Here is a 283,375-nt window from a genome sequence, read left to right as displayed (position 1 = left end):
GGTCATGTTAGCACTAATGAAGGAAAATGGCATGAGATATTAAATAACTGTTATTATAAGATACTTCATAAATCCAGAGGAAGTAGAGGTGGAGAAAGATCTATGAGGTCATCTAATCTATCCATTCTAGAGGACTAGTTTGCTGTCTGCAATATGTAATCATTATGTGCTACTCCAGACTAGTTTAATTGTCCCAAGCTTCAGTACTTTTGCTGCAGTCATGTGGGAGGAGAAGAGGAAGAAAGGAGCAATAAACTTCTTTTCTTCTTCTGGAGCCTTTCCTGAGACAGCCATGTTTTTTTCTAGATTTTGTCTCTTTTTATTTGCATTGTATTTTTGCTTCTTCAATGTCAGAAAGCCCTGAAAAGGTGAGGTGACTAATAATTCTCTGTATGTGACTAATCCCTTCTTGAATTTTTCTGGTTTGAATTTTTTTTTCCTGTGGCAGCTGGTTTCACTGGCTTATCACCCCAGTAGTGGTAGTGTGTGGAGTGAGAATATTTTCTTATGCTCTTTCCTTCCTTCTTTTCTGTCCCTCCTCATCACACTTTATATATCTGTTCTGGGTAAATATCCCTTTAGGAGAGAGCAGTATCATTATTCCCATGTAAAAGTGGAAGTCCGTAATGACTTGCCACGAAGCAAAGGTAGTATGAGTAGTAGAGCCTTGGTGGAAGTGTTGTTTCACTTAGAAGTTTGCTAGAGTGAGCAGTACCAAAATATTTTTGTTTTTCTTGTGTTTGCCTATCATGATACTGAATACATATATTGAATGTACACCCTGAAAAACAAGTACCTGTAGAGGGAGCATATATGTAATGGTCTATCCCTGTCTGAGAAGAAAGTATGGAACAGTTATTTAGCTGTTTTAGCTGTATTTCTGTATGCTCTTACCCTTATTTCTTTGTTTCATTTACTCTGTAATTGCTTTTTTAGCCCGGTCGAAGAGTTTGGTGATGGGTGAACAGATTGGGTCTCCCTCCCGACCCTGTTCTCCTAACCCTCAAGAACGAGTGTTGAAGTGCGGCTGGCTGAAGAAGCAAAGGAGCATTATGAAGAACTGGCAGCAGCGGTGGTTTGTACTCCGTGGGGAACAGCTCTTCTATTACAAAGATGAAGAGGAGACTAAACCTCAGGTATGATTAGAGAACTCCAGGGTGTATTAGTTGTGATTTCCGTGTGGGTCACAGTCACTGCTTTGACAGCTCATTTCAGTTGCTCTCTATCCTGACAAAAAACATATACACTTAAGGGGGTTCAGATGCAAGAGATACTTCAGGGAGACTTAGGTGCTGCCTAGGCAAGTAGTAGAACTTGGGAGAAGGTTAGAAGGTGTTTGTTTACCTACGAGGGCATGCTGACCTCCAAATATTAGTATGGTCATCTGTGAAACTGGAGTCTGACAGGAAGAGCTATGGAGTTCCAGATTACTGAAGCAGGAATGAAAAATCTTGCTTGTTCACCTGGGACGCTTTATTTCCCAAGTAATCCATTGTGAAGCAGAGAGGTGAGCCAGCTGCTTAAGACTAACTTGTGTGGGTAGAGTATGTGGGTTTTGTTACACACCAACATGCAGGAGTTGAGAATGAGCTATAATATGTGTTTTAGTGTGTTTTATATACACCTGGGAGTTACTGCTTTTCTATGTAAATTTTGAGGAGGAAAAATTAATGCAAGGCTTTGTGCTGCCTATCTGGAAGGAGGAGTGTGTATCTAACAGCGAAAACTGATTTATCTGAGTGAGGAACAATGTGACCTTCTATAATGGAGGAGGAAATTAAACTGAAGTTTGCCTTGGTCAGAACTCTTAGACTTTGAGGAGCATGTATGAAAGAGAAGAACACTTTTTCTGGAGGAAGGTACTGGTTAAGTGTTGCTGTGCAGTGTCCTAGAGTCATCTAAAACTAGACCATAAAAACAAAATGGACCAAAGAAAGGGATAGGATCAGAATGTTTAGGGACTAGGAAAGAGTGAAGAGGTCAGCTAATGGTTAGGTAATTCGATAACAGCAACCACAGTAGGGCTACTCAGAGCTGTAGGTTTGGATCACTTGTATCAGTTTGTCTCTCGGATATGTGTGCAAGAAAGCTTTCCAAAGCACATTTTTTTCTTGAAAAATATTTAGGAGATTCTATTGAACTATATACTGAGTGGTTGTAGGGCAGCTTGCTGGTGATAAAGGGTAAAAGGCACCGTGTAGTGTTCCCATGGGCATGTAGCATGTTTAACTTGTAACTTTTTAGTAGTGACTATTTTAAACAGTGTTTAATGAAGTGAACCTCACACAAGTATGTCTATCTTAACACAAGTATTAATTGCTGAAATTTTTTACAAACTTCTTGCTCCTTCACATGCCTTTTGTGAGTGTGTTTCTAGTTTAGCACCAATTTCTTACAATTAAATGTGGTTCTCTAGAACAAGTTATAACAAGAGGATGATACTCCTGCACTGGGTAAGTGCAGAGCTGAGGACATTGCAATTGTCAGATTCGAGTCATCACTAAATATAGGATGATTTTCTGCTTCTCTGACCCTTCTACGTCTACAGCACCTGAGGGAATGGAGGGGTGGGTTTGTGCTACAGGATGGGATAAAGCTTACAGCTGAGATGAGGAATTTCTTATTCAGATTCTTCAATACACTTGTAAAATGTTCTTTCAGCATTTGAGTGATGGGTTTTCCTAGCTGCTGGTAGTATATTATGCAGCATATTTCATGTAGTCATTGTTTTGTCTGTCAGGCCTCTAACCAGAGTCATTGAACAGAGGGAACATAATTGAATAAGCCAGACGATGTCCCTGTACTGCTGCCTCCTGATGAGTCAGTACAGGCATTACAGAGTGACAGACAGCCTGTGTAATATCATTATAGCCTATTATTAAGCTGCTTGATACAGCTGCATGCCTGTTACACATAAATCTCATTGCAGAGTGAGACTGGAATGAATTTTCCCCTGTGAGCCTGACACATGCATTGTAGAGGCATGATGATGTTGGCTGTGTCTTGCACTTACCTAATCAGGGATTTGATCCATCATTATGGAGAGTCTGCTGTATAAAGGCTAGAGAGACTTGGACACTCAATGATGTAACTTGTTACTCAGGACTCTGCAAGCAACAGCTGGATTTTGCACTTTCAAGGCAAGCAGCTTATCTTCCCATACAATGCATGAGGAGAGATTAAATGTATTAGTGAACACAATGAGGAAAGAGCTGCCTGAGGTAGTCATGTTGGAAAGGGTTTCTTGAACCATATATTTATCACTGGAGGAAGCCTTTTTGTATAGGATGATAGAGGATCATGTCCCGATTGCTCTTGTAACAGTTGGAAACTAGGATTCACATCTGAATTCAGCTAGGACTGTATGCATCCCACAGGTGAGATCTACTTTTGGAACCTGCAGATAGCTATTGCTTGGGATTCTCTGGAATGAAGGGACACTGGCACAGGCATGCCCATACAGCTTAGGAAGACAACTGTGATTCTGGGAGGTCTTTGTTACAGGTCATACAGATATTTTCATCAGTTGATATTTATCCCTAATTTCCTTCAGCTCTGAACATACTCATGCTTCTTTTAAGTCTTTGTTTTAAATATCAAGTACAGCCTGCAAGCTTGTATGCAAAAACTAAATCAATGGCTTCACTGAAATTCCCATTGGTCTGCCTACTTGATTATTTATATGTACTCTGAAAGAGGGTCATATTGTTTATCTGACAAAGTCAAGTGAAATGCCCTAATATTTCAAAAGAAAAGCCTTAAACAATGTATTTTTGTTTATAAATATTGCATTGTCTATTTTAATAAAAACCTGTGCTTCCAGGTCCTTCAAGGGGATTGTAGATATTCTTTCCTAGAAAATAATGCTGAAAAGATGGAGATCTAATCTAATTACAGGAGAATGGCACAGGCTTACTGGAGTGAAAAGGAGTTATTCTGTGGTCTTGATCTATGAAGTACTGTTGAAATTGTCTATATTTGTGTGCCATATACATAGTTGCAGTTGCACAACCTGCTCTTTGAGACTGACTTCTATGCCAAAGGTTAAAGGGTGATCTTGCAGCCATTGCTTTTCCTGAGTATTTTCTCAGGTTCCTCCATGAGGAAAGGGGGAAGGGAGGACTCAACTGGAAAGAGCTTTTAGTGCTCTGTCAATATATAGGTGGGATTTTAAAATAAGTTTGGGTTTGTTTCTGTTCCCAAGGTAGGAGGTAGTATGCACCTCTCCCTGGTTTCCAGAGGAACAGAAGCCACTCTGCAGCTAATTCATTAACCTTTCTGCCAGTATTGACTTGATATGATAAAAGGCTTTAATGCCTCTGCAATAGGATTGAATTCTGCACTCTAGAAAATGTCAGAATTTTCTAGAATGTGTTCTGGCCACTGGAATCTAAAGATGATGCTGTACAAGATACTTTCTGTACCATCTCAGAATAATTTATGATACATTTGCAATTTTGTCATGTTACCTTTCCAGTGTTTTCCTGTAAGCTTTCAAGTGCTTTCAGCATGTCTTCTAATTTCAGTGAACTGCAAACCAGCTCAGGTGCATGGGTGCCCAGAGAAGAGCTGGTTTTAGTATTGAAGACTGAGGCAAAGAAGGCATTAAGTACGTCAGCCTTTTCCTGATCTTTGTTCACCAAGTTTCCCCCTTCATCCGTTAAAGGATGAAGAATCCCTTTAGCTCTTACATTCATGTAGTCTCATGTACGTATACTCAGTTCATCATCATTGACCTGGGATTCAGAAATGCATACCTGAAGTTTTGATCCCTACTATTCCTCCCATCCTGTGAGCCTTTGTAACCATGAGTAAAGTGCTGTGTAATAGTATGAGAATAGTAACAGAATGAGGATGATCACTGTTTTGCTACCGTTTGTTTAATGGACTCAGTCAAGTAAAGGAAGCTTCCTGCTTATGTTTCCTATGTCAGAACTTTTCTTTACCAAACCCTGGCTCCACAGAGCTTGGTACAGGATAGGGCTTCTCAACTGGACTTGTTAGGGAAGACTATGGTAGTACCTTTAAAGCATGAACACTTGTCATAAGATTGTCTCTTGATGCATCAAGGTCCCAAAAGGGTGCAAGGTGACATTGTTATCAAAAATTGGATTTGAACCTCCAGTTTACTGGAAGATCTGTAACCTATTGCCTGCCCCTTGAGCTGTTCATCTGTCTGGGGCTCACAAAGCCTAAGGGATGGAAGGATAACTTAGTCATGAGTTGAAGTTTATTTCTCGGGCATGCTTTGACATATACCAAGTTAGACTTTGAGGAATTTAAACTGATTTAATGCATCGTTATTTTACCTCCCAACCAATTTTGATACTTAGGTCTGAGTGGTTGCTGGACAAAGATACATCAATTTGATTAAACTTAGTAATGTCCTTCTACCAGTGAAACTAACCAGTGACACCAACTGTCAGAATTTATACACTTTCCCTGCTAAGATGAATTGTTTTTTTCTGCCTTTTCAGCTCTGTTTATTTAGAGTTCTCTATAGTATGTCAGGGAGACTGGGACAGCTGTGAACTAGGTACGTTGTTACCCTTTGGAAAAACATTTCATCCCCTAAAACATTCATTTATATAAGCTAGAGGAGCTCAGCACAATTTGCTGACATTTGCAGAGAAAAATGCACAAGAAGCTGTCCTGAAGATATTTGCTATACATACACTTGTGACCTTAAAAATACTTTCAGAGATAGGCCTTGTCATGTTTTTCAGAAGTTTTTCTGTTTTCCTTTCTTAAAAGGCATTCTTCTTGATCTCTTATTTCTCGACTCTTCTACCAGTTCATATACTACCAGCTCAACTTGCTGCAACTTTCTTGCACAACTAAATGAGGTGCACACTGGTAAGGACGAGCCAGCAATGTGCCCTTGTGGCCAAGAAGGTCAGTGGCATCCTGGGATGCATCAAGAAGCGTGTGGCCAGCAGGTCGAGAGAGGTTCTGCTCCCCCTCTACTCTGCCCTGGTGAGGCCTCATCTGGAGTACTGTGTCCAGTTCTGGGCTTCTCAGCTCAAGAGGGACAGAGAACTTCTGGAGAGAGTCCAGCACAGGACCACCAAGATGATCAGGGGACTGGAACATCTTTCATACGAGGAAAGGCTGCGGGAACTGGGGCTGTTCTAGTCTAAAGAAGAGGAGACTGAGGGGAGATCTTATTAACATTTACAAATATCTAAGTGGTGCATGTCAGGAGATTGGGGCATCCCTTTTTTCAATGGTGTCTATCAACAGGACAAGAGGTAATAGTATGAAGCTGGAACACAAAAAATTCCATTTAAACATATGAAGAAACTATTTTACTCTGAGGGTGATGGAGCACTAGAACAGGCTGCCCAGAGGGGTTGTGGAGTCTTGTTCCTTAGAGGTCTTCAAGACATGTCTGGACATGTTCCTATGTGACCTGATCTAGGTTGACCTGCTTCTGAGGGAGATTGGACTAGATGATCTCTAAAGGTCCCTTCCAACCCCTACCATTCTATGATTCTATGAACTGCTTTCCTTTGAGGAGCAATTGGGACACAATGATCCTGGGCTTGGAGGAAGTGGTGCTTGAAGATTGACCAGCTCTCATTGGCACTTCTGTCTTCTAGAATCATATCCCATGAGATCCGTCCAAGTTGAAGAGCCCCAAGTTGGCTTGCCTGAAATCCAGGGTCACAATCCTGCTTTGTGTCCTGCCCCTTCCACACAGGATCTTGAACTCTGCCTTCTCATGGTCACTGCAGCCGAGGTTGCCTCCAACCTTCACATCCCCAACCAGGCCCTCTCTATTTGTCAGTACCAGGTCCAGCAGCATATCCCTCCTTGTTAGTTCCTCGACCATCTGCGACAGGAAATTGTCTTCAACATTCTGTAGGAACCTCCTGGACTGTACGTGCTTGAAGGAAGACCTGAATAGCAATGGAATGACTGAAATGCACATTTGAGGTAGCACAGATATAGATGTGCTGCAGCAGAACAACTCGATCATCTGTGACAGGAAGTTGTCGTCAACAATCTGTAGGAACCTCCTGGACTGCGTGTGCTTGGCTGTGTGGCTTTCCCAGCAAATATCAGGGTGGTTGAAGTCCCCCATGAGGACCAGGGATTGTGATCCTGAGGCAGCTCTCAGCTGTTTGTAGAAGGCCTCATCCACATCCTCCTCCTGATCAAGTGGCCTGTAGCAAACTCCTACAACAATATCACCTGCCTTGCCCTGCCCATTAATTTTTGCCCATAAGCACTCTACCCGCTCATCCCCATCCAGGCACAGTTCAGTACACATTAATTGCTCCCTCACATAGAGAGCAGCTCCACCTCCACGCCTTGTCAGTCTGTCTTTCCTGAACAATACATAACCCTCCATGGCTGTGCTCCAGTCATGGCAGCTGTCCCACCATGTCTCTGTGACCGCCATGAGGTCGTAGCCCCACATCCACACCCACACCTCCAGTTCCTGCTGCTTATTCCCCAGGCTGCGTGCATTGGTGTTGAGGCAGCGCAGGGGCTTACTCAAACACACAGGTAAACAACAACAATAGTTGTTAGCATTTAAGAAGATTAAGTTGTCTGACAGAAAATAATGGTTGTCAGCTTTAAGACAGTACCTGAAGCTCTGAAAGTCTGATCAGATGGAATCGACTGATATTGTGTTAGTTTTCATTGCTATATGTACATTTCTATCTTATTAATGTAAGAAAATCCACAAATGCTGAGGGAGCTGGCTGATGTTATTGCTAAGCCATCACTTTCAAATGTTTGTGGAGGACTGGAGAAAGGCCAGTGTCACTCCAGTCTTCAAAAAAGACAAGAAGGATGACCCAGGAAACTACAGGCTGGTCAGCCTCACCTCCATCCCTGGAAAGGTGGTGGAACAGCTCATCCTGGATACCATCTCAAAACACATGAAGGAAAAGATGGTTATCACAGGAACTCAACACGGATTCACAAAGGGGCAATCCTGTTTGACCAACCTGATAGCCTTCTATGAGAGTACAACTGGCTGGCTAGATCAGGGGAGAGCAGTTGATGTCATTTACCTTGACTTCAGCAAGGCTTCTGGCACCATCACCCATAACATCCTCATAGGAAAGCTCAAGCAATGTGGGTAGGATGAATGCACAGTGAGGTGAATTGAGACTGGTGGTCAACAGAGATGAGTCAGCAAGGAATGGTTTGGATCCAGGTTACATTTCAAGGTAATTCAATGGAGGAGTAGGAACTACTGATTACATTCCTCATGACTTAACTCTTGAGAATCTTGGTTCTTCCTGCCTTTTATCTGTTTTACTGCGTGTATGTGCTAAAGAATGATAGCTCAAAACTCTTCAAAATGTCAAAGATTAAACTAAAAAAAATGGAGAAACAATGAGTTATAAATAATGTGTTTGGTTTTGTTCTACCCTTGTTACAAGAACTTCCTATGATTTCTTTTTCAGCTTTTAATCTATGATGAAAATTATTTTGTTCACTTTGAAGATACTATACTACCAGCTATGCAGAATTCCCAAACTGGAGTACGTTCTGTAAATTATGTTTGGGTTCTGAGTGAAAATGAACCTAAATTCTAGGAGCATTTGAACTTGGGAACTCCAGCTATCTCATTTCTGCAGGCTGCAACCAGAAATGAAAGGGTGAAGGAAGGATAGATGTAATGTGAGATGGAACTTTTGCTAGGGATAGTTATGGAAACCAAGGAGAATCATCTATGCATGCTCATGTTATTCCAGAGGAAAGATTATTTGAGCAGAAGTGTCCAGCATGAGAGAAAGGACAGGTGAGGCAGGAGCATGACCAGCTCAATCTTTTCCTGTTCAGAAGGATGGAAAGGAGATGGGCTCACTGGAAGAGTGAGGCTTAAATTTGCTATATTGGTTATGTTTATATTTTCCTTATCTTTTTTGTGACCTTTCTCTTTTCACTGGTGTTTGTGTCCCGTTACAGGGTTTGATACTGCTGCAAGGCAATCAGGTGAATGAGCTGCCACCTAATCCTGATGAACCAGGGAAACATCTCTTTGAAATTGCCCCAGGTAGGCCAGCATTTCCTTGTACTTCCAACATAACATCATCTCATTCCTTTCAATTGTCATTAACAATAATTGAGCTTTACTTCTAAGCATTCTGATACATTAACCAGATTACCCAGAGAGACAGGGAAATGGGACTTGACAGACCACTTGTGTTCTTTGTTTTGGAAATAACTGCTGCCATGGTACCTCATGAAAGTAGTGGTTGAGATGCACCATGCTTCTTGATTTCTTTCTGTTTGGATGGGGCTCCTTGCTCTGTGGTCTCCCAAACTGATGTGGTTTTCTGGTTGCTATGGGAGAAGCTGGCACAGAGCACAATACAGAACTTATAGAAAAGGGGCGTAGAGTATCTGGATATAATTTCTTTCCTGTATATTAGTCCCCCCAAATCTGGGGAGAGAGGTAAGAGGGAGAAGAAATCCTTCAAAATTATTCACTTTTAGATAAAGGGTTCAAGAGAATAAATGACCTATCAGGGAAGAGAGGTTGAAATTTTGTTAGGTAAAAAAATATAATGGTCCATCAGCATGGGCTTAATGTAAAACTTTTAATATCATATTAGTTCCCACGGTAAGTGCTTCCTGTGGCATGGCTTGGTATATTAAGGGTATATTTAGAGTCAAATTCCCTGTTGCAGAATAGGAACAATTGTATTTGCTTTACTCAGTTCTAGTTATAGTTGGGAGAGGACTGTCACTGTGTGTAGATTAGAATGAAGTGTATTTTGGAAGTATTTAGAGGTGACCACATCTCATAGAATGGTAGGGGTTGGAGGGGATCTCTAAAGACTGGGAATAAAGCTGTTGCACCACTAGTATGTGAGACCAGTGGAGTGAGAAAGATGAACTGCCTCAGCTATCTTCCTGGAAAGGAGGAGAGAGGCAAATGCAACTGTTTTAATTATGTGAGTGCACTGACTTAGTCATGATTACCTTCACAGTCGGTTCCTCCTGCATGGACTGCTTGTCCATGCTTCTTAGTATTGTCTGTTTCTCCCCAGTGTTGGTGCTGTTGATGGGGGAGATTAATTACTTTAACCTGCTTTTTTTTTTGTACTGGGCAACATGGGCAACACTTTTCTCTATATTTGAATGTTACTGTTGAGGAGGCAAATGTGCTTTTACCTGTATTTTTACTTGTTCTTACTCACTCATCAGACTGACTTAAAATACCCGTGTTTCTGCTCCTCTCGGTTTGTCATCAGGCAGTGCAAAAACAAGCAGTGCTGCAAGGATTTAAATTACAGCAGCAGGCAGAATTTTGCAATAACTTAGTCACAGCATTCTGTTTGATACATAAGAAGCTACTGAGGAGAAGATATTTATTTTTATTTCCTTTATCACTGTATGCTATCTGTTAGTGAGTCTTCTTTCTTGTACTGCACTATGCCCTCATAGGCAGAGCCACACAAACAGCAAGGCATTGGGCCCACAGTGCTGCCTATGTGGAAGATCTACTGGTAAGTGGCATTCACTGAACAAGACACATCTTCTATATCGTGGACTTGGAATGTGAAAGCACTTGGGTGATTGTGATTGTGACTGAACACAGGTGTTCTGGAAGAGATCTGAAATAATTAACTGAGCCACAGATGAATTTGGTTGAGTTTCATGCAAATTTGAATTTACTCCCTGGTTCTAGGTGGGAAAGTGGTCAGTCTACACTTCTTGCCCAACCTGTCAGGTTATATTAGGCTATATATACATATGTAGGTTTTGGCATAAATGACTTTTCATTTTTGCATGTGTTCTGAAATGTCTGTTTTCTGTGTGATTGCCAGCTTGTAGAACACCCACACAATGAACAGCTCTTAAATGGATGCCAGATAGGAAGGGGAGCATGAATGATCCTACAGGATCCAAATAATTATTTTTTCTCATCACTTCTCATCTTCCCCTCTGTTGGATGTATCACCATGATCATATCTCTACCTAATTGTGCCTCTGTTCTCCCTCTGTAAACTAGGACTATATACTTTGTAAAGGGAAGACAATTTTTTTTTTAAGTCATCCTAACTGAGTTGGGGAGTCTTATGAATACGGGTATATTCTGTAGCTGTATATATAGATATGGGATTTTACTATGCTTATAAGCAACAGGGCTTTAACAAACAATTGGGAACAGAGTGCAGCATTCCTAAAATGTTCCCCTAGTGTCCTGATAGCAACTTATCTGGCAAAGAGGAGATGTCCAAAGCTTTCTAAAGTATGTGATACCAATTACCTTCAAAAACCTTGTGCATGATCAATAGTTAATACTTTTAGCATCCTCACTGCTGGAACTGTTGCTGGGATCTGCCCACTTTTCTTTTGCTGCAGGCTGTGTAAAACTTGGCAATGGGAGCTGCTTCCTCAGAGTGCAGGGATTAGAGTTAACAGCATGTCCTACACTGTAACAGAGCGTGTGTTGATTTTCTGATGAGTAACAAGAACTAATGATGGGCATTGTGTATTATTCATGTTTCATCAAGTTCATTTCTAAGCTGTATAGTACAGCTGGTAGAAGGGTTAACTAGGGACATGAGAGACTGCAAAACAGTTCTATAGTCAAACCCGTGTTAGATGCGGTGTCAGGGTTTCCCAAAATACTTCCCTTGGCAGGGGTGTGTCTATCCTCTTTTCTGGGGAAACTATGTCAATTTCTGTACCTCTTTTAACCCATTAATTCTTTCCTCCTTCACAGTGGAGTTCAAAGCAGAATTGCAGGGTAAGCTGTGGGCTCAAGTTTCTGTCATGTTGCAGTGCACATTAGCAGGTGGAGGGGGATGTTTTATAAAATTATCAGGGTAGTATAAGGTCAAGTGCCAGCTTTAACCATTTGGGGTAATCATCACACAGCAGCTGTATTTCTGAATAGAAAAAACCTCTAGGTTACTTGGGAGAGGAGTACTAATCTGGTAATAAACAGCAGCTGACTGATTAGGGGGTGCAACAAAGCAATCATGTTAGCCTGGGGTAACAGTGCATATCAGAGTGGTGTAATGCAGTGTGTAAGCAGCACAGGAATTGTTCTCTGAGAATGTCTTAAGGAGTATTGATGGCTTAAATGCTCCCAAGGTCTCACCTTTTAGGAAGCTGATGCTTTTAATACCCTGTGAAAAATACACTCTGTCTAGTTTTATTCTCTGGTCTTTGCAGCACTGTGAGATGAGATACTCAAGTTTCTCTGTGGAGTCAGAGATCATTCTCTGATAAGACTAAGATTTTAAGAGTTGATGAAGAGAGTGGTAAAAAAGTTCAGAAGATAGGTGAAAAGCATTGTCGTTTGATAGGTATGGCAAGGGTTATTACCAACTAATTGAGAATAGCTTTTCTTTGTAGAAAACTCAGTGGCTTTCAAGAAGATTCTTATATTCTTTTTCAGAATGGATTAAAGTATTTTCATGGAGAATAAAAGGAGAAAGATATGAACATGCACAACAAGATTTCTCATGGATTACCTGGTACCTCTTTGGCTAACATCCTGTCCTGTGGTACCTGAGACTCCAGTTTGTGGTGCACTGAATTTAGACTGGGAAGTTGAATCTACCACCTGCATAGTGGGCAAGCACCCTCAGTGACTACTATTTTGTGGTTGGTTTGGGAGGTTTTTTGTTGTGTTGGGTTTTGTCTCTTTTCCCTGGGAAAAGTAGTTTTGCTTAATTTTTCACTATGAAATCATTCTAGAGGATGCTCTTGGCCAAAGAAAGTATTCCTTTTTCTGCTTCAACAAACTAGTGTGTTATGGTTGAAAGCAGCCTTGCTGAAAAACTCCTAACCGAAAACCCATGGTACACCTCTTTGTGTCTGCATATCACTGATGACAGCAAGTTCCTGTTTCTGGCCACAGAGCTTTCTTCAAAAGTCAGGAGTGACAGCTCTTAGCTGTGAAAGAAGCTCTTAGCTCTTCTTTCTGTGAAATAAGAGTGCAATTTTATGATAAGTTTAATTTTCACTGGAAACTGCTGGTGAAGGAGTTGATCTTGCTTCTCCCATTTCATCTTGTCTTCTTCCTCAATATCTAATCACATCTCTCACTTCAGCTCTTTTGACTAAAAAAAACAGTCTTCAAACCAGTTGGATTTCAAGTCAATCCAAATAAACTTGATGAAAACTGCACCTTCAGGTTGCCTTTTGTGCTCCAGCCCACTCTTTAGTGAGGCAATCAGTCCTCTTCAAAACTGTTGTCTCAGTCTTTGGAAGATTCAGAGAGAGGAAAGATGACTGCCTATGCTTGATTCATATGTAGAAGGTTCTTTTCAAAACTTTAGAAATCAAAGCTATGATGCATGCTCTTCAATTAATTATAAAGATTGAGCTCAATCTAGGCAACTTGCTCTTCTGAAAGGGACTTAGATTCAATAATAACTTCTTTAAAGTTTGGGTAGTGGTTGCATTCTGCCAGAGTTAGGCTGGGGCAGAATAAAATGCCTCATTCAGGAACTTTTGTGCAAGCTCATGTAGAAGCTGTTTCACTGCGTTATTTGTGCTATATAACAAGTACGAAATCAAGAAAGGCAGAATCAGAAGGTGGGAGTCCTAACTCTTACAGGGACAGTAATTGTTGATTACTTGTTCTGTAGGGTTGGAGTGGCAGCTTGTTTGTCTTGTCTCAGTAGGCTGAATGATGCCCACAGAGCAGTCTTCTCTGTGGTATACTTCTGCGTCCCAGGTGATCAACACCAATTAAGTTATTTTTGTCGCCTTTTAATCTTAGTTCCTGTTGGGGTGCTGTGTAATTAAAATACCTAGAGGGAAGGGAAAATTAGAAATTCGGGCATTAAAAACCATTCCATATTCTCTATTATTCAATGCAGATTGCATTTCTAACTAACAGCAGGAAACTGAGTTTGCCGCTGGTAATTAAATTTTCTCCTGAAGTCTACAGCTGATAACCAACTGTGCATATGATGTTTATATTTGAAGAGTTTCTTTAGACTTCTGGGATTTGGCAGTCAGCATATCAACAAGGGAAATGGCAGCAAAATAAAATAGTGCTGGTATTACTAGAGTGAATGACACAATGTAGTTTAATCGGTGCACTGCGGAATTACTTAGCAGGTGAGGACCGTGGACATCACAGTGTCTATGGCATTGCGTTTACCTGCAGGAGAAGACTGGTGGTCTTGGCTTTGCAGTGAAGGGTACTGCTTAATCTGTGTTTAATACTTTTAGATGTTTGTAGTGCAGCTAAGTGTATGCAAATATTTATATGTCACTAAAAATGGTAAGTATCTTTTGGAACATCAGAGACTTTCAATTTATTAAGGAAGGAGAAACCTATAATATCTTTTCCAAACCATCTTTAGAAAAGGGTGCCCGGAGAGATAAAATTGCATACTTTCTTTGCAGTAACAGTCTAGAAACTGTTGGTTATTATTTCAAAATAGCTTGGGCTGAAGACCTTCAAAGTAATAATGGCATAGTGGCAGGTACATCTGCTTGGCTTTTGCCAGCTGCTGAGTCTCTTTTTACCTGCAAGATAGGTGCAGCCTGAGTCTCCTTGGAAGGATTCTGCTCTTCCATGCCTAATAATTCTTGATACATTCTATGTTCTGCTTGCTCCATCTGCTCCTGAGCACTAGATGGTGCTGGTTCTTTCCACCTTGTACTTGAACACTTGATGTCAGATATGGCATATGTCTTGAATCACTTGAGTGCAAGTTCATCATGTCAGAGGAAAGTAGCTACTCTATATTGTTCACTGGTGTCTCCTCGAAAGTAGATTGGCAAGCATTTCCTAACAACGTTACTGCCCAGCCTTTCAAGCTAACACTGAGCTCTGTAGACAGAATATAGTATTGCATGCATCTCTGCACACTTGCACAAGCATCTTAATCTGTCTGAATCCACAAGATAACAAGGAACTGAATGTTTTCAGCTGCTATCATAGGTGCCAAAATCAACAATTTTTTAAAACATTCAATTTCAAATTGTTTGTCCATTTAATTTAAAAATGAAAACAAGACTTATTTGTTATAGAAGAGCAAAACATGTTCTCTATAGACATGTATGGTAATGAATGTATGAGGAAGTTGCCTGAATCTAGGCCTCTACCATTTCAGGTTAATGTACTGACCCAGGGGTTACTGGCTATCTTGTGACATTTGTTTTCCTCCTCCCCCATCCTGAGCCTGAAGAAGTTTTTTTTCACAATATATATCTTCAGACCTTTACAGTTTTAATGAATTAGCATTTCTCTGTTTCATCTGGGTGTGGAGGTGAAGAAGTTCGATCAAACCTTCCACTGCATTGCTGCGTAGCGATCTGCTGGAAAGCCCAAAAAATACTAGTTGTCTTCCTCAGAGTAACTTGTTTCCTAATTCTACTGAAATTCTTCTGTCTCCCTGAAAAAATAGTTTTTATGGCCTGGCCAGACCTTAACAACTTTCTTTAGCATCAACAGGAGTGGAGTATGGATTAGCTGCCAGCATTTCCAGGTGTTATGCAAATGTATTGCAGTGGAACAACTATTCTTTGAGTAAATTGATGGAGGCCCTGGTTTCTCACATGTGGGTATTAGACACTAACAACTCAAATCTTCTGCAAGGAAGGCATCTCTACTAACTAATCTCCTGATCCAAACTTTCCCCAAATATTTATCTGTATTATGTCACTAAATATTTCTGAAAAGAAAATATGAAAAGGAACTGAACTTTGCCTTTCTGCAGTCATGTAACCTTACTGATTTCAACAGTGTTGTGTTCAGTTTAGTGGTGTATCCCTACAATTTAAGCAATAAGCTGTTGCCTACTTAAGGTGATGACTGGTGAAGGTCTTTAGACTGCATCCAGACTTCTGTACAGAAAGGTTGTTGGACTCCTCTTTCCCCCTGAAGGCTATGAGGCTCTCTGATAGTTAACGTAAGGTGAGCCAAAACATTCTTATCAACTTAAAACATCTTGAAGGGCATCAGGAGGCACCTGCAGCCTGTAAATTGCTTTTTGCTTGTTTTTTTTTTCTCTAGCATATGCAATGCCCAAGGCTTATGTTTGTATTTGGCAAGCAAAGATCCTGCTTCATGAAATAAACAAAATCCTGCCTTTTTTGCATTAGAAGTGTTTGATCTACTTCAAGTTATACTATCTATATCCCTTCTCTGGGGCCCCGGGCAGTTGAAAGTAGGCCTGGAAATGGGCTGTGACAACATATGTCACAGCATTCTGCTATCCTGGAATTTGCATCTCCATGAGAAGCTCTGATCCCTGATCAGTAGCACCTAGCTGTCTTTAATGCATGTGCTCCTTTCAACAAGAATGCTGGGTTTTGCAACTTCAATTGCAACAGCATGAGGCCTGCTGGGAAAGGAATTTGAGGGTTAAGGAGTTTCGTGAATAGCTTTTTCTCTTAGTGCAGATCATTAAGACATCATATCTGACTGTTTTTGAGCAGTGTTGCCATTGTATTCCTCAATTTCAAACATATCTGCATAGAATTTTTTCTAAGTTGCCCTTTGGGTATAGAAACATGGCTCTATAAGATGATGGGATGTTGTTGCTAGAATGTACAAGGCATCATTTGATCCCATCAGGTAGGCTTTTTAGTGCAAATTAGGTAAGATTTTGAATTCTTCCTGCTGAGATATTCCAGAGTAAGGTCTGCTGTTCAGAGTTCTGCCTAAAGGATAATATATTAAGCCGTAAGGCATGTGTAGTTAGTTGAGATTTTTTTTAAGCATTTCTGTGCAGTAACAGTTTTGTTCCATAAAGATATGCTTACCAAACCGTCAGTGTGATCACTTATACAGTACATTCCCTATATTTCTTGCTAATTTGTCATAAATCAAGTCTTCAGTGCTGTCTCTTCAAGCTTCTGTGCTTTGTTGCTTCTGTTGCAGGTTAAGCTTTGTTCAGCCCCAGAGGCAGCTGTGTTCCCAATTACAGTAGGGATGGGTGAATTATCCACAAGATTTATGCAACGTTTGAGATCCCTGAAGCTAAAAAAATACTTCAGTTTAGTAAGTTAGCATGATGAATTAAAATGAAATAAGAAAAATGATACATAACAATATAGTTATAGCACACAGCAAATTCTACTGGTAGGAAAAAATAAGTATTAGAGGTCAACATTAGCATGAAAAAAAAGGAAACATCCAGCTAAAAGGAAATTTACTGCTTAGCTACCTGCTCCACAAATGTTTTACCAGCTCAGTAGTCTCACTGAGGTAAGTTCATCTCCAAGTCTTGTGGGATTAGACCTTTTATTTGAAGTTGATCTTATTTGCCTTGTGTTCAGTGAGTAAATTCTTGTCTTGAGCTGATATGACACAGTCATGTTGAATTACAAATATGGGTTTTGGATGAATTTGCAGGCTTGTATTGTTTTTGTGAGCTGGAGATACAGTCAGGATCGATCACTCTTTTCCTTCAATGTTCTCAGAGACAGCTTTTCTCTTTTTAAGCCTATTTGAGCTTTTTAAGGGTTGGAATGTCTGCTTGAGTACATTTCCTTTAGCTCTGATACCAGGAGAAGTAAACTGATGAATTTTTGATGGATGGATGATGATTCTTTGTTGAGGTGCTTGGGTTTATTTTTTTAATACTCCGAGGATCCTGAACCTGTCAGTGCATGTATGTATCTGCCTGAAGAGTTCGTGTTTTATAATAGCAAAATAATCTTTCTAAATGTAAAATGTTATGGACAGGGAGCAGTAACTGATTTCTGTTTGTGTGTGTACCTGCCATCCTCCTGCTGTTGTCATTACAGAACTGCTGTAATATCTGCAGCATTTAGTGATGTGCCTACTTTGAGATGCTGTGGATTTGATTTCTGTGATTTGTGACACACACTCTGTAATTGCATCAGTCACTTTGCGTTCACTGAGAAGAGGGCAAAAAGCAGGGTTGGTCTGTAAACCAATGCAGGCTGGCACGTAAGTGAAATGAAACCAAAATATTTGCTCTCTATGTTGCTGAGAAGGAAATTATGACGCAACTTAATAAAACCAAAACAACTTGAAAACTTAAACCAAACAAAAACCCCTTATCTAAAGGGAAGAGAGGGAACTATCATCCAAAAATACACTATGTCCTGACAGTCCTGTAAGGCATCACTACTCTTGAGTGTTGGTAGCCTAACTGCTCAACTGCCTTGAAAATACCAGCTGGAAGCCATTCTGCAGAGCAAAGCAAGAAAAATAAAACACATTTCCTTTTCACACAGCCCACACAAATGTGTGGAGGAAGGGAGGTAAAGCTGATAATGTACTGCTTCAGCATCCAAAGGAATTATAATTGGGAAACTGCTATCTGGGGTGTTTATGAAACCATGTCTTTGAATGATGCACCAATGCCAGTTTGAAGTGGTAGCTGGCCTACTGTCAAACAGCTGTGAGGAGGGGAACCCACTCTCTGTCTGAAATGTTTTAGGGATATCAGTGAGAACCAGCTTGCACTGGATTTCTGAACTTCATAGGGAGGAGGAGGAAATATGGCAAAGATGTATTGCCTAAGGCATAGCACTTAAGATTTATACTTTGTTAAATAGGTTGTAATGCTATAAAGTAACAAGATTTTTTACATTAAAAGCTTTCTTTAGCCTTCACATACTATTTTTAATTATTTCCAAAGTACTGATTGCATATGGTGAGTGAGGGAGGAAGTCTGGGAGGTGACTTACGTGCTTCATTTTAGTGATTTTCAGATTCTTATCCAATGCACTTAGCCTTACCCCTGGGTAGGATCCTATGAACTCGGTGGCTTACAAAATATATGCCTGACTGTGACCTAGCTTGTAACATTCTCTTGTGTTATGCGGGAACTTAGACTAGGTCATCATACAGATCTCTCTTGGGCTTGATATGAAAATGCAAGCTCTGAAGCTCTACTGCAACATGAACATGGTAAAATGTGAAACAAGCTGAAGAGTTTCATTTCCTGGTGTAGCTAAGAGAAATACTGACACTAATCACATAAGTTGAAACACTTGCATTTTTATGAGTTCAGAGTGTCCCTGTGGAGTGGCAAACTAAGGAATTAATTTTGTGTGGTTTTAAATTAATAAATTGTAAAAATGTCAGGTTTTTTTCCCTTTTTCTTGTTCTCTGTTCTTCAAAGTTTATTAAGTGAGAGATGGAGGTAGAATCTTTAGCATGCTCAGAATCTATGAGACTTTTTTGTAAAACGAGCTCTTCTAACAGATCCTGTAGATTCTTGAAGACTGGATTTATATGCATTTCAGGACACTGGGAGCAATTCCTCCTTCCTGATAGCTTTATGCTCTGTAGAGAAGTTAATTCCACTGAATTAGAGTAACTTGAACACAACCTGTTGTGGTAATTTTTTATTTTTATTTTTTTTTAGCTTAAAGGAGAGGTATCATGATAGTTTTGACTGAGACTATCTGTTAACCAGCATGACTGCGTTTCACTTTCTGATAATTTATTTTTATTTATTTATTTTCCCCTGGCAATAGTTTTAACTCCCTGTGCTAGTTACAGAGGTTTAGCTTCCTTGCAGAGCATGTAGGAGTATGCCTAGGTGCATCCTCAGTTAAGCAGAGGACACTATACCATTTTAAATTTTGCATTGCACTGCATTAATAGACTTGAGCTATGTCAGTAAAGACCTCAAGCTCTGTGTTTATATTCATCACACTAGAAATTATATTTGGTTTATTATTTTAGCGGTCTGTTTCTAAACAGGTGTAGAAGAGTAGATCTTCAAAAGTACTCCCTGTGACTATGAACACCTGAAAAAGCTGCATTCTGCACTGTTTTCCATAATATTTTCAAGACTTTAAGAAGAGCTTGATGTAGTGAGCTCTAAGAGCATTTACTGAAGTGTGGCTAATCTGTGCTTAATTTAGTGGCATTGCAACAACTTAATTCTCATAAGCTTCACAGTGTCTGTGCAGTATGCATTGCAGGAGCTCTGCTTGAGGTTGTATAAAACCAGTGAGGCATATGGAATCAGCACTATGTTCTGATAGTTTAGTGTGCCAAGTTCTGATAAACAATCTTCCTAATTTTCTTCAACCATGCTAATTTAAATGGTTGTGACTTCTTCCATTAGGAAGACAAAGTTAAGGTCACTTTTAATTATAGAACTTTACTTTTTAACAGTCTCTCAATGTTTACTTTCTCCAACTTTGTTTCTACTATCTCTGTCCTGGCAGGTGCACAGTCCAGTGCATGCACGTTCTTTCGAAGGCTGGCTTTGAATCTCAGCCAGAGAAGATAGATGTATTTGTAACTGTAGGATTAGGCACTGCGTTCTACTTCCATAAATGACTGCTCATCTAATTGAAGTCCACTAAGAAGGTGCTGATATCCATGCCTTTATGTCATACCAAAGATGTTCTATATCATGCTGAACTCATAAAGCATTGTTAGTCCTGGGGTTTGCTTTTAATCACCGGCTAACACTCATGAAAACTTGGAAGAGAGGGCAGGAGGAATTTGAGATAAGACCTATGAAATCAAAAGTATACAATGTTAAAAGGGAGTGTCTGTAAGGCCTTGAGGAAAGGCTGTTATAACCAGCCATATAATCTTTGCATTGAAAGATAGTTGTACAAACTGCATTGCTGCCTTGGATTTGGAATTGTGGATTTTAAGATCAGGATTTGTCAGCACACCATCAGCTGCTATCTCAAGACATGAAGAACCTTGTCTTCAACAGAAATGCTGTGCTGGTATAATTATGTCCAAAGAAAGGCTATACTGATATCGTAGTATAATGTGGAGAAAGATTAGTTTTCTTAAAACAAATACAAGTGCCTACAAAGATCAACAGCCTTCTGGCTACATTGGTAGTGAGAATCATCCCATTCTATAGAGACCATAAAGGCTCTGCTTTAAGACCACACGGTTTTTATATGAAATAGTGTCAAAATGGTGCCTTCTAGGAGAGTTCAATGGAAGATTTTTTCCAGACTAAATTTCCTGTTTGAGTAGACCAATTAGGATTCAGCAATTTATTTGTGTCCCTATGTCCTTATAGATTTTGAATGTGGATGGATCCTCAGAGCCATATGTTGCTGACACTGCAGAATATGAAAGGACACATCCTATCTTTAGTTAACTCTGTGACCCAAACTCATCACAGCAGAGAATAGATAAAAATGATACAAACAGAAATATTATGCCTCTAGACATGCTTGTTAAGAAATATTTCCTCCTGAGAAGTGAGAGGGAGTTTGGTGTCCTTCACTAGTAATGTCTTGAGGTCACAGCTGTTTCTTCTTGGAAAGCACAGTTCTGCCTTCAGTTGTAAAGCGAACTTCATCACAGGGTTCTACTTTGGTCTCAACTTAATCACTCAAAGATGATTAAGCTATGCATAAGGAATTGTTTCTTCACCACCTCTGCCAAGTCATCCCAGGCTGTAGGAGTACAGATATTTTCTACCCATCTCAGACGTTTTTGCTGTTATCTTTAGATTCAGTGAAGAGTTCTGTCTCTCTGTGAGCTAAAGTGGATCCTCCTTTCTCTTCTGGAAGTAATGGTTCTTTGAAATTAGTAAGTGTAAAAATTTGCATATGTGTTTTGGTGGGTTTTTTTGCACTGAGATCTGTTAGGAAAGAGCTCTTGTTTTTACAGCAGTTTAGAGAAGTAAGATATTTGCTGTTGAGAAGTAAGATATTTGCAGATATTTGCAATAAAACTGTATTACGATGTGCTTAGCTGATCTTCCTCTTTGGGCTATAAGTTGGTGCAAACTGTGCAAGTGCAGCTATGGATGCATGACTACTGATGAGAATTAGTGTGTGGTACCAGGTAAGAGTTGCTGAAGTCAGACAGCGTGCTCACATGCTGCTGAAAGAAATGAAAGCACAGCAGTAAGAGCTGTCCTAACACTCTTCTTTAATCAGGGCACACTTTGCCTTTCTACTGGCAAAAATTAAACAGTAAGGATATCAACTCTTCCAGGACCAAGTGCAAAAGATTCATTATAAAGGGACTTTGCATGAGTAAGGCTGACTATTGAGGGATTTTTTCATACTGCCTCAGTACTTCAATACCAGAACCCTAAGTGCTTGCTAAGGCCCCCAAAGCAAAGACTTGAGGATTTACTCTCTATCATGGTGTGACTAAAGTTATATTGGAATTTACAACCAGGCTTTCTTCATTTGTTGATGCTTGCACCTAAAATTCTTCTGGCTTTAATTTGCTTAGGAAGCTGTGAGCTTTTTGCGTACCACAGATGATCCATCAGAATTTGTGGGATTCTTTTTTCATTTTAACAAGTGCTTTAGGTTTCAGAGTCATTATTGGAATGCAAAGAATAAAGAAAGTGGATGTCTAGGAATCTTTTAAAATATGATCAGTGCTATGGAAAAAATTACAAATGCCAGTGTGAATTATTGTCAGATGGTACAACATCAGATGCTGAAATTCTCTTGGAATTACAATGATTGGAGGGAAAAAGGGAGGAAATAGATCTAGTGAGATCAGAGTAACTTTTCATAAATTCAGTGTCTTGACTCACTTTGGACTAGCAGCTGTTTAATAGGACAAGGTTGTATGTTCTGAAATATTGTTCCTGACTAAACAGATGACTTTTGATCTTGTGTTTTAAAATGGTGTGCTTTTTTTTTAAGCCCATAAGCCCTTTCATAACAGAACTGTGCCTAGTCTAGCCTGGGTAACAGGTATGAATTTTGTATCACTTGGAAAAAGGTAATGCGTGATTACAAACTATATACTTACATGCAGTACATACTTCTCATACAGGTTAGTGACATATCTACATCCCACTCATATTCTTCTGTGGCAATGTCTTCCATGAGGAACAGATGAACTATAAGTTGTTCCTTTAAACTCTGAAGATCTGATTCTTCTCTCAGCAGGTTATTTTTGGTAGTCTTACCAGCTGTAGAACTGGAGTTTGAAGAAACATTTATTTCACAGTTTATATCAAAGGCATTAGAAGTATATACTTGGAGTCTTGGGGTTTTGAGGGCAGGGAATGGTGGAGATAGGAGCCTGGAAGGGGAGATTGGTTTAGACTTCTCTGCTCTCACAGGAAAGAAGCCTTGGGGGAGGTAGTATGTCACTTTATTATTAAATAGTAGCCTAAAAAACTAATTCTAGTTTTAGACTCTTATGAGAAACTAAATGGGTCTTTGAGGGAGTTAGGGTATTTAGAGATATATGAATTACGACTGACTGTAATGTACTCTTCTACCTGTGGTATTACACTGCCAAAATATTTTCTTATCTTCCTAAGATTAAATGGCTATTAGAAATTCTGTGAGGAGTCACAGAGTGTTCCAAATCTGGCCTGCCAAGCCACTTGTACTTGAGCTTTACTGTGTATTTTGGTAATCAAGTAAGAGAATAATCCAGGATGAATCTGTGTTCTCCTAAAAATAAAACAACATTTTAGAAAGACAGTAACTTTTGAAGTAGTCTGTAGTTTATCAGCTCCTTGACTTGTAGATTTTTTTTAACCATATGAGGAAACTCATGGTATAAATTACTTTGTAGATGAGAGCAAAAAAAGCTTTTATTGGCCAAACTTGAAAATTTTAACACATTCTTATGGATTTGGAATATGACTATTAGTATAAATTGTCATCTTCTCACAAATGCATCTGCTGTTCTCGATGAAGCACAGTTTACCTGTTTTCATATTAGTGATTCAAGGTGTTGCCAGCACTTGTGTTTTTCAGACCAATTTGTGCTTTTTAGTGCAACTCTGACATGTTTGGGTATCACATAACTCATTTGTCTACTAATAAAGAAATGAAAAATAAATACCTTCAGCCATCAGTGAGCTTTTATTTCTGGAATGAATTGCTGAAATAGAATAGCATATTCCTCTACTCTCTTGCATTTTTTTTTCCTCAGCATGTAAGTAGTTGACTTAACTGAAACTGAAGTCTTTACTTCTCTTTTCCATATCTTCATCTTAGTCTTTAAATAGGAAAGTTCATTATTTGCACAACAGCGTTTGGCAGCCAGGTTTCCTTTTCAGTGGCATCCAACACACTATCGTATTTTTTAAGCAGTAGAAGGTAGTGTGAACTTGAAATCAAGAATTTCAGATGCTGAAGCTCAGAGCTACAACTGTAGAAAAAAATGTGCAAAGTATATTGGCTGTTCATAAAAATGTCACTCAGTCTGTACCAGTTCATTCTGTAGGGACATATGTTTCTGAAAGATCAGCTTTAATTCCTTTGTACTTGAGATCAAAATTTAGACATTGAACTCTGGGCTTCTGATTTTGTAAACATTAGTGTAAAGTTGGTATGTGCAGTTAAGAACACATGCATGGTTAACACTAGATCTAAAAAGTAAAATTGTTAGGAATTACAGAAAACCCACTTTGGACAGCTACTGCTGTTCAGAATGAGTTATGGATCTTAACAAAAATGAGTCTCAAAAGAATCTTACTGCAGAGTAAGGGGATTTTGTTGCTGGAAAAGTACAAGCATATCCACCTTTCTTACTGTAGGAATAGACTGATAGCTACTTGAACTTTTTGGGGTGTGTATATATAAATACATTTTTTATACTATTAAAAAAATATTAAAAATCTCAGGTTTTTTACCTAGACAGGTTTGGCTATCTCTTATATTGTGTTGAGCCTTCAAACCCTTCAGAAGTAGACTTTGTTTCTGTATGAGACAATCAACATATTAGTGTCTAGGATGAGAGTTTCCAAGGTTGCCTTCATATTTAGGCAAAACATGTGGGTGGTGGTTGTACACTTTTACTTTTATTAGCTGACTTCTGAGACGATCCACCTCGGCCTGACTGCATTCAAAAATAAACTAAATAAGGTTCAGCTACTGAAGAACCTTGAATTTCCCATGAGATGACAGATCTGGCTTCGGCATCTCTCAAAGACTGCCCATTTATCTCAAAATGGCTTCACTGCCCAAAAAACAGTGTACAGATGTACTCTGCTGACCTCATCTTCTGCTAGCTACTTCTGTCTAGCAGTATTTGGACTGGCAGTGTATTTGACAACAGGGACATGTTGGTTTAAGTTACATGAAACAAAATGTATGCCCTCTAACACTAAAATGACAAATCTAGGAAGTGCAATGAAGGTACATACAGCATGTAGGTCCTGTCTGGTGTTGCTTATATGGATTTTTTCAGGTCAGAAAAGAGATTTTATGAAAGTGATACTGGATACAGTATTTTACTTTACTAGAGATTAGGTCTAATTGGTGAAATATTCCTACATTTCCTATATCACTTCTTTGATGGGATTATCAATGAAAAACTCTGTAGCTACAGAGACATGATTTTGTTTTTTACAGGGCTTTCTGTTTCCTCAGTGTATTCGTAAATTTTTCACTCTCAAAACTCTGACACAAACATAAATCAAAGCCACCAATGCAGTGGAGATTTTTCTTACGTGAATCTTTCTCTTTTTTTGATGAACCAATGTTGAAAAAGTGCTTTGTTTTGGATAAAATTTATGTTTTTCTGTGAAATTGAAAACATGGTTGGCTCCTGCATATGCAAACTTCAGATCGTTTTCTGAAAGCTGTCAATATTGGCTTGGTTTATTGCTAAACTTCACTGTAACTATTATTGCCATCCAGAGCAAAACTGAGGGAAGGGCTAAGTTCTCTAACTCCATTTTATGTGGTGATGCTCTCAGGTAATGTCATGTTCTGTGCATGTGTTAAGGACATCAGAGGCTCTGCCATGGTCTTGCAATGAATGCATTTGAAGATTTTTCTCTGAAATACATGGTAATGGTTATTGCAGTAATGAATCTCAACTATTCTCACTTGGAACCATTTAATTCTGTCATGTAATGTAACACAATCAAAGGAGAAGACACACTTTTCATTGGTTTTCCAAACACTTTGTGGAAATATAGTTTAGAATTCTAATGTTTCAGTAATAGAAACAGAAATTCATGACATGCTTTACTGAAGCCATCAGCTTGTTTAAAAGATCATATGTGTTTAACCCCACAGTAGACTCTATCTGTTGATGTGAGATGATGTACATAATAGTCTTAAAACTTCTTAAATGCTCAAATTTTAGTGACTTGTAGGTAGTTTGGGGGTTGCTCTGAGGTGTAGCATCCAGTAACAAACTCTACAGACTGTCTTGACTTCCTAGCTGGTGCAGCTAGAGAGCAGAGTGCTCTCTCACATTTTATCTACTGCTGATCAGACAGTATCATTAGTAGACACTTTGTGTGAGTTTTCCAGCACTTGGAAATCTTACCCCTGCCAGGAGGCTCCCTGGAGTTTGCTTTGTACAAAATACAGGAGTATTGCCAGGAGAGTGTCCAGCCACTCAAGCAGGTGGCATATGTGCCTTTTCTCTGAGATCAGATCATCCTCTAGCCAAGAAAACAGACAAGTATCATCTGCTGTTTTACAAGGGAAAGGTAGCACTTGCACAAGAGATGGATTTCTACATAGCTGTCAGTTGTTGGCATTGTTTGACTAATTTAGAGGTTCAACACAGCAACTGAGATGAATTCTCATGCCCATCTCCCACAGGAAGTAGCTGGTACCAGCTAAGACGGAATATTTAATTTCCTTCAGCTCTCCTGGAAGAATATCTTGAGTTTCCTCTAGCATGTTTTGTGATGATGGGAAGGTCTTCCTGTCCTGGCCATCTTCCATCCTGTGTGGTTCGGTTTGGTTTTTGTGCTAATGAGTGTTCATAATCTGAGATGGCTCAAGAGTACAGTTACAGCTGAATACTCTGCAGGAAGAATGATTTGTAGCACATTATCATAGTCTTATTTTTTTAGAAGATGAGAGACAGTAGGTAGCTATCAGTTTCTGTCATGGAAGTCCAGGTTTGAAGTCCAGGTTTGATCTCAAGAGACTGAGATACGTATGGGAGCAGGAGCTGTAGATTCTCATGAGGTCTCAGGTTCAGGCTGGTTTTGGTATTTGAACTATATTTCATGATATAACTCCTTGCTTCTCCTGCTCCTCCAACACTCCAAATTTTTCTTTGCATATCACTCTTCCCTCCCACCTGCACTGCAGTTTGTTTGTGCATCGCATGTTGCTGTCAAAGAGCATTCACTCCTGCAATGCCCAGTCTGGAAAAGACTTATCATTCAGTCTCTTGCTTGTGAAGTCTAACTCTTAACACTTGATCCAAGCTTTGCAAAGGCACCCTCTTTGCTTGTGAGTTGCTGTATAAAACAAAGCTATGTGACTTCTGAGCAGTGGGTCTTCAATAACATGATTTGAGTGCTTTGGAGTCTAGAAGACAAACAGTGAATGATCAGAGAACCAGCAAACATCTGTTCTGGGGATGTTGTTCTTTCCTTATCCCAAAACAAAACTCTTATCTCATCTTGGTGGCTAGTGATTTGGTTATGTTAATGCATTTAAAAGTGTTTAAACAAGCCTTCTGAATATGACTAGAACAGTACCGACCTTTCCAAGAATGTGAGGTCCCTGTAACTCTCAGTACTTAACAATCTCTGCAGAGACTGCTGGAGATAACATGGCTAGGTGTTTACTCTTAGGAGAGGGAGAGAGCATATGCTATGATCCCATCCCATACAGATATCGTTTTGCAAAAGGTGAAATGGCCTTTATAATATCTTTTTATTCATGCTGAAGATTTACATTTGCTGTCTGCTGCCCTCTGGCCACCTGAGAGCATGGCTCTGCCACTCTCACTCTCTGGCTGCTCTTGCCTCCTTCCAAGGGGCAAGTAGCATTAATGAGCCTGGGCAGTTAACGGGCAAGGAGAGCCGTGAAGCGCTGAGGTCTGCCCCAGGGCCAGCTGTAAGTACGGACCACAAAGGCGGGGAACCCCAGGGCACTGGTCTGCCATAGCCCGCTGGGAGCCCGAGCCCGGCAGCCCCCGCTGCCCGGGATGCTGGAGGCGGCCCCGCCTGGCCGGAGCGGGCGGGGGCTGGGAGGGACGCTGTCACCTGCCATGGGACTATGTTGCTGCAAAGGCTGCGGTGAGGAGCCTGGAGGTAACGAACTAAAAGGTGACGGGGTGAAGCGCGGCGCCGCTCTCCCTGCGCTGCGGTCTGGCCCTTGCGGCGCAGCTCGGGCGGCTCGGAGCGGCGGCGGCTCGGGGCTGAGCGGCTCGGAGCGGCGGCGGCTCGGGGCTGAGCGGCTCGGAGCGGCGCCGGCCCGCGCTGCCGCCTCCTGCTGCAGGACCGAGGATGGGAGACGAGGCCATTTTCCCTCTACTCACTATCTAGTCCTTCGGAAGGTGCTATCGCTGCTTTTGTGGTTCATTTTAAGAAAGGCTAGAACCAACCCTAAAAACTATCTCTGTGTGTGATCTTATGCTTAAAACACAATCCATCATTTCTTCTCTTTCTCCACTAACAAGTGAAGCTTCGTGGGCGGGGGAGCGGTTGTTTCTTTTCTTTTTCAGAAAAGCTGTTCATGTGGCAATAGGATTAGCTGACGGAATCTTTCCTTGTCTGTTCTGTGCCCTGGACTTGAATACTTTCTGAAGGATGGAGCTCCTGGGATTATTGAAGAGGCTGGTATAGGAGGCAGAGGGGGAATGTCTCTGACCTATGTGAAGCTACTGTAATTCCCCAGTCTTCATATGAATCGTCAGTTACTCCCAAGGTGGTTCCTACATGGGTTTACCTCTTGGGGACCAGCCCTCGACATCCTGTTTGCTTTGGTGAAAGCTTGTAGTTTGGGTTCAGGAGCTGTAAGAACAAGAAATGTATGAGCCTGAAGAGAAGTGTAGCTATTCTTGGTAGAAAGTTATTTCCTTTTAAGAGTTGTGTTTAAAAACATCAAGATGATTGGAGTTTGTAAAATGAACTTTTAAAGGATTTAAATCTTTTGACAACTGTCTCAGTTGGATTTCTGAGAAAACAGGGACAAACTCTTTCTTGTTCCAAACTTTGGAAAAAGCAAAGTGCATCCTTACAGTCACTACACAGAAAGCATGGTTCCAGAAATTGTAGCAACTTAGCGTGCATATTTTGATTTTGACACAAAGGCAAGATAAACACATCGACAGAAATCTGGTGAATGTGAAGCTGCTGACTGTGTTGCAGTTGTATTGGAGTGAAGTTTGCCAATATACGTAAACTTCACGAAGTTAGAACAGTATAAATGTAAAGCTAACTGAAAAGCAAGCTAATCTGAGGTAATATCAGTTATATTAGAGAGAGGGATAAGCATTGAAATGAATTTTCCTTTTCAGGAGATATGTCAGGAGTGGGGAAGATGAGTCTGTTACTGGGTTGGCTTTGCCCAGATTCTCAAGAGTGGCATCTGATGAAAGTGTCTTACCCTTCTTTCTAGCAATGGGCTTAGGGAAAAAAGCTTTGAGCAAAGTACTTCTAAATCTCAAATTAGAAATTGTGTTTTTTAATAATCTGCTGGTTTTAATATGTTGGGGAAGGAAGGCTTAGATTGGGGATCATCAAAAAACATTTGTCCTGGTTCCTGGCATAAATCCAGTCACTTGAGAGAAATGGTATTTATCTTTTTCAGGAAAACTTCTACAAACAGTGTGTATTTCAGCTAGCTTATTGTGTTCAGGATTGAAAGGGTGTTTGTGTCAGAGTTGCACATTTGGGTAAACCTAGCAGCATTGGTGAAGCCACACTATTCTCTGAGAATTGATATGGTTGAGGTGGATATTTGTGTCAAGCTGTACATTGTCTGTTGAGCCGGGTGGCCACTGAGTCTTCCAAAATCTGAATATGTAATACTAAAACAGTTTTAGAGCTTCTTTCAGGGGTAGCCCATTAAAGGCCCTGCCATGATTTCTGTCCTATTAAAGAAAAAAAAAATTAAGTCAGCCCTATGTAATGGTATGAATTTTTCCTCTGGTTGACTGTCTTAACCCACCTAGAAGGTTGAATTTGGTTTCATGAAGGTCATGTGTTTCCATCTACATGAAACTTAATAAATCTCTAGTTTAATAGAACTTTACCATTCGTACTAATATGATCAGTGAGGTAAAAGGTCTATGCCAAGTTTTGCTGGTCAGTCACTGTGGAGGAAGGCCTGAAGTGCCAAGCTGTGATTTGTATTCTTAATTGAGACCAAATTTGACCTTGTATGGTGGTGCTGAAAAATCATTTGTTCCTTGGTCCTTAGCATAGTCCTCTTTTAAATCAATAAGGTATTTTTCTAGTGCTTTTGAGATACTCCTAGGCTTATGAAATATGAAGACAAGGCCCTGATTGGGATTGCACATGCTGCTTTCACACCATTTTACATCTGTGACCTCAGTGGAAGTCTTTTTGCTTGCTTGCTCCTGTGTCATGGTTTCACAGAAGTCTTTTTATGTGGCTTTAGAGAATGGTTTAGGTTACTGTTGCACCAGCCTTCTGACCATGAGCTTCCACAGTCCTGCTCTGCTGTGAGAATACTTTCAGCAGATGGGGGAGGAGAGGTGTGGCTGGGGACCAAGATACTGATAACAATTTGGTTTGGGTTACTGTATTTGCCCTATCAGCTTTTTGTCTTGATAGGCTTTTAGCACATCAGACACAGATAGGGCTAACTGATGAATGGGTTCTGATTTCTTTGAAGAACTGGCAAGCTGAAGTGTTAGTCTCTCTGAAAGCAGATGGTTATCTATAGCTAGCAGAGACAAGCTCAATAAGGGGGTGGGAGTTTAGTGGTATTTACTTTTGTTTAAGGCCAGAATGGAGTTAGTGTGTTGTCATTCCCACCCACCTACTTCTGTCACTGTATTATTATCCTGCTGGCTAGAAAGTAACACATTCCTGGGCCAGAATACTGAATTGTTCCTTTACCCTCTTCTTCAGATTCAGTGACTTTGTGCTGAAATCAGAAGGTGGGAGGAGGACGAGATTGCTGGTAGGAATTAGAATGGAACTAGACATAAAGTCTTCCATTTATCTCACCCACTGCTACTGTCAGTTCCTACTAGTCTGGACCAGACTGGAACCAGAAGCTGGTGAGAGAATGTTTTCCAAGTGCTATGATTGATTATCTACACTTTCCTATTTCCTGAGCTTACTTGTTTCAGTGTGATTGCATTCTTTATTTTACATTTCTTACACTGGCAGTTGTTCCCAATCAGATGATCAAAAAAACCCAAAACAATAAAAATAAACTAACACTTGCATTGTAGCATTGCAAAGTTTTCTAGTGACTTTCCAGTGATGCAATGTGATCAAGATTGTAAGTGAATGCTTCCTTTACTTTCTTTAACCTGATTATCAATTTGGGCTGCCCAGTTTAGCTCTCCTAGGGAGACCCACATTGTGTTCACTATGGTAAAAAGTGGCTCAAACACCAGTAGATTCCAAATTGGGGTAAACATGAAGGACAAGTTTTCAGCCAAATAATATCTGCCCTTTCAGTCTTGTCTGCTGTCAGCAGCCAAGGTGGGCTTTCTGTTATGGTTTTGTGCTAAAGAAGGTGAAAGGTGTGTAGGAGTTATAAGACAGGAAACGCTGGGAAAATGAGGCTTCTCTGAGATGTGAGATATTTTTTTTTTGTAATGGTGTGTTTTGTGTAAAATGAACAGAAAGAGAAATCTTGGAAAAGTCGAGTGGATCTGCTGAATGGCCCTTATATCTTCCACCATAGGAACAAAAGGGATGAAGCTTTAGAGGACCATATTTCAAAAGTCTAGCAGTCATAATGCAAATAAAACTTATTCAATATCTTCCAGTCTGTGATATTATGACACTTCAGAAATGTGGTCTTCTTGGTCACAATACTACCTCAAAATTAAGGAATTAGTTTTCCTGCTTAAAAAAAAAAATGAATTACTACCATCTACCATCATTTCTGGGTTCCTTAACAGCCTCCATAGTAACTATAAAGATACCTTCTAAGAGAAGACCAACATGGATTCTCACTAGGACATTTGAGAGTAGCTTTTAACCATAATCTTACACACTTGGCTCTCCCAGGGACAGTTTGCTAGTCTATGCAGTCACTTATGAAGCACATAGTAGCACTGTTGCAGTATTTTAGTTACGCAGTCCCCAGTTGAGAAAGTGTTTGTATAAATAAGCTTTTGTGCTTATTATTTTGCACACTTTCCTTCCTATGAGAAACAGTTTGTTCCTTTGTGTGGTGGGACTTAAGCACTGTGAGAATAGCCTGTGTTGGATGGGAATGTATGTAAAGTTAGTACGTGAACTCATTCATCATTTCAACAAGATGACTAATTTACATGATAACCATAGTAGCAATAAGGACTTGGGAGTCTTCTGAGCATTCTGCATCATTTTTGAAAACCCAAGATGTAACAAAGGAGATAAAGGAGGAATTCAAGGAGTGTTTAGGATGCTTAGGGACCTATGCTTCTCAGGCAACTATGTGTCATAGGTGCCCTCAAGTTCAAGAACTGAAGCGCCTGGTGAAAGAGCTGCAGGAAACTGTGAGTAGACTCTGTAGTATTAGAGGGGCAGAGGTGGAGAAAGACGAAGGCTTCTGCAATCAGGTGCAAGCCTCCAGTGATTCTGACAAGCCTGGTTACAAAAAAAAAGAAGGATGAAGGCTCATCTTCAAAGCCCCCCTTCCAGAGTGCCCACTACAAATAAGTATGAGGCACTGGCCACAAGGGACTTCGACGAGCAAGTTCCAAAAGGGGAAAACCCACCAAACAACCCACCAAACAACCCATCAGCTGCTCCACCTGCAGTAGGTAATGGACATCGTAGGAAGAGGTGATGGGTGCTTGTTGTGGGTGACTCACTGCTAAGGGGCACTGAGAGACCATCTGTGGAGCAGGTAGGGAGTCAAGAGAGGTGTGCTGCCTGCCTAGAGCCAAGATCAGGGATGTGGCTGAGAGAGTGCTATGGCTTGTCAGAGATTCAGGCTACTACCCCTTACTTGTGTTGAGGGGTTGGACTAGATGATCTCTAAAGGTCCCTTCCAATCCCTAGCATTCTATGATTCTATGAATTCAGTCTTTTCCATAATGAAGGAAAAAGCGAAACATTTACTTCCTTGGGGAAAATTGACAACTTAAAGTATTCAGCACTTTTGAATGTGAAGTATTAATTTCATCAAAATAAAACTTTTTTAATTGAAACTTTTGTTTCCAAGTTACAGCAATCAAAAACTAAAGAAACACATTTTTTTACTAACAAATCTTTTAAATAAAGTGTTTCAACAAAAGAATTGCAAATAGTTCTGCTTAGCAACCAGCCAGTGTCTTTCATGATCTATCCAAAAAGCAGACTCTGAATCAGACATGAGACCAAACTTATAATCAAGCCTTTGAAATGCTGTCAGTTAATTTCTTTCCTCTTTGGAGCATAAGTAGTAGAGACTATAAAGGCCCAGAAAAATTTTCTAAATGAGTAATAATTGACCAGATAACTTCAGGATAATACTAATTTGAAAACAAATTCTCAACTCTTCAATTTTCTAGTTAGTTTTTTAATTTCATCAAAAATAACCAAAGAAGTCTCCCACATGTCCTGAGACATACCCTCCCCAAACATCACCCTAGTTAGCTACAGATACATGGAAAAAAGAGGAGTAAGCACATTTCAATGCACACCAGAGAATACCAGCTGGAGATCTATGCAGGTGGTGTTCTCTGCTGTGTGCACTGAGAGATTATTCTACTGGAGTGGGAAATAATCTTACATGACAGGAAATGTGAAACCAAACCTAGAAAACGGGACACCTGAGATCCAGCAAGGCTGTGTAGACCTGCCTGTATATAAACTCAGGGAATTAAAGAATACAGCTGTGTAGAGGGCAGATGCACAGAGGCTTTTGATGTGTAAAAACTACATCAGCTGAGAAACTTGAGCAGTTTTTTCCTTAACAAACAGTATTGATGCCCCTTCATTGAACTGCTTTTCTACAGTTAAACTGCCTGCTGTGTACAACTGAAGCTAACACCTGAAGATTTGATAACATCTGCTATATACACAACCTCTGGCTTGTATTTACTGTCAACAGAGTCTTATTACTTGTTGATCTAATTTCAGACTTTCATAGTGAGAAAGCTCATAAAGGCATCATGGACTCCTGCAGTGATATTTCATGTACTCTCTGTAACCACACCACTTGTAACAGGAAAGCTTCCTAAAGTGAACAAAGGGGGATGTGCTGTCTCTCCTCCAGTTTGTTTTACATCCTCTGTTGTCCTTTTTTTTTTCTTAAATATTGTCCACCTATACATAAAGGCTTTCAGCCTGTCATTGCACCCCTGATAGAACTTAAGTTCATTGTTCCTGATATATGAGGAAGTGTACAAACCATCTTCTGTTTAATTAAATGTGCTATGAGAAAGGCTTGTTGAAGCTAATATTGCTAAATCTTTCCCAAGGAGTTAATTCTCTTAAAATGCTGAAGAAGAATAAAGATCATTGTACCTAGAGAATGCTTAGGTACTCTTCATCCTTAACCAAGGATTTATGAGCCTTTCTGACCTCATCTAGCTTTTCTCTAGGATATCTCATACAGAGATCTTCACAAGTAGCTTTGCAAGAGAGTTAAATTCAAATATATTAAAAAACAAACAAACAAAGAAAAACTCATAAAACACAGCAAATCACCAAAACAAACCAGAACTACAGTAGGAAAACTGAGGCACAGAGATATAAGGTAACTTCAATACGACAGCTGAAGACTTGTAACATGCAGGTTTCAGAGTGATGGACAATTGTCTTTTCCTAGACAATTACCTAGATTTTCTAGGAAAACATTTTTTCTAGATTTTCGTAGACAATTATCTTATCCTGCACAGATGCTCTTTAGATACTCTTTGGCATTTAATGCTGAGTTCAGAAGTGCTCTGACTGATGCAGTATTATCTATTATCAATTTTTTCAACTTTCTTCATGAAGTTTTGGCCTGAAGACACAGTTCAGTGTATGAAGCAGTGATAAAAAGTGTTCTTCTTCAGATTATACTCCAGCTAGCCAGATCCACTGAATTGAGATTTTGTGGAATACTGACTTTTTTCCTAATTATGACCTTTACCTAAATATCTCTAAAAGTTCAGGAGCACCTAATCATATGCAAACAGTTGTCACCCATGATATATGTGTGAAAAATCATTATCGAGGGGATTTGTTTTGTTTTCTGTCAGTCATACTGTTCTTCACTGATGCTCTGTGGTATGTCTATTCATGTCTGTCTTGTCTCCAAACGTGTCTTGCCATGCTAGATGAATCTTCACCAGGACAGAGAAGATGGCAGAAAAATCTGCCGTTAATAAATTTCAGAGTGAGTTAACTGTCTGCAACACCCTTTTGCACCTTCTTATGCACTCCCAGCCTACTTGCTGGCAGGGCAGTGTGAAGAGCAGAAAAGACCTTGACACTCAGCAATAACCAAAACATTCCTGTGTTATCAGCCCTGTTTTCAGCACAAATTCGAAACACAGCACTCTTCTACTGGGATGAAAGTTAACCCTATCCCAATCCTGTTTTTCATTGACTGATCACACTGAGCTCTTGTCAACCAACACCCATAAATCCTTCTCTGCAGGGCTGCTCTTAATCCCTTCTCTGACCAGTCTGTATTTGTGCTTGGGATTCCCCTGATTTGGGATTGCAGGACCTTGCACTTGGCCTTGTTGAGCTTCATGTGATTCTCATGAGCCCACCAAATACTCAGGAAAATGAGAAAATTAATTATTGTTTTCTGAGGAAAATATTGAGAATAATTTGTTGTTGACACTTCTGCATTACTCTATTCTTTTAAAACTGTTTTGAGACAGCCTGATACAAGTCTGGTAAAATCTCAGTGGCTCAAAACTATGCATTTTCATTCAAAATAGGGAATCAATTATTTGATCTATATAGAAACATTTTACTAGAGGTTAGCGAGAGTTTACTTTTTAAAAGAAATATTCAGAAATAGTCTCTAGTCTAAACTTTTTTAAAAAAACTCAGTAATTTCATTACAGTGTGAAAAATCTGGCCTCGAGTATCCTATCCTAATCTCCCTTAACACAATGCACTTAATTAAAAAACTGCTGAAATGTAATATTTAGTTCTTACTGCTTGTAATTTTGTCCTGGATCTGAAAAAGTCAGTGAAACAGTGAAATTGAGAAAACGTTTGTCACGCAGTGTTTGGGATTTTTTTCTAGAAGAGAAATCCACCAGACAATACCTTTGAGCCTAAAGCATCATTTTCAACAACGGGCAGAGGCTTATGTTATGTGGCAAGCACAGCAGTTCTATTATATTTTGTGCTGCAGAAGTGCTCAGTACCCCACACACTCTCTTCTAAATAACTAAGCGATTGGAGATCAAAAGAGGTTAGATATTTCTTGTCCATTGTCTTCTCTAGCCCTCATATCCAGTCTGAATCATTTATGTTGCTATGTTGATAAATGATAGTATTCCTAAAAGCAAACAACAAATACTCTGCTATTGCTAATTAGGGTAATGCAGAACGTCTTCAGTTCATATCAATGAAGCAATGAGGGATCTGGGTTTTTTTGACCAGTGTATGACATGGAGATGAACTCTACACAGTAAGTGAGAACTGACCAAAGAGAAACATGGTGGTTAGAAGCAGACATAGGCTGCTTCCCCCTCTCTCCCCTGCCTTTCTTTCTCTCTCTCTTTGTCTTTTTTCCAAATAACAACTGAATAACAAAACCAAAAACTACAATCTGTATGCCAGGTACAATTCTTAGACAGAATGATAGTGACAGAACCCATGTTTGGGTATCTGAATCTGCTCACAGAACAGTTGCAGGCTGTACTGAGCAAGGTTCAGCACTACTGGGATTCCCCACCATCTTCTGAGGGTGGGAGAAAGACATGATCTTTCTTCCACAAACAAGCAAGCTATGAGTGACTCTGGAAGAAGGTGAGATCTTAGCTATGCAAGTCAAAATGTTGCTGAGGGTACTTTGGTGGTGCCTTGCCTGCTGTTTTTCTTAAGACATCCTGGGAAATGGCCTCCAGGCTTACTGCTTTCTGCTGACTCCTGCAGGTATCAGAGGAGATTGTACAAAGCAGCCCTGTTGGTGTTGCAGTTTGTCAATGACAGTCTTGTAAAAATTTCTGTCTGACTTGAAGGAGTTTATGCTTCCATTTCATATGTTGAAAACAGCTGTGCTTGTTGTTATTGACTGTAATTACTGTAATTAATATTTGATACTTTGTTCAAATGTTAACACTGAATGCCTTGCGTCTGTTGTAGGTGATCATGTTGCTGTGAGCAGCTGCTGTAAGCAAAGGAGTCTTTCAGATGAGTTACTGAGAGTGTTTTGGGATGTAACTAATTTAACAAAACAAAAACAAACCCAAAATTTGTTGAACGTTTATTGGAATAATAAACAACAGTATTTTGTTGATTTTTGTTTATTCTCAGGAAGTATGATGTTATCATTGTTAGCAAGTATAAATCTAGCAACAAAAGCAGACAACAACATTTTATCTAAGGCTTTGAGCATCTTGTTTTGATTTTCAGAAAGCTGCCTCGTGGTATAATCTAGGTGGTGCAATGGCAGTTCATTCTATATAATAAAAAATGTTGCTTTAAAATGAGTATGCACTCCCCTGCACCTCCCCAAACAATTTCTATACGTAGGCTTTTCCAGCACTTGTATAGAATAGGACTTAAGTCAGTGCTTTTTTCTGTCATGTATTTGGATTATCCAAGAAATTTGGATCAAAGAAGTCTAATAATTATTTTGCCTTTTTTAAGGTAATGTGGGAAAAATGTTTAGCAGCTGTGAACTGTTCAGCATTCCCTTTCTGTGGGGTGCTTTGTAGTAGGAGAGAGGTTCTTTGTTTTACTCCTTTAACAGTTACCAGCTTTCCTACTCTTTGAATTTCAGGAGTTGCCTCAGTCTAGGCAGTGTAGCAACAGTCTGAAAGGTAAGTTTTGCAGCTTTAATGTAACCAGTGTGCTTCTGGAAGGAGAAAGTCATTAAACTTGTTTTTAACCAAGAAGAGGACATGTCATATAAAACATTACAGCAGGTATGTACTGTGTGGGTAACCCCGTGGCTGCATTTTCTATTCTACAGATGGTAGATGCTACATCGGAAAATGGACTGGAAGTTGCCATAGCTTGACCTCATAGACAGGACTCTTTGCTTTTATAGGACTTTCTTGTCTTAAAAATATGGTAGTAAGGAGAGAGGGTTCACAGTGTACTCCTGTGAGAGGCACTGACAACAACAGCAAGTGATTTGAGGAAGCTTTTAGGAGGACCAGGTCCTCGCAGACCAAAGCTGTTGAATTTTTGTACAGCTTTGAGAGCAGCAGGAATTGTAAGAGAATCTCTCTGCCCTGCCAGAGTCTTTGCAGCAAAAATGTTCTCTCTAAACTTTCAAAGTGCAGTAACATCTCTGAGTAGAAATGGATATTCAGTCATGCTATGTTGGCAGGTTTAATGAACTGAACAAGTGTATCTGGCAGGGAGTCGAGAAATTATGAAATGAGCTATTTGAAAATCTCCTTTTGAATTAACTCAGTTCTAACAAATCTATAAAAAGACCATTGCACTTCAGTTGGGAAGTGTAATGTATGTGCCAGTTCATTAATAATCTATGACACTGAGCTAGCAATCGAGGCCCCCACAGTACCTGGGAGTAAAAAGTACAACCATTGCTTCCCATTAATTTCAGATACACCATCTCTTGGCTATGTGTCCCCAAAGCAGGACCAACTGCGAGCTGGTCACTTAGTGGATTAGGCTCTGCTACTGGTATCATGAGGATGAGAGAAAAAAAGGGCCTGAAAGACTTTTTTCCCCTCAGACCTTGTTATTGTTGGATGGGCAGCAGACACAATTCTCTAGTTTGAGTGGCTGCAGTAGTATCCCAGCAGGACCTATGATGGGATATTCTTGTTTCCCAGCATCTTTTGTTTATCAAAATGTAAATCAGAAGTGCAGTGGGTAGAGGAAGTCAGGTTATCTCCATAGACTGTAAAGTTTTTTCTAGTGAGCATCCTAGTTTTTATGGGGTTGCTGTGATATGCAGCGACACCTTGGTGAAGTGCTGCTTTTGGAATGAGAAATGAAAAAGACTGTGTATCACTGTGGGCTTTTCACCTGTGTTCTTGCCATTGAGGTGCTGTGGATAAAGACATTTAGAGGGTACGAGAATCTAAGGAAGTGCAATGGTTAGAGCACTGGTTTGGGAAACATAAGTTTAGTACCCTGCTCTTCATTGGTCATTGTTCTGACACCAAACCAGTTTCTTGGTCCTCTAAGGCCTCAGTTCTTTATTAATGAAAGACAGCTTGCAATGCCTGGAATTGAGATTGAACGCTAAGGATTGTGATATGCTCAGATTCTGTCATAATGTTATTGTCCTAAATCTGTGAGAATATATGTTGTATGAGTAAGTGTGTTATGGCATCGCAGTCAAATAACATATGAAGAAATATAATGACATACCAGTAGATGCTCATTTTAGCAATAGTAGGCCATACAGAATGGTTTTTTTACTCTTTGTTTGCTGCAAGGTGATGTGGTTATAAATGCAATCATGCCATTTTGGACCCCACCTTCAATCATTTATAGTTCTTTGTAAAGGTCGTTATGGAGATGAATACTTTCTATCCTATGCCTTATCCAAGGGAAATTCATTCTAATTATTGAAAGATTTTGAAAAAAGCAGACAACACTGGAGAGCACAATAAGAGTAAAAGCTTTTTGTTTCTTGTTATCAATGTTCTTGTGAATTTCTTTGAATATCTGATGATGGCAAGGAATTATCCCTTATTTTAGAGAAGTTTCTTTGACTTCTTTCATTAAGCACAGGTAAGATTTAATTGTTATGACTTGTGAAAGTAGTTCATAAAGTCAGTCCTTCCCTGCACTTTCTCCCCTGATTGCCAACATAATAAATGAATCCATCTATTCACTTTTGTGAAGACACCATCTATGCATGCTTATATATGGCAAGTACCAAGAACATAGGTAATGAGTGTCAGGTTCAGAGATCTGCCCATATTTCTTTTAAATTTTATTCTTATATGTATTAAATACTTGAAAATATTGGTGGAGGCACGATAGGAGGTTATAGCTTGCTCAATACCAGCTCATTAAGGGGTATTTCAGACTTGAGACAATGTTTTTAATGTAATCGTGGATGAGTTCTTGTGTGACCTACTCTAGGTGGTACTGCTCTGGCAGGGCAATTGGACTAGATAATCTTTCAAGATCCTTTCCAACCTTGAGATTCTGGGATTCTGTGAAATGGAACAAAAATTATAAAGGACTACAAGCAAGTTATTAAAAAAAGATATGAAACTTAAGGACTTGAATAATGTAAGGATATTTTTACTCATCGTTTTGAGTGAAGAGCCAAAATCCAAAACTACAGAGGGTGGTTTAAAGTATGTGAATTGAGAGTCTGTTGTTTAAGTAATCTTGTTTGTATACTTCATAAATATAGTGAAAATGGACAACAGCAGGGCTGTTTTCTGCCCTGAAGTGTCCTACATCTCATGCTGTAAGGTATCATGTGCTCAAGAAGCTGTCTCTGTGCTCATGCTCATAATCCCTGTTCCTTTCACTGATTCTCTGCATCCAAAATATGCATCCTGCAACCAACATCCAAGCACCCTGCCTATCTAATCTCTGAAAACTATTATGCCATGTTATTAAACACAGGTCTTTCTATTCTGCTTGATGTTATGTCCTTACACTTTCTAACTGTATTTTTTTTAGAGTGGGCTTATTTAAATTTTACCACTGGACTCTCTAAGGCTTGTCCCTTAACTTTCACTGCCATGTTCTTATATTGAGTCTTGGACCCTTATTCCTGTCAGCTGTACTGTCACCACGTAACTGCACTTGCTTTTGGAACAGAGCCTTCTTTGTCAAGTGGCAATTGCTGTCCCACATAGCCTACAAAATCCCCACTGACACTCAGAAAGGTCCTTCATGGCTCCTGTAGGAACTAAGAAGGGAGCAGTGTATGTCCAGTTTGCTTCTCACCACAGTCTGCTGCCTAAGATGTTTTCACCAAGACCTGCTCAGGGTACAAAGGAAGGTGCTAGGGAAAGAGATAGAGAGCAGTCAGTCCCTTAAGGTAAAACCCTGGGATGAACTTTCCACCACTGTCTTCTGCTCTGTGAAGACTGCTTCCCTTCCTGTATGGAAGGAGGCATCTTCCTGAAGTTAAACCACCTAAGCATCTCTAAAAAGGTAGAATCAGTGGCTTTGCTCCCATTGCTCAAATCATGTAGGCATTTTGTGTCTAGGTCTTGAAGTAACACTTTGAAAAAATCAATGTTTTGACTTTCTGTGTGGGAGAATCTGTTTGCACCAATGTGTGTGCCTTGCTGAGTAGCCACTGGGTCAGACACCCCTCCAGCGCAAAGTCAGGCTGAAGGACAGTGGGAGGGGAGGGATTTTGTTCCATCAATCTCTTTCTGTCTACAGCTCTCAGGAATGCTGAGAAATCATATGCATTATTGTTCCCCCCAGTATATTCTCATGTGCTTTGTCCAGCCTGACTGTAAGCAATTCAAGTGACAGATATCCAGCTCTCCCTTGGGAGGCAAAAAATAGTTCAACCGTCACTGTAGGGAGGAGAATGAGATTCCAAGAAAATAAGGGGAATCTACTTGAAAACAAGAGCAGTGTGAAGGAGCTTTTAGATGTTACTGTTAGGGGTTTACCAGTCTGAGACAGAGAAAAATTTAGGCAGTTTTGTGCTTGCTGACAGTGGCATTGACTTAGAGCCTTACTATATATTTCTATTTTATGTGGTAGCTTGTGTCCAGTTTTTATTCTGATGATCCGGTATTGGCATACATCCCAGCAGGATGTATTTTGTTCCAAACTTTAACTGGGGTGATTACCCTACAACTGCTGGTGAATGTCCAGGCAGCTAGAACAACAACTTGGATTGCCAGACCTGCGTTGCTTGGAGACCTCTTGCAGCAGCTGTAAATGTGCAATTGTTGAGTGCTTCATTGATTCAGAGCAACATAAAGGTAGAAAATAAATGATGCTGCACATCACTACAGTGTCCTGGGATAATTCAGCTGTTGTGCAGATCTAATCCATTACTATTTTACAGCTGAGGTTGCTGAGACACTAAGCAGTGAAATGACTGACCTTCAGAAATGCAGTTCAGAACACCTACTGAAGTCAGTGGGAGATAGGAGGGCATGGCAGCTCTGAAAAGCAAGACCTAAGTGACATTCAAGGTTGTGTGATATGCCCTTGACAGATGGTGGGAGAAAACTTGGGATACTTCCCAGCACAGATGAACATTAAGTAGTCCATTCAGAGGAATATGTGCTTAAATGCAATGCTGATAGATGTCTTTAACCTTATGCTTTGCTGGGTGACAATGTAGGTTTCTTTCAGTATGTTCAGTTGTAAAAGGAATACAGAGCACCCAGAGCAGAGAGGAATCCAGGAAGGCTTATGTAGACTAATTTAAACAAGTCTTTTTGCTGTCTTTGAGAATTGAAGAAGCAGTTTGTTCATCCATGGAGTGAATGTCTGGAGCAAAGTTTTGATCAAATAAAATACACTGAGACAATCCTCCTTAAATAGCATCAGTGCTCCAGGGGTCTTGTACCCTTTTGTCCTGGAACACTCAGGAAGTTTTGCATAGATGTGAGAACCTCATGAAATACCTTGCTTTTGTCTGTTTTTTTTTTTTTTTTTTTAAATTTCCTTTATACTGTGCATAAAAATCCTATCTGGGTTAAGGTGTTAACATGGCTCTGAGTAGTGATGGCTTCATACCATCAGGGGAGGTGGCTGTCCCTGGAACTGATGTCACTGACTGAACTCAATAAGGCGTTTAAATACAGCAGAAGAACAGATCTAGAGGCTTGTAGCACAGTAGTTTTTACTTCACCTCTTTCCTTTTGGCTTGGAATCTAATAGCATCAGTCCAAGTTTGGAACCGAGCAGAACTGTTGTGTAGGGCTTTAAATGATCTATACATATGGCTTCATGACTGCTGTTAGCTGTACAGGTAAGCCAGGATACCATAATCAACATCTCGGGCAGTAGAGTTTATTGGTCCAAACCTGTGCCATTCAGTTCCACAAAAGATGAGCTCTATCCTCTGTCAGCCTTAAGTGAAAGCTGTCATTAAGGCAGTAGCTGCCAGCTATTACTTTTTGGTTCCTAATGAGATAGAGGGCCTTGATGATGAGTTGAGAGGGCATGCCAGTCTCAGAAGCCTATGTGTATTGGTCCACAGAGGAGAAGCTGGTATTTTAGTGGTGATTTCCTAAAAGATATGGCCTTTCAGCTGTGGCATGGCTATTGTTCAATACTGATTCTATAGTGAATACTCTTCATGTGAATAAATGTCATGGTCCTCATGAAAGCCAGAGATATGAGGCCTGGTGATCTGGATTAAAAATAAGCATAGAAAGGAGAATCTCCATTAATGTGTGATTGTCTTGGGGGAAATGGTCAGGGATGATTTTCTTGTATAGATGTTTCCTGAGGGGGAATCAGTTCTGACATCCCCTGGCAGTTTCAGAATATTCTGTCCAGTCAGATCTCTAAGGGTGATAGTCCCAGTATTTTTCTGTTCTGGCAGACCTGTTGCTCTGTTCCAAAGCCTAATGCCTAACTGGAATCAATATGAACTCAATAATAGCTTTCAACTGAGGCATCCAACGAGGTCTACTCATCAGAGAGTTTTGTAATTACTACCACATGAGTGGACTCTATGTTTTCTGATTTTTGTGCAGAGATAGTCCAGGTTGCCGTACAGAATTCAACAGCCATGAGATCTTTCAGAAATGGCTAAGTAATGCATTAGGATATGGTTTTATCTTGTGTGCATTTTAGTACTTTCTGCATCACTAGAAATGGTTGAGCCTCAGAGAATGCAGAGAAGGATATTCACAAAATAAGCATTGGAGGCAACTTCTACTGGTGGGTCTAGAAAAGGTTGTGTGCACTGGTCTAAACTGGAATGGAAAGTCTCTCATGCTCTTCTTATGTGGAGAAGAGTCTTCTCTGATGGACAGTACAGCGAGGAAGATGGTGTGTTTGTTGGGAGGATGGAATCCAAATCTTGCCCCACAGGTCCTTGCTCTTTGCAGAAGATCAGGTCTGATTGTCTTTAGAGAAAATGATTAAAAAAATTAAAATTATTGCCTTTCATGGATTTGGAAGAAGAGTTAAAACTAATGTCAGAAAGTGGCAGCTGCTCAAGGATCCTTTGTTTTTCTGATGCTTGGTCAATTCCATTCTCCCATTCACATTCTTTCTTCAGTACATTAGAAGTAACTTTCTACTTCTTTACTCCTTATGCCTGATTCAAGCTCTTTTGTCAAAGCTTTCAGTGCTTCTGTTCTCAGATATGGTGCTTGATCTTGTGTGTTGGCCTTCTTACATTGTGCTAATGTATTTAGATTTTATGCTGTCCCATTAGGGAAGTGGTGTGTTTGCTAATTCACTTTGCCTTCACAGTTAGATTTGTGGAGAGGGGAAAAAAAACCTCAAAAAATTCTCAGTTCATAGTATCTAGCCACCTAAAATGTATGGACAACCCTCACTTTATAATTTCCCTAACTGCTTAAGTAGTTATTACGTCTGTGTAATTTAAAATGTCCTGTGAGTGCTGTCATTTTATTGATGCTATCCTAATGGACTGTCTGAATTGTGTGTATGCACATAGCTGTTGTAATGATTAATTAGAACTGGTAATGCTTCATGGTCAGAGAGATGAGGTTGCTGATTACTGGCAGTGGTTCTTTGTTGTGGTTTTTTTTGTCCTTTAGCATGCATGGTGAGGACGTGAAACTTTGGTGTTGAAACCTTAGTTCTTAGCTTGTTATTGCCTTGAAAAAGTTTGAAAGATTGGACCCTATAATACTGTTGTGATCAAGATGGATTGCAAAAAATTAATTTAAAGTATTAACTGTTGAACTATAGGCTGAAGCTCTATCTGTAGCCATTCCAGGAGACAAACTCTCTTAGTAACACTTGTCAATGGGTAAGCATCCTCCTGCTATGTAATTGGTAATGGGTTTGAGGGTAGATAGGACCAGCACACCATGCACTTTTTGAAAAGGATGACTTGCCAGGTTTGCTCCAAATCCAGTGAGTTTTCATCTAAAGGACTCTGAGAATGTAGATGTAGCATTACTTAAGGATCCTAGTCCATTATGCTTAGCACAGATGCCAAGGATACATGAAGTTTATAGACTAAATAGAAAATTACTGTGTAACAAACAAAACATTTAAAATGCAAATGTAGGAATGCTTCTGCAGGCCATAGAATACTTAATAAAGTCTGCTTAGAAGTTAAGGCCAGTGTTGAAGACATGTGGGAAAGGGTAAGTACATTGTGTACAGCAGTAAAATTTTCACCTCAGTATCCAAAGCTGATTGTAAGCTCTAGATCAAATTGCTCAAGCTAATCAGAGAATATAAAAATTATGCTAAAGTCTAGATCTACTAAGTCCAGCATGGCCAATTATGCAGTCTTTATTTGACAATGAAAGAAGGACTCTGCCCTGATGTGCTGTTTCTGTGGCATTAAATTCCTGTTTCCACTGAGGTTTCCTGCTGCACTGGTTTAAAATCTTCCTAGGCTTCAACTGATATTTCAAAAAGACTGGTCACCTCTTGCATGTTAGATAGGATACATACTAACTTTCAGGAGTTTCTTGCTTCTGTGTTGAGAGTCAGCTGCTGCATCAGTATTGTTCTCTACCATTGTGATGGGCTTGTTTTCTGCATCCATAAGGACCCAGATATTCCTAGGTATCTCTCATGACTGCCTGGGCTTGCAATTTCTAACTTAAAGCAGAGTAGCATCAAAGTGTTCAATCTGCACATGATTCTGTGTAAAATTGTTGTAATTAGAAGTGACATGTTGTTGGTTTGTTCTTGAGCATAAAAATGTGATTCACTAAGACTAGACTAGATCTGGGATCTGGGAGAGAAATTTTATTTTCAATATTTTGGCCCGATTCAATCATCTGTAGACTGTGTAATGCTGCAGTCATTTTAAAGGTGTCTGTCCCTGCAGTGATACCCTTGTTTCCTAATCCCAGTTCTCAAGGGCATGTTGGACTAACTTGCATAATTAATTAGTCTAATTGAGGGGAGTTGACATTGGATGTACCTAATACAAAATAGGATTGGAAACAGAATGGATGTAGTGCAACCTTTGAGAGGACATGCTAATTTTTCTTTTGAAATGTATGTCACAAAAGACCATTATTACAGGTGTTGACATGCCCTGGTTCTTAAAATCGCATTCTCTGAGACTTAATGGATGTTGAGGCCTGATTCAGTTCATGGCTCCTTATTTTCAATTGCTTGGCAACATAGTGAGCAGGATTGACAGTTGTACTCTGCGGTGTTCTCTACATCTGTGTGCAGAGAATGGCCTTTGATCCCTCTGTTTCCTACCTTCATAACATCTTTACTCAGCAGCTGCTGTTTTTCCATAGAGGCAAATCTCATTGCTGCTAAAGAAATGAAAGCTGCAAGAGAATGACAGTGAGTACAATTTATGATGCAGTCATGATGGGGCAATTACAAGTATCAAAGGAGGTGTTTTAAAACCATAGCTAAAGAAAGGAGGTGATGTGATGGGATCTCAGGTTTCTGGTATCAGCACTTGGGCTGATGTAAATGTCACTCTTATGAATGAAAAGAAGGGATAATAGAGAGCCTCTGTTTTGTTTAATAATGGTTTGGGTTTTTTTTTTCTTCTGTGTTGACTCAGCAGTATGTGCTAGCTCATGCAGAAAGTTGTTTAGTGAATGTACCGAAGGTTTTGCTTTATTTTTGAAGGGAAAAAGGGAGTCTCTTTTGCCACAAGAGGGAGAGCGTGAGAAACAACAGGGTATGAGTTCTGCTCATGTCTTCATTTTAGGCCCTTCAAAAGGAAAGTGAGATTTTCATAGCTGAACTCCTCCTGTCATTATGCTCATATTTACGGGAAAGCACAGATGCTAGAGATGGTCATAGTCTAGCTGAGCCTTGCATAATCTTTGTTACCTAGTGATTCCTGCAGGAATTGTGACTGTATCTCAGCTGGAGATGTAAATCACAAAGATTTTACGAACTAATCTTGCAGACTAATTTACTCAGCAACCAGTCATAGTGCTGGAGCTGAGGCTTGGAGCCCAGAGAAGAAATAATGTCAGTGGTTAGAATTTATCATTATTTGTGTCTGGTTGGCACTTTACTACTAAACCCATTTAACTAAATGGATATTGATTTTTAGTTAATTCACTACCCAACCAAGTCATGTTGATATACTTTTAATGTACTCTGACTTTAGTTCTGCTGAAGGGCTGTATCTATTTAACTGCATTGGCTTTTACATCTGTTTACTTAAATCCATGTAAAAGTGAGTATTGACAAGCTCTAAGTGTTTAATAACCTGATTTTGCATTGTGAGCTTGTTCTCTGTCAGTTCAGGTTTTATCCTGTCCTCAGCTCTTCACCTGGTCTTTGGTGATAATATTTTTTAGGGCTTTTTTTTTTGTTTTATAAAATCCACCACAAGAGCCATTAGTTATAAACTCTATAGGAATCAGCACTTCCAAGTCAAGAAATAGCTACCCTAAAACTATCTTTTGTTTGACTCTCTTCTCCCTGATGACAGTGTGCTGTTACAAGAGACATCTCAATCAGTTATTTTGTCTCACAGCTTGCCTTCTTTTTTTTTTTGTTTCCTTTGATAACAAGATTAGCAGAGGTACTTCCCAGTCCCCTAATACTGTGATTAGCTTGTAGAGTTCATGAATGGCATCTGCAAAAGTTAATTGCAGGCATTGCTCAGCTTATCTGAGGTGAGTGGAATACAAAGCAGCAGCTAAATCTGCTCTGAATGTGTATATCTGTGCGTGACAGGTTCACGTTGTGGATAGCGGATGGTGTGTGACATAGAGTGGAGCAATACGAGTTCCTTTTCCTGGCTCTATTGACGCCTGTTTTGCGTCTGTGAACACAGTGCTCCCTTTGTCTGCCTGCAATTCCCAGCCTGCCTGTTCTTCAGTCTGCTATGATGATAAACTCTGCAGGGCATGGACCATCTCGTGTGGTCTAAAAGAGCCATGCAGATCCTCATTAGCTACCACTCCCTCCTTGGACTATTTTTAGTTGTTTGTCTCAACCAGTTGTTACTTCTGTCTTGTAGACAGTGGTGACTGCAGGCTACATATTTAGACAGCATCCAGCACTTTGCATCCCAGTCTTAGTGAACATCTTTGGTACTACTGTGACTCTGTTTCCACCACAGCTCTATATTTTGGAGTTGTATAACAAAATGGAGTTCTGATATGGCCAAAATTTAACTGTTGCATCTGTGTCAGCTGTTTCAGTGGTGGTACCATCAGCCTTGCCTTCAGCACATTTCAGGCACTGAGTTCATAAACTAAGCTGAGAGTGGCAAAGTTTGAGGCATAATCTGAGGGGGCAAATTGACCAGTGGTATATAAATGAGCAAGTTGAATTCCGTTGTTTCCTGAAAACTAAAGGGAAAAAAATCCACTTTCTTTAGCCAAAGTAAAATCTTCACAGTTTAGGCAGGAAATAATTTAGGACATTTCATCCTGTATTTACAGCTTTTAAAACTGTTAGAATAGCCTGAGGTTTCAAAACGATTAATCCAGGATGCCAAGCATATACACCACAGGCCAGAACATTCTCATCCTGTCCTGTTTGTGGTGGTTCTTCAGATGTGGGCAGGAAGTGGGTCAAGGACTGGAGGGGTTATTCTGGTAGTACTGTCCCTGTTGTGCTCCTACCCAGAAACTCCTTACATTTTCCCAACATGTGAAGAAAGTAAATCTGTCAGATGATGAATTAAATTCTAACAGCTCCTAGCCATGCAATAAGGACCCATTTGATGGTATTTTGGAAAGTACAGGGAACTTCTTGCATTTGACTCTATACATGCACATCCCATCACGAGATGTCATCTGTTCCTGTTGCATGACACCTAACTGTCATGTCATAATTCTCTAATGACATGATAGGGGAGGGACAATGCTTAAGGACCTCCAGAAGAGGTGATTTGTCCCATATCAGGTGAATGGTTGAGCACCACTGAGTTACTGTGTGTGTGTTTTGGCCTTGCATCAGGCAGAGGGAGATTGTGAACCTCAGGTAGTTCCCATGCTGATCAATGGGGCAGACAGGATCCCACTGTGACTCTTGGCTACTGCCCTTGCCTCTCCAAGAGCTCACCAAGTGCTCAACAATTCCAGAGACACAAACTAAACTTCACAGTGGAGTTAGTTTTCTGAGGTAAGGGACTTGTGAATAAGGAAAATAGTGTTCTGGCCTCAAGATGCAGCCTATGCTTCATAAACTGCAGTGTGTAATATCCATCTGTTTGAGTTATGAATCTCTGCTCCAAATAGACTTGCTACTTTTTTTGGTTTTTTTCATTGAAACAGCTTCCCATTTTCATGTGAGTTGATGGGAAAATCCAGTATTTGTCCAATTAGAAATAATTCTGAAACTGTTCAGATAGCTGTGCCCTTTCAAAGGCAGCCTGACAGCTGAGGCAGTAGCAAGGGATTGTACCAAAGACCATGAAGAATTCCAGCTGTGAGCAAATGTGTGAGAGCTGCCTCTGGGTACTCAAGCACTGCCCCCTCCCAGCTATCATTTTTTTTTTTTCACAGCTGTGGGAATGCTTAAAAATTATGGGCAGCTAGTGAGGAGGGGAAAAAAGATAATAATGACTTTCAAATCTTTGGATGAAAGCCAGATATGCTGTTGTAGGCAGAGATTCAGCATTGCAACTGTAGCCACGAGAGACAGAGATACTCAGAAATGACTGGGATTTATTTTTAAAGTGTACTTAATTCCAAGTTTCTTTTTCAGGATGTGAAGCCTTTGTTGGCATGTTGAGGCCCAGCCTGGCCTTTCTCATTCTCTTGGCCCTGACCTGGTCTGTCTCATTCATTTCCCTCAGCTGTTATTAATAGAGATCACTTTATTTTTTCATTCTCTTTCAGCTATTCTTACTTCTCTTTCAGTGCTTGAGGAACAGCTGAGATGGAAGCAAGGAAGCTGGGGTGGTTAGGTTACTGTCTCCAAGAGATATTTACCTGCTAGGTTCTAATCCCATTGCTGCCCCCATATCATTGAAGAGCTCTTGAGGACCTGCTTGAAACAACTGGAGTTAGTGAATGAGATGACTCAAGCTGGCCTTCCTCAAGTACTGATTTGAAATCCTTAGCCCATATAACTGCTGTTCTTTTCAGTGCAGGTATCCCTTCAGGTGTTGGAGTTGGGAGCAGGGAGTAACCAAGGCACGTAAAATGACATTGCTAGGATTTCCCTCTGTGCATCCAAAGAATGTCTAGGTTTATCTTGCCATCAAAAATAATAATATTATCAGAGTTGGATTAAGGGAAGAAATTGAAAAGAGATTAGTCAGTGGACTACTGCAAGTTCAGACAATTGTGTTAAAAGAATGGAGGAGAGACAGTTTTAACTTCAGTTTTAAATGTTCTTTCCTGCATGTCTTTGAATGGGTAGGAATTGTGTAGGTTATTTTTCATCTAGAAGGCAGAAATTGCGGATTAATGGAGAGGTTTATTTGTGAATCTGGAATTGGTTATGAGATTGGAGAGATTTGTTCCGATTAAAAATATGAAAATCTGTCTTTTGGTGTGTCCTGGATCTGTTATTGTGACCTTGTCTATCTGCAAATCCTTGAGAAACCCCGGCTTTCAGGACATGGATGAGTGATGTCTATGGATAGGGTTGCCTACATCACTGTTTGTGATAGCTGGCGCTGGTGAGACAATAAATTACATCAAAACTCTAGGCCAAGGAGGTTGTCAGGGCCTAAGACCTAGGGTGTAGATCCACTGTGGACTATCTGTGGCATGCTGCATGTTCATGCTTCCTGCTGAAAGGTATCTTGTTGCCCTGAATTGCAAGCTCCTAAAGCAAACCATGCAGCATAGCAGAGGCAGCCTTGTTGCACCTTGGCTATCCACAAGTCCTGTGTTGGACTGCACAAGCTGAGGGATCCTCTGTGCCAAATTAGGATTGCCACACCTATGGGAATGGAATGTTTGTTGGTTTTGTCAGCTACTCTGAAAAGTATCTTAACACTAAAGCGATATTAGGTTAAAGTAATGTATTTACTTCTCAACAAATACTAGCATTCACTCACATTTCAAATCATTTCTAAGATGATCCAGAGATTTCCTGATAATTGCAACTTAAAGGGGAATTCAGTTTTAGTGCTATTTGGGAAGAAATATTAACTGTCTGATTAGCTTCAGTGTTGGTGATGGCCCTTCAATCCATCCAGACAGTGGGCTACATGTTTTTACCACTTTCTTATGAACATAATTGTTCACATCTCTTAGAAGGAACGCTCCTTCCTGGTTTAGGAGATTACAGTGTTCAACACAGCTCTAAAACTGAAATATGTTTCTACATAGAGTTAAAAATAGATGTATCTTTTATAACCATGTGACAGAAGTGAAAGGAATTGACTGTGAGGTTATTTGACTGAGATAAGACATAATGGGAGACAAATAAGTTTGCGGGTAAACACAAAGAAAATTTTGAGGGAGAGAGAAGTTAAAAACCCCTCATTTACTGAAGCCATAGCCTTCAGTAATCAATTGTTTGATTTGCACTGTGTTCCCTAACATAAAAGGATATTGGGAAAGCAGAATCCACTCACAGGCAGTGAGGTGTGTTGATGGAATAAGACTGTCAGAAAATGAGACCAGAGCAGATTTAGTCTTAAACCAGCAGCAAGAAGGTGAGTCAGTCTTTTTAACTGTAACTTGAGAGACAATCTTGCATTTAGTAGGAAAATCAGATTTGTTTGTTGCAACACATTGTTTGTTAATATTTTAGGAATTGAGCCTTTGAGGTTCATTTTTGTCATAAACACTCAAGTGGTGCATGTATGTTGTAATGAATGGTTTTAATAAAGATGATTAGGAAATGTGTATGCCTCACTGCTAGTAACACCAATCCAGCTGGAGAGGCTACAGAGACAAGCAACTGTTGTTGTGGCTTCTAGCTAGGGTTCCCTGCAGGCAGGAAGCAGATGGGAGGCAAGGGAAAGCAGCAAGTTGGGGGAAAAGATGGATTCCATATTGGATCATTATTATTCTGTTGTTTTCCCATATAAGTCCAAAATGCCACCCCTGTTGCCTGTTGTGGGAGAGACCTTGCAGAAACTAAAGGTCCCAGCATACTCATGAAAGGGCCAGCTAGCTTTGGCGTTTGGTGCTCCAATTTGTTGGCTTTCAGACTGCTTCAGATTTTTTTTCTGACTTACTGTTAGTTGTATGTCCCTGTGATATTTTCACATCCCTTCTAATAAGTTCTGCATCACCTGCTTTTTTTCTGCTCACTTTCTTGTCTTGAAACCACAAGGAGTACTGTAGGGAAAATGCTTCAGACAGGCATGAAATGCTGTTCAGGATGAGGGTCAACCTGAATTATTCCTATTGTATATTCTCTGTGTTTTGAGGTTTGCATAATATTCTCTGACTTATTTCTATATAGTGTTGTTGACATTAATGCTGAGGTACAGCTGTCGAATCCCATTGCAGAAGATGCTGGCTTACAATATAAATGGATTTACAGGGAATCTCAGAGAAATGTGAAATAACATTAAAAAGTATGACAACTCCAGAACTGCCTGCCTGTTTGAATAGCAACTCGGTATGCTTGAAAGCAGCAGTTTATAAAAAACCCACTATATGGTAAATGTGCCAGCAAAATGGCTGGAATTGCTTGAGTCACATATATAGTTGTGATAGCCTTGCCAAACTGCATTTGCGTACATATGGGCTGGATAGTAACAGAAGACCTAGTAACAATTTTACAGTAACCTTGTTTTTTCACAGGTATGTCTCCAGTCCTAGTCTCCTAGTAATTTTGTTGACAACTAAAATTTTGACAGAAGTCTGCTTTTCAACTAAATTAGGAATTTTACAGTTTTTAACAAAATGGCTGAATTTGGACAAGAGTGGGAGGGAAAGAATTCTGGCCATGAGACTATGAAAGTGTACAGCAGGTAACTGTATGACAAGATGACAAGATGTAATTTCATGGCCATGGAAGAGGACTGATGATATGAGGTGTCTTATTTTGCAGCCAAACTGTGCGCTCTTTGCTGTTTTTATCACAAATTCCTTTGTAATTAGCCATTCCCTATTATCTCACATTGTTGCCAGGATTCATTTTCCCATAACATACACATTGTTTTCACATAATTCATTGTTTTTAATCTCCTGTGGTTGCTTCTGTCTTTTTAACCTATCTAGTATTCTTTGCTTCTTTCACTGCAGTTTGCAAAGAGAGGATGTAAAGACAGTAAAAATCTTTCTACTCACAAAGCTTTGTGAAGGTATTATCTGAAGACTAAATAAAACGTTACAAGATATATTCTTTAGGGAGAGGGGAATGTTGTATGCTTTAAATGGAGATTTTGATGCAAAAAAAAATCTAGATACAAGACCTGAAGCACGGATGAGACTAAGCCTCATGCTGTGTGTATTTTGATCAGAGATTTAACTTGTACTGAAGAGTTGACACTGAGGCTGTTTCAGGAATTTAACATGATTTTAGATCTATTAGTACCAAAGATATAACCATATGATACAAAGCACTGTTCTGATATAAATTCATTTTGATGTTTCAAATTTATTTAAAAAAAACCCACAAAAAACCACATCCCCCCAGGCTGTAAACCAGCAAGCTTTATTTCTGATTCAGATATGGCCTGCTTATATCATTCCCATTTTATGTTGAATTAGATATCTTTTTTCCTGCAGCTGGCATAAAGCTGATGTAAATTTTCTATTGTGTGCTTTTGCTAACTTGACAGAAATGTGATAGTGTCCATGCCTGATCTAGCTCAGTCATGCCTTAAATGATTTGGTAGCTTAGCATTAATTGTTGTGGAACTTCTGCCATGTTAGGCAAGACAGAAATAAGAAGTTGTCGTCTTTCCTGTTTTGCATATGGGGAGCTGTGGCAAAGGGAACAAAACCATGTTCCAGTTCAAGGCAGAACTGACCTCTTCTCACAGAGCTTCCTGCTCTGCTGCTGGCTATTGCAAATCCCTTCTCAAACTTAGTACACTTTGTGCTGTGACAATGCCTTTTTGATAAACACTTCTGAGTTTTGAGTCCCTCTGAAAGTGTTTGTGTTCCACACAACTTCAGTTACTGCACTAAGGAATTCAGGAGCCATGGGATATGTTACTGTGAGGAAATTCAAGCATGTTGCCCCTACTGTATTACTTTTATAGTCTCATTGTAGCAACCTAGTTCATTTTGTCTGAAGTATTTTGCCATTTAGAAACCAACAGTGTCTGTAAAATCCATCCATTACCATCTTCCTGATTGCTTACACTGTTGCTTGGTGGAGGGGTCTGATTCAGGCCAGTAATTGCATGGATTATTCTTCTTTCTTTTTATGCTTGCTTGTAAAATATATATTATTATAACATTAAGCTTTATAGTTAACTGGTAATTTCGCACTTACTGATAATGTAAGCTTGGTCCCATTGTTCAAAGGGACTGCCAGGCCCTGATTCTCCTTTGAGGTAGAGTTAGTGCCAGGTATAAGCAGTTTGGTGTCCACGCAGTAAACCCACTGTCATGTGTGCAAGGTCATTACAGCAAAATTAGGGAACCTAATTATTTCAAGTATTTTGTGATGTCCTCCAGGTCAAACCAGCAAATTTACCTCTCTTTTGTCAGGTTCTGGATGGAATGGGCCAAATGCCAGATCGATCTCCCAGAATTTCCAGACTGGGAAGAGATACTGTCTTCAAGGAGTTATTCTTGTGGAAGGACTGTAGAGGAAAGTGCTGAGGAAAAAGGGAGGACTTTAGAGCACTTTAAAGGACAGCAGGAAAGATCTAAAATCTAATTCAAATGGAGTGACATTTGAGAAGGCTCTATCTCCTGTTCACGTTACTGTCAGAAAAACTTGGGCAGCCATTGGGACCACGTTGGGGTGGCAGATCCATTCCAGACAATGCAGCCCTTACTGCCCAGGGTGAGCTGGCCAGCCTGAGAGACAAAACAGTTGTATTTTGACAACATTACAGACAATTGAAGGAATATTACAATGGATAATGGAGTCATATAGGAAGTAACGTTCCCAGCCTGGCAATAATGCTGCATTTAAGCAAGAGCTTGACACAGCAAAGTAGGGCAACGTCAGTTTTTAACACCACTTCTCTTGCCTAGTGGATTATCATGATATGGTACCTTAGGCTTCCTGGTGTGATCCAGAGCGATATTGTTCCCTGCTCCTTTTGTGGCAGTGCTGTGGACACCATTTGAGGAAATGTGTCTGTGACTGAGCAGTGGCTTTTGCAATGACTCCTGTGTATTGAATAGGCCATGCCTGACAGCATGTCTGCTGTGCACTGTCAGCTGCTGTGCAGTGAGACATCCTGTTCAATGTGCATCTGAAGCTAACGTACTGCTCACTGTTGCTCTAATTAGTGTATCAATAAAGAGAAAAGATGACTCCAAAAAGTGTTCTCACACTATTTGGCTGCAGCAGCCTGTTCAGAGATTCTAAAAATAGCCACTTATGAATCAAAGCCATGAGTGCTAGGACCGAAACTGCAGGCATCCTAGGACTGTAGTCTGAAACCACACCATATACATGTATTTAGGAATGGGGAGGAAATAGCAAACATGAAGGGGAGATGCTGGTATCCTGGGGAAGATCATAAAACTCTGCTAGGCAATTCCAAAGCCTGAAATGCAAGGATAAGCTGCTGTTAATGTAGTCCTCTTTTTACCCACTTTGATTGAGGATCTAAGCTTTTGCAGTGTGAGTGCATTAGTCATCATCCCTATAAAGTTGGTATTAAATATCAACAGCTTTTCCTACATTCCCTGTGCATGTTGGGGACCATTTTTGGTTCCACTTTCACTCACCTCTGGTCCTGTGTGTACAACTCCTAAATGAGAAAAAGGAAAAATCTGAAAGTAGTTTATAAGAACATAAACCAAACCCCAACATTTTGGAGAGCTCTCTGTAAAAGAAGCAGTTACCTGAATTTCTGATGCTTCCCTGCATGCTTTTTTTCACAGATACGGTGCTCAACAGACAAAAGTCAGTATAGTACTGCTGACTTGGGTAGAGTAATGCTACCTTGTAGAAGGCTGCCTCTTTAATCAGCAAATTTACAATCAATCCTGGGTTTTGTGCCCCAAGCCTCACCCAAGTCCCATAGAAGCATGTTTGTTCTTTGATACATCAGGACATGACTGGAGATTTGTTGACAACTTTGCATCCAAACAGTTAGAGCAAATACCCTCAATTACACAGAGATGCATTCTTTGCAAGAATGACTTCAGCAACCCATTTCCTAGGGTCATCTGATCATATTTACTCAGGAAAGATAATAGGTTTAAGACTTTGCTCATATTCTCTATCTCCCCTACTCTATACAAATAATATGAGCAACAGAAGTAGTTTCAGTTACATGGGTGGCTTCCATTCTGGAAGAAGCTGCCTAGATCATGAGAAGAGATGGTTCAGATGTGGCTACAATAGAACTGGATATAACTCTGAACAGTATGGCCAAACCAAAAAGGGAATAATTAATTATTAGGACTATTCATAACATAGGAGCTAGGATCACTCAGTTGATCAAAATTCCTGGTTTTAAAATGGACAAAAGAACTTTGTTTTCTTGACAGTTCACAATTAAATTGAAGCTCTTATTACCTTAGTTTATTATGAGAGCTAAAACCTAAACAGCTTCAGAATGGGGTTGAACACTTATGGGGTAAGTCTGTTGGTAGCTGTTACATACAGCCAAATTTATATGGAAATGTATGTAGTATATACAACAGTAAAAAAACCATTCTCTACTTGTACATTTTCTGTGCTTTGTCCCTGTACATACAACTCTAATCTGACTGAAAGTGGCTATTCTGCTGTTTCATAATTTTATTTCTCCATTTTAACAAAAGTTTCAAGGTTTGTATCATATTCTGAAACTTATTTTACCTTGCAGCATTGCAGGGTGCATGGTATACCCTGAACTAAACAATTTGTTTACCACTGATACTGGGAGTTGGACTTATGAATCAAGGTTATCCAGGCTGGGTCAAGTTTTCAAGTATGTTAGATAAACCCATGGGATCCAATCCTTTAAAGGAAGTGCTATATAGCCTAAAACACGAGGCACTTGAATACCCCATGCTCTGACCCTTCCTGCATCCTAAAATTACATCCCCCTTTCTTCCTGCCCTGGGGCTATATGCTTGACATAAGCCACTGATGTCTTGTCAGATATAATCAATAATGACTTCTCCATCGGGCGTCACATCTACCATATTCAATATGTAAGATGGAGAGACTATGTTTCACTCCTTAGGATCAAATTAGTAAAACAAAGTATTGCAAATTGAGAGTAGTCACACTTGTGTACTGGGGGCCTGTGTACAGTAGGGGAGTGATGAAGATGCTGACAGTCCTTATCAGTAAGTCTACTGGTGTGAAATGTTTAGCTGGTGGATGTTGATGGATCAAAGCCCTTCAGAGCACAGAGTGTGCAAATGTCTCCCATTCTCCATCTCGTACTCTACTGGGAAAGAAACTGTCTGACCCTCTGCAACACTGTCAGCTGTAGGGCCTTTCCTGAACAGAGGAAGAACTCTCAGGGCTTAATCTAGATCCCACTAAAAAAAGTAAAAGGTTTATGTTGTTGTTTAGGGGACTTCTGTTTTTATTTTTATTATTGTATTACTTGCCTAAATTTTTTTTCCCTAGGGAAATAATGATCTCAGGGTAGTAAATCTAGGGACAGATAATAGTTTAGACTTCCTGGGAGAAATCAAACAAGAGAAGTTCAAATTACTTTTCAGTACAGTAACAACAAAAAATTAATTTTGAGTCATCTCAAAACAATTTGCTGAATTTCAAACCAAATGATTTTAGTTTATTTTCATAGTAGTTGCTTTTGCCTAAGCTTTTCTTTTGCTGTAGGTCATCTTTTAGATGAAAAACATATTTATCAGGAAAAAGCTGAAATACTTGATGCAAAATATAATCTTTTGAGAGGTTTGTCATTTAGGCAAAACCCATTTGCACTGAATTAAAACACTGTTCCATCTCCTTGAAATACAGCTTCCATTTATTCTGGCGCCATTCTATTGTGAAGATGCTTCTGTGGGTAGCAATGTAGCTGAACCAGTCTGATGCCAAACGCTCTGTACTGGTCAGGGGTGAAAACGGATGTGCTCTCTGGTCACCATGGCAGCCCTAGCACTCTGCCAACACAGGTGTCAGTTGCCTGTCTTCACATGAGGTTTTTGTTAAGTGTGATCTGCAGGGTGTGTTATGGTAGCATTTCTGCAGCTTTGTTCATCTAAGCTGAAGGTGTGCTAGAATGGTGCTTCAGTCTATGTACTGATATCCATCTGGTATCACTGGAAAAGATCCTAGTATAAATCTAGCCCTGGAGCTCAGTTAACAGGTCTAAAACTCTCAGCTGGGGTTGTGCACAGGAAAGAATTGGGGCCAGATTCTCAGATGAAGCTTTGATGGCATCATTCAAGATGATTGACTTCTACCTGCTGAGAATTTGGCCCAGTATGATGACTTTATTTACTTCCCCTGCTACGCCTTGAAATACTGGCAGTTTTTGCTTGACTGAATGGGCCTGTATTCTAGTTGGGACAATTACTTTTGTAATTGCCATTTCTGAAGAGAAGGTGTTTATCTGCTGTTGGCTCTGACAGGGAGAATGGGGAAAAAAAGCTAACTATCAAGTTGCTGCTTTGAGGAGGCATTATCCAAACAGAAGGAATCCTGGCCTGAATGCAGAATTAAAGGGATGTAGGTCACACGTAAGCATCAGTGTAACCCTTAAAGAAAGCACATTCTTGGTTTAGGAGTCTTATGGGAACCTGCACCATTTCTATTCCCTCATATTTTTACATGGAAGAGAAGTTCTGTCTCAGTCTTTGCCTGGTGGAGGAATGTGAAAATAGAAATACTGAAGTATAATATCTTAGTACTTCAGCCTGATTATGGCCTAGAATTCAGGTTCTGTTTGAAGATGGTGAATTGCCAGGGCAGTTGTAATGTGCTTGAATTAGCTTAACAAGATGATCAGGACTCTCTTTACCAGCATGACTTGCTTAGAGCAGTGCTCCCAAAACCCAGGGAAACATGAAGAAATTGCAATTAAAAGCGCATTTGAAATTCAGTATGTGGCTGATTTGTATCTTGCCATTTTATTTCTCTTTCCCCTTGCCCCTCTAAAAGCCTGGGGAGGTTTGCACGGTGTGACTGGCATCGATCTGTTGCATTATGTATGCTTGAAAGGCTGTGGAGCGTCAATGGTGTAATGAGGATACAAATCAGAGCTTACTTGGGGGAGTAAAAAGAAACTTTTCTCTTTACTGATGCCTGGGGCTTTCATCCTCTTGATTGTACACATGGGGAAAGGTTGTGGCTCTGTTACTAGCAGCGCTGCATGGTGCTGGAAGGGATTGTCTGGGGATTGTACCCAGTGGCTCTGGAGCTGCAGGATAAGGATACTCCGCAGAAGCTGTACTGCCAGTTTATGTTGTGCGTACAGTCTTTCTGTGCAGCTCTCATTTCCCTATTTTCTTCATTTTCATTATCCTGTGCAGATTGGATACTACAGCTGAACTTTTTCGTTAGTAGAACTAGGAGCAAAATTGCACTCTTGTGAAAAAGGCTCCTCCTTCCTTACTGTTATAACACTTTCAGATTTATAGTGATTTATTCCATACTGGTTTACCTTCTATGTCACTAAAAGCCAAGCTTTGCATTCAGTCTCAGCAGTGAAAATGTGTTATTGAATCAGTTTACTGCATTAGTGTCTTTTAAGTAGGCACTGTAGACTTACCACTTTGCCCTGTTATGCTTTGTTAGTGCTACAGGTCTATTACTGTCCTCATTTTGGTTTAGGTACCTGCATAACAACATTTATTTTATCTCCTAAGTGAATTACAAAAAATGCAACAAGACAGTGGGATTTCCCATTCAGAAACGTGAAGACTTCAATTCATGTGCTGTGTCACATTGTATATGTGTTTTCTTTTAAAAGCCCTAATTCTGAATACTATGATTATGTAAGACTCGCAGCTTTCATTAATGAAAAGCAAGTTTCTTACTGCTTGTGGATTTAACATAAAGATACCAAATAGGATCAGTAAAGGCTCGTAAACCAGAAGATACATAATAATGAAAAAAGTCCTGTTGGTTGGAAGCCAGTCTCCTGATTTTTGTGGGCTGACCTGAAATTTGTGAATGCCTGAAGTGGCAATGATTCAGAAGCCAGATTGTGTACAAGCTGGCTGACAAACAGAAGTTGCTGTTACTTTAGAAACATCTAATTTACAAATCAGTTAAGATAAAAATGCCTTCTGGAAGCTGTCAGTGGACTTGATGCTAATTGTAATCTTCTGTATCAAGTGTTTTTTTCAACACAACACTAGCTTTAGCTTAAGGCATCTAAAGAAGTCCCAGTAGGCAGAATGAAGAAATACAAAGATGTGCTATGGAAAAAACATCTCTTCTCCTCCCACCCTGTTAAACTAGGAAAAAAAAATAACCATGGGGCAGACTCTGTGGCTTTTATGCAGGAAAAGTCCCGTCAACTTCAGTGGAAGACTTGACTCAGGGAGAAGTACAGGAGCCAGGCCAGAGCTTACATTCTGGTTTCTAGGAACTTAATATTGTATGTTCTCAGACTAATGCCACAGAGCTTTGCAAAGGCAGACAATGGGGAAGTGAAAAGTCTCTAACTCAGTGGACTTTTGGCATTTAATTTTTGCAAACTTCAGTCTTAATGTTTTGAAAATCTTTTCTTCACTGGAACATGTTTAGCTGAATGTCACATTAGGAATACAGCCAGAAGTGCTCAAATATATCCACAGTGTAGGCATAAATTAAACCCCATTCTTGCTATGGGACAGAGAAGAATGAAGGGTCTTGGTGTTCTTCACATGAATCAAACTTAGCTCATCAGTGAGTGCCTTGATTTAATGAAGCCATAGTATGTTAATGTTAACACTGAAAAAAAGCTGTAATGATACAGGCAGCCATATTAACTAGCTACAAGCATTTAAAAGCCCGGGCATGAGCTCCTACTTGGCTATTCTGGCCATAATTAATGATGACAAGTGTGTTGGAAAAATAATTATTTTGCTTGCTTTGAAAGACAATTACTTGCTTGAGGCAAGTGAGGGGGTGGGATTTATGTGACTGTAATAAGCATATGTAGATGGCATCTTCCCAGAAGAATATTGTAGCCACAGGATCTTTTTAATTGACCTGAAATTCCTTTGTTCTGCAGATACAATTTATGTCTGTGGTCACAGACTAAAAATGACCCTACTTGTTTTAGGGCAAGTTGAGTTCTAGACTGCTGAAAGGAGTTTTGGGCTGCTTTTATCAGCCCAATCAGCAACAGATAAAAATCTCTCCTGGTCACTTTGCAGGGGGAGAAATACTTTCAAATGGGTACCCTGAGTGCATGCTCTTTACATCTTATAAAATAGAAATTGGGGGAATGGCAGCAGACCGGGGTATTACTGCAGCTATCTGGTGTCCCTCCTGTGTCAGGGCTTGCATAGCACAGTAGCTTTTGCTTGGTATGTGGCCATGCCATCCTCTGACAGCCATCTGCCTGCTCATTTACCATCTTGTGCTGCAAAACCTTGGTCCCTTTCCAAGTCTTGATGTGGTGGAGTCAAGGAGTGAGCGGCTGCTCCTCCATTGTCTGTCACTCTAGAGCATCCTGTGACTGGGTGACGCAGACCAAATGCTCCAACTCCTCTTTCTTCCCCACCAGTCACTGGTATCCCCTCAATTCAAGGTCTGAGCGCCATGTAGTCCTATTCCATAGCCTTGTGACCAGATGCATTAAAAATGAGAGTGTCACTCCTTTCTCTCTGAGTTTCATGCTGACTTTGCCTAGGTGAGAAAATACATCAGAAAGTCCCCAAAGCCTGTAATTCAGTGAGAAATTCCAACATATGGCCACAACTAATGGCCTTTAATAGAAAGCAGCAGTTTTCACGTCTATTGTCTGTCACTCCACTGTTCCTCTAAGGTGGTGGAATCCTCTTCAGCCACCGAAGAGAGAAAAGAAACCAAAAAAGCTGTATACTGTATGTACATTAAGAAAATTCTCCCTTACTCCCTTTTAAAATCTTGTTGTATTTGTAAAAAAAGGCACAATCTCTTTCTCCAATCCCCATCTGTAGGATGGGAAAAATGGTGCTGGCTTCCTTAGTAAAGCATTTTGAAATCTAATATTGAAACTTGTTTCAGAAAATGCAGTATTAGGAGTCATAGGTTCTTTTCTCTGCACTAGACAACCTGCTGCTAACAGTAAAGATTGTGCTCTGTGCACTCTGCAGTCAGTCACTGTGAACTGGGATCTGAAGCTGGGGAAAGCAGGAGGATCAAAAGAGGAGGGATTCAGTAACTGTGTATTAATGTATTTTTGAAGTGATGATGCATAACAGAAAAAAAATTGATTTCTGTGGTCACAGTTGTATTTATTCCTTTCTACAAGCATTAGTAAAGGAAGCAAACTGGAAAGTGAGTAAATGAGAACATTTAAGGGTTTGGATCCAGTTCAGTCTGTTCTCAGTTTCTGCAGATTTTTATCAGAATAATTTTCACGGCATCTCTGTTTGGAGAGCCGATTAAGCTTGAGCAACAGGAAGATACTAGAGGATAAAAACATAAACAGTTCTGCTGTCATGAAGATACAAAATCTTAAGAGTTCCTTAAAATAGATTGTGTCAGTAGGAGATGGGGAGTGAAAGAGAAAGAGCCTGTATTTCATTGCCCTGGATGAGAGACACAAGTGTTTGTTTGTATAAGTTCAAAGTTCTCCCTGGAAATTGCGTTTAACAGGAGAGTAACCTCTACTTTTAGCTCCAAGGGCAGAGTGAATTGGAAATGAGGCAGAATGTAGGGCTACTGAATGCAGTAGGGTTTTGTGCAAGATCATTAAAGGGCCAGATTCTGTGGTACCTGGAGGAATTATGGCCTTAGTCTAAATTTGACCCTGTGTCAAACAGGCAGAGAAGGGAATTCCCTTGTAGTGCTGTGGTTTTACTGGGTATTTTTTTGTTTGTTTTTTTTAAAAATTTAGTGTGAGCAAAAAGGCAAACTCACTTTGGCAGAAACTCCAGCCTGAAGTGTTGTTGTATGTGGCATGTCTGCTGGCAAAGAGGAAGCTGAAGGGTAAAGGGGATGTTCCAGGGAGTGTTTGGGCATGACATCTTTTCTCATGTACCACACAATGATAGCAGGAGGAAGGGTCATGAGGTTCAGGGATGAACTCTAAGAGTTCATTCTGGCTGCTGAGTTTCTCATTCAAAATAACCACATTCTAGTGTAAATCTTTGGGGTTTTCTGGAGGGGCTTATCAGTGATGGAAAACCCAAAGACCTCATCCCACTCACCCGTTTTGATTTGTGAGGCTGTAAACTGTATTATCTCTGAGAGAAAGCCTAAGTCATTTTTGACAACATGAGATTAGGATCAGGCTCTTTGTCCAACTCTCAAGCCAGTCGAGATCCCGCTGAATGACAGCACAGCCTTCTGAGGAATCAGCCAGTCATCCCAGTTTGGTGTCATCAGTGAACTTGCTGAGGGTACACTCTGTCCCCTCATCCAGGTCATTGGTGAAGATCTTGAACAAGACTGGCCCCAGAACTGATCCCTGTGGAACTCCACTGGCCACAGGCTTCCAACTTGACTCAGCACCATTGATCACCACCCTCTCATCTCTTTCTCTGCTCCACACATGCTTTGTTCAAGTAGATTAACATAACTAAATTAACCTGAGCTTAGCTTGAAGTTTACTGTGGAAGTTTGAGTGTCTGAAAGCTTGTCAGGTTGAGCAGAGACTTAGAGGGGTGAGTTCCACATTGTTGTGGTTTAGGCCCCTCAGGGAACAAAAGACCACCATTAGCCTCAAGTACCAAAGACCTGAGGATTGTCAAAGGACAGGGAGAACTTAATTGACACTTAAGGTCCAGGACAAAACAGACCAGGCTCCTGGGCTTGGGGAAGAAAACGGAAAATAATTTAATGCAACACCAACTAAAGCATAACCATAAACCCCCAAAACATAACAAATATAACACAACACAGAGTGGTACAACAATGAAGAGTCTGACCAGCCCTGTAGGACCACCTTCTCCCCACTCCTCCTCTCTTCCTGGGCTCAGAGCCCTGATCCCGGTGTTTCTACCTCCTCTCCCCCTGAATGGCTCAGGGAGGCAGGGAGTGGGGGTTTTGGTCAGACTATTCCTGATGACTTCTGCCATTTGTCTCTCCTCAGGGCAGATGGGCTCCGCACCAGCCCTCCCTGCAAGTCCGTGGGGTACCTCACACACACGGCAGCCCTGCACGGGCTGCTCTGACGTGCATTTATCCCAAAGGCTGCAGCTCCTCTCTGCCTCTCGTGTGGGGCTGCTCTGTGGCCCACAGGCTCCAGCACGGCCTGTGCCATGGCCGCCTCCTCACACAGTCTCTTGCCCGTCCAGGTGCACTCACACGGAGCTGCTGGTGGCTCTCAGTCCTGCCATGGCCCTGCATGGGTTCCAGGGGTACAACTGCATTCTCACCACGGCTTGCAGAGGAGTCTCTGGTCTAGTGCTCCTCTTCTTCCTTCTCTAATTGTGGGGTCCACATGGTAGCCTCTATCTTGTACCACTCTTACACCTCCTACCAAGCCTTCAAATTCCCATCCCCAAATAGCGATCACAGAGATGTCAGATTGGCCCAGCTAGGCCAGAGGTGGATCTGAACCCAAGAGCTGGGGGAAGGTCCAAAAACTCTTTACTGGGTTTTCACTACAACCCCCTCCCCCTGTTACCAAGCAAAAGCTGCTCCTTGCTAAACTATGACACCTATTCAAGTCATTAGGTATAGGAAGACTTGAGGCATGGAGAAACTGATGTGCCCAAGACTGCATAGTCGAATTTTTGGCATTATCCTCTATATTTCAGGGAGTGAGGGCAGAGGTGTTGCCTGCCCAAACAATATGCTGTAGTTGAGTAAGTAGCAGTAGATGACTAGGTGAAGGCAGACGTGGATAAATATCATTGCCACTAAATGTACTGTCCCAACTTTATGGAATTAGAAAGCATATAATGTCTTAAGTTCTCCAGAGGGACAGCAGAAGGAACCAGAATAAGACTGAATTTCCAGATCCGATTATCTTGTCCGAGTAAAAGCAAGAGATTTTTAGGTGGCCTGTAGTCCTAAAACCAAAAGGCCAGAGTGAGGGAAAATAAACATTCATCAATCACAGAGGGCAAAGCAATGGATTACGCGTTTGTTTTCCTAGAATCTAGTGCTCAAACATTTTTACAAATACACATATGGTTGTATTGTCACCTGATTTGAAAGGCGGGGAAACTGAGGCATGGGGTAGTGAGGTAGTCTGGAATCAAAGTCTCCTGATGATTTCTTTAAGTGCTTAGCAAGGCATCCTTTTTTATCCAGAAGTGCCAAGGAAGAAAATGATTGGATAGCCCAGTGACAGGACATAGGAGGTTTATAGTGATATATTTTTCTGCTTGAGACAAGAACTGGTTAATAGAATCAGGGATTTTTATGTTATCCAAGCCTGATGTGTTTTTTTCTTTCCTTCTCAACGCATTGCTTGTTGCTGTAGCAGCTGAGTAATGCAGAAGTTGTGCCTGAAAAAATGCTTCCTCCTTATATGATCCTGTACATATTGTCATGGAAATTGTCCTCATTTCCCCCGAGCACACTTTAAATAACTCAAACAGCAGTGCTAATGAGCAGAAAGATATCTGCAATCCCCACCATGCAACTTGACATACTTTATCCCACTGAATTCCCTTTGCTCATCATTGAGCATTTTAAAGATCTGGTATAATAATTTGCTTTCCATCTTTGGTCCAGTCATTTTCCTCTTAGCACTTGGTAATAAAAGGTCAGCTTTAGCTGAAACCTTAGTGTTGCAGCCATGCCTTTTTTTACTGCCAAATATCTTAAGAAAAGCAAGTGTCTCCGGAAGGGTAAGTCATGATATTTTTGGTGTGTTTAGTGTTGTCTGTCTTGCTTTAGATGACAGTAAAGGATTTATTTTGAATTAACAAGCAGTGGGAGTGGATCTATTCATACTGCCGGTTGGTTAGTACAGGGAGTTTATTATGCTGTGTGCATTTTTGGTTCCAGATAAAGTGTATGTTGTTATCTTGCATTTTACATTCAGTAAAGCCGACTAAGCAAGAGAATGTTTAACCCTATAAACACGGAGCACATGTTTTTCACAGAGGTGCAATCCCTAATACAGAGCAAAGAGAATGTCTGTGCGTATTTGTTTTTCCAGATAAGTTTATGTAGACAGCTGCCTAATGCTTTAGTATTTTTGTGTCTTTTGTCCAAAAGGAGCATTTTTTTTAAATCTACATTGAAATAATAATTTAAAATAAATAATACCAAGTGAAGGAAAAGCAAATTTCTTTTTAGCATCTTTCCTATGTAGGGCTGCCTGAATACATGCTTCCACATAGATGTTCAGCTTACAGTTGTGAGGTTTGCTTTGAGAATGGCTTTGTGGGCTTTTCCAGGAAATATGGCTGAGGAAATGTTGCTCTGCCTCCAGGTAGATATAAAACTGTTCATGAGACAATTTTGCTTCTAGAATTATAAAAATTGACAGTGTAATAAACTTGAGAAACACATAGTTTCTATTTTTCTTATTCCATTGCACATGTCTTTATTGTGACATTTGTTGTTTAGTCCAGATACAGGTTTTGCATAAAGGTAAACAGCAGTGATTTCTTGTAGCTGGAGACAGGCATCAATTTCAGGGGATCCGAAGAATCTGAGTGACTTACTTGGCTAAGCATTTATATATATATATATTTATTTAATAGATATATTTCCTTAATTCCTTGTTTGACTATGAATTGTTTCTAGGGAATAGCTAGAAGTAGAATAGAATAGATTTTCATCACAGGTTTCAAGTTGAAGGAAAGATTTAGAAAAAATACAAACTGGCTTTCTTTAACCTACATTCGTGTTTCATACTGGGTGCCTATTTTAAAAGGGGATTTCACAACAAGAACTAGCAATTAGGATGTGAGAACTGAGTTAAGCTGATCTGTACCTGCTAGTACCAACTTTTTGATATTTTTCTATGCAAAATCTGTGTGCCTGTACGCAAATTTACACAATCATTCATGAATTCTTTAAGGATAATCATGTTGTTAGGATAATTCTTAAGGATAGTCAAAGTTTTTAACCAGAAAGATGGGGACAAGATTGTGATTGAATTCTTAATTTACTTTTAGTAAGCTCTTTTTAGAGTTTTGTTGTATGTATGTAGAAATGTATGCCTCTTCACAAGGGAGCATAGGATAATTTTTACTCCCTCTTTTTGCTCATCTGCTGGGGACACTCATCTTTCCCTTATAGCGTGTACCAGAGCAGTAATATCTCTCTAGACAGATGCTGAGGAAAGGTGTCTGCCTTACCTGTTTCTGTGGAAGATGTTATAGGAAAGGGCTGATTGTATAGCCAGGAAAAGCAAGGCTATTCTGGCAGGTGCACTTGAAGGTCAACTTGCCCAGCCCTGATGCCTGCTATGAGAGCAGGTTGTGCACATCCTGCTGAATACCTGCTTATTTGCTGTGAAATGTTCCCTACCCTGCTGAGGTAAGCAGCTGTGATTTCTTAGATGTACAGCAGTTCATTTAGGCTTGGAGTCCAGCTGTAGACATCCAGCACAAGTCACTGTGGCCCTCTAGAAGTTAGTTTGAAGCTGGGGAGCAGTCACTCACTGTTTAATTCTTTGGCTGGTCAGTTGATCCTGTGGCTGCCTTGCTGTGGATTTGGCATTCCCATGTGTAGGGGCAGATGCCACAGGGGTGTGGGAGAGGGCAAAGCCTCCAGAAGCAGCAGGCAGGGGAGAAGCTGGGGCTGTAGAGTAGGCTCGGAGTGCTGCATTTGTTGGGAGCCACCACTGGTGCCCCAGGGCAGCGGCTGTGATTTTCCCATCCCGAGGGCTCAGCCTAAAGAGAAAGTCTTAGGTGCATGGGAAGGCAGTGAGGAAGTGGGAGCAGTAGCTTGGTGTCCAGCCTATACAAGCAAGGCTATGAAGTGACCATTTTTAAACCAGAATCAACATGGATATAACCTGGGCTTTTACGAGATGACTGAGGAAAGCTCAGCCACCAGCAACGAGTCATATTTTTAGTGAGTTCCACAGAATCATAGAATGGTAGAGTTGGAAGGAACCTTTAGAGTTCATCTAGCCCAAACCCCCTGCAGAAGCAAATCAGTGAAAAGTTTCAGCTAACTGAACATCCCAAATAGCTTTTCTGTAAAAGCATTTTGGTGTTCTGAGAGGATGTTGCTTCTCTGAGCCTGATTCTGCCAAAATCTGAACTGTGAAATCTGTCCAGCTATCCAGAATATCTCCTGCTTTAGGTGCCCTGGCAGGGTAGGGATCTTACTTCCTTCTGATGCCCATTCTACTCCCTGCTAACCTTTCTCCCCTTGCTTCCTGGACAGTCTAGGAAGGGAAGCTGCCAAAGCATGAAGAGAGAACTATGTTTGAGTGGAGAGTACCAAGATAGCTGGGTGTCTTCATGAGCTTTGTAACATCAATCTATCACTAATCTTCCTTTGAAGAGGCTGGACTCCTGCTGGTTTTTGAGCCACTTTCCATCCAGTTACTTGAGGCAACTCCTAGCTCTTTTCCAGAAAGCACTTATTTGCAGAGGTTTTTACTGTGATCTGAGTAAGGAGAATCTTCCCAGTAAATGTGGTTGTTAAAAGGCATTAAATGATTACAGAGTGCCCTAGGCATAGCATCAAAAGTGCAGTTACATAAAAACTACAGTAGCCACAGGCTCCAATGGGTCTGTCCTTGCTGTTCTCTGCATCTCTGAACAGGGAAAGAGCCGGCTAGCATGAGCAGTGAGATTTTTGTATGGTCTCTTTCCCACAGGTTCAGGTGGCCTAGGGACAGGAGCTACTGGGCTGTGGACAAGTTCATGGCTAGAAATATTGGTCACATGGGAGAGAAAAGTCCCAGATAAACACCTCTGATTCAGCCTTGAGAGGGACAGAGCCCAAAATAGTACAGGAAGCAACCAATAGAGCTGGAAACTAAGACCTGATTCTCCAAAGTCTTATAGCCTGAAATCCCAGGTGGTGCAGGGTTTTGCCTTTTAGCTCTTTGGACAGTATTTCTACCAAATTGTCCTGAAGTCAGTTTCTCCTCAAGTGAGTTTTGTTCTCACTGTGCATAATGTTATCTTCTCAGTAGTATTCCAGGCCAGGCTGCATAGCAGGGTTTTTTTGTAATAGTTCTCTGTTTTTATGGAAGTTGAGAAAGCTTCCAGGCAGCCCTGAAATGAAACAGGCAAGTACAATGTTCTCTCTTACAGTACATCATTTGCTTTGCAGACTTTGTGCCTATGGAGATGTTTAGCAGGTCTCATTTGGTTATGTATTCTTAGATTACTCTTATCCTCTGGTAAAACCTACATCAATGACAGATTCTGGAAAGATACAAATAAGGGATCCTTTACTTCTCCTATTACCAATTTTAAACACCATCAAAATCCTATCAGTTGCATCTGCCCACACACACCTTAAGTAGGGCATCAAAACAATGAAAAACATTTATCAGCTGGGTTAAAAGCCACTATTCTCACATATGCCTTCCTACAGTAAAATTTCTATTTCCCCTTGGCCATTCACTGAACACTAGCTCAACACTACTTAAAACTGGGCCATAAAATATCATACATACAGTCAGAGTTGTCTCTGATCTGGCAAGTCACCATTGATTTTTCACCTGTCCCTTGATTTCTAGTGGGGGAAAGAGAAAATTTCAGCTCCAGCAAAGCCTTTTCCTCTTTAATTAAAAACAAAATTAATAATGAATAGTTTCTTGCCAAGTGGTCCTTACTTTGCTGCAGCTTTACAGGACTTCAAAGCTGGATGATTAAGGTTCAGTTTTAGTTTGTAGCCAAACAATCTCAACTTCAAAGGAGAGGATTGTTCTTTAATGTTGTGGCTCACTCTTTGTGTTCAGCAACTGGAGCTGCTGGAGAAAATGCCATGTGCAGCAGACAAGTGATGTGGCTGCCACTCCTGCAAAGGAGTCTGTTAGCTGCTGCCTGGGAAGCGCTGCCCGCACCCAGGAACCTCAGGATATCTGCTGGCTGCTGATTAGGGTGGTTTTGCATTATTTCAACCTATGAGACATTCATTGTCTACTTTTAGTATGCTCAGGGCTTCTGTCTGTGTGGACCACCAGGGAGGCCATGCTAAAGACAGGATTTGTGCCTGAGCGCTGTTGCCTCTTCTGCTCCTTTTTGCCTGTGCCTGATTGTTTGCCTCTCCCAATATGCTCACAGGGTGGGTGGTTTTATATGCATTAGGGAACTTGAGAGAGACTATCTAAGTGAAAGAAAGTATTTAATCCATACAACACTGTGGTTTGAGGGGAGTAAGGGCCAGTACTGGAGGTAAGGATGCTCTGCATCTATACCAGTTGTGTTGAAAATCAGCCATTGTGACTTTGCTCTTCTGTTAATACTTTATCCAGTAAATTATACATCATCAGTTCAGTCTAGAAGGACTAACTGGACAGCTGCATCATTAGATGGACTTAAGAATTGTGGTGATGTGTGGCTTTACTTTCAACTCTGAAGTCCAGGCAGTGTCACCTGACCCTCTGTGTTTTATTAAGCTCCTTATTCACATATATCTCATAGATGCTGCAGTATAGAAAATAGACCAAAAGCCTTCTGATAAGGCAGAAAAGGGAGCTAGATAACTATGTTACCTCCTGAACTGGTGACAGTGGTTTTTTGTTTCCTTGAGTAGAAAACAGTCTTAAAAACCGTTAGAAAGAAATTAATTCTATAGGTTTGGGATGCAGCAAGGTACAAACATGTACATGTACACGGTACAAACAGTGACGTATCTGGGATCAAAGCAAGACATTTGCGTAGAGGTTGAACCCCCAGGCAGTCTGGATCCTGGCTGCACACTCTGCTACTTTGAGTGGTCAGAGACTGCAGGAATCAGTATGCTGGACTCCGTGGGCCTAGAGATATGAAAGGAGCTGGCAGGGCACCACAGAGATGTGTCTGTTGTTCAGCAAATGACTTTCCCATCAGTATTAAAATCTGAGTGGAACTGGGGCTTTATCCAACCAGTATCTAGGTTTTTGTGGAATCCAGGCCATTCTCTCCACAGGGTTGAGATTCAGCAGCCAGAGAGGCCAGTGCTGCCAAGAAGCATAATGCTCGAGAGGCAGAGTTGGCCAACACACCGCTGTGCCTCTCAATGACCAATGCATATTCTGCTCAGAGAGTAGTGACTTCACCTCACCAGTTAAAGCTTTCCAAATACAGAAGGTGCCAAGCAACCACTGGGGCTGCTGAGTGAAGAAGCTTTTTAAGACACAATACACTTCTAATTTCTAATGTGGCTTTCCCATTTCAAGAGCCCTGCTTTGGTGAGAAAGTAGCCTGCTTTCCATTCTGTGCTGGGGGAACAGTCTTCATGCTGTTCAGTTTATTCTCTCTCATTCTTTGTTTTCTGCTTTCTAGGGCTGGCACTGCATTTGAAGTTGCACACGACCAACCCTCTAAACAGTATTCCTTGCTTTATAGGAATCAGTGTTTGATTAAAGCAGGGAGCCCGGATGTGGTATTTCAGTACTTCATTCCTGGCTCTGTTAGCCAGGCAATATTGTACTGGAAGTCATTTCGTGTCTCTGTATTCTCAGTTCTCCACTGGTATGTAGGAATTTCTCACTGTGGAATTTGAAGGCTTTTTTTTTTTCTTTAATAGAGAGAAGGCATTTCCCCTCAACATAATCTTGGAAAGTAATTTTAACCTGTCTCTGTTCCCTCAAAGCACTAATATTTAATTCTATGTGACAAGCATATTCCAGCAATGTAACATCTTTTTTTATTTCTTTTAATATCATTGTTAATAGCTAAGGCATACACTGAAATCACTTCCACTTGTATATACTTGTCCTAAAATTGTTTTGCAGTCACTGTGGTGTGACTATTCCTTATCTGAAAAAGTCAGTCTGAGCTGTGTTGGACATTTTTAATTGGCCAGAGAAGGAAAAGAACTGGATTGGATGAAGGTGATCTTAGGATAAGGTGTTACGATAAGGTTCATGATATGAACAACTCTTTTTACTGTCTGCCTTCTGAAAATCAGCCTTCACTCATATTCAGACTCTAACATGGACAGGACTAGAATATCAACAGACAGGAGCATTTAAGGCTTACGGGTGTTTGACTATACGTTTACATTTGTGCTCACTATGATCATTGTCATGTAATGCTTTCATGTCTGGGTACCCAGATTACCCAATTTAAATTAAACAAGGCAAGAGAATGACTAAATCTCCTCTCTGGAAGGCTGGAGGAGCTTTGTCTATTTGGCAAGTGCTTGCTGATATGCTTCAGAGACTTATAGATTGAGTTCTCTCTTAAAGAGAGGTAACTGTCTGAGATCAGACTTTCAATGCAATAGTTTACTGCTGTCTTGAGTTCTTGCTTTCACACTATAGACCGTTTAAATAAAACTGACAGTAAGAGGTAACCTTTTGCATATTTAATACTACTGAAGTCACAAGCAATGCAAACTTATAGCTCTGTTATTTTTTTCCTCTTTTTGTTTTTTTATGTCCTTTTAGGGACTTTCAGACTTACCTGATTACTCTAAATAAAAAATGGGGAATGAGGAGAAGGAGGTACTTGCTGTACTCTCCTGATTCCCTCAGTTGTCTGACTGAGGCTCACACAAATCATAAAGTCATCAGTGATTTTTTTTTCCAGCCTTGAAGACCATTAATTCAAATAATTCTTCCATTTCCAAACCCTGTCTTCCCCAGCAACCTGCGTTCCACAGCTTCACTGCGGATACATAATTCATTATCTGGAAAGCTGATGTTTTAATGTAATATTAAACAGGCAGCAGCTCAGCAGGTGTCCACAAGGTAAGGAAGGCAGCGTGCTGCTGGCAGCAGCTGCTGGCTTTAGGCTTATCGAGATTTGTTTTGAAACAGAAGCTGGAAGGCTCTTTAATATACTGTGTCATTGGCTGAGCAGATCCTGGTTTCTGGCTGTTACCCTGCCTTTGACTGCAAAACCAAAATTCTTATAACACATGCTGCCTGTAATGGCTGCAGACAGTTCTGTGCTCTCAAGAAAAGAGCAGGGTAGGGAGAGGGAAGAGGCTCACAAGGCCGATATACATGTACAGTGTTTCCTGCTCTCATTTTTCTTAGCGAACCAACTGGGCTAAATGTACCTGTGGAGCAGGCTCACTGATGTCAGCATTATCTGAATGGGCTTTCTGCTTCTGTAAGCATAAAAATAGCCAAATAAGTTTCCTACAGAGAACATTCCAAGCAATGACACTGATATTCCACCACTGTCACCCAAATACTAGTTCTCAGTTACCTACATCTGTGTAGTTAGATCTAGTTTACATAGTTAATATCACTCTGTCAAAAGCAAATAAACTGACAGTCCTGGCATTTCTGTTTGAGTAGTATATCACAACATTCATGAGAACTTCATATTCTGTATTTGAACATCATAAAATATTTTGATGACTGACTGAGTTTCCTCAGAATATATGGGTCCTAAGCTGGCATGTGTAAACTGTGTGTGGTAAACTTACTCCATCCCTTTACCTAATACTTGATTCTAAGCGTAGGGAAGGTGGAGATTTTTCATAAGGTAGTGTTTCTGTCTATGAAGATAGCTGTGGTGTAGTTACAGAGTTTGGCTATCCAGAGAGAGAACATCGCAGTAGGAGAAAGTTGCACTATCACACTCAGTTGCTGTACATACCTGTATGAGACTTAAGAACTTTTGGGTTTTAATTCTTGTGGGTTGTAATGTCTCCAGACCATTTGTCTCCTTGTTGTGCTCCTTTGCAGAAGTTGGTTTAGTTTGCCTTGCAAGTGAAAAGATTTTATCTTGCCATGACTATGATCTAGCTTTAGTCAACAGCCTTTGCTTGAAGCACAACAAAGACCTGTAAACTATCAAAGAGCATAAGATATAGTGTAGCCCTTAGCAGATGGCAATGTGCTGTGCTAAGAGACTGCATGAAGGAGAGAACAGGCTGCTGATTTCACTTCTATCAACTGGAGGAACCATTCTGGCGGAAGACTAGCAGTGAAGACAACAGTGCCATGCAGATCTAAGAAGACTAGCAGAAGTTCAAGGATTTCTGCATGAAGAGAGGTCACTTTACTGGAGTTTGCCCCAGTTCATGAGTACTGGAATGTTCAGACAGGAAAGGCTGTACCAGCTCAAAAGCAGATAGCCTGTAGGAGCTGGGCAGCAACAAATTAGTGGCTGATTGTTTTGCTGCTGGTGAGCTTTCTGTGCTGTAGGAGTGGAAGCTTGCAAGCCAGTCCTTCAAAGCAGTTCTGCTGTGTGTGATGAAAATTCTGGATAGTCCCAAAGTAGAAGTGTACTTCTACAAACAGTCGTCCTGAACTGTGCTGTGGCCTCTAATGGTATGCACCTGAGCTTTATTGTCTGTCTCTAAAATGTAAAGGTGACTATCCTATCTTATCAGAAGAGATGCTACCTATGTGCAGGCTTTCGGCCTATCATGGTGGAGACATACAAGCATCAAGATGGGATGCAATGGAAAGATACATCTGTAGTATTTCAGTGGCAGTGAAGGCTGCAGACGAGACTTCACTGGGAAATCCATTGAGTCTCAAAGAGCGTTCTGTGCAACACTCCTTTGAATTTCAGTGGGACCAAGTCCACTAGCTGAAGATATCTCTCAGGATGAATTGTTTACCTACCAGGCTCTTTTCATTTGGTGTTTAAATCTGATCTAAATCAGCATGTTTTTTTAAAGTGAGGTTACATGTGCTAATGATTAACCACTTCAAAGGGACTGTTATGGACTTTCTGATAATGTTGCTATGTGGGAGGAATTTGTCCATTGCCAGTGGGTGGAGAGAATCAGAATTTATTTTTCTAAGCATGGTTCTGCTAGCGGTTCACTGACAGTTGTCCTAAAGCACAAAGAATTAAGGCCCACACCTTTAGCATCAGCACAGCCTCGAGTCCGTTAGCCTTCCACAGTTGTGTTCTGAGCAGCTGGGCCCAAATGTATGAACTTTCCTTTTTACCAAAGAGCATCACTGACATAGTGGAGAGTGGATTAGAGGATTCATTAGTTACTCAATGCATAGCCAAATACAGGACACTGCCACAAAACTGCTATTCTCAGCAAGCTATAAGAAAGCTATAGACTTGGATCAGAATATTCCTGGGCTCTGAAGTTTGGATTTAGACCAGTAGTGCTTCTATCTATGTTGTCTCATCATTAATATTGGCAAGGGTTTTTTCCAGATTTGCCAACATTTTGCCAAAGGCCTACAGTATATATTCTTTTCCTTTTCAATCCCTTTTCTGCTTTAATGTGACAAATAGCTTCATTTCTGTAAAAACAAAGTCTTCAACTGTTGAGTCCTTAATGATAGTCTGTGTATTTGCTGCTGCCAAAACTGTGCTTGTAAAGCTTCAGTCGCCTCACTGAAGAAAGTAATGTTTGTAATTGGCTGGCTTGAATTTCTGCAGAACTCTGTATTCAGTCTATCAGATCCTTCATAGACTCAGCTAAAATCTCTGGTGTCTACAGCCTAAGCCGTAGCAGCTGATTCCTTCACTTGCATTCTCCTTAGTTCAAAGACGAGAGCATTGGGTGAAATGGGAGACATAGTTCTTTAAAAATACAGTGGTTTCATGCTGAATTATGTGCAGGGGAAAGAAAAAATAGGCTTGTGAGAGGTGAGGAGGAGAAGATAGTTGTAGATAAAATACTGAGCAGACATACGGAACACTATATCTCAGTTGGTGAGCAGACCTGGAAAATATATGCACAACAGTTACAGAAAAATGCAGAAATTGGATACTATCTCTCTAGTATGAAAATAGTAAACAGATCAGGTTTTGCTGTTCTGATGTTATGGTAAAGAATTTCTTTTCAGAATGTAAAATTTCCCTCAACTCTTGTCTTCAATATTAAAGATTTGAGGAAATTTATGAGAATTAGAATTGCTTGTGGTTGCAGGTTAACGCATAAAAATTTTCTAATCACAGAATGGTAGGGGTTGAAAGGGACCTTTAGAGATTATCTAGTCCAACCCCCCTGCAGAAGCAGGTCCACTTAGATCAGGTCACACAGGAACATGTTCATGTGGGTCTTGAAGACCTCCAAGGAAGGAGACTCCACAACCCCTCTGGGCAGCCTGTGCCAGGGCTCCCTCACCTGAACAGTGAAATAGTTTTTTCTCATATTTAAGTGGAACTTTTTGTGTTCCAGCTTCATCCCATTACCCCTTGTCCTGGTACTAGATACAATAGAAAAAAGGGATGTCCCAACCTCCTGACACCCACCATTTAGATATTTGTAAATGTTAATAAGATCTCCCCTCAGTCTCCTCCAGACTAAACAGCCCCAGTTCCCGCAGCCTTTCCTCGTATAAAAGATGTTCCAGTCCCCTGATCATTTTGGTGGCCCTGAACTGGACTCTCTCCAGAAGTTCTCTGTCCCTGTTGAACTGGGAAGCCCAGAACTGGACACAGTACTCCAGATGAGACCTCACCAGGACAGACTAGAAGGGGGAAAGAACCTCTCTCCACCTGCTGGACACACTCTTCTTGATGCATCCCAGGATGCCGTTGGCTTTCTTTGCCACAAAGCACAAAATATCGTTATCTTTGGTGAGGAAGGAATTTCCTCCCTTATGATAGCATGTAAATATAACCACAGATGGAATTTGCAATTTGATACGTTTCTCAGAAGCGTTGAGCACTTGCTACTTTGAAGAACGAAATGGAACTGTGTGGCCTGCTTTGAATAGATATTGCACTGTTTTCTGAGTCTTTCACGTGTACATTTTTAACTTTTTTCATACCTTCAAATTTATGATTGCCTTAGTTTAGGTATCTCCTGCAATATGCCTTGTAGAAGTAGGCACACAGCTTCTGCCAGTGGGCAGGCCCCAGTCACCTCCCTGTGAGTCTGTAAGAACTGATTTCTCCCAAACCAGGATCTCTGCATAGCCCGGGCAGTTGCACATTTCATCCCTATTAAGGACTAGACCCATAACTTTCTAAGCTTGAAATACATTGAGGAAAGACTGCAAGGGTTAGTTTTCTGGAGTGGAATACACGAGAGTAAGAGAAAGCAGTCTGCTGTTGGTACAAGACTGTCTGTGGAACATGCAATGTTCAAAAAAGCTGTGCAATCTTTTCTGTCTCCCCCTTGTCATCCGTACTTGCCATCACCACCACAGACTTTTGGTATTTGTTGCAGGCAACAATTTTGTAAGGGGAAGAAATGGATTTTATTTTTTTCCAGCACACCTGCAGAGAGACACAGATACTTTGTGAGGTGAACAGCTCCATAAAAGCTGGTGGCATGTCAGACAGATTTTGAAAGAAAGGCTTGTGAGCTCTGGAGTTTGTCTATGCAAATGAAATAAGCTGAACCACAACTATGCCCAGGCTCCCAACACCTTCAGAATTTTTTTTTTCAGTAAAAACTTTCTTTTTCCAGTGAGAAGCTCTTGCCAAGGTGGCAGATACCTGTTGCCTGACAGGCAAAACACTGCTAGTGTCAGAGGCAACAGTATACTCTAAATTTGTCTGATTTGTTAATGGATATTGCTGTAAGAGGCAGTGACCGTGCCATTGCGTACTGAGAGTTCCATCTAGGAAGCTTTTACTGTATCTGTGGTGATCTGGGTTTTGAAGTGAAAGTGTTCCATCTCTACAGTAACTCCCTATCAGGAAGCATTGTTTGAAGTAAGAGCCACAAGGGTTTGATTGAGCTACTGCCACTTGTTTGACAGTCTAAGCCCAGTACTCTAGAATTCTCACTTAAAATGAAATGCACAGGTCACAGCAGAGGTGAAGTGGTGTCGTGTAGCTCCTAGAATTGCTGGTGTCGTAGTTGCTCCACTTGTTAGTTAGCTTTGATTGAAATTGGAATAACTGTACTGGCATCTTAAACTAGCTGTGACCATATTTTCATCTCTTGCTGCTAGCTAATAGAAGCTGTTACAATCCCCAATACAATAACAGTACAGCTTGCTTATAAGGATACTATACAGAGTTGTGGGCAAGTTTCACTTGCAAGGCTCCTGAAACCTCTCTAGTTAAGGAGGTAGCATGATGGTCATTTTATGGAGCAAAGTAGTTGTGGGCAGAAGCTGGAGGGAATGGTGCCTGAGCTGTGTTGGTACAAGTGAGATACTATGTACTTGAAAAACAGTAATGTACATAGCAGTTAAATATTCTACCTGAGCTCATCTCAACCATGAGTATTGAGCTGCTGCAGTAGAAGTGTCTTTCTCACAGTTGTGAATTTGCTTCAGGCAAGTGAAATTGTACTTTGTGGCCAAAGTGAGCAATACATCCCAGGCAGCATAGTAGTATCTGAAATGTCAAATGATTGGAAGAGGGAGGCACAAGAGCATTGGAGTGTCATAGAATCACAGAATCTCAAGGGCTGGAAGGGACTTTAAAAGATCATCTAAGTCCAACCCCCCTGCCACAACAGGACTACCTGTTGTGGTCACACAGGTACTTGTACAGGTGAGTTTTTAAGGTTCCCAGAGAAGGAGACTCCACAACCCATCTGGGTAGCCTGTTCCAGTGCTCCCTCACCCTCACAGTGAAGAAATTATTCCCTGTATTTCTTTGGAACCTCTTATGTTCCACCTTATACCCATTACCCCTTGTCCTATATTTTTAATGCCAGAAGTGTAACTTAAAACTGACTGAATGTTTTTACTGAAACTTCTCACAGTTTAGCCTAAGGTGGATGAAACACATAAAAGAAATATTCAACTTAACTAGACTTAAACATTACAAAGGGCTCAACACATGTAAGCAGGTTTTATAGGCAGGGATTCAAAGTAGCATTTGTGTGCAATGCCACTTGCTTTTCCTTTAAGAGTACTTGGAATTGTTTTTCTTCCTTCCTCTTATCTTTCATTTTTTCTGTTTGCCGTATTCCAGGAGTGTGACATCACTTACCAGCATGTGGCCTACCTGCAATATGGGCTTGTTTATTTTCAAGGTTTTGGTTTATTTGAAGTAATTGGTAGCATTAACCAGTTTTTCAGTTTAATTAATAAAGAAGTCTGGAGTAATACAGGTCACACACATTAGCAACAACAGTATCTCCAGGCAGGAGAATCAAGCTAACCCATTATATTTTTTGTGTATAGAAGGCCAAAGATTAAACCAAATCTTTGTTTCAGTGGATCCTGAAAACTGAAATAGAGCACTAGGCTTGTTTTTTTAAGGGTTGTCTGCAGTGTGTGTACCAGTACAGAGAAACTGTAGTGCTCTTCTGTTCATGTTAAGTCTTGTCAGAATTTTTGCATAAGAAACCACAGTTCTGAAGTCTGATCTCTTTGTTGGTGCCTTTTAAAAGCACTTTAATGACAACTGAAACCACAGAAGGCATGGGAGGGTAGAACAGATCACAGGGCTTCTGGATTACTTTATAGATGGCAGTGACTTTACGGTGTTTGCCACAGGTCTAAGATCTGGGATTTAAAAACCATTTAGGGACTCAGAGAAATCCTCTACAATGACTTTTAGTTGAAAATTTGACTGTCTTCTACTTCAACCTATCATTAAACTGAATTGATTGAAAAGCATTTAAGGAAATTAGGCATTTATATTTCACTGAGAAGTCAATATGTGCTTGTAGATCCTGCCTTAAGAAAGTCTGAACCATGATAATTTATGAGCTGAACTTAATACAATTAAAGGTATTTAAGATTTCACTTTCCTCATTAACAGCAAAATGACAGGTGAATGTAAAAATAAATCCCTCTTCACTTACAGAGATGTGTTTCTTTAGGAAAAATTGCCATAATGATGTCCATTGGAACTGAGGTAGCATGCATTTGTTTTGATTCAAACTTGTATCTTTTATTTACATTCCATAAGACACTAAAACTCCAAACCTCTTTTTTTTTTTTTCCTTTAATTTTGTAAGCTTTTTGAAGTATGTTCATGAGTTTACTCTCTCAGCTTCCAAATCAACTTCCAACTTGATTATCCCATATGTAGATGGATGAGTGGGTGGGTATAGATAGAAAGATACAAATACAAAAATCATATCAGGCACACATCACTGTTTATTACTCAATTTGTCACAGACTGTACCCTTGTAGATCCTGTCAGCTTTTCTTATTTTTTTTGCCACTCCTTGACTACAGATTTTGCTTGCTGTTTTTTCTGTTCTCAAGTATCCTAAATGGAGCATTTCAAGATCAGTCCAGAAAAACTTGCAGAAAAGCAGTAGAGTTAGTATTGGTTTTAAGGAAGTTTAAACTGCCTGATAGTGGCAGGTTAACCCAAGATTCAGGTATGATAATCAAAATCTCTGAAAACTTTGTTTGGGAGGGACAGTCCTCAGGACAGAGAGAGGTTCAGCATTATGCAGAATCAAAGGCAAAGATTGAAGAAATGGAATTGAGTATCTTTTCATAATCCAAAGATCACAACTTGGGTTCAGGATTTTTTTTTTCCTGCTGTGCAAAGAAACCTTCCCCTTAACAAAGCTGTCTTTAATCTTGACAGAATTAATCTACCTCATTTTTCACCATTTTTCATTATTGAGGAGATCTTGGAGCCCTGAATCTAATGCTCACCTTTAAGAGAAACAGAAAGAGCTGATCATGGAAAGTGAATCATTGCAATGGTTCTTTTCATATGTGAGTGCTAGTTTTGTGTGTTTGTCAAGATCTTTGTTGCTGCTTGTCTGCAATCAAAGGCTTCCTGTTACTACTTGCTTTAGTACTGAGGGCAAACATATCAGCTGGACCTTGTGTTACCCATGAGGTATCCCTTTTTGTAAGTCAGCTTTGAACTACCATTTGCCTCCCCGTGTACTGCAGCAGCACACATATGACCAACTAAAGTTTGCTCTTACTGAAAATATTACTGTACTAGCCACACCAAAGCTATCATGTAAATGAATACACATGCACACTCATTTGTAATGGTGTAAATTTTCAGTAGAGTTTATATAATGACAATATGCAAGCACATTAGTAAGCAGAATGATGTAAGAAATGGGTGAAAGGCAAAACAGATAGGGAGTGGAAGGAGGGGAAATGGTCTGAACGAAAGAAGAAGCTGCCAACTTCAGCAGAACCTGAGAGCAGCTTTACTTGAGAATAGAAAAGTTCCTCTTTTTACATGCAGTGGGGCAGGAACATCTACTAGGAAGTCCAGTCCTGTTCTCCCTGAACTTCTGTTTCCATATAGACAAAGGGGATCTAATACTTGACTTCTCAAATGTTATCTGAAGAAGGTTAAGTTTGTGTGAATGAAGTTCAAGGCAAACAAAAACTTCCAATGTTTTTTCATTGGAAACAGCTATATAAAGGGAGACATGAAAATGAACATCTGTTACAGGTTCTTTGAACAGGAAGACAGGGTAGGACAGGTGAATATAGAATGATAGCAACCTTATGCTTTGTACTTTCTAGTAGATGCATACCAGAATAAAGATGGGCAAAAAAGGAAGAATTTTCAGTAAATAAGGCTTTGAAGGGTGGATGACAATTCCTGATGCTGTTGCAGGACTCCATCTGACCTTTGGCAAGTCACTTAGTCCCAATCTTTCAATTTAATCTCCCTTTTGTGAAGCATTGGGGGAGCTGGAAGGAAGGCTGTTATTAAGGACTAGGAGATGCGATGTTACTCTGAGGTGAGTGACATACAGCTGCCATCAGCAGCAGATGGCTCTGAGACCATATGAAATACAGCTACACAAACCCTGCGAGCAGACGGCACATGAGAGCAATTCTGACAGCTTTGACTAGTCTGGGCCTGGAGGAGAGAGCATTCATGCAGTGCAGCAAGGGGCCTGGAGCTATGCTGTTCTCTCCAGGCAAAGATACCTACCAAGTGTATGTAAAGCAACTTGACTAAAGGTACCTTGAGACAGGGGTGGCAAAGCATTGAAGTCAGCTGGGACTTGCCCTTTTAATGATGAGCAGTAACAAAACAAGTCCCTTAATCTTTCTAGGCTATTCACTATATGTACTTGTATGGTTGCCATAATCTTTCCTGGTCTTGAAATTGTTCTGTTTCTGTACACCTGGGAGAGAGGCAAGTGGTGCTACCAATCTGCTTTATGGATAGGGTTGGAATCCAGCATGTCTTGCACAACATGCATTGGAACTCTGCAGCAGTGCTGGCAGCTGAATGCAGAGTTCCCCTGGTCATAGGTTAATGCTAAAGCAGATGGACTATTCATCCCCAAGTTAAGCCTCCTGCTTCTGCCACATCTATTGAGGTACTTGTGCTCCATGTTTGCAGACAGTTTTATTTTCCCTCTGGTCTGGAGATGAAAGTAGCTTTGAGCAGGGCTGGAATGTCTGCCTGTGGCAATCCTGAGCTACCCAGAGTTGGCCTTTGAGGGCCAGTCTTGTTTGTATTCAAGCTTGATTAAAGGTGAGTGAGAAGTTCTATTCAGGGGAATGAAAAGCCCTTGTCTATGTTTAAAATTGCTAACAGCACCTCTCATAGTGCTGATCTCTGTTTGATTCATGAAGTAGAAGTAGCACTTGTGCATTTCAGTGTTAATGTCTAATAGGAACTGTAGTAAGGGACTGACTGTTTAATGGCAATGAAGAGGTCTGAATGCAGCATCTGAATGCAAACTTCATACTGCTGTGAGAGGCAAAACTAAAATTCATATCCAAGCGTTTCTAGGCAGGCAGGTCTAAAATAGGTTTCCTAAAACAATTTCTAAAGGATAGGGTGTTTGAATTGATATAGTATTTGTGTTGCCAACTCAGATCCAAAACCCGTAACATGACCCTGTTTTTGCGTCTGAGTCCAGAAAAGTAAGCATTTGTGAATTTGGGGTAAAACTCTGGTCCCCTGAAGCAGGTGTATGTGGCATTGCTTCCTTGGGTTTTTTTAAGAATATCTCAGTGTTTATAAGTGAGTCTGCATGCTTTGCCACTGCTTATTCCTGTCGTACTAACATAAAAGACTTTCTCTAAGAAGCAATTCAGAAGTACATTCTTATTTCTAAGTTAGCCTGTGTACATGGAGTTATCATAGAATCATATCATAGAATGATATGAGTTGGAAGAGACCTTTAGAGATCATCTAGTCTAACCTCCCTGCAGAAGCAGGTCCACCTAGATCAGATCACACAGGAACATGTTCATGTGGGTCTTGAAGACCTCCAGAAAAGGAGACTCCACACCCTCCCTGAGCAGCCTGGGCCAGGGCTCCTTCATCCTCACAGGAAAATAGTTTTTTCTTATGTTTAAATGGAACTTTTTGTGTTCCAGCTTCATCCCATTACCCCTTGTCCTGGTACTAGATACAATAGAAAAAAGGGATGTCCCAACCTCCTGACACCCACCATTTATATATTTGTAAATATTAATGAGTTATCCCCTTAGTCTCCTCCAAACTAAACAGCCCCAGTTCCTGCAGCCTTTCCTCATATGAAAGATGTTCCAGTCCCCTGATCATCTGTGTGGCCCTGTGCTGAACTCTCTCCAGAAGTTCTCTATCCCTGTTGAGCTGGAGAGCCCAGAACTGGACACAGTACTCCAGATGAGGCCTCACCAGGGCAGAGTAGAGGGGGAGCAGAACCTCCCTCGACCTGCTAAACACACTCTTCTTGATGCATCCCAGGATGCCATTGGCCTTCTTGGCCATGAGGGCACATTGCTGGCTCATGTTCAGTTAGCATATTATCAACCAGGACTCCCAGGTCTCTCTCTGCAGAGCTGCTCTTCAGCAGTTTGACCCCCAGCCTGTACTGGTGCATGGGGTTGTTCCTCCCCAGATGCAGGACTCTGCACTTGTCCTTGTTGAACCTCATGAGATTCTTCTTTGCCCAACTTCATTTGCTTGTATTTATGTGACTAGTCACTACTGTCTGTCCCACAGAGAGCTTGTAGGGTCATGATCTTGCCTCTATTTAAAGTTTCAATGGGGAAAGGCAACCACAAAGGAGCTGTATATCGTTTTTGGCAGTCTCGGGTCTAGCGTGTACAAGAATCTTTTTTTCCCATCCTGTTTTTAGTTTTCACAGTCTCTCTACAAAAATGGTATTTTTCCCTAAATGCTTGGGTGAAAAAGGTCTGTGAGAATTTAGAAGGCAGCTGACTGGTCCAAAGTCAGGAAGGGAAGGTCAGGTAGTAGTCAGGTCCCTGTGGTACCGTGATTCAGTGGGAAGATGCTGAGACACCACTGCTGGAGAAGTCCAGTAAGAAGCCTTCTTTTTCCTTCTCTGCTTCTTAGGCTTCACATGACAATCTTTGTATGGGTTAGTTCAGCTGTTCTGACTAAATTTGTACTCTGTAATTCATGCTAAGCTAAGATTCTGGTCTTTTTTTGTCCTTCATGTCTTGGATGAGTGAGATCTCAGCTAGATCCCTTTAAGAACAGGATCTGTGTTTTACCTTGATCAAGTTCAGTTGTTTGCTGGTGGCATGACTCATACAGGACGTGTATTTTTGAGGCTGCTTCCTTTGACTGAAGAACTACCTTGAGCTCAGGCTATCTGTCAAATCCTGAACCGCTGTTTCTGGTGCATGCTGAGAGCTCTGAAAAGCCTCTGTCTTGCTATTGTATCTCCTGTAAGATATTTGATTGTGAAAAGACGTGATAACAGGTCAGCCAGGTCAGATATGAAAATTAGAATTTGTGATCTCTGATTTCACGATGAGGCTATGTTGGAAAAGAATTAGACTGTGACAAGAGCTTCACAGACTGTAATTTCCTGTTCTGACAGTTCTGTATGAAAAGGCTGAAATATATCCTCCTTCCAGTAGAGTATGGTGAAGCATCATTCTGTTCAGATGCCTGCATCCTAGCCCTGAGCTTGTGAGCTGTTTGCTTCATGTGTCTTAAGGAATGTGAATCATTCAGTAAATTCAGAATGAGAATATGTTAACAGGAAGGAAGCAGAATTTGGATACATGTGGGGGAAAAGCATCATGAGTTTTGTTTCTTAAGCTGCTTGCCTAGTCCCAGGTGGCTTTTGTCTCTCTCCTTTACTGAAGGACTCTCTCGGTTTCCCAGTTCAATGAATTGCTTCTCAAAGAGCTACAAAATTCTTCCCAACACATCTCATTTTACACTTTTTGCTTTGCAAATCAGCATATGTTCCATGAGGGTGTCTAGGCCAAAAAAACAATTAATAGCAAGAAAAAGTACTTCCTTGGCGTTCAGGCAGCTTCCAGCTTGCTCGTTTCCCCAGATTAGCGAGGATTTACGAGGCTGTGTGCTAAATCAGTTCTGCAGAAACCACCACATAGCATCATCCTGCTCTTATCTCTGAGTTCCATGAACAGGCAATCTCAGCTGCTCAGCACAGGCTGGCAGCTTTAGCTTGCCAGTAGGCACTGAAAGCCATGTAAGTGTGGAAATGACAGTGACACAAGGGAGAAGATGTGATCTCTGTAGCAAAGCCAAAGGCTGTTTCCATGGTGACAGAGAAGCTCCAGACTACTAGTGATGCAGCTGCTGTGTTGGATAGGATCAGCAGCTTTTTCATATAGAGGCTCTCCAATAAAGCTTTTATGTGTTGATGTGGCCATCATTTAGATTCTGTCCAGCTCGGGAACATAAAATGAGGGGTGAAGGGAAGACTTAAACTGAGGGATGTGAGTGCTGACCGAAAATGAGGGGAAACAGAATGAAAAAGTTTTAAAAATGTAAGTTTTAGAGTATCTACAAGTGACAGGTGTATGAAACAGCTTGAGTGCGTTCGATATTCTGATCAGTACTTTCCTGAGATATCACATGTCAATGTTAGTACCTCCTGAAGTTCTTATTTCAAGTTGGAGAGTCAGATTTATATTCTCGAGTATTAATTTTCTGTGAAACATTTCTTCTGAACTGGATCAAAATCAGAATGGATCTCTTTTTATATTGAGACTAAAAATCCTCTAGGATTTGGGGAAAGTGGATGATCTTGCAGCTTCTGCATCTTCAAGCGCTAAAATATCTTACAATTCCCTTAGGCCCCTTTTTTGGCTAATAATCTCTCCATAGCTCAGCGTAGATACATGGAATTCATTTCTTATTCTTGTAGGGTCTTACAACCTGTACTTTCACTCTGCTTGTTGCTGGGACAGCAGGTACAACATCTCCAGGTTCCCATGTTGGAAATGCACATTTTTCTGTTCTGCTTTGATCTTCTACCAACCTGTGCTTTGTGGGTGCTGCACTACATGAGTAGGAATTCTGTGTAGAACTGCTCAGTTAAAATAACAATAATTTTGATTCAGACTTTTGGTGGTTTTAAACATTGATTGCTCTCTTCTGAACTAGATGTTAAAAGAGATTTGTATTCTTTCTTTCAGGTGGTGCAGGAGACCGGGAAAAGATGCCTGTCAATCATGAGGCTTTCCTGCTCATGGCTAATTCCCAGAGTGAAATGGAAGATTGGGTGAAAGCCATCCGACGGGTTATATGGGCTCCATTTGGTGGAGGTATTGCACATAGCTCACATGCACATAAATTAAAACATTTGCCTCAAGGTAAAACATATTCTTGTGATACTAGGGTATGTGTAACACTGTAAAATCACTGAGATGCCTAGATAAGCTCTGAAATGTTTTGCTGCAAGGGAATTGAGTTGATATTTTTTGCTGGCGGATGGATGGGAATGGGAAGGGAGGGCACATCCAGACTGTATAACTCATTGTATAACTCCACCAGCAGTTTGTGGTGGTAATAAATGTTTCACTACTGCTAGGACTTTTTCTTTTTTAACACATAATTATGTACTATTGTGTGGACCTTTCTTATCCTTATGGACATAAAGGAGTGTGTCCAGTTATCTCAATTTTCTGCCACAAGGGCAAGTGCCCATCTTTCAACTCCATACAGCCAGAGAGAACAAAACGCTTCATGTGGCTTGTGTAGAGCCCAGTTGTGAAGACAAAGCTTCCACCAGCTGTAATGAGGGTATAGCCCAAGGAAGAACAACAGGGTCAGACTGAGTGAACACCTGGAAGATAATACAGTTGTTGACAATTTTTGTAGCTAAAATGAACAAAAAAAATCTAAACTCTCAGTGTTGATATTATACCATGACCTTCAAATTCTCAAGTCAGTAGATTAAATAGAAAGTGGTTTTATGTTTTAGTATAAAACGAAGGTTCATTGATTGACAGCATTGATTGACAGTTGGTGACAGCAGCTGCTGGCTTGGTACTGGATGCAGTGCTTTCAAGTGACTTGTATGTTACTGATGGAGTTCATACAAACAGTGGTATCGTATGCAGATAGTGATATCAACTTCTTTTGAGAGGTACAGATAAAGAAGTGCCACATAAGGGTTAGGTATACAATTTTGCTGAAATTAAGTTACTAGTTTTCCTGGATCTAGGAAGAAAAAAAATAGCTTTGATGCAATTGAGGGAGTCTCTAATACTACAAGGTCACTAAGAAGACACAAAGTTTGTTGATAACTTCTGTCTTGGGGGGGGGGGGGGGGGGCGTATTTTTTTTCTTTCTTTTAAATGAGCCTGTGTAGCAACATTTGGTTTGTCTGGGTGAGATATGATCTCTATTGATGATGTAATTTTTTCCTAGGTCCTTCGTTCCCTTAGCAGAAAGGATGTATGTGCAAAAGGCAGCTTGTACCTGATTCTGAGAGGTTGCATGCAATGCTGTTGTGCTGTGGGCAGAACAAGACCTTTTTGCTAGCAGAAACTGATCTACCATGATTTCTGCTCAAACATTAGTATGTGCTTGTTTTACTTTCCTTCTGAAGTCCAGTTCTCAGTGAAGGGTCTTTTAGACTCTGATCTCAGTGCAGGACCATGTAGTCCTTCCACGTGAGGTCTCAGAATGTCAAAGATGGTGTTTCAGTGGCTGTTTGCAGTGGATCTTATAGTGTGTATTTTGCCATCTTGGCTATGTGTGTCAAAGAAATATTGTGAGGAAAAAGGAGATAAATGGTACACATTCCAGCAATAACCTCCTTTGTTAGGCCATTATATTGTCAGCACTGCTGGTATCAGTGATAATTTGGCTTGTTTTTGTTAATGTTTTGTCAATCTCTTGGAATAGCTCTAAAGAAAGCATTTTTTAAAAAGTATTAAAATAGTAACTGATTTTTAAAATTACAGTTCTAAAAACAAAAACATGAGGATGGCACAAAGGTAGGGATGGTTTTAGTTTTGTTTGTTTGTTTCTGTATGGGCGCAGTATTGTCCCAATTAACTTGCTCTTTTTCTGTACCTCTAAACTTCTCTGCAAAGCTACCGAGTAACATTTTGGTTTTCCTTTAAACAAGGCAGATACTCTTATTCTTTCATTTGATTCCAGGAACTGGGGCTTTATGAGATACTAAAAAACATACAATGAAATCATGACAATGTGGGAGCAGAGCAGGAGGGAATACACCAGCTGGTGTTTGTTGCTATTTTCACATACTACGGATTTGATCTGGTTCCATCACTGTCTGTGTAAAGACTGCTTTGGCTGTTGGTGAGGGCTGGCTTAAGCCTTGCAGAAGAGAAGCACTGTCATTTGCAGAGCTGAGAAGAATTGCAATTTTGTATTGATGGTTTTCCTCAATCTATGGATAAAAACTACCCATGAACATGAGTGTATCCTGGGCAGTCAGCCTGGCATGAGCTCTCTGCTCTAATAGTTAGTCTAAAGCTAGCTTGGCTATGTCTGCATTGAAGTACAAACTGCATGAATGGATTCTTATGCTATGGTTTCATTGCTTCTCTGAGATGACTGAAGTGCTTTCAAAGTGGTCTTCTCCCACCTTGCAACCATGTGTTCCCACCATGTTTCATTTGCTAATGCTAACAGTTATACAGCTGTGCAGTAGGAAATGACCTGGTAGGGAAAAAAGGGGGAGAGGATTACTTTGTAGGTGGATTAGCTCCCTGGCCTTGTTAATCATGCAGCTGCAGGACTAGTAGTTGCAATGTAATGAGGGCAGTGGGGATACATGATGAGGTGGAAGAGGACTTACTTGTTCATTCTATCTGCAACTCACCCATCAGTTGGCTTAAAGAAACCATAGAGCTGCATCCTCAGTCTCTTTGCACTCCACAAAGTATTTATAGGAATGTCAGTAATTAACCATTGTTCCCAAATTTTTTTAGCCAGTTTGGGGAAATGATCAAGCCTGCTCTTTCTCCCGTCAGAATCAGAGCAGGGTAATTTCTCTGAGTGAAATCCCAGCTTAGCTCAAATGTGGGAGGACAGTAAACATAGCTGTCTCTGTTCTAATTGAATAATTTGAACTCTGCTTTGCTACCACCACTGATTTGAGAGCCAAGTCTTATCTATCGACACTTTTTAATATATGAAGCTAAAGGGATGGGAGGAGGAATTAAAAAGCAGACATCATTATTAATATGTAAATATCCACCCTGGAAAAGGTTGATATGGTGTAAAAAGGAATTATGCCAAGATAAAAAGGGAGGCTTAGCCACACTTTAATCTTTGCTGATGTATTGAAGAAACATAAATCAAAAAGGTTGAGAGTGTCTTCTTAAGTGTTGATGTGGGCAGATGAACTGTGTTTAAAGGTGAACAGCAAAGGCTTCTTAAAATAAAACAGAAAACTCCCCAAAGCTGCTGAGGATCCCAAACTATTAATAGGAGACATATTCAGGCTTAAAAGCCATATGGAATGTGTGCTTTGAAATGTACTTCAAATGTGGCCTTAAAATAAAATCCCAGAGTTCCTAAGTCTTTTGAAGTAGAGCAGTCCTGTTTATGGGGAAAATAATTTCTATCAAGTTTCCCTGAGTTTCAGGCTTCTGAATTGTTGAGTCTAGTTTATCTTGTTCAGAGTAGAAAATGTTGTAAACTGAGATTTAAGAGTACTCTGCATGTTTTGGTTATATTTTTAAGAATGGAGTTTGTTACAGCAGCTTGATAGAAGTTTTTTTTAAGCATGTTCTGACAGAGGATGATTAAAACTGTTCCCTGTGACACTTCTTACCTCCATGGCAAACTCATTTTGGTCCGAGTTGACACCAGTAACAGTTTATCTTGAGAGTCCCTCAGTGCCCTACAGTCATGCTATTCTGCAGCTGCTCTTTAGTGTGGCATGCTTGTAGGAGTTCCATAGTGCTAAATGAAAAGAGTTTGTGTCCATAGGCTTGGATGAGAGTGAGCCTGACATTGTCCTCCCAAGGTGGATGCATGGAAAGTGTTAAATGTAGCTAGGGGAGAGAGGAGGTCATTCCTCATTCTATATGTTCACAGTGGGGCTGTACTTCTAGTCTGAAGAAATACAGCTGCTTTAAGGAAATCTCTTTCCATCTGCTCACCTCTCAGTTGTCATTTCTTCTTTTTTGTCTTGCATCAGATACGAAACATAACATATCCAGGAATGAGGTACAAAAGCTGAGGTTTTTAGTGCTGGAGTTGAAAGCCAAACGGTATAACTCACTCTCACAGCTCAGCACATGAACAGCACTGCATGGGGACAGACTCATTCTGTATTAATCTTGGTTTTTGTTTTTGTTTGTTTTCTTTTGTTTACATATCTTTTCTTGCCCTGAGCAGTTCTCTGTTACTTTATCCTAATTTCTCCTCCTCCTCATTCCAAGCTTTCATCAGCTCCTTGTGATGGAGGGGAGGTGAAGCAATTGGAAGGGATGTACTTCCCTTGGGCAAACAGTGAGAGCTTCATCATGTGACAAAGGAATTGTGCTGCAGGAGTTCCATGACTGGTTTCTCCATTTGGGAGAACAGTCACTTTTTAACTGGTGGGCTCTGAAGAAGTGTCCACTGAGGAAGCCACTCTGCTATTATTAATTCTGGTCCTCTTCTCCATATAGATAAATCATGATGTGTGGATTCTTTCTTCTTTTTCTGGCATAAAAAAAGTGCAGAGAATGTTTTTGCTGGCAACCAAGGTCTTGTAGAGACCATGTCTTGTATTACTGGAGAGCTGCAAACAAGGGGACAAGTCTCTGAGGTGTAATTTAATACCTGATTCAGTATCTTTATGGGTAATGGAAGAACAGCTCTGTGTAGGCCTAATTAGGGATCCTGGTTTAGATGAATAAATGTCCTTCAGGTAGCTTCTGCATAAGACTAAAACTTGACTGTTTTGAAAGGTCAGATATTGGTATTCATAGAATCATAGAATCATAGAATGGTTGGAAGGGACCTTTAGAGATCATCTAGTCCGACCCCCCTGCAGAGGCAGGTCCACCTAGATCAGGTCACATAGGAACATGTCCAGGCGGGTCTTGAAGACCACCAAGGAAGGAGACTCCACAACCCCACTGGGCAGCCTGTGCCAGGGCTCTGTCATCCTCACGGTGAAAGAGTTTTTCCTTACGTTTAAGTGGAACTTTTTGTGTTCCAGCTTCATCCCATTACCCCTTGTCCTGTTGCTAGCTACTATAGAAAAAAAGGCATGTCCCATTCTCCTGACACCTACCATTTAGATATTTGTAAATGTTAATAAGATCCCCCCTCAGTCTCCTCCAGACTAAACAGCCCCAGTTCCTGCTGCCTTTCCTTGTATGAAAGATGTTCCAGTCCCCTGATCATCTTGGTGGCCCTGCCTCATTAGATATGTATCTACCAGGATGCCAGACTGTTTAGGAACTAGGACTTGATGTTAAGTCTTAGAGTCTGAGGTTTAATTCCTCCACCTGTAAGATGGACATTTTCCAGTAAGGGTATCATGAGCATAGAATTGTATCAGTGAATTTAAGATGTGAGGATAGCACAGTAGTTAAGAAGAGGGAGGTGGCTCCTGTTATCTGCCCAGTGTGAATACAGAGAGGAGCTTTCTACTGAGTCTTTCTAGAAGGCTTACCCAGAATGACAGTTTCAATTAGGATTCCTGGCAGGGCCAAGAGGAGCCCCTTCATTAGGTGGCAGGGTTGGCTTCCCTTGTGCAGGCTTTCACAGGTGTATTGGGAGTGACACTGGGTGTTTGTGCCCCATATGTGCCATTATCTCTGCACAGAGACAGGTGGCGCCTGAGGCAGCTTATCAGTGTTTGCTCTTCAGTGCTGTCTCATGATGGGAGATGGGCCCAGCTGAGGGAGGAGAAAGAGGATAGGGGTTATGAGTTCATATATCTGCTCAGGACTAGTGGAGTCAGAAATCAGCTTTTCGGAGATACTGATTAACATTACCCTAGGCAAAGCTATAACAAGCAGAGGGTACGTTTCTGAATATAGAAACCAAGACACACAGTAGAACTAAAGTAAATTGGAAGTGGATCTTCCTGACAAAACTGCTTACAATAGAGAAAGATTTAAGATCTGTTTCTAATACATGATTAAGTTATTTTTTCCAAATTTTATCTGTCAAATATTGCTATGGCTTCTATTACTGCTTTATGGACAAGTTATTTTACCATCATGACGTACCCTTGAGGTCAGGAAAAGCTATTGTTCTCATTTTTTGTAAAGGAGGAATCTGAGGTATTGGGCAATCAAGTAACTTGCCTGAGGTTACAATGACTATCTGTAAAAGAGCCACTCTGAAGGCATCATTCAGCAAGGCAAAAAAGAAGGATCACAACCCTGAACTTCAGGAGAGCACATGTCCCTTCTCAGGGATATACTTGGAAGAATCCCAAGGGTTATGGTGCTGGAGAGAAGAGTCCAGGAAATCTCACTGATTTTCAAGGATTACTTTCTCCAAGATCAAGAACAGTTTACCCGCTTGTGCAGGTGGTAGGAATCCTGCATGGATAAACAAGGGGCTCCTGACAAAACTCTTAGCTAAAAAGGAAGCATAGAAGAAGTGGAAGCAGGGACAGATGCCCTAAGAGGATTATAGAGAAACTGTCTAAACATGCTGGGATGGATTTAGGAAAGCTAAAGTCCACCTGGACTTAAATCTGGTGAGGGCTATGAAAGGCAACTAGAAGGACTTCTTCAGGCATACCAACAACAATATGAAGACCAAGGAAAATATGGGCACACTACTGAAAGAGACAGGAGATCTGATAACAAAAGGGCATAAAAAAGGCCAAAGAACTCAGTGCCACCTTCACCTCAAACTTTCCTGATAAGATTTATCTTCATCATTCCCTAGCCCCTGAAGCCAGTGGGAAAGCCTGCAGCAAGGAATACTTCTCCTCAGTAGAAGATGGTCAGATTAGGGAACATTTAACAAAAATTAATACATCCAAGTCCCTGGGATGCATCCACAAGTGCTGAGGGAGCTGGCTAGTACTTGACATTGCCTTGATAATCCTTGAAAAGACATATGGTTATTGTAGGAGGTCCCTGAAAACTCAAGTCTTCAAGAAGGAGAAGCTAGGGAAGTAAAGACTGGTCAGCCTCACCTCTCTTGCTGGAAAGTGATGGAGCAAACAAATGCAGATTTTTTTTTCAAACATATTAACATCAAAAAGGTGTCTGGGATTATTCAGCATAGATATATGAAAGGGAAATAATGCTTGACCAACCTGATACCCTTCTGTGATGAAATGGTGGATGAGGGAACAGTAACGATTAGTGTTTGTCTTGACTTTAATAAGACTTTCAGCATTGTCTCTTGTAATATCCTCATTTACAAATTTGTAAAGTACAGACTAGATGAGTAGACAGTGAGGTGTATTAAAAACTGGCTGAGCTGCTGCTCTCAAAGGATTGTCATCAGCAGTCCAAAGTCCATCTGAAGGCCAGTCATTACAAGTATACCCCAGGGGTTGATACTGGGGCCAGTACTGTTTAACAGCTTCAGTAATGACCTAGAAAATGAGACAGAGTACACCCTCCTCATGCTTGCAGATTATATTGAGAGGAATAGTTGGTGCATCAGATGGTTATGCCATTGTTCAAAGGGGCCTCAACAGGCAGGAGTGGACAGGAACCCAGGAAGTTCAACAGAGTAATACAAAGTCCTGCACCTGGCTATAGTACACACTGGGAGTTGACTGGCTGGAAGGCAACTTTGCAGAGAAGTACCTGGGATGCTGTTGGACAAGTTGAACATGAGCCAGGAATGCACCTTTGGGGCAAAGAGTGCCAACAGACTCCTGTGCTGCATTAGGAAGAGCATTGACAGCAGGTTGAGGGAGGTGAGCCTTCCCCTCAGCACTAGTAAGACCACATCTGGAGTGCTTTGTCTAGTTCTGGGGTCCTCAGGACAAGAAGAACATGAGCCTATTGGAGTCCAGTGAAAAGCCACTAAGATCATAGAATCATACAATAGTAGGGGTTGGAAGGGACCTTTAGAGATCATCCAATCCAACTGCCCTGCAGAATCAGGCTCACCTAGATCAGGTGGCACAGGAAAACGTCCAGGCAGGTTTTGAAGACGTCCAAGGAAGGAGACTCCACAACCTCCCTGGGCAGCCTGTGCCAGGGCTCCCTCACCTGAACAGTGAAATAGTTTTTTCTTATGTTCAAATGGAACTTTTTGTGTTCCAGCTTCATCCCATTACCCCTTGTCCTGTTGCTAGATACAGTAGAAAAAAAGGATGCCCCAACCTCCTGACATTCATAATTTCTATACTTATAAATATTAACGAGGTCCCCTCTTAGTCTTCTCCTCTCCAGACTAAACTGCCCCGGGTCCTGCAGCCTTTCTTCATAAGGAAGATGCTCTAGTCCCCTGATAATCTTGGTGGGCCTGCACTGGACTCTCTCCAGAAGTTCTCTGTCCCTCTTGAGCTGAGGAGCCCAGAACTGGACACAGTATTCCAAATGAAGCCTCACCAGGGTAGAGTAAAGGGGGAGATGATCAAAGGTTATGGCAGGTGGAATACTAATAGAAGCTGAGAAAGCTGGGATTGTTTAGACTGGAGAAGAGAAGATTCTGAGTGGATCTTACCAGTGTGTATAAATACTTGAAGGAAGAGTCTAAGACTAAAAGCAAAACTAAAGCATGTCAAGCAAAAGGTGTTCCTTACCTACTTCTGAAGATTCTACCTTTGCCAGTCAGATGGCTGCTCCACTTCCATGTAAGATTCATAATTTTCACATGTGTTTACTTCATTCTTTGCATATCTTTCACCTTTAAATCTGCTGGCTAAAGGCTTTAAGTGACATTTGGTACCAGTGCCCAAGTATATCTGGGCTCAGAATGGAGACCATGTAGTAGCCTGGGTCATTGCAGAGCAGAAATGCTTATTCTTGTAGTACTATGTCAGGACTTGTCAGAGAGGCAAGTCCACTGCAACTGGTTTCAAAAACCACAGGCAGCAGCACAAGTTCTGCACTGCAATGCCACATCTCCAACTGTCATTAACCAGCTTAATTCCAGTGGCTTCTGAAGGATAATGCAGTTTGGCATCAGCTGACTGAGTATGTAGTACTTTGTTATTGTGAACAGTCATGGGCACCAAAGAGCACGCATCCAGAGCTAGGGAATGAAAGGCAGCTGAGCAAGAGTCCTTCTCAGCACCTCTGCCCAGCCAAATGGAGAAAAACTACAATAAAAATTACTTCTATCACATTTGCAGGTGAGTAGAGTAAAGCTTTTCATGGGATTTGCTTGATGAAATTTCTTTTATCTGGGAAATGCTGATTTGGTAACATGAAATGTCACATGAGAATGTTTCCATTTGGATCAAACTTGTGCTAGGAAAGATTTTTCAAGCTCAAGGCAGAACTTTTAATGCAACTTCTCCAGAGGTTGTATAAGCAATTAAGATTTAAAATCTGTCGAACTTAAGCTCAAAGAGAAGGTTGCAGGAAGGTCTGATGGATAAAATTACAGATGTAAGGAAGATTTGAACAGTACACAGTCATGAAGTCTTAACCAAGGAAAAAGGGTGTTCTGTATAGTGCACAATTAAATTCTGAAACTCATTGTCACAAGATGTGGGAATAAAAATGGATTCAAAATAGAATTAAATGGATTCATAGAAGATTAAGTCCATCTCAGCTATCAAAGAAAAAGTTCTGGAGGGAGTCATAAGCTTCATATATCTTGTATTACTAAGAGCAATCCAGCTTTAGATAAAATATGGTGAGACCTGTGTTTGTTTCATTTACATGGATTTCCACTTCAGCTAAAAAAGGACCACGGAGGGGTCATAGTGTCTGTGCATTTGTTACACTGTTGGTGGCTACTGCCTGTGGCACATAACCTGATCAGTACCACCCTTTAGACTGGTGGTTTCTCAGAGAGACTGTTCCTGTAATCATTAGATGCATGCGTGGTGTTTGAAAGCTGACAGTCTTTAAAACACTGATTGCTCTCACTGAACATCCTGGCAGTGTATGATTAATGGGACAAACATGTACCTGTGGTGTTTCTCAGCTTGCAGGCAAGTATTTTAATTTCTCTGTATTAGTCCTTTGATGAATGTTAGGAGGATATGTGATTACTGAAGGGGAATGGTAGCCTGCTCTTTGCAAGTTGCAATTTTAACCTTTTAGGATCTGAGAAGAAATTCACCCTATCTCTTTTCCTATTTACTTTCTAAAAGTTACCCTTCTACCCCCACAATTGCTCCTTTTTTCTCTTCCTTCATCACATAATTGGTCTTGCAATTTCCCCTTACTACCTTCTGAGTTGCAGGTAAGGGAAGGGAATGTTCACCACTTAACCTCTTCTAGAAGTGTACCTGAAAGGCTGGCAGATTTGCTGAAATGTTCTATCCATTTTACAAAATTGAGCTAAATACCACCCCACCATCCCCCGACCGCCCGCCAAGCACAGCCAGCCCAGTTCAGCTGTTGCTAGAACTTAGATCATGACCTTATGCTTGGGTGATCAAGATGTAAGTTATGCTTTATAATGACAAAGTATTTTAGTTGGATAGTGGAGTAAAGTAAAGTAAAGTAAAGTAAAGTAAAAGTGTGGGACTTCGTTAGCAGGTTTTCATCACTGACAGTGTTTGAGGAAGTGACAAATTGAAACTATGTACAATTTACCTGATAGTTTTACAATTGCAGGTTACAGATTGACAGAGGTATTTACGATGAACTTTGAATTGGATAAGCACCCATGTGTTCAATGTTGATCTACTCTGCTTCTTGGTACTAGATTGTGCTTAGTAGGTTACAGCCTCAGGCTTGGAATATGGGAAGGCTTGAGGGCATTCATTTTTGTGAATGTGTAAAAGTAACTGGTCTTCTAAATTTTGTTTGTGAATCTAGATCATAGGCCCTGCCAGGTTCCAGGATGGCCAGAAATCTAAGTGACTCATTTCATTCCGTACCAAAGACAAGGATCAGCAACCAGTTTCAGACTTTGTGATCCTTGCATTTGAACCCACAGCTGGAAATCTCAATCTTCATTAGTGATGAGACACTGGTAGCGACAATTATACTAAATCATAACCATTTTCTACTTACTAACACTCAGAGCTTCTGTAAACTTTTCTGTGCAGTGGGGCATCAACATGCAGAGCACTTGAAAGAGCAGATCTACTAGGCAGATGCTTTCTACAGACATAACTTCAGTCAAGTCTATGGAAGCTATCTCTTAAATGTAGACAGACATGTGCAAGACTCAGTAGATTAAAAATTCTGTAAAATACATTCTTATGTTGTGGGGAGAAAGAAGTTTTCCAGGGCATGTTTTTCTAGATCACTACTTTCTAAAAGGCATTTTTTTGTTACTCTTGAAGTTCTCTTCTCTAAATGCTTCTTGCTTTTATTTGTAGAGAAATAGACCAATAAACATTCTGGATTCAGAATGTTGTGGTTAAGTGATGTTTAGGTCTGTTTATCATCTTTTCTCTGTGGGCAAACAGTTACAATCTTGGTTTAGAGCGTAGTCTGGTCAGAGTCCATGGCAGCATAATTTACAGTGCTGCTCAGTCAGTTCCTCTCCTGAAATATTTTAGAGAGATGAGAAGATACCTCATAGGTTAAGCAGAATCTACTGTGCCAGAAGAACGAACATCGCTTTTTGCTAACCTTTTAACCCAGGATGAACTGGCTTATCAGTAAGCAGAAGCCTGCTTATTCTCAAAAGATTTTATTTTACCAGTAAAGGTTGAGGCTCCAGCACAGAGCAGGGGACAGGTGTGGGGACTTCATTTTCTTCAGAGAAGCCTCTGCCCAAAGTGTTTGGAGAGGGAGGAAACTGGGAGGGAAATTTTCTGTACTGGGGACATACTGTTGAAGTCTTTTTTTCTGGGTTCAGCCCTGTGACTGATCACCTGTAGCTGTTTCACTGCCAGTTTTCAACAGATACAGGGAGGTGTTCAAGTGCCCATGTTTGCTTGAGTTAAAAAATGAGTCTGTAGTCATTTAATTTACTTGAAAATTAAGGAACTTCAACTCTGATTCTAACTTTAATACCAGGCCCTTACTGTACAAATAGACAGAGCAGTTTCCTACATCTGAGCTCTCTCAGGCAAATCCAGTTGAGTATACCTGTATATTAGCTAATACTCCGTGTAAGCCAGTGTCTAAAAATACCGACACCCTATGGATACTCACTAGAGCTGTGCATGCCAACATGCTCACAATCAGAGATGAGGAGGAATATTTTCTGAGTTCACATGGGTTAACCATTCCTGTCTGTTTCAACCAGATTCAAGACTGCATTTGGCGTGATTTAGATGCCAAGCCTGAGACATACCTGGATTCTCAAAGATTCTGTGAGCTGTAGTGAACTTCCCAGTCAGTCTCAAAGCTTGTAGTGACATGTGCAAGCAGGATGCTTTCTCCCTCTTCTGGTACCTGCAGCAGAATAACTGCTATGGTGCTAGCTCATGAGAGCATTACTAAGATTCTCTTTATACAGTGCCACCAGGAAAGAAAATGCCTCCAGCTTCCCAGCAGTAGCTTCATGTGAGATTTACTCACTAAACAGTTTTAGGAACATAAGTTGTTCTGTAGGAAAATAAGAGCTATTCAGTGGTAAATTTCTCTACAGCTAAACAAATTCACACCAATGGGGAAAGGAGGATTTCAGTCTCCATTGCTCCTTCTTTCTTTGGCACATGAGTATAGGAGATCTCCAGGTGAAAATTACGATGGTAGTTTATGTGCAATGTGGCCAGCTCTCTGGATTTTATTCCTGTTCTTGAAATATGAAGTATACTTTTGGCATCTGCAGCTCCTGCAATCCGGTGATTATGTGTGAATCTTGGATTTCATTTGTGAGAAATGTGGTTAACAGAGAAAGCAGGATCCAAGTGTGACCTGGAAATTCAAACACAGAAGACAAATTAGATATGTAGTGATTTTTATTCCAGTCTCATCATATTCTTTCTAAATCACAATTTTAAAGAAAATGCTTTGAAAGGGATTGAGAATTATTTCCTTATAAGAAGATAGGCTGTAACTGTGGAGTGAGTAGATGTGCAGTGCAATATTGCATTCTTCTCACACGACACATACAGCTGCAGAATTTCACAATGTGCAGGGAAAAATACCAAAGCAGCTGCCATTTTATGCTTTAGTTGTGATGCTTGTGTGATTTTTGCTTTTTTTCTCTCACCAGAGAACCATGTTTGCTCTTTCTTTGGAGAATAGTTTACATTGTTTTTGTCATCTCTCCTACAACCCGTGCTACTATAAGTTATACTGCAGTCTCATCATGCCTTGAGTCATGCTACATACTTGGCCACAGAGAGGCTGTGAGTTTCACAGATTAATCATACTTTGGGTATAATAATATCTATGTTAAACAACATGACTTTATATTTCATTGGATACTGCCTTGATCTTGTGTTTTGAGAGACGAAAAACAGAAATTGAGACATGAATGGAAGAATAAAAGTCTGTATTTGCAGACTCATCCCAAATATCAAGTCCTAAGCTCCATAATGTTATTAGAAGACATGACACATTTTGAAGCACTGTTCCAGGGAATAGTGCCAAAAATCTTGATGATGTCTCAGCCATTCATAAGAGGATCGGTCCTGTTCAGCATTTAGCACTGTGAGCAGCCTGCTATGTTCACCACAAGGGAAGAGAGGATAGTAAAAGGGTGAAGAATACCCAGGATCTCATTTATGCCTTTTGTTTAAAGATCTTCATCCCTTTCCAATGCTCTTTAGTGGGTATAAATATTGTTCAGTGTGTTGTTTAAGCTTCAGTTCGAGTTGTGCAATACTTTGCTGGTCAAGGTATACCTTCAAAAGCTAAGGAATACCTTACTACCTTGCCACTCAAGAGCAGGAGCTGTTGATCCTAGTACTGCCTTCAGCTGTAGTGAGGAACAGTCGATTCTTCAGGAGCTTTTGATCAAAACAGAAAATGTAGAGACAGAGTTTGATCTCAAGTTTCCTGAGTTGTGGGACAACACTGTCTCCGTGAATGGAATCTCATAGCTTGAATATGGGTTCAGTATCTTTGACATGTGTGTGAGCCACAAGATAGCTAAGAAAATGGTGACCACTATGTTCAGACAACTGTGGTCTACACAGTGACTGTAGACGTGATATTTTCATAACAGGAGCAGATGAGCAGCTGCAGACAAGAATAACATTTATTTTTTCCTGCAGAGGGAAATGGAGTTAGCCAAACTTGATAAAATTCTCCAGAAGCTTGATGCAAAGGTTTTTGGTGGTGACTGCTGCAGATCTCCAGGCATGAGGGCATTTTGTAATTGGAATGGAGGACTGACCTTTGTATAACTGTATAGGGCCTCCTGTAATAAGCATTTTTCTTAACTACAGGCTTCTTACCCTGAGAGCAGGAGCCAAGGGAGTAAAGTAAGTCCTGGGAATTGGTTCATGTGTAAGGAGCTCGTACTTCCTTTCCCCACTAGTTATTCATCTGAGCCATTCATCAGCAGGCAATGTCTCTGTAAAGGGCTAAAAGGAGAGGCTGGATGCACAAACAAAAAAAGGCTGCACAAGTCAAAGATTGTAGCTTTTCGTAAGCTATGTAAAACTTTCCAATGTGTCCCAGAGCTGTGCAGATACTCTCAGAGCATGCTAAGGCTAAAGTAGGGAGGTGTTCCCCTCCAAAATGAGGTTTCTGTTCCTAGTGCTTTGCAAGCAAATCAGAGGCCAGACCAGGGCACCAGCTCGCCTGCAGCACAACTAACTGCCTGTATCAGGAAGGGATCCAGTGTGGCATGCAGACGGCAACTGTTGCTCAGCTTTTTCAGCTATCTAGAATAGATCTGACAAGCAATTAGAGCATGAATATATTACAGAGCCGATAGGGGATGCCTTTGTTAAAACTTGTGACCCATACTTCGCTGCTGTTTACATTGGCGGCAGTTTCGAGGGTGGGCAAGACCCTACCTGCCTGTCTCTCTCCTCTCTCCTTCCCTGTGAGGAGGAAGCCAGGGAACTCTGCATCTCATTGGATATTTCAAATGCTTTCAGCACAAGTCATAATTATTGCCGAGTTGCGGAGCTAAGACCAGATGTGCTGCTGAGATTATCTCCCAGGGCAGATCGGCTGCTCTCCGCTCTGTAGTGCTGGGTGAGTGGAAAGCTGCCAGTGCTGGGTCTCAGAATGTGTCTGATGCCTGAAGTCAGGACTTTCTTTCTCTGCCGCTCCTGCTGTCTGACACTGCCTGGTTTCTGCTTGAAGCTCAGCGCCTGTCATGTAGCGGAGTGCTGCTCAAGAACGAGAGGTATGAAATGATTTTCCAGAGTTTAGCTTTGTTATGGTTTTCCTAGAGGAAAATAGCAGATGTTTGAGCTTAGCCTCAGATACAAGCTAAGAATCTGAAAAAGGAGATGGCTTTACAAAGGGGAAAGAGTAGGAAGGACCCAGTGTATGGCCAAAAATACTACTGGATGCCATGCTAGCCTCTGAAGATAGTTCTGAGGAGATGTGTTTCAGTTTACCTTTACAGAGAATATTTAAATGGATATATGTGGATGAGAGGAATTGATTCCTAGTATATAGAGGCTGCTGTTTGTGGAGAATGGAGTTAGAAGACAGCAAATTCTACCACAGATCCATTTGTGTGACCTTGGGCAAGTTACTTCAGTTTTTCTCGATTCCTAATTATCTGTTGCTTCCTTTCCCCCATTCTTGTGTGCTTTGTCTGGCTAGATAGTTTAGTTTTTAGGAACTATCTTTTTTTAGGCACGTGCAGCTCCTAACGTGGAACTCCTTTTTCAATTGCTGTGGCAATAATTCACATAGTGTGTGCTTGGGTGGGCCAGGGGAGGGTAAACAAGAGGTGTGTATGTGTTTTGTGCTCTGGAAGCATATACATTTCTGAATGATCTCCCTATGATTTTTTTTCTCAGTGCTTTCATGTGTGAGAAAGACAGATAAATGGGAGCCTAAGCATAAATGTGGGAAGGTAAAAGCAGATGCTTAGCTGTGCAGGTGAGCACGTACACAATCTTTACATCCATAACCTGCCTGTCTGTGAGGCACCACATGTGTGCGCGGGTGTGTGTACTACTGCACAGCAGCAGCCAGGTGTGTGCCTCATTATCTTCCTGCACATCTTTTACCGTGTGTACTAAGCTGCACATACAGCTGATGTAGGTATGGCTGGACTTTTCCCCCTTTAAGCACATACAGAGCCCTCAGTCCTCCCGATAAAGAAAAATCTGCCCAAGAACTGACTTTATTATCTCTGAGGTTCTTAGTTTATTTTTGTTGAAATCAGAGCTCCAAGGAAGGAAAATGAAGCAAGAAGCATATATTTTCCTGCCCAGTGCGTGTCTGGACAGCATAGCTGAATGTATAGGCTTTGTATGCCTGAAGCTGGTGGGTGAGCTATTCAGGCCAGGACAGAGAGCCTGTCTGTGTCTTAGTCAGTACATCATTCCTGGATCACTTTTTCCACAAAGAGCCATCTAAATCTTTAAAGAACAGAGACAGTTTGTTGGCGTAGGGGAAAAAAAAATCTGTAGCTCTTTTTTAGTATCTCTCAAATCTTTCTGAGATTAAGGCTGTGGTCCCAGGCATGCTAGGGTTTTTTTTCTGCTTTGAAACCAAACAAAAGGGCCTAGCTGTAGATAAGGGCATGACGAGGAAAGTTAACCCTTGGGTTGCTAGTAGCTTTTGGGTTTATTTCCAGCCTAACTCTGTCTGGTGTGACTGGATGGCACTGGCTCCCTGTCTTCTGAATGAAAGGAAAGACTAATGTCTTCCAGCAGGATCATCAAATGGAGTGAAGTGCTGCCAAGTTCAGTCTGAATTGCAGGCCTCAGTGATTAAAAACAGCTCTGTGCCTTGAGGAGCTGGCAGATGAAGCTGTGTGACTGGCTCCACATGAGCTTTTCCTCGCAAGGCAGGGCAGTCTCTGTCCATCCCAGTGATGTTGTCATCCTAGTAGTCTCAGTGACATTCTACTACATCAGTTTTACAATCCTTTCAGAGACTATTTGAAGTGAGATGAGCTTTACAGAATTAGCAGGACACTGCTTCCTCAGTATGCCTGTTTAGCCCTGGAAGACCGAAGTAGGTACATCTGCCATGTCTCTTGCCCTAGCAGTAATTTCCTTGAGGGTAGACTTCATCAAGGCCCCCCAGCAGATGCCCAGGTAAAAGATTTCCACAAGTCCAAAGCTGTCAGTAGTTCCAATTTGCCTTTCACAGACCCTTTCCAGAACCCATTCTAATGATAGATCTTAGCTTGCTCCTTCACTGAACCCTGACACTCATTTCCTTTTCTAAGCCATTGACAAGCTCTGCAGCCACTGCAAAAATGAACAATTTCTCCAAGGCCAACTTTCCAGCCCCACTCTAATTGTACTGTGCTTTCTCTCTCTAAACCCCAATTCTAACGTCAAAAGACTCGGACTGGGAGCTGTCTTTCTTCTGAGCAGCACCTGGGGGGTCCTTGTCTATGGCTCAGCAACAAAAAAAAATAAATTAGGGCTTCAATAGAGGGAAAGAAAAAGCATCTAGCTGCAGTGTAATTGGGGCTGCTGCTGCAGTTACCAACAGACTTGACTTGAGTGAAACATTTTTGTCTGTAAAATGCTTGGTGACCTTTCCTAGTGCTTCCTTCCATGGAAAATCAGGATTCAGGTTTAAGAGAAATAGAAAACATCTACAATTTAGATCTACAATTGGAATTGAGCTGGAGTGGGGCTGCCAAACCAAGGTGAGAGGCAGCCAAGAGACTTGGGCTGGAAGAAGGTTTTCACCTTGGCAATGGCTTCAGGATCTTTTCTTCCCCTCAGCAAAAAATGACCTGTGGGGGCTGTGTGATCTCATCTGCACACACTATCACACAAGAAGAAACCACACTTGTGTCAGCTCCTTTCATTCATCATATGACAGGTAGATGAGCTTCATCCTCAGTCACGTCACTCTTGGTTTCATAGCTGTTTTTTCTTGTTGCCCATTTGAAATGATGTGAAATAAGGTGAGCAATATTGCAGTAGAAGAATATTACAGGGCTTTTGTTTCCTCCGAAGATCACTGTTTCTATCCAGGAGAAAAAGGTGTTAGCAACCTCCATGCCTAAAAAAGGGTAAAGACAGAGCCCCCAGCATCTGGTTCTGCTGCAGACAACTAGAGTAATGTTAATATTGTTGCTTGTGAAAGGTCCATCTCCTACTCTTTCCAAATCTCAGTGCAGGTCACCCTTCTGACTGTTACTTTAGCATCATGTTCCTGTACCTCTGTATCAGTGGTCTCTGGCTGCAGCCAACTTGTTACCCAGGAGTCACTGGCTAGTTGATTGTACCTACAGAAAACTATCACTGTTGTGATGTGAGTTGACCAGGAAGGCAAGGACTGATGTTGCCTGAAATGTATTAGGGCATGTTGCTGGCCACAGGCCAGCCCTGGCTAGGGAAAAGGAGATGAAGCATCACACTGCAAGTGAAGATTATGCATGCAGTTGTTCTGTGTGTGTTTGCATAGATGTGTAGCTGACACTGCCTTTGTCCACACTCTGAATTAAGTCTAGAACATCAGAACATGAGTTTCTGGAAAAATGTTATCTCAGTGATTAATACCTGGGGGGAAAGAGGCATTTGCCTCTTTCCCAGAGCCTTCTCTAGACAGGCTCTTTAGAAAATATGGCTGTGATTCAACAAGTAGAGATCTGAGAAAACAAGGTTACTGTCCTGACATCTATCACATCCTGACCTCCCTAAACCTATATGGCTTGCACCTGGAAGAGTGAATGTATTGTTTTAAGGATACAGACGAGTTTCGTGGGAGAAGCTTGGGTCAGAGATTGATGGCAGAGTACGGAGTTTTTTGACTTTAAGGTGCACAGCTTGGGGTCTGACCCTAGCTCGCTGTAGCTAACGCTGAAGGACCTTGGTTTGTATTGGCCTGTGTCCCAGGATCAAACAGTCAAGTCAGAGGAAGAGGGAGAAATGATCACTAGCAGAATAGCATGAGAGAGGTTAGACAGGATGCATGTTCTTGCTCAGCTTTTCACAGCTGAGGCACCTGCACTGTAGCTTGTAGGTCCTGTTAACCTGGATCATTTTTGTGTGTATTTACTATGATATGCAATATTGAGAGTTACTTCCCCCATAAGCAGGATCAGCAGAGAGGCTGAGAGATTAACAGGCTGTAAAGACTTCAGTTTTTCAGCTATGATCTGGATTTGGAAGTTATCTGAGGGACTTGCTGAAAAGATTGTTCTTTCTTGGCTATCCAGCCTATGTAAGTGCCCTGAAAACCTTTGGACAATACTGAGTCCCACATACCAAGCAGTTCTACTGTACCTTATCATGACAGCAGTGATTATGTGATGAGATTACAAAGCAACCTGTGCAAAAGCGAGAAGAGGTTCCCTGTTCTAGAACATGAGTTCAGAGACACCCATCTCAGTGAAAATTCAAACAGATTAGACACAAGATCTAGTAAAACCTTTACTCTGCAAGAAAGCCAATATTTATGGTGATAAAGATAAGTCACTCCCATGCTCCAGGGCATGTTCTGCTATGATAAGGAGGGAATTTCCTTCAAGGCTCTTCATGGCCCTACAGCTCTGTAATACAGTTGTGTAGCCTGGGGTGTAAGGAAGGGATTCTGTCTTCTTTCCCTGCCAATTTGTTACACATCAGGAAATAGGACTTTAGAATCCTTCTTGCATGTTTCTTTCGGAGAGTTAAAACTGATAGTGAAAGATGTGTTTCACTGAGGACTCATCAGGGACCAAATATAAAAAGTAGGCATGATTTGACATGATGTCTCTCATGAAAGACAGTGAATTAGGACAGTGGTTAGGAAACTTCCTGCCAGGAGTTGTCAGCCTCCCATGAATATAGCACTAAAATAAAAATGGAAAATGTGGTTACTGGCAGGAAGGTAAGTAGAGGCTTAAGAAATTACCAAATCTGCTGACCTGGTGCAAGCATGTGCATCCATTAACATCCTATGGCTATTCATGCTGCTTTTTTTCCAGACCTGCAGATTAACTGAGTGCTGAATTCATGATCTAAAGCTCCTTGATAGCAGTGGAAAGCTTCCTGTTGCTTTGAGAAATCTTTGAATAGATTTTCCTATATGCTATGGGCTGATCTCTTCTGAAATTGAGTAGATTCTGGAATTCTTTCACTTGCTGAGCTCTTATTACCAAAATATGGTTAACTTGGATGCTATCCTCCCTGAGTCCACCACATCTTGCTAGAATCGGGGTTTCAGAATGCAATTCAGCAGCTGTCCTTTTAGATGGAACAGTCTCCTGGTGGCAGGGATTCAATTAAAACCTCTGGATCTTACAACCTGGGCCCCTTCTGTGTTGTCAAAAAGATCTGGTCCCAATAGTGGCAATTCAGCAGCTCCTATTGACTGGAAATCCCAGTTTTCCTAAAGAGAGAGATGGTGCTTCATACTTAGTGGTATATGTCTACAGTAGATTTGACTTAAGAATTACCTAGGCCAGTCTATTTTTAGAGTATCTAGTGCTTCTGATGTTTTCAAGGTGCAAGTAGCACAAAACACATATTTTAGTAGGAAGAGCAATGTATTTTGCATGCATTTTACTCTGTGTTTAACTTTCATTCAGCTATTTTAATTAAATGACAAGAGAAGAAATGCAAAGCTTGCAGGAAGGTGGGAGATTCTTACAATAGCCAGTTTTAATGTTGACAATAGTATTCTGTCGTGTAATTGCTTAATCCAGATTCAGCACAGCTGTGGATAACCCTAAACATCATCTTAGCCTGACCTTCCTTGTCTATACTGTCTTAAGCAGGAAAAAGAATCATTCAGCATATAATTATTGGTTTTTAAAATAATTTTATTCTTATTACTCTGTTAGAAAGTGGATCTTCACTCAGATTCACCCCCTGCACGTGAACGTTTCCCTCACCGTGTGCCCTGAGCGATAGCTCAAGGGGAGTTGAAGCTGACGTGCCGATGTCTCTCCTGTTCTCTGTTGGCAGGGATCTTTGGACAGCGGTTGGAGGACACCGTACAGTATGAGAGGAGGTATGGCCAGCGCTTGGCCCCGCTGCTGGTGGAACAGTGTGTGGATTTTATTCGGGAGCGAGGTCTTACAGAGGAGGGGCTCTTTCGAATGCCTGGCCAAGCCAACCTTGTCAAAGATCTGCAGGATTCTTTTGACTGTGGAGAGAAGCCTCTTTTTGACAGGTGAGTTGACATCACCAAATTCCAGCTGTGGCATGTAAAATCTGTCAGGAATGGCCTTGCAGTGGCTATCCTAGTCTACTTTTCTTTCCACACCATCATTCTCTTCATTTAAAGCACATCTGGGTCTTTTTCCTGCTTGTTGGTGAGTGCAGAGGCCATCATTCAGCTCAGTGCTTGAGCAGAGGAAGAAACTGAGCCTGTTAATCTAGACAAGGCTACTCCAGTGTTTCAGCATAAGCACAATTTGAATGAAATGCGTTGCTGGATTGCTGTGTGGTAACAGCGCTGGCAGAGGCAGTGATGCAGTCCAAACATTGCAAGGCAAGTCCATAGGCATGAGGCAGGTCCAAGGTCATGCTTGGTAGTCTATCTTTGAGTCAGAGCCTAGGTCCAGATCAACAGGGTCTGTAGCCAGGCACAAACATGGCTGTGAGACAGCGGGAGCTGCAGCTCAGACAGATTGAATGGTAGAGGGTCAGCATAATATTGTCTCCCACAAAATGACTGTCAGCCTCGTTCAGAGTGTTCCATCCAAGGCCAGCAAGGGAAGGGAGGCGAATCTCAGCTGTGCTGTCTCTAAGTTGACCCTGAGCCCAGGCAGCCAAATCATCTGAAGGGTGGCTGCTCCCAGGGCCCTTGTAGCCAAATTCTATCCATCCTCTGCAACTAGTATTTCCTTCCCTCTCTTATATGCACATGCTTCCCACAGTGAAGGCTATCATTGTTCCTACCTAGGCAGCACTTTGAGAAATTGACCCCTAACAGAGACCTCGAACTCCAGAGGTAATGTGGATCCAGAGTCATTGTGTAGATCTGGCCCAATCTCTATCACAGGTCCAGAAACAGGATCAGGACTTGGAGATCTGGCTCCATTTCTTGCTGGAAGTCACCAGCACTACTTTTCCATGTGGTACAGGCAGCATCTGGTATATTGCCAGCAGATGAACCTATAGGATCACCTCACCTGGACCCACAGACACTCTCTACATCACCAATACAATCCCTGCCTATTGATGCAGGAAGATACTGCTCACCTGCATGGGCAGCACAGTGTTTGGTCTCACCCTGGGAAGAATATCCTTTATTTGGAACATTCTAATTCTTCTGTCCCCTCAGCTTCTCAGACCACCTGTCCTCCTTTCTTTGATTCTTAACCACACTCAGTATTTGTTCTCTAAATGGAAGTGTTACATATTTTCAGATATTTTCATGAAAAAACGAAGCCTAACGTTGTCTGAATTGTCTCACTTCATCTTTTCTTAAGCAAAACCTTTATGTTTTGGACTGACTATCTGGGTGTTCTAGTTCAGAATTATAATAACCTTAATTCATGTGGAAGTGAACAAAGTTATTTTGCAAAGTGCTCATGTTGTGGAGCAGGAGTGTCTACAAAAGGCATGAATTAGGAATGACAGTTTCACTTTCATACTTTATCTTAGTCTAACCCATACTAACTTAATTGGCATGAAGCTAAGCCAAGCATCCCCCCAGCATTTTTAAAGCAGAAAGCACCTTTATTTCCATAGGCATTTGCACTGGCTAAATAACTCAGTGCAAAGCCTTACCTTTAAGAGGCAGTAAAGATCTCCATGAAGATCAAGTAGTTGATCTTCAAGTAGTTGATTTGAAATGTGATAACTGAAGGTTGAGTAGAGAATTAAAGAAGGCAAGCCTTGGGGTACCCAAGTAGTGTGGCAGTTGAGAGTCCTCCAGTCGTTGCCTTTGCTTTTTCAACAGTGTCCACTGCAACTTGTAGGCCCAGGTCTGTGGTCTTTGATATGTACAGTAACAGATAGCAACAAGGGAGAGGAAGTTCCACCCTGGCTAAGTGAAATGCTTCCCCTCCTAGCAAGCATAATTTCCTTTATGTGTAACTGACACTATCCACGTATGGCCTAGGATACCTGAGCAGCAGCAAATATTTTCTGTAAGTGTGAAATTGATATCTTATTTTCAAATCAGGTGCAGTGAAAGGAAAGTCAGTTAGTGCTTTTGGATGTCATTTGTATTTACACTAATCAAGGGTGGGCCAGATCTCTGTGATGACTGATAATGAAAATACTTATTTTTAAAAGGCTTACTTTTCCAATCTGGGTTTTAAATACATATGTGTATTCTTATCAAAGGCCAGGTGTTGCTGTTTTGGAAGCACCTACAGCAGTCTGCTCCTATTGCACTTCCATGCCACAAAGTTTGGCTGGATTTCATGTGGCCATCTGGATGAAACAGTAACTGCAGCCTGCAGACCTGAAGCTTTAGCCTGGACTCTGCTTTTGAGTGATAATCATATCCACCATCCACGCCTGAAATTCTACACTAAAGAAGAAAAAAAAACCCCACAAATAAGAGAATGACCTCATTTCTAAAGTATTTATAATCAACTGAAAAAACCCACAATGTGAAACTGGTATTCTCAAATGTGCTGGAGCTGTTTAACAGGAAGAGCATTATCAGGATTAGTGACAGTTGTTATTTTTCCTATTTAGTTTCAACTGTGTGTTCAAACAATTCTTAAAAACATAACAAGCAGAAGAGATTCATCATTTAGATAGAGGTGAGGACTGTAAACTCTGTTGCTGTGTGGTTAATGATGTGCTTTTCTGAAAATTCTTTCAAAACTGTCAGGGAAATGGTGAGTAGTGGGGAGAAAGGATATAATCTGTTTAGACCTCCAGTAGTCAAAACTTTGAGGAGGTCATCTATGAAGATTAACAAAGTTGTACAATGAGAGACTTGGAATAAGGGAGAGGTGTCACCATACATCAAAAACTCAACAGGAGAGGGAAGATCAGGTGCATCTTCATTGTAAGATCTTACACTTCAACCTCAACTTAAAGCAAAGGAGAGAGAAAAGCAAAAAAGTGTGTCCTGGAGTGGGAGAGGAAGAAAAAAAGCTGATATCACAACATAATAGATGGTCTCAGAAATGCCAAATACCCCAGCCTTGGGGAGGAGATGTGACCTGCAAGCTGGGCAACCATGCCAAATAGTGATGGAGGGCCTGGAGGAAACACAGCTTTCTCCTTTTTTTTGTCTGAATGATGTACCAGGACATTTGGGAGTCTAGTCCATCAGATGCAGGTGGGTGCTGGCTGGGGAGAGTATCAGGCATGAGGGATCAGCATGAGGATCAGAGATTAGATTTGATTGCACAAGGATGCAGAGCTTTATTGTCAGTACTGTATGATCACTGTGCCTGGACTGTATTGCTCGTGTTCCTGATCCACATTGGCTGAGGAACCACAGCACCACTCTGCATCAGGCAGTATCATGGACATATCCTTTCCACTGTCTGTGTTGCCAGAGATGCATTTCTGTCTTGACAAAATGGGAGATTTCTCTTGTTCCCAGGTAGACCCTCCTACCTAGTGCAAACACATGGCAGAACAGCTTCCTTCCATGTGCCTTCTTTCTCCCTGTCCCTAAGAGGGACCTTGATGCACCTCCCAGTGAAAAGCATCAAGCTTTGGGGTACTGTGGGTTTCTAAATTTCCTTCCCTCTTCTCTATTGCAGCAACACAGATGTTCACACTGTGGCGTCCCTTCTGAAGCTTTACCTTCGAGAGCTGCCAGAGCCTGTCATACCCTTTGCCAAATATGAAGACTTTCTTTCTTGCGGACAGCTACTCTCAAAAGATGAGGGAGAGGTCAGTGATCCTTCTAATCTGCCTCCTTCTACCTCGAAGGTCATTTCCAAGACTCAGTGTAGCACAGCTTTCTTCTCATAACTCTTAAGTCCTGATTATAAATCAATGAACTTCCTGCAAACCTTCCTGCAAATTTTCCTGAAGCTATGAATTGGGCATTAATATCACAGTCTCCTGCTTGGAGCTTTTTGAAGTCCGTCTTGTAGCCTGGTGCTTCTTTCTTCTGAACAAAGCTGTTCTGTAGCATAATTGGCTAGAGATGCAAGGTAGGAGTTCTGGGTTCCTTTCCCAGCCTTGCTGTTGACTCATTAGCAAGCTCGATGAATTAACTCCTTTTTTTTGTGTTTCCAGTTCTGCGTCCTAAAGTTTCAGTGGATGAGGCGTTGATCAGTGTGATGGTCCTTATATTTCTTAGGGAAAGGCACTACAAAGGACAGGCTATGGTATTATCCCCAAAAGGGGGAAATAATGCTATGAATACCTTGCTAGAACCCTCTTATGATGTTCCTCTCTTTGGTTTCTAGGCAAGGGAAAGGACTGACAGAAACCTCCAAGTCTGTAGCAATCGTGGAAATTTTGATTCACTGCTTGGGAGGAGCAGGATAATTTACAATATGATTGATTGATCTGTTTCATCCATAGTGTTCCTCTTGTGATGGTGCCTGAGCTCTTTGCTGACTGCAAAGGCACGTTGGATCTGGTCTAATGTGGGTGGAACTGTGCCATCTTCTGAAAAAGAGGTCTAAAGAAGCTGTAAGGGTTGTTAGTAGCGTCAACTAAAGAAGCAAAGGCCTGAGGGCTTCTAAGTCTCCGTCCATAGTTCTGTCTCTTTTCTGTGCATGGCCTCAAGAGCGTGCTCACATCTTTGTCTCTGGTGGGGATTGTAAAAACTGAGAGCCTGGGTTTCGCCTTTACTTCAAATATCAGAAGGCTCTGGGGAGTCAGTCCTTCATGATGCCCATAGAACGTACTTGTTTGCATGCACGAAACGTAGCATGTCTGATCATGTCAGGTTTTTACAGATGGAAGACAACTTTGCTACTATCTGTACTCACATGATGTATCCTCTAGCCAACTCTGAGAAGGCAAATTTCTGCACGTGACACAGCATATCACCATACATGGCTATGCATTTCCATCCTGGACACAGTCACATCAGTGAATCAGTGCACTACTGTCTTTTAATAGGTATAGCTCTGTGCCTACTAGCTCCACAATTTGCTCATTTTCTGCCTTACCCTCAGTCAATGCAGACATCTCTGCAGGGTGCTGTGTTACAGACAGCACAGCAGTTGATTTCACAAGAAACAGGAGCATTTCTGAGGCAGGGTAGCTGGTTTCATTTTGGTCGTGAGATGTGCAGACTGGGAAGTTTTGGATCTGTTGCACAAGAGTAGAGACACTGCCAAGTTGGGCAAGCATAATTGTATATCACTGCTCAGCTTATTAACTACGTAGTTTGCCTGATTTTGCCTGCACAGGCTGCAGCAGTTTGGGGAGTAGCATCTGTGTTGGTTTAGTGGGAGCAAAGCCAGACTCAAATGACTTGTAGTGCAACGTTCTCTTTGGATTAGAAACGTGATGAGGAGCACCAGATAGCCAAAATGAAAGCTTACAAAGTTGCTTTGTTAAGCTGCTGTTATAAACATAAACATATTTTTTTTTTAATGCACAGTGGCACATGGAGCAGAACGTAGCACAAAGTCATATCCAACCTATAGGGCCTATCTTGCCTCCCACATAGAAAATCGCCCTGCTCAGAAATACAGTCTCATGGAAACAATACTTTTTTAGCACAATATGGTAAGAAGGGAAGTTAAAAATCAAACATTCATTTTGAAAACGTATTTGAAATCAAAATACAATCTATTGTTTTAATCCAAAGTACTGTTTTCATTTTTCACTTGGAAGTGTTGAATGAGATTTTTAGACTCAAATATATTTGTCTTTAGTTTTGTACAACTCCCATCTGCTCAATAAAGCAGAATTGCTTTAGGCAAAATAACCAATTAGATAAAATTGTTGTTACCTCATGCTGCTACATTGTGACCTTAAATAGGAATTATGATGGTAGCATGGCCTAATCTCCATCTGCAGCAAAGAACTACTCCAGCACTGCCCTAAGCTTTCCATTCAGATTATTGTCTATCTTCATTCTGCGCCCAACTAATCGGATGTTGGAATGCTAACAGAAGCATAATGGAGACCTTGGGTTGCGTGGAGACCTCGAGATATCTCAGCAGAACTGCAGCATTAAAAAAGATTTGGTTCTGATCCAAACTGGTTGGGAAAAGGGCTTGAAAATGAAAAAGTAAGAATGAGTTAAAGATCTTCAAATCTCTAAAAATTCATATGAGTCTGAGCTGTCTTGACATGGTTGTACTTTAGTCCACATTGCTGCCTATGCTCTGTAGAGATGCACATAGCACTTCTGGGGGCTAAACACATAGCTTTGGGTTTAAATTTAAAGAAGGGCCTGAATTTGAGTGAACATGTGAAGTGTTGCTAGTTTTCCAGCCCAACTAGAAGCTCCTAATTGGTGCTGATCTGTTACATACGTTGCAAAATCCTTGGGTTTGGGGTCACTCCTTGGAAAGTATGAACCTGTGGTACTTCAGACACTCGGCATTTTCAAGGAGGTACTGCTGCAAAATACCATGATGACTGTCAGTGCAGTGCCTTTATTGCTTGCTCCAGCCATAAGCATGATCAGTGTTATTAGTCAATAACACAGCACCTTCCAGCATGTGTTTTCCTTTTCCCTTTTGCTGCAGTGTTACTAGGTGCAACCTTCTGCTGTCTGTTGGTCAGGTGGCTGGTGGGGATAGATCTGTGGCGCAGCTGAGAAATGCTGCAGCAAGACAGAAAGCTTTTTTTAACCTAACAAGTGTTTATACCTTGATGAAGATGCTCTCTGTGTAATACCACATTTGTGATTCCCCTTGACAAAGCATGGATAAGTTTTTGGAACCCTTTTTTCTTTCAGGTAGCCCCTTGTACCTTTAGGTCATGTTTCCAGCTGTTCACAACTGCCTGCAGTTTCTGTTTGAAAGCCCCCCTCTCGCATCCAGTGGAATCGTGGTATTTTAATTTAGAGCAGTTGAAATACAGTTCCAAATACTATCCTGATTTCTGTATTTGAAACAAATTGAGTTACAGAGCAAAATTCAAGAGGGAATTAGGTCTGTTATCTCACCTATTTGTAGTTCAAACTCCTCACTTGAAAGCTGGATGATCTGAACAATGGACCTTAACCTCCCCATCAGTAGTAGGTGTTCTCAGTTCAAGTATCAGAACTTTTAAAAAGAGGATTCAGATTTTCATATGTGACTGGTGTTTTATTGGTGTCACTATTCTTGACACTATTAAACAAGCCTAATTTTTAAGCTAAAAGATCAAAAACTACTTATTGCTTCTAACACTTCTTTTTTAAGTTTTCAGATTTTTATTAGAGGACTTTTTTTATGTGTTTAGGATGTTAAGAGTGGAGGCAGGAATACAGATTGCTGTCTGGATCTTTCTGACTTGTCTAGACCAGAGAAATCAGAAAGATCTTGCAAGAGGCTGGCTAACGTTAATTCCCTCCTTAGTAGCCCTTAATAAATCAAGGAAAGTTTGAAATGAAGGTCCAACTGCACTTTTTTGGCCTGGAGCCAGTTGCTTCTGGAATTTCTCCATCACTAGTTAGCAGCCTTACACCATTAGGTAGCAGCTATCACTCTTCCCAAATGTGCTTGGGTATCTTTTTTCCCACAAAAGGTTCAGTTGTCTCAAAAAATAAGGAAATATCCAGAGCAATGGCAGCATTGACAGGAACGAGCAAGTGATGCTTGGGACTGTGGAAGGAGAATAAACTTCTGAGCCAGAGGTTTTCATTAGATGATTGAAGTAGCTTCAGGGTTTTAAGTCATTCATCCAGCAAATGTCTCATCTTACATTTTAATGTAAAGACAGGAATTTTACAAGGAAGTATGTCACAGCTCAGAATGACTGCAATTGGAAGTAAGTAATTAAAAAGGAGGTAGTTGAATTGGAATGTTGTTTAGCTTTTTTAAGAAAAAACTTTCCTCTGCTTGCTTGAGCAGTACTGCAGTGTATTTATACTACACCTAATGCCTCAAAGTTTCAAATAGGCCAGATGCTGAAGGGGAACATTTGCTGGTACATTTATACCAATGCCACTGGGCAGAATTTGAAGACTAGCAGGCCTCACTAATTGAAAGCTTCTACATCAACCATTAAAGTTGACAGACGGATTTCCACTGATTTTGAGAACTCAATCAAGTTCCGGACCTTGGGGTTTGATAAGGCACAACACATAGGTTTACACCTTTTTCAAAGAAAAGCCTCCTTGGGTTGTCATCTGTTGCTCACATCTTTGACTTTGGGATTAGGACTTTGTAGTATTGATGGAAAGTCACATCTGCTTTGCATTATTTATATTAATAGCTCACCTTATTTTTCCTGTCCCTCAGGGTACCCAGGAACTTGTTAAACAGGTGAAGAATTTGCCCCAAGCCAACTACAATCTCCTCAAATACATATGCAAGTAAGTGAAATTTATTAACACTCAGAAAAGTCACTAAGTTTTGTGAGGCTCAGTCTTATATGCAGATAACTTACTCTGAAAGTATGACTAATCGAGCCTCACTTATATATGTTACATATTTATGTATATTTATTATTTATACATGTTTATGCTCCCATAAAACATGAGGAGGTGAACAAGCAGCTCTTGGTTTATCCAAGAGCATTATCGAAGCAAATTGCTTTCACTCACAGCCTTGGGAGCTGGAGTGAATGATTCTATATATTATATTGTTTATTTCAGAAGCACTTAAAAAGCAGTAAAGAAAGGCATTTTTCCAGGCACTGCACACTTGGAAGATTTATGACACAAGCGGAGTGGCAGATGCAATCAGAGTAGCTAGTCTGGCCTCAGCTCTGGTTTGGGTTGGGAGTTTGTTCTTGGGGTACCAGGGACTCAAGAGCCTTGTCTCCCCTCACCTCTGTGCAGAATCTCACAGGTTTTGCGAAGTGGGCTGGAATGTGATTCGGGAGCTGGAATGGACTGTTACCCTAGGTACAACATCAAGATCTTTAAATTGTATTGTGTTCTCCGTGGTAGTTAGTCCCTTTATGACCAATGGGATTTGCACATCTGGAGCAGGCAGTAGGCACAAACACTGACATGAAGCTCTTGAGTCATTCAAGAGATGTCAAGCCCCTCACAAGTGTACAGACATTTCTAAAATGCATTTTTTGAATGCTTAAAAAAATGTATTTTGCCTCACTATGTGCTTCTCTAGCCACTTGTTTTAATATCTGAGAACCTTAAAATTTGAATAGCTGAGGCAGGGCATTATAATTATACACATTTCTAAGGGAAGAAGTGAGGAGAAGAAAGGAAAGGCAAGTAGAATTTACTTGACTTAGTGAAGAAAACTGAGGATCTTTGGGTCTCAGCACAGTGTCCGCCATAGAGCAAAAACATAGAAGTACCTAGAAAACTCATGCTGCAAGTGGATGCACTCAAAAATTTGCCAAGTAGTGCAGAATAATGAGGGAACTTTTGTCTTGCTAAAACCTATCCAACCATCCAAAAATTAGCAATAGTTTAAGAAAGTGAGATTGAGACTTCACTTCTGAGGCGAGTCTTTTTTCCTGCTATTTTAGGTTTGCGTGGCATAGGGTCCATTTTACAACTTGTCTAGTTATGTGCGAGCTGTTTAGCTGTTTTTTACAGCCTTTCTCTTACCACAGCTCCTTTTAGGAGTCAGATCCAAATTACAAAAACATTAACTGTTAGAAAGTTTCTGCTGATTTGCAGCTTATACATATGGATAGCCAGTTTGTTGGATTTTTTCATGTGCTACCTTTGGCTTGCATAGTTTTTTTTCTTATGGTGATGTTTGCCCAGCTAATGCATTCACAAGAAGTCTTTTGGGTTACCTCTTTATTTTGTTAGATTTGAGCCACGAAGTTCCTTCCACAGGCTGCTAGTTCTAGGACAGGGAAATGAGTCTTTTTACTTCTATCTGTAAGTGAAAATTGTCAGAAGTCAACCTGTGTAATTGGAGAATTCCTATAAAAATGTGAAAATTGTCCTTTCACACCCATTAGAAGGCTGGATCCCTGGTAGACTGGTACTTTTGGCAGAAACCATCTTGTCCTCTTTTGTTCATACATTAAAAGGGATCAGGAGTTATTACTGAGTATCTAAGCTGCATTAGTCTCTAAACACAGTTCAGGTATCAGGGTTGTATAAATCCACCACAAAACAGTTTCTGCCTACAGTCTCAAGTATGAGAGGTGACTTACTTATTCCTCTCCTCTTTTGATTTTTCTGGGGGGGCTTTTCAAGGTTCCTTGATGAAGTTCAGGCTCACTCCAGCATTAACAAAATGAGTGTCCAGAACCTGGCTACGGTATTTGGACCAAATATATTACGGCCCAAAATGGAAGATCCAGTGACCATGATGGAAGGTAGGTTCTACTCTTGTGAGATAATACACCACTTGTGGTTTGGAGTTGTGAGAATATGCTGAAAGTCATACCTTGGTTGGTAGTTGTATTACTTGACTGCACAGTTAGCAACAAGTCAAGCAATCCTCTTCATCAGTGCATGTGAGGGGATGTCATGGCTGGTCTCTGCTATCCCACTCACCACTGGCCTGGGAGTAAGAAGTATCTCTTCTCTCTACCACATGGGCCTCTGCCTTGTTGTAAGTTTATGTGAAACTATTTTTGATTCCACTGCTAAATTTAAAGCTCAAATATTCTTCAGTAGGACCATGTTTCACTTCCAAACTGTTATGATTTAGTGTTGGTGTATTTCAGTGGTTAAACAGTTTCCTGTAGAAGACAAACAATCCACAATGAGAGGTACCATAGTCTTTGCTGTGCCACAGTGACTTATAAACAGGCTGTGTATGGGTCAGAACTTCATAGAACCTAAGGAATAAGTTGAAAGTCACTGTTAATTTTGGATGTAAAAATCTGAAGCTTGAGAATTATCTTCCTCTGTATGGGTCAGAAATTGCCCAGGGCATGATCTCTGTCTGGATGACACTAGGGCTAGGATACAGTCGCTCTTCCAGGTGGCACAGCTGTTGTGGTGCAAGTTTTAGAGGGCCTTTGCATCAGATCTGGTGGGATCTTGGTAAGCCTGCAAAAAGAATTGATTGATTCATCCAGCATTAGGCACAGATGGAGATGCTAATGTCTTTTGTGTGATGGAAATCCTTCATGCAATGCCAGCAGTATCACACCTTAGTAGCAGCAGTGCCTGTAGTTCTGCAGAAGTGACCTCTGAAAGGCACTACAGACCATAGAATCATAGAATGGTGGGGGTTGGAAGGGACCTTTAGAGATCATCTAGTCCAGCACCCCTGTAGAAGCACGGTCACCTAGATCAGGTCACATAGGAACATGTCCAGGCAGGTCTTGAAGACCTCCAAGGAAGGAGACTCCACAACCCCTCTGGGCAGCCTGTGCCAGGGCTCCCTCACCTGAACAGTGAAATAGTTTTTTCTTATGTTTAAGTGGAACTTCTTGTGTTTCAGCTTCATCCCATTACCCCTTGTCCTGTTGATAGATACAGTAGAAAAAAGGGATGCCCCAACCTCCTGACACCTACCCTTTAGATATTTATAAATGTTAATAAGATCCCCCCTCAGTCTCCTCTTCTCCAGACTAAACAGCCCCAGTTCCTGCAGCTTTTCCTCGTATGAAAGATGTTGCAGGCCCTCGTCATCTTGGTGGCCCTGTGCTGGAGTCTCTCCAGAAGTTCTCTGTCCCCCTTGAGCTGTGGAGCCCAGAACTGGACACAGGACTCCAGATGAGGCCTCACCAGGGCAGAGTAGAGGAGGAGCAGAACCTCCCTTGACCTGCTGGCCACACTCTTCTTGATGCATCCCAGGATGCCATTGGCCTTCTTGGCCACGAGGGCACATTGCTGGCTCATGTTCAGTTTATTATCAATCAGCACTCCCAGGTCTCTCTTTGCAGAGCTGCTCTCCAGCAGGTCAATCCCAGCCTGTACTGGTGCATGGGGTTGTTTCTTCCCAGATGCAGGAGTCTGCACTTGTCCTTGTTGAACCTCATGAGGTTCCTCTCTGCCCAACTCTCAAGCCGGTCGAGATCCCACTGAATGGCAGCACAGCCTCTGGGGAATCAGCCAGTCCTCCCAGTTTGGTGTCATCAGCAAACTTGCTGAGGGTACACTCTGTCCCCTCATCCAGGTTGTTGATGAAGATCTTGAACAAGACTGGCCCCAGAACTGATCCCTGTGGAACTCCACTGGCCACAGGCCTCCAACTCGATTCTGTGCCACTGATCACCACCCTCTGGGCTCTGTCATTCAGCCAGCTCTTGATCCACCTCACTGTCCACTCATCCAAGCCACACTGCCTGAGCTTTCTGATGAGGATGTGATTGCAGACTGTGTCAAAAGCCTTAACATCCCTGACTAAATTTAATTCTAGAAGGGCTCCAGCCTTCCTAGTTGCACCCCTGCATGCCCTGGCAATGTTCCTATACTCTTCCCAAGAAGCCAGCCCCTGTTTCCACCTCTCATAGATGGCTGCTTTCTGCCTGAGTTGTCCCAGCAGATCCTTGTTCATCCATGGAGGCCTCCTACCTCATTTTCCTCCTTTCTTGCGCATTGGGACACATTGATCCTGAGCTTGAAGGAAATGATGCTTGAAGACTGACCAGCTCTCATGGGCACTTCTACCATTTAGGGTCTTATCCCTTGAGATCTGTCCAATCAGGTCTTTGAAGAGGTCAAAGTCAGCTCGCCTGAAATCCAGGGTCATGGTCCTGCTTTGTGTTCTGCCTCTTCCACACAGGATCTTGAACTCTACCATCTCATTGTCACTGCAGCTGAGGTTGCCTCCGACCTTCACATCCCCAACCAGGCCCTCCTTATTCTTCAGTACCAGGTCCAGCAGCACACCCTTTCTCGTTGGTTCCTTGATCATCTGTGACAGGAAGTTGTTGTCAACAATCTGTAGGAACCTCCTGGTCTGTGTGTGCTTGGCTGTGTGGCTATCCCAGCAAATATCAGGGTGGTTGAAGTCCCCCATGAGGACCAGGGACTGTGATCCTGAGGCAGCTCTCAGCTGTCTGTAGAAGGCCTCATCCACATCCTCCTCCTGATCAGGTGGCCTGTAGCAAACTCCTACAACAATATCACCTGCCTTGCCCTGCCCATTAATTTTTATCCATAAGCACTCTACCCCTCATCCCCACCCAGGCACAGTTCAGTACACATTAATTGCTCCCTCACATAGAGAGCAGCTCCACCTCCTCCCCTTGTCAGTCTGTCTTTCCTGAACAATACATAACCCTCCATGGCTGTGCTCCAGTCATGGCAGCTGTCCCACCACGTCTCTGTGACCACAATGAGGTCGTAGCCCCACATCCACACCCACATCTCCAGTTCCTCCTGCTTATTCCCCAGGCTGTGTGCATTGGTGTAGAGGCAGCGCAGGGGCTTACTCAAACACACAGGTTTCCCTGTGTGCCCCACAGATGGCAACTAACTGTAAGGCAACAGGCTGACTTCACAACATGTCCTGACACATTCTAGTTGTTAGGGATTTGAAGCCTGCCACAGAGATATGGGCCATATTAAGGGCAGATTTAAGACCTTCCCTTCAAAGTGGGGAATGTACAAATGTGGAGAGGGGAAAAAGATGTGCAGGAGCAGATGCTGGGTTGTTCGGTATTACAGAGGCAGAGATAGCAGGAACCTCATCTGTTGTGAGGCTGTGGCTTCCCCACCATCGTTGATAGCCATCCTGCAGTGCTTTGTATTAGGTTTGGTAAGCAGTAGTCTCTGTTAGTTCATAATGCTCTACTCCACTACTGGAAAACAATAGTGACTTATTCCTATAGATTTAAATAATTGCAAGTGCTTTCTGTACACCTTCTGCAGGGTCATGGATCATACAGATGTTATACTTTCTGCAAGTTTCTCTATACACTGAGTGCAGCAAAAGGCCTGAGCTGAAACTTCTAGGTTTTAATAAACACTACCTCTGGGCCTGTTAAGACTATGAAGTTGGGTGCAATGTAGTTGTGGAAACCTGCTGGTTTTGGAAGCTGGACAGAGAGGTGCTCCATCCCAGCAGGTAGGTCTACACACTGAGCCTAATGCTGGCTCTGAACCTGATGCCTTGGCATGGTACAGACTTGCCCTGTTTTCCAAAGGTGTTCTTAAGTGCACTAATTTACTAATAATTCCTAGTGATCATTTTTTACTCTGCTAATCAGCTCGTTCATGAGCTGGACTGACACCTGTGTCCTTCACAGTCCCCATTTCCAGCAAAGGGAGCAATTCCTGTCTCTTGCAGTGCTGTACAGAAGGGCCTAGGGCAGTGGTTTGTGCAGTCCCGTTGCAGTGCATAGTGGCCACAGGCCTGCCTCACAAGCTCACAGTGCCTCTCTCAGACAGGGAAGAGGTGAGTGTCTAAGGTCTTCCATGTCTCATAACTGCTTGCCTTTGTTTTCTCCCCACAGGCACCTCACTAGTTCAGCACCTGATGACGGTGCTGATAAGTGAGCAGGGGCGAATCTTTGCTGTTCCTCAGGCAGAAGTGCCAGAGAGCCAGCTGGAAATCAGGCCTGTGCATCAGCGCAGTACTGTGGAGTGGATCTCTGAGGAAGACCGGGAGGACAGCAGGTCGGAGAACAGCATTCCCAGCCCCACTGATTTGCCTTCCAGCAGTGCTGGAGCACTGGAGGCCACTCCTGGGCCTACAGTGAAAAACACTCTTTCAGAGCACAGTGGCAAATTGACTCAGCCTGCCACCAGCCCCAGTAAAAGAGTGCAGACACTGCCCCCATGGAAGTACTCCTTCCGGCAGCAGGGAGCACGATCTGTGAGTCCAAAGCTGGGCAGCTCGTCCTTAGATATCCCTAACCTCTCCTCCAGTGGGAACTGGTTGATGAATGGACTGTACTCCCTCCGAGGCCATCGCCGGACAGCCTCTGGGGAACGAGTTAAAGACTCATGTTCTTCCCAGAGACTCTCTACTTACGACAACGTCCCTTCCTCCAGCCTGTCCCTTAGCACACACAGTATGGCCAGCACCACATGGTCTACATCATCATGTGAGATCTCCGTGATGGACTCAGTCAGCAGCTGCCCAGCCTGCCGGGCCAGTGACTCTTCTGCTTCAAGCTCTCTCAAAACTGAGAGGGTAACTCAGGGCTCGCTGTCTGAGAGTGAGGTCAAGACTGCGGATCTGGAGAGCAGCATTGATAGGTTTGAAGCATGCAGCAGCAGCAGTGAGAAAAGCAACCCAGCTGCAGCTTCCAGAGACTCTGTCAAATGCTCTAGGGCCTTACAGAGCTTGGTGGTGGAGCTTAAGGCTGAACTGAGCAAACAGAGGACTGAGTATGAGACTAGTATCAAAAGGTAATGTCATCTTTGGGGGGACAAGGTAGTCTTGTATCAGCATTACCCCCAGTTTGAACATAGGTGTGGGCTAACACGTGTATCAGGTTCTCAGACCTGGGTTTGGGAGATGGCAGATTTGGTTCTTCATTGCCCTCTGAATCCTAACTTTCCTCTCTCTGATCTGGGAGAGGGTAACAAAAAAAAGGATTTCCATCACTCAGGGAATTCATATTTCACTTTCTATGTTTTTCACTGGAAATCAGAAGTGCACAGGTAATGCCAAAATCTGTTCTTTGTGTCCTGAGAGAAACAGCAATGCAAACATCTTGGAGGGAGAGGTTGGGACCCAGGGCGGTAAGGCTTCAACAAGGAACTTGGACTGTGCAGGTGCCAAGATATGTACCAAATCAGTGTGAAATGGAGGGTTTCTTGCTCTTTTTCCCAACAGAAACAATCTTTAGGAAACTGATCTTGACTATTCTCTGGGTTATTGTGGGGTTTTTTTGTGGTGGTGGTGGGACTGCATCCCAGCCACAACTTCTTCAGCAGCTCTTTTGTGCTGAACTTCTCAAATAGAGTTCTAGAAACCTTGCTTTTGATTTTTGATGTGGTCCTTTGCTCATCTGGTCAGCCACCGAGTCGAAGTAGCAACAAGGTGCTGCTTGTACAGCAGGTAAACGTGAACGGTGTAGTTCTTTGCCCACTCTGATGTTTACTTGCACAACTGCTGGTGCTGTAGTTTAGATCTGTGCTCAAAAATTCCCTCCTGTTTTCAGGAGAGGTGTTTGTGAGGGCACTGGCTGTAGGAAGTAGAAAGTATTAATAAATAGGAAGTAATATGTATTAATTTGTGTGAGTTAGGGTATTAGGTTTTGTAAGTCTATGTACTTAATATAATGACTTTCAGACAAGTACTCAGGGAAATATGCACATGAAATATTGTTGCTTAATGGAATTAGGTATGCTTTAATATACAGACATATGCAGAATTGCAAACCATGTTATAAAAGAATCATCATTGGCCTGGGCTCTGCAGCACTGGTACTTTGCACTAAGGGCTGTAGCCCTGTTTCTTTCAAATAGGTGAGTTCTCATCCTTGTGTGTGTGTGTGTGTGTTAATGTCTCAATGTATTCCTTCAAGTATTAAAACTCTGGCAGTATTTACATGCCTCAGTTTCCAATCATTCTCCCGAGTGTGGTACAAAAGCACAAATGACTGTTGGCAGGGATTGTACTGCACAGCTTCAGCCTGCAGCCTTGCCTTTTTTTTTTTTTGTTAGATAAAATGTATCTAAACTGTGATCTCTTCCAGTGGGCCAGTTGTTAAGCTAGGAATTTAACTTTTGTAACTTCCTGCCTTATTTATAATTTCCTATGGTGGTGGCTTGCCAGCCTCTGCAGCCTTTCTGCCTCTTGCATTGCACTGCCCTCGCATGCATGGGACACTGGAAGGAGAATCAGGACATGTAGCAGTTTCATCTCCCACTCAACAACACAGCGTGGTGTGTTGGAAAAAGTCTTTGAATGAGGATGGTAGTACATGGCTTATTTTGGTTTTAATTAGATGTCCTGCTCATGGAGAACGGGAGGGCAATTAAGGCATGCGTCTTGCATTTAACTCTGCAGAACTGGCCTGGGAAGCCTTGTATACAGAGTAATAAACAGAAAGGAGACCAGGCTGCATACCTTGGAAATAGGTATCTGCACATTTATACCTTCTCCCTGGGGGAAGAGATGGCTTTCCACCTCATACCAGTAGAACAGTTCCAATGGGGCCTTCAGCTGTTGGCATCAGGGACATCCAGGAGGATGTGCTTCATTACAGCTGTTGAGCAGCTGCAGCTTCTTCAGCTCTAACACCTGCTTTTCTCTTTTAGCTGGACAGGGACAGAGAGCACTGTGGCTGGAGGAGATGACTAGAAACTGGCCAGCTCTCACAGGGCAAATAGCTATGAGGAAAATGCCTAATGAACAAATAGTTTCATAAAATCAGGCAAGATGCAATCACTGCCTTTTTGTATTAAACAGGATGACTCCAGCTGTTCAGGACTACAGCCCCAAGGGTCTTGCTGTCAAGTCTAAGAATTTCAAGCCAAGTTTTTCAACTCTGAAAAGTTTTGCAATGTTTTTATTACATCTGCAGCAATTTACATGTGCAAAAATATGTTCTTCTTGAGACTGCATGAAAGCCTGCTCCTGTGGAAAAACAGAAGCTAACTGCAAAGAAGGGAGGCTGTTAATCAGGAAAACCTTGGGCTGCCTTATTTTATTGAAGATAATTTAGTCTTTAAAAGTAATAATTAGTTCCTTTACAACTGCATGTGTGCTTGTGTGGTTTGCAGAACTTTGTATGTGTAGCAGGGCATGTTTTAATGAAGGAGTATGAGCTTTTTGTTGACACATACATAAGTGGAGGGAAAGCAGAGTCAGTACATGCCTGGGGCAGAGGTAAGGAACACTTGCTGATGGAAAAGCTGTTATTTATCACCATCAACTGCCCATTTTCTCTCTCTTAGTCAGAGGGAGGCAAGTTTTATGGCCTTCCTGTAGCCAGTCTCTTCCAGAGTGCTTCTCCCTCGAGGTTAGTATAATTATCAGCATTCTCTATCGAGCTTCTGTAATTTATGTTTACCACCTGGGACTCTCTTAAGAAACTGGAAGCATCTGGCAAAGGATTATTATGTGTGCATGCAGAAATGCAGTAATTACTGTGACCCTGTGCAATTCAGAACATGGACAACTAGTCTAGGCTGTTGTACCTGACCCCTGAATTTTGTGGTGGAAAAAGTTAATTGGTAGCTCAGCTGAAGGCTGTAACAAAAATGTTATAAAGGAGTGTGTGGGTGGGGAAGCATCCTAGCTTCAGAAGAGTCCTGTTCTGGCACAGGAGATAGTTCTCTTGAATAATCAAAGTCTGCCTTCCTCAAGATGAGTGTTATTTTCAGACAGTACACATTTCTGTTCACTCATCAGTGCAGGTGTTGGTCTGCTGCATGTGGTCATTACCGGGCCTGGGTGTGACTTTCTGAGTTGTGAAAATTTAGAAAACGATCACATTGCCATCCTTAGCTTAAGGGGATGCACTACATTGCCTGCAGAATTGCCTCTTGAGGAGCCACAAAATGGAATTCAGACCCTTCTGGGACTGTCACAAAGGTCCCTTCCCCCTCCTTTTTGTGTGTAGTGTGTAGGATGCCTTTATCATTTACTATCTGAACCCCTTCAGAGTTTAATAGGGAAGCCAGGCACTCCAGCTTCACAGACGGGTGTTATACTGAGCAATGAATCCAAGGAAGAGTGGAGAGTTTGTTAGGCTGTTTGTGTTTTAAGTTGGAAGAGGGACACTATTCCTAGGAAAAACCTATTATTTTTCTAAATTTTTAGTGATCAGAAATTACTAACACCACTGTATTAACACCACTACTCTGTCTTGTGATTAGGAAACTTGATGGACAGGTCAGCACAGGGTATGTACCTTCTGCCCTTGTTTCAAATTTTAAAAAACCCATGAAATTTGACCTCCTTAGAGAAAAGCTGTGAGTCTGGCATTAGAGTTGTGTGGACAGATAAAGTTAAGGTCTATTCTTCAGATTCTTTCTTTTATGGAATGCAGGATTTTGTAAAATCTTATAGAGTCTGGAAAAACTTTTATTTCCCTTCTCCCCTGTCAGTGACAAACTTTACAGAAAATACCGTGAAATGGATGGTGAGGAAGGACTGTGACCTCCTTCCTATTTGACCCACAAGGATGTTCTTCTGTAGTGGATATCCATACAGGGAAACACAGTATCAGGATGAAAACAGAGGTTAAAAGATTATTTTGGAATTATATATTTGAACATGGTCTAACTTAAGAGTAAATACATCTCCTCAGACATTCAGTTGACTTGCAGCCCAAAAGTAACCATTGTTTTGTAAGACTTGAGCCTGTTTTCTCAAGATATGAATAGAGGAAGCTCCAGCTTTCAAAAATTATCTGCCCTTAAACTCAACATTAGTGAAATGGCAATTAGTGCCCCACTGTAACTTCCTCTTAGAATGATGATATTTTAGCTCTAAGTGGAACAACTTATGTTTATTATAGCTCTCAGAGTATTTATCCAGCCACTTAAAATACCCTTTGTTGTTTTTTTTTTTTTCCCCTTCTTCTCTCTCTCCTTTGGTTTTAAGAATTGAAGAAACAAATGCAGACCTGAGGAAGCAAGTAGTCAGGTTAGAGGAAGAACTGGACCAAGAACGAAAGAAATACACTATGCTGGAGATAAAGCTGAGGAATTCTGAACGTGCTCGTGAAGATGCTGAGAAGAGAAATCACCTCCTGCAGAAGGAAATGGAAGAGTTTTTTTCAACATTGGGATGGTTAACTGTTGGGAGTCAAAGTGCTAAAGCCCCCAAGTAGAACAAGTTGATGTACAGCATAGAGATGCAATTTCTGGCAAAACCAGTGACAATGCACATTTTGTTCCAGTACACTCATGTATCATGAGAATTCTACAGTGATTGTGCTCTCAGTGACACTTACTCTGTTGTCTTTACATGTGCTGTAGTATGTGGGCCAGCTGAGAAAGACTGCTACAGAGGATGCTTGAAAGTTTAAGTGTCAGATTGCCAAGAAAGAGTGGGCACCCTTTTTATCCACAAATCTAAAGATACTGTTCTCCACAGCTGTACTGCTGTCATCTTTGGACTTACTGCACCACCCTGTTGCTGGCTCAAGGACAGTAGAAAGTCCTGTTAAGGTGGGTGGGTTGGCCAGAACCAATGGTCCCACACTTGTGAAGCACAGGTGTGTCACTGCATCAAGTGGGGTTTAGCAATAGATTCAAGGAGGTGTTCTTTTCTCCCCATTCCCTACATAAAATTTGTTTAAATTCCTCATTCCTTGAAGTGCCATTATTTTAAGATAACATGAAAACAAAGTCTACAAATGAGCTGAAGATACCAAACGCCACAGTACTTTAAACATGCACATTTTGCCTAGGTAGCTGGGGGATTTGAGCCAAAAATAGAGCAATTATTAGCTGCAAGAAAAAATACTATGAGTTGACATGTACTGATCAGTCACCAAGGTAGGAGAAAAAAGATTATCATCAAAATACATTCAACCGCTGATGGCTTTTTTTATCTATAAAACTTTCATAGCAAAACCTATGGTAAGAGAAATTAGTGCAATTGGGGTGAGGGGAGGGGGAAGGCAGGTAATAAAGGGGGAAGCGTGTGGGTCTACTTTTAAGCTTCCTGGGACACTTTGCTGCCTTGCAATGAATTTCTGGTAACTAGCTGCCAGGGATGGCTTTCCCTTCAAGGGACTTCTCTGAGAAGTTCTCCATAGCATCCATAGTGCCCTGAGCCAGACAGAGCCTGCAGACAGAAAACTGTTCACCAGATTCTGCTTGAACTCCACTTGCCAGCCCAGCATTTACAGCACTGTTCACTCTTTCTTGGCACATACCTTTGACAGTGTGGGAGTCCCCCAGGAGAAAGAGTACCATGACAACATGAAGTGGCTGAAGTATGGACTATAGTGAAAGATGCCCGTTTTAAGTTTTTTCAAAAATGACCTGAATCTGTCTTTTCTTACTAGAGAATAATATAACTCTTTGTCTGGAAATAACCTTAGAATGCACATTTTTATGTACCAGCAGACTGTCTCCTCATCATCTCTCAGATATCCAGGTATTTCAATATTTAAACACCTAGAAGTTAACTTGTTTTTACCTCGTTGTAATGCTTCTCCCTCCCATTCCTTCCTATGGAAATGTAAACCATTTAAAGTGAGCAAAAAGAAACACTTTAACCTAATCTTTCCTGGTTAAGACAAGCCAAGCAAGGGGATAAAGTAAGCTGTATGGACAGGTGAATTCCATTATTTCAAAGCACATTCCATCTCTGCAGAACATGCAGCTGCTCTGGGTTTCCTGCTGCCTCGGCAGCAGCACCCTGCCCCCTCCAGGCACCAGCATGTGTGTTATTACAGACAGCCACAACTGAGCCTGCAAGGAGTAGGGTGGCCTGTTTGTAATAGCAGCATTAAGATGCATCACATGTGAAGCAACCTGTAACACTGATTAGGAGCTGGACCTGCATAGTGGGTCAGGTAGCTCCGAGTACCACACCAATCATCACAAAATAAGCCTTTGCATTAGAGAGTGGTCTCAATTCTCTGCAAATGGAACATCATAACCGGTAAAAAGAAAGTTTCTACTGAGGCCTTCAATCCAAGTAGTAATAGCAACCAGGTTATTTTAATGCCTTCTTTTATTGCTACCCTCAACATGGGTACCTTTCATCATGACAGGCACATGCCTTAGACTATTTATATTGCATTATCTCTGGTAATATATTGAGTGCAGACTACTCCTTTAGTTCTGGCACACGCTACATACTTAAGAACTGAGCTACACTGACTGGGAGCCTAAAACATAAACATGCAAGACAAGCACTAAACAGGATTGCTGGCTAGCTCTGAGTGAAACCAAATACAGCTGCAATTCTAGAAATTCTTTAAGTATTTAAACTTAGGTAACCACTACATACAGCAGAACTGGGAAACAAACCCACTTATCCCAGATCTTCAGCTCCAGGATGGGATCATCTGTCAGCCATATCAGCACAACAATCTTAATCTGGCATCCAGGATAAAATTAATTTGTCTTTTCAGTGTCACAAACGAATCCATATCCACTCAGTGATTAACGGAACTAACCATTTCCCAGTTACATCTGTTCCTCTCACTCACGAGGAATAACCTGCAGGTCCTTTTGAAGATGACCTACTGCAGTAAAGAAAGCTTGCAAGAAGATCCATCAGGAGAATTATAGAATAACAAAGAACTTGTGTAGGTCTCCATGGCATTGCCAATATGAAAATTAATAGTGGTAGCTTATTGAATTATCTACATTCAGTAGCGAGTTCCGTGCAAGCCAGCAGCACTACAGAGCATTGGACTCTGAGCCTAAAACACCCACAGACAAAATCCTGTCAGACCTACCTGGACAAAGGCTTATGTGACCTACTCTAAGTGGTCCTGCTCTTGGCAGGGGTTTGGACTAGATGATCTTTCAAGGTGCCTTCCAACCCTTGAGATTCTGTGATTCTCTGAGACTCAGTTTTGAGAAAGATTTTCCTGAGGACACAGGTACTGGGCCCTCCTTTCATTACTTACCTCCTCCTGCAGCACAGGGTCTCGGCAGCCATGTTTCCAGGACAAGTGGCAGCTGGAGTCAGCAGCCAGGAGGCAAGACTGGGTTCCCAGCAGTCGCAAACAGACTTGGTAGTAACAGTCTTTGGCACATCCAAAGCCCATGGGAACGGAGAAATGGAAGAAACGTCACTTTGTTCACGAGTGAGCTCACACACAAAACAGGACTTTAAGTACCATTAAAACCAGAAGAATCTCAGGAAGGACTGATGCTAGTAAGACTCCAGTTGCAGTCTTCTTATGAAATCCACATGAAATCCATTCCAGTCTAGCAATGACAAAACACTACATGCGTAGTAGTCAGACTTTATTTTTCTTTTTTATTTAAAATATTATTATAACCAATTGACATACTAGATAACAATGTGTACATTCCAGTGGTGTACATGTAATGAGCCATGGCATGAATGAGTAAAAAACCCACAATGTTCTCAGTAATGCCCCACCAACAGCTTATTTGGAGGGAAAAAATGAAAAGCAGGAAAAGGTATCAAATGTGGGGAAGAGAAAAAAAAAAAGTTTTCCTCAGTATTTTTAATGGTGTATCTTACCCTTCATTTTTCTTGTGACAAATTAAAATTAAGAATATACTTCAAAAGGGGCAGAAGGGATGATTCACAATAATTAGGGATTTTTTTTTCTCAATTTTAGTAATAAATGTTAAAGAACTCTCAAAAATAGACTAGATATTGGGCCTACAAAAGTAATTCATCTGTATGCAAAGCTTACCAATTACTCCTTTTGTAAAATGTAAAGGATGAGCTGACATTACTAGTAAGCTATTTTTACCTACAAAACCAGACTACAATAATAAAATCACCAATTTACAGCTAACACAATATTCTAGATGTACATTATTGTACACAAGCTATATATTACACTGGAACATCTTACGTGAAATATATAAGAAACATACTTACTGATATTGTCTCAACATTGGCCAATAGGTTTATTTTTCTAAAGGAAGTGTGTTTTTCTATTCACATTCAGTGTAGTTCCAATGGCAAGGGTTAGCTTTGTTCACTTAAACGTAGAATTTGTGTGAGGTAGGTTCAAGAAAATCTAGCTTAAATTTTTAACTGCAGAAGTTAAAAAACAATGTGATCTGACTCATAACATGTTTCTGTAATGCAGAGATATATGGAGGAGAATTAAAGATATCACTTAAAATACCACTTCTATCCAGTGCCTTTAACTAAGAATAAATTAAATTAATTGAAAGTGTAGGTAGGCAGTAGTGTCTCATCGTATTTCTTCATTAAAACCCTCTTTGTAATAGAAAAACAGACAGCTCTCCTTCAATTCCAGGCTTCATACTAAATATGTAAGAGCCAAAGCACTGATACAAAAAGAAAATGTAACAGCATGGACAAGCTGTGTTCAACAGCAAATAAAACCGTATCTAGAAACATTCATTCACATCCTTTAGCAACTTGAAGAAGTGTTAGCTGAACCATCTTCTCCCTTTTCCCCCATCACCTTAATCAAGACATTTCATGTCTTGCACTCTGAACCCAGGCTGAGTAGGAACCACCCTCCAGTATGTGCTTTTTGACTGTTTATGCGATGTTGAGGTGAATGCCATATATGCTGATGCAGGGAATTACACTCTGCAAACATCTACATGCCTGTCAAGGCACAGCCACTTCCGACGCAGCTTGCCCTCACACGGGGCCTTGGCCGGACAGTGGAGCCTGACCCAAGGAGCCTAGGTGGCATTATCCTTGTATCTAGCTGAAATTCCTATCCAGAAAGGTACTACTGCCAATAGCATAGTCAGGCTCCTCAAAAGTGAAAACCCCAGCCGCATACCCTCCTCCTGAGGAACAGTGCCACATCTGTTTAGCGCAGCAGAATGAATGAGTCAGGCTGCTCCAGGGCTGTTGAGCTGATGGGTATTGTTCTGGCAGTCTCACACACACTAGCACACATAAACCTCAATCCTGACAGAGCAGAGGCACAGCAGAAAGTTAACATACTAATGTCTCCCTTCCTACTACTTCAAATTCTTGAAGAACCTTCTTCTACAAAGAGATCTATTTTATCCTTGACACCTACCACAGTCCTGACCAGAGAAGAGGGAAATTAATCTCTTTATTGTTGTCCAACTTTTAACATCACCTGACATAAGAAATCAGACAGTTCACTGTAATGTAACCTCTACCAACTCCCAATGGATTGGAACTGCCCTAAAAAAAGAAAGTTGGATGCACTTTAGTGAAATCTGTTATCACAAGATGACCCTGGGATCACAGACAAAAATAAAGCTTAATAATACTTAAAGAATAAAACTGTACAGTGTATTAGAGAGTATATGATCTAGTAACATAATAATAGACAAAGACAGCTGAACTCTGGCTATCCATTTGTTTACTATCTGTGGCAGTGTACAATTACCTGTGAAAGAATTTTGTATTTCAACAAATAAAAAGGAAATTAAGATTCACATGTTGTGATAATTTGGTTACTGAATCTGATTTTCTGTCTTTGAAAGTTGCCATAACTTTAATTTGCCTAAAATGCAAGCACTGCAAAACCAAAAACAAAACACCACAAACACTCCAAAAAAACCACCTTCAACACTGCTATGAAGACGGTGCCAAGAGTGAGCCCTAGGTTCCCACAGGCAAAGCTCTGGCCGTACTGAAATAATCTCTTTAAGCACAGCTCACCCACACTGTAGTGGGTTGCAGTGGACAGTCTCACTCATCCAATAACCTCACTGTAAAAGAAAAGCTCAATTCTCAGAGTTTATGAACTCAGTGAAGTTACTACTGGTAGCACACTGTGGTAGAAGCCTCGTAACTGCTTCACTCAATATCCATTTTAAAAGCAGCTTTTCTTCAGGACACTGGAAGGTATAGCAAAAATAATTTTAAAGTTTCAAAATACTTCAACCATCACAACAATCCAGAAGGGTCCAAAATAAATTTAAGTAGGAATTAAATTTACCAAACTTGGTTCTTAACAGCACTTACAGGCATCTGAAGTTGATTTTGTCTGTCTTAAGTTGGTTACACTGGGCTGACCATAATGTCATATGACCCTGTATAACACTGGAGTACTGTTTGACCAAAAATTTTGTTTACATTCACAGTTTAAACTTTGATTAAAAAAAAAAAATTTACAAAATAGACTGTTCTGTTGGTCTCTGTTCAACTTGAGCAGACTCTCCATGTTCCAGTGCTAGATGAATCCAAACACGTCCTGCCTATTCTGAGGTAATATACAATTTGGCAGGATCCTATAAAAATAATTGCCTTAGCAAATGTGGTTTAGAAAGGCAATATCAAAGTATTAGATACAAGTGAGGAAAGCAAAATTAGACACACACAGCACTTACCAGCAGTCTGGCCAGGCCAGGAAAACAACTGTGCAGTTTATCAGTTTAGCCATCTTTGAGACATTACCATTCCTTGTAGCCCTGTATGTTTTTTAAAATGACATGTTAGCTATTGAAAGCACTACTGTCACTTCTATTTTTCTGTGACTTACTGCAAAGACAAATTTTCTTCTTTCAATTAGAACTTTAAAAAAGATAGATTCCTATTTAACCCAACATGCAGATGGAACCACACTGAAGAGCATCAGTCATTCCTGGACAACCTCTGTAGCCAGTTACATTATTTGCTTATGTGCTGAGCCTGGCAAGACTTCTGTATTTAACGCTCCTTTTTGTGAGCATTACTAATTTAAATTCCTCTTCACATTCTAATTCACTACACAAATTATGCATCTACACAAGGCAATCAATTATACAGCCTAGCTTCACAAAAAAATCTGCATTCTCCAAAGGAATAAATTCTGAATGACTGTTTAACTCATACATAAACTTAAGTCAGTTATACATAAATCATTCTGTAAATATAAAATGTAAACAGTTAAAATACTTCTGTGAGGAGCAGCACCATTTAACATGATTATTTAGTAACTGTTCTATATATTTCCAATGTATCTTTTGTTTAAAAAGTGTATTGAAACCTGGAGCCTCAGTGCCGAAAGCTACTGAATATTTATGATTTAAAATGAACCATCATTAAGATTTCTGTTATACTGGTCTCAGGGTGAAATGAAAGAGATAAATATTAATTTATACAACACGACTTCTCCTGCTTTTGGATGGTATATATTGCTCACTCAATACATTAGCTACAGAAATCCTGAGGTTCTCCTACCACAGAATGGTTCTTGGCAACCGGTTACTTTTGGTGGAGAAAGAACAGCTGAAGTTTTGCCTCTTGCATTCATGTCGTTCCCTCTTCTACCCAGAAAGCCCTCACCTTAACAGACAAAACTTGCAAGAAACAAAGCTCCCAAAAATCATGTATTACATGAAAGATGCAGCTACAGCATATCCCTTTTCCCCTCTTGGCAGTCAAGACGTCCTGGATACACTTCATTTTGTGTGTACAAAAACAGGCTACAAGCTAGAAGTAAACAGTTTATTTGCATTGCAATGTATTATTCATGAAGTATCCTCGTGTTTTATGGTGATCACAAGATTTGGCATGCCACAACTCTGCAGGAAACATCACATTACTTTGTTAGACTAGATATTTCTGCAGCTTTGAAGATATGCTTTGCTTTCTGCAGTTTAGGAAACTGTTCAGATGAGGTTACTCTGTAAAGGATTGTATACCGTTTCTCTAAAAAAAATTAAAAAATCAAATCAACTAATTGTTGCTTTTGCTGAAGTATTATAGGCATGTGGCCAAAATGAAGGAGGATTTTGTTCACTGCCAGCATCACAGTAGTATGCCCAAAACTGCAGCCAGCTGCACTGAATTCTCTCCTCCTTCACCTGGACATGTACATATGACCAAGCATAAAACTTTGAAGGATATCATGAACAAAACATCTAGAATAAATTCTTAAATAATTCATTATATGGTAATGACCACAACATTAATATGTGCTTTGATAAAACAATTCTTACAAATTCAGTAAAAAAAGATCAGCAGCATAATAGTAAAGCAAATATGCAGATTTAAAAACCACAATAAAAATAATCAGGTTTAATATTTTACAGTTAATTACAGCAAAAAAAGTGGCTGCTTTTAACACAACTTACAATTTAAAATTACAGCACTTCATGATGAATTCTACAATTATTTTTGAAAAAACACTCAAAAATACCACCAAATTTTAAAGTGTCCCATTAATGACTAAAAGGACCCCCCTCCCACCCCCCAAAAGACCAAGTAGTCATCTACAGCAACCCAGAGGTCCAGCTGAAGTTTCTAGACTGCTGTCTGTATCAGAGGCCAATGTTGGATCTGTTGACATTGAAGACACATCATTGACAGATGACGATGAAGACGGATGTTGAGAGCCATTGATCATTGCTGCACCTGTGCTATGAGAAACAAAACAGCAAATCAGTTGCAGATACAGTTGCACCATTCAGTCCTTGCATTAGTCTGTCTCTTCCTAACAGCCATCAATTTCCACTGCTTCAGTAAGTTTGAAGAGATGTGTCTCAATCCATTGCCCAAGTCAATAAAATCTACAAGTCTTTAATGTGGGGCTTAATAAATGGTATGTCAAGAACCCCAGAAGTCACATGGCATGACACCTGTCAAATTACAGCAAAAGCTAAGGGCTGGAGGTTGAAAAATCACAGAGGTAGCACTGCATAAAGCAAGAGCTGAGATACCCTACCAAATTTTGAGATCCAAAGACAGAATATATCTACATAATTTTGGTAATGAAAGAAGGGGCCTGTTTATTTCACAGCAGATCCTCTCTTTCAGGCTGGTAAATAACTGGTGTCCAGACACACTGCATATATTCAGTCTCTTAGTGATTTTTCAGAGCTTAGAACTGAGTGAACTCTGAGCAGAGTTGCCATAGTTTTTCAACACTGGAGTCCTATCGATGGTTAGTTAATAGGCACATTTTGCTTCAAAATTCAGCAATAGTTCCTGACAGTACTCCATCATTTTCCAACCTAGAAATCCTGTTTTATCTTTATTTGAAACTGTACCAGCTACATGTTACGCATCTAACCAGATTATGGTTAACACAGTGCCAGTACAGACCAAGATGTTTCTTGAGGATGGAAATGAATAAAGTATCAGTTACATGGAAACAGTAATAGATTTACTAGATTAATAAAACAAGAATCCAGTCCCATACATTTCATTCAAATAAGCAATACCTCAGAATTAGAGATATTATTGGTCATTTTGGAGCCACATTTTTGAGTTAGGTTACTCTCGCGTGTTTTGAACAGCTTTACTCCCTTCTGACCTACAACTCAACATAGCTTTGTACTGTGCTTTTATTGTAACCAACCTAAAGGGGCTGGTTGTCCACGTATAACCCCATTCTTGGTTCTCTCTTCCAGATCCATGACTTCCTTGTATATCAACTCTGAAAATGCAGAGCAGGGAAGGCAAAAGATTAATTTGCAAACACAAGTCTGTATCAATAAGATATATCTATTAAAACATCCATTTAAATTTCACAGGTTTATTACTCCTCAGAATCAGATTTGAGGAAAAGGCTGCAGGCTACAGAACAACTGGCAAGCAATATAACAAGGTGCAGTTTTTACCTACTGGAGCTACAATGGCCGACATTCTTGAGAACAGAGTGACATTGCTCTAACACTCCCTTGTCCAGGCAGCTTAGAGGCCTGAGGTTAAACTAAGTGTTAATGACCACTCAGTTTTTATCAATGGCTTCTCTGGTACAGATGAACTCTATCAGCAGTCTCCAACAGAACAAGTAGGAACAAGCCCAAACAGAATTGCCATCGTCCTGAAACACGTTTGCTAATACATTTTCTCAGCAGCACCTAAAGGTCCAGATCACCGTAAAATGGAATACAATATTGGCATGAAAGTAGCCACTCCAAATGTGTTGTGGTTTGGCCCAGCTAGCACAGAAGCATATTCTGTCAAACCATGACAGAATGAAAGCAGTAACTTTATCTTCACCCTTAAACAGGTTAGAAGTGCTTGTAATGTGGATCAATTGTAAATACTGTGAACTAGCCAGAAGGTTTCTCGGCTAATGGCAGCTTATTGCCCCCCAAAAAAACACTTCAGCTGTGAATCTAAAGAAGTAACAACAGAGCAAAAGGACTAAATACGTTAAATGCAACTTGTAAGAACTCACTCTCAGAATACTACTTATCTGTCCCTGGCAAAATAATACATCGTAGAAACAGTTTGGACAAAAAAGCATTTAAGAATTATAATTTCAAAGGCTGTGGGAGTCTCAGAAGTAAATTCCATATAGCTTGAAATACCCTCAAGCACATCTGCTTCAAAAAGGAAATAATCTTCTTTGGAAGAAGGATGGTAAGAGAATTTCCACAAATCTCTCTATCTCTGACTTTACAATTAAAACTCAGTTTCTAATAGAAAGTAACTTAAAAGTATGGTAATATTAGATGTTACAGACTGGTATCCATTACCAGCAGCAAAATGTAACTGTCAAAAATGACTCGTGAAACATTTTTCGTGCTTTTTTTTTTTCCTCTGGGGATAAAAAGGTTGTACAGGTCTAATGTTACAAGACTTTTTCAATGTGAAGTATTAGATTGGTCAATGCACTAAATTCTTACTGAATGCAACATTTATGGCCTGCACAACAATCTGAATCTACATTTTTTCTAAGCACTAGAACTTCTGCAATAATACCACGTTTCAGAAGCCATTTCAACGTGAAGCACAGGTTTTTACAAGCAACAAATATGTTCTCCTTATGCTTGATCATTTTACACCTCCTGTATGACCAGAAAATCTAAATACTAAACCATTAACAAACACTAAAGATCATGCTCTTGGAGGTACAGGTCTCAGACTTACATGGGTCATACTACAATCTGTTTGACACCTCAACCTCCACTGCCTTCTCAGGATCTCACAGTTGATAACCATCATCACCTCCCACACCAGCTGTTAACTGCACTCTCTCACACATTACTAACACTCCTTAAGGCTGCTGCTTATAAATCACATATCTGGTTTAAAAGAGAATAGTTATTGGTAGTATGCTCATCTACTTAAAATGCCTTTCTTACCTTTCCATTCTTCTATGGTGTGCTCCCTTTCATCTAACTGCTTATCTGGTATCTTTGGTGGAGGCTGAAAAACAAAACTAACTCATGATAAAGCCATTAAGAGGGATAAAAAACCAGAATAAATGAAAAATGAAAGTAAATACTGAATATTAACTCAGTTTTAAAAATGTTGCATTTACATGGTTTTACTGTATTTATTTACAGTATTTACATATATTCTATCATAGATGAATAGAATTTTAATTGCACCATTTATATCAAGCACCTTTTTCTATTCTGCGTGAGCCATCACGAACCATCTTTCTTTTTAAAAAATGACACTTTTCCCATAAATTGTCCCAACTTTTTTTTAAGAATTTCAATTAATCCCTTTGTTCAATAGTGTTAATAATTGAAAGGTCAAGAACTTGTACTCATATTTTGCTGAAACACTTATTTTCTAGCTTAAGAGTACTATCACAATTGCTACAACTAATAAGAATATTTCTCTCACCCAGGAGTAAATAACTCTGAATCCTATGGAGAGCAATCTAACCACACTGAAGCTGCATAAATTAGAACCCTATATAAAAGACTTCAGATGTGTTACTCCATATCCAGGAGATGACATGTAATTATATGTGAGCATACATACACAGAGACATTCCTAATACTATTTCTAATAAAAACATGTCTATCGGTGTCAGTAGAAAAGATTATGGCTCAGTTAAGCTTCTAAGGAAATGTGTAGATCATGCAACAACCTTCTTTCAAGCAGTTATATCAAGCATCACAAACAAGTTTGATTTAGTATAGTACGTTCCTGATCAAGGACCTAAAACAAGAACTTACAGCTTCTGCTTCTGATGGATCATACCAAACATTAATGTACGGGTGCTGCAGGGCTTCATCCACAGAGATTCTTTTAGAAGCATCTATAACCAGCATTTTTGATAACAAATCCCTTGCTTGACTTGCTGCAAAAGTGATTTTTTTAATTAGACTAGTGTTATATATAGTACAAATGATACAATATTTCAAAGCTCATAAGGAGAGGAGACCTGGAGTAAACAAAATCCAGTTTAGTATCAGTGCAACTCTCACACAATTTGGGGTTTAGGAAAATGTTCCATTTGATGGGAAAAAAAAATTGAAAGGAAAGGGGCACTATACATTTGCAGTATACAGGGTCTCTTGGTGTAACATCCTTAAGTGAAATATAATGCAGCTGGCAGTACAGCCCTGTCTGGAATAGCAGTGGACAAGCACATATTACTTATCTCTTACAGTTTACAGGGAAAAAGCTGTTACATACTGTTAGTCACAGAAAATACAGTGAGTCTGGGACTCCACTGAGTAGGTGACTTTTAGAACCGGTAAATTATTTCAGTAACTACAGGATATCCACATATTATGAATACAAACTCTTTCTTTTAATCCCTAGAGAAAGAAGATCTGGTCTGGCTACACAACTTCTATTCCACCTCCCCCCTCCCTCTCTCTAAATGATGTTGGCATCTGTCATTGAGAGGAATATATATATTTTTCTTTATAAAGGCATCTTCAGAATTGGAAGGAATTCAGAGAAGATGAGAAAGTGGAGGTAAGCATATGTGAGCACATTCACCCGCTTCCATGAATAAATACATCACAATCTAAATCCTTACTGGGACGGTTTTATAGTGAACAAAACCAAAATACATTTCTGTTCAACATATCACAGGTGGGGGTTTTTTTTTAATATACAAAACGCACTGAAGATAGATCTTACCTTTAAGCTTATTGTGTTCAGAGTCAGCTGGGAAAAGGACATCTGGAAAGAGTTTTTCAAAACTATATCCAGCATACTTAGGTCTGTTCTCCACATAAGTTCGGACTGTAGGCTGTAATTTCTTCATAAATTCAGGGCACGGTGTTCCTAGCTGCTCTATAACTTTATTCCATTGATCAATATCTAAGAAAATACAGCTAAGAAAAACACTGTGTCTAATATTCAGCTAGAAATTTATGTTAAAACTACATGAAATAACCAACAGAGAGAAAATACAGAAAATCATAATATCAAATTCATCATCATTAATTAAGACTATCGTTGTAGAGAAAACAGTGAAACAAAGCAAGAACGTGGTAGCATAGTCAAGGCAACATTTATTTTACTCAAAATCACAATTAACTAGCAAAGGATATACTTCTGAGAAGCAAAGAAGACTAAGAGACTCATAAGATGTATTTAACAAATTCAAATAAAGGTGTTGTTTGGGTTCCTGGAGAAAAATCCACTTCCTGATCTGAACACATTTCCAGTAGTCCAGCTACTACATATGACCAAGGCACTCATGAGAATTACTCTGTGTAGGTGCCCTGTCCTTTGTTCTCACATTGAGACCTCAGGCCCAGCCCTGGACTCTTCCATGTCAGCCATCTCCCACTGACCACATGCAACAATAAGCATTAGTGGGCATGCAAAGGATGGAATCCTGGCCCATAGAGGTGAATGAAAATTTTGTTAAGATACTTGAATGCAGGAGTTAACAGTTTCATGGACACCTAAAGAACATTTTAATGGAATTAAGAATTGAATTGAAAAGGGGAGATTGACCAGTTCATGGCAGAAGACCGTAATGCATTTTATTGAGTAAAAGAAACAATACTTGGCTCAGGAATTCCTAGTTGCAGATGGTTAGATACTGAGAGAGAGCCCAGGTAAAATTGTATGTGCACTTATTTAGATATTCTCCCCAACTTTTTCTTTTTGGCTACCATCAAGACTGGATATTGGACTACTCAAACCTTTCTTCAGATGTAGCAAGCTCACTCTCATGTTCTTAAAACTTAGTAGATCTTCACATACAGATTTTCAAGCTCTACAGTGCTTTAGCATAAGCCTTGGGGAAAAAAAAAAGTGTTTATGTTGCATGACACTGAGTCTAGACTGACAAGTCATGCCAGCAAATCAGGTGCACAAAGCTAAGCATGGCACAGCTTGTGCAATGACAGAGCCATGTGAAAGAAAGAACTGGATGCACCGTGCCTCAAGATCTCCATCCAGTCTTCACCTCTAAATAGTACTACATTAATTGTTAAACAGCTAACCTGCTGTAAAAGCAGAAAAGATCTCTGACATCATCTGAGAAACTGGAGTGTAACTACTAGTAAAACAAATAAGATGCCAAATTCCAATTAGATCCACTAATTTTAGCAATGATCCAGAGCTTCCAGCTCTATTTGCTTGGAGCAGACCCTCTGAAGTACTGTTCACAGGACAACCTGCATAGACACCAAGATATTAATGGAATAGAAAGACAGAGTGCTATTTCTGAAAGCTGTTTGCTGGATCATCTCTTCATACAAAAACAAAACCTCCAGAGTGTATTTAACAAAGCTGGTTAGGAAGTTTTGGTAAATATTTCCTATAAAACATAACAAATAATAACTGCTAACATGCTAGGGTACTAAACAGATTAGTAAGTTAGTTATTATGTAAAAGTGATGTCCAAAAAAAAAAAAAATTGATGCAGGTGATCCACTAAAACACCACCTAAACAAAACAAACAAAAAATCTATCTTAAATGTGACAACATCCAAAAGCAATGGACAGATACATATTAAATTAGAAAAAGAAGAGGCAAAAAAAAAGGAAAGGAAAAAGGAAAAAGAAGCCTGTTTGCCCAAGTGGTATTTTGTTCATCATGCTTAGAATTAATTTCTAAAGACCATCACAGATGTTAATGCTGTGCTGTGATTTTCCTTTAAATGGTATAACTGTTGACATTTTTGCAGCTTCCTGGAATTAAAATAATGGACTAGCAAATTGTACTTTGAAAAGGTAGATTAAAAACTGTATTTATAAAATTAGAACCACTTTAATCTGAAACTATATTGCTGCAGTATGTTTTGACATTTTACAGCTACAGCCTAGGCCAAAGGTAAGGATACGATCTGTACCAGGAAATAAAACACCACCTTTGATCATTTCTCCCATGATGCACCCAACTGACCAAATGTCAACTGAAAACAAAATGCAATGATGTTAACATAAAAGATAGTTATAAAGTAAATAAAAATATCTAGACAAACACACACATGAAGTGACTATAAAAAGCATGTGTAATGAAAATGAATGAGTGAAAGTGAATGTATGCTAACTACAGGACCAGCAGAGACTATGTCCTACTGCTAGGTGCAGCCTGAGTATAAATGATATTATTTTTTTTAAAGTGTATCACAAGAAAAATCCATGTTCATTTAATTAAAAAAAAATTGTACAGTATGCATTTTCATGGTACAACATCAATAAAAAGGTTAATCACTTCCTAGCTAATTCAACCTGCTGCAGCAGCACAAGGATACAGTCCCTTCCTGGAAAGAGGATTTTGTGGCAAACCATTTCGCCCATAATGCACCCCACAGACCATAAATCCACTATGTTTGTAGCACAAAAAGAAGGAAAAGCAAAGCAAACAGTCATTTAAAATGAAAAGAAGCATAACGTGACTGCATCCTATAAACTGCAGAGACAGCACAGGAAGAGAGCAAGTCTTTATATTAATCAATGAAAATACTTTCAAATGCACTACATATAAGGATTAGCTTTTAGCTGTCTCAAATAGAATGCAGAAAAACATCCTTTTGTTTATCATAGTGCTAAAGCAAGAGCTAAAGCAGAGAGAGAGACACACACACACAACACAAACACGAATCAAGCAGAGTACAGCCCTTCTCCAAGCTCTGAGGCTTGCAAAGCTACCTCTGCCAACAGACTAGATTGGAGCACCAAAAATAACTTTGTTGTGGAAAATAATTCCATTGTAGTTGTACGAATATTTTTAAAAATAACAAAGTAAACTGACCTTTAAAAATACTGTGTATTTAAACAGTTTATACTTTCAGGAGGATAAATAAATGGTTATTATATAGGAATTTAAATTTGCCATCAAGTATTTCCTAAAAGTCAGATTATCATGCATCTCTCTGTCCCTTTAAATAAAAAGCAAAAACAATCAGTAAAAGATCACTTAAAATTTTAGAGGATCAGTTAATGACAACATTAGTATGCTCCTAAAAGACTTTTAGTTAAAATTGTTTGTTTAAAAATACTTCTCCAGTTAGGCTGAAATAACATCTTACACAAAAGAAAACTCAAAAGCAGTATTTTTTTGTATGAAATACACATTTTCTACAGTACTTTTAAAGAAATCACTCAGATTCTCAAAGATGTACAAGTTTACTTTTAACATATATGCCAATTTCTTTTGCAGTTGTTCTGAGAGATACTGTTTAATACTGTTTATCTCAGATATATTGTTTATCTCAGGTAAGATACGGTTTTGTATGTGAAAGTTATTGTAGTCATAGTAATGACACTGTATTATTATGACTACTTTTACATCAAACACATCTCTGCAATTTCAAATAAGCAGATAAGGAGGAGATTTAAATGAGAACAATTTTATACTAAAAATCACATGTAAAATTTCTAAAGGAGCTCAACAGTATCAAGCAAACAATGTTGCTTCTCACTGAAAATATTCCTTTCTCTTTATTTACAAGTTCCTCTAAAATAGTATCTAAATTGTATGATAAGAGATAATAGTTGTACATATTAATAGGTCAAAATTAAGGGCCTGGTTTATTTAAAAAACTGTCAACATTTTATGAGTTTTGTTAGAAACTTTTTTCAAACACTTAGGAAAGGCTTAGAGACCCAAAGATCTGGAGTTTTACATTTGAATTTTTAAATTGAATTTTGAATATTGACTTCTTCACCTGCAAAACAGAACCACAAACCAAAGTACACCCAAATCTGTTGTAATTGGTTTGTGTCTAACGTGACAGAAACAATACCCATAATTGCATGGAGAAGTCCAGAAAGAGAACTAACATGAGTCAACGGCCTATCATCATGCTTCGGAAGACAAATTACTTTAGAGGCCAAGAAAAATGTTGGAAACAATTCTTCTGGTCACCATATAAAACTGAACTTGTGATGTTTGATGGTGTTTTACCTTGCTGCTTTCACTAATCAAACAAAACCTGTCTATTTTTAACTCTCTGTCCTGGTTTAATCTAGGAGAGAGCTAATTTTCTTCCTAGTAGCTGCTACAGGGCTGTATTTTGGGCTAAGCTAAGAACAGTGCTGATAATACACATGTGTTTTGTTTACTACTGAGCTGTGCTTGCACAGTCAAGGCCTTTTCTGCTTCTCACCCTGTCCTGACAGTGAGTAGGCTTCGGTGGCACAAGGAGTTGGGAGGGAACATGGCCAGGAGAACTGACCTGAACCAGCCAAAGGGCTGTTCCATACCACAGAGCATCCTGCCCAGTGTGTAAGCTGGGGGGAGTTAGCCAGGAGGGTAGGTCACTGCTCCAGTACTCTTCAGCAGGTGGTGATCACTGCATTGCTAGAGTATGGAGGTTTTTTTCTCTCTCTGTTATATTTTTCATCACTATTATTATTATATATGTTGCTACATTTTATTTAATTTTAGTTATTAAACTGTTCTTATCTCAACCCATGCACTTTTTTTTCCTGATTCTCCTCTCCATCCCTTGAGGGGAGGGGTGACTAGGGGTGAGCAAGGTGCTTAGTTGATGGATGGGGTTAAATCACAACAGTCTCTGATTGTTTCACAAAGCTAGACTAGTATACTGACAACTGCTCCTGTGTATACTTCTATAGAAGACTGAGTAAAATCTTATTACAGATTTGAAAAATCTTTAAAAAAAACCCTACTACTTATCCTACATAATTACATTTTTTTGTTATTCTGTTTGAAGTGAACCTACTGTTTCTATAATTCTAAGAGGAAAAAATACCAAGTAAAAATGAAGTTCAAATCCAGTGTACCAACTAGGAAACTTAAAATTAGTTGTTTCAGAGGATTTGGGGCTTTCTTTGCTTTTCAGCACTTTCTTCTTGGTAATCATGCACATAAGTATATGTAAATCCAAATATGTTAAGGTGTGTGTGCACAAACAGTTCTGATGTCCTTCAGTTCTAATTTTTTTGAGATTGCAAGACCTATTTTCTTAATGTAATATACACAAACGTGCTTTATTTCCTGCAGTATCAAAACCTATGTAAAAGCTAACTCTATAATCAGTTTGTCTGTGATCTTTGCTAGTTTTAAAACAATTAAAGATTTCCTATGTGCATGGTATAGCACCAAAAGAATACTACTCTGTAGTAACTCAGTCATAAAACATTCATTGCAATCTTCCCCTACGAGTTCAGCAAGGCACTGCCAGATACCCTTGTTCAGTTAAGCTAAATGTAAATGTTAATGTTAGCTATTAGTTAACTTCTATAAATGCTGAAAACTGATAGACAACTTTTGATTTAACTGTGGATTTAAAGGGCTAAAATAGACATCAATGTTAACTTGTTGAGGATCCCTGGCAGTCCATGATTCTTACTGTAAGTACATCCTTGATACTTGCCTCCCTCCCCTCTGCAGCCCTGCCTCACTGTCAGGGGCACTCCACAATGAGGAAACTCATCAGGCAAGGATTGAGAGGAGTAACAGCTCAAGTAAATAGCCTTTTAATGGCAACTATACATACAGAAATGCAGCTTGGAACTTCTGAAGAACATAAAAGTGAATCTGTGGGCTGAGTTAGAAGACATCCTCAATCCAAGGAATATGTATTTGGCTTTGGGAAGACATGATAATTTTTCACATAAAAGTAAATTTTTACTTCTATTCTGCCGCACAACACAATTCACACTTGCTTAAGGAACAGAACTGTCACTAGCATGATGGTGTACTCTAGAACACACTCTACTTATCTCCAGCAACAATCTAAGCAACATTTTAGGGGAAGGAATGTTTCACAGTTTTGCAACACAAAAGTACTTCAAAGAAAAATGTAAAGCTAAGTTAGAAAACACACCACTTGCACTGTATCAATACTTCTGTAAAACAAGTGCAAGACTTAGGTTACAACTATAGGTTCTTTTATCTGATGTTGCTTAACTGGCCATGAAAAGTCTTACAGGGGAGGAGGGGGAAGATGAAAAATATATGCTTTCTACAAAAATTTAGCGGTTAAAGAAAACAACTTTTAGCTTTCTGTACTAAACCTTTGACTTCTAAATTGCAGAAGTAGCCAAACATGAAGGCCGCTTGAAGGAATGTACATCTCTTCATGCACACTAATGATCCAAACAGAAATAAAACCCACAGCCCTGCAAAAACATCTATTCTCACTCCTTTGAGCTTTCATTGTCAATATCAGTATAAATTATTCTCCTTGGCTTTTACAAATGACAAGAAAATCAACTCTCTATGGCTATCATTTACAGACAACCTGAGGTCACCTGCTGTAAGGAGGGTATGAAAGTTGCCAGGGAAATTTTCATACTATATTAAGAGTCCTGAAAAGCAGAGCACACCCCAGTTGTGTCAATAATCTGAGGATCCATACCTCCCCTCACTGGAAGACAGCTAACAAAGCTTCAAGCATCACAGCATCTCACGAGCCTTACTGGAAGACTAATCAACAGAATGTTTAAAATACCATCAGCAAACTGTGACATCTGTGCACTGTGCCTGCCTGAGGAAGAAACATCAAGTGAGCTGAACTGGTCACAGTGACTGCAGATCAAACGGCTGCAGAACTGGGGCTGCTACAACAGAATTTCAGCAACGACATGTTTCTTACTTTCCTAACAAATACTAGCTGTTCCATTCAGCAGATGCAATGTACTTGATCACGTGTTTCCTCAAATGCTGTCTCCTTTCCTTATTTTCTTGTAGAGCATATTGAGAGAAAGGCCACGGAGTGAGTTTGAAAAAGAAACCCACAAAAAAGAAAAAAAAAAAAAAAAAAAAAAAAAGAGGGAAATGTATACAAGCAGAGGGACAAACTAACCAGATTTCCTTGGAACTCATCACAGACCTCAAAGAATGTGTGATGCTTCAAGACAGTACTCTCTGCATTCTTGTCTCCAAAATATAATTGAATTTTTCTTCTTATACTTTACTTAAGAACTTTGTGAGACAAGTTTAAAGTAGGCTGATTTTAACAAAAAATAATGCCACAGTGTGCATTTTTAGTTTTTTTTGGCCCTCAGTAGCCTTTAAGTTCCCCACATCCTGAAAGGATATAGTGAATACAGTTATTTAACACTAAATTTAGGACACACATTTACTGATGAATTATAATTTACATCCTCATCAGGAATAAAGTCAGGAAAAGGCCTATGAAAATACATGCTGCATATTAAGAAAACACAATTTCAGTTCTTCATGGGTGAAACTTAATCTGCCTAACAAGTTATTTAATTTTTTAAACAAACAAGGCCCTCAATTTCTTCTCCTATTAAATGCAAACATTTCCAATGGGTTGAGTTGAATAAACAAATTGGCGTATCCATAGCATTTTGTTCACAAGGCTAATTTATAAAATTTCTACAGGTTAAAAAAAGACATATACATGTAAAATGTGGTGCGCCAAACAAAAAATAAAGCTATGCCAAAGAAAGACTATATTTGCTGACCGTTTTCTTTGTATCCCATCCCTAGGATGACCTCTGGTGCTCTGTAGTAACGAGTCACTACATAAGGCGTCATCATAAAACTAGTTCCTGCAGTTCTGGCCAGTCCAAAGTCAAGAATCTTCAAAGTGCAGTCTGACTTTACTACTATATTACTGGGCTTTAAATCCTTTAAAAAGAAACATCATATATGACTGCTAGGATAAGCACAAAGTACTCTGTGGTTCACATTTTTAAAAGATAATACTGCTAGCATTAAACCCCACATTTAAACTAGGTTATTGCTATGACTGCAATTTCTTTTCCTCTTGCATTAATTCATGTGCATTCAGCAGACTGTGGAATTAATTCCTTCATTGTGCTTGAAGATTTATATAGCAATTAAAGAAGGAAAACACAACTATCATTAAAAGGTATGTTAGCAATGTTTGAAATAAATTGAGGTTAGTAAGAAATGTTAGCTCTGAGGAAAGGTCTAGAAACTGCTCACTGGAACAATAGTTATTGCTACGATGCAGAACACAAGTATCATGATAATTGTTGAAATCATTTGATGCAATAATCATCTTGATACAAACAATTAACGTTGTAACATGAATGCAAAAAGTAAAAGGTTTCTTTGCTTGTTGAGGCTGCATTACCTCTTTTGAACCAATGCGGGTGTTTCTCTGAACAGGAAAGAAAATACCCACACTCAAACCATTCAGTATTCCATTTAGGATATGGCTTAACACTAATTTTGGCAACCAAACCCAAAAAGTGCACCACTAAAAAACTGACAGCAATTAACAGAATCATTAAGTTGGAGTGGAAAATACCCTGATACAGCTTCAGATTATTTTAGTTAGAAACGTATTAACTGTATTCTCTTCAGTTGAACCCTAAAACCACATTGTCAATAGTGGCTTTGCAACGTCTATTTATATAAATACTACATAGGTGTACTGAAATCATTATATCAGAGGGATCTTGTACACATCTGAATGTCACAGAGCAAACATCACAGAGTCACTTCAGAATAACTCTGGCATCATAAAATCATTCGTAGCACACAGGCTAATACAGCTAAGGCTTAGATCCTTTCTCCCTACACTCTACCAAGATTAATGACAGAAAAACCTGAGATGTGGCAGAGGACTTCGGCATTTGATAAGAAGTCCTGTCATTCACTGCTTCATATAGACTTAAAAGTAGCTATCTACGAGATATATGTAGTAGTCATTTGTACTTGTATGGCTTTCAGCAAACTCTTCAAAAAGCTAAGAAAGCTGCACTAAGGACAGAGAGGAAACCACAAAAAAAAAAAAAAGAGTTCCAGAACAACAGAATTTTAATGAGTAATTAAAAGACTTTCATACTTACAAAGCCACACATGTACTTCCAAATTACACACACAAAGATTCTGCAGACAACTTTGGCTTAAAAAATTCTCAGATGTCACAAATGAATTCAAGTGTTACAAAGCATTCCAAGCATTCCAGCTATTTAATATGCATGCCTCATCTTCTTCTACAGTTCTGTTTATGATCTGCCTTATTTTTGCACACATCTATTACTTGGAGAATCTAAGGTGTATGCTCATACACCTTGGCTCGTTTTCGCCAAAACTGAAGGATTAACCCTGAAGATGTTGAAAGATTTTCCCTTTGAGAAAAAAAATTATAAAAATTAAATCACTTAGAAGACAAAAAGCAAAACCTCACAGAGTACTGTCCATCTTTTATTGCTGAACATTGTGTAGTTGTCACAAAGCCTAGGAATATGTTGTAATTTGGATACAGAACTGTCTTTCAAAATGATGGAAGCAAGAGTTGGCTTACACTGCATTCAAATTCATGCAGAAACAACACCTCTTATGTTTTAAATAAACATGAACTCAAAAGCTCCTATAAGAGTGATCAAGTTAGTTAGGCTATATAAATATAGACAGAAACTATGGCAAAAGATACCTCACCTGACCTTAAAAATGTAAAATGCCAATGCTTAAAAACCAGAGATTGTTCCTGGCTGTCTCTCCATTAACCTGACAGGAAGAGAGGAACATCTCCAGATTCATTCCTGGCTTCTATGGACTTTTTTAAAGAAAAATTTGTGTGAAGGGCTTCCATACTTAGGCAGGCACCTTTGTTAAGTGCTCAAAATCTGGAAGAACAGTGTTTCAGAGCCTCTGTGCAAGACTAATGGGACCCTTTGTGTCCTTCAGCAAGTCAGCGAGGCACAATCGCAATGCTGATCATTCATCCTCCTCAGACTGTAAAATATAAATGAACATGTACCGCTACACTTGTCAGAACCTCTGTCTCTGCAAATGTTTCGAACACATCTGTTACAGCTAGTGTAAAGCTATAGTCAATTATTACCAAGACCAAATCTTTATCCATTGATGTGGGTGCTACAACTTCAAGGTGAAATTGTCTGAAACTTGCTATTTGATCTCTGCCTTGTTCCATGCCCCTAGTTTGCTACGAAAAAAACCACTTATTTTGATGGCAAGTATTATCCAGTGCAACAGGCACACAGACAGATCGTTGTCATTTCAGTTGTCAGCTTTGGGAAAGTTACCGAGGTGCTAGTTATTATAGTCAAAGAATCCAGTTAAAAAACATACAAAACTACCAATACAAAAAAAAAAAAAACCTGCATAAAGCTTCAGAGGACACTGAAGAAGTATGCTACATTCATAGCCAGAATGCTCTGTGGGCAGCCACATGAAAGAGCAACTAGTTTCCACAAAGTAATTAGCTTCAGACATTAAGAACAGTGGTGCTGAAAGAACTGAAATGTGGTGGAAAGAGTTAAGAGTTGTAGCCACACAGTCCATATGAAATGCCCCTTTTCAGACATGCTTTCTTTGTCATCTGAGGTTTTAACTTGTTCCACAGAGAAATGAGATTTTGATACTTTGCACCTCCAAATACAAAGGCATTGAAGCACACAGCAGGTAAGTAATGAAAACATTTTGCCTGAAAAAACTCAACCTTCTAACAAAGCCTGAGAAGAAGGTTGAAAATCTGCCATGAAGACATGAAAGTGAAATGTACCTGTCCACATCCTTCAAAAGCATTCATGAATACATATCTTACTATTTACCTAGCAATTGTATCTATGGTCTCCTTGGAATTGGTTATCCTCTTACTTCACATTACTGCACAATATGAAGTATTTCAAAGACTTCAACCATACTGACAAGCAGGAATTCTCCCCTCAAAGCTGTTTTTACTCCTAACAACTATCAGAATAGCTACCTCTTTCCTATAATTGTATGAATGTTTAGGTTTATTCATGATTCTACAGGCCCAATGGTTTGATGCCTACTTTATAGGGGTACAAACTGCCCTTGAACTTTTACAAGTTCCCACCTGCCTGTGCTAAGATCCACAGAAAGAGGCATTCTTACATTACCTGCCCAGCTGTGTTTATACAATATATGGTTTTCCGAAATCAAGAGAGACCCAGGCAAATCTACAGCATGAAACTTGTACACCTATGTACTGAAAAGACTGGAAAATGTGAAGCTGTATACAGACCCATTATTTCAATCCCATCAGGCACATGCATTAGGAGAGAGAGGGCTGCATAATATCAGTCATATACAATGTAATACCAGAGCTGTTGTAATGGAAGTAGTCTAGTTTTGCCTAGTATTACTAGCATAAGCAAGAAACCTGCTGATCTGTCTTAATGCCCACACGCAGAAAAAGCAGCACAGGGTGCAACGCTTGGTTGCACACAATGCTGCTTCTACCTTCCCTCACTCATCTCTTTCAAATACAGCAGTTCAGGGCAAACTCAATACAAGAAGGAAGCCTTCACCTTACATCCCTGAGGTCGTCACTGGAATGAGGCAGCTGATGCCTACTAGAGCTAGCTGAGCAAAAGGAAGCAGTGTTTGGCTATTCAAACCATATTCTCTATTCAAATGATTGTCCCAGTTCCCAGGGAAAAACAGCATACTGAATAGGAATGTCACACTGCAAAGTCCAGCTGGCAGGCCATCCAACAGCCTGGTTACAATGAGGTGATAAGCACACTAACATGGCAATTCCCGTGGCAGTACCCAGAACTGCCCTTTGTGATTTGCTTTGCTGCCTACATCATCCATGATGAAGACTATGTAGTAATGATTGAACATGAATTAAATCTAATTATATCTTCTGCATCATTTCAAAACTGAAAAACTTTCAAAATTAAAAAAAAAATTACTATGAAAAACCTAGTACAACAAAAGCATACGTTTTCCTAAAATAGCAAAAATGATACCTGAAAAGTTAACTAGAAAATCTCAAGAAGTCTTCACACTGCATACAAATATATGGGAGATGTTAGACTTAAAAAAGTTGCCTTTAGTTCAGAATTTCTTGAATAGTCTCTAATGCACACATATTTAAAAAGGAGTAGTCAGTTTTGCCTGTGAGCAGTAGGAGTGAATGCTTTGTGACACACAGGTGTATGAAAGTTCCACTTACAGGTCTTTATCGTAATCCGTTTGTCTGGGGACTCCAGCTATTTATTCATTACTGTGCTGGCAAAACAGCAGGAATAAAATCAGTAGTTCTTTCAAAAGATGGGATTTCAGGTTTGGTTACCAAAACAATGAAGATTTCAGATATTCTTTCCTACCACAATTACTAAACCAGAACATTATATAGAATTAGAGAAGGTAATGTAACACACTGCAAAAGTCTTTACTTACTCTGTGCAGATTATTATCAAATCATTCAAACATTCAAAAGGTTCATTCCAGAATTACAGTGGAAAAAAGTGTGATGATTTTTTTTTCAGCTTTATCTCTCTATGGATCACTCTTAGTGCTCCTACTTACAATATTTTTCATCTTTTAAATACTCAAGGCAAAACCAAGTGCAACACAAAACATACACATGTTAAGTTCACTTACCCTATGTATAATTCCAGCTGAATGAAGGTGTTTGATACCACACAGCATTTGATAAAGAAGGTAAGACATTCGCTCATGATCGAGCTCCATCTGAATCACTTGGCAGAGATTTGCATCCATGAGCTCCATGACTATATAGCTTAAGAAGAAAAAAAAAGAGCAATCAGATAATATTGTCATTTGACTGCAGTCTTTCCCTGGTTCAACTTTCACATTAATATCTTAAAAATTAATTCCCAGCATTAGTTCAGATCAGACTTACACGTCTTGAAATTCTTCCAGGGATTTCTGTGGTGTGAACACATTCAGTAGGCCAATTATCTGTAAGAAGGGGGATAGGAAGTATAATCACACCATGGCAATAGTCAATATTTATGTTAACCAAAGTCAACATTTCAAAACCAACACTCAGTATGCTGATGTGAACCTCCTGGCACACAAGGATGCTCAAGATGCTCAGTAGCTCAACCAGGTCTAACATGCTATAACAGATGCCAATGGTATTAGCAGAAGTGGTTTTCTCACACAAATAACAATCTAAAGACTGTGCATTAACAAGATGATATTCAAAGCTTAAAACCTAAGGAAATTAGTTGGTGTTTCCCTGCCTCCTATTTTCAGTTTGGAGAGAACTAGTAAGACTTTCATGGTAAATGAGGAAAAATAAAACTAAGAACTGACAAAGACTACCTAAGAGATACCACCTTGCAATTGACAGAGGTGAGGCAACAACTCCACCCAAAGAGAAAAACAGATTCTTAGAGCTACGTTAGGACATTTTCCAGCTGCTATAAATGGATGGGATGTGCAGAAACAGGTCTACTCATCAAGAGTCAGGCAGGCTTGCAATAGTTTATCATTGCACAAATGATGCTTCTGGGTAAAACTTCCTTCACAGGATTCACATATAAACCATTTCTGTCTTAGAAAAAAAATCCAATATTTTCCCAAGTAGCTGAAAGATAGATTAAAGATAGATTTTATGGTGCTCTCCTTCCTTAGCAGCCAGGAGGAATTTTATCCTGCTGAAGGGATAATAAGTGGGAAGGTGAGCAAGACTGCACACAGCTGTCTCTGAAGGAAGAAAATGGCCAATACCAGCCTCTAGTACTTAAACTGATAAATCACTTATCACTTTTTGTCTCCCCATTTCTGCATCTGGTCTACTCCACAACTTCTTAAGGATCAGACAATTCCTGTTGTCACAACACAAAACTCCTGACTCATTTGGAGGGGGAAGTCTCTTTCCTCTCCAGCAGCAGAAACAAGGATGCACTTACCACTCATGGCATTCTTATTTGAAAGCTGCCTGTAAAATGTGGCTATGCAACATTAACTCCCTGAGTTCAAAGGGCATATTTAAAGATTGGGCAGGAATTAAAATTAGTCAATAATAGCTTTTCTGAAAAATCTTTCTGTACTTACCACACAGATACAACCCCACAAATGAAAATGTCTATCATTGACAGAGGATGCCATCCTTTTAGCATGCCTCACTTAAGACTTTCACAAAGAATGAACTTCTAGATAACTCTTAACATTTAAAACAGGACACTGCACTCACATTTTTATGATTAACGCACTTCATTAGAACAAGCTCTCTGTAGGCTCTTTTAGCATGAGTTTGGTTCTGAAACGGTCGGCTTAACTTCTTGATTGCAACATTTCGTTCAAGGATGGCATCATAAGCTGCACTGTAATAAAAAATAACATCATTACATCTCAGTGGCAAGGTCCTTTAAACTGTGGCCCTTACCATCTGTTGCAAAGACGTTATATCATGTCTGCAGATAAACCAAAGTTCGAGTATTATTCAGCTTTAGTGAGTGTAATAGAGAAGTGCTCTTCTATGCTGAGCAATTCAAAATTTAGAAATGTTTCCCAGCTTCATAGGATTAACATATTACAATCTCCACAAAATTGTGCAGGATCTCTGCTTCTCAAAATATCTTACTGAAGATACTGAGTTCTTGCCACCCACTGGCACTCAGGAACAGGCTGCCTAAAAAAGATCTAAAATACTTCAAGCATAAAAAGCACATCTATTTTCTATAAAATCATCACACTGAAAGGAAGGGAGAAGGAAAGAAGACAAGTAGGTTATATAAAGGTTCCATTCTTTCACTTATGCAGTTGCTCTCATGACAATTACAGCATCAATGTCAAGATTAAAAAAAGTTAGGAAAGCTTTAACATCTTGATGTCACTGGCTTTTACAGGGTAAAAAGGAAAAATAATATCTTGTTTGCAGACTAAGGCTAAGATTCCATGATACAAGTTGTTTAACTGATGAAGAGTGTTGCTGAGGAAAACTCCCACGCATATCCCATTTCTATGACAGGAAGGCATGGATTTTGTTTCCTGGAAGATGTAATACAGCAGCTGACTACCATGCAGACTCAGGAAATATTTATCAGTTACTAAAAAAGCCTTAGCAGGGAAAATACTGTTTTCCTATCAAGAATGGTACTCAAACCTAATGAAGAACATATCTGCCAGTAAATGATCAGCATCTACTAAATCCAATTTGCCACTTTTAAAATTACATTGTCCTTACACTATGTAGGCTCTAATGTGTGATGGTGTGTTTGATTGGAAATATCATCAAAATCTCTAGTTGCTATTCAAGAAAGAAAGAACTGAGAACAACATATACTGGTAACTTTCTTTGGTTTACATTTTTCATTATCTGGAATTTCCCACACCTGCTCCCAAGACAAGGAATATCTTATGAAAGAGTGGCAAAGTAGAGGCCAGGAAAGATTGTCAACATGGGACTACTGTACCGGTATTTTAACTTCTGCATCCCCAGCATGTAACGGTAGCTGTAGAGTCTCCTTCAGCATTAGGTACGGTTGAGCCTTTAGGCCATCTACTTAATACTCCTCAAAATCAAGTTTGATCATGTGTCTAAAAACAAAACAAAAAAACCCACCCAAAACACCACAACAAAATCCCAAAACAAATCACAAGAATTGTGCTCTGTGTCCTCCAGACATGGGCAAGCTCAGTCCTTTTCAGGGTAATCAGAGCAGACTAACTAGGAAAGTTTTAATTACAAGTAGCAGCAGTTACAGAGTGACATTAAAGTAATCACAGTTTCTGGGTCTCAACTCTAGGAGAGGCAGTAAAGTTAGAAAACAGGTAGTTAGCATATAACTGGGAATCAGAAAGACAGTACTAACAGCTAAAGCTTTTGCAGGTACTAAAACTCTAGGCAACCAATCATCTATATCATTATTATACTAACATACATACAAGCAAAATTCAGATCAGTTTTTCTGTCGCTGCTACTTACAGAACAAATAATCTTAATGCCAGAAGTTATCATTTTGAAATAAATTCTTTTTAGAGTTGGCCTTCAAGATTTCACTTGCACTAAGCATACCATTTTATTAACCCAGCTAAAACATAAATACAATTAGCAACCTGCCCATACTACACATTCTCTAAACGCTGATCAAGACATGATCCAAGGTAATAAAGAGGTTACAGAAAAGTGTTTGAGGAGATTATGCTTTTTCCAACCTTTCTCTTAAAAAAATGGACACTCTTCAATCCACACAACAGAGCTCTTATTCAAAGAATTATAATGTCAAGTCATATTTTCCTAAACTGCATCAGGCATTTACATATCACAGTGACAGCATCACAAATGCTCACTACCTGTTATCAGGGACTACTACTTCGATTATGACACTGAGCAAAACAGTTCCCTAAGAATGTATTTTGAGAAGTTAAAGCCTTTATAAGTAGTAAATATTCTACAGAATATTTCTGGCTTATGCTTTAGCATAAACAGTGTGACTTGAGATTAGTTTCTTTTCCCAGGTTTTTTCCCTCATTAATTTATGGGACTAAACACAGCTGATTGATTTGGCACAGAAGGGCATCAGTTTGGAAGCAGAAAAGGACAAAGTTCAAAAAGCAATAGCAACAGCCCTTGCCAAGGAAAAATAGCCAACAATCACCATTGCCATTTTACACATAAAAAGGTAGTTGGCACATTTCTACTTGGTAATATACAACAGTTGAAAGAATATTCTATTAAGGGAACATAAAAGTGCATTTAAATTTTAAAGAAACCTTACCATACTATCCCTTGTGCTCCTGATCCTATTGGTTTTAAGTTTTGATACCGTTTCAACACAGTGAAAGTAGAGTCTCCAATTTCAACACTGTAGAAATTGTTGTCACGCTTGCTTCTGCTCATGACGGCAACTTAGTTAGATCGTTTCATCCAAATTTTGCTTCTGGCCTGTAAAGAAAAAAAATTTGAAAAACTAAGATCTTACAACTGTATATAATCTGACAAAAGGCAAAATTTTGTAATATGCAGAAGACACTTCCCAAATACGGTCCATTGCAAATGTATGTTATTCTTAATCGCTGGAATGAGATGGCATGTGTTTGAAATGTTTTATTTTTATGCATGTTGCTAAGATAGGTTTCTAGAAAAAAAAAAAGAAGAGAAAAATGAAAGCGAATTGATGGTAGCAAAAATCTTAGTTGGCTCTGGATGAAGAGGTAAAGGTTGAGGGCAGCCTCGGCTGCAGCAACCACAAGATGGTGGAGTTCAGGATCTTGTGCGGTAGGTACAGAATACCAAGCAGGATCACAACCCTGGACTTTAGCAGGGCCAACTTTGGCCTTTTCAAGCAATTGCTAGGGAACATCCCATTGGATAGGGTACTAGAGGATAAAGAGGCCCAGGATAGTTAGTCTCTAATCAAGAATCACTTTTTCCAAGCTCAGGACCAGAGCACAGCAGTGAGTAGGAAATGAAGCAAGGGAGCCATGGTTAAACAGGGAACTGTTGGCCAAACTCGAGTGGAAGAAGAGAGTATATAGATCATAGAAGGAAGGGATGGCCACTTGGGATGAATGTAAAGCTGTTGTCAGAGGATGTAGGGAGGCAACTAGGAAAGCTAAAGCCTTGTTGGAGTTGTACCTTGCAAGGAAGGTCAAGGACAAGAAAAAGGGCTTCTTCAAATACATTGCAGATAAAACTCATGCTAGAGGCAACACAGGCCCACTGTTGAGTGAGGCAGGTGCCCTAGTAACAGAGGATACAGAGAAGGCAGAGTTCCTGAATGCCTTCTTTGCCTCTATCTATACTGCTGGAGACTGTCCTCAGGAGACTCAGATTCCAGAGGAAGTCAGGTTAAAGGAGGAGTTTTGTTTGGTTGCTGAGGACTGGGTTAAGGATCAGTTGAGCAATCTGAATGTACATAAATCCATGGGCCGTGATGGGATGCACCCACAGGTGCTAAGGGAGCTGTTGGAAGTCATCCCTAAACCACTCTCCATCATCTTCAGTAAATTGTGAAAAAGAGGAGAGGTGCCTGAGGACTGGAGGAAAGCAAATGTCACACAAGACGGAGGACTCAGATAACTACAAACCAGTCAGCCTTACCTTCATCCCTAGAAAGGTGATGGAACAGCTTATCCTGGGTGCTGTCTCCAGGCATTTAAAGGACAAGAAGGTGTTTGGGAGCATTCAACATGGCTTTACCAAGGGAAGTCATGTTTGACCAACCTAATAGCCTTTTATGAAGATGTTACCAGGAGGATAGATGGTGATAGTGCAGTGGATGTGGCTTATTTTGATTTCAGTAAAGCATTTGACACCATCTCCCACAGCATCCTCAGAGCAAAACTGAGAATGCGTGGGCTGGATGATCAGGGAGTGAGGTGGATTGTTAACTGGTTGAAGGGAAGAAGGCAGAGAGTTGTGATCAATGGGGCAGGGCCTAGTTTGAAGCCTTGTATCTAGTGGAGTCCCACAGGGGTCGGTGCTGGGACTGGTACTGTTCAATCTATTCATTAATAACCTTGATGAGGGAATAGAGGGACCGTCAGCAAGTTTGCTGATAATACTAAACTCCGGGGAGTGGCTGACACACCAGAAGGCTGTGCTGCCATTCAACGAGACCTGGACAGGCTGGAGAGTTGGGTGAGGAGAAATGTAATGAAATTCAACAAGAGCAAGTGTTGTGTGTTGCATCTGGGAAAGAAGAACCCCATGTACCAGTACAGGTTGGGGAATGAACTCTTAGAGAGTAGGATGACCATGAGCCAGCAATGTTCCCTCATGTCCAAGCAGACCAATGGCGTCCTGGGGTGTGGGCAGTAGGTCAAGAGAGGTTCTCCTCCCCCTCTACTCTGCCCTCATGAGACCACATCTGGAATATTGTGTCTAGTTCTGGGCCCCTCAGTTCAAGAAGGAGAGAGAGTTGCTGGAGAGAGTTCAGCGCAGGGCCACAAGGATGATTAAGGGAGTGGAGCATCTCCCTTATGATGAGAAGCTGCGGGAGCTGGGGCTCTTTAGCTTGGAGGAGACTAATAGATAATCTCATTAATGTTTACAAATATGTAAAGCGTGGGTGTCAGGAGAATGGAGCCAGGCTGTTCTTGATGTCCAATGATAGGATAAGTGGCAAGCTGGAACATAAGAGGTTCCAAAGAAACATAAGGAAAATCTTCTTCACTGTGAGGGTGACAGAGCACTGGAACAGGCTGCCCAGATGGGTTGTCAAGTCTCCTTCTCTGGAGACATTTAAAACCCGTCTGGACAAGTTCCTGTGTGACCTACTCTAGACGGTCCTGCTCTGGCAGAGGGGATGGACTAGATGGCTCTTTTGAGGTCCCTTCCAGTCCTTGAGATTCTGTGACAATGACAGAAGATGAAAAGGCAGGAAGAGAGCTCCAGGAGTGCTGCCATCCCTTCACACATACACACATGCAGCAAGAGAGCAGGGTTTTGATGACTCTCCAGAGAGCCCTTCCAACCTAAATTGTTGCATGACTCTTGAAAGACAGGAGAGATAAAACACTGACAAGCCTTCTAGACACTGCAATTATTAAAACACTCTTGGTCACGACTTCCAGAAATACCTGTGACTGATTGGGAAACACATATGGCCAATCTTGGCCAGAAATAGAAAATTGGCCTTGTCAGGGATCTTGCATTTTAGCTCCTATAGATGAAAGTAATAAACAGGGAAAGATAGAACCTGAGTTAAGAAAAAAGGATGTATATTCCAAAAAAGCCCTCTCATATTAAAAAAAGAACGGCAACATATCAATGCACATATCCACAGGAGAAACATAATAAAACTGCATGGTGGCTTTTACTGTATAATTTCTCATTTCTTTGATGTTAACTGTGCACTTTTGATTTTCTCTTTACATGGGTTTTGGGTGTAGCTATAAGAGACATCTAGTAGTGCAAATTCCTGTTTGGCTAGAAGAAAAGATTTCTTTTTCTTTGTTCAAGAGCAGCAGGATTCTGTCTTCCTTTGATACTAACTTAAGGAACATTTTCCCATTCAACAGCTCCAAACAGATTCTTAAGCTTCCATATACCATGACACTGTACATTTAAGTTTTAACCAAGCTTATAAAACACAGACACTGCAAATGTGGCCTCCACAAATAATCACAAATGCTGTACAAGTAGAATTATTTCAAAATCTGCAAACTTATAAAATTCTACTTTCCAATAGCTAACCTGCATTCATTTCAGCTATACAGGTGCAATAAAATGTGAAGTACACATTTTCAAGTATTTGGTATATTGTAAATACAAAATGCACTACCTTAATTTGCATTTATCTCAAAAGAAATGTCTCCTAAACAAGTCCCTTTTCCAAAATACTGTCAAAAGAATGAGTCTGTCAGAGTTAATTAAATACCAAATGAGCTTCTATCAGTGTATTAGCATCACTGTTTCCTTCTCCAGGTGACAGCAGAGGCATAACTGGACAAGAACTTGCATAAGAAAATATATACAAACTGGGAATTCAGACTGTAAGTGGTAGCTCTATGGGGTGGAGTCAGGCTGACTAGAGAGAGACAACAAACCTTATTTCTTACCAATACAGGACACCATTCCCAGCTCTTTCTTCCCTATCCCCTTTATCATTACATCACCTAATTCTGCCTCTTTCTTAACACTTTTTCACAGATACCCTCATAGACTGTTTTGGAATAATGACTTAAAAAAAACAAAACAAAAACCTGAATTGAGAGGAGAAAAAATGTTATGGGAGATATGAAATAAGCCAAACAATATTTAAATCAAAAAATGAAAAATTGAGACAATAATTCACACAATCTTTTATCTGTTCATCTTCAGCTGAGGAAAAAAAAACTATGGAGTTTATCCACTAAAACAGTATTAAGACATAGCGACATTGACCAATGCAGGATTAGCTGGAACAGCTTAGTAGACAGAGCTCTGCTGTTTGGTATCACTTTGGATAATTCCTTGGAAAAAAGTGCAAAAGAGACTGCTCCTCTCTATATAGGGTTTTCAGATCACAGAACTGTAGCATTGTTACGGTCAGAAAAGACCTTTAAGATCACCGAGTCCAGCCACTAATCTCACATTGCCAGGCCCACCGCTAAACTAAATCATATCCCTCAGCACTTATGTGTCCTTCGAGTATTTCTAGGGGTAGTGACTCCACCACCTCCCTGGACAGCCTGGTCCAACGCTTAACAACCCTCCCGGTGAGAAAGTTCTTCCTAACATGCAATCTAAACCTTCCCTGGTGCAACTTAAATCCATTTGAATGGATGTTAAGACCTTCCCATTTGAAAGTCTATATTTTGAATAGCCAAAGACAACTGTTTAATTATTTGTTGGGTTTTTTTTTTCCCCAATTTGGTAAACTTCATAGGATCAAAGGGTGAAACAAAGCAAATATAGTTTAAGGAAAGTATCTTTAGAGACAGTATTCTCACAGAAAAGAATTCTTTTACATTAAGGGATTTCACATGTATACCATACATGGTATTATTACCAAGCAAATTTTTTGCCTTCAAGCTTTGTCATTTACTACCAGCCTATCATCTACCTGATTCAAGGCTGAGTCTCCCCTTCTTCAGCAATCTTTAGCTTTGCCACTTCCACTCTCATCTGTGTATGAGGAACAGAAAGATCACCTCTCTCAAAGAGCTGTGTCCTCACCTGCCTTTTCATACCTATGGAGAAAACAAAGCTTATCTAAACAAGGTAGGCTTTCTCAAGTAATGGAGTAAGTATGAGATGGTTTTGCTCTCCAAGCTTGAAATCAGTAGAGATAAAGTTTCTTTTCATTGGACTGCCTAAATAGAGAAAAAAACATCTGTAACATCTATTTCAACAATAAAATAGTATTTCCATTCAAAAATTCCAGCATTTTGAATCTATTTAAGTTACTATTAAAAAATTTAGAATAGAAACTACTCCAATACAGACTCCTAAAGCAAAATACTGTAGATACGCTGTTATCGTAATTCAGGGTATTTTAAGAGCTGTAGTTAGATTTTTTTTAAAAAATCTGCTCAACTTTCTAGTCACAAGAATTACTACATTCCTATCTATTCCACAGAAATTAGGAACTCCTGCTGTTAGTTTTAATTATAATTGGTTACTTAAAAAAGAATGAGCTAAGTGTTTGAGGGACATTATTCAGTGACAGATAGAATAAAATGTGCCTCTGCTCTGTTGAAAAATTCAACAACTGATGTCAGTCATGACACTTAGAACTTAAAATTTACAAAAGTCCTGAACCAAACAAATATTCCAATTAGTAAAGAATAAAGAAATAAAATGGAAAACACATAACATTCTATAAAAGGTTTGAAAGGTTTCCCCCTATACTAGAGTCTTTAAAATGTTTTTAACAAAACACCTTACATACTGAGCAGCCTACCATGCACTATATGATTCTACTGACAGTTGAAAAACCTCAGTCTTCTAGTTGCCAGTGTATCTATTTAACTCTTTACAAATTACATTACAAGAATGTTTCCATGAATGCTTCCCTCTTAGCCATGAAACTCCACTGCTCTCCCCTCATCTAGACAGCCAGTTATACTCTGATAGAAGGCTATCAGTTTGGTCAAACAGGACTTCTCCTTCATGAATCCATGTTGACTCCCCCTGATAACCATATTTTCCTTCATATGTTTAGTGACAACATGCAGGATGAGTTATTCCATCACCTTTCCAGGGATGGAGGTGAGGCCAACCAGCCTGTAGTTTCCTGGGTCCTCCCTTCTTGCCTTTTTTGAAGACTGAAATGACATTGGACTTCCTCTAGTCCTCAGGCACCTCAACAGTCCTCCATGAAAATGACTGGCTTAGCAATAACTTCAGTCAGCTCCCTCAGCACTCTCTGATGTATCCTATCAGGTCCTATCAATTTATGGGTGTTAAGCTTGCCCAACAGGTCTGTAACCTCATCCCATATCCACCAAGCAAAAGTCTCCCATCCTACTATCCTCCAGGGACTGGGCTTCCCAAGGGCCAGCCCTGGCAGTGAAGACTGAAGCAAAGAAGGCATTCAGTAGTTCCCATTTCTCTGCATCCTCTGTCACCAGAGCACACTCCTTTTTCATCAGCAGATTTACAATCTCCCTAATCTTCCTTTTGCTCCTGATGTATTTGAAAAAGTCCTTCTTGTTTTCCTTTACTTCCTTTGCCATCTTTAATTCCAAAAGGGCTTTGACCTTTTTGGTTTTGTTCCTGCATATCCTGGCAACATTCCTAATACTCTTCCCAAGCAACCAAGCCCTTTTTCTATCTTACATAAGATTTATTTCTTCTCCTTAAATAGTTCCAGTAGTTTGGACTTTTTTCATCCACATAGGCCTCTTGCCTACTTTTCCTGATTTTCTACTTGTGGGGACACATCGATCTTTGGATTAGGATATTGACAATCAGCACAGTTCAAAACATGAGAAGAATGAAAATATCAAACAGGATAGGTGAAAGCATATATTAGTCTATTTCTCAATAGACTCAGAAACAAGTCTGAAAAGGCTTAATGCAGTTAAACATATGCTTGAGCACACACAGCCAGAATCACAGCAGTTGGTTCCTTTCCTATTATCAATGAGATTTGTTCCCATAAGTTTCACCTGAGATGTAAGTGTAGACTTGTAATAATGATTGAAACAGAGAAAGAATTCAAAGCACCCTGGACCAATAGATAGGATATAAAAATCATATTAATTAAAAAGTGATAGCAAGAGAGAAGAGTGCATAAATGAGGAACAAGGGAGAAGTATTCTGGAATGAGGAAGGAATATCTGCACTTGCATTTAAACTCTCGTTCCTTTTTCTGCAGTTACATGTGCTGTTCATCAAAAATTATCAGCATCTACTCTATTAGAAGTACAGTCTATCTCTTAATTTCAAATGCTTGCTCTTCTAGCATAAAATTGTCTTACTTCAGAAGAAACGGAGTCAATATTCAGCAAAGTTACTTCTTGCACATTTTGTATGATGAGATACTGTGGGCTATAAATAATCCACTTGGACATGACACACTCAGATCAGCACAGAGGACAGAAGTCTTGGAATATACATATACCTCCCTCTTGCCTTCAACCTTCTGACATTTCATGTGGCCATCACAGCTCCCTCAGCCTGAACCAATCCTAACATCCAACTCTTCTGTGCCCCTCGCCTAAAAGTCTCTTGTAACTTCTACACAATTTTGTCCATCAACCATTGAAAGTGTATGCCTCTCATTTTACGAGCAAGTTTACTTCCACTCAATGCTTTGCTCCCATTCAGCAACCCATTGTGCTCTCTCTTCACCTCTCACAAAAGCATCCTGAGAAGTGTCTGCTATTGCCCAGGCCTGTAAATAAAGCTCCCGGAAGAAAGACAAGACTTCATTTTGGTTTTCCTATCTACTAATTTACTGGTGACTAGTCTTAGGAAGTCTGGCTCCAAAAGACTCACAACACTGAAAGTCCCAAAATATTGAACTAAGTCTAAATTCAGAAACTGTCAGACTTTCAAGATTCTTACACAATGTATACCTGCAATAACTTTCATTAAACATGATTAACCTATATCAAATAAACTTGCCTGCCTGAAATCTGACATATTGTTCCATTTTCTAGCCATTTGCAAAGTACATATGGGACAAAATGTAGAATGCAGATTCCAGATTTTTGTTATTAATAAGGAAACTAGTAATGCATTTGTCCCATTAACTGTCAACTTGCCAGAAAACTGTTAACTCTCAGCAGGAGAAAAAACCCTATAGAACACTTCAATTTCCTCTCACACATCAACTATTGTGTTTTTCCTTGAAAATACCTTGCCTAAGCAAATTTCATTGCATGGCAACCTTTTTATGGCAGCCTGCAATTACTTAAGATACTGCAAAACCAAACTCTCAGACAGTATGGTGTGGTTTGGCATAACTTCTTAATTCTTCAGATTGTCATAATAATATTTACCTCAGGAGGCACAATAAAAATATTGGAAATGGATGTAACATGATATCCATACAGTGAAAGTTTCGTAAGAGACCTGTGAGGCTGTGCCTGAAGTCTCAGTCTGATTCCACTAAAAGCAACTAGAAGTCAACAGTTCTGCAGGAGACTTAAGGTAGCCCACATTTCCACTCATAACTTTTTATACAGTCACATAAAGTTTAAGTTGTAAAAGCACAAGCATGAATGCATCATGTAAATAGCATGATCGATCTTTAAGAATTACTGACATTTATAAACAGATTGACATCCCATTCTCTCCCTTCTTCACAAGTCATTAATATTGACAATTAAAATTGACTAAATTTCATCACCCAGGTTTAAAACAAGCATATTTAAAATAGTAAGATTTTAGAATAAGAGAAACCATGTATGGTAATGTTTATATACAAATATGCAGATATCTGCAATTTACTTCTGTTTCAAGAAAGGCACTTAACTTAGCATTTCTCAACAAGACTGTTCTACATAAACTTTCTCACTTCAAGCTATCTCAAAAAGAATATGATACTAGTCACTAATACACAAAATATTCAATGTATTAATCACGATGCAGGACAATATATGAATAATATACACTAAAATATTTTTCCAGTACAGCGTAAATACATTGGAGAAACAGAGGATTTGGGGATCAAAATGTGAGGTGAGAGAGGAGCTATTCCCTTGCTCACATAGCTTTCACTTAAAAGTCATACTGCAGGTGCATTAAAAACTTTAGAAATGGCCAGACAGACTTAGACATAGAAACCTGCAATGCAAAACTATATAAACAATAGCAATATATTTGGTAGACTTGCCTTTGTTGAATGTGTAAATTAATTTATTTAAAAGGCAGAGAGAGATGACTTGATGCTCATTTCATATGTTGTTTTATTTAATGCTTTTTATACCTAGGATCTACACCACTGGTAGTGCAATAAAGAGGTCTCCACAGTAGAAGAGCTCAACAGCACACCCCCAAACTGTAAATGAGCTCAGTATGCTTGAACAAGAGCTGCCACCAATATGGCTCAGTTGAGGTTTATGGCTAAAAACAGCATGTGGTATAGACATAGTTATAAGACTTGTACCCACTATATCATTATGGCTGGATTTGGACAACTTCACATTTTGATTTTAAGTTCAATCCAAGCTCATCTGCACCAGGATTCCCAAGAACTTTAGCTGAAACAGCGGCCAATTACAAGAACTTGCCTAGCACACACTGGTCCCAAGTGTTGTATACCCAAGTTAATCACGGTAACTTTATCCACAATTAGAATGTGATTGTAAAACTGCGTGCTTTCAACTAGACATATGAAAATTTACCTTCAGCACAGCATTATCACTAAATATTATCTCCTTGGATATCACACCTGCTATCTTTCACATCATCTAGAAATCAAGTCTGTGCTTTTTCAGAAATCACTTTATAAACATAACATAGTTAAGCATAATGTTACTTCTCTTATGCAGTAACCTGAATGCATGCATGTCAGGCATACAGAGGAACAGAAATGGAACAGGTTTTGCAGAAGAGTGGATATATCATTTTACATAAGAGTACAAAATACCTTCTGTGCTTTTCCCTCACTGGATATTTTGAAAATTAACAGCAAAGCTTCAAAGTTCCATTGCAGACTAACAAACAGCATACATTTAAGAGATGTTTCTTCTTTTCAGACAAAGAAATGGAACCCAGCATCTCTATCTCCTTCCTCATCAACAGCTCAGGGGGGCAGGGAATGGGGGATGTGGTCAGTTTCTCACAGAGGGGCTCTGCTGCTTCTCTCTTCTCAGGTGAGGCCAAGCCCTTGCATTCTTCCCCTGCTCCAACATGGGGTTCCTCTCCTGGGACACAGTCCTTAATGAACTTCTCTGGTGTGGGTTCTTCCCCACAGTTGCAGCTTCTCCTGATACAGGTCTCTCACAAGGGACGCAGTCCTTGGTGAATATAACAGGCATGGATTCTTTGCCATGGTTGCAGTTTCTGCAGTTATAGGGTCCCTCTCCCTGGACAAGGCCTCTTCTGGGCATAAGTTTAATGAGCTGCTTTGTCTTGGGCTCCTTCCCACAGTTACAACTGTGGATATTGGGTCCCTTCCTCAGGACACGGCCTGCTCCGGCCATAGATTTAAAGAAGAAAATCACTGCCCCTGGCTTGGGGTCTGTAGTGAAGTGATTGGGTCCCTCCCACAAGACACGGCCTCCTCCGGCCATAGTCACTGTCCCTGGCTTGAGGCCTTTAATGAAGGGAATCGCTGCCCCTGGTCTGGGGCCAGCTTTAGCAAAATGAGTCTCTGCCCCTGATACAGGGTCATTATCAAAATGAGTCTCTACCACTGATGTGGGGTCTTTAAAGAAATGAAAATAAATCTCAGCTTCACCAGTTCTCTCCATAGAATGCAGGGGAGTCTCTGCTCCAGCACACCTCCTCCTCTCTTTCATCACTGACCTTGGAGTCTGCATGGTTGTTTCTCTCACTCCTACTCCTTGCACCACCACCGGCCAGAAGAAAGAAGAAGGGCCAGAAGACGGAAGAAACAGGAAGGAGGAAGAAATCTCCTCTTCCAGTTTCTTCTTAAAAAGTGATGGTGGAGGTGTCTAATTGGCTCAGCCTCAGAAGTGGGTCTGGCTCAGAGCTGGGGAGAGTTTCAAGTAACTACTTACAGGAGCCATGTTTATAGCATCTTCTGCCTTACCAGAAAAGACTGTCATGCGAAACCATGACAGGAAGACTTAGTATCCTCAATACATTTTACAGGAACAACTATGCAGAGTTCTAAATTAACAATGCATGAAATCCATTAATACTAATGCAATCTTTCCAACAATTTAATGTTGCAGATTACACATTCAAATGGTGGATCTAACCTCATGCTCCAGACAGATCACAGGATGAGTTTCTCGTTATCTAGAAAACTATATCTAGTTTTCTTCATTTATTTCTGCCATCTCATCTGAATATTAAGACAGAAAATGTAATCTGAGGAATCTACTAAAAAGGGAAAGACATGTAGCTAAACAAACCACCCTCAAGTCTACTCCACTGCCTTGTCTTGGGCAGAATTCGCCTTAGTTTCCACAGAAAGATCACCTAATGGAATGCAATTGCAAAGAACTGAATGTAATTTGTCATTCCAAATATCACTTGGAGTCCCAGTCGGTATTGAAGAGATATCTATTCTTAAACAGCACAGGCTTGCACTCCATACTGAATTCCTATTCAAATCTGAAGTGACCTCTCTCCCTTGTACAGAAAAGAAGGAAATTCATAAAATCAAGGTGAACATTGCCATTGCTAATAATACAAAATAATCTGTACATGAGACAGTTGGGAGCACAAGTGGTTCTACACAAAGAAGGAAGCATGTCTTTGACAAGGAAGATGAACAAATTACATTTATTGGAAGAAAGCATTTACATAAAATTGATTTTGTAAGACACTCATGAAATATCTAAAATTAAACTTGTTCCAAATTCTTAACCTGGTAAATAAAAAGTCTATACGTACTTATTTATCAGTAGTCAATAAAAATTCCCTTAGTAAAATTTTACACCTAGTGAAAGTCACCTTTCAGCTCAGGTACAGATTAGAAGTTATTAAAAGAAAAAAAAAAATACACACACATAAGGACAGGAAATGTATGTTTCTTTTTTCTTCTTAAACTGACCTGCTCCTTCTTCTAGTTTCAGTCAGTGAATGACAGCCACAGAGGGGCCATGAGAGCAGCTGCAGCACCAGGATACAGTGCAGGTAAACAACCTGGCCTACACGCACCCCTAGGAGCTGGGAGCTTCCTTGTTTGCTTTGGAGGGAGGCATGGGAGAGTTAGAGCTGTCAGTTGGTCAAGAATTTCTCCAATGAAGAGAAACATATTTGCCTCTCAAGCAAAGTTCTTCAATAGCAGCTGCTGGCAAATACAGCTCCTTGAGTTTTCCCTTTTTTGTGCTGTTGCTCATCCTCTCTCAAAGGCAATTTCATAGAGGCTGAGGAAATGTGCTGCAGTGTCACTGAAGCTAGGACCCCAAGGGATTATATTTACAAGATTACTCATACAGGCAGGAACTTGAAGCTCACACATTCTCTAGAACTGCTCCTGTCAGACTTATCTGATCAAATCACAGCATCTTAGCCAAAAGTAGATATTTCCACAAAGCAGCACGTCATTTCATGTCCATTCAGGGACTGAAACGTCTTTCATATGAGGAAAGGCTGTGGCAACTGGGGCTGTTTAGTCTGGAGAAGAGGAGACTGAGGGGAGATCTTATTAACATTTATAAATATCTGAAAGGGTGGGTGTTAGGAGGTTGGGACATCCCTTTTTTCTATGGTAGCTAGCAACAGGACAAGGGGTAATGGGATGAAGCTGGAACACAAAAAGTCCGCTTAAACATAAGAAAAAATTCTTTCACTGTGGGGGCAAGGGAGCCCTGGCACAGGCTGCCCAGAGGGGTTGTGCAGTCACCTTCCTTGGAGGTCATCAAGACCCGCCTGGACAAGTTCCTATGTGACTTGATCTAGGTGAATCTGCTTCTGCAGGGGGGTTGGACTAGATGATCTCTAAAGGTCCCTTCCAACCCCTAACATTCTAGGATTCTATGATTTCCAGAACCTAACCTCAAACTTTTCACAAGTCACAATAAAAGGTTAATAATAATAAACCCAGGAATGAGGTCTAACAGCTCATTTTCAACACCATGTTTTATGCACCAGTGCTTGAATTCCCTGCATCAAATTATGTTCAAACACTAGGTAGTCAGAAATAGCTACCAGTCACCAGGGCCATAATATTAACAGATTAACCTGAAAACTGGGAAACCTGAAGCTAGAGAAGGAAGAAGCACTCAGTGATTTTTGAGTTTGGCAACTGAAACGTAAGTTTTTCCGCTTCCATGTTTCAAGTAATATAACACGGTCTGATATAATGTCAGAAGTATCTAACAGTTCAGAGTTTTTTTTCACAGTAAGGAAAGACCTGTGGCTGGCAGCAACAAAATGAAGATTTTAAATAGCACAGTATTGGGATACTAACACTTGTCTAGAAATAGGTAGTGACAAGATTACATCCAAACACAGAGAAAGCTGCAAAACCAATTCCTCTTACCGAAGACTGTTCCAGCTGAACCATTTCCTATCACTTCTGGGCCAGTTGGCATGGACAGAACCACCAAAGCTCCAACAGCAGTTTCACACACTGCTCCCCGTGGAACACAGGCGAAGCCAACATGTCCGCTTCACATCACATCTTCCTCAGAAGCTGAAAGCATGCATGCATGCAAACTAAGTACCAAAAAGCAATATTTTATGAAGTGATTTAAGAAAACACTGCTCCTGAACAGGGGTCTGCAGCATCAACTTCAAATGCCAAATTGGCATTCACAACTTTTGAGTACCATCTATATAACAATCAATATTAAAAGGCTACACACATTTCTAAAGAGAATTCTCAATATTGTGAAACATCTCTTACAAAATATCCAAAATAAGTCAATCAATATAATTTCTGTTGCTTCTAAAACCTGTGCTTTGTTTATTATTGAATCAAATGCAGCTGACAACTGAATTCTTCACAGTCAGATAAACACATCACATACCTTACACAAGCAGGAAAATGAAGAACCAGTACCAAATGCACATGCAGAGTAAATTATTCACAACTGACATAAGCTTTGCAGTGATTCTCTTTTCAAAACTGACATTTTTCTCATTTTTAACAATAAAGCTCTTACTGGGAGGATTTTACTTAATGCACCTCTGTTTCTCTGCACTCTTAAAATATTGTCACATAATGCCAGTATACAAGCTACAGCCCTTTCACTGCAAAATACACTAGCTTATAGTATTCATAAAGTGTTAAGGTATTGTCTGTTAATGGCACAGGAGCAATAAAAGAGATTACCATGAAGCACAGGAAAAAAAAAAAAAAAAATCAGATGGGACTGCATGTTTCTATTTATCTTCCACACACTCATATTGCCTGAAACAGTCAGATAACTGACCTCATCTCTGGCACTTTTAGTGCTACTCAATTTTATCTCCCATTTACAGCAGTCACTAAAGCAGCTGGTCACAGAAGAAAACTATAATTTCGGCCCTGCCTGGCAAATAGGTAAAACACACATTATGAACACCAGCAGCTACAATTTCTTAACATAGTAAGCTGAAGTAAAACAAAATTTAGGTTCAGAAAACAAAAGAATGAAAAGATAAGTCAAAATATTTAGCATGGTCTAAAAATCAGACTTCTAGTAGCCTGAAGGCAAAGAAAGAAAGAAGTGTCAGTGAATGTATGCTATTCAGATGTGAAAATTTGTGCTTGCTTATCTACCATTCCTTCAGTCAACTCCTCCAAGGAACAGGAAAGCCTGGGAGATGAAACCTGACACTTCTTCATCTGTGAATATCAAACACTTGGGTGCTACCCTGATTTCTGGGTTTCTGGAATATATTTTTTAAAAAGGTATATATTCTGAACATGAAGCAATCTGTAGAGAAAGCCACCCATATAAACATTTAAATCATCCTGAAAACTGTAAAGAAATTTAAGATCTACCCAAAATCTGTACAAGCCTTAACAAGTTGATTTTGGTGACACTCAAATAACCCCTGGTTATCCAAATTAGAAACATGTCAGCAGCAACATCCAACCTCCCAGCACTTCTCATGGTCAAGTCAATTTCTCTAAGACAACCAGTAAGTCAACATAGGCACCCTGAAATACCAGTACATCCTCCCTGGAAAGTCTTCATCTGTAGCCAATAGCACTTATTTAACTGACATATCTTCATCAAGCCATAAATCATTTCTGATTTTGTTTATTACAATGACACTCTGCCACTATATCATTTTCTGCACTATAAGTTTTCCAGGTTTTTTTCCAGGGTGATAAAGATGTATAAGACAGAGATCAACACAGCAGATTGCACAGCAAAATGATGTATTTGTAATAGAATATACTGCACAGTTTCTCTATTCTTAAACACTATTTTTAAGAAGTGAAAGACATCAGCAGAGATTCTTTAAGATAAATATCTTTCTTCCTCTTTAAAATAGGTTTTATATTCATATACTGGTAGGATGTAGATGAAGAGGCAGACAGGCTGCAGCACACAATAATAAATAGCCTATAAACTCACATCCCTAACCCTGAAGATTCTCACCCTACCTTTTCTCTCATTTTTTGTATTGATTCCTCAACTGTGACTTTAATTAAACACACACACAAAAATTAATAGGTAGCATTTTCTAGAACAAGCATTATCAGAATTATCAGCATTCTCAGATGCTACATCTACCAAAAAAAAAAGTATCACTGCAAACACTCTGCCATGCTGCACTTCATAGAGGAGTATCTGCATCTTCTTCAGTGTAGTGTCACATAAAGCTCCACTACAGATGGTTCCACAATGAATCCTATTATCACAATACATGAAGCAAACACTTTGCCAACTGTCTCTTGCAGGTCAGTTTTACCACAGAAATCATAAACTGGAATGGCTACATCAAAAGAAAACTTGTGTAATTCTACAGTTTGGCAAAGAAGCTGTTATGATAGCAGATTAAAAGACTATTCTTAGCAAAACTCTCTTTTTCAGAAATAATAGGATAAGGCAAAGATCTTCCAAACTCTTAATCCTTTCTAAAATAAAAGACTATACAAAAGGACAGTAAATGGAGAGAAAACAAAGGTAGATGTTTTTTTAAAGGCTTAAAATATTCAGGTTTCTGGCAGGGAATTACTTGTAACTTCAATTTATTTTTCCATACAATGTTCTTAAAATTTGAAGTCATTGAAAATTCAGTGAAGCAGGACTTCAAAAAGCTGCCCCATTTTACCTGCATCAGAAATGCAATCTGAATGCATGCTGCTGGGCCCACTTAAATCATAATCCTGCCAAACAACTGGGACTACCGCATTCAAGGATATGCTATTCCATATCACTTTATATACCTCCTCCCTTTTATACAGAATAACTTGTCATGGCCCACTTAACTTGCTTAGGATCCTGAAAAAGCCTAGCTATATGTGAACTTGAAATTCACAAGGGAATAAACTATGAGCCTTGGTACTATACTGTTTCAGTTAACTACCTAAGGGATTGTTAATTCCAACCATAAAATAAAAGTTTGCCTGCATACACCAGTCCTCTGCTCATCCAATGTCTGCTGGCAAAGTAGCAATATAGAATAAATAAGCAGAACATCATCAAAGGAAATCAGTAACTATGACTGAGAGTACTTTAATAAGATCTGCACAAAGTTAGACATGAAATCGCATTCCAGGATTACTCTGGAGTCAGAGGAAATACTTGTTCTTTAGCTTCTTCTTGTAGGGGAAGACAAAGCATACAGAAGCTATATGTTTCAGCAGAAGAAATAGATCAAAAGAATGTACAATTCTTTTAAAGGGCACAAGCAAACAGAAGATATTAAGTGACCTAAAATACTCTTTAAACATCAGTGAGAAAGAGGACAATAGCTACAGGACATTAGAGGAAGCAAGGAGCTGCATAATAGCTGGGAAAAAAAGAAACTCATAATGTTTTAAAACTACATTTAAGAATCACAGCAATAGTTGCACAAAAAAAAAAACCCACCAAACTTAAAGTCCCAGTTACAAAAACTTAAGAATCCAATTATAATTGTGCTACTTCCACTAATTCATGCATTTATCTGTCAAGTAAAAGCAGATAAATGTGCTAAGAAATCCTGTCTATAGTATTTGGCATAAAACACCTCAATGTAATGAGAACTTCAGAATGGAACAAAAAACTCTGAAACATATTACAACCTCAGCACTGACAATTCCTTCAGAGATACCTCCTGTAATGCAGTACATCACTTTGCACAAGTATTTACTGGAAGTGGGGTGGGAAGGAAGGCCATACATTCAAAAAAGATTTCACTTTCCAGGTACCTTGTAGGAAACCATGTCAATCTACAGGACCCATTATTAAAGGCAATAGATCCTGTTCTGTTGTCCCATTCCTCTTAGGAGTACTGCCTGATGCTCTGTCCCAGAAAAAAAAAATACCCAAGATAGGAAGTTTGAGAACTCCTATTCTTTAAACATGAACAAAAAACCCTTCAGAAGCATAGCTGTGCATGGTATCTTAGTGCTAGTGGCTATGCCCACAAAGAGTTGTGATAAGAAATTTTGTGAAGAAAACTACAAAGAATTTCAAATAAATTAAAAGAGAGGGAGAATAAAGTAGCTCTAGTCACAGAAATATTTTCTGATTTCCCCAAAATGCCATACTAATATTAACAAACCCCATTTTTAGAAACTGAACTGTCTTCTTTACCCCCCATCTTGCCATGTGGCAGAAGAATCGTGTAATGCTTCAATGTAAAAACAGCAAAAAAACCCACATCCCTAACTACTGTTCAATGAAAGTCACTCATTGTTGGAACACACACTTCACTGCTCATTGAATGAGCCACTGCTACACACAAGGACCTTCCTGTTACTGTGTATCTCCTGAGTATCCACTTTTAGCACTAAGACAAGTGAATCTAGCCCACTTTTTAATAAAGCTTTTCAGGATACCATGGTACTACCCTTCCACCTCTGAAGGTGACCAGGATATTTCTCACCATTCAAAATAGAACATTTACACAGCAAACCATTGAGAGTTTATCAAGATCTATGCTGACTGGAATGTCAACAATAGCACTCATTTTTACTATTTCCATAGTAAAATTTGAAATTAGGATTATATGCTCAAAACTACGTTTGTACTTTTACACCTCAGATCCTGCAAGTAACCATCATAAGTACCGTTAATCTTGCTCCGACGTAATCTTAGGCATTAAAGCTATTAAACAACACATCCAATGCTTACAAGGATATGCCATCTTCAACACATGATTTCCTACACTATCTTAAATCACACATCAGCAGATGTATTCACATACTTAAATATATAAAGGTCCAAATCCCAGGACAGCTGCTTTGCTAAGATATAAAGCAGCCACTTTCATCTGCTGACCAAACTTTCCTTAGGGTTTCTGCTTAACTTTACTAAAGGGACAAACACATTAGTATTAATAGATACAGATGAACTGCAGGATGCTGTCTTCTCAAGGCCAAACAAGCATTAAAGACAACAGTAGATAAAGATTTATAGATCTGCCATGGCTGCTGTTCTTTCTCTCAGCTATTACTCCTACCATCTCTCTGTAGTTATGAACTGCTATTGTGATCAATTGGAAATCAGAGCTGGTTTACTCCATGAAGCCACTTCCTGGAGTAACCAGGCTCCAGCTAAAAGTAAGAACTGTCATCCACCCAGCAGAAGATCAAAGCCTTGCAACAGCAGCTGCCAACACACTCCTCCACTACAGAAAGCAAGAGCTGGCAAACTTGAGCTGGCTACCAGGCTGCTTACTGGAGGCTGTCAATTTGGAGCTTGGTTTTTATGTTCATCAGTGATGATAAGCATGATAGGTACCATAACCTTTTCCCTTTTATGCTAGCCTGCAAGCACTTCTGGCCCAGTCAGATGGAAAGTTCAATGCAGGGCAGAAAAATGCCAGTATTACCATCAGTAGGCTTGAATGAAGATGCTTATCACATTTCATTACTTTTCTCTTCAAAACTTTTAACACAATTCTGAGCAGCCCTGTTTATCTACATCACTGTGCCTTTGTTTTGTCAATTTCCTCAAGCTACTTTAAAAATAATTAAAAAACCCCCCAAAACCTGTAAACAGTAAAATCATAATATGGCTTGAAACCAATCTCTAGAGATCATCTATCTGTTTAAAACAGGTAGAACTTCAAATCTGTATTCCTATCAGGCTGCTCCGGATCCTATCGAATCAAAAGTCTCAGTGGATGAGAAATCTCCACGGGATTCCATGGCTTCTCCAGATCCCATGCATCCAGACATTCTCTTCATGTCCTATTAAAATTTTTATTCTTATGTCTTGTGACCCTTGACTCATTTTTTTTTCATTTTACATTGCTGAAGGGGAAGTGGCTCCATCATCTCTATAATCCCTTGCTTAAAGATGGTTGAATAGCGATTACATTCTCCCCTAGCCTTCTCTTCCTCAGGTTGCAAACCCAGTTTCTCCTCCATCTTTAGGTGCTCCAATCCCCAACCATTAGGACAACTCAATGCTGGACTCCCTCCAGATTGTCCCTCTAACACAGGGTGTGTATATGGGACCTACAGCACAGCAGTGTGGCTGGAGTTTCACAGCTGCCTCACAGATGGGAATAGTTCCTTCCCTCTGTCTGCTGTTCAGGCTCTTTATAACACAGCCTAGAAGTAACTAGCCTAGAGGACTACACAGGCAACCCCTAGCTCCTTCTCAGCTTCTCATTTATCGAGATACTCAGGTACTCTTCTGTAAGAGCTGCTGCCCAGTCAGCAGCTCCCAGCAATCAGCAGCAGAACTGTTTCCATTTTAAGCATATGCATGCATATGGACATTCACACTTACAGAGCTGGGCAACTCCATGACTTTGAGATAACAGTGAGAAATATGATACCAAATGTTCATTCTTCTTATTTCACAACTAAAACACCAGACTGGAGACATATTAGGTTTTGTTCAGAAGACTAAGGTACAAGGTGTCTGAACGGACATAGGCTACAATGAGGGGAACATGAATTTTAGCCAGTTTGTAGTTAAATAAGTCAATATTGGGTTCAGATATTTTACTACCTGCTTTAAGACCTATAGTGAAAAAAAAAAGCTTGGTATAATGTCAATATAATTAAGAGATGGGAGGTTTTCAAGAAATTTGGGGGGGGTTGTGTTTTTTTTTTAGAATACTCAGAATCAATAATTACAGTGAATGGCTTTTTCAGCAACAGTGTAGAATATGTTTGGCTACTGTGTTTAAATGTACACACATATGAGCACATTTACAGTATTGCTTTGTTTGCAACACAAATGACCATTAAGTTAAAAGCATATTTTCTGCCAACCACCATTTTAACATTTATCTACATTATTCAACTGAGAATGATTAATAAGCATTCTGTCTATTCACATATCAAGCACCATTTATCCAACAATAAAATTGACAATATGGGCAATGACTATGAAGTTCAGTATAAAACTTATAGGCAATCAATTTGGACAGAAAAAGACGTGAGGATTAGATTTTAAGCAATTAGAGAAGAAAAAAATAAAGTTCAGAATAATTATGTTGCTATTAATTCTAAGCTTGGTATATCATGATCATTCACTCTTCACAATTCAAATAAAAACATGGGTCTTAGAAAATCTTACAAAAATATTTTACAAAATAAATAATAGTCAAAGTACCATATAAACAGCTGGCTGGGCAGTTCTCCACACTGATCTGAATAATCATCAGTAGTGGATCTCTCTCACAGCTTGACGTAGACAGCTCTAGTATCTTGGAGGAGTTCTCGCCCAAAGGCTTTGTACAATCCATAGCAGAAGCAAACTGCTATTCACTGTTGGCTGCATGATAAGCTCAAGTGTTCTTTATGCTACAGAATGGAAGAGCTTTCCAGCTCACAAGAGGAGGCTGCTACCTTGTGCTTGGCATGTTCCTTGAGCTCACATATCAAAACTTACATCAAGGAAATCTGAAGTTACATTTTAAAAGTATCTAGCAGTTCTAGTTGGCTTTGTTTTCATTTTCTGGGGCAATTTTTCAAATTCAAGTACTAATTCCCCTTAACTAAAGGTTATATCAGGCTTTAGTGGGTCTGGGATGGTAGTGATTTTCCACAGCAGCTCTTGCAGTGCTGTGCTTACTGTTGGCATCAATATTATGACTACTGCTCACACAGCACCAGGGCTGTCCCTCCAGCATTCCTTCCCCCACCTTCACCAATAGCTGTGGATGAGCACAATCTTGGGAGGGACCATGGCCAGAACAGCTGACCAAGGAGATATTCCATACCATATGACATCAGCTCAGTAATATAAACTGGGGGAGAAGAGCAGGAAGGGGAGGCAAGATTCATTTTTGGCCTTCCAAAAGCAAACACTACACGTACCAAAACCCTGCTTCTCGGGAGGTGGCCGGACATCACTGCTGATGGGAAGTAGAGAGTAACAGCTTTATCTGCTTTTTGCTTCGCTTCCCACGCACACAGCTTTGCTGTTTCTTTATTAAACTGCTTTTATCTCAACCCACGAGACTCATTTTCTCCCCTCCCTGGCTTGCCGAGGAGGTGGGGGACAGAGCGGTGTGGTGGGCACCTGGCATCCAGCCAGGGTCAAACTACCACACAGGCATAGCTACACATAATGCTATTTACTTCCCACACATTTCAAGTCTATGTATTGGCAGTGTATTCTACCCATGACCAAATCATCATGAATTCCTTAGCATCACCTTCAAAGTTTTCTAAGACTGTACAATTCTTTAAAATATACCCATTCACTAAGAAGGCTACAGCTTTGTCACAAGACAAACTTGTACAGGTGAATAGCACTAAAAATTCCACTGAGTATTTGGTAAATACAAACAAGTTAGGAAGCTACACAGTCACTGACATCTGCAGTCCCGTATTTCGAACAAGAGCTGGGACAGAAAAAAAAGAGTATTTTAAGTCTTCAGGAAAACAAGCTTGATATATTACTGAGATTTAGTAAACTGGGAAAAGCTATGGTAAAGGAAGCTTTGAACACTGAATTAAAAGCTGCCCCCATCAAGCACAACAGCCTAAAAGATAAACGTTACATATTTTTGAAGTGCCACAAAAGAGAAATGAGCTTTTGCATTCCTACATGTAAAATATTGTCCTCAAATAGTTAATATTTTCTTCTTCCCAAAGACAGTATTTAAAGAAAGCACAAAACAAACAGTTATCAGCATGGCAATGATGCATCTTCTGTCTCACCACCCTGCCTCCAAAAAGTTCATTTTATTTAAGGGCCCCTCTTGATACTACACACATGCTTTGAAACGATTAATACTGCTAGGTATGGAAGAGGATGTCCATCCAGAGAAAATTACTGACTCCTCACTTCTAGATCTACATTCATTACTGAATGGGTACTCATCCCTAATTCATCTTGGGCTCTACAATGCATTCAAGAACTGAAAATAAACATCTTGTTCAGAATGCATTTCAGTCACAGCAGCAGAACAACAGCAGTCTTCTTTAAAGCTCCTCAACATAAAAGAGGTGTGCCTATTTCCATCACTTTAGTCTCCCAGCAATCACTACTTGATCTGTGAATATCTTTGTGTATAGGCACGACTGGTAGCAATCCTACCTAAGCAGCCTCCTTGTCTTCCAACTTTGTAATGGCATAGCTGTTTTTTCAGACACATAGGGGAATCAAACAGGATGAAAACAGTCCAAGAGGAAGATCTTTTTTCTTTCAGCTGGATCGGTTAGCTCCTTGATCTATTTTGCCATGCAGTAGTTGGCAAGAAAGAAGAGCAGGTAAGAAATTGCTTAAGCAAGGCAGCCACTGAACAGGAAACTACAGTGAGATGTTATAGAAATATAGGCCCTTACATTTGCTCTGAAAACATGGACTTTATCAACAAAGTATCTTTCACTGACACTACAGTCACTATTAAAAACAATGTATTCAAAGTGATTATTGCTGTATTTTCAAACCAATATACATAATAATAGAGCAATAAATGCCTGTTTAAATATAGCTCAGCTTTTCATGAGGACAGCCAGAAAAAGTATCAAATTCCCATCTCCATTTAAACAAGGGGAGTCCTGAAAGATTTGTAAACTAAATGTTGGGATTCTTGAAGTAAAAATTGCTTTGCAGAACCCACGTCCAAACTGTCGTGAATTTCACAGCAAGTAAACAACGTAAGTAGTCGCAATTGGATTTTTAAAGAGCTTTCAAAAGCCAAGAATTCTTTCTGTTAACACAAACAGATGCCCGTTTCTGCTGGTTTTGAATTAAGGTGGGTTTTTTTTAAAAGGAAACATTTACAGCAATAAAATACATTTACCCTTTATTTAAAAACCTAGGATCAAAACCAGATTAGTCTAATTTCCAAAATGATACAGCAATGAACATTTTATATATATATATATATATATATATATAAATATATATATATATAAAAAATGTATAGTAAGACTGTCTATTCACAGACCACTTTTTTCCCCAATGGGGATGGGTAGGAAACGAAGAAATAGCACATCCTACTTTTCAGCAGACTATCAAGAAAAATACTTGCATTTGTCCAGAATACTGGAGCAGTCCTCAGAAATGAGGATCTGCATCTGAAAAATCAGCATCTTGTAAACAATACAGTCAAATACAAGTGAATTTTGAATACATGTTCAAATAATGTAGGCAGTTGAAGAAGTATTAGAATGAAAAAAAACACATACAAAGTGAACAAATCACCAAATAGCATTAGAATCTCCAATACTATCCCATTAGTTCATGGCTTACAAAAAAACAAAACAAACCCAAAGAAAACTCACAAAATAAACACGTAAATTCATTTCACTTAAGTAGGAGGAAGAAAATAAATTCAGTTGTTAAGATCTCCAAAAACTTGCTCATTCCCTAATATTTGCATAACAATTCACCACTATAACAAGTTTAACTAAAGTCTTTACAAAGGATGTTATATGTGCACACTTATATAGCCTTGGAGGAGGATTAGCAGTTAAAACACAAAAGACACACACAAAAGGCAACTGTACTTCTGCTTAAAACAAGCAGTCCAAAACTAAAGGGCTCAGAATCATATTAGATCATCTCACATTTCTGCCCTAGAAGTCTCCATGAAGTATATTGTAGACCACAAGACTACTCTGAATGCTCATACAAACCAGTGGTCCAAAAAGCTTGGGAAGTGCTGCACTGGAGGATACCATAAAAATTATTTTTTTAGACTGATGGTGAAGCCACTTCATACATTCTCTGCAACTTTGGATTAGCCTTGCTCAGCAGATGTTTCTCTCTCCCTTCCACTATCATTCTTTTGCCCAGTTGGCCTTGAAAACTGTCAAGATCTCACAGGCAGCCCTCACTTTGACTGGTTTCTGCATTAGCATCACATGTTCTGCAGAACTCCATACCTGCACTCGATCATCAAACTAGTCTAGGTTACACATCTTTGAAACAAGTGGGCAAAAAAGACAAGATGGCTGAGCCCCCCAGATTGAGATCAAAGCAGAGGACTGTTTGAAATTCAACTATTTTTATTAACTGCTATTAGGAAAATTAAGTTTCCCTTCATTATATACAAGGAATGCTCAAGTGAGTGAACTCACTTTGACAGTATCCTTAACAAGGTTTGGCCCAGTTTCTCTTGGTGGTCCATTTTAAACCATTTTCAAGTTACCTAATTTACTGATATACCTGCAAATAGATGAAGATGCACACCATATACTATTCTGCTCTAGAAGTGTATTTGTTGGCATCTAGAAGCGAGATGCAGACTCACATGACCTACAAAGACCATCACAGGTGAAGACTCCACACTTCTAAGTATAAGTACTCAGCTGCAAGGAGTAGGCTTGCTCAGTTTCACATGCCCTAGGGCAAATAACACTTTCCCATCAAGCATAACACCCTTTGTATTTATATTATTTTGCATTTATATTATTAGATATGCAAAAGCATGTAGGATTTCTCAATTGTCTGAAAGGCTTCATTCTGAAAGCCTGTTCTGTGTAACACTGCCATCCCAAAATATGCTATATGCTCAAAACCATTACTGTAGCTGTGGATGGGGTGGGAAATAAATAATCGAGTGGGATTTTTATTTGTGGGTTATTAGCAGTGCTCAGGTCAAACTTCACTGACAGAAGTACTCCAGATAGAAACACATTCAGAAACAGTGTTTGGGAGTAAAACTGCATGCTGTCAACGACATAGCGAAACCAAGAGGCAAAAGAAATTCTGCAAAGAGACAGATCACTCCTTTTGCAAAGAATAAAAGAATTTAAAGGCAAAAGACTCAAAGACACTGCCGGAGTCTTCCAAGCTCCTCTATCTGGAGCAGTTACATTATCCCAGAGGAGTATGTTTTGCTTTAAGAGGCGTTTTTAAGAGCAAGGTTATGGACGCTGACCACAGCGGTGGCTTGTTCACTCCCGCGGCTGCGTTCCCATCTCCTTGGCCGCAGGCCCTTCTCCCCCGAAGGCCGCGCACTCCGCGCTGGAAGGGCCCACCTGGGTGCCTCCGCTCCCAGGAGGAGGAGCCCCGCGTCGAGCCGCCTGCTCCTCCTGCCACACCAACAAAGAGGCCCCCGCCATTATCCCGCCGAGACAGCTCCAGCCCCGAGCAGACAAGGAAAGGTCACCGAACCGGAGAGCCCCGCATCGTTGCCCGCCTGCGGACCGGAGTATAGGCCGTCCCCGACTCCCTCCCCGCCGGCCGGAACGTAAACAAAGCGGCTGGGCCCAGGCCCGGCCCCGGCCCCCGCCCCCGCCGTCGGCTGCCCGCGCCCCGCCATACCCCGCGCCGCCGCGGCCCAGCCCGCGCCTCGCCTCACCGCACTGCTCCCGGAGGGCCGCGGCCCCCTCCGCGCTCACCGACTCCCGCCGCCACCGCCCACTCGGCCGCTGCGTGACGTGCCAGGACCAGAGCCCGCTCGCACCCCCGCCCGCCGCGGTTGCGGCTGCCCACCCCCCGCTCGCCCCGCCCCACGCTCGCCCCCGCTCGCCCCGCCCCACGCTCGCCCACGCTCGCCCCGCCCGCGGCCGGCGCTGCCCCTCACGGCAGCCGCGCCCCTTTCGAGAGACCCGCGGCTGCCGCGGTACCTCCTGACCCTGCGGAGGCGGCGGGGCTCTGCGAGTGCCTGCTTGGCACCAGCGGCGCGTTGGCTCCTCCGCAACCTCTTCTCTGGAGCAGTGCCGTTCCTGAATTACGCCTCTTCACCAGGCCTCCGTTCATGCTGGGGCTTTCATTGAAGATTGCATTTTGCGGATCGTTGCCTTCACGCTCTCCGCCAGAGCAGTCAACCGTTGCACTCTGGCATCATTTTTTCTGCTGCTTGAAGACATCTTGCACGCCCTTGGCAGCTCTCGGCGCCCTGTTGTGTGCTCGGCGTGCCAGCGCTTTATCTCAAGCGTTGTAACTTTTGTTGTTGTTGTTCTGCATCTGTTTTGGCGCTGGTTTCCCTCTAAATCTTCCGTGCTTCTTTGTGGGATTTTGAGTTATTCATTACCATTGCCTTTGGCTCTTGGCACCTGCCATGAGTGCTCTCTTTTTTTCTTTTTTCTTTTTTTCCCAAGAATGCACCTTTAGAGACAAGAGGAGGCCTCTCATAACCTTGAAGCCACGTCAATATGATTAAAGCAAGCCTTTGTATATTTTTACTGTTTACAAAAACACATGAAGTCTGTTAGTTAGGCACAGGGCACTGCAAAAAACGGACATTTCATTTTAGTTCATTGTCAAACATTTGAGCAGCCTATGCCACATTTTTGAAGATTCCAAAGATTACAGCAAGGTTGTTGCTGCCAACAGCTTCTCTCCATCTGCCATAAGCATGGCTTTTTACATAGTGAAGACAGTGCTTCATAATATTCCAGTTTTGCCCAATGTCTTGGTGTTAAATCTTCACTTGCTTAAAGCTTTCTACATACTTACTACACATATGCCCATTTTAGTGAGATCTCTGCACTCTCTGCCCTTAAAATTCTCAATTTAAGCTAGTTTGATTTCATTCTGTTTCTTAGAAGTGGTTCCTTTACAGATCCCCAGAGATATATATGATGTTTCCGTTATATCTGTACAAAAAAAAAAACCCCAAAATAAAACTATTGATCCGATTCTATCCCCTGTCCTCTTGAGCTGCCACTGGGTATTAAATATGTTTCTAAGACATACCTCCCACTTCACCTCTGACCATGTCTGTGGGACTGCCCCAGAACTGGGGGCAAGTTTTGTCTTTGAGGCTTTTTCTGGTGGCAGGATGTTAGATCACAGACAGACTTTGCATTCCCTTCCATATTTACATAGGCAAAAGGCAAAGCTCAGACGGCAGAAAGGGCAATATGAATCCCCAAAACACACTACATGCAAAATTTAATCATGTTTGTCTTCACTAACAGGTTAAACTACTCTGCTGATTTTGACTGATGCAGGGCATGGTCAGATGTTTCTTTCTGTTGGGAGATAGACCTCCAGAGTCAAACTCTGGCCTCCTCTGCACAGCAAGAACAGCCAGAATAACTTTATGTTTAGCCAGTTCAGTTACTTGTAACAAGACCCATGGCCTTGCAGGATCACTGGCGTGATTAACCCTTTTGGGAGAGTTACTGTTCCTGGTAATTCCATTTGAAGTAAGATTGCATTGAGATTTGCAAGGACAACAGTTCCTTTCAAGTATAAAATTATGTTTTACTTAGGATGCAGATTTGTCACATTTCTTTTTTGGGGCATAACCAAATTCTCATTAAGATTTTATAGTTTACAATGTTTACTCTTTTAAACAAAGATGTGTTTCTAAATAACTTTTTAAAACTGGTCCTCACATCCTTGTACACCATCAGCATCTAATGCATGTAGACCTGATAAGCATCAGAAATAATGATGCAAAAAATACACAAAACCCATCAGATTGGTGTTGCTGCAAAGCCTGATGAAGAAGCATTGCATATTTTAGTAGAGACTCCAAAATATGTAAAGATTTTATGAAGGGAATATGTGACGGGAAGATAAGAATTTCATACAATAAATTGCTACTTACCAGTATAATGGTTTAACAAGTAAAGATAATAGATAGGCTGTAAAGTTCCTGTACACTACGCAGAATTTTCAAGACATTGAAGTAATATCTAAGTAAGGGCAAAGGTTTCTTTGATTATGGGTGCAATCAATTTTTTCAAAACAAAAAAAAAAAAGTAGAATTCTGAGAATGTCACTGAGCATCACTATAGTATTGTTTCAAAACTGCTTTGCAGAGGTATTTTCTTACAAGGGTAATGGCTGTACTGATATATTGCACATGTCTGGGTGGAAACCGTTTTCTGGATTGTCCTGACTGATATACAAGAAAATACAAAATTTTTTGAAAATAAGCAGCTATTGAGTGTTTAATAAATATTTTTAATTGAAAAAGCTACAAGTTAAATCTGAATTATGTCAAAATACCACAAGCTTTCTCATTCCCATACATGGGTATACAAGTATGTTTATGAACATTATAATAAAATGTCTGGATTCATCAGTCATGAAATTACATTAAAACATAATTTTGTCATTTTTTAATATTTTCATTACATTCTTATCATGGTTTTAATATATTGATGTTTATAAACTGCAGAGCAAACAATTCAGGTTGAAACCTTTGAAGTCAAGACAATAGATCTGAGTATCTAACTCAAATTTTGATGTACAAAAATCAAAATGCCAACAATTAGAACATAATAACATAAAAAACCAGACCCAGAGACAGATGCAGTAGTCATTTTTGCCCATAAAACATCTATTCTAAAGAATAATTACTTTTGCAACAAAATGGATTAGTGTAATAAACGTAGTAACACAATGCACTTCAGCTGAGTGCAGCTGTAGTGAACAGATACAAGATGGTAATTGCTTAAACAATGGTAGCTGTTTTTCTAGTAAATATCTGAATATGCCTACAGTCATTTTTAAACAAGCTGCAAAGCGAAACAAGGCATGGGTCATAACTACAAGATATGAATATTTAGACAAATAGCTGTGCGTGTAAGTCTATCACTTATTTCAGATGTTTATAAGTCATCGTCACATAGGCAGCTACATACCCTGCAGCAATGAAAGAGACCCTCTGGAAATTAAACAAATTAACTAACCTTCCCCTCATTTTACTAATTATTTCATCAAGAAGAGATAATCAGGAATTCTGAATACTCAGAGGCCCCAGTTTGTCCACACTAGGGCTTAAGTCACAGCCAGGATCTACATCTATGTCCTTTTATGAAAGTAGGTTGCTAAATATTGTTTGCTAGGAGGAAACAATATGTGGAAAGAAAATCCAGACTTTGAAACATTTTAGAAAATTTTAGAAGTAATACAACTGTTTACGTGAAATAAACATAGCAGTATGTACAAAGAAAAGTGAACCAAGAATAACAGATTCTAATTCTTGATAAATATAGCTGATGTTAAAATATTTCGTTTTATTAAAGAATTAGAGAAAACAAGAACCTTATAAAAGAAACATTGTAACTGCTAATTTATTTATAATGTCTTGAATACAGTATGAAAACAAGTAACTAGCTGGAGGGACCTGTAGTCCCTTTTTGAATGGAATGAGAATGTAGTTCAGCAGTTGCCAAATACTGTTTTACAGTTGAATTCTGATTGTTAGCAAGTAGTCCTCAACTGAGGTGAATACTTTTTTTTAATAAATCGAGCACCTGCTGACTTGAGCAACAGTTAACGGAAGGCAAGCAGCCACCATGGGGCACCATGGGACAGGTTATAGCTGGAAACACCAAGGTGAGGCTGTGTTCATGGATAAGGGAGGCTGAAGCTCAGTGAAAATGACATTTCTGCATGTTGAGTTATCCAAAATGTCTTTAGTACTATTAACCCTCTTCTCTGCTGATCCTGCAAAGTTCCTTCTGAGCTGCCATAATTTCATGTACAGCAAGTTTATATTAATATGTATATCGAGTAAAGTATATATGAATACCAAAGTGAAGTATATACAATCATTAGTGTAGTGATTTGGCCCAGCTAGCACAGAAGCACCACCACAGTCTCTTGCTCGGTGCCCCCATTTACCCCCACCCTTGTTAGGATGGCAGAGGCTCCAGCAAAATAAGAGGAAAAAGATAAGCAAGGTTGTTGTGGATTAAGACAAGGGCAGGGAGGGCTCGCTGCCAATTACGGTTCCGGGCAAAACAGACTCCAGTACTCAACTTAGAGAGGAAAGTAGGAAAGTTTATTTGACAAGAAACAGAACGGAATAAAAGCAAAAAGGGAGTAGGATGATGAGAAAATTACAACCAGCACTTTAAGGTCTCCCTCCCCCATCCCTCCTTTCTTCCCTGGCCCAGCTCACTGCTCTCAATATCTCTACCTCGTCCCTCCTCAACAGCTCAGGGGGGCAGGGAATGGGGCATGTGGTCAGTCTCTCACAGATGGGCTCTGCTGCTTCTGTCTTCTCTGATGAGGATGACTCCTGACATTCTTCCCCTGCTCCAACATGGGGTTCCTCCCCCAGGACACAGTCTTTAATGAACTTCTCTGGTGTGGGTTCTTCCCCACAGTTGCAGCTTCTGTCGATACAGAGTCCCTCACACGGGACACAGTCCTTGGTGAATTACTTTGGTGTGGATTCTTTGCCATGGTTGCAGTTTCTGCAGTTACAGGGTCCCTCTCCCTGGACAAGGCCTCTTCTGGGCATAAGTTTAATGAGCTACTTTGTTGTGGGCTCCTTCCCACAGTTACAACTGTGGATATTGGGTCCCTTCCTCGGGACATGGCCTGCTCCGGCCATAGATTTAAAGAAGAAAATCACTGCCCCTGGCTTGGGGTCTGTAGTGAAGCGATTGGGTCCCTCCCACAAGACACGACCTCCTCCAGCCATAGTCACTGTCCCTGGCTTGAGGCCTTTAATGAAGTGAATCACTGCCCCTGGTCTGGGGCCAGCTTTAGCAAAATGAGTCTCTGCCCCTGATACAGGGTCATTATCAAAATGAGTCTCTACCACTGATGTGGGATCTTTAAAGAAATGCAAATAAATCTCAGCTTCACCAGTTCTCTCCATAGAATGCAGGGGAGCCTCTGCTCCAGCACACCTCCTCCTCTCTTTCATCACTGACCTTGGAGTCTGCATGGTTGTTTCTCTCACTCTTCCTACTCCTTGCACCACCACCGGCCAGAAGAAAGAAGAAGGGCCAGAAGAAGGAAGAAACAGGAAGAAGAAGGAGGAAGAAATCTCCTCTTCTAGTTTCTTCTTAAAAAGTGATGGTGGAGGTGTCTAATTGGCTCAGCCTCAGAAGTGGGTCTGGCTCAGAGCTGGGGAGAGCTTAAATCAATTACTTACAGGAGCCATGTTTACAGCCACTTCTCCCTTACCAGAAAAGACTGTCATGGCAAACCATAACAATTAGACATATTCAGTCAACTGGAAATTGAAGAGACAAATGTCATTTCACTGTCACGAAACTATTCATAGTATCACATGCTTCATATTTCTGTACACTGATATCAACATAGGGTAGGGTGCTTTATTTATAGTACTCCTCAATTGGAATTTTACACGGGTCAATTCAGGAAAAGTTCTTGGGGTTTGGTATTATCTGAGAATATTAGACAGTGGATTCACTGGATTGGATTGTGGCAGTATATTCTACCTAAGTCAAGTTGTGATTTCTTTACTGGGGAAAGATTGATTGTAAATGTGTGCAGCTTTTCTGCACATAGGGTCTTAGTTCAGCAATTTACCAAACATACTTCTCATGTATACCTGTACCCCACTTTTCTCTTTCTAAATTGTGTACTGACATGCTTGATCTACCTTCCTATACCCTTATCAGTGAAGACTTTGGATTTGAGTTTCCAAGAATAATTCCAGAGAAATGGCAAAAGACAGTTCCAGGATTCAGAACAAGGCCATAGGGACTTGGCCCTATATATAAATCAGCTATTTCTCTCTTGTCATTATAAGGTGAATAAAGTTGGAAAACACCCTGTACCATTGTTTGTTCATAGTTTCTGCTCCATGGGACCATTCAAAGTTGACCTAAATTTAGTGACCTTACACTGAACAACACCACTGATGCCTCTGGTATTTAATTCAGCAGTTAGTGAAGGCAAACTTTCAGTTATGTTCTCCCCAACTAGCATCCAATGTTTTTAGCCCTAAACTTGTTCAATGCATCTTTCTGGTCAAAAGGAAGACTTACTAGGAGTGCACCAATTTTTGTCAGAGTGTTTTAATTTCAGCTTCTAAATTCTAACACCTCTCCCACATTTGATAATGTGTCATATATTTTCTCTAAAAAGAGCTAGAAATGACTGTATTTCAAATTAAATTGATTGACATCAATTTCCCTGTCTAAATGTCAATTGAATCTAGTATTCCATGTAATGACCCCAATATAAAACTTAATAACTTCCGAATATAAATTTGAAAAACAACTGTGGGGACTGTGAGCTGAATGGTAGGTAGAGAAATACAGACAACTTAGCTTTATCTCTCTTGACTTGGCATTTTGAAGGTAATTAATAGTGTATGCTATGCCTATACTCCACAATGTCATCACTTAGCAGTAAGCAAAGACTTGGTGAAGCTTTGCCTCTTTGTGCTAGTTCAGTGCCTGCACACTTTTCTGCATTGTACATAACTACTCTGTGAGTACTTATGTACCCTCATTTTAGGATTTTGGAATTAAGATATATTTTTATCAAGTTTCATATCTGAAACCTGTATGCAGGTTTCATTGTGGTGGCCAAGAGAGAAAAAAGGATTTTATTTTTTTTCCTTGTAACCAGTATCCATGTCATTGCTGGGTAAAATAGTTATTTTTAGTGAAATCATATATGGAGTGTAAACATGGAATTCCATCATCATATTCAAGAAACATTTAAAGAAGTTTCACTCTTTCTTTCCTCCGATTAATGACCTGAATTTGCAATTCTTAGTTAGAGAGTAACTCACATTACAGAGGACATTTGACATTAAACAGTATCAGTTTGTATTTTATATCATGTATTATCATGGATTACTTGCTTCATAGCCTCTCTTCTTATATCCTAGAAAAATGCACTGAAGGATATATCACAGGAATATTGCCACTCATTGGATTACTTATGAGATCAGCAGAGCTGCAATCAGGTGTCACAAACATGAGTTATTTGTCCAGTCGTGTTTTGTTGCCTCGCATCACAGCTCAAAAGCATTATAAGAAATAAAAGCAAATTAAAAAGATTGTATTAAAAGTGATATTTGAATTGAGTTTCACCATTTATAGGATTTTCTAAAGATCTAGAGCCTCTCAGGGATTTGACCCAACATTTGCCAACTGTATTCTTAACAAAAACCTGTTATTGTCACCAGTGGCAGGTAAGGTACATTGGCTTCCTGCTCCCTTCAAACAAAAATTTAAAAACAAATGCCAAAATACCTCCACTGTCAGCTTAGTGTTTGGGATTTTAAAATTAATTTAGGAATTATTTCTTAGAGGGAAACAGGCTATTTAGATATGTTTGTTCAACTGTTAATTTGAAATTATTTTCCTTACATAGATCCTTTCTTTGTATCTTTTTTACATATTGGCCTCTTCTTTTTCTTCAAAAATGAGATCAGAGCTACACAAATCAGACCTGATTCTTGTGAAGATACTGCTGTGAAATACCCATGACAGCAAAGACCAGAACAAGAGCATAGGCTCACATCCCTATATTACTTTGCTAAGCTAAATATAGATGATGAGATGAATTCAAATCTACTTAGAAACCATTATGGAAATAAAACTTTAATTTGTTTGTATAGTGGATATCGGGATTCTGCATGGCAATTTACTATCAGCGGAAGTGGTTAGGTCCTATTTTATTACTTGAGCAGACTTAAAACAAAAAGAGAGGTTTCCTGCTTTTTTTCTGAAGGCTCCAGTGATTAACATTTAGCTCTGACAGCTCAAGCAGTTTATAATCCACTCCATGGGACTCTGAACTAAAACTAGTTAAAACTTAATAGAAGCACTGTGAATCTTCTCTGTTTGACAGAAACCCCTTGTTTGACCTGCGGTTGTAGTTTTGACAGCCTGCTTGTACCACCATCAGGTGAGATGTAAATAATATTCCTCAGCTTTATGTAAACTTTAAGAGCTTCCCACACTTCAGCTTCTGTGGGATGAAAAGGCATTAATGTCAGAGAATAATTGGATTCTAACTCTTGCTAGTTCTCAGAAAGCTGGATGGAACATAAGGGAGATCCTAAGCCTCCATCCAGTAGTTCCATCACTGGGATAAAGAGCCTTTCATCTTGTTAACCTTCTTTCATAGTGATCTAGTTATATAAACTTTGCCACAATTACATACATGTTATGTGTATACAGTAAGGATTCAATGGATGAATAGAATGTACTCAAGTGAAGCTCTCATACTCCCTGTTTTGAGTTTATGAGTCTGAAATACTACTTTGGTTCAGACCAAGGTGATGTGAATACTTTTCTAAAATGTCTGTTTTCAGTGACTGTTTAGAATAGAGGAGGAACCATGGGTGAGAAATTGGTTTCACAAATCTGGAACTGTTACTTACACCAACAGAACTACCACAGGTTTGCTTTGGGCCCATGATTTTATGAGAAAAAAAATGATTGAGTATTTTCTTAAACCAATGGAGCATAAAATATCCAGGAACTTTGATTAACTAATCAAATTAACATTTCTACCTGATTTAATAGGAGCATATTCACACAACACGTTATTGCTAGCAAAATGATTCAAGAAGCCACACACCCTATTAACTCCACAAACAGCATTATGCACACATCCACTTAAATCAAATCTGGTAGCTACAAATGCACCACTATAAATAACTTCCTATCTCCTCCCCACTCATTACCTGGGGAAAGAACAGCCACAAACTTCTGTGTTGTTTTTCTACTGATAGTATGACCGTATTGGATAATCAGACTGAATACATGCCAAGGTGCATCAATATTCAGACTTTCTTTTTATCAGCAGCTTTCTGCTGATGTGTTGGTATTTGGATTTGTGGATCCAAAAAAATGAAGAGTAGTATCAGTCCTAGTGAACACAGGAAAATGGTCAACAAATAGTTCTGTTGCACAGTTGATAAGATTTATCAGGAAATGTTGGCTTGCCAATTCCAAAATGTTCTGTTCGAGACATCTCAGATATAGGACTTTTCTACCTAGTTTTATTCTTGCCTACATTACTGGTAGACTGCCCCTCAGATCAGATTTATGGCTTCTGGACCAAGGTGCAATTTAGAAAATAAATAAATTTATTTTGCTGCTATAAAGAACAGGGACCAGAGAAGGAATATACAAAGATGGGTGATATGTCTAGTGTAAGAATTCAGCAAAATGTTTTTCAGTGACATTTTGGATAACACAACATTGTGTTTTTCAGTGTCAGAGGAGAGAGAGCAGCAATTTAGATGATGAAAGCCTGAATAAATTTTGTTTAAAGCGATGAAAACCATCATAGCTTACAAATTTTATTCAAAGGCACGTGTCAAGATCCAGATACAGTGGAAGGGTTAACCCAGGAAGAAGACCTGAAACCCAGAATATAGTCTAGGAATAACAGTGGCATCATTCACAGTGACTAAGAAAGGGAAAAGGAGGGAGAAATACCGAAATAAGAGGGCTTTTTCTTTTACTGTGTTAAATTTAAATGACTATTTGCATGAAGTTAGGCAAAGAGAAACAATCCAAGGTATTCTTTTAGACATGAAGAGAAAAAATTACCGTGAAAACCTCTATGAAGCACTAGCCTATAAATTGTCACTGAAATTCTGTTTGCAAATCATATTGCTCAGGGACAAATTATAGGGAGAGTGAACAAATGTAGCTTTGTGGAATGTTTGTACAAAGCTGGAGAGAGAAAGTGAAGGATCCTCCAAGTACTTCCTAGAACAAGAGCAGAGACAGTCTCACAGGACAAAGAAGGATAAGACATGAAGAATATCACTGAGAGCCAGCTGATAAACAATATGAAGATCTACAGTAATGATGAATTCAGCTTCTGATGGTAAAATAATCTTAACTTGCATCTACCATAGACACGGACAGCAAAAGAGATGGCTGCCTGCCATGAATATTTTCTCCTTGTAGCTTTTGACCTTTTTCAGCATATCTTATTTTCTGCTGTGCCACCCCATTTTTTTAGGATCTTATTTAAAAAAAAATACTATTTACTCTCTCTGGATACTAACAATATCATAAAAGTGGATATTTACAATTGCAATACATAACATACAGTTTGATAATTTCTTTTTTTACTACCTTTTTTTTAACACTTGGAAGTAAATAAATTAATTCAGACTTTTGGAGGCAGAGAGACTTCTGTTTAACTCAAACCAGAAGAAAGCTGTTTTCAAGATAAAGGAATAAAATAGAATGCCAAGAGAAACAAGTGGAGAGAATAGAGGAACAGTTCATGTGAAGAGCTTATTCAATAAGTCTAATAGAACCTTCTTTGGTTTGGTAGGGTTTTTTTTCTTCACTTTCTTATGTCCAGCTTACAGTTGTGAAGCAGTGTCCCACAAACTCCCTTTGCCCTGCTCTGAGCAAAGCTGCACTCTGCAATAATTAACCAGAATCTTTCAGGTTGAGCCATATTAAAAACATAATCAAATTCCTTTCTTTCAGTTGTGGGGTTTTTTTTCTGCTAGACGGATCCATCAAAGTCTTTTCCACATTGTTTATTGAGACTGAAGGATTTTACTGCTCATAAAAGATACACTCATGCTCTTAGACCATCAGACTCTGCTTCGGTGTACTGATTCTCTCTGGATTGGCAAGGGGCTGAAAGTGACATCAGTCTACAAGGCTTTAGATTTAATGCTCCCATGTGCGTCAGGTAATCCAATTGAGTTCTTATATGTTGATGGACCCAGAGATTTATATTGAGTCACTTCCAAAAAGCTGACTCTTATTACCTGGTGGGTGAACTACAAAAAAAAAAAAGGAAGGAGTGTAAACAGCCTCAGCAGATATGACGTTGCCCTCAACTTCAAACCAGGAGCTGCTAGGCTTGGCTTGCAAGCAAGGGAAGGAACTTGCGTAGCCACTTGTGCTTAGTTACAAGATATAAACAAAGCAGTGCAAAGAGAGAAGAAAAAGAGAGAGAGAAAGAAAAAGATAGAAGGAAAGAAGGACAGGGAAAGAGGGAAAAAACAAGAAACAGAAATCAAAGTTAAGTTCTGAATATATTTAATGGGATGTTTACAACTATGACAATCTAATCAATATTGGGAAAAAATATAGAAGATTTCAGACTATTCTGGATGCAACATCTGTCCAACTTGTACAGGTAGGTTCTTGCATATTTCTCCTATTCTCATTATCAATTAAATAAGTATAATAAGTATTAAAGCATTCATCTTCTGGGCTTTGTACAGCAGTATCTAATATTTACCCTTATTTTAACCGTAAAACTTATTCCATTTCTCTCAAGTATTTTTCTAATTCTAATTAGAAGGTTGCTTGCCTGTATGAAAAATTATAATGCAGATTTGGTCAGATTGTGGTGCAGAATGTCGGTGCTCAGTCCATCCTGCTTTCTTCTGGAGTTAGGAACATTCACCCATGACAGAATTTTGCTGATAAAAATTCAGGATACCTCAGCCTATTTTTATTTTCTATTAAGGCCAAGGAATAGAAGGTACTAAGTTGTTACTGCTCTTATGACAGGGAGAAGTCTTAATTTGTATAATACAGTCCACATAATTCTGCAAAACTTGTTTAAGTACATTATTTATTCATGGATTTATACTGAGTACTGTTCTTTAGAAAACAGCACTGAACTCCAAACACCAGAAAGACATGACTCTAGTGACTGCAAGCTGGTACTAAAGACTTTCATTTAAGAAACTATTTTCTTAATTTCTTTTCTATTGCTCTCCAACATGTTTCTTGGTAAGTCCCTGCACTACAGTTAGCAGTTTCTAATATTAAAGGAGTGTTATTTTATTGAAGTTTCTGCATATGCTTTGTAAACAGTACTACTTTAGAATTTTTTAGATGGAAATTCCAGAGGAATACAAATAATGGTAATTTACTATTTATATCCACAGTGGATTGCTAATGATAGCAAACCACATCATCCTCAGTGGTGTAGTGAAAGAAGATAGTGAGACTTTCTCAGTTGATAGAGCCAGTTAGCATCAGAATCAAGATCGGAAGCTTTGGATATCATTCTACTGCAAACAAAGGTATAGCTGTGAAACTTTCAGAACTCAAAAACAAACCTTAGAGTACCTGTTTAGCATATAGGCAAACCAGCAGCACTGACTACAGCAGGATTATCTGCTCAAGTTCTGCTTGTCCTACTATTTCTGGTACTACATGTCTTCTAGAATGAGCTGTTCATGAAAGGTGCATATGAGAAAAAAAAAAAAAAAAGAATGGCAGTAGCTCTCTGACATAGATATTCTATGAGGTACCTGAGGGATGACATCAGCCAGGGTGGAGGTGATATGGCAAATAAGCTTATCAAGAACAAACATAGCACTTTATTTTGAATGGAGTTATCCAGTGAGACGTTTTTATACATTTCTACTAAAAGAATACTCCTTTGGAAAGTGACTGCAGACAGTGTAATCATCTCCTCTGGAATTCACAGGTAGGTTCCTTTTCAAGTAAAGAGCAAATCAGAATTTGGTCCTGTAAGTCTGAATCTGTCGGATGCGGAGTTCCTCTACATTTTCTTTTGTCATCAATAACATTTTGCATCTTTGAGGAACAATGTCCATGGATCTTGTAATAAAGGCATTTTTTAATACACTTATCACTCAGCTCATGAAATTCACTACAGAGAGGCACATAAACCACACTGTTCAGAAATTGGATTTCGGCTTTGTCCTTCAAGAATTAGACTTTTTAAAGAATGGCCCATTCCATGAGAAGTTTATGATTTCCTAACAATGAAGTTTGGTTCTCTTCAGCAATAAAACTCATCTCTCTTGAGTGCTGAATGTTTTGCAATAGTCTGGTTAATTCCCCTAGTTATAAAAGTGCATGCTTCTAGAAAGGAAATAAAGAAATTTACATTAGAAGGTGAAAAAAATGTCATCTAATGGAGGCCATATCATTACAGCTATGATTTCTGTGGCATAATGTTTCTAAGGAAAAATTGTGCTTTAGCAATGAGACAATTCCTTTATTGACTTACCAGTATTTACAGATTCGGCTCCACCTGCCTACTTTATTTGAATAGAATTTTTTAATATCATCTTAAGTGCTTTTTCAAATGATAAATCCATAAATTTCCAATCTGTATTTCGGACAGCTGAATTTCATACTTCATGAGATCTAGCTCTCTAGTGTAAGGAATACAGTGTATTTTCTCCAAAATGATAACAAATGTAAAATGAATCAGAGTACAGAATTTGTATACAGAAGATGTGTGAATAAATCAAGTTATTATTTAAATACATTTTAAACAAGATCTTGCAAAAAAGTATCCGCTTTTAAGTCTCTTCCAACTTTTCACGTACCTAAACTTTCTTGGTATTTTGTGGACCAAATTTTGAGAAATTAGTCAGTTGTACTTAAGTGAAGTAATTAATAATTATCCAACTTTTTATCCAGTTAATATGGTTATATCTTCCAGTAAAAAGCATGTGCCAAGAACTAACTTTGAACATATTTGCCCTAAGATACCTTATATACAGAAGAAGCTCAGTTTAATGTAGACTTTTTATAAAGTTTGAAGTACAGAGTGAGGACATTTAATCTTCTCAGTTTCTCTCCTGTTTTATTTTTCTAAAACATTAATACAGTTATGATTAAGATACTATATTACGTTTATTTTCAGTATAGCTTTTTCTGAATTTCACCTAAGATTAGCAGTATCAGTCATTAGTTTGTTAATAGCAACAACATTCCCTTAATTCAATTTGACTGCATTTTAATATATTTTGAGAATTTACTGACTGAGAATTAACTTGATTTTTCAATTTTAAATGTTATAGACGTCTATAAAATATTATAGGTGCCTGTAAAACCAGTATATTTGGTTGTAATTTCTTCGTAAATAATTTCCATACTGTATTTTTATAAGTTTAGTTTATTTTATGGAAGAGTACATTTCTTCAAAACCAAAATATAGCCTGAACTATTAGAGAAGAACTGTCATCAACACAATAGATGCAGTCAGACCCTATCCAAGGCTCACAGTTGCAGACCAAAGTGATAAAAGATTCTCTGTAGACAATTGCATGTTACAGTTTTGTGGCTTGTATGAATCAGACCAAAATCAAAACAGGTTTAGGGTTCTCATTGACAGTTTATTCATAGCTTTCAGTGCTTTTTCAGTATCTCCTAACCAATCCTGGTTGTTTTGGAGACCAATACCTCTCCAAATCTCCATGTAGTATTCCAAATTACAGGGTTTAGATTTTTTTTAAAGTAGCAAACAAAATGTAGTCTTGAGCAACAAAAGATTGTGATGCTGCCCAGGGAGGTTGTGGAGTCTCCTTCTTTGGAGGTCTTCAAAACTCGCCTGGACATGTTCCTATGGGATCTGATCCAGGAGGACCTGCTTCTGCAAGGTGTTGGACTAGGTGATCTCTAAAAGTCCCTTCCAACCCCTACCATTCTATGACTCTATGCACATGTGAAAATTGTTCATTTAAGAATACTTGTGTCAACACCCTTGAGTGGGGCAGAATTATTTCACTGATCACAAACTCTCTGTAGAGACTCAAAATTAATTTAATACATACCATGCAATAATCTTGTGCCTCTATAAAAAGCAAGCCCAATCTTCAAATTTCAATTCAGAAATGGTTCTGTACATCAAAGATGTAGTGTGCTTGCATGCTAGGAGAATTTTTAATTTAAAAAATGTTTCTACATTCTTCCTGGAGAAAGCTCCTACAGAATGCAGGGGTAGTTCTGACCCTGATTCAGGTTCATGATAAATGCTGTCTCTGCCACCACAACTCAGGAAAGTCAGAAACAGAGTGAAATTGAAGCTAGTGCATCCATTCACACTCTACCTCTGGCTAGAGGAAATATTCTGTGTTTGTCTTGTCACGTAAAGGTACTGCTCGGCTAGGACAGAGTGTAAAGTCTGTCATTTTAGTTTGGAATTATCACCGAAGATTTCAAAACTACAAATCAATCTAAATATTAATATTTTCCCTATTTTTAAGCCCCCTAATTTTGTATTATGAGTTTGATTTATTGCACAGAAAATCCTGAGATAGGCTGGAAGAATGTTTTGTAGAGTATCTGGCATATTTGATATTAAAAAAGCATTTGTCTCACCCTTAGGCAGATATTATCTGTGTTTTATTTCTAATCTTCAATTAACTTTTAGTCCTCCTTGATGAAATCTCTGAAGTCTTGTGTCATAATGATGTAAACATAAATACTCATCACAGGACTACTCTTAAACATAAGAAGGGTCAGAAGAAGGAAGAAACAGGAAGAAGGAGGAAGAAACCTCCTCTTCTGGCTTCCTCTTAAAAAGTGACCATGGAGGCATCTAATTTGCTCAACCCCTGAAGTGGGTCTGGCTCAGAGCTGGGGAGAGTTTTGAGCAGCTTCTTACAGGACCCATCTTCACCCCATTACCAGAAACAGCTCCAAACAAAACCATGACAGGAAGAGATTTCATTACAAGCCCTGTTCATATTTGTCTGTCAGTGCAAGCCTACACTCATACTCTCTTAGTTACTTTAGTGACTGAGGTTAGCAACTTCTCAAATCTGTCAGAGGATCTACTTATATGGCTTCTTTGTGGCTCAGCCATGTCCAAATCAGTCAGCCATCTCCAGCAGAAGGGCTATAATGGGCATTTATGTCCAAACCATAAATAAGCAATACGTCTTTCTCAGACAACTGCTTGCAAAATCTATGTTTCTTTACACTATTCAACAATTTAAAGGCTGGTTAAGTTTCCAGTTAGATATTTTGCAATATACAGAGAATGTAATGAAGCAGAACCGGATGTTCAGTCAGAAGAAAGACCTCTGCAAGAACAACTTCCTGGAAGTAAAAATTGAAAAGGGTTTCTAGTTTGAGACTAAATTTTCCTGTTCACAGGATCCTTAGTTCCTGCTCAAGGTTAATCCTTTGTTTTTGTGGTTATTTTTATGTTTATTCACAAACTTTTTGCCAAAGTTCTTATTTCCAATTGTTTTACAAGATGTCCAAATGAGGCAAATATAGTCCTCTTTTATGCCTTTAAAAGCAGACCAGAAACAAACTTGGCAACATATTTTCAAATCCTAAACATGATTTCTTCTTCCTCACCATCTTATTCACTATTGTATCTGAGGATCTCATTTTTTTGTTTGTTTTTTATCACCATCATCCCTGTAATGGATTAAGACTTTCATGCTATAGGAAGCAACTCCCCAGTAAACAGTTTCTGATAGGCTTACGTTAAAAAAGTTGTCATTTACTTCAGAATCCAGATGCCCTGTTCCTCTTAGAATTATAGAATCATTATGGTTGGAAAAGACCTTTAAGATTATCAAGTCCAACCGCTAACCTAACACTTCCAAGCCCATCACTAAACTAAACCACATCCCTATCCCCCATCCCATAACCATATCTCCCATCTTGAGAGTGTTTAATTCACATGACTGTGTTTGATAAGGAGAGGTCAGTTTCTCTATAAAAGTAGTAAGTTTTGGCTTTTTTATTGTCTTTATACCATCAACAAAGCAGCAAAAGTAAAGATGAAGATAGACAAAAACCACGTTGCTCCCTTAGGTTTTACTAAAGAAGATTGCCAAATCTAATAAAGCCAAATTGCATATAAAGCTACTGTGGTATATGAAATTACTAATGTGTGATTGTTGTTAGATGTTCAATTCAGATGTAAAATTGTTGTTAATAATAATATAGTTTTATAATCAATTAAATTTCTTTCATTGACCCTAGATTTCAATGACTGTTTTGATGAAAGCTTGCACATATGATAAAACAAAATATAGCAATACAGAATAAAAAAAATTAGAAAGAAATGTGATAAATAGGTGGATGTTTGTGGCAAAATGTCACCTCAGTGTACCTTTCATGTCTATGCAAGAAGAGTAGATCAAATTCCTCCAGGGGAAAGCCTGTCTTAAGACAGTCCAAGTAATAAATGAATGAAATGCAAGGATTAGAATAGGGAGAATATTTTAGGCTAATTTGCCAATTTGGATGGCACTACGTTCTTCCTCAGTGGAATATTTATCTTTGACCTCAGAGCATAAATTAGCACTGAAAGCCCTTTGGTACTTTTTCCAGGCACAAAAATGCTAACCTCTATATCCTGGCCAGACTCCAAAGTCTGCTGCTCTAATCTTTTCCCTGTCGGCTCAATTAGTTCTATGATAATTTCTTGATGTATAGTGTTACTATGAACAATCAAATCCCTTTCTGCAAGCTTATTGTTAACTTTTTCCTTCTTGTCTCCTGATTTGTCTGCTTTTCCTTATCAGTTATAGCTTGTTTGAAGGTCAGAATTGTTTGGTTCTGGATCATAACCTTTATTGGAGGGACCATAAATACATGCAATGCTACAATGATAACAATACCTTTATATCACTTTTATATACATAGTGTGGTCTGACTACAAAAAGGAAATTAAATGTACTTTTCCCTCAGTAACTCAGTTTTGGTTAAACATCACATCATGCTGGTCTCAAAATACAAAAATACAGCCCAAAATTACAGAGCATCCTGAAAGTGTTTAAAAATCAATTGGCAATTTACTTGTAAAATAACACATTGATTATCTCTACATTGCATTAAAGCACTAATTTATTACACTTTAAGAAGATTATGATTTACATGGCCATAAAATCTAATATTTTTTGGAATAAGTTTATACATCATTGCTAGGAGAATTCATTTAATTAATACATGGTACTGAACTGAGACATTACTTTTGTTTTTAGATAAAACATTCACTACAAAGATCAAGCAGCTCTGGTATAATTACTGATTTAACTTTGGCTCTATAAAGCTGTAACACCTGCATTCTGGATAGTTGTTTATTAAATAGTGAGAAATATCAGCACTGAAATCCTTCACTATAAGTACTTCTATCTAAAACAGGGAAAGCAGTGCCCCTTCCTCTAGCATGCTCCCAAATAAAACAGCACTAAGTAAAGTCTGGTGGATTACTCTTAAGGAGAAACCACACAGGTTCTAGCTCTGGGGATGTGAATTGATTGCTTAGTCCCAGTATCACAAGGTTAAGTGAAATGCTATCACAGTAATTTATTATTAAGAGAAATGGTGATGGCTTAGATTAAGAAGATTTGTCTGTCTCTTCTAATTAAGATTAGGTTCTTAAGAAGCTTTACTACCCTTTGAAGCTACAGGGCCTAAAATTAGGACTCTGCTTCTGTTTAAAATGTCACTAGGCTGGTCCATAATCCTGTAGTGATTGCAGCAAGGGATCATTCTTCCAATGTTGTGATTCCTTGTTTGGAAGATAGCAAGCCAGGACAAGACCCCATGAATCAAAGTCTAAGTAGTCTATTAATCAGCAACAAGTTGTTATTGTAGAACATCATAATGCTTTTGCAGTGCTCCCTTGAAAACTGTATAATAAATGGGAAGCTGTCAAAGAAACCAGATCTTGCAGGCAGAGAAGGAATGGTTGTAGTAAATGATCTGTGTACAGAGGGTGAAAAAGTGATTAGAGGGAAAAAATTCAGGCTGTAACTGAAGTCCTTTGTGACCCTGGATTTCAGGCAAGCTGACTTTGGCCTCTTCAAAGACCTACTTGGAGGGATCTCATGAGATAAATCCTAGATGGCAGAAGTGCCCAAGAGAGCTGGTTGAAGTGCCACTTCCCCAAGCCCAGGATCAGTGTGTATACCCATGCAGAAAAGCAGGAAAAGGAGTCAGGAGATGTCCATGGATGAGCAAAAATCTTCTGGGACAACTCAGAGAGAAAATATAAGATGGGAACAGGGCCTGATTTCTCAGGAAGAGTATAGGATCTTTACAGAGCATGTAGGCATGCAACCAGGAAGGATAATGTCCTTTTAGAGTTAAACCTGGCCAGGAAAGTACAGGAAAACAAGAAGGGGTTTTTTGTGGTACATCAGAAGCAAAAGGAAGATTAGGTAGAATGTGGGCCCACAGAGAAGGCTGAACCACTGAATACCTTCTTTGCTTTGGTCTTTATGGCCAACGCCAGCCCTCAGGAAGCTCAATTCAGCAAAGATAGTAGGATGATGTGGAAAATAGAGGACTTGTCCTTGGTGGATAAGAAAGAGGTTAAAGACTTGTTGGCCAAGCTTAAGATGATGGGACCAGATGGGATGCACCTGTGAATGCTGAGGGAATTGGCTGATGTAGTTGCTAAGCTGCTCTCCATCATTTTCGAACAATCATGGAGGATACTTGAGGTGCCTGAAGACTGGAGAAAGGCCAATGTCACTCCAGTCTTCAAAAAGGGTAAGAGGAAGACCCAGGAAACTACAGGTCGTTCAGCCTCACCTCCATCCCTGGAAAGGTAATGGAACAACTCATCCTGAATGTTATCACTGAACATATGAAGGAAAAGATGGTTGTCAGGGGGAATCAGCATGGATTCACCAAGGGGAAATCCTGTTTGACCAACCTGATAGCCTTCTATGAGTGCATAACCGGCTGGCTAGATGAGAGGAGAGCAGTAGATGTCATCTACCTTGACTTCAGCAAGGCTTTTGACACTGTCTCCCATAACATCCTCATCAGAAAGCTCAGGCAGTGTGGCTTGGATGAGTGGACGGTGAGGTGGATCGAGAGCTGGCTGAATGACAGAGCCCAGAGGGTGGTGATCAGTGACACAGAATCGAGTTGGAGACCTGTGGCCAGTGGAGTTCCACAGGGATCGGTTCTGGGGCCAGTCTTGTTCAAGATCTTCATCAATGACCTGGATGAGGGGACAGAGTGTACCCTCAGCAAGTTTGCTGATGACACCAAACTGTGAGGACTGGCTGATTCCCCAGAGGCTGTGCTGCCATTCAGAGGGATCTTGACTGGCTTGAGAGTTGGGCAGAGAGGAACCTCATGAGGTTCAACAAGGACAAGTGCAGAGTCCTGCACCTGGGAAGGAACAACCCACGTACCAGTACAGGCTGGGGGTCGAACTGCTGGAGATCAGGTCTGCAGAGAGAGACCTGGGAGTCCTGATTGATAATGAACTACCCATGAGCCAGCAATATGCCCTCATGGCCAAGAAGGCCAATGGCGTCTTGGAATGCATCAACAAGAGTGTGGACAGCAGGTCAAGGGAGGTTCCTCTCTCCCTCTACTCTGCCCTGGTGAGGTCTCATCTGGAGTCCTGAGTCCAGTTCTGGGCTCCACAGCTCAAGAGTGGCAGGGAACTTCTGGACAGAATCCAGCACAGTCATCAAGATGATCAGGGGACTGGAGCATATTCCTTATGAGGAAAGGCTGCGGGAACTGGGGCTGTTTAGTCTGGAGGAGACTGAGGGGGGAATCTCATTAATATTTACAAGTATATAAATGATGGATCTCGGGAGGTTGCAATATCCCTTTTTTCTATTGTATCTAGTAACAGGACAAGGGGTAATGTGGTGAAGCTGCAACACAAAATGTTCCATATAAACATAAGAAAAACTATTTTACTTTGAGGGTGATGGAGCCCTGGCACAGGCTGCCCAGGGAGGTTGTGGAATCTCCTTCTTTGGAGGTCTTCAAAAACCACCTGGACGTGTTCCTATGTGACCTGCTCTAGATGGACCTGCTTTGGCAGGGAAGTTGGACTGGATGATCTCTAAAGGTCCCTTCCCACCCCTACCATTCTATGATTCTATGATTTTACAGTGGCATTTATAGTCCCACACATGCCAATAGCATCCTAGGCCATAATGTCCCCACTCTTTCAACAATGTCTTTTGACAATATTAAAACCTCAAAGCAACAGATGGATCACTTCCAAACTTTCTTATGCCCCTATTTACACAGCATACAACAAACCTATAGAGCTCACTGTTACAGGATGGTAACTGCCAAAGTGTAAATTAAGTTCAAAAGTTTTTAGCAAATTTTAAATTTGTTTTCTGTTTTCCTTACAGATATGTAGACCTGGAGCATCTCTGCCTAGGTTAGTAAACTGCAGAAATGTAAAACTGTAAAAGAAAAAAAATCAGAACCATTTAGGGAAAACAAAATCTTTTTTGGTAATATTTAATATGATAAGACAATCAGTGAAAAAGAATCTTTGATACTCAAGTCACATGTAAATTTCTAGTTGGCTAGGATCAGGAAAAATACTTTTCCAATGGGTAAATTATGACATTATGATTCATTACTGGATAACTTTCTATAAATGATCTGATGCTGCTTTGCATCTGAGATAAAACAAGGAGACTGTGTGGACCAACTCTTCTGCAGTACACCAGGTCTTATGTTCCTGTCAGATAGGACAGTGTGCTGGGAGCTACTAAATTGCTATTCAGTAGCTCATAGAGGGACTACTTATCTTTCAATTTGGTTTAGTGAAAGAAAGCAAGTTTACATGTATATTGATACGGATGCACTGCAAGTTCTGAGATTCAGATACCAAGTAAACCTGTCATCGTTGGATTCAGCAAGAGTTTACAAGCTTTTACTTGTCAATCTGCTGAACAATGAATGAAATCCAGTTGCTCTGTTGGACTGTGTTTATAAACCTTTCATGTTACAGTCCTTTGCCATTCTTTTTATCTTAGATCCTGTCATGTTTTTATACACAAGAACACCCAATCAAACAGCAAAATCAATTCTCTACCATTCTGATAACCACTCACAAAGCTTGAACAGCATATATTCATGAAAGATTTCCTGAGTAAAAACTATCTGCCACACAGATCATGTGATTTGTCTCAAATGATGAGTAAAGGACTCAAAAATATTACAGGAAGTCACTCAGTTCAGTCCTCTTTATTTACTCTTTATTTACTTACAAAATATTTCTTATTACAAGAGAAGGGCACAGTTGTAATCAATACAGTTTTCTTTGAGAAATTCAGTCTGCTTTAATATGTCCAAAATCTGATTTCTCTTGCAGGAAGCATGAACAGTTCCTGTGTGACACTGGCCGAGGTCCTGTGGGCAAAAGGAAGACCTTTGGAGGAAGAAGAAATATGGGCACTCATGTACTTGACCACAGAGCAGCTTCTGGAGGACCTTCACAAAGGTGAGGTGAAAAGTATCTTCTTACAGACGACTGCTCTGCCTACATAAGAAATATTCACAGAGTTGGGTTTTTGGTTTTAGGAGTTGTTTTCCAAATTACACCACAGATACTAATTCATTTAGAGTACAACTGTACCTGGTGGAACAGAATAGAAGAGTTCTTCCTAAAATCTGAATAACACAGAAAGTGCAATTCCAGGTAGGATCATGTCCTTCATGTCTTGATAGAGAAGGTCAGGCAAATCCACATGACTCCTCATTCAGCTAGTAAAAGACTTTTATCCTTGATAATAATAATAATAATATGACTTATCATAATATCTAGGCAAGTCATCATGATGAAAACTTGCCAAGTAGGCCAGTTGTACAGGAGAGCACATCAGAGAAATCTGTGATATTTAGATAAATATTTATGACAATGGATATTCCTTTTGAGGGGAGAATAGGTGTTCTTACCTTATGAGCATGTGGAATCAATATACAAAGTACTGAAAACAAGTGATGTACAACTTCTGCTGTAGCTGAAGGGATGTAGTAGGTTGACTGCACTATCAGTTCTCTATTAGCTAGTGTAACAACAGGATAGAACAGCCAAGACAAGAGAGGCACCAGGAATGTGAAAGGAACATTGTGGGGGTTTCAGTCAGTCTCTTCCTTATAGCTTCTGCCATTTGTCCCTCCTCAGGGTAGTTGGGCTCAGCACCAGTCCTCCCTTCAAGTCCGTGGGTACCTCACACACACGGCAGCCCTGCACGGGCTGTTCCAATATGCGTTTATCCCAAAAGCTGCAGCTCCTCTCTGCCTCTCGTGTGGGGCTGCTCTGCAGCGTGCAGACTCTCCAGCAAGGCCTGCACCATGGCCGCCTCCTCACACAGACTGCGTGTGCTCACACGGAGCTGCTGGTGGCTCTCAGTCCTGCCATGGCCCTGCATGGGTTGCAGGGGTACAGCTGCATTCTCACCGTGGCTTATAGAGGGGTCTCTGGTGTGGTGCTCCTCCTTCCTTCCTCCTTCTCTAACTGTGGGGTCCGTGTGGTCGCCTCCATCTTGTATCACTCTTACACCTCCTGCCAGCACTTCAAATTCCCATCCCTAAATAGTGATGGCAGAGGCGCCAGATTGGCCCAGCTGGGCTGGAGGTGGGTATGAACCCAGGAATCAGGGGAGAGTCCAGAAACTCTTTACTGGGTCTTCACTGCAACCCACTCCCCCTGTTACCAAGCAAAAGCTGCCCCTTGCTAAACCATGACAGGTATCTACCTGGACAGATTCAACTTGAGTCCATCACAGCTTAACAACTCAGTGCCAGACACTAAGCTGACATTATGCTCTCCTGATCTCTCGTTTAAAAATTAAAAATACAAAAATCTGGTTGAATATCTGTTGTGGTGAGACAATCAGCTTATGTTCTCTGTGCTGCACCAGATAAATTTAGGGTACTATGATCAGAAAATGAAGAGTAAAACAAGAGGAAGTAGAGATGTAGAAACAAACTTTAGGTCTATAGGTCAAGTTCAAGGATTATCAAACAAGCCTTTAGAGAGGTCAATTCCAGAAGTAGTGCTGAGTTAAACTCATTCTGAAGCTGAATCCCTAGTGCTCCAGTTTCTTGGAGGACAGTGAAGGTGAAGTGCCTCTGCATAGCATCACCCCTGTTACTCAGGCATGTCTCTGACTACCCATCTCTTAATTACAACTATATTGTTTCTGCAATCAGCCTCTTCTCAGGGCTAGGACTGCTGCATTTGTACTGTGTTGTGCTTCATTGTGCTTGATGCAATAAAGCCTGCTAGATCTGGTGGTAGTTAGCTCCACTTGCTATAGCAGCATTTCAAGCATATTTGACTGGTTAGACAAATACACTCACTCATTAGTTGGCCAACATTACAGAAGACCAAGTAATCCTCATCCAGGTTAAAGTATAAGGTGATAATCTGTTCCTAAAGAGACAAATTTCCCAGCATATGCTACTTATATTTGCATACAATACTACAGAGAATGGGGAAGGAGCAAAAGAGGAGGCTAGCCGATGAATTTAAGACCTTAAGTCTAGAATCTCTGGTTCCTCTGGGTTAACAAACCTCCTAGGTGTACATGAGTTCTGAGCTTAACATTTTACCCATTTCTACCATTTGTTTTCTTGATGCAAAGGTCATCATCCATAAAACCTAAGTAGCCTTTTAAAAATAATTTTGAAATGCTATAATACCAAAGCATTTAGGGTACATTTCTGAACTTTCCTCCTATGGAGATCTGAATGGTCTCTGTTCTCATGGTCTAGACTGAAGAGTGATTCAACAGGCAACTTTTATTTGGTTTTTGTTTTCTTAAAACCCACCTGTAATTATAGGAACCCTATATCTAAACATTGCCATAGTTAATGCAGCTTTTCCTCTTTCTGAAGTAAACAGATTCATCTTAGATTCTTTTTATCATTCCTTTTAAAGCGAGTATTTTAATAAAATCACTTCAATGTCTTTAGTCAAATTCATTTAACATATTTATGTAAGTGCAAAGTGTTTGCAGAAGACAACACATCCTTGTGCTTCCACTCCTGCTTCACATCACTGGGACTGAAATCAGTAGATGGCTGCAATGACATTTTTATAGAGTACTCAGCCCTTTACAAGAATCACAGAATCTTAAGAATCCAGTCTATTATTGAAATATCTCCAAACACATTTTTTCAGGGAATATCAAGGGCAAGCTGTTCTCTAAGGGTCAGGGAACCCAGACCCAAGCATGATAACAATGGCAACAGAGCGTACCCAAATATGGTGAGCAGGCCAGATCTGGAGTTGACAGCTGAGAATCCAGACGATCACATAAGTTTGCATCACAGGTCAGGTGCAACATCAAGGTGGGAAGCTGAATCAAGATCAGGCCTGATGTGGGCAACCAAGATCAGACAATCACTAGGCAAGTCCACAGTGACAAGGCAAGTTTGAGGTAAAGCTGGGAAGCCAGTCTGTGGGTGAGGATCAATGAGGTCCATAGTCAGACAAGACATGGCTGTGACTGAGCAAGAGACAGGCATTCCTACACCATATATCATGCAGGGACTCAATGCCCTGGGCTCATCTTAACTGGAGCCTGGGACTATGAACAGACGACAGGGGTAGGTACAAAGTGAGGCTCGTCAGAGTCATTAAGGCCTGTTAGTGTCCTTAGGACTTTGTCAAGTTTAGGAGTCTACATTTCTCATTTGAAAACACTTCTGTTTGAGACATCTCCTCTCTTTTAACAGAACTGAATAATGCCAAAATATCATAACTGTTCACATTACTGGTAGAAACTAGTCTTAGTTTGAATAGTATTTGTATTTGAATTCTAGTAAAAAAGCATCTCAAAGTTCAGGTTAGTTGGAAAAGATATTTCCACTTAAAGAAAAGCTTAGTAGATTATAGTGCTGGGACTTGAGAAGTTTGTTTCTACTGCTACTTGAGCTTTCATTGACTGACATGGTGTAGTCATCAAAGCTGGGCTCAACATCAGTTTCTTCAGCTATATGGTGGAAATAAAAAGATAATGTCTCCTGGCACTGACTTTTTGTCAAACTCACTTGGCTTTGTTAGACAAAATACACCGTGAAAGAGAGATTACTAAAATGCAGAGATAACTGACTGTAAGCAGCAAACATAACAAAAAATATCACCACAGAGAACAGATTTGTACCACAGTCATGCAACTTATGGAGGCTAACTTAAGTCTTTTGCAAAGGCCAGCTTCAAATTATTCATGCTTTACTGGAAGGAGTGTTCTGCTTTCTTGATAATTCTCTTATGCATTGCATAAAAAGACTTATCAAAAATGTCAAGATCTCCAGAATTTGCACATGGGATGCAATTCTGTGTTTCCTTAGGCTCTATTTAAAATCAATATATTATTTATATGAGTGAAATTATGTGAGTGAGATCAGCTGGTCATAAATGAACATGTTTCCACTGACTGCTGAGTACATCTCCGGGAAACTTCAGTGGTGGGTTTGGCCATGCAGGTGAGATAACAGCAATATGATTTTCTGAGCACAGTGAATTCAACACTAAGAACACCATTATCTTCATCATTTTTCAGACCCCGCCATCTGTGTGATATGTCCATGGTCGGTACTACTGTCTGCTGAAGGAAATTTGTCCTTCCTAAATAATTCATCTCAGATGGAAGCTGTCCCTTTCAGTGCACCAGAATTGCTCCACAAACAAAGTAAAAACGAACGCATCAGTCTCTCAAAGGTGAGGTACACCACAAAATAAATATTGACAGTACCTTCTAAATAGAAGCTTGCAGGTTTTAGCACAACATATCAGGTATCTACTGCCAAATTCCATTTGTAATAACATGTCCTGGTTTGGACTAGGACAGGGTTAACTTTGATGAGGAAGTAGGAAGGGGCACAGCATGGGCAGCTGAGCCAGGCTGGCCAACAGATATTCGATATCATATTGACAGCATGCCCAGTACATATAGACAGAGAGCTGGTTGGGAGGGGCGCTGTGGAACCACGGGTTCAGCTGCTGGTTGGGAGTGCTTGTGTCGGGCCCCGGGGGGTGAGCAGCTGTGGCACGCACCATTCCTTTTGTATATCCCCTCATTTACTGCTATAACTGTTTTGCCTTGTTTCTTCTTGTTGTTGTTCAATTAAATTGTTTTTGTTTCAATCTATGCGGGTTTTCCCTTTTTCTCCGGTTCTCCTCCCCATTCCTCCTGGAGGAGGAGGAGTGAGCGAGCACCCTCGTGGCTCTTTGTCCCCAGCTGGACAAAACCATGACATTATTTGGTGCCCAATGTGGGGCACACAGGGTTGAAATAAGACAGAGTGGGCTGAAACAAATTTCTTGTGTACATTTCTGATACTAGTTTAAAAAGTTGCTGGTCACAATGTTGATTTATATGCTTGCATGGTGTTGGCCAATAATTTCTCATATGAACTATATATTCTCTGTGATAGTGTTTATTGCCTTTGGAAAACAGACAAAAGCACTCATTCTTACATACTGTTTGATATTGGCTTATGGTATGGTTGTATCACTGGGTATGGAGCTAGGCCAGTACTTGCACATGACTTTCTTGTAATTTCTGTAACTTGGACATTTTCTCTCAGAATTTAGTAACAATAATGACACTCAATTCATGGAGAAAATGGAGGGACATAATTTTTCCCTCTTTTCCATCCTCCCTTACTCATTCAGGTTAACTGCAATAGCTTTTGACAATTTGGAATACACTTCGGATATTCCAGCCATGGTGGTTTTATTGTTCTGTCCTCTAGATGGAGTGTTTTTCTTGAGTAGGGTTGCAAAATTTGTTTTTCAGACTGTTATGAGATTGGGTAGCTATGGAGGATTGACATACAGGAGAATATGAACAGGTATAGGAAGGGTTTTTTACTTGCACAGATTTGGAACCTCACCCTAGCAACAACTGTGGCTATTCAAACCAAGGCAACTGACATTGTTGCTGCCCTGAATCCAACAGCAGACAGTTTCTGAATCAGAGAATCAAGCTGTACCAGTGTCAGTTGCTCCTGTCCAGAAAAAGAAATACACAAAAAAATCAGTTCACCTTGTGAGGGATGAAGATGAACCAGGGTTATCACAGGAGTGGGAGGAAGAGTCAGAGCCAGAGATAATCACCTGGTCCTTGTCCCTGAGCGAACTGCAAGAAGTGCGAAAGGATTACAGTAACCACCTAAGCAAGCACATTGTCGCCTGGCTGCTCTCGTGCTGGGAGAATGGGGCCCACAGCTTAGACTTGGAGGGCAGAGAAGCCAGGCAGCTGGGCTCCTTGTTCCAGGATGGCGGTATTGACAAGGCAATTGGAAGACAGAGGTCCTCAGCCTCTGGAGACAACTTTTTTCAGGCACGAAGGAAAGATACCCCTTCAAAGAAGACATTATATGCCACCCAGGCAAGTGGACCACAGTGGACAAAGGTATCCAGTATCTGAGGGAGTTTGATGTGATGGAAGTGATTTATAATGAGCAGTCACAAACAGACCCAGATGAGGTCCAGTGCACACAATCTATGTGGTGAAGATTTCTACAAAGAGCACCATCATCTTATGCCAATTCATTGGCAGTCATCTCCTGGAAAGAAGGCAAGGATAAAATGATGGAGGAAGTGGGTGCTCAGCTTCAGCAATATGAAGGAAGTCTGTCTTCCTCCCTACAGGCTGTTGTTTCAGCTGTGGAGAAAATGTCACAAGAGCTCCGCCAATTCAAAGAAGATATGTCCAGCCCTCTACCTGCCCAAATCCATACTTCACCTATTAGGAGTAGATGTCCCTCTGTTCAAGTGAGAGAATATAGAGGGCACACACCACGAGGTGCTTTGTGGTTTTACCTGCAAGACCAGGGAGAGAATATGAACAAGTGGCATGGGCACCTTACTTTGGACTTATGGGCATGGGCACAGGGGGTATGGGGAAAAATGGTTACAAGAAGCAATTTTTCCTGGAAAGCTGCTGTTCCAGTTTCCAGTGAGCAGCCCCCTAGCTAGAACAGAAGGGCTGATCTCAATTCTGATCCCCTCGAGGGGACTTTTAGCTCTTTTCTACAAAAAGTATGAAATGACTGCCATGGCTAGTACTAGGGAGGCCCTGCCTCCAGCCAGGTGGAGGAGAGGGACAACTGAGTTTATTGGACAGTGTGGATCTGATGGCTTGGCACATCAAACCCCCAAGAATATAAGGTTCTAGTGGACACCGGAGCAGAATGCAATCTGATGCCATCAAGCTGTAAAGGCACAGAATCCATTTGTATATCTGGAGTGACAAGGGGATCTCAACAGCTAACCCTGTTAGAAGCTGAAGTGAATTTAGCTGGGGATGAGTGGCACAAACACTCCATTGTGACAGGCCCAGAAGCTTCGTGTATCCTGGGCATAGACTACTTCAAGAGAGGGTGTTTTAAGGACCCAAAAGGGTACTGGTGGGCCTTTAGTGTAGCTGCAGAGGAAATTGAACAACTGTCCAGCATGTCCGGCCTCTCAGAGGACCCTTCTGTTGTGGGGTTGCTGATGGTTGAAGAACAACAGGTGCCAATTGCGACCATAACAGTGCACCAGCGGCAATATCTCACCAGCAGAGATTCAGTGATTCCCATTCATAAGTTGATTGACCAACTGGAGAGCCAAGGGGTGATCAGCAAAACTCACCCTTTAACAGCCCCATATAACCAGTGCAAAAGTCTAGTGGAGAGTGGAGACTGACAGTAGACTATTATGGCCTGAATGAAGTCACACTGCTGCTGAGCGCAGCTGTGCCAGACATGTTGGAACTCCAATATGAACTGCAGTCTAAGGCAGCCAAATGGTATGCCACCATTGATATTGCCAATGCATTCTTCTCAATCCCTTTGGCAGTAGAGTGCAGATCCCACTTTGCTTTCACTTGGAGGGGAGTTCAGTTTACCTGGAATTGAGTGCCCCAGGGGTGGAAACACAGCCCCACCATCTGCCATGGACTGATCCAGGCCACACTGGAGAAGGGCGAGGCCCCAGAACACCTGTAATACATTGATGAGGTTGTGTGTGGCAACTCAGCAGAGGAAGTTCTTGAGAAAGGGAATAAGATAATTCAAGTTCTTCTGAAGGCTGGTTTTGCCATTAAATGAAGTAAAGTCAGAGGGCCTGCACAGGAGATCCAGTTTTTAGGAATAAAATAGCAGGATGGATGTTGCCATATCCCAGTAGATGTGATCAACAAAATTGCTGTCATGTATCCCCCAACTAGCAAAAAGGAAACACAAGCTTTCCTAGGTGTTGTGGGTTTTTGGAGAATGCACATTCCAAGTTACAGTATGATTGTGAGCCCTCTCTACCACGTGACATGGAAGAAAAATGACTTTGAGTGGGGTCCTGAAACAACAAGGAGGGGTGTGCTGCTGGACCTGGTACTGACGAATAAGGAGAGCCTGGTTAGGCATGTGAAAGTTGGAGGCAACCTTGGCTGCAGTGCCTATGAGATGGTAGAGTTCAAGATCCTGTGAGGAAGAGGCAGAACACAAAGCAGGATTGTGACCCTGGATTTCAGATGAGCCGATTTTGGCCTCTTCAAAGATCTACTTGGACGGATCTCATGGGATATGATTCTAGAAGACAGAAGTGCCAATGAGAGCTGGTCAGTCTTCAAACACCACTTCCTCCAAGCCCAGGATCAGTGTGTCCCAATGTGCAAGAAAGGAGGAAAAGGAGGTAGGGGGCCTCCATGGATGAGCAAGGATCTGCTGGGACAACTCAGGCAGAAAGCAGCCATCTATAAGAGGTGGAAACAGGGGCTGGCTTATTGGGAAGAGTATAGGAACATTGCCAGGGCATGCAGGGGTGCAACTAGGATGGCTAGAGCCCTTCTAGAATTAAATTTAGCCAGGGATGTTAAGGACAGTAATAAGGCATTTTTCAAGCATTCAGCAGCAGAAGTATGATGAGGGGAAATGTGGGCCCACTGCTAAATGCTGAGGGTGCCCTGGTGTCTGAGGATGCAGAGAAGGCTGAAGTAGTGAATGCCATCTTTGCTTCAGTTTTTACCGTCAAGACTGACCCTCGGGAAGCCCAGTCCAGCAAGGATAACAGGATGGCCAGGACAGCAGAGGACTTGCCCTCAGTGGAAGAGGAAGAGGTTAAAGACTTGTTGGCCAAGCTTAAGGCTCATAAGTCAATGAATCCTGATGGGATGCATCCTAGAGTGCTGAGGGAGCCGACTGATGTGATTGCTAAGCCTCTCTCCATCATTTTTGAACAATCATAGAGGACAGGCGAAGTGCCTGAGGACTGGAGAAAGGCCAATGTCACTCCAGTCCCAGGAAACTACAGGCCAGTCAGCCTCACCTCCATCCCTGGAAAAGTGATGGAACAACTCATCCTGAATGCTATCACTGAACATATGAAGGATAGGATAAGATAAGATGGTTATCAGAGAGAGTCAACATGGCTTCACCAAGAGGAAATCCTGTTTGACCAACCTGATGGCCTTCTATGAGTGCATAACCGGCTGGCTAGATGAGGGGAGAGCAGCAGATGTCATCTACCTTGACTTCAGCAAGGCTTTTGACACTGTCTCCCATAACATCCTCATCAGAAAGCTCAAGCAGTGTGGCTTGGATGAGTGGACAGTGAGGTGGATCAAGAGCTGGCTGAATGACAGAGCCCAGAGGGTGGTGATCAGTGACACAGAATCGAGTTGGAGGCCTGTGGCCAGTGGAGTTCCACAGGGATTGATTCTGGGGCCAGTCTTGTTCAAGATCTTCATCAACGACCTGGATGAGGGGACAGAGTGTACCCTTAGCAAGTTCACTGATGACACCAAACTAGGAGGACTGGCTGATTCCCCAGAAGGCTGTGCTGCCATTCGGCAGGATCTTGACTGGCTTGAGAGTTGGACAAAGAGGAATCTCATGAGGTTCAACAAGGACAAGTGCAGAGTCCTGCATCTGGGAAGGAACAACCCCATACACCAGTACAGGCTGGGGGTCGAACTGCTGAAGAGCAGCTCTGTAGAGAGAGACCTGGGAGTCCTGATTGATAATAAGCTAAATATGAGCCAGCAGTGTGCCCTCGTGGACAAGAAAGCCAATGGCATCCTCGGGTGCATCAAGAAGAGTGTGGTCAGCAGGTTGAGGGAGGTCCTTCTCCGCAGATTGAGGGAGGTTCTTCTCCCCCTCTACTCTGCCCTGGTGAGGCCTCATCTGGAGTACTGTGTCCAGTTCTGGGCCCCTCAGCTCAAGAAGGACAGAGAACTTCTGGAGAGAGTCCAGCACAGGGCCACCAAGATGATCAGGGGACTGGAACATCTTTCATATGAGGAAAGGCTGCTGGATCTGATGCTGTTTAGTTTAGAGAAGATGAGACTGAGGGGAGATGTTATTAATATTTACAAATATCTAAATGGTGGGTGTCAGGAGGTTGGGGCAGCAGTTTTTCTATTGTATCTAGCAACAGGACAAGGGGTAATGGGATGAAGCTGAAACACAAGAAGTTCCACTTAAACATAAGAAAAAACTATTTCACTGTGAGGGTGATGGTGAACTGGAACAGGTTGCCTAGGGAGGTTGTGGAGTCTCCTTCCTTAGAGGTCTTCAAGACATGTCTGGACATGTTCCTATGTGACCTGATCTAGGTGAACCTGCTTCTGCAGGGGGGTTGGACTAGATGATCTCTAAAGGTCCCTTCCAACCCCTACCATTCTGTGGTAACTCCATGAATTGAATTGTATTATGTTAGTTGTTCAATAACTTTACTGTTGTATGTCATCACTACCATAGTTGCCCTATGCCATATCACTGACACTGTAGTAAGAACCACCCAGGTCACTGAGGGATGGACCTGGACAAGCAAGATACAGAATGGTGGAATGGGAATTGGCACCCAGTGACATCCTCAAGATCAGTGCCTTCACTTTACAGACAAGACACACCAAATAGACCAGCTGCAAACTCCTGATACTGCATGCAATGACCTATCTTACATACACCCCACATGTCCTGCTGTGAAAGATTTATGATGAATGAAAACCTGAAGCTATGAACTAAATGGACTCAATGGGAATGTTAGGGGGATGGCCTTTAAACTGAGGGAATTACATACCTCTCTGTGTGTGCCCATATTTTTTCAGGGAGAGGAAGTGTGCTGTTTAGATGGAATAAGGAGTGGAATGTCCTGGTTTGGGCTAGGGTAAGGTTAACTTCAATGAGACAGTAGGAAGGGGCACAGCATGGGCAACTGACTCAGGCTGGCCAACAGGTATTCGATATCATATTGATGTCATGCACAGTACATATAGGCAGGGAGCTGGTCGGGAGGGGCGCTGCAGATCCGTGGGTTCGGCTGACAGTCGGGAGTAGTCGTGTCGAGTCCCAGGTGGTGAGCAGCTGTGGCATGCACCATTCCTTTTGTATATATCCTCATTTACTGTTACAACTGTTTTTCCTGAACTTGTTTCTTCTTGTTGTTATTCTATTAAACTGTTTTTATTTCAACCTACGTGGGTTTTCCTTTTTTCTCCAATTCCTCTCCCCGTTCCAGCGGGAGGGAGGGGAGTGAGCGAGCACCCTCCTGGCTCTTTGTCTCTGGCTGGACAAAATCACAACATAACACTAAATAAATTAGGCTACAGTTAGATTTACATATCTCTTGCAGCTCTCCCTGAAATTAACATATACACCAACATCAAAATCATTTTTTAACATGTGTATTCAAGGTCTGCAGACATGTATTATTTGCAAAGGCCCCCAGAAAGGAAGAATATTTCTATGAAGGTGATGTTTGACCAGATATGGTTATTGTAAACCCAGAAACAGCAAGACTGCACTATCTATACAATCTGAGAGTGGAAGCACTCTGAGGAAGTCAGAAATATGTTCAGCTGTGTTGACAATGGACTTTTCTTCTCAGTGTCAAATGTGTCTCTCTGGTGAGACAGTAAGCTGTGCATACTTACCTCAGGCAGAACGCAGTTCAGACTCCCACACAGCTTCTCACAAAGACACTATGCAGAAACATGAAGCTTTAGAAAAGATGTCCCTTATACCAGTAATCCTCTTCACGGACATGACTGCTAGTAAGTCCCACAAATAGAGAAGAGCTTTAATCACCAATGGGAGAGCTTCAAAACTAAGACTGGAGTTCAAATGTCTTGTCCTACTTATGGCATCATTGGATAGAGGGCAGCCTTGCTTAGCTTCTCGGTCTGAACAACCCTTAATGCATGCTATCTAGCCCATAAGCCAAGAGTCACTATTGTATTTTTAGATGTTTCCTCTAGACTACTATTTAAAAAAAAATATGTTTGGCTTCTGCCAGTTTGTAACCAAAGACATTGAAAAGATGATCTCTATAGTACAAGGATTTCTGTATTTAATCACAGAATCACAGAATCTTAGGAGCTAGAAGGACCCTGAAAGATCATCTAGTCCAACCCCCCTGCCAGAGCAAGACCACCTAGAGTAGGTCACACAGGAACTCGTCCAGATGAGTTTTGAATGTCTCCAGAGAGGGAGACTCAACAATCCATCTGTGCAGCCTGTTCCAGTGCTCTGTCCCTCACAGTTAAGTTTTTCTTTACGTTTCTTTGGAATTGCTTATGTTTTAGTTTGTACCTGCTGTCCCTTGTTCTATCATTGGACATCATTGTGACCAGTCTGGCTCCGTCCTCCTGACACCCATCTTTTATTTATTTGTAAACATTAATGAGATCACTTCATAAATGGTTTCTTTTTCTGCTTTGACAGATGTTGGTGTATTCCTTAGGAATGACTCTCTATTGGTCAGCAGACTACCAGGTTCCTCCAAATCAGGCCAGTAACATGATTTTTTTTTGGTTCTTTTATTTAGACTCATTTATTATATAGAAACCTTATATCAAAGATTTAGTAGCATAACCTGAAGATGGGCTTTATGCTTTGGACTATTAAAAAGGATTGGAAAGCTTGAAAGTCCAGACTTCACAAAAAATACCAATTCATCCAGATAAGTAATTTATTTAGGCCCCATATTTACTTTCGCTTTTTTATTTATTTTTTAAAAATTTTCTTAAAAAAAAACAGAGCTGTTCCCATTAAGAATTGTCTCTTGCTTGCAAGAGTGAAGATCATTTATTCCGAGTCTACAATAAGACATAGGCTGCCCAGGGAAGTGGTTGAGTCAACATCCCTGGAGATATTTAAAAGATGTACAGTTGTGGTACTTAGGGACATGGTTTAGTGGTGGACTTGGCAGTGTTAGGCTTACGGTTGGACTTGATGATCTTAACAGTCTTTTCCAACCGTAATGATCCTTGATTCTATGATTCTAAAATAGGGAGAACTAAAAGAAAAACATCACATCAGCATGATTGTATTGCTGTGCACATTTATGTACTTTTTCAAAAATGGAATGCTGGAATAAAACTAAGTAACTCTTCTTAGTTCTGAGAAAAATCTATGAACATCTCTGATAGTTGAAACTTTGTCTTTCTTGCTTACCCAGAATTCTTTCGAAGATTTGTAGTACACGTTTTGCTTAATTTCTACATCCATGCCTTTGCTTGCATGTTTTTGATTTGAAGAGCACAAGGTTTTAGTAGATTTAACCTCTCTTTTATGGATATACATGATCTAAAAGAAAGGCCGTAAGCTAAATGACTCTAAAATTTCAGTATCTACTCTCCATGGCAACAGTTTTGGCTGGTATAACTCCTCACCTTTCTGAAGCTAATGCTGCCACATGTCTTACTTTCATGAATCTTTAAGACTCACAGATTAATTAGCAAAACTGAGGAGCAGATTGAGCTGCTGTCTGTCACCAAATAGTCCTTATATAGGCTGATGACCCTCCTTGTACATGCCAGTTCCCTCCAAGGCTATCCCAAATCCCATTAAAGGCTCCATTTAGTGCCGTTATGTTGCCTGTCTGCAATTTCCCCAAAGTTTAAAGGAAGTTTTTCACCCAGAGTGAAAGGCTTAAAGAAATTGGTCACAGGTTACACAAGATTTCAGACCACTTGGAGGTATCATTTAACAGTACCATCATTTTGACTTAGTCCCTCCAGCTGAGTGACCAACTACACACACTCTTGCTGACACTATGTGAAGATCTGCCACATAAAAGACTGTCTCCTGAATCAATTCTGGAGGCATGTGAGGCACATCAGAAGGAGTCTGCTTCCTTACCAGCAAAAGTCTACATAAAGAAAATGGTCCAGTTTGCTGTGGGAAGTGACAATGAGGTAGGTACTACTCTCATACTCTAATTTCTTTTTCTTTGGAGAGAGAGGTGAGCAGCAAAATGTCATACAGGTGAGCAATTGCCTGAAATAATTACTTGGATGAATTAAGAAAGTAGAATTAAGGTTCTAGACTTCTAAGCAGGGAAGTGAGTACACATGTGTACAGGTAAATGAGACAATGAAGCCATGTCTCACACCACTGTCACTCCTGGGAAATGATGCAAAATCAGATTTTGTGCTTACAGTATCTTTATTTCTTTAGTTAATACTGAAGAAACCATAACCTTTAGAGACTTCATGTTGGCCAAAGGAAATGGACTTTACACAGAAGATTTTCCCATTGCCGCTCTGATTTCAGACTTTCTTTGTGAAATTAAATCATATTTACATAATATTGAGAATTTGAGTGGAACTCAATATTTGCAGTGCAATAAAGCCCGACCACGGACTTGTCTTTTTCAAGATTCAAAATATCAACAAAAATTTTCTGTCCATGGGCTGAATCAAACTGCGAGAAAATACACTGCAGTTTTTTTCTGTTCTCAGCTAGTATCCATAAACATTCTGAGATTACCTTTTTCCTTTGCACTATTAACCTATGTCTTGCTGTAATAGAGTGTGCCCTCTTAAACATGATTAACATGAGAGCATGAAGCTTTCAAAAGCCAAACAAAATTGTTTTGTGTTAATCTCAGAAGGTAAGGTTGTTTATACCTAGCAAATCAGCAACCTCTGACAAGCAGAGGGCAAAGATTGCTTCAGTATGAGAGTCTGAAGTCCACATATTATATGACACTGACTTACAGTACCACTGTCTTCTAGGTAGAGCAGGTAGTCATTGAAGACAGCCCAGACTTTCAGCTTAACAGAAGTCATGTCTTAAGGAAAAGACTGCATGAGAAAATATCGGACACCTCACCACTGTCCTCCCAGATGAATTTTCACCAAGGTAAAGAAAGATTTATAATGTGAACTGTCTAATGATACAGCCATCTTTTTCTGAGTCTTTCCCAACCTAGGTGAATTGTTTAATTTCATGCTGTAGTGATTACATGTAGTGTTGGATAGGATATTTATTGCTTTACGTTTAAATTACTTCATAATAGAAAAACTCTGAGGCAAGTCAGGAAGGTTTATGTTCCTTATTTTCTCAAAGGACAGTAGTCTGAGGGCTGTGAAGCAACGATAACAAATCAGCTTGACCAGATTCTACTCTTAAAGCACTTTGCCTAAAACCTCTGTACACATAAAAAATTGCTTTTAAAACTGCTTTTGTACTTTGTATACTCTAGTGTATTTTTTGAAGGTAAAGAGTGAGATTCTGTGAAGTTATCTTGTGGCCATTAAGGAGCATACTTTCATCCTTCTTATTTGATTCCTCAAGCAAATATTTGTGGTTCCTTTTTTAAATTAGTTCATGTTTTTCTATTCGAAATGTGTTTTATAAATTCACACATGGATTGCTGGAAAGGCCAAACACTGCTCACTATAGAAATAAACCAGTATATACTTCACATTCATTTGACTAGGATCAAGGTTTTATTATCCCTCAGAGCAATTCTCTAACTGTAACTAAATGTAAACTTCAGGTCCAGATAATTCTTTTTTCTGGTCTCTATGTTTTACCATTCAGTTCAATAGAAACCTATAATTTTGGGGCAAGGGGAAGGTTGGCCTAAATTGTGCAGGCTTTTTTTTTATATGCTTAACATTAGTCATCCAATTCCTATTCAGAAAATCACATATACATGCCCTTCACTTCAGCTAGAATTAAACACATACTTAAATACCTGTGGAACGTTTGATTAGGTATTTCTGGTCACAAGAAAAGGACATTCTTTTGAAAACATACAGACAAACCATCCCTCAAATTGTATCGGCTCACTCATTAAGAAACTGAGTTCATAGTTTCACATGTGCATAAATTGATGAAAACTCTGCTGCTGCAAAAAGAGATGGTCCATATTCAACTCCCTATTAGCCACAAATTCCTGTCATTTGCCTTCTACTAGTTCTAGTGGTTATACCTCTGGAGTGATATCTGTGTTTCTAGGGATTCAGGTCATGTGGCTTGTACTTGCTGAAGGACTTCAATGATTCACGATGTTGTTTACACTACAAATGCGAGCCACACGTTTCAAGGCAGCATTCCATTTCTTTCCCTTTTTTTAATTAAAAATGTTCACCTTCAGAGATTCTGGAAAAGGATAAGAGACAATGCAACTAACATAAAGTCAGAGTTGAATGGAAATATGTACTTCTGATGACTTAGGATGATCCCTCAAAGGAATTTCTGCAGCTGACTCTGGTAGTGGTTTATGCCTGGGCACTGTCCATCCTGCACACGGGAAGAATACTTTATAGCTGAAGGTTTTAGGCCTCAAAAGATAAGAAAAGAGAACTCTGCAGGTTATCTACACTTATCAGATAACTAGTCAAACATGTAGAATAGAATTAATACATTTGTTTTATTTTGAATGATTCAGAAGAACTATGAGAACTATTCTGGGTCAGAATGAGATGATGAAAATAATAGAATCAAGTTACCAAGCTTTCCTTTTCCTTAAGGAACTAAAGTCAGGGTGTGAAGATAGGCAAACATGGACTATACAAAAATTAGTCAAGCCAAATATTATTTATATTATCATGCAGATACAATGATTCATAATTAAAGTATGTGATTCATCATATTTTCTTTCTGTTTCCAGATAAATGGTCCAGATTAATGAATTATAGTCAGTCAACAGAAGATTATAGACAACTCTCTGCGGACTACAGTGACTCTAACAGTATTTCGGAAAGTACATCTTTGATACTGTCTAACCAAGGACATAGGAGAGGTAAGATTTTCCTGAAATATTATGTTTATTAATTACGTACTCTTCTCTTCTGTCCCCTGAAATGTGAGACTACCTGTGTATTTCAGGTGATGAGTACTCCCATGCACTTGCGGTTACAAGAGAAGACAGATTACTGTGTTCCTTTTTGCCTGTGTCCTTCTGCAAAGCTATGTATTTCCTAGTTATCATGCAGCACCCTCTTTGTTGCTTTATACCCCTTTTACCTAGTGAAACTATTCAGCAGATCACAGACAAAGCCTTACAGAATGTTTGTGGCATGTGGAGTCATGAAACGAATGAGAAACAATGGAGATTCCCCACAGATGATGGGCAATGTCAAGATACTAGCACTAAAACCAGCTGATTCTATGAACAACATCTAAGAGTTGAATGGTAGGGATTAAAGCTTCTCCAAGCCTATTCCAAACCAAAGGGACTAATTCTGAAATCTAGAGGAAAAAACCCAACTATTTTTGTCCTAAAGCCATTACATATTTCCTGCATGTCATTTTTGTTGTGCTAAATGGAAGCTTGCAATGTTGTTTTTCTGATTTGCTTTGTCTGGAGATATCAGAGTTGTAATTTTAGCTCCCTTTTCAATCCTTTTATTGCAACAAAAACATGAAAGAAACTGTATAGGAGAGGATCCAGAAAGGAGAATACTGCTATTTATGTGTATCTTCATGTTTAAATTGGGATCTGAGCTAGAGACACCTAGACAAGATGTGTTCCTTTTACCAAATGTCTTCAGCATCTCCTAAAATAAATGAGTTTACCATGACAGCTCCCCATTCTCAGACTCCTGCCCACTTCTGTTCTCCATTCTGAAGTTATCCACTTTCCCATCTTTTTTTTGTTTGTTTGTTTTTTCCCCCCATCATGCCTGGGCCACTTCTTCTGAGCTTCCAGACCTAGAGGTGGAAGTTTACTTCTATAATTTGGAGTTTACTTCCTCCCTCTATGAGCATTTATAAGAAACGAAGTACTAGGTCTGCTGTGGCAGGGATTCAAACTTTCTTTGTAAGCATATGTGGGGGTTTTATTCCAGAAATTTCTCCCCTCAGGCAATGACCATACTGTCCACTACATAAGTCATGATGCAACAAAGTATGCATATTGATTGGTTAGTAAATTGATGACATTAATAACAGAAAACTGCTGAGTAGTCCTTGTTTTTTCTCATTAGAGATCATTAACTTGGGTCTATGATATCCAACTGCTGAATGTCATGGAATTTGTAGGAACATATTATCTACACTCTTTTGAATTTGAAAGGTTTAAATCATACTAGGCAAACAAACCCAGATGGCAAAAAACCCCTGGATGTTCACTGCATTATCACAAGTCTGCTAGGAGATAATTCACAGAGAGAAAGCAAATACATCTCAGGAAAAAAAACACGATGTAGTAGCCTCTCAACCCTAAGACGTTGGCCCTAAGGATGAGGAAGGTGAGGTTACTCATAAAACTGCTGTTGATAAGCTCTTCCTGAAAGGTGATTTTCTGAAGCTTCAGAACTTCAATCAATACCAACAGCAATAAAAACCTGAGATTGCAGCTGCTCCCTATGTGACGCATACATATCAGTCACATACGTAGTGACAGAAGTTAAACTCAGGAGCCTGTTTTGTAAGTTCTTTAAAAAAGAATTCTGGTCATAAGCTTGACAAAGGCTCGTTCCAATGACTATGTGCACGTCTCAGTCTCCACTGAAACACTGGTCATTGTTCATACTCAGGATTTTGTAAGAACAAACTCTGAAAATAAAAGACAAAACAAAGAATGTGACAGCTTGTTAGACACAGATATTCTTTCATGAGATAATGTATTAGAAAAAAAAAGCATTCTTCTATGAAAAGAAATATTACCATCTAGTGACCATCATGAACAAAGGAGATCAATACTTCTATTCAGATTACTTCAGAAGCTCATTTAACATATAATAAAATAATTGCCTACAGAATTAACTTCTTTGAGGGACATAAGTTACTTAAACATCAGGAATGTGTTGGATTTGTGATCAAAGTACAAAAGTGTGGTCACTGAAACTAGTCAATTTGTCCCATGACTGCAACAACTGAGAGAAAAACTAAGAGGAACTTTATGTGCTTGTCTAAGTATATATATAAAATTAGATGAAACCTATAGTGCAAGCAGAGAATTTGAAAAGCTTTTTCATTAAAAAGCATGTAGTTTCAGAACACAGGTCTAAATCTTGGCTTTGGTAACTAGCCCTGAGTATTTGGCTTATCTCAAATCTCACATTTGTCACTACCATCTGCAACTTGAAAAAAATGTTTATGCATATTTTAGTAATGTGATTGCAGATTTTATAGTTTATAAAACTGCAATTGGTGGTTGGTGTACTGGAATTCAATATTATGTTTTCATATTGGAATTCAGAGTGTGGTCTCAGGGTCGAGTTCATGGATATTTTATCCAGAGGAAAAAAACTAACCTAAATGTTTGCTTCCATATAACTTATCACCTCTATAATTTTTCCCATGTAATAGTTTGATATGCACAATTATTCAAATAAGATCAATTACTTGGTCCATGAGAAGAAAAATTCAACATTCCCACCCTTCTCTAAAGGATTTACATTATCTCTGCTGCTAGAGGAACTACCACTTGCATAACCCTTTCTGGTCTTACCTCTAAATTTCATTCTTCATGTATTTGGACAAAGTAATGGCTATCTTTTCTGTAGCAGCAGAGATGACTAAAGGCAAAAAATTATACAAATCTTATTTGCTAATGACTCACAAACCATCCTATATTCCCACCAGATTTTTATGATGTAAAAACATTCACGATATATTTAATGTAGCAAATAACTAGTGGAATATTTACAAATAGTTTCCATTTCAGTGATTTTATATCCTACTCTGATTAAGCCAGAGAGGTTTCATGTCTTTTTCTTTCTGATTTTATGCTTGGAAATATAAGAACAAAGAAGACTTGGAAGTAATTTCTGAAGAGTAAAAGTATTTGTTTCACAAATTACTCCTATACAAATGGAAAAAAAAAAACCAAACCAACATTGTAGCTGCACAGCTATTTTACAAATTACATCCATGTGAAGGTTTATGAAGAGGAAGTAACAATAACTAAACTACTGGGAATACTGCTGGTGTAGTATTCGCTCAGCCTTATCAAGTAGCCATTTATCAAGAGAGGAAATAGTCAGTCTAAATTTCTTCCTTGTTGTAATTGTCCTGAGATTTGATGCTGAGTGCTGCTACAATTGCTTCAGCTGTGAAATTTTCTTTATTCATTTCAGAGAGAGTTCCACAAACACACCAGTCACGGGACCCCACCCTTAGTGGATCAAGGACACAAAGTAGCTACAAGCTCTTCACAAACAGGTAATCGTAACTCGTATTCTTAAAAGATGGAAGCTCTTTTATTACCAAGTGAAGCAGACAACTAGTGTGGCAATGTCATTTCCAGAAAGTGCCAGGATCACCATCCAAAATTATTTTGATAATAGCTACTGTTTATCTAGAATTAAAGTGCACTTAGTTTGGCTTCAAGCAAAACAGTTCAAATGTTCTAGTGAAATGGAGCTTGGGCCAGTAAAAAGTCACACAAAAGCAGTACACTGTAGTCTTCCACCTTTGTGTTTTACCCCTGTCTCCTGCCAAATATCACTGACCTCTCAGAACAGCTGCCTCTAGCATGTCTCCATCACAATTAGATAGGTAAGAAGCAACAGCTCATTGTGACTGAAACAACTAAGTAGGAGCTCCACAGAGTGTGGAGGGGCAAAATCTGACGAAAAGATCTGAACAGCCATTGTTTTCCCTGGCAAGACACTCTGTAGATCCAATGTTTGTTTATATTCAGACTTTGAATCTGGTCCTTCTTGCCTTGCTGTCTCACATTAACTGGCCTGAAGCATTCTGGAGTAGTTATGACAGATCATGTGTATGATCCATAATTTTCTGTGGATTATTTGCATCTCCATCTCAGTTCAGACTGATTTGTCTTATTTGTGTCAGCCATGGTGATCCTTGCTCTGCTGCTTTACTGTAAAGTTATAGGTAAGCCAGGGACACAGTAAAGACCTCTGCTCTGTCAGGAGGATTAGCCTCATTTCAGCCATGGCATGTACAGCAGCTCTGTACACATAAAACAATGAAAGCTGAGAATTGTATAACGGCTGGCAACTCCTTTTCAAAAGCCAGAAGAGCACCACTGCTGCCAAACAAGAGTTTTCTAGACTGTTAGCATAGTACAGCTGTAATCATGACTGTTTCCAAATGAAGAAGTGATGTAAGTACTGTTAGGCTCTAGGCATCACAAAGACCAAAATCCCACAGTTAAGCACCATGTAATCCCTATAAACATCCCCTTTAAATTGAGTTCTTGACCCAGTTAGACAGGAGTTTCTTCTTTTAACCTTGACATGAGTAATTCAGATCCACAGGAAATGCTCCAATTTAGATCAATTCCCATTTAAATGTATCCCAAGTAAACAGTTTGAACTGCCTGATAAATGAGCCAAAATAATCTGAGTGACATGAGATACTGCAGTACACCACTAAAACTCCAATAGGAAAGAACAACAGCTTTTGTGAAGAAAGAAGTCTCTGGCTACTTGTCTAACTATACGTACATACATATATATGTGTATAAAGACATGTATATATGCATTACACAACTGGCAATGATATCAGTAACAGATAATGTATTTATTGAGTATTTTGGAGCAATATCCATGCCTCTGACTGCCAACTTGGGTATCATCTTGATATCCTTGATCTCAAACCCTGCTGCCAAGAAAATGTTCCCCTCCTGTGATGAAAGATGAACTCTCTTCTCCAAATTTACAGTAAGCTATTTCTCATAGAACTTCAGGGATTGTTAACTCCCCCTTTTAGCTTTAAGCATCTGCAATTGAATTTCTACAAAGGTCATCCTCCTATTCTAAGTAATATGATAGCAATGGAGTTGAAATAATTAGTTTGGAAACCACTAATTTCCCATATAGGAGGACAACCAACTTAAAACTTGGTGATGGGTTTACTATCTTTGTAACTTGCTAATATCATCATGCTCATTTCTGTAATCAGTCCAACTGATATAATTTACATCTCATAAAGTTAAGCTTGTACGTATATGCAAGGCTATGAGCTATATGTAAAAAGAGAGATGTCAGGTCTGGTATTATCTCTAACCTCACAGAACTAGTAACAGGAAAGATTTTCTATAGGAAAAGAAAATTTTAATATAGCATCTCGGGTTTTGAGCTAACGGTACTTTTCTATCTTTAAAAGTCACTACAAGTCATTTTTTAGCATATTTCTTAGCTAAATGTTGATCTTTATGAGGCTGCACTGGCAGAAACCAAATATCTAGTTATTGTTGTAGACAGAGTAATGTAGAATAGAATAGAGTAGAGTAGAATAGAATAGAATAGAATAGAATAGAATAGAATAGAATAGAATAGAATAGAATAGAATAGAACAAAACAGTTATTTGGAAGAGACCTACAACAGTCATCTACTCCAACTGCCTGATTACTTCAGGGCTGATCAAAAGTTAAAGCATGTTATTAAGGGCAAATGCCTCTTAAACATTGACAAGTTCAGGGCATCAACAACCTGTCTAGGAAGCCTGTTCCACTGTACTCTCTCAGTAAAGAAATGCTTCCTGATATCAAGACCAAGCCTTCTCTGACATAGTTATGAACAATTCCCATGTGTCCTGCCACTGGATAACAGGGAGAAAAGATCAGTAGCTAATCCAGTAACTTTGTAAAAAAAAAATTGAAACTCCCTAAATAGTTCCCTGACCAACTCTGCAACATGCAAAAGGATAAAACTTTGGGATGACAAAAAAGCTCTTGTATGACTTTAACATTTGTTAAAAATCTAATTAACAAAAAATCCACCTCAACAAAACCTTTCCTTCTGAATCACATAATCATTCTTTCTTTGTTAATAAGACTATATATTAGAAGTTTATTCTGAGCATACATGTGTCTGCTTGTGTGGAAAACCCCATTACTTTGTGGTTAAAAAGTACATGATAAAGATAGTTTTGTGATCTGAGTTTTCACATATTTTTCTCTTAATCAAATTGAAAATTCCCTCAGTTCCCTAAGACATCAATTTATTGTAATGAATTAGTATTCAAACAATTTAGTTCCTATTCCTGGAAGTTTCTGAATAATCTAACAACAACGGTTACAGTTTTCTAAACTTTATTTTTCTTCAGAAAATAAGAAACGAAGAATTGACTTCATCCTGTAGAATTCTTAGAAAGGCATGGGGCTAAATTCTTTACCTATTGGCTTCAGAATACTTAAGCCAGCTAGACTTGGCTCACCAAAAAAAAAAGGTTGTTACTGAATTAAAATAGAGTTTATATTTAATTATAAAGGGCATCAGTAATATTATGCTTGTTATATTATTTGTATTTTTCTGTAAAGAAACATTTCACAACTTACAACTACCATTGCCCTGTATTTGATTATGTTCTACCAGACAATGTATCTTAAGCTCTTTGTTCTTAAGTCTGTGTCATTTTGATTGCATGCTATATATGCATGTCTCATAATGAAATTTCCTTTGAAGGTCAGCCAGTGCTGTAGAAGAAATCCCTGCTGGAACTCAGAAGAACAGTAGACAAAACCTGCTAAGTTTAGATTCCACATTCTCTGTATCTACAAAGGACTACACAGCAGCTGCTACATCACAGAAATGTTTGTTCCACAGGAAGGAAAAGGTGACTAGTTAAATGCATATAAGCCTATTTCAAAATGTAAATATCACTAACAGTAATGTCTCCTCCAGTTGTCATTTGCAAGTAACTTCATATTAGCTACTCAGTCTTTGCATTAGATGATTATTCCAAATTGATGGAATCCAAATTGGGCATGATCCAGTATGATAACACAGAACTGAAGGCAGTGAAAGCTCTTGACTATCGTCATGGTTTTACCCAACCAGCAATGAAGCACCATGACAGTCTCTTGCTTGGTGCCCTCCATCCACTCCCACCTTCATGAGGATGGCAGAGGCCCCAGTGAAATGGAAGGAAAAAAAAAAAGGTAACCAAGGTTGCTGTGGACTGATAAGGGCAGGGAGGGCTCACTGCCAAATATGGTTCTGGGTAAAACAGATTCCAGTACTCGACTTAGAGAGGAAAGTAAGGAAAGTTTGTTCTACTACCTACAAGAAACATAACAAAAAGCAAAAAGAAAGCAGGATGACTGAGAAAATTACAACCAGCACTTTAAGATCTCCCTCCCCCATCCCTTCTTTCTTCCCGGGCTCAGCTCGCTGCTCCTGATATCTCTACCTCGTCCCTCCTCAACAGCTCGGGGGGGCACAGGGAATGGGGGATGTGGTCAGTCTCTCACAGACGGGCTCTGCTGCTTCTCTTTTGTAAGATGAGGATGACTACTGGCATTCTTCCCCTGCTCCAATAAGGGGTCCCTTCCACAGTACACACTTCTTAACGAACTTCTCTGGTGTGGGTTGTTCCCAACAGCTGTGGCTTCTGCTGATACAGGGTTCCTCACATGGGACGCAGTCCTTGGTGAATATTTCTGGAATGGATTCTTTTCCACAGTTGCAGTTTCTGGGTCCCTCTCTTGGGACAAGGCCTCTTCTGGGCATAATTTTAATGAGCTGCTTTGTTGTGGGTTCCTTCCCACAGTTACAACTGTGGATATTGGGTCCCTTCCGCGGGACACGGCCTCTTCTGGCCATAGATTTAAAGAAGAAAATCACTGCCCCTGGCTTGGGGTCTGTAGTGAAGTGATTGGGTCCCTCTCACGGGACATGGCCTCCTCTGGCCATAGTCACTGTCCCTGGCTCGGGGCCTTTAATGAAATGAATCGCTGCCCCTGGTCTGGGGCCAGCTTTAGCAAAATGAGTCTCTGCCCCTGATACGGCAGAAGAAAGAAGGAACAGAAAGAACCTTCCTCTTCCAGCTTCTTCTTAAAAAGTGATTGTGGTGATGTCTAATTGGCTTAGCCCCAGAAGTGGGTCTGACTCAGAGCGGGGGTGAGCTTTGAGCAACTTCTTACAGGAGCCATCTTTACAGCCCCTTTCCCCTTACCAGAAACAGCTTCATGTCAAACTATATCTTCTATAAAGACTAAGAAAAAGTTTTCCTTGTGATTTCTTCAAGTGTCAAAGACCATATGGACTTCACCAACTACTTTGACAGGAGCTTCAGGACAACAAAAACACTTACAGACACACTGAACCCAAAATCTTGCTGGTCAACAGTGATCAAGCGATTTATTTTTGTTTTTACTTTGTCTGTCTGGGCGAAAAACGATAGGTTAGCAGTGACTGTGTCAAAACAATAGTTCTCATAAGAGTCTTTTTGTAGTTGCTGTAGTTTTGCTTCCAAGACATCAGCTCTGTGCTGCTGCTTTAACATTAATCTAAAGGATTATTTGCATGAGTGAAAATTGTCTAGGAGTGTCAAGGCAGCCGTGCTCTGAATGGGAAGCTGACTTTTGAGTAGAAGAGGTTATAGTCAAGACTCATTGTGACTTTGACTTTCAGATGATGAGTCTGATTTGATTTCCATGTAGGTTATAAGACAATCACATTTTCAGAAAAAAAGGGGGAAAAGATGACAGAAGTTGAATATGTCCAGACTCTCATCCAAGAGTTCTCTAAATGTCTATAGGCACCTAAGCTGTATGCAGGGGCCTGACCTCCCACTGACATCTCCAGATATCAGGTGGGAGTTAAAGCTTAAGAGTCTGAAGTTCTTTGTGCCAGCTTCCAGTACTGACAGGGTTGGAGATATTGCTTGTGACTATGAATTGTTGGAGGTTTTCTATTTGTAGGACTTTATTAAATGGGAAGGATATTTTTATTTGGCAGTTAGATTACAAAAATCTGGATATAACTGAATCACAGAAAACTCCTGATCATGGAGCTTTCAGCTGTGGAAGCCGAAGGAACAGATTTCAGGCTTTCAATCCTCTTAAGTGTTCTCAGTTCACAAGCTCAAGCCTGACAAGTGGCAGAATTGATAAAGAGTTTGTTAGATACTTTTGTAAACTATCTTTTACATATTAATTTAAATATCTTACCACTTACAGACATTCAGTTAATTCTGTCTGCTTCAAGGATCTAAAAGCACAGATGCATCTGAAAATAAACCCAGTATGCAACATTCTCTGAAGTGGATGCTCAGCAAGAAAAAATGTGTCTTGTGCTGTTAAAGTTTGTTGATGTTAAAACAAAAGAATACAATGTCTGTTAATAAGAAATATCAGTCAGCTTTCATTACAAGAAAGAAAGCAGCTCTCCATTTTAATCTGCTTCCCTGTGGACACTAGGCCTATGAAATCACAGTGGTGTGTATACATGTGTGTATGTCTGTGACGTTCCTCACAGTAACTGGGAAATCAATTAAGTTTCTGCAAGGGTCATAAAAATAGATGCCTTTGTGACATTAAGGAGACACTAAATTTCTAAATTGCTTCCTTACAGTTTTCAGGTCCAGAATTTATTATTTTGTCTAGTGAACCACCAGTGAGCTTACAGCTGCCTGGATCAATTGTGGTAAGTATGAATATTAAGAATTTAGAACTAATCTAATGACTTTTTAGTTGGGGCTCTTTATAAATTGCATCTGAGTCCCAATCCAGTATTCTTGCCATATCCTCCTTGCAAACCAAGGTTCCTGCAGAAGTACTGAGACTTCAAAAGAGGTCATTTAATTTCAAGTGCTATGTAGTTATTTCTGTTTGTAGGGAAATAGCTTAATTCATCATTCTCAGCTAAGAATGTTCAATTTAGTACAAGACTTCTGAGACAAAGATTATACAGCCAAGTATACAATGTGGAATCTAGTGCCAATGTATTAGACCCCTCCAGTTTGCAGACACATCATCTACCATTCATTAAAATAAAGTAAAAAGTTGAGAACACACATCAGTAAAAATGAAGGGAAACAAAATTTGGAATTACCATCAAAGCTAGATTATAGAGTCAGAGTATGCTCAGCTGTTCTCTTGGGATTCCCTGTTTTTTTAAAAAACTATAAATTATAACTAATTCATGAGAAGAGAGGCAAGGAATAGTATAGCATTATGACCAATTCTATCAGGGTATGTAGAGGCAAGAGACTAAAGGGCCTCAGTAACAAAATGCTGTGAAACTTGCATTGCTTATACTTAGAACTCATCCTTTATTCTTTGTTAAATATTCTTAGACTAAAAAAGGGAAATCCTATTTGTCCCAAAGAGATCTCAACGTGATTCTACTCAACGGGCAGTGCCTTGAGGTGCAATGTGATATCAAGTCCAAGGCAAGAGATGTTTTCAATACCGTGTTGGCGTATGCAAACTTGGTGGAACATTTCTACTTTGGCTTGGCTTATCTGAAAGGTAATGAGAGACAGCTAACTACAGTAACAATACTCTCCCTCAGTGCCTCTGTAGCCACTTTATTAATTCCAGAAAGATCCTTCAAGACCCTCAGATGAAAGCAAATGCAAAACTTAGGCAAAAGTAAAGTATGTTGCTTTAAATAGTACTACACTGACGTAAAGCATATATATCCTAGGACTGTGCATCAGTAGAACCATACTTTACTGACTGATATTCCCATGTAAAGAAGGCTATGCCCTAGCCTAGCACTGGAATATGATTAAGACATATCGCTCCAGCAGAAATTCCAGGAAACACTTTACTGAGTGAGACCGACTGTCTTTATTCCTAGATATAAGTTAGAGTACAGGCTCAGCTATTTCACCTATAAGACATGCATCGCCCTACCCCATTTCTGATGGCAAGCATGACTGAGGCACTAGGAAGAAGGATACTTTGTGTGTAGGGCATGAGGATTACAATTGGATGCAGAACCTGGATAGGACAAGAGAAAATGGGTTCAAGTTGTACCAAGGGGGGTTTAGATTGGACATTAAGAAGAAACTTTTCACTGAGAGGATTGTTAAGCATTGGAAGGGGCTGCCCAGGGAGGTGGTGGAGTCACCATCCCTAGAGATATTCAAAAGATGAGTACATGAAGAACTGAGGGGCATGGTTTAGTGATGGACTTGGCAGTGTGAGGTTAGTGATTGGACTTGATATTCTCACAGATCTTTTCCAACTGTAATGACTCTACAATTCTACTATTGTGAATGGTGAGCAGAATGCAAGCTCTATCAATTCCTGAGTGATTTCATGGATATCACAAGTCCAGCATCTAACAAATGTAGTCCTAAATTATACACTTTTATCCTAAGTTCTCCATCAAAGAAGCAGTAAGTTAAGCTGTGACACAGAGAAGCAAATTTCAACTGACATCTATGATCCATTTGATTTTCTTGTTGCTAGTGATGGGCAGCAGAACTTTGAGCAAGTGAAGTATATCCAGACATCACAGAAACCAAAATTCTTGTTTCAGGAAAAGAATTCTTCTTTTTGGATGAGGAGACCAAACTCTACAAAGTGGCTCCAGATGGCTGGAATGACCAGTCCAAGAAGAAAACCTCCATCATTAATTTCACACTCTTTCTAAGGATAAAATTCTTTGTCAATCACTTCAATGTTATCCAGTAAGTACATGGCTCTGCAGGAAAAACAGGAGCATTTGGAGTGACTGTTTAAGGCTTCTTGTGTGTTCCTAAACTTTTTTTGTGTTCCAGGCATGGCTTGACAAGGCACCAGTTTTACCTGCAGCTTCGTAAAGATATTTTGGAGGAGCGATTATATTGCAATGATGAAACTGCCCTGAAACTCGGTGCTTTGGCTTTACAAGCAGAGCTTGGCAACTATGCTTCTGAGGTGTGGAGAAATAATAGTGTTTCTTGGAGGTCACTCACAACAGCTTTTGCAGCTTATGTTTGTCAGAGAGTTCAAAGAAGAAATGTGAACAGCACTCAGTGTCATCTAAGTCTTTCAGAAATCACATTTCAGATGTAATTTTTTAAAATTACAAAATTTGCCCGATTAAGGGACAAAAATGAGTCAGACGGATTTGGCAGGAATTATGGCAGAATCATGAAAGGCTCTTGGTCCTTTGTAATGGATAATATAGCCCAGAAGCTCCAGAAAATATGCAGAAAAATTCCAAATAAACCTTCTAGGATTCACAGATATTTTGTGAATAGGCTCAGATTCCTAAGCTGCAAAGACAGGATGGTCACTGATGGTATATCTGAACTAGTTATCTTAGGTTTGAAGTGTACAGAAAACACTCATTTATATTTTCTACCATATCTTCAATTATATAAATCACTGTAGCTCTATTAATTGAATTCAGAGTGATCTGACTCATCTGGTCAGATCCATCTTGGTGTTGAGAACTTCACTGTAGGTTGTACTGAGACAGTAACTGCCAGATTTAAGTGAAAGACTGCAGGCATATCTGCAAGACCAGCTCATTTGTCCCCTCTGCACAGAGAAGTAATGTGTGCTTTGAGCATCTGGCAGAGCACAGGTGCAAGAGGAACATTTGTCTGTCAGGACACTACCTGCTGTTCCCTGCCTTGTTTTAAGATATCTCAACAGGGTGACTTCAGCATACAGGTCACTCTGAAAATGGAAATGCATTGAATAAGAAAAGCCAAGAAAGAACAAAAAGCTCCTATCTCTTTTGTTTTGTTTCAGTTTGTTTTTTTTTTTCTCCCAAAGATGCATGGAAAGAGCTATTTTCGTGTTGAAGACTACATTCCAGCGAGCAGAATACAGAAAATGACCTTGGCATACATACAGCGAGAGCTTGCTAAACTACATCGTATGAATCGCTCCCTGTTTGAGGATGAAGCTGAACTAGAATTTTTAAAGGTAACTTTCCATGCCTCAAACATTATTTGTACATTTTGAGATAAAAAGCCCCTCTCTATTAACTATTTTCTGTTATTTGCTTCTTGCGTGACACAGTGCGTTTTAGATATGGTGAACAAATTTGAATAGTCAATAAAAAACTCAGAATTTCATTCTGCTGTGGATACTGTCATTCTAAATAACTTACATCACATTTATATTGTAGATTTCCTTTCACTGATAGTTAATGCACATCTCTAGGTATTTTCAACACCACTGGGTTGATGTAAATTTTCAGTATGTTTCCAACTTGTCTATTTTTAAGATGATTATAGATCATAGAATCAAAGAATCATAGAATGGTAGGGGTTGGAAGGGATCTTTAGAGATCATCTAGTCCAGCCCACCTGCAGAAGCAGGGTCACCTAGATCAGGTCACGCAGGAACGTGTGCAGGTGGGTCTTGAAGACGTCCAAGGAAGGAGACTCCACAACCCCTCTGGGCAGCCTGTGCCAGGGCTCCCTCACCTGAACAGTGAAATAGTTTTTTCTTACGTTTAAGTGGAACTTTTTGTGTTCAGTAGATACACCTACTGAATGTATTACAGATTATTGTAAAACATAAGAGTAAGCACTTCCTTGACTTCTGAAATTGCAACAGCTGTTCAACCACTTTCTAAACATGTAGTGATTATTTGTTCAATTATTTGTTACCTGTTAATTCTGGAAGTAACAAAAGGAGATACATTAAGTATTTTCACACATTACTATTTCTCTAAGGCTCTAGAATGTCACAATAATGTGGGATTTTTTTCCCCCCTTCTCTGCTTTCCATCAAATTTTAAGTATCGGGGATTAGATAATGGGTAAATAGCAATAGCCATTTTGCTTCAGTGCCACATGTTATTATTTATAGCATCAGTGTAGTGCAGTTGCTAATTATATTAGCTTCTCATCTAACACTGTCAGTGGAATTGAAGAAATAGATTAAAGCTTAGCCTTAATGACAGTCCCATCATGCGTGGCAAATTCAATGAAGAAAAGCAGCTTTGTTGGTCTCTGTTTCACTGAGTAAGTTTGTAGAAGGAGACAACACGTCATGCAAAGTGGGAAAGATAGCCCCTGTGGCAAAACCCTGCAAATTCCAAATATGAAAGGAATGTAAAATTAAAAACACAGATTCAGTTAGTGATTATAGGTGCCCCAGTTTTCAGGACCTGAACACTTGTGCTTTGAATACTTTCTGAAAAACAGATCTTCTCGAAGTCTTTTATTTTGGTCACTGAAAATCTCTACTCATGTCTGAAAAGTCATTTGGGGATTCTACATTAGCTTCCTGAGGGGAAAAAAAAAAGGAATAAAGTTTTAGAATGAACTCATGTTGATCTGCAGATCACAAAAGAGGACAGAAAATCATCCTCTCATTCCATAGTTCTGTAAAGGATCTGAGTCACATTTTAACATTTTGTGGCCAAGTGCAAGTAGCAGAAAGACAAGTAAAAACACTCTGAACCTCTGAGTGAGATCCTCAGAATACCTTCTACACAACTAGTTAACAGGTGCAGAAACTAGCTACTTAAACCCTTAATGTATAATCCTACTTAGCTTTTGCCCAGCAAAGAGCATTGTGCAAGAAAGAAGTGCTGTTGCTGAAGATCTATTATTATAAAGTCTGGCACTGAAGGAAATTCTGGGGAAGTGAAATTCGCTCAAAAGTTACCACTATATTTAAGTGAGATACTTTGAGGTACAATTTAGCAAATCCTGTAGCTTATGCTTCTGGGCACTGAGAAGTTATGTCTGATTTTAAAAGATGACACGCACAAAGGAATGGGTGTAGGTACCTGAGGGGGTTTGTTACAGGCTGGGAGCTGTGGTGTCACTGCAGTTAAAATTTCCAGCTGGTTATCACTACTGTAGAGAGGAAACCATGTGAGCCCATAACAGTGTCAGAGTTCCTGTCACTAAACTATTAGCAGTTTTACTAAGATCTTTGTATTTGCTATACCTCATGGTTCCTGGTCTTGCTCAGGGAAACAAAGGCACAGAAAAGAAAATGGAAAAAGACAAGGTTTAATAGTATTCAAGCAACATTAGTCTTGCATGGTTTTCTGTTCAGAAATGCACACAAATGCCAAGTGGCAGTAATACTGAGCCCCTCAGTGCCACTGTAATGTTTATTGTTCAGGAAGCTACATAAACCTCTTGCATCTTCAAACGTGTGTGGGAAAGTGTTATTTCATTTTTACACATGGAAAATGGATGCATGTAATGACATATACCAAAGTAAGGTGATGGCTCTGTGAGGCAGTAGGTATGAAAATTTGGTAAGGTTTCTCAAATGTTTTGTGGCAAAGTGAAAGAATATTCAGTAAAGATACTTAAAACCACTTCCTCTCCCATCTACCTATCTTTTCTTCCAAAATCTTTTTTTGAATAATGCATAGTAAATGCACATTTTCTCTGCAAGGTGACTCAGCAGCTTCCTGAATATGGAGTATTGTTCTATCATGTGTCTCAAGAGAAGAAAGGAGCAGGAGGGGACATCATCCTGGGAATCTGTGCCAAAGGCATCATTGTATATGAGGTCAAAAATTGCACAAGAATTGCCAGTTTAAGATTCCAGTGGCGTGAAACAGAGAGAATTTCAGCTCATGTGAGTTAGAACCAAATGAATCTCTTCTCTACTCTACTACTTTACTTCGCTTCTGCCTGTAACTTGAATAAGATTATTGCGTTCACAGACAGAATTAGACTCATACTGTACAGCAAGTCCTTTCTCAAAACAGTCCAAAATCAAGGCTGGATCTGGATGCGGATACCAAGATATTAAGTTTTTCCTGAGAATAAGTTCTAGAGCTTTTTTGCCAAGGCTGAAGTCAAATTACCATAAAACCAAATGATCTGTTTTTGACTCTTACAGAGACACCGTAAAATCTTTATGGCATATTCCATATTCATTTGTCTCATATCTTTTCTCTTTCTTTTGTTTTCCCACCTACATCAGGTAATGTGATCATATTTTCCTCTTCTTTCCAAATCTCATTATTCCCATCTTCATCTCTTAATATGTTGATGTGTGTTAACAAACTGGTATTGGTGACAAGATTATGACCCCTTCTGAATGGTATTCTGCCATCAGAGTGCTATCAATCTACTATTGTATAGTGCAGGTATCAACTTGCATCTCATATTTTCCAGCCTGTTTGCTCTTCCAAAATGGATCTTCTGCCCCTTGAAGTGTTTTTTTCATGTTTACATTAAACTGATTTCATCATCTTAACATCTGTAGAGCCAAATTTTGCCAGTTCTATCAACCTGCTCTCAGTGCAGTCAAAGTCTAAAGGCTCTTGATTTTTGACATAGAACACTTATGATCTCAGTGACAAACGCCTCACTAATAACTGATGAATTTACAATAGGCATTTACTACTCTGCAAAGGCATGAAGCAAGATATAAATACAAGTGGACAAACCAAGTAGATTATACGAATGAACTTTCAATACTTCAGTGTAATGACTGAAATATAAAGCAAGCTGTGGGTTTTTTCCCCCTTAGAAAAAAAAATTCATGATTGAAAGCAGCTTCAGTGGCAAGAAACACACCTTCATTACTGATACAGCAAAGACATGTAAATATCTACTGGACCTCTGCTCTGCCCAACACAAATTCAACGCACAGATGAATTCTAGACAACTTCATCAAGCTTCATCAGGTAAAGTGCAAATGCACTTTCGTTATTCAGGCCATAGGACAAGGTTAGGTTTAAGAAACTGAATTCAGTAAAGATGAGAACCAGAACGTGACATATCAGTTTAATTGTGCTTCAGTTTCTCATTTGTAAACTAGGAAATCATGTCTCTTACTTCACTGGAAGTCAGAGGTATGTGAGTGAAATTTAGCATCTGCATATGAGTCAGTGGATGCAGTGGGTAGAGGGGGAGTTCTCTGATGATAATAACTATGAAGCTAAAGTTAGACTTTACTTTTTTGTTAAATGTGATTACACTTCACTAAACCTGCTGAGAATTTTGAAGAAATGTATCAGACTCACCCCATATGTAACCTGAGAAATGTTCCACACAAAGAATAGCTATAGCAGTGCCTAGATGTGCTGGAGCTGAATTTACTTAACTAGTTATTTTGCATAGGATAGAGATTGAACCCTGTGGTTCAGTCTCAGGATGAAACCACTAAACTAAAGGCATATCAGTCATACCCACACAACTATGTAGCTGCCAACTGCTCTTAGATTTTGCCGTGATTGTGGAAGATAAGACTAATACCTCTTTAGGTTTCGTATTTTCCATATTTCTAGATGAGTCTCTGCCCAAGGGCAATTACATAGCAGTTCTCACCCATGGTTTCCAGTACGCTCTGTAAAGATAGGTAACATTCATTATAGGGAAACTGAGACACATAAGAAGTAACAGCCTAAGCTGTTATCACTCTTGACTTCAGTGGAGCAATGTGAGTTTTCACTAGGTCACCTATTGCCTTGGACAGAATCATGATCTTTTACAACCACTGAGTATTTGACCCAATGAGTCATAGAAGGACAATTAAGTGTCATGCCTTACCTACTGGAATAGCCCTTTCTCTAGTAAATCTGTAGAAGTGTTAGTAACAAAGTATATCATGAAATATAACAGGATGATTGATATATTGCTTCTTTCCCACTAAAATTATTTAATGAAAAGTGAAATTCCATCTGCACAGATTTGTTACCATGGAAAAGGCACTTGGATGACATTTGAGTCCAAGGCAGCTTTTGTTGGTTGGGATCCTCTACCTTCAAACATAACATAGTGAGACTGTGATTTGTAGCATACAAATGAATGCTAATAGTGAATCTTAAAGCTTCCTGTGTTACATTTGCTTGTGGTAATATATCTTAAAAAAACCTCGCCCTATATTTCATGTATTGTCCATGTATAAGAGAACAAAAAGATTCAGAGCACCTCAAATCACTGAAACAGGCCAGAATTACACAAGCTGTGTGACTGCAGGTTCTGAGGTTCAGTGTGAGCTTACTGTCCCAGAAAAAAAAGTGTTGTGGAGGCAATGACAGCCAGTAGTTCAAAATGCTGCCTGTGCCACCACAGCGAAGCTGTAAGAGATTATAAGGCTTTTTCTGCATGAGAGGAGTTCTTGCTTCTGCTGCACTGTTCAGATATATGTCACCATCTTTTCAGAACTTGCTAGCACCTTCCTGCTTTGAAATCACCATGGCAACTCTCAGTCGGCACTAATATTGTGGACAGTTAAGCCTTCTGATGACTTAACAAACGCCTCTGATCAAAGTTACTGAGGAAGGAGGTTTAATGGTGCAGAGCAGTGTTCTAGGAAGCTTCATTCAGACTAATATTTGTTAGGAAAATGCTCGAGAGGTCAACTGTCACATACAAGCAGAATTAAAGCCCATATTTGTGGCAGCCTATACCAAGCAGGATCCTTGGTTTACTTTTTGACGTGTCCAATTGCCTGCTGTCCTTCTCTCCTTCAAGTCCCCTCTCTGGCCCACTAGTTGAGAATCTAAATAAATTAATAAGGCCTCCTCCGGCACTAACTTGTTTCAGGGAAATGAAATCTTCTGAGAGGATAGATTTGTATACAGCAGAGCTCAGATGTCATTAACCAATATATTTCACCCAAAGCTGCAGGATTGGATAGCAAGCATTGTCACCAAGATGGTCCCCTACTCCACTTCACCTATGCAAATCAATCAGGGCAAACCACCAGCTCCTTGGACCCTTTCCGAAATTAAGACAGCATGAGTTAGTAGACTTCCTACTTATATTGGAATTGTGGGCCTGGGAAGGATGAGTAACTACCAACCTGCCTAATTCAGTCTTTGGCACACAAGTATTTCTCACACACCTAAGCTTCACAAAACATACTTTACAGAGATATTCAGGTTTAAATAGGGTTGTACATTTCATCTTTCGTCTTTGTGGGGAGTGAATTGGCAGTATGATTCATAGAAATTAAATCTAAATACAGCATATACTTTCTATGAAGGAAATGGATTGGAAACCCTTTCCAGTCACTCCATGGCCTAAATATCCTCAAGGATACCATAACAAATGTATCTGTGATGTCAATATTTTTTTTCTGGCATGTTCAAAAGGTCAAACAGAAAGACGGGATAATGTTAGAGGATTTATCTTTCCTTTCTCCTCTTCTCTTCCTTCTTATTCAGAGGAAAGTAAATTTGTGGAAATAGGCAAATCAAATTCTGCATATGCAGCTCAGCAGGAACACCTTGCCCTGATTCAGAGACTGTCTCGTTCAGAGAATCTGCTCTATGGAGCAAATCTGGAAAACCTTTCTGCTGGGATGTTGAGCAAATCTTGTGATAACCTCAGTGCAGAAACCAACAAAAGGACTAGAGACAAAAGCAACCTTGGCAGGTAGGTTTCACTTTTCCTCTATGTGTGTGTAATACTCAGTCATAGTCATATCATTGAAGACCTCTATGATAGACGGTGAGGCAGACAGACTTCTCTTTTTTTTAGTCTTTATTGTGAGCATACCAAAAAGCCTGGGGCTCCATGGTGCCAGCAGTAGCAAAACCACAGTCTAATAGATAAGAACTTGTAAAAGAATAACATTTACTTTTGTACTAGACTCAGGAATGAACCACCTATTGGATTGTGAAGAAGGATAAAAATAAAGGAGAATAAAACTAATATCTTCAATGTCTGTATATCTTCTCTCAAAATGGCATCATATGAGCTGAAAGCACAGTGGAAGCTGGTTTTGAGCAGGTCTTACATAATTGATTCCTCCATGTCTAAAGGTGAAAATGACAAAAAACATAAAATCATTTTCATTTGCATTGGTACATTCACCATTGTAGGTGATTACTGTTGCTGCACAGTCTCAAGGCCTTTGATGAATTCTAGTGTCTTTTAGAATACTAAGAGTTAGAATAGAGCCAAAAAGAATATGAATTACCAGGAAAACTTTCAGATATGGTTTTGTCTAAATGGACAGTGGAGCCAAATGAATCATGTTGAGGCTATACTGTGTTTTCCTGATGCCTGCACTCAGAGAAAAACATAAGGGGAAATCAATTATGATGTGAGTGGTTTAATGGCAGCTATTATTTGGAAGCAAATAATGGCAAAGATAAGCTACCTCTCTCATACAATAACATGTGGCCCAAAAATTAGAATACTTGATGAAGGGCTATAAACATGTGCATTCCCAACTTGGCTCTGATAGACTAACGACAATGAAGAGAGTTAAATACCATTGTTGATTTGTTATTGTAATGCAGTCTTCATTTCCTGCCATGCAGATCCACATCGGGGCTATCCCAGTCAGAAATGCACATTAATTTCAATGGAAAGCAAAGGAGTTATGACTACCTCTCTATCCGTTCAACTCAGAACACAATCAGTGGTGAGTATACTAATCATAAAGAGAGACGGCACTCTTCAATATTTATTGTTTCAATAGCACAAGACCAAAATATATTCTACTTACAAACTGAAGAATATCTTTTAATGCATTTCTAGTCCTGGGAATTAACTCAGAATTTATCAAGACAAGCTGTTTTCTTCTCTTTCAGTCCTCCTTTCCTTTGAGATCAGTGATAAGAGACTTTGTTACACAATTATTCTATTCAACAATGCCTAATTCTCTCAATAGTTGTAGTCGGGCACACTCAGGACTCTCACGTGGGACAATATCCCTATGCTCAGAGGTCATCACTTCATTTGCAGTTGTGATGTACAAATCAATAAATAATCTGTGCGACAATATAGGCTCCAGGTCCTTCCTCTGCTCTTGCATTTTCACGACACTGACTGGAATAAGAACTAGACACCCAGTTTCCTAACAAAAGCCATATTGCATTTATACAGTGAGCAGATCTATGGAATATGAAGCTATGATTGTTTGATTAGTCCATTTTAGAATGTATACATTGTGGTAATCGCAAAATGCTATGTAATGTTAATGCCACAAAAGTCATGGTCACAATTAGTGCTGGTTGGATTGCACCTTCAGAGACAAAAGAGCCCACAGGGCCAAAGGCTAGAGTTTCCAAAGGAACCCATAGATTTTGTGTCCAAATCACTCTCATGTTCAACGGCCACTACATGCATGACTATTTAGATATCCTAATCTTAATAAAAACTTTGCAGATAAATGCATGTTCTCCCAGAAAGGAACATTATACAAAGAGCTTACACAGCTACTATGTACAGTAGCTGTGTACTTTTCATACTGTACTTTTCAAAGACTACAAATTTCCAAGCAGTTGTTTCAGCTTCCTTCCTGAACTATATTGTTTCAGAAGCAATAGTAATGTTGAAAACAAGGATAAAATAGATTTTTAATTTTTGAAGCCCCAGTTTTGTGTACTATATATATCTACCGTCTCCATGCATTCACCTGCATTTATTCTAGCTGTTTTATTTCTCCAGCACCTGGATCACCAGCCATCCAAAAGGAGGCTTCACTAAGTGGTCTAGAAAGAGAAATCATTTGTGTCAGCCTAAAACGTGACGCTAAGAATGGATTTGGTAAGTAAGGAACATGAATGTTATGCTTGTTACTGGGACTATTGGAACTCGGTGCTAACACTAGTAGTTACTGACTCAAGCTGGACAAGACTGTAACCTTCTTCACCTCATTTATTCTTCTTATAGAGTAAGACTGATAACTTTTGTGAAAGACTTAGAATTTCTAAGACTGAGCGCTATGACCAAGAACTAAACATATAGATCAAGACCACAATTTTTTCAGAGGATTAAGACCACAGAGGTCAAGGGGACTAAGCGCTGAGTGGAACGAAAGAAACAAAAGTTTAATTTTGTATCTGAAATACATGCACAGTGATTTCATTTATCTTAGACCTTACACAGAGGAAGATGAGGTCCTGCAAACCTGTCAAGGTATTGCCTATAGGGGAGAAAAATATGTGCACAAACTTAACATGAATGTTTCCCAATTTTTGGTTCTTATCTGGATAACAACTTTGTTATATGATACATTATGACACTATATCCTGTTCTTGTGGATGACTTCAGAGGACTATCATGTTTCACAGCTGACCATTGGATACAAGTAAACATAAAATTTCTAAATGGTGCAGGTTTGTGTTGAATATCCTGATTTCAAACCCAACTATTATATCAATGACAAGAATATATTCTGTAACAGGCAGAACATTCTGAGCTAGGATAGTATAATTGAGCTGACTGACAATAGAATTAAATTTCTTGAATATCTCTCACATGGCTCACCTCAAGGGCCTACATGATCTACAACACTGCTTGAATTTATCTAATGAGCTTTTGTACCATTTTTTTCCTGTAGATGTTAAATGCGAAAGTCCACATAGTTTATGACTCTTGTAAGAAAGTAGTTGGGATCTTTAAAAGTCCCAGCCAGGAAAGTATTCTTATTAATTCTATCCAAATAGCCACCAAAGTCACCAGCACACTTAAATTATATGTGAATTTAAATCAAGACCTTAATACTGTGTAAGTCAAAGCTCACCATTTTCCAGATCATGTACAAAACATGCTATTGGAGTAAGAGCCTTTTGTGATCCTAAGGTTCATCTTCACTAACCCTTCCAGTATTTCTGCATACTCATGCTGTCTCACTTTTGCAGGTTTTGTAATTATTGGAGGAGAAAATGTAGGAAAATTAGACCTTGGTATCTTTATCGCTTCAATTATACCTGGTGGACCTGCAGACAGAGCTGGAAATATCAAACCAGGTCACTGTCTTTAGTTTTTAATTAGAATTAAAATATTTCCATGGTTTAAAGTTAGCTACTCAGGATTTATTTCTTTATTTGGATGTGCTTTGTCTTGTTTTTATTCTTTTTTTTTAAAAGGAGGACGACTCATCTCTGTGAATAATATTAGTCTCGAGGGCGTTTCATTTAATACTGCAGTTAAAATCATACAGAATTCTCCTGATGAAGTAGAGCTCATCATCTCGCAACCCAAAGGTATAAAGACAAATGCCTTTGCTGGCTACAGGATACTAATAGCTAACTCAGGACATCAGTGTTTATTAGACACTGGGATTCAGTAATGTTTTCTTGCTACTCGGTGCTACTTATAACTGCAGTCTATCAGTGAAAACAGTCAGCCTCTAGTAAGTATCACATCATCTCTGTTCTACAGTCAGTGTGAACAAATCTCTCATGGGCTGCATTGCTGAACACCAAAGGAATTTAGGCATTTCTTTCTCTAGTAGAGAGTCATAGTTCTCTGCAGTGGTGAAGCACACATTTCTCCACACTTACAATATCCGTACTCCATTTGATAGTGACTGACTTTTTATAAATCTGGTTTCACAACCAGTTGATATAGGAAATTACTTTCTACTCCTGGGGCATAATAATGCTTGCCTTCAAGTTTATGTACTGTTTGCATTCAGCAAGGTTTTATTTTTGCATGGCTTTACAGACATGTATGAAGAAAGATTAAATGAAGAAAAGAATCTATCAAGAGGAAACAGCAGTAGTGGATCCGAGATCTCTTTCGCAGACAGTGGGAGAAAAAAAAATCATGATTATCACACAGCTTGCCCCAGAGAACAGGATATAAGTGTAGATGAACTTGAGAAGGCTCTTTCTTGGAGTTTGGCACCAAAATTGGGCCCTAGGATTCCAGTTCCTTCAGCTGATATCCTGGATGTGGAGGTAACAGAGGTTTTGATGCTGTTCAGTAATATTATGCCCTGTATGTGTCTTAACAACATTCTAGTTCTATTAAGAATGGAAAGTAACAAAGAAATGTTAAAAATGAGGAAAGGAGAAAGAAAACCTTGGAAGATGTTTCTTATTAAATTATATTGCAAATGTTAAAACCATAGACACGTCTAGAATATGTGAAAAAATGGGGAAACTGTTCTACAAAATATTATTAAAAATTCTCCTCCCTTTTCCAGTGGAGGCACAAAATTTTCAGCCAGACACAGAACAGGAACATTTCGTATCTAACTTCCTATTATTAGATAGCCTCCCTATCTATACTGAGTCTATGCACATATAGACAGATTATCTTTTTAATAATATAGTGCAAACTTGAAACAATGTTGAGGTATAAATGGTACCACTCCAGACTTACAGTGACGGCAGGATCAAACATTTTATATCTTCTGGAAATTGTCTCCCTTTTTTACTTCCTTCCTACCCCATCTCCCCCCTTCCCACCTTGTTTACTGAGATGCTGTAGTCTCATTGATGTTTATATTTTTGAGACAGGAACCCGATTCTTCGCACTTATCATCTCCATCTGAATCTAACTCAAAGGAAATTTATACTGTGGAGCTTGTTAAAGAAGATGGAACTTTTGGAATCAGTGTGACTGCAAGTGTTACTGTTAATCTTTTAGTGTGTTTTTCAAACTGTTATATAGCCAAGAAACAGATAGAGAAGTGTATTTATGTGGAATAAAGTTAGAAGATAGGCTGAAAACAAAAAACCGTTATCTTGGCATATTTCAAACTTAAGTGTCTGATTGATAGAGAAAGGATAAAGTACCGTCTCTGCTCACTCCCCAGTTCTTGCCCACAGAAGCTGTGAAAGAAGGATATCGGCATAAAGCATGTGGCAGTGCAAACCCTTTTCATCCATACTCAATGTGAGAATGAGACTTACAACTGAGAACATAAAACAAGATTACTGCCTAGGGAAGCATATTACAACTAGATGAGACTTTGGATTAACATCCTCTTCCCCTTTTTTCCCAAGTTTTTTTTTACAGAAAAAAACCCCAAAAAACTCCTGAAGCAGCTGCTTTGCAATATCTATGTATGTTGCTTTGATTTTTATCACAGGAACAACATGTGAAGACTCCCTTTTAATCTGTGGGTCTATGTTTTTCAGGGTGGAATTAATACTAGTGTGCGTCATGGTGGGATATACGTGAAGTCAATTATTCCCATGGGACCAGCAGATAAGGACGGACAAATAAAGATAGGTAACATGTCTCGCAATAAATCTCTGGGCTGCAGAACTCAATGTTAGCATAGAATGCTTATCCCAGGGACAATGACATACATTTGGAGTTGGAGGTTGCAGAACTGTGAAATGTAACATGCAGTCCATCTTTCCGCAGCCTGTCACTGTCCTACATGTAGATATCCCACTGCAAAGCCAGGAACCTCGTAACAACATTGTGCAGTTAGTCTCTGAAGCTGCATGTTAGGCTAGTGACTGAAGTGTACTTTCAGTGTTGTTATGATAACCAGATACTATCACTGCATTTACTTACAGAATATGTTTTAAAAGCTACCTGTAGAATGCAGTATAGCAAGCAATAGTGCTAAGTAATTACACAGGTAAGCTTAAAGATCTATTGCAATAAGGGTAGCCTCAAGGTTTACATTCACTGAACTTAAACTGTCAAAGCAACTTGACCCTTTTGTTTCTTTTCTTTTACCTCAGGTGATCGACTGCTGGAAGTAGATGGCATCAGCCTCTGTGGCATCACCCACAAACAAGCTGTGGAACACCTTAAGAAATCTGGCCAGGTTTGTACAACAGTAGAACTCAATAAAAATACCCAGTAGAATAAACTGCACTTAGTATGGAGCAGACTAGCAAAGCTAGGCCAAAATAAATTCAACCTCCCTCCACGCCCCATCATCCAACCCCATCCTCCTAAAAGTAAAAGTAAAAAGACTTAGGGCTCACAGTTAACTGTGTAACTAGAACCTGTTTATCATTGGTTTAGATTGCCAAGCTGGTTTTAGAAAGGGGAAACTACCAATTGGCAGAGCCACGCCTGACTGCTAATGACAGAAAGGAGGACCAAAGTGCAGTTTCTGTGGCAACATCCTTCACAGATGGTACCAAAGACTGCTGTTTTGTGACAGATGGTGAGTGATACAAAAGGGAGCTCAGGGTGACTTCTTAGGATGTGTAAGAATAGAATGAATTAAAATAATTCTATGAAGTTTCTGTGGGTTGGAAGGAAAATGGCACACTGAATAAAAATATAATATATATCTAATAAAAAATTTAACGTCATTGTCAAAAATAAACTTTGAACATAATATCTATGATGTACTTAGAGTTGCTAAATGTAGCTGAATTTATCCTAGTCGTAAACACTGTATCTCTCAATCTCCATGAGATGGGACTGGCAGAAGATGTACTTGTCTGTACTCTCTGGCACTCTCAGGCAGGAAGCGGCTGTGCTGATGTCACCAGTCTGTTGCCCAAGGAAAGCAGGGCCAATACAGTGGCTGATGATGTGTCAGTGGTAAAGCTAGGGTGAACTGTTGCCCCAGAGCCAGGACTGTAGACTGCCCTCACTTCATTTCTTAAAAACAGAACAGTGAAAGCAAGATCAGCAGCTCTGATTCCAGCATATGCTGGCTAGTGCAGGACCCAGACTCAAATCAGGCAGCTACAGAGTACTAAAGTCTACCCAGCACTTGTAGAAGAATGTCAGAGAAGGATAGCATTTGAATATTTTTATGTTGATACAAAAGCCTTCCTCCATTATGGCCTTGTAACACATGGCATAAAGTCTGTGAACGCACAGCAGCATGGAATTCAGTTCTCCCCATTCTGCCTGTGCAATTTAACTTTCAATAAGATAAAGGAACTCCAAACCTTTCTTTTGCCATTAGTATCAGTAGACCTATCTCTGCAGCACACAGGGAGAAGGTCTGCTGAGGTTATAGTTTACATCAGCTCATCAGGGAGTACGTATGCCAAGTCTCACACTCCTTTTTCCACTCTCTGCTTTGAGCAGATAACACATTTGAAGTCAAATTGACAAAGAATTCTGGAGGCCTTGGCTTCAGTGTTCTGCAAACAGAAGCAGATGCTTGTGAACATCTTGGAGGAGGTATTGTCAGGATCAAAAGATTGTTTCCAGGGCAGCCAGCTGAAGAAAATGGTGAAATTGAAGTCGGAGACATCATTTTAGCTGTGAATGGGAAACATATTCAAGGACTTTTGTATCAGGTACCAGGCAGTACTACCAGTGGGACTCCAGATGGGTAACACGTTAATAAAGACAATGGAACAAAACTCCTTTTAAGCTAAGTTATCACCAGAGGGAGTAAAAAATTGCATATAATTAATCTGATTTCTATGTAGGATTCTTCTCTAGAATTCTTATGCAAAATTTCCTTCTTAACAGAATGCTTACAATACTTCTTCTGCTATTTAATTTACAACTTTCTGCTACTTACACACAAAGTGAATTGTTTGATGCACATGAATTGCGAATGTGTTGGAATCTTTTCTCCCTGTGGTGATCAGTGCTTTCATGCTAAATGGCATGCCTCAGATTCTAATCTCTATCAAGTGAAGTAAATCAAGTGTAACTTTTTTAACAAGAATGAGAAATTCTATACTCATACGAAGAATTTAAATGGTAAAAAAAGACTATATGTCAACTTGTTTTCTTCATTGTAATCTTTTCACCTTATGAAAAATCCACAAGTTTGGTATACGGATATATGTTGAATAGATAAGATTGGTAACAAACAGAAAGAATTAAGTCATGCAATTTTCTCACTGACAGGTCATTCTTATCGTTAAATATCTAGGGCAAAAGACAAGCTGCTGTAAGTCCTACATAGCTGGGAGGGAACTGTCATTGTACTCTTTTGTGACCTGGAGTCTGTCCTTTTCCAACACTATCTTGCTCTCTGATATATAGCCTTTTACTCAGTTTGTGCAGAGGGGCGGACAGGAGATTTTTGACTTACAGCATTTTTTCCCCTCTAGATTAAGCATCTCATCTCCCACTATAGCTGAAAGCTGAATGCCACTGAATAGATGTTATGTCAGAGAGGGGCTTTCAGAAACTCTTACTTTGGTTATGTCAAATTGGCAGTCTGTGGAGCTATGCTGATATAATTAACTGAAGATGTGTACCTGCCACATGCAGTTTGATTTGAATGAAAATTCTGTTTTCTTCAAGAAAAGAAAAATAATTTAGACCCATGTTTCTGTCAGTGGAACAAAAGTTTGTAAACAGAACTGACTTCACTTTAGATACACATTCACACTGAAACTATGGTCCACTTACATGACATTCATACAGCAGTGAATTTTGGCCCCTAGACACGGCTGAGAGGCACAAATACTGGGAATTTGAGATTGACAATAAAAATTGCCTCTACATCTGGTAAAATGACATTTACTATAGACTGTGTTCCATAAGAAATCTCATATTCCTTCTTCCTGCTTAGGATGTCCTGCACTTGTTAAGAGGAGCTCCTCCAGAAGTCACACTACAACTTTGCAGACCACCAAAAGGTGTTCTTCCAGTAATAGAGCAGAGTCCCCTGGTAAGGCAAAGTTTCTGTCAATAAACTTGCTTCCTTAAACCTGGAAAAACACTACACATTTTCTAAACAGTCTTGAACTGGGCAACTTTCCTTTTTCTCTAGGGTGCTCTATTCCATTTCTTTCCCTTCCTGATTTCAACTCTACCTCTAGAGTTCAAATGGTTCTTCCTTAGCAAAATATAGAAATCTGATTAAGTGTGAAACATGTTAATCCCAGTCCAAAAACTTTTGAATTGCAACATTGTCTTTGGAATGAAACAGCATATATCCAAGCAGATCTCCCAGTGGTGCTTTTAAGATTCTCTACTAGATCCTCAGCCAGAAACTGTGATATTCTCAATTGCAGCTATTATAACTCATGGGCTTGAGGTAGCAGTATTACTCCCAGAGTGAAAGGAAAATAAAGACCTTTTCCTACCCAAGCTACCTCTTATTGAACTTAAATAAATAAAATAATGTTTTCATCTGTTATTCAGCTTCTTATTGATTGTAAAATCTGCAGGGGAAAAAACAATAGAAATTTCAGAGAATAAACAGTGCCATTAGGTGTGCTAGTGTTATTATTCCTACTTCTGGAACACAGCTCATAGACATATACACAAGTACTCTTATAGTGAACGTACATTTGCATTACTGTTTGCCCCATTAAGGAGCAACGGGTACAAGCTGGGATATAAGAGGTTCCAAAGAAGCATGAGGAAATCTACTTACTATGAGGGTGACAGAGCACTGGAACAGGCTGCCCAGATGAGTTGCCCAGATAACAAACCAGCTTCTGTTGTTCTCTTGCAATATGCTCTTGGCTGATTTCTATGGTCAGTTGTTCATGAGTCAAATCTGGAAGCCACTTCTACACAATGAATACAGACACAAAGTTGAGGCATAAAATGAAGATAAATAAAAAGAGATCACATGTAGCAAAGAATTAATTTGGAAAAGTGAACTTGCGTAGTAGTTCCCTGACTGGAACTCCTGAAGAATGTAGAAGATAAGCAAACTAGTTATTTAGGGAGAGAGTACCTCCTTCTATGTTTTCCTTCCCTTCCAACTACTGTTCGATACTTATTGATACTGCTTCTTCAAATTATTTTATTCTTAAAGGAATGAAGATGAGAGATAAAAAGCAAGTTACACTAACCTGTCTGTTATTTTGATAGACACTAGCACCATCTCCAATTAAGGAGTTTGTGGCAGAAATGCCAGGCAATACAGAGGCAGGAAATAGTATGGATCAGTCTACCAGTGATGGAGGTAGCACCTCTCCAGACCTTGAAGACTGCTTGGATTCTCGAGTGGCAGCAGATTTCAGTGAGCCTTCTGAAGAGGATAGCTCAGTTTATGAAGAGCAGCAAGATGAGTTTCAAGAAAAGCCCATACAGAAACTCATGACTGCTAGAGAAAGACTCCTTTGGAAATTTCATGAAGAAGCTGCCAGTTCTGAAGCCTTCCACTCCCTAGAAGAAGAAATGAAGCAGAACTGCTACTCACCAAGTGAATTTGGACAGGCCAAAAGGTAGGAAAAACTGAAATCTACTCTACAGTCTTTCGTTTGGCTTTTAGTAATTTGAAAGTGAATTGCCTACAGGGCTATCTGCTTCTAATCACTGCTGATTTACCATCTTATTCTGACTATCCTAATCTGTTGCATCTGTTTCATCTTATTAGAATATTGTGTCTGCACTGCAGGACATTTCTATGAGTGCTGCACTAATCATTTATGCTGTTCAGCTGAAGCTGCCTGCAGTTTGAAATCAATGGAAAGAATCTTATTGACTTAAATGTGAACCAAAGACTTTCTCATTAATGGTATGATCTTTTAGTTTCGATTTTCTCAGAGCAGACTAAAATAGGCACCAAATTTTTCTTGCTTAAATTATGATCTTTTCATTTCAAATATTTTGAGACAAAATAAAAAAACCTCAGAAGACACACTGTGATTAAGGAGTGGGAAAAAAAAATATTTTCCAGTCTTCAGAAACCAGTACAAGCCCTGAGCCAATAAAACACAGTGCAAACAGACTCAACCTCTTTAAAAATACCTCTTTCACAAATACCAGAAACTGGCCCATAGAAGACGATCCATTCTATTTTAATCAATTTTCTCAGAGCAAGTGAACATAAATTATCAGAACAAAAAATACTAGTGGAAAGAGAAGTTATAAGTCTCCCAGAGACCTTTACCCTACAGCTTGGATAATTTTATCTAGAAACTAAACTTCTATTTTTCCACAAAGTCACTTGAAATCCTTTCATTACTCTTGACATTCATCAAACACAGAACCAGAAAGCCAGAGATTCCAGTCTCTGTGGACTCACAGCACTAGGTCACTGCAAGTCAAGTGGGGGCATAAAGGCAATTAATATTTTAGCTCCTCTCTCTTTAGAGAAGATTCACACACATTCATGATTGAAGCTCCTGCTTACAGATATGCTTTCCTACAGCTGAGAATAGAGCCAGCAGAAGTATGTCTTCAGCAAACATATTTGCCAAGAGATACAGCTTCAACAAAACCAAGTTTGTTGTGGGAAAATATCAGTTCTAAGAGAACTTTTGGATTCTTTCCAAGAAAGAAGTTCTGAAAGAAATGATTGTTTGCTACATTTTCTATACCATTCATTTTCAACTTTTGCATTTTCAAAAGGCAGCCAGAGCAGCTGAAGGCAGCATGCATTTTTAACTGCATTTTAAACATACTCTCAGTGTAAATGATCCTTTCATCCAAAAACATACCAAAAAAGTCCAGAAGGAAATAGGCATTCATGAGGGAGTTATTTTTGATTAATGAAGAAATTTCTTTTGTTTGGATTACTCAAAACTACTACTGCAAACGGAGAAATCTTCTGATATGAACTTTAAAGACAGAATAACTATCTTCTGATATGAAGTTTACTTCTCATATGGAAAATTCCTTTCACTCTTCTCATCACCAATAAGAATCTTTAAAAAAGCCCCTTTAACCCATAAATTTCCCCTATGAACTCCAGGTGCAGAGGTCACCATAATTCAAAAGAAAGTCAAGCCTGTCAGCAGAGCTTGTATGTAGGCCTGCAAGACTTAGACATGCTGTTTCTCATGGTGATGTAGAGATGGGCTAGAAGCTGTGCTGTGATTAAGCTACTTCTGGCTCATTGCCTTGAGCTTGTGTAGCTCTGTCACAAACACCTTTCATGCCCTTTGAAGGTCAAGTAGCACTAGCATGTGACAGCATCTATGACACTCATGTCCATTGACTTTATTCTTCTCTTTCCTGCTACCATTTATTTTAATCTGGAATAAATAAATAATTAGTCTTCCACAATATTTAAGTATCTGTTGTCCAGCTATTTTATTAAGGCACAAACTATCAGCTTCATTCTCAGCATTGATGTGCTACTGGAGATAGCCATTTCCTTCCTGCACAGATATAAGCTAAAGAAACAGATTGCTTCCCTCACTGAGGACACACAGCATGAGCCTACAAGTTTTTCTTATTTTTGTCAGTTTTTCAAAAATATCATCAAAGGCTACTAGCTATATCCAACCAAAATGAATGTTTTGCTACTGTGCTCTAGGTGTTTCTTCTGACCATAGACAGCTTTTGAAATGACAGCTTATCACTGCGGATCTTCTGTGATTTCATACAAGACACGTGAATTGTGTACCTTTTAGTAGTGTGTGTTTGCTTGGAAGATGGTAGACGCAGTTTAGTTCTATCAGCTCCAGATCCTAGGTGACATATATTAAATGACACGGCATCTTTGCTATACGAAGCATTAATAATAGCTATGCCATTTTGTTAGGAAGATTGAGGTTTAGTAATATTTCAATACAGATAGATATAAGGAAAACACAATATTAAAAAAAAAAAAAAGTATATCAAGCATTTCTATTAGCTTTAATGGTAAATTTAACAGGAGACAATGCCCATAGTAGTCTATTAATAGAGTTCATAATGACAACAGCCAAAACGATATTAGACACGACACATAGGATTACAGTCTGGGCTTGAACGTCAGAAATGCTGAATAATGTGTCTGCAATATAATCAATAATAATCTTAGTTCAAGTAATTTAATCAATAATAATCTTAGTTCAAGTAATTTAATAAATCCATTGATTTCTGTAGGACAACTAGTGCTTTGAGGCAAACATAAGAATAAAAGCAACCTTACAAAGAGAAGTCAGGACTTGTATTTTTTCAGGAGAGATAGGAGTCATTTTATATTTTATGGTTTTTGTTAGTGCTCTTGTTACCAGAGGAGCCAGGTATGTGGCTGGCCTTCCTCTTCCAAGAAAAATGCAAATACAAGAATTGTAGTAATATTGTAATGTGTATATCACTTGCCAGATAAGTTAATTAAGTTGTTTATGGCAGAGGAAATAATTAATGGTCTAGGAAGTTTTCTTTTCAAGAAGCAACCAAAGTACTAATTAATGCTTAAAAAATAGTTCAAAATTTTGCAAAGGCTGAAATCTGTTTAATCTTTTAACAAGCTTTGCAAAATACTGATTAGTTTTTTCTTTATAGTAACACTGAAGGACCCAGGGAGCAGTCTAGTACTATAAGTAGTAATTAATTTAAAATTTAAAAAAAGATCATGCATAAGCAATAGACTTCTCAGTGGCCATCTAGTAAAGCATATGGAGGAAAACCCCAGCACTGAAATCTTTTTATTTTTCAGCCACATATTTAATAAGAATGATGATGACCTATCAAAACCAAAATATATGCCTGAAACTCTCACCCCTATTGATGAAGAGTATCTCACTGTCAGCTCAATGTCTGTGACCTCATTTTCACGTGGAGGAAGCCCTGCAACACTATCTGCAGCTATGGTGACCCCACAACCACGTGTTTGTGGTCCAATCCCAGCATCCCTGCCTGCTAGAGAGAAGCATGACAGTGACAATGAATGGGAAGACCTGGAGGAAGTAGAGGAAGAAAAAGAAGAAAAAGAAGAATGCACTAGGGTAAGTGATAGGCATCAGATTATTAACAGGTAGAATATGACAAGGGAAAAGAAACAGCTTTATGAATACAACATTCTTAAACATTAGTTTCAACTCATTATCTATGCTATTTCTGCCTCTTTTTTTTACTTTCCTGAGTGTCCACAATCTTCAATTAAAGCAGACCTTCTGCTGTGCCCAGTTCTCCAGAATTATTTACAATTTTCTGTAAGGTCATGTCCTTGTTCTCGCCGTTTTACTATTTCTTCAACTTTCTAGCATTCAGCAGTATTATTCCCAGTGTAAAAGGTCCTAAAAAACCTCTAATAGGCTTAAAAATGAATTGGAGTCAGCTACTTGATTTTTTAATGTCGTGTTTTAAACCCATGTGATAAATTGTTATAATGATACTACTGTAATGTCCTGATCAGAAATTATGATCCTTGTACTAGTTACTATTAAAAATACAAGGCTCAGTCCTGACAAATGCTGAACATCTTACATTCCTGCTGATACTAGTGAGCTCTGAATTCCTACTAATTTGAGAGCACTGAGGATAAAACTTAGCTCCATCCATTTCCTTCAGTGGGACAGCAATAAAGACAATAATCTCTGTATCCTACTATTGTAATGCTTATTAGCTCCAAGCCTTTCTTTACACATTTCAAGTGCCAAAATTCCAGTTCATGGGGCATTCTCTGCCTTATTAGGCCCTATCAATCAATCACCATGAAGCTCCACTAAGTAAGATGTAAAATTAATTCTGTAATAAGGCAGTGACAGATCAGAGAAACCCTTATATATGCTTTTATTTATCATCTGAGAATCCCATACCTATCTGCATCACGTGATATGTTAATGAAGCAACAGAAAAGCCTACGTCAAACATATCTTGTGTTTATTTTAATAGGAAATGAAGGTCTTTGTAAATTTGACAAAGTCAGAGAACAATGGTTATGGATTCTCTGTAGTTCTTAACAAAGTAGATGCCTGCCTTTATGTTGACGAAATCTTGAATGAGCCTGCCTTGTCTGATGGAAGACTAAAAAGAGGGGACAGAATTATTATGGTAAAGTAATTCTTTGAGTTTTTACAGAGGAGAAAATATTTGCAAAACAGTCATTTGCCTTTGTCACTCTTCCTTTCATAGCGTCTAGTTTATCACATATTTATGCACACGAGTGCAAATTAATCATATAATGGATGTAATTCTGCTGACTTCAGTAGGACAAATTTCAAACTGAAGAGACTGTATGTCCAGGCAAATAACACGAATCATGTAGCAGCAATGAAAGACAACCAAGACATTAAATGCCTTCCCAATTAAATGAAATAAACTGAATTGATGTAGTAATATAGGTGACCTACAAAGGATGTAGGAGTTATTTTCTTTGTAATGTATTAATAAAGCCTGTTTTCAGTCTGCTTCATCTTCAGTTTGTTGCCTTAGATTGTCTTTTTTTTTTTATACAAGAACTTGAGTTTTAAGAAAAAAAGAGAGCTATTTTAGTGAAAGCTCTGCAATGATTGTGTGATTCGTAAAAATAAAAATTCAGAAAAGAAATCTTACTGCCATCTTAACTGCTGCATGGAATGACATTAAATACCACAGCAAAGCAGTAACATAAAAGTGAAAATTGAAGTTAATGTGCAGAATTCGGAGTGGAGAGGTACATGATGATCAGTGAGATCTATGACAGAATTTTGTCTGTTTGTCATTTAGGTGAATGGAATCGATGTCACATCTTTACCATGCAATGAAGCCCTGACTTTACTGCAAAGCTCTCCTCATGATCTGCACCTTGTGGTTGGTCGTGCTGACAGTGATCCACATCCCTCTGTTAGGCCAGATGAGATTCCCGAGATTACTCTCACAAAAGGTGCCAATGGACAGCTAGGTGTGTAGTAAATCCTGTGTGTGCTGTTTTGGGTAGGCATTACAGCAATCATAAGATAATCACAAGCAACTGTCGTCTTGGATCAATATGATTCTAAGTGACCTTGACACTTCTATGATCTGCAGAAATAGAGAGCTTTATTTTTGGCAAGGCCTTAAGTGGAAGACTAATGTGTCTTATTAGACCAATGAAGATGGTTTGAAAACTTAACTTTGTATTATCACTCCGTCAGATAGCATTTCTGGTAGAGCTCCAGTAACATTTTTATGTTACTGATATACAGAAGTTGTTGGTAGATAAAAATGACTACCACCTGCTGAGATATATAAAGATCTATTAAGAGAGAAGGAAGGAAGGAAGGAAGGAAGGAGGGAAGGAAGGAAGGAAGGAAGGAAGGGAAGGAGGGAGGGAGGGAGAAAGAAAGAAAGACAGAAAGGAAGAAAGAAAGACAGAAAGAAAGACAGAAAGAAAGAAAGAAAGAAAGACAGAAAGAAAGAAAGAAAGAGAGAAAGCAAGCAAGCTATCTTCAGAAGGATGAACCACTGGTTCTAATTTGCTATTCAGAAAGATTTCCACTCAAATCCTTCATTCACCACATACACAAGGTTTTATCTACATTGTACAATGCAAAGTATAAAAGAAATCCTTACAATGTGTGTATCTTGGCATTTCAAAAGAATATGGTGACATCTGCACACAGATAAAATTGTAGACTCGAGAAACTGTATAGCTATATTTGCTCAGGTACAGCATCATGCTTTCAGTTCAGAAACCAACTTGTTTGGACACTGCATGAATATGGCTGCAGAATTCAGTTTTGCGCTGTATAGACACCTCCTTACTGTCATATACCTCCATTCCCTATGACACTCCAATAATTGCAAGGCACTTAAACATGCTGTTAATGAGGGAGTTACTGCTGTGCAGCAAAGTGTTTTATTCAACTGATTTTTCAACATAAGGTGACACAAAAGACTATGGAATAGCTGAAGCATAGAACAACACCATGTAAGTTTTTTTCATATTTTTTAAACGTTAAATTGCATTTCAATTTCCTAGTCCAGCTCTTTTATTTCATCTCACTGAGTCAAGGCCATTATTTATGATGTTGGTGATTTGTTCACCTCATCTTTCAGTCACCCACATCTATTCCATTGGCTGTATGTCACTGAAATTCAAAACATGGTGCCACAAACGAGGCTTTCTCTGCATTATTCTAGGCTTGAAGTTGACAGGAGGAGCTGGAAGCAAGTTACAAGGTATTTATGTGCTAGAGATAGTGCCTGGCTCACCTGCCAGTGTGGAAGGCAGTTTGCAGCCACAAGATCAGATTGTTTACATCTGTGGACTGTGGACAGAGGGCATTAGCCTGGATGATGCAGTGAGAGTGTGTGAAGCTGCCACCCAGAATGTCCAAATCAAAGCCACAAGGTAAATCTGAACCAACAAGGTAAAACAGAGGATATTCAATCTCAGTCCTAACGAAGAAGCAGTTTTCTAAACTTTACATCAACATGCAAGACAAACTATAAGTAAAATGCTTTACCTCAAAGGACTGAACATTGCAACCTGATATACAACATCTGTAATATATCTTCTTGTAATTGCAACTAGTGCAGTGACTACAACTAGACTCATACAACACACATGAGAAATCTTCAAACACAAATATGAATATTTTAATTGTGAGGCTGACCACCATTTTCAGTTATCCTGTTCTCTAGGGAAAATATTTATTTCCACCAGTATACCAACCTTCTCCATACAATCTCAGATTCACAACTACAGGCAAGTAACTACCTCTGATGGGAAACTCTGAGTTACTTCCAAAAGACAAATGTTTTAGAAATGTATTAAAAATTTGCAGCATCTACCAAAAAGTCTTCTCAGGCTTGATCAATAACCTACAGTTAAGAATTTCACTCATCAGTTCTTGGCTGCACTTGGACTTTATTGTGGTGTATTGATATAGCACCAGCAGAGATTATGGACTGATATAGAAATAGCTTTCAAAGATCTGTCAAGTACTAACTCATCCATACTCAAACGACTAAGTTCCATAACCAATGTGAGTAACAGCATGTCTGTCACAGCTGTCTTAAATGCTTCAAACTTTTCTCTGGGCTTTCTTAACTTGCAGTGGTCTAGCAGATGAAGAAACTGCAGCCACGTTATTCTTCTTGCTCTATACGCAGTTAGTAGATAACACATACTCATCTTAATTTACATTCTAAGGAGACAAAAAGAAACAAAGGAAATTAAAAAAATTCATTCCCACTTTATAGGAGGGGAAGCAAAGCCACATTCAAAATGTGCTACAAAGGAGTTCAGTATCGGGATAGATGCTTAACACATTCTTCATTTCCTTAAATCAATTAAATAAACTGTTTCACTACTGTTAAATACAGTAAAATATTTTATATACTGATATAAATGATTTTTAGGAAAGCACCGTTAACAAACTCACAGAAGTACAATTAAAATTTAGACAAGTGACATTCAAAAAGATTTTTCACATGTGCTTTACTAAGCGTGGTCCTAATGGCTCACATATTTCACTTTTTCTGCCTCCAGAAATGGCAATCCAGTGGTTCCTATAGAGCAGGAAAATAGTAAGTAAGGTTAATATTTTTGGGGTTTAGTTCAGAATTTTCTTCAAATTTTGGAAGTATGCATAAGATATTGATTAGTTTTGTTTAAAATGTTAACAGATTGTAACTTGGTATTCAGTATTTATTTAGTTATGGCCATTCTTAGGGTACAAAGAAAATTTGGTAGCTCTTTCAAGACAGAAATAAAATACACAGTTCTCTGTTAAAATATATTTATTGCAGTTTGCATAGTCAGTTTCTATTTTTTAATTAGTTATTATTGAATGGGAATTTTAAATCATCATATTTTAACTTCTGTTTTGATTTAAACTATTCTGTAAGTGTCTTTCCAGCACTTTTTGAGCTACTATTTAATATGAACCTCTACTTTATCATCTAGACCAACTTCTTAAACTGTTATCAATAAATGTACAGAGAATCAGAAATAGGCAGCACTAGTATTGTTTAATTCCTATCTGGGGACAAGATTTAGTACTGCAACCAACACAAAACAAGATTTCTCAAGACACTTTCAGAATAGGTTACCAGATCTGATTCATCTCTGGTACAGATTAATGAACTCTACAATGGTACAGTTACAGTTACAAGACACTTAAAAAAAACAGAGTAATTTGGTATTTGGCATTAAATTTGCTATAATTTCTGAGATATTTATAGATAATTCTATAATGATTGGCTATTAAGGAAGGAAACCTTTATTTTATAGACTCTTAGTTACAAGAATGCATAGTAAAAGTGTAAATGCATCAGGGATCCTTTTTTTAAAAAACCAAAAAAAACCAAACACCCCAACAGAATACTCATCATCATTTTCTACAATTTATATATTAAGAATACTTTGTGGAAGACAACTAAGATCATCAAGACATGATCAAGCAAAACGCCAAAACATCAGGGCAGTGTGTAGAAGTGTGAGTGCCAAGAAATGTGCATTGTCTTCTTACATATCCATCTCTGTAGACACCAAGACACTATGCTTCTTCCTCTGATCATTGCCACCTCTAGAATGACTCACTCTGATCTCTGATTGTTGTTACAATTTTTGAAATAACAATGATTGAGATGCAATATATCTTCAGTTCATGACAGAATTGTTTATATAACTGTACAAATTAGGAAACTTAGTCATGAAGTAGTAAGTACCTCAAACTGCTTCATATAATATCAATATTGGATATTGATGCTGTTTTTAATAGTCTAAGCACAGAATTTACATCTCTTTGTGTATATGAAGATTAGCAGGAGGTCTGTCAGAACAAACTTACATGTATGCTTTTAGGGCCACCTGCTGAGACAGAGAATGCCAATATTTATTTCTCAAATGAAAACTTGAATTCCCAAGAACAGCATCTACTGCATCAACATGGTAAGGCACTTTGCATTTTTCAACTAGGGGTTGTAAAATTTTGCGCCCTCTCTTTCAAAGAAAATGTCTGTAGGTAGTATTGGCAGCACCTGGGAAAGATTAATTTTTCATAACCAAAACTGCCTTCCTCAGTGTTTCAGAGAGCATTTATATGTTACTTGTTGTGCATCTGCTGTCTCTGACCCTGTTACACACAACTTTTAAAACTTGTTTTGGAAACCTCTCACTAGGAGGTAAAATGTGTACAGGGATAATGTGCAGAAGGCTCAATTCAGTTCAGAAGTGTTAGCCCACATAAGAACACAAGACTTTTTTGTGTGTTTTGCATGTCAAATATGAAATGTTTTATCATGTCTCAGAATTCGATTTTGAGCATTACAGTGGAGAAAATTTTACCAGTACAACTGTGTAAAATTGTTGCTACTTTTTCACAGAGAAACGTTTGGAGGAAACAAATTGTGATACTCAGCAAAATACTCCTGATTCTCCAGAATGTAAGGTAAGTGACAATTTTGTCGTATGAGGTGTTCCATCAAGTGAAGTGAGCTATACAGAGTGAGGATATTTTTTCAATAGTGGTAGTTAATGTATTTGCTTCCTCTCCACTTTCTTTGAGATTCTGAATATAATGCGTCTGGAAAGTGTCTTATGAAGTGTCAAATTGCTTCAGCATTCATGGACTAGAATGCACTGAGCACTTCCTGGGGTCAGACTCCTCTGTTGCTGTTTTTGAATGTATAATATCACAATTATTTACCAGCTTGGTAAAATGAGCACAACGCTTAGGATGAAGTCCCTTCATTAGGTCTTCATAGTGTTCTTAAGCAGATTATAAAATTAATCCTTAATTTAGAAAGAAAGTAGTACAGGAAAAAGTACAGAATGTCACAGCATGTGATTCTGGGGAACATACATGTAACTGTGAAGCATTTTGCTCAACAGTTTTTGAAACCCGAGATGAATATGTTTGATTCTGAAATTCTCAGGGCATTTGAAAAGAGGGTAAAATTACTCCACACATTCAAACCATGACAGTTTGAATGAAGAGTTAATGCTGTTTTCAAAATTATGAATTCCTAAAATACACTTGTGTGGTCTTTGGTAAAAGTAAGTAGTTTCCATTTTAAACATACCAGCCTTCAAAATTCTTACAAGTGCAAATATCACTTCTGTTTGTGCAAACCTGTCGTAAATGTAACTTGGAATTAAAATTATTCACACTGGGACCGATATGTCATGGGAATATATTTACTAGTTTTCTCTTGATTGTACTTTTTACAAAAAAATTTGTCTCATTAAATTTAGACATTCAATGTAGAAAAATTAGAACAATTTTGTCACTTTGGATTAAGTCATCACTAGTACTGCATTTTCTACACCATTTAATCTGTTCAATTTGTGAAAATAATTTCTGAGGATGATGTTTGCAACATTGGAACTAGTCATGCTGCAAGTTATAAGCATTTCAAGGTTGCTGCTAATTCTGGCAAAATACCTGACCATAAAAATAACAGGTGATTTTAAAACTGAATGAAGTGCTAAGGCTGAGCAGATCAGTATGTTGGGATGGCAAGGTTAAGATTTTCATTATAGCACAATAACAGAATTGAATATGAATTATGTTACTGTTGTGCTTGAGATAAATGGCTTATTTGTCAATGAAGGTCATTCACTTGAGATATTATAAAAGGATTACAAAAGTATATGTTTCCTTGCTCTTAAGAGGTCATTTGTCCCCTCCAGCAATTATTAAAAATATATTATGGAAATACATATGTACTGTTCTAATTCTGATACATGCAGCTGTTATGTTGATCACTGGAAACGCTAAACATCAGTTAAAGAGAAGGATATATCTAATAATCTACATCAGTCAGTGAAGACTGTGAAATATGATTTGGTATTAAAATCACAAACAAAGCACCACCCTGAATAAATTCCACTTTAAAATAAATCCTTGTCTATTGTAGGATTTCATTATTAAGATTGAACTGGAGAAAGCAGAAAATGGAAGCCTAGGATTTGCACTGGTAGGTGGAAGAAATGGCAGGGCTATCCTAATAAAAGCTATCAGCCCAGACAGCGTTGCAGACCTAGATGGAAGGCTTCAAGTTGGTGACATTCTACTGAAGGTGATGCTTGTTCTTCATTGTTTTTACCTACATTTTCTCTAGTTACTCTATAATGAGCCTTCTGTTCTGTACAAAGGTTGTGCAGACTCGAAATCTAAGGCTGCTTTGCACAGTGACATGTAGAAGACTGTGTCCCTCGGCTCCTGGGGGAGTTGCAGGACTGTTATGCCCCCATCCCTTGCCTAGAGTTCAGCTTTGTAGGACTGGGCCTCTCTATGGCTGGAAGTGGCTATTGGGCTCTCCAGTAGAGAACAGACTCAGAATAGCAGGGCAAGCACTACTCCATAGTGTAACTTTGCCCAGTGAGAATTATATCTGAAAAAAAAAATAAGGAAACAAGAGTTAGTTGACGAAGCGTGCATATTAACAGCTCACCAGGAGGATACTGGGAGGAAGATATCATTGGTACCAGTTAGGTATTATCATGACAGGCAAAAACCACTGGAATTAGAGTTTTTAAATACTTATTTAGACTCTTACTATATTAACCACCTTTTAATATATATCATCTTTTTTTTGTTTATTCAAAATTATTTTTCCTTCTCTCTCCAGATTTTTCAATATTTGTATTTGTTTTTGTGCTTTTCATTTATTTCCATCTTTGCTCCACCTTCCATCTGAAGAGGGGGAGATACAACAGTCTGCCTCAGAAGAGATGCAGACTATACTTTTGTGGTGTACTGCTGCAATCATGGCATAAAGGAGGAGAGAGGAGAGAACCAAGCAAGTTACTAAAATGGGAGAGAATGAGGACACGTCAAGTGCAAAGAAGTTATATAAAGATTGCTCAGTGCTAGGGTCTGTGATTTAAAAAAGCTTTTCTTTCCAGGAACCTGGATGTCTATATCTTTGTATTTTTCAGGTGAATGAGACTTTTGTGTCTGGTCTGACACGTCAAACAGTTATAGATTTGCTGCGCAAGGCTCAAGGCACTGTTCAACTCACTGTCTGCCGAAGCATGGCTTTGCATTGGGCTTATTCAGGCAATCAGAGCAACAGTATATCTTCCCCCTCAAACACAAAAGCACAATCTGGTAAGCAGCTGCATCTGCTCAGTATCTAGTAAAAGCAGGATTATGTGTTGCCTCAATTCAACTTTCCTACTAGCAAAATAATTAAATATTACTAACTTTACAGTATGTCTTAATTCATAACTGTAGTCTTCTGGTGCGAGCGGCACAGAAGAAATGGATCCATATTCTCATGCTTAGTAGCATTTTACTTTGAATTTGTTTTCTGCTGTTCAGGTAGTGCTGAGGGAAGCCTGCAAGCTCAGCCTGTTTTCACTTTCAAGGAAGACAAAGAATCCAACCAGATGTGCAATAAGGTAAAATCTGAATCAGTGTTCTAGAAGTTACGGGGCAATGTACTCGTATGCTTCTTTACAAAATGGGTTTATTGCAATGTGGGCAAGAATCACACCTTCTTAAGGAAAAAAAGATTAATACGAGGGAAGTGTGCTGCAATGATTCTAACTGCTAACATTTGAATGAGTCAGGGAATTCCACTGAGATGAGAGCATGTGATTAGTATAATATATATGCTAAAAGGGCAGGATCCAGGAAGATTGCATATGCAGTCTAGTTCTGATGCTTTATAGTATTGGAATGAAAGATTTCTTAATTTTGCCATTCTTTCAGTGTTTTAAAGCAATGCACTTTACAATATTTCTATTTGACTATCTTCTCTTAATATTCCTAACTCCAAGGGATCCAGACCTCTTCAAACTTTCAAATGCTTTTGAATCTTACTAAGTCCTGCAAGACATATCACAACAAGTTTTATGGCATCTGTTATTTCTAAGTTTACAACTGTAAAATATCTCCTTGGAAAATGTATGAAATATAGGTCTTGTTCTCCAGAACAAATAAAAAAAAAACAAAACAGGCGCTGCTTCAACTAATCTAATCAAACTAGAAAACCAGACCAAATTATTGATACAAATAAGATGAGAAAACCTTGAAGATTTTTTTGTTTGAGGAAGTTCTAAGTACACTGTTGGAATGGGTGTTGGAACTAAAGTGCCAGAGTTGGTGAATATCTAAACAAAGTCATATCTAGGATTTGACAAAGTAGCACACACAAGAAATAATATGAATGAGAACTAGGAGCTTTAGCGTGAGGTTAAGTCTATCTAGTTCAGAACAACACATACCTAACTTTAAGAACATGATAGTTTTTTTCCTGGTCCCATTAACTATCTTATCTTCATTATTTCCAGTTTAGCTATATCCTGTGAATAGAAACTATTTATACTTTATAGAGCACAGCTGGCATCTACTCCAAAGACGTAGACTTTGAAAATGACAAGCTACTGAAAAAAAGCAGGTTCAAAAAAGCAGAAGTAAAATACTTTTCCTTGGCAAACAGAAAACAAAAACCCATATAGCATTCTCAGTCAGTGTACCCAGTAGGTGTAGAAACTGGGTAAACAGGCAGCCATGAATCCCCCTATTCTAATGGGGAAAGATAAATCCAAAAGCAAGAAAATCAGGTATAAATGGCAGATACTGTTAAGATTCTGTGGGGCATTCAGTAGTTTATACTGTGTAATATGTCAGGGTGGTTTCTGAGTGCACCTAGAATATTACGCAGGGAAAGAAGAAGAAACATGACTCTGAACTAAAATATAAATAATTATCTATCAAGTGCTACAATTGAGAAGGAGCCCCTTCCATATACTAACAGCAGATGTCCTGGGTCATGATTGAAATGTGAAACCCAGTTACCTTTCTCTAGCGTGGAAAAACAGCCACCAATAATAGTGCTTCTGTTGCATATGGAGGGTGATCAAGGTTCTGCCTTCTCTGTTACTTGAGTGTCTCTTCAGTAGAGCAGCCACACCATACTTCTAACACCTGGCATCGTTGTGTCTAAGATAAAAAAAGGAAATTATTACCAATCATTCCATCTCACACGCTGGTGTTTGCTGCTGCCAAAAGCTGAGAGGTGAAGTGTAAAGCGTGACTCCTGATTCCTTTGATTGCATTTTCTTTTTGAGATCAGAGAGGATATACCTAATGTGAACCTTTTCAAAGTTTAGTCATGTGTGCTGAGATGTATAAGTGTCTGAAGACTATTGTTAAGAAACCTAACTAATATGGCTTTTTACTTCTACTAGATACTGCAATGCTGAATCAAAGTTATTTTCTTCTGAAAGTGGAATCTATTTGGCTTTACCTTCCCTTCTTTAGTGAAGGACACATTTTTGTCAGATAAAAGAAAGAATGTTGCCAAAAGTAACTATATTCTTGATGGTTTTGTGTACTGATTTTTCACAGTTATTTCTTATTTTACACCTGCAGGATCCAGAATGTACACACAATTCTCCTTCTCAAGGTCATCTGTCTGGACAAGACTATAAGGATATCATAAGGTAAGTCTTTCAAATACAGTGTAACTACTAGAATAGAGTATGGATAACTTATTCTTATCTTTCCAGAGCTGACCTTACTATGATATGCATATGCACTCATGTGCCCCAAATGATAGAAATACAATTCTGTTGGAATGCAGTTCCATCTACAGTAAGAGTTGCTAAACAGCTTCCACAAAAATACTAAGGCAAAAGAAGCTTCTAGGCGTAACAGCTATGAAGCCTTGTCTAAGCTAGGCTTGACGTCTCTAGCTGAGGAGGAGAGAGAACAGAGGTAGCACTACTGTGTTGGTGTAGGCGGAGTACTCATGGGTTTTACTAAGTGTTCCAAGAAGACCTTGTAGCCCGGGCTGGACCCTATCCTACTATGACTGTAGTGATACAGATATTGAACTCCAGACATCTAGGAATCAAGAAAATTTGAGGATGTTGCTCCAAAGAAAGTACACAGCATAAGAAGGGAAGAATTTTACTTCAAATTTAAAATCTACAGTACAATTGGAATACTGTACAAAGAATACTGGAGTGTTGATAAGACATGGGCAGTTTTGTCTATTACAATTATGCAGAGCTTATGAAATATTATTATTTTCTTTATCACTTATAACCCGCAGAAATGGAAAAAAAGACTAAATCTTTACATTTAAAACCTAAAATTTTCTAAGAACAGTATTTGGCCAGTCAATTAGGTATTAAAATCTTCACTAACTTACCTGCTTCCAGACAAAGTTTGAAAGAAGTTGTGATTGCATTTACAAATGAGAATGTAGGCTCAGTGCCACTTGCTATTATCTCACTGCTAATATAATGTTACCTTGTGATACACCAGGTAATCAGGTGTGATTATTATTAAATTATCTTGCTCTGTGTGCAAGATACATAAACACATCTCTGGCTAATACCAAGTTATCTTGTCACAGTGTCCCGGGTTTGGCTGGGATAGGGTTAACTCTTCCCAGCTGCCGCCAGGGCCGTGACCAGGCTATTCCAGGCCATGTGCCTTCCCGCTCAGGCTCTCAGGGCCGCGGCCGTGCCGGGGCCGCGCACAGTGAGCAGTTACACTGGGCATAGCTCGCTTTTCTGTGGCCCTTGTAACTGCCTACTCTTTGTGGTGTTCTATTAAATTATCCTTATCTCAACCCACAAAGTTCTAGAACTCTCTTGATTCTCCTCCCCGTCCTGCTAAGGAGTAACTAGGTGGTTTGGTTATTGTTCAGTCAGGGCTAAAGCACCACACACATAAAGATAACAAGTATATTTTCTGGTTGTTTTGCAAACAGGATGATTTTCTAGCTTCTGTTGTATAATTTGAGTCTTTTTTATTACCAACATTTTCTGGTATTTCTATTTTCTCCTTGCAAGAGGTTTGTGAGCCTGAATATGCACGTCCTGGCAATGGTTAGTGGTATTTGCAAAGCTGATAGTATGTTATTGTTATTGTTAATTGTACCTGTTACTTTCTCACGTTAGGTATTGTGATTGTATATAGCATAGCATAATGTAAGACTGTGACTCAAGTCAGTAGAGGAATATTTGGCCCATTCTGCACATATTACAGTTGTATTCTAGATTGTGGGCAATTTTCCATATAAAACATATTTAAGTGCTCTAAATTTTTTTAAATAGTTTAAGAAACACTAGCAAGCAAAGCTTATATAGCTATGATTGCCCAACAACCGAAAAATACCATGCATGAAAAATGGTCTGCAATTGTGACAAATCTTACTGCCAATCATATTTGAGGAGCTTTTTATACAAATTATGTTGTTATCTCTTTGAAAAAATAAAATGCCACATAGAGATGATAGTGTTTTTCACTGACTTTATTTGCAAACACAGTTCTAGGGAAAATACTATTACTCCTTGAACTTGTTCTCCACAGTTCACACCAATTCTTGAAAAAAGTTGCTCAAGAATGTTCAAAGTGATCAAAATTACATTAAAAACCAAAATCTTTGTGTGGTTGAGATGATCAAAGCTTCTGCCACTTCTATAAGACCATTCAACTAATGCTGTTTTACAGGTCACAGAAACATGCAGAATGTGAAGGCTACAGAAGAGACAGCCATCAATCTGAGACAGGCAGCTGGAGCAATGAAGATAATGATATGCCCCACAGGGTTTCCATTATGCCTAGAAGTAACCATGCAAAAACTTTTTATTTCTTTAGTATTATAGGCCAACTTCCTCGTATAAGTATAGTGAGAACAACATTAATCTCTTGTTTACAAGCTAAGGATTTGTTCTTTGTGTCTCAAAGACCAGATCACTCAGGACACAATTTTTACTATTGGTGCACATGAAGACCATTAAGCCTTTGCAATATCCACAACAAGGGCTACATCAGGAGTTCTCCAGCTCTTTTTGGAGAACTTCTAGAAGGAAGGATGATGAGTCTGAATGTGGTTAACTGAACCAAGGGAGGGCAGGTCAGCTGGCCATCACCTATTTGCCACTGCTCTGAGCACCTCTGCTTTTTAACTTCAAATTCAAAATCATGAGAAACTTTCTTTTTTGGGGGGTTGGGTAGTGGGAAGGAGTGGGTGTTGTGTCTTTTGTTTTGGATTTTGGTTGGGATTACTTTTTGTAACGTTACATGTCATGTCTTTCTCCAAAGGAAAATCTCTGAATACTTTGATTATACTCAATTAAGTCCATTGAAATTACAAATATTGTAATTTGGGTTGGAAGCACATTTATGGGAGTTTTCCAGTGCATAATTAAAAAATTGAAATTCTTAGTTTGTCTCAAAATGAATAAAATAAAACTATATGGATTATGTTACAAGAGGTGCATTAAACAGAATGGATGTAGTAGAAGGTCTTTTTTGGATATGAAAGGCAATTACAAAGAGGGCTTTGAGAATTAATGGTATGAATTCCAGGAACATGCTACAAAATGTGCTTGTTATTACTGGTTCATCACAATAGATTTTGAAATGATTCTCCTCTCTCCCTTACTGTTCCCATACAACTCCTCAAAAACCAAATAAAATGCTTACACAGAAATGTGGAACGAAGGATCAAATTATATCTTAAGACTGTTTCTCAGAATCACTAAATTTTACTTCATGTAATAGCTTCATCAAAATCTCCAGAACTCATGTTCTTAAACACATACTGAAGCACTTTCACAGCTCAGGTGCTAAAGCCTGTCTGACCTGTCTGATACCAGAAGACAGTTTAAAGAAAGAAACTGCTTAGTTATAGAATAATTTGTGAAATCACAGTACGAATGCTGCATTATCCCATAGATTCTCTGAAACACAGGTCTTGTGTTGTGGAAGCAATAAAATGCTGATGGCTCTTACCAGAAGTAAAGCACAACAATTTCCCTCAAACTACCAAGCTGTACTGGCTAGCAAACAGAAAAATTTAACCAATCTATCTTCTACTACCTGTTCAAAGTTTGGGGGTTTTGCACTTCATCAGGAAGAAAAGACAGGTATATGGGAAATAGCATACTCTTTTGGGAGTTTTTTACTGGCACTCTCAACTACTTAGTACCAATACCCTCACATCTGTCCTCACATCTGAGAACAGAAAGTGAACAGAAACTGTCTTAGAAGCTCAGACAAGTCAGGTGCAATCTGTAGCCCAAACAAAAGCATAGTGGGCACCACACTTTTGTAATGGAGATTAGTTCTGAGTAGCAATGATATCTTTCAAGATAAAAACTTCATTGCTCCTTGTCTATAGCCTACAACAAATCTGTGGAACAGATCATCAGGTTTTGAGACAACTGGCATGTTTTTTTTTGCCAACAGAAGCCTAAGATTGAAAGGACAAATTCCATAATTCTTTTTACCAAACAAGCTACTGGTTTGATGCTGTGCAGTAACAGAAGATTTCCTGTTGCTCCAGTAAAGTAGTGATATTTCTGGAGATATACGTGTTTATCCATCTTCTTAACCTGACAAGTTTTGGGTCAGAACATATACTTCAGGATAAGATAATCATTAAAACATAATCCTGTATCAGTATAAACTAGCATTAAAGTTTTAATTTTAAAAACCAGCTTATTTAAAACAGACTGCATTTAGAAACTATATGAGGCAATAGTTTGCAATAGTGGGATCTGCTTCCAAATTACGTGAAATACAGTGCTGGTTGTAGTAATGCTTCTGATTTATTCTTTCTGCTCTGAACTAAGTAAGCAAAAAATATTTTTTTTCACATTTCACTTCCATAGTAAAAGCACCAAAATGTACCTAAATACTGCAACTCCCTAGTTTTTGAAGCCAAAATGTCACACTATGAAAAATAACAATTAAAAACTTCCTTGTTTTCCTGTTGATATATAGGCAGAACCTTTGCTTCTGGAGATGAACTCACCCAGATAATTAACTTTAAACCATCACTGACTGACGTAGGTCTAAGAACTGGCATCACAGGTCTTATTCGAGGCCTTCAGTCGCGGATTGAGAATCAAGAGGTGTTAAAGGAGTTTATGGTAAAGTGCAATTCCTTTTTCAGATATGAGTGTTTAGCAGAGCTACAAGATAGACCTTTATCAGCCTTCTGCATATTGTATGAGAGATTGATTTGTATATCTTTACCACCTCTGCTTTCACAGAATATTATTCCAGCCAGAATGGTGCTTCTGTTCTGCTGAATGCACAATGCTACACCATTTGGACATCTCCCGGGCTTACATTGTTCCCTGTCCAAAAATATTGCCCACATGGAATAAAAAATAAATAATACACATCAGTACAATATGAATCACAGTTTCTTAGACTGACTTCTTCCTATTACTCCCTCAGCTCTGCTGAACATCTGCCTAAGAACTATTCTAGAGGTTGCACTCAGTTATCAGCAAATTCCAAAGAATAGATTATTCCACAGCTCTTCAACACAGTACTGGAATTTCCATTCCAGTCATCACCAGTGAAATAGGTTGCTACCACTTTTCCATAGTAATTACAATGTTATCAATTTATTTCACTTGCATTTATATCTTTGTCTTTCTGGGTACAAAATCCCCTAGGCTCAAGTGTATAGGATTTACTGACTTTCCTTGAAGGCTCAAGGGCATTAATTAATTTCCATTAATTTCATTTTGTTGCTAATGTAGGCACAGCATACCAGGAGCTGAGTCATGTGTCTGTACAGAAAATATAAATATCTAATAGAGAATGCACTGGTTACCAAAGCCACTAGATATTTTGTCTGAGTAAAATCTGTAGTAACTGAGGGAGATGTTAAAGAGCTGTCACATGTATCTCACTGTATAGTGGCATAAGGTGATGGCTGAGTGTTGTGCAGTGCATACCAAAGAGGTAAAAGAATAAAGGAAAGTGAAGGCAACTCAAAACTGTGAAATTCACTGTAATGAGATTAACTTGCACATTTCTGCTTCCATTTAAGCTGCCTTCTGTTTCCCTAAACCTGTGAAGAAGTACTTAATGGCCATACAATTTGCATTTATATGATTGATGTTATTCCCTAGATCCATCAGTTTCTCTGTCACTGAAAAGTATTCACTAACGTTTACTACCTTGTTAACAGTGCACTAATTGATGCTTTAGTCAGTATGTTTTCAATTATAGATGCTGACATTTGGCCAAGACACTATTCCAAACATCTATTTTACAACAATAAAGAATGAGGATTTGTAATAATACAGTCTGAAGATGTGGACTGGAAATCCCCAGAAATTTTGTATAGGCTGAATAAAATACAGAGCAGTTTAAATTCCTTCCCTAGAAGTTCAGAAAATGATGTACTGATTATCTTCTGTAAGAAGTCTATTTACCCGTCTTCAGTCATATATAGTAACGAAGTCTACTCACACCTACTCTTTAAGGTGTCTATAAAGGACATGAACAACATGGATGTACTATTTCTCTTTGTTCCAGGCTTTAGAACAAATGAAACCACTAGATGACTGCAGAACTGGCAAAGCACCAGAAAATCAGGATAAAAACAGATACCAAGATATTCTTCCATGTAAGTATGCATACAAATGAAGAACACACAACCAGTGAACAAAGACATTGGGAAACTGGAAAATGGTTACAACACTAAGATGTGGGAGGTGCAAATCCCACCATATCTGTAGTCACACAGAGGTAGAGGGCATGTAAGAATGTCTGTATTTCACAATATGTAATTTTCTGAAATATCTTCCACAAAGCAGGACTTGGCCTGGTAGGGGACCAGCTGTCTTGGTGTTTCCTTCCCTCTTTCTCAGAGATATCTATCTATGTTTATCAAGTGAAACTTGAAGTGGGCAAGTGAAACTTGAACTATAATAGCAGTTCTCCAAATGTACAGCACTGTCTACTGCTTGTGACATGGTGTAATTCTGGAAAGCACAGTGGAAAATATGGGGTTATGTAGCACTTGGAATGATCCAGAAGTATTTGAAAGCATAATATCCAACTTTCAGCTTTCAACTGTTCAGCTCTGATCTGAAACAGAAACAAATTTCATCACTGGTGTGGAGTCATTTTAGAAGGAAGATGTGGGCCGAAGAGCTGAATGACTGCTGCTAACAAGGATTTCCAAAAGATACACTGCCCAATGATTCCTCAAGAATTATGACAGAAGGAGAACGCTTCTGAAACCTTAATGTCTTTCTAAACTGAAACAGCAGGACAACCTTCTACATTAGTTACCCTTCTACATTAGTGATACAGTACACTTTCTCAGAAGTTTCTTGTTTAATAACATCAATATCCAGTGACAATATTCCCATGCCATACATTAAAAGCAGTTCTGGATACAGTAGTTTGAATCACTGCCAAACAATTCTATGGTAATTAGAAGGCTTGTCAGAGTATCTTAAGAGAAATAAAGCTACAGTGAAGTAGACAATGTACCTGTAGGAATTCCCATTAGCAGTGATTAATATTAGTGCTACTAGCCAAATGTATTCTAAAATCCAGAGGCATACTTTGCTGCTAGAGGCTGAGGTTCCCCATCTTCCAGGTACTAGAGATGGTAGAAGTCTGATTCAGATCTACATCTGAAATAGCAACTTTTTCTGTTTCTGTACAGATGATAAGACTCGAGTTCCTCTGGGTGAAAAGAAGGACTACATTAACGCAAGTTACATTAAAATGAAAGTCGGAGAAAAGGAACATTTCTATATTATAACCCAAGGGCCTCTGCCAGTCACTGTGGCTGATTTCTGGCAAATGGTCTGGGAGAGTGAATCAGATGTGATTGCCATGATGACAAAAGAAGTGGAGCTAGGACAAGTCAAATGTCATCGATACTGGCCTGAACCTTCCCATGACTCTATATACTTGGCTAATTTCCATCTCAGGTTAGACAATTACCGGGTTCTGGAATACTTCATAATTAGAACAATAGAATTGATCAACAAGCAGGTAAGTTAAGCAGACTTAATTCTTTCACGTATGATGAAATTGATTAGATATTTTACACGAACAAATACTAGTATTTTTTGCTTCCTCTTCATGCTCAGAGGTTTTTAGGAATGTAAAAATCTGAATAACAGGCCTGAAATTAGTGTTAATGAGATGCTTCTTTGCTCATTGCACAAGCAATGGATCCAACATCACATACATTTAGACAAGAATGTCCAAAAATTAGTCTTTTAATAGTCACAGAGCTGACTAATAGTCACAGAGCTAAGTGTTCAGTGTTTTGCAGAATTCCTTACTGTTCCCATCACATGAATCAGTAGGGGATGCCATAGTGTATTCATATTCTGTAGTGGTGGCTGGAAGGAAAGATGGGAAGAAGTTGGTTTTCATCCTAGAATTTAGAAAAAACGATACTACTTTTACTCATAAGAAGACACAAATACACAAGGAAACTACAAATGTAGCAGTAAATTTTTAGAAATCTAACAAATACAGAATACAGGTATAAGAACAAGGAAATCCAGGCAACTCTAAGTCCATCAGTCTTGCTCCATTATTAAGCAAAGCTTTGCAAAAATTTCTGCAGGACATATTAATTGAATTATTACAAGATTTATACTTGTGCCTGACTAGATGACTTTTTTCCACTAAGAAAACAATTTCTCTATATGAAAGAAACACAATCCATCATATGTCACTGAGTGTTAAGCACAGTAAAGCATTTGATACAAGTCTTGCCAAAAGATTATTAAGAAAGGAATATGAGCCATTATATGTGATTGTTTCAATGAACGTGTTGTTTGCTGTGTTTGTCTTGAACTGAACAACTACAAACAGTATCAAACAACTACAGAAAACCACAGGCTTTCTTCAACAGAAACCTAGACATGCATTCAAATTCTTCTAATTGAAAAAAATTAGGTAATTCTTTTGCATTCAGCTTACCTTTTTGAGAAGCTGGCCACTAGAAATACTGTCCTAGGATCCTTAAATTAGTGATGCCATTTATTTTATCTAATTGTGATTATTCTTGTAAGCATTTTTTTTAACTTGATTTGGTTTGCATGTTAGGATATCACAATTTGTTCTTTTATATCTAACAACCAGAATAGCATTAGCAATCTCATTACTATCATATTACTACTTTTCTATTAGTAAGGCTTAGTTCAGTTACAAAAATGATTTTAGTAAACGATACTATAATGTCCCAATACAACAAATGTTTTTGTTTTTTTTTTCTAACCAACCAAAAACATAACTATACCTTTTTGGGGCAACAAAGTAACTTCAGTGTCCCATCAACATTATATGAAGTAAATTTCCCAGGCCTGTGTTTTCTGAGTGTGTTTCTGTAAGCCTGAAAGAAACCTTAACAGAGTCAATAGTGAAAAGCTGGAAAATGGTAGGATACATAAACAATTAACTAAGAATGAGGCTGAAGGAAAATTTATCAGTGTGATTCCTTGAAAACCATTCTTAGGACTGATCATTTTATATATTTCTTGTCTCTCTCTTCCAGACAGAAGAGAAGCGCATTGTAAGTCATTTGCAATTTATGACTTGGCCAGACTACAATACTCACAAGCTGGCTGAGCAGCTTGTAAAATTTATTCATTACATGAGAAAAGCTCATAGTACAGGACCTATTGTTGCTCACTGCAGCACTGGCATTGGCAGAAGTGGTATTTTGCTGTGTGTTGAAGTTCTGCTCAGCTACATAGAAAAAGATATACATGTAAGTATCAAACAGATCATCATTAAGTATTACAAAGTGCCATGGATGTCAACATTATGTGGGAGTGTTCTAGACCAGAAATTCCTGCATCCTAACAAATTGGAATAAAACCATCTTTTTTTAACACAACAAAGATAATACATAAAAATATAATAATTGTAAAAGAACTATGTCACAGCTTCCCCATTGAAAATACTTAAATCTTTCTTTATAACTTGCATGGCAATAAAATAAAAACTATTCTCTTCTGATAGTTCAACATCAAGCAGATAGTGAGAGATATGAGAGATCAGCGATTCGGCATGATTCAAACTAAGGTAAGGTCTCAATATTCAGTTAAATTATGATATTTGAAAGCCTCAATTAGTAGTACATCTACATGCTTTGATAAAACTGGGGCTAAAACCATAATTTTAGCCTTGTCATTTGATGAGAATAACAGTCTTCCAGACAAGTGATGTCTAGCTTTTAGTGGTCTGTCCCTTACTAACTGGTAACTTGCTAAGTGATCTGTCCCTTACTAACTAATTGAAATAAAAGCAAAGCACCCATATAGTATAGATACCAGTCTCTCCTGGATTTTTTTTCACTTTTTTTTAATACCATAAACTCTACCCTGCAAAATTGCAACCTTCAGCTGTTGCTGAGTTATCACCACCTCAGTAAACACTTCTGCTGCTTAGAGTTAAACCTACCCCTGAAAAGAGTTTTCGCACAGGAAAAGACAAGATGCATCTAATTCAATTTAGAGCAAAAAGATGGTGGAAAGAAAAGAGAGACAAGACTAGGATAAGTTCTTCCTACAGGAAAATATTTCAGCATTTTCTTGGTTATGTTTTTTCTCAGGGTAATGATTGAGGATGTGATTAAAATTGAGCAAATAAGCTCCACTGGCCTAAATGAGACTTATGCACAGGCTTACAGATAGTACCTTGCAGGGGTTCTTCTTCATTATGCGAGACAGGAGTGACCAGACACCAATATGATGTGTATCGACTTCAAATTTATTGTCACATAATCATCACTTAGATACTTTTTCCAAATGCTGTATACATGCTACAAGTCATGACAATTAGTTAATACCAAGGATCACACGCTATGCATAAGGCCTCAAAGTTTCATTTTTGTAACAACTTAGACACCAACCTCATTGTGTTAAAACACCATCCTTATTGTATGTAAAACATCAGCCTTATCGTACTTAAAATATCACCCCATCTATTTGGCTTTCAGTTAGTTTTCTCTCACAGTAGACTATGGTTATGCTTACCTTACGTTTTACTTAACTTTATACTACTGTGAGTTACATACATGCGATCACACAATGCTTAATTGAATGCTCTATTCTATCTTCTAACAGTGCTTAATTTAATGTTCTACCCTGTCTTCTCGTTTTGACCTTGTCTCTGTTACAGTCTGTAGTTTTGGTTTCCTCCCTGCTCAAGCTTGCTGTCACATAGGCATTCTTTTCTTTTCTTTTTCTGCTGCCGAAGGCGATTCAAAGATGAACTTCTGACTTTCTCCATCTTTGTCTAACTCCATAACGTTCATTATAGCCCAGGCCCCAACAGTACCTTATGTAAGACTGCATTCCTGAGCTTTTACAAGTGATGGAACAAAAAGAAAAAGGATGCTTTTAAATATCTTAAGTTTTTTGTATTCATGTTACAAAGATGTTGATGTTATAAACAGCACTTCAGACAGCTCATCTCTCTTAGTCTAGAATTTATATTAAATGTAATAATTGGTGTCTCTGTGTACAGGATGAGTATTTATTCTGCTATGAAGTTGTGCTGAGAGTCCTTCAGAACCTTCAAGCAATGGATTCCTACTGACTGCAATGACTCTTCTCTGTTGTTGTTCCACTTGGACTCCAGGGACTACACAGCTAGCACTTTAAAGAGATGTCAAGCCAGCATAGACAGGTGTTATACTACATGTGTTGTTGCATTACTCTAATTTCTAAGGCATTTCAAAACCTTGATTTACATGTCCTGGAGGTGATTTAAATCTTATCTCACAGTTTGGTGAAACAGACAGTCAGCACTGCAACTCTGTTGTCGAATGGCCATGGAGAGTTTGCTTTTCTGCATAATGACGTATTGCTTGCTATGAAAAATTTTCAGGACTGTGACAAGGAGATATCAGGCTTTGGAATTAGCTTTACTTTCTAGAAAGCATGTGTAAAGGTCTGAGATTCTGCTGGTGTTGGTGGGAGATTAGCTATTCCTTACATATTCTTGTGCACTATTGGCTTCTGAATGGAAAATCAGTATTTTTTACAGTAGTTATGCTTTTGTGTGGAAGGGTTCAATTTGTTTACCTTTGGTTACTTGAACAATATAGAACCATTTCCAGACATCACTCCAGCCCAGGACTTTACACCATCATCACTTGACACCTTAAGTCAAGAAACTGACAGAAAATAGGATGCCTTTAAAGCCTAGTTGGTTCTCTTAAAAACAGGAAGAATGTTTTAATAATTGGAATATCAAATTTTCCCAGCATTATGAACAGTTGTAGATAATATCAGTGCTCCTTTATTCTGCATCCACATAAAACAAAATGCAATGCTAAGGCAGATGATATGATTATGTGTGTATTGTGGCATATATATATTTAAACTTCCCCTGATCCTTTCCACTATTTAAATATCTCACAAATCTAGGATCTGAAACAGTCGATGGGAAGTTCCACTGATTGCAATAGGTGCTGAATCAGATTTTTAAATTAGAATACATAACTCTCTGTACAGTTTTTTCTCTTGTAAAAAAGTTTCTACTAGTATGAGTTTGAGTGGATTTGAGCAGAAGTCTGCTGTTAAGTTTGTGAGAATAATCTTGTTTCCGGAGTACTACGTCCAAGTCCTTTATCTAGAAGATTATATATATGGAAGTGATTAGATGAGCACTGAAAGAGTAACTTTTAAATAGAGGGGATTATAATAGGTTATAACAGCATTTATTTAACTGAATTGTACATATTTTAAAAACTTCCTTGATTTCAGAAAAGGAGACAATATTAAGAGGCATTTGAATATAAATCTCAGTAGAAACCAGACAATTGAATAACTGCTTATTTTCATTAGGAATGAGAGGGTTATGGTTCAGGAAAAAGGACAGATTAAATACAAATTAAAAATATGGCTTTTAGAAAAAGCCACTGTAATACAATTATAATTAAGGCCAAGGGCCATTTTTTCTTTCTGCCCTCAGATAGTCTGCTGAAAGTCAGGAAAAGACAGAAATGAAATTTATTATATGAGTGAGATGCTAATTTCAAACAAATTCCAACCCTACCATTCAACGATTCTATGAAATTGATAGAGTTCCAGAGTAATGCTAAATTAGTTGAATAATGCTGGGCTTCTATTGGAATAAACATAAACAGAATTAAATGTTTTGTCTTAAATTCATTGAATTTGAGCCTTTCCAGAAGTATTACCCTCTATACATTCTGCATTTACTGTCTTTACATTGTATATAAAGGACTATTTGCACAGTTTTGTCAAGTCTCACCAGTTAAATTTTTGTTCATGACTTCATTACCTTCATTTGGTATTTGACCTTTCAGTACTATGCAATGAATGCACTACACTGCACGAGTGCACAATTCACTTTTTGTACCACAACAAGATCTTCTTTAGAATCTTCTCTGTGAAAATAACCCATATGCTCTATACAAAGGTATTTTTTCTGTAATTTAGAGCAAGCACTCTGGATTTAGAAGAAAATCATCATGGTATTATTTGTTCCTCAACATTTCTACATCATCTTTGCAGCTGTTCCAAAGTCGTGTTTGTTGTTTGACAGACGTTTTGCCCATTTTACAGGGATATTAAAAAGATTTCTTAAAACATTGTTTTACATTTCAGTTTCTTTTGATGAAAAAACAGCTGTCATAATTAGCTACTAACCAGTAGGAGTTCTAGAGAAAATAATCTTATTAATTAGGGCTTATATTTAAACTTTCTGTAAAGGCTGATTTTGTGATGGTGATATCTTTTGTACCTTCCCCTAAATCAGGTATTACTGACCTCTGAGACATTCAACCATATCCCGTGTTCTTATTCTTTAGGAATATAGTAATTGAATGCTTTAAAACTATGATGGTGATCACCATAATAACATCCTCACTTGGGCTGAACTTTGTTTTGGATGAGACATATAATCCCACACAGATCTAGCACATTAAGGCTGCTAGCAGAGTGAAATAGAACTATCCTTCCAAATATTTCATAATCTGCTATATCACAAAAAAACTTTTACCCACAGAAAATTGCAGAGCCTCTGAAACCAACTTTGAGCAGACCCAGATAGACACAATTTACCACGTGCTGATTGACAGGCCCTCCATCTGTCACAGCTCTGGAGCAATCTTACAGAGCAAGTCTCTCAATCCACAGCCTGAAAACATTTTGAGAAAGCTGCAGACTTACAACGGTTCTGCACATCTGAAACTAAAAGCTGGTCACCTTGGTACTTGTACCACTTGTGAGCTCCACTGCTGACAGCCTAGACAGCAGATGAATTTTGAGGAAGGAAGGACTGAAATGATAGACACAGTAGACACCATGTTTAGAGAATGATTAGGAGATGTGGCTGCTCTATATGCTCTCTTGGAGATGCTAAGGAACCATTTGTTCTCAGCTTCCCCTTCAAAGGTAGGATTCAGGGATTCAACTTCTACGATGGCTGCAAACTTCCTGAATAAGACAAACTGTTTAAAAAGGATTCTCTGCTCCTCACAGATTTCTTTTTTTACCCTGCACCACTGGAGTATACTCATATCTTTATAGATGGGATCACTAACATAAAAATATAGATAAACTGGGAACAGTTAGAAGACTGTTAAGACGCATTTAAGTATAGGGGGATTTAGCTATATCCAGCAGTTCATAAACCGTTTTCCCCCATATGTAGCACAAATGAGAGTTCCAGTTCGGTGTTCTTTATCCATGCTAAACTGCCGTGGAGATCAAGGCTCATGGATACACATTAATTTGAAACAAGAGATAGTTTGATCCTTAAAGAGCTGAGACTGTTTGCCAAGTCAGGCTAAACTGGAAACGAGGGAAGATCTATTGCCTCATTTTGGTCGTAGTGAATTGAGGCAGTGGTTGAAGATTTGTCCAAGGTCTACAGGGTTTTCAAAAAACTTGGGGACTAAACCCAGATGATACAAGGTCTGATCCTGTGCTTACACTCAAAAGTATCTTTCTTCAGTCAGAGAACAGGATTACACTGTTCTGGTCCATTTCTAATTAGATCTTATTTAACATATAAAGTGGTCTGACTGGAACTTTCATACATCCTAACATGCAAGAGATGTATAATGATATAGAACCTCAGTCTACACCTCTGGTCACACTGTTTACCTCAGAAGTGGCACTGAGATCAGTATTAGTATGTCTAAATCTTCTTACTCTACGAGCAAGTCACCAATCAGGACAAGCTGCAGTACAAATGCAAACAAAAAGGACACATTTGTTGAAGGCAGTGCCTGCCATAACAAGCACTCAAAACAATAAACTTCTGCTAGTCCTCAGATTCATTCTGTAACACAACATCCTGTCAGTGATGCTCTATGCCCTGACAGTAATTCTGTCCACAGAACAGCACAGCTCATTATCTTACTCTTGGGAAGTGACTGTATTACTGCCATTGAGACTGCTGCTTAGTTTTTTTACATCTACCATTTTATCTCAATTAAAAGCAAGTATAGTAAGGACAACCATCTCATACCTATTAAGTTACAAAGTCATGCGAGTTGGGGGACATCAGTGTCCCAATTCTTTCCTTTAACATCTTCATTGAGTTTCATGGCATCAGGAGTGCTTCATGCTGGTTGCTCTATGTACTCTAATACCCCATCAGCAATGGCAAGATATGTTAAAATAGTCACACATACCAAAATAAGTGCTATTGACTCTAACTTTGTCAGGTTTGAGTAATTGACTTTAAAAAGTACCAACTTGTATTTTTACAACTTGAACTAATATAATCAAACTTCCTTTTAATTTGCTTAGAAAGCCAGAGAGATGAGTCAGCATGTTTTCTGTCTTCTGGGTTGCGTTGACCTTCATGACCTTACTGAGCAACAGAATCTTCTGTGATGGAAGAAATACAGTCAATGTGAACACGCCTGATACTGCCAAAGAACAGCAAACAATGCCATCTATGGACAAATGGCTACTGAGACAGCATTGAGTCCATTCATCACTCCTACCCTTGGCACACACTCACCACATGAACTTTCACTGAGGTTCTCTCAAAAGTGTTACCAAGACAGGCCTGTAGACTGTAGTCAATGCTCTTGCTCCAGCCTGCATGCTTCTGACAGCTATATGGCCATACTGCTGCTGGTCCTACAGATCCCAAAATAAGAATAATAATGAAGTACTTGGTCAGCCTCAGGAATGGGTGTGTAGAAATCTGACAGGATAAGTCCAAATCTGACAAGAGTCTAATTTAGGAATAAACTTGCCTTTGACCTTAAAGCAGAGATGCTACTGGAATGAAGCACTTTCTTCATTTTCTGAAAATTATAAGCAATATGATATCCTCCTGGAATTTTACAAGAACCAGTTTTCTGAAACACTGTGAACAGATGAAATCTACTTGGGTTGGGGTAGATTTAACGTAGGATAATCCCTGCAAATTGGTTTCTTTTGTCAAATGTGTTGCAAATCCATCTGCAGAATGAGGACTGGAGATAGTGTCACATATCCCAGCGTAACGATCCTAATCATTGCATATGGAGGAATGAGCTTCATATAACAATTAACCTGAGTAGAGCCAAGCTTGTGCTGTGTTGCATATAAGGCTCAGCCTTCAGGCCTGTGTTGCACCACAAAAATCTCTTAGCCACAGCATAAACATACCCAACTAATTGTAATGGAGAGCCTGTAGGCAGCTCCCACTTGCTACTGGTGATTATGCTACTGGTAATTATATCTTTACCTGAAAGTATAGCAAGTTCTTATATGAACATTCTTTCTATTGAACAGTAGAAATGTGAAATTGAGTTGTTTTCTTGTGAGAAAAATAATATAATATCATTTAAATATTAATCAAATGGTTCAAATGACCAAAACAGGGTAACACTTCCAAGTTCAGGGTCTGCACAGTGTGCTGTGCTGATGCCTGTTTGATCCTATACAACTAGAGTGGAGTTCCTGGCATAAGATTGTCTGTACTATTATCTCTTCCTTTACAGTGTTACTGCTAAAAAAATAGCACTTCAAACAATACTTTGCATAGTCTGTGTGTATTCCTTACTGGAATTACAATGGAACAGCACCTCCAAGTAAAAAACACTCAATTACCAGTGAAGGACAATGGTATTTCTCATAATTGCTGAATCACAAAACTGGGCTCAACATAAAAAAAAATTGTATGCATACTGTTTCCAAAGATAACTGAATATTATCGTAATCCTAAAAAAAGAAAAAGCTGGATGAGATGTCTATGCTGAAAAGAGAGCTTGTCCATACAGTCTAAGCAGGCTGAGGGTGACAGACAAACCGATCTTTTAAATCCATGGTAACGTGCACAAAGGAAGGGCACAGCAGTTATAAAGACATGTAACAATAAAGTGTGATTTGCACATAATCTAGCACTGATGTAATTCTGTAAGATTAGAAATAAGCTTGTGAAACCAGAAGAGTGTTCTATAGTGCCATACAGACATTTTTTTTCTTGTCTTGGTCAATGCATGCCAGGAATAACAGAACCTTGTCCTTCATTCAGGCTTCTCCAGGCTCAATAGCATTGAAAAAATTAACCTAGAACCACAAAACCACAGAATAGTTGGAAGTAACCTCTGGAGAGCCTGTAGTTTAAACTCCCTACCTTAGAGCAGTGTCATTTAGAGCTCAGGACTGTGTTCAGTTGAGTTTTGAATATCTCCAGTGATGGAGACTCCATAACTTGTCTAGGCAACCTATTCTGATATTTTATCAGACCTATAGTATAAAAGGTTTTTCTGAAGTTTAAAAGGAATTTCCTGTATTTCAATTTGTGCCTATTGTATCTTGTCCTGTCACTGGATACCACTATTCTATTTTTGCTTTCTTTACTTATTTAACTCTTATCTATGAACTTGTACATGTTGATAAGATCCGCTCTGAGCATTACCTTCTCCACACTAAACAGCCACAACTCTCTCAGCTTCTCGTTATATGACAGACATTCCAATGTCTTAAGCATTATGGCCTTAATAAACCAATAGTGATTCAGAAAGAGGAAAAAATTCCATCCCACAGCTACATGCCTACTGACATTAGGAGATACAGTTTTTTGGTACCTACTAGTATATGAGAGTGGCTGTTTATAATCATTTCTGCACTGGTCAAGACCTGAGAAGTCAATATGGCAGTTCAAAATAAGGTGCAGTGTCTGGCACATCTCTCGAATGTCAGTCTCCAAGATTTGACAGTGACTAGCTCAGCGTTTTAGCTAGTCTTAACTACTTGGTGTCTGTGTAACTGAGTTCTGTACATAGCTCCCTCTTGTGGGAAGTAGCTGGCTGTTCGGTATTCATTGCCTTTTCTGCATAGCACCAGACATAAACACATGCCTAAGGGACAGTGAACTTTTTGGGAACCTGCTCTGAATTTTGCAGCTATTTAGCTTGCTCATTAAACTAAAAAACAAAACCTAGCTAAAATGCCCGAGGGCAGTACTCCCCCAACCAGGAGACAGATACAATGAGGACTGTACAGTAGCTGTCCAGCATCCCCGCTCATTACACAACTTAGCAATTAACAGACTTTGCCTGTGCTTCCTCTCTGTCCTGCATTTGTTCTCTTGAGAGATGATAGTTCCTTCTCCCCTTTCCTGTTCAACCCTCTTGAAAAGGTACTCTAGTGATTATAGGCTTTCCTTTCCCTCAACAATGCTGTAAAAAAAAGCTCCTATTTCCCTGACTGAAATGCTATGCTGTGAGCTTGCTTAGTGCCAGCATCCTTGGATGAGTGACAAGGACACTATGGGAAATAACGAACATGAGGGAAATGTAGCTATAGCAACACTAGCATTCACAAAGTAAATTCCCACAATAAGTGCTAAGAAACTGCTGCTGTTCTATATGTGTAAGTGCTGATAAAGCAGTGACTTGGACTACAGCATCAGGAGAGAGCATATCTGGCCTGCAATCTTGCCACAACCAGTTACTCATGCAAAAGCACACCTAGAGCAGATGGAAACCCAGCTCCCATAGTTTTGGAAATGTCGAGTAGAACAACAGATCCAAAATTGTTTAGCCTTTGCAAGGAAATCCCAAACCTCACTCAGCTGGCTTCGGATTTTACTGCAAGCTTAGCATCACGTCACCAAAGGAACTGTCAACTGATAACACTGTCAGTGATCGTGGTAATGATCAGGAGGCTGCCAGTTATTTCAGAGGCAGGAATTGAACCTTGGTCTCTCACTAAACCATCCTGGCTCCACCCCACACCT

At 39.6% G+C, this 283,375-nt stretch overlaps 4 protein-coding genes across 18 annotated transcripts; 3 read left to right on the top strand and 1 right to left on the bottom strand.

Moving 5' to 3' along the window:
• The first annotated feature begins 938 nt into the window (after positions 1-938).
• Positions 939-126,710, top strand: ARHGAP22 (Rho GTPase activating protein 22). Its single transcript, XM_062001341.1, has 9 exons — positions 939-1,136; positions 8,935-9,022; positions 86,236-86,364; positions 107,046-107,253; positions 110,768-110,900; positions 115,376-115,449; positions 117,265-117,386; positions 121,428-122,328; positions 126,482-126,710. Exons 1-9 carry the CDS (start codon positions 957-959, stop codon positions 126,708-126,710), a joined length of 2,064 nt encoding a protein of 687 aa, XP_061857325.1. The 5' UTR covers positions 939-956.
• Positions 126,711-133,940: 7,230 nt separating this feature from the next.
• MAPK8 (mitogen-activated protein kinase 8) lies at positions 133,941-181,751 on the bottom strand. 15 transcript variants are annotated; one of them, XM_062001780.1, is made up of 15 exons: positions 181,636-181,751; positions 181,213-181,366; positions 169,301-169,453; positions 160,787-160,913; positions 156,014-156,180; positions 153,487-153,616; positions 152,185-152,243; positions 151,923-152,061; positions 147,029-147,194; positions 141,463-141,534; positions 139,298-139,480; positions 138,379-138,503; positions 137,548-137,611; positions 135,810-135,887; positions 133,941-134,863 (listed from the first exon to the last, which is right to left on the bottom strand). In XM_062001780.1, exons 5-15 carry the CDS (start codon positions 156,133-156,135, stop codon positions 134,718-134,720), a joined length of 1,284 nt encoding a protein of 427 aa, XP_061857764.1. In that variant the 5' UTR covers positions 156,136-156,180; positions 160,787-160,913; positions 169,301-169,453; positions 181,213-181,366; positions 181,636-181,751; the 3' UTR covers positions 133,941-134,717. The 15 variants fall into 15 exon arrangements, with proteins under 15 accessions (XP_061857764.1, XP_061857760.1, XP_061857763.1 ...); XM_062001776.1 differs by lacking the exon at positions 160,787-160,913; XM_062001779.1 differs by lacking the exons at positions 160,787-160,913; positions 181,213-181,366 and having other exon boundaries at positions 181,599-181,751.
• A 19,180-nt stretch (positions 181,752-200,931) lies between these two features.
• FRMPD2 (FERM and PDZ domain containing 2) lies at positions 200,932-262,334 on the top strand. Its single transcript, XM_062001700.1, has 39 exons — positions 200,932-201,077; positions 202,834-202,862; positions 203,808-203,936; positions 208,009-208,166; positions 216,158-216,223; positions 217,447-217,636; positions 218,459-218,581; positions 220,341-220,472; positions 223,756-223,840; positions 227,057-227,207; positions 229,949-230,020; positions 230,673-230,847; positions 231,869-232,019; positions 232,110-232,248; positions 233,098-233,250; positions 235,699-235,884; positions 236,788-236,944; positions 239,432-239,642; positions 240,536-240,639; positions 241,668-241,766; positions 242,864-242,971; positions 243,092-243,208; positions 243,672-243,907; positions 244,472-244,576; positions 245,096-245,189; positions 245,657-245,742; positions 245,946-246,090; positions 246,975-247,189; positions 248,428-248,526; positions 249,684-250,039; positions 253,189-253,477; positions 254,367-254,525; positions 255,180-255,354; positions 256,575-256,785; positions 257,929-257,966; positions 259,246-259,332; positions 259,767-259,831; positions 261,303-261,447; positions 262,327-262,334. Exons 1-39 carry the CDS (start codon positions 200,932-200,934, stop codon positions 262,332-262,334), a joined length of 5,394 nt encoding a protein of 1,797 aa, XP_061857684.1.
• Positions 262,335-262,377: 43 nt separating this feature from the next.
• On the top strand, positions 262,378-276,616 carry PTPN20 (protein tyrosine phosphatase non-receptor type 20). Its single transcript, XM_062001255.1, has 10 exons — positions 262,378-262,498; positions 262,712-262,791; positions 264,770-264,840; positions 266,864-266,979; positions 269,144-269,292; positions 270,701-270,791; positions 271,845-272,179; positions 273,699-273,914; positions 274,169-274,231; positions 275,678-276,616. Exons 1-10 carry the CDS (start codon positions 262,423-262,425, stop codon positions 275,747-275,749), a joined length of 1,269 nt encoding a protein of 422 aa, XP_061857239.1. The 5' UTR covers positions 262,378-262,422; the 3' UTR covers positions 275,750-276,616.
• Positions 276,617-283,375: the final 6,759 nt, after the last annotated feature.

This window comes from Colius striatus, chromosome 8 (genome assembly GCF_028858725.1).
Source record: "Colius striatus isolate bColStr4 chromosome 8, bColStr4.1.hap1, whole genome shotgun sequence".
Lineage (NCBI taxonomy): Eukaryota > Metazoa > Chordata > Aves > Coliiformes > Coliidae > Colius > Colius striatus.
The sequence above is the reverse complement of the archived record's forward strand: the minus strand, read 5'-3'. Positions and strand labels throughout refer to the sequence as shown.

Excerpts from the sequence above, each read along its gene's own strand:
- ARHGAP22 (XM_062001341.1), top strand. The coding sequence starts at position 957 with ATGGGTGAACAGATTGGGTCTCCCTCCCGACCCTGTTCTCCTAACCCT. Across the intron at positions 1,137-8,934 it reads AAGAGGAGACTAAACCTCAG|GGTTTGATACTGCTGCAAGG; the intron begins GTATGATTAGAG and ends GTCCCGTTACAG. Across the intron at positions 9,023-86,235 it reads TCTCTTTGAAATTGCCCCAG|GTGGTGCAGGAGACCGGGAA; the intron begins GTAGGCCAGCAT and ends TCTTTCTTTCAG.
- MAPK8 (XM_062001779.1), bottom strand. The coding sequence starts at position 156,135 with ATGAGCAGAAGCAAGCGTGACAACAATTTCTACAGTGTTGAAATTGGA. Across the intron at positions 152,062-152,184 it reads CTGGAAGAATTTCAAGACGT|CTATATAGTCATGGAGCTCA; the intron begins GTAAGTCTGATC and ends TTTCTTCTTAAG. Across the intron at positions 137,612-138,378 it reads ATCCATCAGAAGCAGAAGCT|CCTCCACCAAAGATACCAGA; the intron begins GTAAGTTCTTGT and ends TTTGTTTTTCAG.
- PTPN20 (XM_062001255.1), top strand. The coding sequence starts at position 262,423 with ATGGCTTTGCATTGGGCTTATTCAGGCAATCAGAGCAACAGTATATCT. Across the intron at positions 264,841-266,863 it reads GACTATAAGGATATCATAAG|GTCACAGAAACATGCAGAAT; the intron begins GTAAGTCTTTCA and ends GCTGTTTTACAG. Across the intron at positions 272,180-273,698 it reads TAGAATTGATCAACAAGCAG|ACAGAAGAGAAGCGCATTGT; the intron begins GTAAGTTAAGCA and ends TCTCTCTTCCAG.
- FRMPD2 (XM_062001700.1), top strand. The coding sequence starts at position 200,932 with ATGGCCAACGCCAGCCCTCAGGAAGCTCAATTCAGCAAAGATAGTAGG. Across the intron at positions 235,885-236,787 it reads CAGAGAGAATTTCAGCTCAT|AAAAAAAAATTCATGATTGA; the intron begins GTGAGTTAGAAC and ends TTTCCCCCTTAG. Across the intron at positions 244,577-245,095 it reads CTTTTGGAATCAGTGTGACT|GGTGGAATTAATACTAGTGT; the intron begins GCAAGTGTTACT and ends TATGTTTTTCAG.